General features: G+C 30.0%; 5 protein-coding genes and 1 long non-coding RNA gene across 17 annotated transcripts; 2 read left to right on the plus strand and 4 right to left on the minus strand.

The window, feature by feature from the left end:
* Positions 1 to 54,066: 54,066 nt before the first annotated feature.
* Positions 54,067 to 156,951, minus strand: LOC127291249 (uncharacterized). 4 transcript variants are annotated; one of them, XM_051320257.1, is made up of 4 exons: positions 156,607 to 156,951; positions 122,661 to 123,024; positions 121,970 to 122,334; positions 120,811 to 121,153 (listed from the first exon to the last, which is right to left on the minus strand). In XM_051320257.1, exons 2-4 carry the CDS (start codon positions 122,822 to 122,824, stop codon positions 121,017 to 121,019), a joined length of 666 nt encoding a protein of 221 aa, XP_051176214.1. In that variant the 5' UTR covers positions 122,825 to 123,024; positions 156,607 to 156,951; the 3' UTR covers positions 120,811 to 121,016. The 4 variants fall into 4 exon arrangements, with proteins under 4 accessions (XP_051176211.1, XP_051176212.1, XP_051176214.1 ...); XM_051320254.1 differs by lacking the exons at positions 120,811 to 121,153; positions 121,970 to 122,334; positions 122,661 to 123,024 and adding exons at positions 54,067 to 55,051; positions 74,676 to 74,842; XM_051320256.1 differs by lacking the exon at positions 156,607 to 156,951 and having other exon boundaries at positions 122,661 to 123,305.
* Positions 69,048 to 69,696, minus strand: LOC127291254 (uncharacterized). Its single transcript, XR_007844572.1, has 3 exons — positions 69,444 to 69,696; positions 69,211 to 69,368; positions 69,048 to 69,121 (listed from the first exon to the last, which is right to left on the minus strand). It is a non-coding gene; the product is annotated as an uncharacterized LOC127291254 (long non-coding RNA).
* Positions 88,867 to 220,305, plus strand: LOC127291245 (protein prickle-like). Of its 7 annotated transcripts, none has more exons than XM_051320243.1 (8): positions 88,867 to 89,603; positions 125,226 to 125,755; positions 143,582 to 143,909; positions 160,589 to 161,125; positions 197,590 to 197,906; positions 199,039 to 199,356; positions 199,443 to 199,822; positions 218,396 to 220,305. In XM_051320243.1, the coding sequence occupies exons 2-8, from the start codon at positions 125,307 to 125,309 to the stop codon at positions 218,629 to 218,631; spliced, it is 2,565 nt and encodes an 854-aa protein (XP_051176200.1). In that variant the 5' UTR covers positions 88,867 to 89,603; positions 125,226 to 125,306; the 3' UTR covers positions 218,632 to 220,305. The 7 variants fall into 7 exon arrangements, with proteins under 7 accessions (XP_051176200.1, XP_051176199.1, XP_051176201.1 ...); XM_051320242.1 differs by having other exon boundaries at positions 88,867 to 89,145; positions 125,097 to 125,755; XM_051320244.1 differs by having other exon boundaries at positions 88,867 to 89,145; positions 125,159 to 125,755.
* A 3,272-nt stretch (positions 220,306 to 223,577) lies between these two features.
* On the minus strand, positions 223,578 to 228,113 carry LOC127291248 (uncharacterized). Of its 2 annotated transcripts, XM_051320252.1 has the most exons (7): positions 227,807 to 228,113; positions 227,136 to 227,245; positions 226,932 to 227,039; positions 225,723 to 225,750; positions 225,367 to 225,644; positions 224,519 to 224,720; positions 223,578 to 223,750 (listed from the first exon to the last, which is right to left on the minus strand). In XM_051320252.1, exons 1-7 carry the CDS (start codon positions 227,982 to 227,984, stop codon positions 223,620 to 223,622), a joined length of 1,035 nt encoding a protein of 344 aa, XP_051176209.1. In that variant the 5' UTR covers positions 227,985 to 228,113; the 3' UTR covers positions 223,578 to 223,619. The 2 variants fall into 2 exon arrangements, with proteins under 2 accessions (XP_051176209.1, XP_051176208.1); XM_051320251.1 differs by having other exon boundaries at positions 225,367 to 225,750.
* Positions 228,114 to 228,156: 43 nt separating this feature from the next.
* On the minus strand, positions 228,157 to 229,681 carry LOC127291251 (uncharacterized). Its single transcript, XM_051320259.1, has 2 exons — positions 229,361 to 229,681; positions 228,157 to 228,685 (listed from the first exon to the last, which is right to left on the minus strand). The coding sequence occupies exons 1-2, from the start codon at positions 229,548 to 229,550 to the stop codon at positions 228,378 to 228,380; spliced, it is 498 nt and encodes a 165-aa protein (XP_051176216.1). The 5' UTR covers positions 229,551 to 229,681; the 3' UTR covers positions 228,157 to 228,377.
* A 346-nt stretch (positions 229,682 to 230,027) lies between these two features.
* LOC127291246 (uncharacterized) lies at positions 230,028 to 234,069 on the plus strand. Of its 2 annotated transcripts, XM_051320249.1 has the most exons (4): positions 230,028 to 230,234; positions 230,666 to 230,811; positions 231,778 to 231,861; positions 231,940 to 234,069. In XM_051320249.1, the coding sequence occupies exons 3-4, from the start codon at positions 231,859 to 231,861 to the stop codon at positions 233,827 to 233,829; spliced, it is 1,893 nt and encodes a 630-aa protein (XP_051176206.1). In that variant the 5' UTR covers positions 230,028 to 230,234; positions 230,666 to 230,811; positions 231,778 to 231,858; the 3' UTR covers positions 233,830 to 234,069. The 2 variants fall into 2 exon arrangements, with proteins under 2 accessions (XP_051176206.1, XP_051176207.1); XM_051320250.1 differs by lacking the exons at positions 230,028 to 230,234; positions 230,666 to 230,811 and adding an exon at positions 231,595 to 231,699.
* Positions 234,070 to 243,793: the final 9,724 nt, after the last annotated feature.

Here is a 243,793-nt window from a genome sequence, read left to right on the forward strand (position 1 = left end):
TATATTATATAAACTCAAAAAAATTCATGGTAAATTTGACTACATTTAATTGATGCATTTAATTGACATTAACTACATTTCTCCTAGTTCCAGGGGGCGCCTATAACAAACAATAGTTGAAACAACTATGTAAAAATTGTAAGATTAACTGTAAAATTTAGTAAGAAAAACTATTCAAAGTAGTAAAATTATTATTATAAGTATTAGTATTGAGATCCATTTTTTCATCCTCTCCCCTACTAGTTTCGTTTGTACATGCCTAAAATATTTAAATTTATATACCTAACAGAGAAAAATTCCGAAACGCTGGGGATTGAACGCACGACCCTAACATTCGCAAGCCAACAACTTAACCAACTAACCACGCACGCACGCTAGAATGCCTTGCATGATATTTGAGGACATTCTTGTCACTATCCAGTTAATTTTACTATCAAATGTAAATTAAAAAAATTATAAATTCTTATTTTATCCAACATAATTTGCTACTTTTAATAGTTATTATCTTCTTTTAATTAATACTTCTCAAACTTTACATAAAAAATTTTTTTTTGCGCCATCGTTCTGAAAAATGTGTTAATACCGTGGTAACTATGGAGAGTTTCATACTTAGGGAATTTAACAGGAACCCATAAGAATTAGTAATAAGAAATAAATTATTATTTGAAATCGAAATCATTTAACTAATTTACAATAACATTTTTGCGAAATGTTAACTTTAAATACTTAATTAGTTCGAATTTTTTTTAACCAGGAAAACTGAAAAGGCCCTTGACAGGGCCATATATGGAATACCCTATTTGAGATTTTGGTCGGGAATTCTTGTCAAAACACTAAAATAAAAAGATATCTAAAATTATTGTAAAACGATTTTATTTTATTGTTAATAACACTTTATGAAGGAAAAACTTTAAAAATTTAATTTTTTCAAATTTTACTCAAACAGGGAAAACTGATAAGGCCCTTACCAATGCCTTACTTTAAATAGGGCAAAGTCAGGCAATTTCTGCATGGGCATATATATATCTTTCTATATTATAAAAAGATTTCGCCGCAGCCGCCGCCGCTGTTTCAGAAATATTGACCTAGGAGGGGGGGAGTCCCCCCTCCTAAATTTTGAGTTTATGTTCGTTTCAAGGCTCTGAATATAGCCGCAAGTCCCCCCTCCCTCCTCTCATTTCCCCTCCTCCGCCAGAAATGACATAAATTTTAAGGTTATGTTTGTTTTAAGACTCTCAATAAAGCAGTAAGTCCTTCCCCCTTCCCTCATCTCTCTCCGTATTTCCCGCCAAAAATGACTTGAATTTAAAGGTTATGTTCGTTTCAAGACTTTTTAATAATTTATTGGTTTTTAGTCCAATTCATTGAAATTATTTTTAAAAATAATTTCTTAATGTCGATTTTAATTTATTTAATTATTTATTTATTATTAATTTAATTAATTTATTAATTAAAATTTAATAATTTTAATTTAAATAATATTTATTCAGATTTCAATGAATTTGTAATAATAATTCTTTGAAATAGGCGGTTCATTTGGAAAAATAAGATAAATGGAAAAAAATGATTAAAACAGGGGGCGGAGCCCCTCTTGTATGTATATATATAGCCGCCGTTTCAGAAATTTTGACAAGGATGGGTCATGTCAAGTGTACCCAACCCATTTTTTTGACAAGGTTAGATAAGGGTGAGCCAACCCATATATATACACGGAAAAAAATAGTTCGTGAAACTTTCGTAAACTAGTAGTTCACTTTTGGACGGGCCCAAAGTTTGGAAATCTTTCACTTACTTTTTCCAAGATTTCACGAACTTTTTTTTGTGCGCGTGCGCAGACATTGATTGTTATGAAGAGAGTGATGAACGTTCGTGAAATCTTGGAAAAAGTTAATGAAAGATTTCCAAACTTTGGGACCGTCCAAAAGTGAAAAACTAGTTTACGAAAGTTTCGCGAACTATTTTTTTCCGTGTATATATATATTATAAAAAGATTTCGCCGCAGCCGCTGTTTCAGAAATTTTGACAAGGATGGGTCATTCCATGTCAAGTGTACCCAACCCATGTTTTTGACATGGATAGTAGAATTAGTTGGTTACACTTGATATGGAATGACCCATATGAATATAGCTACAATTCCCCCCATTTTTCCCCCTCCCTCGCAAAAAATGACCTAAATTTTAAGGTTATGTTCGTTTCAAGAGTCTGAACAGGGCCGCAAGTCCTTCCCCCTCCCTTAACCTCTCACCGTATTTACCACTAAAAATCACCTAAATTTTGAAGTTATGTTCGTTTCAAGCCTCTAAATATAGCCGCAAATCCCCCGTCTCCCGTCAAAAATGACATAATTTTTGAGGTTATGTTCTTTCCAAAACTGAATTGGGCCGAATGTCCTCCTCTCTCTCCGTATTTCCTGCAAAAAGTGACCTAATTGCTGAGGTTATGTTTGTTTTAAGACTCTCAATAAAGCAGTAAGTCCTTCCCCCTTCCCTCATTTCTCTCCGTATTTCCCGCCAAAAATGACATAAATTTTGAGGTTATGAAAATTTCAAGACTTTCAATATAGCTGCAAGTGGAGGTGGAGTTCCCGCCAAAAATGACTTGAATTTAAAGGTTATGTTCGTTTCAAGACTGTGAATTTAGTCGCAAGCCCCCCCCCTCCTTCCTTACGCTGAAGGATAGGTGGATTTTCCGCCGAAATTGAACTAAATTTTAAGGTTAAGTTATTTTGTCGGGAAACAATCAAAAAACAAACATTACCTTAAAATTTAGGCCAAAATTTGGCGCAAAAAGACAAAGAAACAAACATAACCTCAAAATTTAGGTCAAAATTTGAAGGAAAATGACCAAAAAACGAACATAAATACTTAAATAAATTAAATTAAACATAACCTTAAGTGTAGATCAAATTTTAGATGGAAAATTTAAAAAATTAGATAAATTTTGTTTAAAATTGAAAATAATAAAAATTATTGTTAATAAAAATCGTAAATAACATTTAAAGAAATAAATAATAAAATATTAATAATAGTTTTAAATTCTAGAAATTGTCTAAACATTAACTCAAACATCTACAAAACCAATAAAAAATAGGGGGTTGGCGCGCAGGGGGCGAAGCCCCCCTAATATATATATATATATATATATATATATATATATATGTGTGTGTGTGTGTATGTGTGTGTATGTGTGTGTATTTTGTTCAAAATATTTATAGTACTATCGATCTTAAGACAGTATTTAACGAATTTAGTGACTCTTAGGTCGTGTAACATGGACTCTTTCTTAGTCATACTCGCATTAACCCCCCAATGGTTTGAATGGACGATGAGAGAGAAAGGAAGACAGGGGTAAAAAAAGGGAGAATGCATTGCCTATGGTATCGAATGAGTTGGTTGATGGGGCAAGGACAGAGGTTTTAGAGGGGTGCTCCCTGGTCTTTACTAGAACTTAGTGCACTATAGTACTATCTGCAGTTAAGTTCCCCAGATGCGCCGCGATTCTTAAAAGTGTCCATTCTCTCTTAGCAATTTAGAAATCACGTGCGAAATGCAAACAATATGAATAACACGTGGGGAATGTTATTTACCTAATTTATAAGTTATGCTTTAGAATTTTAACATGGTTATCTATTTAGAAAGGAACTTTATTTCATATATATGAAATTATAACAATATTATAATGTCTGTTCATTTAAATCCGTTTAATGCTTCCACCTGGTGATTTAAGTTTTCAAACCGTTCGATTGGAAATTCAGTTTTGTAAAGTGAAATGAAAGGAAATATTAATTATAATTAAAAGAAAGATGAAATATATCTTATATATATATATTTTTTAACTTAATAACTCTTGTGATACATAATAATGGGATGTAGTGTTACTACATTTTAGATAATGTAGATTTGGAAAAACGTTAAAAACTTTAAGATTCTGCACCCAAATGGTAAAATGGATCGAACAACAACACAGTACTTTTTTGATAGTGTAAAATGGCAAATGACAAATGTGTTTTGGGCTCCTGTCAGACATGCAACTGTTCGGTAAGAATTTTGTCAAAGTTTATCTTACCTTGTTATTAAACTCAAAATTCTTTTAAAATACCATTGCAATAAGATAACAGGATTATATGAAAGCTACTAGAGAAGTTAATAATGCACAATTAAACATTTATCTTGTTATCTCGATTATGAACAAAAATTTGATTGAAACTGAGAATCTCATGTTTGAGTTATTTCAATCGACTTACCTCATATTTTGAGCATATAAAGTTTTTGTGTATAAACTAAGAAATTGTCAAAAAGGTAAATTAGGATTTGCTCAAACGTTGCAATAGCCTCTGCGTCTATCAATTTATTAAAATGGGAAAAGTGTGTAAATTTGACGAAAAAGTACAAGAGCATTTAAAAGATTTAAGACTTGACAAAAAAAGTACAACTCAAGTTTATCCGAAGTTAAGGAAGCTAAAGACTTACAAAAAAAATTTTAAAAAACATTTAATTATTTTTAGTTATTTATTTATTTAAATATTTAAATTTCCAAGGGCTAAAAAGCCCTCGGAGGAACATTACATAATAGAATATTTCACTTTTAATAATATTAGAAGTAACAAACTCATTAATGAAAAAAAGTTAATACTGAGCAAAATCAACGAAATTATATATATATATATATATATATATATATATATATACTAGTGAAGCTTCGCCCCCTGCGCACTTCACGCGAAAACCCCCTATTTCTGTTTACTAAAAATATTACATAATTATTTTGATTAAATTTATATTTAAAAAAAGTTTTTACATTTGAACAGCAGAAATTTATTTATATTTTAATATCAACTAAATTTTAACTATATTCAAAGATTAATTTTACCCAAATTCTTTAAATAAAATTTATTATTTCATTTTAAATAATTTGTTTCTAAGATGCACCACGAATGACGTCCTACTAACCTATGACCCTAATTTTGGGGTTATGTCAGATTTTTTTCTACGACTGTGACCAAATTTTGAGGTTATGTTCGCCTCCACGCCTATGACCTTTAACGTAAATTTAAGGTTCTGTTCTCCTTTGACCTATGACCTTTAAATTTTAACCCGTTTGCCTGTCGCTAACGCATATATGCACAAAACTAAAACTGGACAAGAGTGCACTTGATGCATATATGCGCAACTTATAAAAAGTGATTAAAAAAATCTTAAATATTCCTCAAACTCCTCCTCGACGGTTTTCGGGGTCGCTGATTCGAAATCTGACAATAGTTTTTCAAAAATTCAAAATGGAGGATCCAATATGGCAGATTGAACTTATTAAAAATGTGTGGATTGGATTGAAAGTGGTTACTCGGGGGTTTTTGAGGTTGCTGATTCCAAATCTATCATCAGTTCTTTAAATTCAAAATGGCGGATTTAATATGTCAATAATCGAATCAGCACATTTTTAAGAATTTCAATCCACCATATTTGATCAACATTATGAATTTTGAAAAACTGATGTCAGATTTGAAATCAGCCACCATAAAAACCTTAGTATACCAAGTTTCATGAAAATCTGTTAAAATTTTTTTCAATACACTTTTGGCCCAAACAGTGGAAATCTTGTCGACAGCCAAGGGGTTAAAGGGAGGATCATATCTTGGCCTCTGATAATAATTTTGAGGTTATGTCTGTCTCTACTCCATCAAAGAATTTCGACGCTACGCGTGAGCTCACAGTACTCATCTACCATTCAAGTCACGAAGCATTCTGACTCGCGTACCGTTCAAAATTTGTCTCAAATGAACAGTAGGCGAGAATTTCGACACTACGCGGGAACTCGCTGTACTCGCCTACCATTCAACTCGCGAAACATTCAAATTTGCGTACCGTTCAGAATTTAAGATAACTCAAGGTCGAACGACAGAATCATAGATTAAAATGAACATAACTTCAAAAATCAAAGTTTTTGTAGGAGTTGAGACAAAAATAACCTCAAAATTAAAATCGAAAGTCAAGATATGACCCTCCCCTTAAAATATCAAAGGTCATAGGTCTTAGATATAAATTCTTTAAAATGAAAGAATAAATTTTTTTTAAGAATTTAGCAAAAATTAATCTTTGAAAACAAATGAAAACTTCTTCCGTTCCAAATTAACTTTTTAATTGCAAAATAGATGAAAATTTAGTTTACGGATGCAGGTTAAAATATAGTTTCTGTTCATATTAAAATATAAATAAATTTCTGTTTTTCAAATGTAAAAACTTTTTATTAAATATAAATTTAATCAAAATAATATTTAATATTTTTAGTGAATTTAATTAGGGGGTTGGCGCGCGAAGCCCCCTAGTATATATCTACCTATATTACAAAAAGATATCGCCGCCAACGCCGCCGCTGTTCCAAGACTCTGAATATAGCCGCAAGTCAAGAGAAGGGGGGGTAGAAGAAAAGGGAGAAGGGGAACTTGAGGCTATATTCAGAGTCTTGAAACGATCTTAACCTTTAAATTTAGAGTTGGGGGAGGGAAAAAGGAGGGGAAGAGAGGAAAGGGGATGGGAGTTGGCGCGCGAAGCCGCTGTCCCAAGACTCTGAATATAGCCGCAAGTCAAGAGAAGGGGGGTAGAAGAGAAGGGGGGGACTTGCGGCTATATTCAGAGTCTTAAAACGATCTTAACCTTTAAATTTAGGGTGGGGGAGGGGAAGAGAGGAGGGGGGATGGGGGTTGGCGCGCGAAGCGCGCAGGGGGCATAGCCCCCTAGTATAATATATATATATATATATATATAAAGGACACTCGTTGCGTAGGACATCTGCCACGATATATGTCGATTCATAGAGCAAATACAATGGATTTGCAAAGACTTGGCGGTTGTCAATCTTCTACTGTTGTCCAGAAATATGTCGACGAATCAGCAGCAAATAAAAAAAAGCCGCAAATATGCTCTCATCTGCCATCAAATTTTCTGGGGAAGGCAACAACAACATCGACACTTCATCAAGTTCAAAAGCCGCAACTTCTAAGCCCCATTCCCCCGAAAAAGTTACGGTGCTTAATAATTGCAACGTTACAATCAATTATAACAAATAGAAAGATGTTCCAAAAATGTCATTACTTAAAAAACAAAAGATTTGTGCAATTTATGCTCTAGTGTCTATAAAATTTAATTACGTTCTACAATTTGTAAGTTCAACAGTATTTTCGTCATTTAATATTTGTATTTTATTAATAAAAAGTTAATTTGTAATTTTCTATAATTACGATTATTTGAATTTATTATTCAATTATTATTTATAGAACACGTGGAATAATTGAATTTTTAACTGGTTGCAATTTTCAACAATTTAATTTTCAGGTGATTGGAAGGTGTAATAATTAAATTTCTCTTTGACTAAAATTTAGAATAATTGAATTCTGTTTAAAAATCTAAAAAATGTTTCTTTTAAATAATTTTTTTTTGATTTCTAAAATTTCATTTTAAATTAACAAATTTTTTTTTACTTTTTGTTTCGGGGAGCTGAGACCTCATGCTTTCTCTTGTGAGGGGATAAATTTCTATCAAGTGTCAGAATTCGAAATTAGAATACGAGGTGTTAAAGGAAGATCATTTATTTATTCTTTTGAGTTGGTGTATGATTTTTTTCTTTTTTCGGGGGGCTTCCCCCCATACCCCCCACCGGCGCTCCGCCCCTGGACCCCGTCGGGGTAAGCCCCCCGAACCCCCCCACGTACCTTAGAAGGAGTAAGCACACAGTATTTTTTATACTGCTTGTTTTTTTTTTTTTATACTGCACTCATCACGAAAAAGCCGTCGTCTTCCATTTGATGCGCAATATACTATTAAATTAATAAAAATAATTTTTTAAAATTCTTCCGACAGTCTGTATCCGATATTTTCGATTGAAGTGAATTCGTTATATTTTAAAAAAATTGGTCAGCGATTTTGGATCCGCCATTTTGGATTTTCAAAAATTGACATTGAATTCGTAATCAGCAACCCCGAAAACCCCCGAGTAACGAGTTTTAAGAAACTTTATTTAGTTTTTTTGGTTTTACTCATTTTTGAATTTTTTTCGCTTTTAACACTTTTTTTTAAACTTAAATCTTAACTATTAAAAAATCTGTCCATTTTTTTTGAACTTTGCCATTTATATTTTTTGTTCAGGAGGTCAAAAACTACAAAATTACAAAGTTGCAAGAAATTTCACCGGAGCCCAAATTCCCATGTATATGGTGAGGGGTTCATTAAAGAAATTTTAAATTAGATTTACATAGGTATATAATATATATTTGTAGAAATTCTCTCGCAAGCGGCAATCATTTTTGTTGTTGAGCAATTCCATGGGATGTGATCACAATAATTTTTGATGATTGGAGCAATTTTATTGAAAACTTGTGAATTTGTTCCTTCATTTGTACAGAATGAAAGCCCACAAAAACTTTTTCAAAATTTTTTGAGATATCTCTAATTCAAAATTGATGTCATTTTTTTAAAAAAACCATGTAATTTTTTTCTAGTTATTCAAATGAGATCAATTTTTTTAAATTTCTCACAAAGAAATGCTAGTTGAAGAAAAAAATAGTTCATGAAAAAAACATTTTTTGCCCAGAAAAAAGTCAAAAAAAATTTTTAAATTCTTTTTTTGAAAAAACTACCTCTTCGATTTCAAAAAATTTTTTTTTCTACTTATTGCCTACGTTGTTAAGAATAACTTCTCTATTTTTAATAATGGGACAGCAAGAACTTTGCGAGAAAAAAATTAAAACCGCGCATATTAGTTTTCACGTCCATTATATACCTAGTACTATACAGGGTGTTCCAAAAGTATGTAAACTTCCAAATATCTCGAATAGTACGAATTTTCGTGAAAAATGTTCAAGACAAAAGTCGTTCGAAACAAAAAGATCTACATCTTTGAAACCGAAAAATTGGGCCCGGGCCTAATGTTGGGCCTTACAATGAAAACAGTGTTTTTTTTTTAAACGAGACCATTATTAAAAATAGAGAAGTTATTCTTAACATCATAGGCAATAAGTAGAAAAAAAATTTTTGAAATCGAACAAGTAGTTTTTTCAAAAAATGAATTCAAAAATTTTTTTTGCCTTTTTTTTACAGATTGATTAACGAATTCATTAATTGCCCTACATTACTGTGATTGATAAACCTGTCAGTTCCTAGAGTAGTTACTAGACATTACTCATTATTTTCTGTTTCTTTTCACAAGAAAAATTATGGTAATAAGTCATTAATTACCAGACTCAGTAGGGAGCCGAACAATATCTCCCATAGTGTCAACTTTTTCGATAACAGTATGTCAAGATTCACCCTAGCACTTCATAGGCTCATCCTGAACTTTAACCAATAACACCGGCACACAAAAAAAAAAATTTCGAGTGCGAAGACCGCCACATGGTAGGTTCTCTTCCTTAAGATGTATCTAAAGAGAAAATCCTAGTCCGACCTCGAGTTTGGTTCTTGTTTCATTTTTACAGGCCTGCTGGGGGGGTGTAGTTTGAGAAATTAACATATATGGGAATTTAATTTCTTTTATCAACTGAAAGTGAATGTTTGCTTATTCTAACTGTGGATTTTGATTCAGTGGCTCCAATTACATGAAAATTTAATAAATACACAAATTTAAAAATGGCGGATCCAATATGGCGGACCTAAAATGGTGGATTTTTGAAAAATTTGTTTGGATTTCCTTGAAACTTGTTACTAGGGGGTTTTTGGGGTCGCTGATTACGAATTTGATGTTAGTTTTTCAAAATTCAAAATGGCGGATCTAATATGGCGGACCTAAAATGGTGGATTTTTGAAAAATTTGTTCGGATTTTCTTGAAACTTGTTACTAGGGGGTTTTTGGGGTCGCTGATTACGAATTTGATGTTAGTTTTTCAAAATTGAAAATGGCGGATCTAATATGGCTGAAAATTTTTTAAAAATTGTTTGGTTTTTGTAAAAAATTGCTATTTTGGGCTGTTTAGGTTTCTGAATAAGATTCTGACACTTCTATTTTTTAAATTTTGGAATAGTGAATTTAATGTGATTGACAATTAAAATTTTTTTATTTTCTCGATCGTTTACCCTGAATCTGAATTCACCAAAATTTAGTAATGGCTTGATACTGAGGTATCCGTCCTCTGCATCGTAATCTTCTTATCTACTTTTGCCATGAAGGCATATTTTAAATTTTGAAAAACTAACATCAAATTCCTAATCAGCGACCCCAAAAACCCCCTAGTAACAAGTTTCAAGAAAATCCAAACAAATTTTTCAAAAATCCACCATTTTAGGTCCGCCATATTAGATCCGCCATTTTGAATTTTGAAAAACTAACATCAAATTCGTAATCAGCGACTCCAAAAACCCCCTAGTAACAAGTTTCAATGAAATCCAAACAAATTTTTCAAAAATCCACCATTTTAGGTCCGCCATATTGGATCCGCCATATTGAATTTATAAAATTTGACATCAAATTCGTAATCAGCGACCCGAAAAACCCCCTAGTAACAAGTTTCAAGGAAATCCAAGCAAATTTTTCAAAAAATCTACCATTTTAGGTCCGCCATATTGGATCCGCCATTTTTAAATTTGTGTATTTATTAAATTTTCATGTAATTAGAGCCACTGAATCAAAATCCACAGTTAGAATAAGCAAACATTCACTTTCAGTTGATAAAAGAAATTAAATTCCCATATATGTTAATTTCTCAAACTACACCCCCCCCACCAGGCCTGTAAAAATGAAACAAGAACCAAACTCGAAGTCGGACTAGGATTTTCTCTTTAGATACATCTTAAGGAAGAGAACCTACCATGTGGCGGTCTTCGCACTCGAAATTTTTTTTTTTGTGTGCCGGTGTAATGCGCCTAGAATTATCAATTTGTTTTCTCCCACCTATTTTTAGTTTAAGATTATTCTTTAGTTTTTAAAAGTACTTTGTACGAAAGGGCTTGTCCCGTTTATTTCAATAAATAAATAAAATAATTTATAAAAATATTCTGCTTTTCAAAAGTTACTCAAAAACAATTTTTATAATAATTTTACCTATTTTGCTTCCTCGTGGAGGAAGCTTTGTAGTCCTTTCATTTATAAAATTTTTAAATATGGTGAAAACAAATTTTCCTCTATATGTATAGAAATATGTTTTATGAGATCCTGATCAATTGTCTGGATATGTGTATGTGTGTGTATGTGTGTTGGATGGTTTTTGTGAACACGATATCTTTAACAGGTTTTTATGGATTTGGATAAAATTTGGTAGGCTTACTTATCACATTAATCTCTCAAAAATGACGAGAGGACTTTTAGAAATACCCCAAAAAAAATATTTATCGTCTTTTTTCCAAAATTTTTTTTTTAATTTAAAAAATTTTTAAATAGACAAATTCAAGGTAAAATATAATACAATCGTCTTTCTTACATCAACATGAATTGATTGGTATATATGTATAAAGTATAGATTTGATTTAAATTTGAAGAATTAATGAAATTTAAAAAATCAAAAATTTACATTTTAGCTAAATAATATTGTGTTTATTAAAATTGAAGTTTATATATGAAATAATTTTATTCCCTGCATTAAAACAAATCGATCGGTATATATATAAAGATTTGATTTAAATTTTAAGAATTAATAAAAATTAAAAATCAATCATTCATATTTTAGCTAAAAAAATTTGTGTTTTTTTAAATTAAAGTTAATACATAAAATAATTGAATTCCTTGCATTGAATCAAATCGATTCGTATATATAAAGTATATGTTACACCTAAAATGAATTAAAATTTTCTTAATTTTTCAAAAAATTTAATTAATTTAAATCAGTTTTTAACTCGAAATGTTTTAAATCAATCAGTTCAATTAGAAAAATTTATAGCTTTCCCCGAGATGAAATTTTCAACTTTTTTTCTTCCTTTTAAACCTACTTTAATCATTTTAAATCATTTAATCATTTTAAACCTAAAATGAACCTTATTCGACCTTATGAGACTACTTAAATTATTTACTGTCAGGCTCTGGTTACTTTTAAGTACAAAATTAGAAATATTATTTCCTTAAATAAACAAAATTATAAATTTTTCATTTTATTTTCCATTGTTCAAAAAGGGTCACTTTTTGGTGTCTGGAAAAAATAAATAAAAATCAAAGGAATCATAAAAATGGGACCAAAAAGTAGAAACTGTCTTAAGACTTAAGTATTTACAGATGGTTATGGGTTGATGAAACGGGTATGAATGAATATATAATATACAATATACCTATTTGTGTATATATACACAAATTATAGTTTTGGAATTTCCAAATTTTTCACCCAAAATTTGCTACAGTAAAAACACAGGCATCAATATGCCAAAAACCGTTTTCCCGCCAGTGCAGTGTTTTGTCGACTTCGACAAAGTTGATTTTTGTTACGCGCATATTTACGAGTGTTTTAAGTGCTAATTTGTGAAAATAATGACAAAAAAAATAACTTTGTACTGGTGTGGTGGATGATCAGTAAAATGATATCTATAATGGAAACTTCACGCCTTCCAAAGCCAAGCAACAAAAGAAAAGTAAATGACGAAATAACATTGGAGTGGGTAGACGAAAAAAAAATAAAACAAAAGAAATTGCAAGGATTTTAGTGTTAAGAGGTAAGTAAGATTTGTTTTACAAATATTATAAAATAAATAAATGATTATCTTAAATAAGGAATATCTTCTCTCTCTCCCTCCCCCCATCTCTCTCTCTCTCTCTCAACTTTACAATAAGCAACAAAATTATTGTTAAAAATTACTACAGTTTATAAACTGTTTATGGACGAGAAATTAAAAATTTTTTAAATTAAGAAACTTGAGGAGCTGGATCGAAGAACCGACGCTATGCTCGGACTGGACGCGCTAATACCAGTCGGGTAGAAGTGTGTGGCCCAGAGGCGCACACTGCCTCCCGACTGGTATGAGCGCGTGAGGTCTGAGCGAAGAGTCGGTTCTTCGATCCTACTTCTTAATTGTGATATTACATGAGATGGATATTTTAATAACATTGTAATATTACTGCAGTAGGATTACTAATAGCGCTAGTCGCTATGTAGCGCTTTTTGTTATTTAGAATTAAAAACTTACATATTTTTAGTGAAATTTGTTCCAAATCATGGCCAAAATAAAATACCGTTGACAATTTCTTCAAAGCTTAAACTGCAAGATGGTAATTTAGAAGAAACTATAAACATAACCCCTCTAAATAAGGACATTGACATAGAATTCATGTCAATTTCCTAAAATATTTTATCTACGTAGCAAACAAATACAACATGAAGGTGGAATCAATTCTCTAACTTCATGTTTGCCAACTGTTAGTTTCAAATAAAATAATTAACTAGTGACGAAATAAATCATACTTTAATATTGCAAATAACCTATTAATTTAATAAACAACAACTTTAAAAATAAATTATCTAGTTTAATGTTAAAATAATTTATAAAGGGAAATCAATTTTTTTAATTTAATTTAATAAATAAAAATTAAGAAAATTAATCTTATTGCAAGAATTAAAAATAATAATTGCATGAGATTTAAAATTAGGATATTTTTTACCAGCCTAAATTTAAAAATTGATAAATTTTTTAAATTAAATTAATTATTTTTTAATTAAATTAATTTAAATTTTCATTTTTTGAAAAACTCACAAAAATGCCCTATACATTTGTTTAGTGAACCCTTGCGTGAGAACAAAAATTCTATTTCTGAGGTTATATCTTCAAAATTTTTTTAATTAAAATTTTTTCCCATTTTAGACAATGTCTAATAAAAACTTTTAATCCTATGAAAAAGATAATAAATATAAATGCAATAAATATTTAATTATTAATATAAAAAAGAAAATAAATAGTTTATTATTATTGGATAAAGGTGAATTATTTTCTTGATTTTTTGTAAGGATAGAAATTGGAAATAAAAGTGTTAATATAATAATATTAATAATTATCATTGCCTCGAATTGCATTTTCATAACTTTTGTGATTTGAAGTGTTACACTTGAAAAATTTGTCAGCTTTTTAGATACTTCTTTTAATTGCTTCATTTCTTCGTCGTGGGAAATCCTTATGAATATGATACATTTTTGATTCTAAAAAAAAATTGTTAAATTATAAAATAAAGCAAATATGAGAAAAAAAATACACAGAAAAACAATTGTACTAACCTAACTCTATCAAAATGATACCATTTTTTTAAGTCTCCCGATAGCTAGAAAATTTTTTAAAGTGAATGTAGCTTTGAATCGCTACGTAGCGAAATCTTCGTAGCGCTGTCGCTATTTGTAATCCCACTCCTGCAGAATTACTGTAATATTATAATATTATTATTATTATTATTATTATTATTATTATTATTATTATTTTTTTTTTTTTTTTTTTTGCTTAGGGACTTTTGGGAAATCTGTTTACAGATACCTTGGCTTCCGCATGCCAAGGTTATGTGGGGTTGGTAAAAAAAAGGAGAACAATAAACAAAATAAGCTGGCGAACTACTACCAGCCCCGACCCACTAAAAACCCGTCAACCCTTCTTGGGAGCCCTTTGATCCACCCTCGGTACTGTCGTGAAGACTTTTGCCTTCGAGGGTGGCGCTCCAACTCTGTCGCAAAGCGACTTCGTCCATTCCTGCGGACATCCTGCGTTATCAATTATAAAACAAAACCAAAATCAATGTCAAGCGGAATCAACAGCACACCAGAAAAGAAAACAATAAAAAGTCAAGAAATAAAATAAAAAATAAATTAAACAAGTCAAGGATAAAATTGTAAAAAGACGGATGAACAAACAAAATATAACATAAACTGTAAAAAAAGACTAAAATAAATAAATAAATAAACAGAAAATTGTAAAAAGACAATAAAAGGACAAAATAAATAATAAAATGAATAAATAAATAAATAAAAACTGTATACTGTCAATTTCGCCTATCTGCGGCCATCGAGATCCTTTCTCATCATAACAGAGATGATAAAGGTCTCGATGAGCCGCCAGTTTTCCTGGGGCTGGATCATCAGCACTACCATGTTCTCCAATGTAACTATAGCGTTTACACCGGTGAACATGGCCTGCCTCTCCAAGTCCCATTGACTGCAGGCAAAGAGGGTGTGCTCTGCGTTGTCCACAGGGAACTGGCAGTAAGCACACGCCTCACTCTCTCTCTTTTTAAAGCGCTGCAGGTACGAATTAAAACATCCGTGACCTGTCAGCGCTTGTGTCAAGTAGTAGGAGACCTCTCCATGGTTCCTACTTAACCAAGTGGCGAGTGTCGGTATAAGGCGATAAGTCCATCGACCTTTTACCTCCCCGTCCCATCTTTGTTGCCATTTTTCGACGAGCCTGTGCCTCGCTTCGAAGCGGATGCGGTCCTTGCTGGGTCGATCTTCCTCTTCAGAGGAATTCGCCTCTTTGAGAAGGAGGATAATTTCCTCCCTCTCAAGCGCCAAAAGATCTGCTGGCGGGACACTTGCAAGGACCTGCACAGCGCTCGTAGATACTGTCCGATAAGCAGAGGCAATACGTGAAGTAATGCATCTCTGCGCGGACAGCATCTTTTTACAGATGGTTGAACATCTGTTTGTTCTCAGGGAGGGGGCCCACGCTGGCGCTGCATAAAGCAGCTTAGCGTGGGCGACACTCGCCACCAGTCTCCTTTTCTTCTCACGGGGGCCTCCAACATTTGGCATCACCCGTGCTAAATTAGCCGCACATTCGATCGCCTTGTTTGACGCCGTAGCCATGTGGTGATGGAAGTTTAACCTTCCATCCAATTCCACACCAAGGTACTTTATCTGTCTCCTCCACTTGACCTCGAATTCGTCTATCACGATTCGTGGGGATTTATAACCACGTCTGTCTGTGACCAGCAATGCTTCGGTCTTTTCCAGGGCCATTTGAAGACCTCTGGTTTCCAGCCAGCATTTTGCTAGCCGCAGACATTCGTTCACCAATATCCCCAGAGCTTCCGCCGAGTCGGCAGTGCACACGATCAACGCGTCGTCCGCAAAGCCGACGATCACCGCACCTTCGGGCAGGTCCATTCTCAGGAAGTCATCGTAAGATACATTCCATAAAAATGGTCCTACCCTCGAGCCTTGAGGGGCCCCACGCTGCATCTCTTCCTTGAGAATGCAGGTGTCTCCCTCGTATATAACCCACCTGTCGCTTAGATAATTATCCATTATCCGCAACAGGTAGGGCGGTATACCCTTCTGTATCATCGACTCGATGAGATCTTCCCATCTCGCGGAATTGAACGCGTTCCGTATGTCGATTGCTACCAACGCGCAGAAGCTCTTCTTTTTATCTGGACCCAATTTGTTTTTCCCTTCTCTGGCGAGGTCCACAACTGCCTTTATGGCATCAACTGTGGACCGACCTTTGCGGAATCCAAATTGGTTATCGGATAGACTATTCTCTCCGGTCAAGTAAGATTGCATTCTCTGCAGAACCATGTCCTCTAGAAGTTTGCCCATCGTATCCAACAGGCATATAGGCCTGTAGGAAGAGACCTTATCTAGAGGTTTGTCACCCTTTCTTAGGAGGACCAGCCTTTGCCTCTTCCAGTCTGGAAAGAACTCTCCTCTCTCTAGGCAGCGATTGAAGATGTCCAGCAAAATCTGGGGGGAAGCAACAATCACCTCTTTTAGGATCTTGTTGCTTATCCCATCGATTCCAGGCGCTTTGCCTGTCTTCAATCTTCTACCTGCTGCTTCCAATTCTTCAAGAGTAAAGAGTTCTTCCCCTGTGACTATGCAAGAACTCCAGTCCTTCCTAAGCCACGGCTCTGCAGGAGGAAACAGGGCTTTTATTACCTTTCTGACCCAATCGGGATTGTCCAGGCCGGGGGTCTTTTGCCTCGTTACTAATTTCTTAGTAACGATTTTAAAAGCCAGACCCCATGGGTCCTTCTCGACGTCCTCGATTAGGTCCTTCCAGCTACGGCGTCGCGACGCGCGGATCTCTTTGCTGAGGTTCTTTTTGGCCTCCTTGTATGCTTCCTTGAGCAAAGGATCTCCCTTAGATCGGGTATATGTCCTTCTTGCTCTGAAACATGCCTTTCGCAAGGAGGCCAACCTTTCTGACCACCAGTGCAAGGATTTCCTTCTGAAAGAGGTGCCTTTGCGACGCGGCATTGATACATCACAAGCGTTGATGATAATGTTCCTCACCGCTCGGACCTCTTTCTCCAGATTGTTCGTCCTCTTCACCCAGCCCAAGTCTTTAATGAGACAGGCTTCTTCAAGGGACCGGACGAACTTCTCCTTGTCGAGTCTCTTAGTGTTCCACGAGGGGCTTTTTCGACTAGGGGCTTCCTGTCTTCTGCCTCCTCGTGTGTCTCCCACTGAGACTGAGAACTCGATGTACTGGTGGTCACTTGCGGTATATTCCTCAGAGACCCGCCAGTCGCTTATGCGGCTAATCAAATGAGACGATGCGATCGTCAAATCTATGATTGATCCGATCGTGTCTCTTCTGAAAGTCCACGACTTTCCTTGATTGACAACTATTAAATTGTTCCTGGAGACCATTTCTGCAATCATTATACCTCTTTTATCGAGCCTAGTCTCTCCCCACTCTGGAGACTTTGCATTAAAGTCTCCTGTGACGAGGACATCCAGCCTGGATTCCCTAAGGCTCGATTCTAGGTTCTCAATGTCTGCTTCGAAGTCCGACAGTGGATCGTTCGGAGAGAAGTAGCAGCTATACATTCGTATTTCCGCCACCTCAACCCAAACAAATCCACTGTTCGTCTCCAGGAACCTGTCAATCCTTAATGCAGGATTGCACACCTGCACAGCTGCCCTGCCAGACCTATCCTGGTACCAAGGAGCGAGATCGTTCTTTCTATGCTGCTCACTGCAGAACAGAACATCCACTCCCTGTTCCCTTGCTGTCTGCATTAGAAGGGACTGTGCGTCCCTACAGGTATGCAAATTGACCTGCAGAAACTTTAAGGGTTTGCCCTTTTAAGCTTCTGGAGCTCTTCCTTGTAAACAGGACACGATGTTTTTCCGGCAACATGGTCTGCGTCTACCTTGCCTAAGTCGGAGCATGTTAAGCACTTCGGTTTCTTAACTTCGCACTTTTTAGCGAAGTGACCCTCTCCGCCGCATCTCCGACAGTTTTTAGTTCTGTCGGGGCCTTTGCAGGATTATTATTATTATTATTATTATTATTATTATTATTATTACTATTATTATTATTATTATTATTATTATTATTATTATTATTATTATTATTATTATTATTATTATTATTATTATTATTATTATTATTATTATTATTATTATTATTATTATTATTATTATTATTATTATTATTATTATTATTATTATTATTATTATTATTATTATTATTATTATTATTACTATTACTATTACTATTACTATTACTATTACTATTACTATTACTATTACTATTACTATTACTATTACTATTACTATTACTATTACTATTACTATTACTATTACTATTACTATTACTATTACTATTACTATTACTATTACTATTACTATTACTATTACTATTACTATTACTATTACTATTACTATTACTATTACTATTACTATTACTATTACTATTACTATTACTATTACTATTACTATTACTATTACTATTACTATTACTATTACTATTACTATTACTATTACTATTACTATTACTATTACTATTACTATTACTATTACTATTACTATTACTATTACTATTACTATTACTATTACTATTACTATTACTATTACTATTACTATTACTATTACTATTACTATTACTATTACTATTACTATTACTATTACTATTACTATTACTATTACTATTACTATTACTATTACTATTACTATTACTATTACTATTACTATTACTATTACTATTACTATTACTATTACTATTACTATTACTATTACTATTACTATTACTATTACTATTACTATTACTATTACTATTACTATTACTATTACTATTACTATTACTATTACTATTACTATTACTATTACTATTACTATTACTATTACTATTACTATTACTATTACTATTACTATTACTATTACTATTACTATTACTATTACTATTACTATTACTATTACTATTACTATTACTATTACTATTACTATTACTATTACTATTACTATTACTATTACTATTACTATTACTATTACTATTACTATTACTATTACTATTACTATTACTATTACTATTACTATTACTATTACTATTACTATTACTATTACTATTACTATTACTATTACTATTACTATTATTATTATTATTATTATTATTATTATTATTATTATTATTATTATTATTATTATTATTATTATTATTATTATTTTTTTTTTTTTTTTTTTTTTTTGCGCAAGGGCAAACGTGGAAATCTGCTACACCAAGGAGGGAATTGCAACTCCAAGGATCAGACCGTTCCGGAGGCGCACTCTTTTCTCCGAAGTGTGCGGGGTTGACTTACTCCTATGTAAGCCGACCCGCTAAAACCACACCCCTATTGGAACCGTTTACTCTTACTTGCGGAACTGCCGTCTGGCTTTACACTTCGCAAGTAAAACGGTTCCCTTGCCTTCACCATTTCATAGGCTGGGGGGCGGGAAAGGAGAGGAGATCAAATGTCTCCTCGCACCCCCGCACACCCCCAGCCGAGCCAAGATATCTTCCGGTCTACCTCTTTTTCTGCCGTCTTTGTCTTTGGTAGACATGACCTTCAAAACGAAGGTCTCAACATGCCTCCAGGAGTCCACACTTTGGAGCATGACAGAGACCATGCTATCGGCGTTGAATCGGGTCTCAACCGCCGCAAACATAGCTTCTCTGTCAACGCTCCAGTGCTCGCAGGAAAATAGCGTGTGTTCAGCGTCATCCACGAGGGATTTATCACAATACACGCATTCCGGTGCTCTTCTTATTTTAAACCGGTGGAGGTACTGGTTGAAGCAACCATGACCTGACAACACTTGTGTCAGGTAGTAACCAACTTCGCCGTGCTCTCTGTCAAGCCAGGTGGCGAGGTGAGGAATCAGGCGGTACGTCCACCTTCCTTTCAATTCCTCATCCCATCTCTCTTGCCATTTTTCAACGAGTCTTTTTCTTGCCTCTCTTCGAATAGCCATCTTTAGACTATTCCTAACTTCCTGTTCTTGCGAGTTTGCTAGCTCTTTGTTAAGCATGTAGACTTCCTGTCTTTCCACCGCCAATAAATCTATTGGCGGCATGCTCGCAAGAACTAGGACGGCACTCGTTGAAACTGTCCTGTAGGCAGAGACCACTCTCCGTGCCGAAGTACCTTCTACGGAGATTATTATTATTATTATTATTATTATTATTATTATTATTATTATTATTATTATTATTATTATTATATTACTGTAATAACATTATTGAAAAGTAAAAGAAAAACTGGAACTTCTTTTCTCTTGGAAAAAATTGAAAAAATTCATTTTTTGTCTACATTTACAAAACTGAAATTTTGAAAATTTATAACTCGAAAATTTGCATAAAGAAAGTATCTTTTTTCACTACAGAACACGAAAAAATTATATTTGGCTGGAGTCAAAGGGTCGACTGAAATCTCACGTGAAATCACCCACATGTTTAAGAAAAACATTTTTTAATTAAAAATTTATAATAATTATGATAAGATTTATTGAAAACGAATTTCGTACTTATTCAACTATATATTCGACGAGAGCACACTTAGAATTATAAATTTTATAAAAATTTAAAATTAAATTCAAATAATAAATTAAAAGTAATATTTCATTTAATAATTTAAATTAAATTTTCTAAATTTAACCTTAAAAATATTGTCGGTTAGTGAATTGTTTCAAAAACCGGCTCATATACTTTATCTGAAAGAAAGTCAAAACATTGGATGAGGCCCGCACGGTTCGTTTTCAGTTTGTTTCTCTAATTCACGCAAAGATACACGAACCCGCCCGATCAATTCCGAACGTGCTTAGCCATTACATTATGCGTATGTGCACCTAAGCTTCGATATTTTGGCTTCGATTTGATTAAATAAAAAATTTTAATTTGTTTTAAAAAGTAGTTAATGTTTAAAAAGATTTTATATATATAATAACATTATTTACTACTGTTCATTTTATTTTGAAACTTCCTACACAAATAGCATGTAATATTAGTCACATTACAGTAATATTACAGGCTTATTTGAAATACATAAAAAATATCAAGTTCTTAATCATAAAGAAGAAAAAGATTATAATTAATCGGACACATTATTTTTATGTGGTTATTGAAAATTTTTTATTATATTAATATTATTACAGTACTATTACTCCAATATTCCACGTTAATTTGAAATACATTGAAATTTCTCAGTTTTTAATGATAAAGAAGAAAAAGATAATAAGTAATAGGACAAATATTTTTAAGTTGTTATTGAAAATTTGTTATTAAATTAGTTAATGAGGAGCTAGATCGAAGAACCGACTCTTCGTTCGGACCGTGCGCCCTCATACCAGTCGGGTAACAGTGTGTGGCCCGGAGGCGCTCACTGCCACCCGACTGGTATGAGCGCGTGAGGTCTGAGCGAAGAAACGGTTCTTCGATCCAACTTCTCCATTGTGATATTACATGAGAAGGATATTTTAATAAGACTGTAATATTACTATAAAATTACTGTAATATTACGTGCTACTTTATTATCATATATTACTACTACAGAGTAAATTAAATTGGGCTTATTTATTCACTTTCTTTAGAATTAACAAGAGTACAAATATATAAATGTTTTCTTTGAGGTGTCGAAATAGACACACTGATGCCTACTGTTTGCAGTTTTGTAACTGGAATGTATAAAAAATCATCCTTTCCAAGGCATCTATAAATATGTTGAACTGACGTACATTCATTTGCACTGTTTGATACGGAAAAGGCTTCTCGAACCATTAAAGTTTCGATGATAGCATAGTGTTCACTAATGCAATCGCAATTTCGTTGACATTCACAATTTAAAATTTTAAGAAAACAATAAATAGAACCTAATAATAAATTACCTTTATCGTGTTCATATTGAATATTAGAAGATACCTGCCGTGTTTTCTAAAAACTTAGGTAACTGCAAAAAAATCGAAAAATGAGTTTTTTATATCGTTGGAATCGTGAAAAAAAGATACACCTGTTAATGCAAATTATTTTTAAAAATTGTTAATATTATTAATAATAATTTTTGCATAAATAATTGAAAATACCGGTAACTGCAAAAATTGATGAGTGATAATTTGAGATACTTAGGTAACTGCTATAAAAACTTGGGTGTCTTTGGGTGTTGTGACGTATTTTGTAGGTCGTGATTTGAAGAACTTAGGTAACTGCACCAGTGCCTAAGTTTCTCAAAACACGGACCTCATTTTTCGAGCCCTCGTCGCATGGAAAACTTAGGTAACTACAGAGTGCTATCAGAGCACTGTAGTTACCTAAGTTTTCTATGCGACGAGGCCTCGAAAAAGGAGGTCCGTGTTTTGAAGGACCAAGTAACTGCAAAATCTTATATATTTCTTTAAAATTACAATGTTTTTTGTGCAATTAATAATTTATAATGACAATAAATAATGAAATAAAAAACTCCAATACTATATATATATATATATATATATATAATTATATCTAAATAATAATTTATCAATTATTGAAAAATTAAGTATTAATTTTAATAAATAACATAAAAGCATTAATAAATTAAGAAAATGAAGTTCAGTAATATGTTTATTTCATGATTAATATATAATTAATTTAGTTCAATTATTTAAAAAATTAAAATCGTTTTTAATTATTTAAATAAACGTTAATAAAGCAGCGAACTACATTACCTACAATAAATTGACTTTAATATTGTATAATTAAAATAAATTCAATCATACAGTTTAATATTTGTAAAAAACAATAATTATAATGATAACTTTCGCATCTTATTAAATAATTACACTTTATTATTTATTTTATTTATTTTTATTTTATTTCATATAATTATTTAATATATTTTTACTATTTTTTAATTTAATTTAATTTATTTTTTTAATTTTATTTATGTATTTTATTTTATATTATTATTTAATATATTCTTAGTTAATATAATATTTGACTCTAATATTGTATAATTAAAATAAATTTAACCATAAAATTAAATATTTGTAAAAAACAATAATTATAGTGACAACTTTCGCAGCTTATTAAATAATTATAGTTTATTATTTAATATATTTTTACTATTTTTTGCCCAGAAAGATAACAATTCTTATATATTCCCTGCAGTTACCTAAGTTTTCTGTGCGACGAGAGGCCTAATACGGGCGCTCGTAGCACGAGGGACCAAGTAACTACCAGTTACCTAAGTTTCTCGTGCGACGACCCTCGAATCAGCATACCGGTAACTACATTTTTAATAATTTATTGAATGTTTAAACAAATACAACATTTATTTTTACATAATTAAAAAGAATAAATTTAGACGAATCGAAGGAACAAAACGGCATTTAAAAATTTTAATTAGGCTTTCCAGTACATATCAATGAAGTTTAAACAGTTTTTTGCGTTTTTCTCGAAATCTTTCATTCTGCAGTTACTTAAGTTTTTAGAAAACACGGCAGAATTATTGAATTAATAAAGTGTTGAACATTTACTTCATAATTATCAAACAGATTGTATGTACCTACACTGTAACAGTTATTACATATTTTTTCACATATTTTATGCTTTCCTGTACTATTTAAACAAAAATCACTTATGGGGCCTGGAGGAAGTTCGTTTAAATATTCTTGCATTATTAAAGATCGATAATGAGCATTCACAATTTGAGAATCTATAAATCTGGTTCTATGAATTACATTTAAAAATTTACCATTTAAGTCTTCATATGGGTAGAAAAAATAAGCCCCTAATGGTCCTAAAGCAGACACATGTTCAGGAATGTGTAAAATCAGATGCATATTAATTGAAGAAAATGTTAAATCGAATAATACTTCAAAATCTCTAACAAATCTCAAAACATTCTGGCCTCATTACTTCTTTTAAAACAGGTAACGCGCAATAAAAATACCACATTTTTAATTCAGATGCTTTCTAATGTACAAGTTCTTCTACACTGCGGGGCATACGGTGAACAAATTTCGGAGGTTTAATTGCTATTAATAATTTATCAATTACGTTAATCACTTGGTACAAAAAATATTCATACATTTTATATTTGCAATCAAACCAAAGAGTAAGAAGCTTTTCTATAACTCCACCATCGATTCCATGCATTCTATCGTATGCTGTTTCTACAATAAAATTAAACATCATCTTCGCTAAAGAACATGGCCCTTTTACCCCATTAATGGGCATTTTTCTAGTTAATGCCTCATCAGAATCTTTTAGATATTGTTTAATTGTTCGCAGTTTAGGATTTTCAACATAAGGATACGCATGAGTTTTTCCCCCTGAATCTAAGAATATTGACTCACCGGGGCACAAACATGAAGGACAACCATATTTACCATTTCTACTTTTTTCCGCAAACTTAATTCCCTACATATGTTTTCCACATCAGCCTGCTTTAATCGCTACAGTTATTCGTTCTTTGAACACCACTTAAAGTGACATCATATTGATTCCACAAAGCAATAGGATAGCGAAACCTTTCTTTTTCCTCTAGTACGACGAACGCGAATATAATTTTCCTCAAAGTAGACCCCGATAGGCAGCAATTCTTCTTCTATTTCTTCGAGCAGAAGGTCAAAAACATCCGTCACTTAGTACGGTGGCAGAAATGCAAGGGATAAAAGCATGTGCGTCTATATATTAATTTTTTGATTGTCCGCGCTGTTGTATCACTGTTGCAATCCCTCATTTTGGATTTTACGGTAAATGGATTGTCCAAAATGAAAACAAGTTGTAAATTCAGATGTTCATTACATGAACATTTTTCTTCCTCTTTACGATCAGCAAAAAAATTTGCTTCCTCGTGGAAAAAGCATTAACATTAAAATAAAAATACAAAAATAATATAATAATAATATAGACATTTGAGTACGATTTTATTATACACGGAGAGAAAAATCTGCCTTTTATAGTATAGAAAGGTTTACATTTAATGCACAGAAATTTTCTATGCTATATAGACATGAAATTTGAGTAATTATAGTACAATCGTATGTCTTTTTAGCATGAAACTTGTGTATGCTAATAAAGTTTGTCATATAGCCTCTTATTACATACTTATTATACTTTTAATCCAACGGCGCCATGCGAAGATCGCACATAACATCATCCTACTATGTTTGCATAAGTTCTATGCTTTTTCGGGGATAGACTCTTGCAACTGGCGATTAGGCCACGCCCACCTTTACTTAATTGGAACTGGCCTAATCGCCAGTTGCAAGAGTCTATCCCCGAAAAAGCATAGAACTTATGCAAACATAGTAGGATGATGTTATGTGCGATCTTCGCATGGCGCCGTTGGATTAAAAGTATAATAAGTATGTAATAAGAGGCTATATGACAAACTTTATTAGCATAGACAAGTTTCATGCTAAAAATTCTCAAATCTTTGCTCTATTAGTATGAAAAGTTTAAAGAAAAATAGCAGCAATCTATTTCATACTATAAAAGGCAGATTTTTCTCTCCGTGTATATAACCTTAAATTTTTCTATTTAAAAATTTTTTCCATTAAAAAAAAATTTGGAAAAAAAACGATAAAAATTTTTTTTTTGTATTTTTTAAAATCCTTTGGTCAGATTTGAGATATTAATACGATAAATGAGCCAACCAAATTTTATCTAAATCCATTAAAACCTGTTAAAGTTATCGTCTAAACAAAAAAGGGATCCACACAGATACATACATCCGGACAATTGATCAGGATCTCATATAGCATGTTTCTATATAGAAAAAAATTTGTTTCCGGCACTTTAAAAATTTTTATAAACGAAAGGACTACGAAGCTTCCTCCACGAGGAAGCAAAAGCTAGCAGATAGAGTAACTGTAGGGAAAACTTCTTCACACGCATTTTAAATTCCCTTTTTCAAAGTCCGTCATAATCTTCTCCGGCATGCAATGTTGAATTCCAAAGTCTCTTGCAACATCAATGACAGCGCGAAAAACGGTTTCATATTGAATTTGTTCCTTCGATGTTAGCAATGCGTATATACAAGAGGTGCTGCAATTACACGAGGTTCTTCTCCAGGAAGTTGAGGTCTTTTTTCTAGTCTTCCCAAAACGGTAAATCTGCGTAAATATTCGAGGACATACCTGTCAAATATATACATAAAGAAATTTATGCAATGACATATAACGTAAAGGAAAGTAATACAGCATTAGTATGAGAGACTAAGCATGAAGGTACCGTCCAGAAACTAAGTTCCGCACGTTGATAATATCTCCAGATTTCTTTTCGTTGAGAAAATGAGTATACGGCTGTTCTGAATATCGTCGTGGTTTCGAGAGTCGTAGACGAGAAATTTTTCTCCTGCCATAGTATTTTGAAAAGTCGTGAGAAGTTCGTCGAGATCCTCTATGGATGTAGGGTTGGTGGGAAAATTTTTTCAACGTCGCTCTCTGATACTTTTTTTTAAATTTTCGCAATCTGACAATTAACTGAGAATTCCATCTGCAACGTAAGCAAGTTCACGGCTGAGAATCGTAGCTGGCGATAATTCGGGATGTTCTTCTGCAATCCTTTTTACAGAATGCTTCACAACTTCAGCCCCAACTTCTTCCCGATTAGGAGCATAAGTGTTCTGCCAATATTATGAAAATCAATTTTATGTCCTTGTAGGTAGAAAAATTATTGAAAAATATTGAATTTTACCATATAAAAAAATTAATTTTAACTAAGGTTATATCAAATAATTTTTTTGGCAAGGCACATGAATATGACAATTTAAATGAAATGAGCCATGTGAATGTAACAGCCTTCATGTCTAAAAAAACAAACTAAGCATAACTTTATTTTATAGTTTGAATTTTTCCTGCGAATCTCACTTCAAACGTTTTTTCTTTTTTATTTCTTGAATTACAAAATTGGTATTGATTTATTGCAGAAAACATTTTTTTACAAAGTGTAATAAAGTAGACCGTTGTCACATAATAATCAAAAATATTTAAATTTTTATCAAAGAACTCGATTTTTTAATACAAAAGAGATTTTGATCGAAATCACTTGAGAGGTTACTAAAAATGAAAAAATTGTTTAGTTCACAGGAGAATATTCGTTAATACACGGAAAGAAATCTTGTTAGAATATTTAATATTTTGACACTCATATTTAGTATATTAAGTTACAATTGCGGAAGATTTTGCAGATTTTGGGGTGTTTATAGATTTCATTTTTTAAGAATGACTAAAATAAAAATAATAAAGTTTAATATATTTAGAAACAAAAATTAGAATAGTTTTTGCGAAATTCATAGGGTAAGTCCGGGGGAGTTGGCCATAGTTTTTTTAAAGGCCTGTAAAAATAAGAAGAAAGTGATTTATGTATTAACTTTTATTGCTAATTAAACATTGAACATTTAACTTACAAATAATAATAGAAATGATAAATTTTTTAAATGTAAACAATCTTAAAATTAATATTTTTTAAAAAACACGTTTGGCCATCTCTCCCGGAACGTACGGGGGAGATGGCCAATACTTTAAAAATCCTACAAGGTATTTTTTTGAGATATCAGAGTGGTTTCTAATTTATTTTTGTGTCCTGAACACGATCCCGGGTTACAAAATTGCGTATCACGTCAGGATTTTGAGTAAAGTGTGGGTAAAGTCTCCAAAACCCGTGTTTTTGAGGGTTTTCAGTATTTTTTTTCTCCTTAACCTGACGTGATAGAGACTTCTATATAGGCTTAAAATAAAGCTTATACCTTACACTTTAAGACTCATATGCGCAAGGAAAAAAAATTTGAAATTTTGAAAAAAAAGTAGGTTCAAGTCACCTATAAAGATTTTTGGGGTATTTACCCCCATTTTTTTCAAAATTCAAATTTTTTTTAATCCTGCGTAAATGAGTCTTAAAGTGTACGATCTAAGCTTTAATTTAAGCATATATAGAAGTGTCTAGCACGTCTGGTTAAGGAATAAAAAAATAATGAAAACCCTCAAAAACACTGTTTTTGGAGACTTTACCTACACTTTATTCAAAATCCTGATGCGATACGCAATTTTTGAACCCGGAATCGGGTTCAACACACAAAAATACATTGGAAACCATTCCGCTAAATATATAAAAAAGTGTTATTTTGTAGACTTGTGTTATGATTGTTTATAAACGTTTTTAAGATTCAATTACACAATAGTAATTATTTTATTTGATCATATTTAAATTTGAAAATCTTTGTTGGAGTGTCTTGTTTTAATATATGTCATAAAAAATGTCATTTGCCACAGAATTAATGTTTTTTTAGCGAACACACGAATCTCAAGGGTGCCAATAACTTAAACAGTATGGCCATTTCACCTCGAAAAAACATGGCCATCTCTCCTAATGTCAGGAGACAAATTGACACAACTAAAATTTAAATAAATAAATAAATTTTTAGAATAAATACATATAAAGTTATGGCAAAGCTTGGGTCATGTACTTTACAAAAAAACATGAAATTCAAAATTATTCTATAAAATAACATAACACCAGTGAGAAACGTAAACTCATCACTTTTTTCTGAACTAGTCCAAACAACAAAATAGATTTTTACTTACTTTTTCAATATTTTTTGTGAAGTTTTTTCTTTTAATTGTGTTTTGCCACAAAACAAAGCGAACTAATCTTTAATAAGCGATACATAGCAGCAAATTCTATAAAATATTTGAATTGGCCATCTCTCTCGCATGGCCAAGTCCCCCGGACTTACCCTAATTGTATTATGAAAACTCCAAATGTTAAATTCTAATACGCCCTGTAACAAGTATTAGAATAAAATATTTCATTTTCTGTATTTAGAATTCCGTTAACTGGTATAATCATTTTACATTTTGATATAGTCGATAAGAAAGTAGATTGGCGGTAAATCCTTATATTTACATATAATACTAATAGAAACTTTTTCTTTCAAAAAATGATAGAAAAATATCAAAAATCACCGAAGTTTGACGAAGTTAAGCGAGTGAGTCCGACCGGGTTTGACCGATCACTAACGAGTAGTCACGAAAAAAATAATGTCAGAGAAAAGTCAGGGAATTTTTTTCTTGAAGCCTTTCTAGACATCCTGATTTTAAAATAATTTTTAATACTGCAATATAAATTAAAAATAATTTTAATTAATATTTAATAATGAAATACTTCATTTGTTTGCTCATAATTTTTATATAATTTTTATTTCTGCAATATAGACTAGCAAAAGTTTTGATAAATAATTGTTTATAATTATCCTATATTTCTTTTTCTAAATATAATTATAGAATATTTGTTATAAGTTTGCTTCTATAATTAAATTAAATGATTTCACAGTAAACTTGGTTGTATCTTTTTCTATTGCAACGTTTTGATGCACATACGTTTTATCAAAAAGAGATCGTTTTGTGTTTCATTTCTAAAAATTATACACAAAAGCGGTCTCATTTTTTGATGCAAAAAATTTAATCAATTTATATCAATCATGGCCGAATTGAATCGACTCAAAATTAAACGAATTTTTTTCAGATATTTTGGTAATAGTACAATTGCGGAGTTCATTTCACTATTTAATTTAAAAATGAAAATAACAGAAAATCAAAGACAATGTGCAATTCGATAATAAAAAGTGACAGCTTATAAACATAAAAAAAACATAAAAAATTTGTCGATAAAATCAATATAGCCGAGCTTTTTAAAAGGTAGATGGCAGCACTCATCTATTTTCTTTCTTTAAATTTTTTCTGAAGTTTTTATAAAAAGCAAAACTGCCATCTACCTTCTAAAATGCTCGGCTATATTGATTTTATCGACAAATTTTTTCTCATGCATTTTAGGTTATGTTTATAAGCTGTCACTTTTTAATTATCGAATTGCACATTGTCTTTGATTTTCTGTTATTTTCATTTTCAAATTAAATAGTGAAATGAACTCCGCAATTGTACTATTACCAAAATATCTGAAAAAAATTCGTTTAATTTTGAGTCTATTCAATTCGGCCATGATTGATATAAATTGATTAAATTTTTTGCATCAAAAAATGAGACCGTTTCGTGTATCATTTCTAAAAATGATACACAAAACGATCTCTTTTTGATAAAACGTATGTGCATCAAAACGTTGCAAAGATTTGATGCAATTTTTGGTCTCAATTTGATACTTTTAGGAAACTGTGTTTATGATAAAAATTGTTCTTTGAACGGTAATAAAATATTTTATTATTTCTTAATAAATAATTATTTTTATTTTTGTTTTTAAATATTTAACAATGTAATATTAAGCTTCTCACAAGTGCAGAAAAATCTGTCTATTTAGTATATAAAGAAGTTCAAAATTTCTCATTTCAGCGTGAATTATATATCTATATGCGTTGCGTTATTCTGCGTTTATGTATGCGTATTGTAGTTAGGATGTGTTAGGAATAATTTTAAGCCAATCAAAGCGAACCAGTTATGTGTGTGTATTAAGAAAGACTCCCACTACCCTCGAATAGAAAAGGAGAGAAAATCTTAGAAAAGAGCCATTGGTGGTTCCGACGTTCTTCTTTTTTTCACGGCTCCTGCTTTTTCGTATAGTTTTATCAAATTACGAAATGTTGGTTCTGATTTTTCGTATAAATTTAGTAAATAACAAAGTGCTAGACTTTTTACTTCCTACATGTACTGTTTTTTCGTATAGTTTTTTCAATATTCGAAAATTGTAGATTTGAATTAGGAAATAATAATTTCAGTTTTCGTAAAATGTTTCCAGTTAAAGGAATTCGTAAAACTATACCAACTTTTATTATCAAACCAGAATGTTTCGCAATTGAAAAACAAAAATATCAAAATTTCTATTCAGATTTATAAAATATTATAACAAGATTTCCTTCCGTGTAGCTTAAAAGATGCATCTTAAAATATCTACAAAATTAAAGGAAAATATTTATAGGTGTCCTAACATTTCTTTAAAGTTATGAGCAAAAAAAAATTGAAAAAAAATTTTGGATTTAAAAACAAATTGTTTTGAGTAACTTTCAAATAGAAGAGTAATTTTATAGGTATTTACATTCAAAACTTCAAAATTAATTACTTAAAATTGCAAAATAACCCTTTTTTAGGGTTAAAATTGCAAAACATGTTGAAACGATAAAATATGAACTATTTTCTAAAATCATGAGCCAAAGAATTTTTATTTATTTGAAATTCAATTTTTGAAGATCGGTTTCGGTGTCGCTAATGGAAATTTGTTAACTTAATATAATAGAAGATATACAATACCAAACTATCAATAGTTTTTATATTAATAACTGTATTTTATTTAAAATAACAATTTTATTTTAAATGGTACTGGGTCAGTCCATACCATGAAGTTTTGTACCTTAAAACCACTTTTCAAGCTAAATTACAAAATTTTAAATGAAAACGGCTACAGGCGGTCGATTCCGTAACTTTTCCACTTCTCACTTCCCACTTCTAATTTCTCATTTCCCACTTCTCACTTCCCACATATCACTCCTTACTTCCCAATTCTCACATCCATTTTCTCACTTCCCACTTCTCAATTCTCACTTTTCACTTCTCACATCCCACTTCTCACTTCTAACTTCTCACTCTTCATTATCCACTTCTCATTTCCCACTTCTCCTTTTCCACTTCTTACATCCTACTTGTGAGAAGTGGGATTTAAAAAGCAGGAATCGAGAAGTGGGACGTGAGAAGTGCAATGTGAGAAGCGGAAAGTGGGAAATGAGAAGATAGAAGTGAAAAGTGAGAAGTATGAAGTGAGAAGTGGGAAGTAAAGTGTGAAAAGTGAGATGTGAGAAGTGGGAAGTGAGGAGTGGGAAGTTAGAAGTAGGAATTAAGAAGTGAGAAGTGGGATGTGGAAAGTAAGAAGTGAGAAACTATCGTTCAATATTTTTTTAAAAAAATTTCAAAAAAACTATAATATGCAAAATTTTTTAAAAGTGTGTAAGCGTATAAAAGTACGTAGTATAAAAAAAACCGAAGATATTTTTAAAAAATTCAAAATTTCGACATTTTTTAAAGATTATGAAAATATTGAAAAAATTGTTTTCCCGCTACTGGACTGGGCTTAAAATTTTTGTTCAAGGAAGTAGTTTTTTTGAAATTTAAAAAATCGATGGATTCAAACAGTTTTAAAAATAAGGTTTTAAGCTTTAAACTAAACTAAACTTATGAAAAGTTCAGTTAAGAATACACATTCTGAAAACAAAACTTTTAAAATTGATGCATTTTTAAGAAAGTTAGGGTAAGTCCGGGATAGGTGACCATACTTTTCTTAAATGTCCATAAAAATAAAACGGAAGCAGTTTATGAATTAATTTTTGTTGCTAATTAAACAGTGAATATTACACTTTGAAAATACAAAAAAATATTTAAAATATTGCAATGATAACAATTTTAAAATTAATGTTTCTTAAAAAACTGTAATTGGCCATCTCTCCCGAAATATACAGGTAAGATGGCCACAGATGTCTGGGGCAGATGGCCAATCACTGAAAAAATTATATTCTAGTTTAAGAATTTTTTCTTAAATAGGTGCCAAGAATATATTACTTATTGTAAGAATATTTCCTACTTATTTTAAGTGGGGAATATTCTTGGCGCCTATTTCAGAAGAAATTCTTAAATAATTAAATAATAATAAAATAATTAAACAATAAATAATAATTGTAATAAAAATAAAGTAATCATGCAAAAGGTCAATTTCTATTGATTTAATGTTTTCTTTAGCATGGCCATCTCTCCCAAAGTTATAAGACAGATACAAACACATATTATTTAAATAAATAAAACAATTAGTTTGTAATTTCTAGGTTATTAGGTTATTACAAAGCTTATATCGTGTACTGTTCAAGAAAACAAAAAATTAACGATTATTCCAAAAAATTACACTACTACAATAAAAAACGTGAACATAGCACCTTTTTCCAGAACTAGGCAAAATAATAAAGAAGGTTTATATTTCATACAAAATTTTTTCGACATATTTTTGGCTTTTATTTACATTTTGTCCTTAAATGAAGTTAGAATATCGATAATAAGTGACAATTAGATAAAAAATCTGGAAAATATTTGAGTTAGCCATCTCTCCCATATGGCCATTTCCCACTGACTTACCCTAGGAGCATTCAAAAATAAAAAATCATTAAAAATCTCAAATTTTGAAAATTTATATCTTGTAAATGGCTTGATAAAAAAAAATAGAAAAAAATAATAAAGCTCTTTTTCGAAGGGTACAAAACGGTAAAAAATTTGATCCAAATCGAAGTAGTCAAAATCAACGATATATTGGTTTGGTATGGAACCCATCATATTGTATATACACGGAGAAAAAAAAGAGTAATAATTGTAACATTTTCCATTAAAAATTACTACTTTCAAATAGTAATTTGGGAACTGCTCAAGAAGTAATAACTTTTATTAAAAGCTGAGTAATATTTAAAATTTCCCGAGCAATTAATACTAGTAGTGAAGCAATTTTTATTATGAAGCGGAGCAATTATTACTATTTTGTAAGGATTTTTACTATTAAAAGTAGTAATCCGTACTACTACAACGACGCGCCTCACACCGACGGGTGGTGGGAATGCCGACGCGTGTGCAGCTGCGCGCCTGCGCGTTTGTCACTAAAAACGTTTATAAAAAGAACTATATTCTAATTATTATTACAATTATTACTATTGTAATAATTACTTTAGTAATTTTTACTACCAAAAATAGTAATATTTACTCATGCTTAGTAAATTTTACAATTAATAGTAATTTTTACTAGAAAAGTATAATTATTACTATTCCATAAGAATTTTAGGTTAGTTTTTGATCACATAGCAGTTAAACTTGCAGCAATATTTGAAACATTGCCTTAATATTCTAAAATTGCAACAATATTTTAGAAATAATGGCATTATTGAAAAAATATTGAAAATATTGCTGAAATAAGTAAGGGTTGCTTAAAAAAAGACAGAGTAAATTGTTTATAAATTCGTCAATTAATGGGGGGTTTTTGAATTAAAAAATTACATCTTGGTCACATTTTAATTCAGAAAAGGAATAATTGCCTTCGTTACTTGCATGGCGAAAAATCTCCTTTATTCAAATAATCCCGTTCTCTTTTTGTCCTTAAATTATTTAGAATACATCTACTGTAGTAGTGCAACTGAAGGAAACACAAAAATAAATTTATAACAGAAAGATTTTAAATATTTTACTTCATTGATTATAAGGTTTATTATATCTACGACTTTCTTTTTAGAAACACAATGAAAATTTGCAAATTTTCCAGTTAGAAAATTTTTACCAAGAAAAAAATTGACGGAATTTATGTATTAAAATTGCGGAAAGAATTGTAGAATTGATGCACAATCAATGGAATGATCTAGTCCTGGCAGAAAATTCTTATATGTAGTTAATATGTATGCCTGGCACGTTGTGTTATTGACCAGATCACGTAGGATGGAGCTCCAGCAGTCCCATCATATACAAGCCTGCAATCTGCATAATTTGCTTCCGAGCTTCATCGTTTTGCGTTTACATTTTGTGAAACTCGACTAACGCTACCTTAGGCCTCAGGGCCTTGAACCTATTTCGTACCTCGGTCATCATTACGCGGGCCAGAATTTAAACTTGTAATTCAATTTCTTATAACATGACTCAAAAAACAAAGGAAATAAGAAAAAATAACAGGATACGCTTGCCTCTGAGCTCTTTTTATATGAGAGCCAGGAAAAAAGCGACTAAATGCGAGAATCTGAAATGCTCTTCTTAAAAATCCAGATTCAAAAATTTTTAGTCCAATCGGTTAACAGAAGCAGCGGCGCACAACGTTCATGACGTAGGGGGAGCAAGATGCGCGTGGAACCACCCATCCTTAATTTTAACAAGCAAAAAAAACATGCGAAAAGAAAAAATTTCATGTTTGTTATCTAAAATTTATTTCTCGCTTTGATACAAATATAATAGTACACCAATGGTACTCAATAATAAATTACATTAAATTTACCTTCACAGCAATTTTAATAACGCAACATTTTTGACAAGACTGGTGCTTTTTGAGCAAACATATCCAAGACTACCTCCTTGTTTATCGGTATATCTTGTTCACAACTTATTACCATGAGATCACTGAGACGATCATCAGCCATTGTACTTCGAAGTCTTGTTTTGATAAGTTTCATCTTTGAGAAACGTCTTTCACAAGATGCACTTGATACAGGAATCGTTACAGCAAGTTTTAACCCCACGTATAACATTGGAAAGGTCGCTGACAAATTATTATGACAGAAAATTTCAAAAATCCTCACTATGCTGTTTCCGTGATTCTGTATATTTTCACCATCACATTTTTAATTCTCAGTATCGTTTTCACTTTCGGACAAACGATTTTTATCCCTATCCCAATCACTTAAGCCTTCATCCAAGTATAGTTATCTAATTCTATTCGTGGCGAACGTGTGATGTTGTTAATTGCAGCTTTCTTTAAAAACTCTTTGTAATCAACTTGGATTTTATTAAAATTAATTTCTGATCTTTACTTTTGAAGATTTTCTTTATTGTTCTCGATAACACTTCCAGCAGCACTTCCTAATTTTTCAAAAAATTGTTAAAAAACATTGCAGTCAAGAAAAAAAATTCTGATTGAAAATAATCTATTAATCCCCTCGCCGCAGCTTTGACTTTATATTCAGTTTCTTCTGCAGAATCAACGTATTCGAATACATCCTACACAGCAACAAAAGAATCCAGTATTGTCAATAAAGATTTTTCCTGTGACATCCATCGAGTTATAGAGACACGTTTAAGTCTTCGCATTCTATTCTTAAGATATCTATTTTTTGGTAGTTTTCATACATTTCCACTCGCTTTTTACTGCCGCAGATCATGGTTAACGCTGTTTCTAAATTTGAAAATAGATTAATTGCATTTATGCAACAAGATGCAGCATCCTTTACAATTAGTGCAAGTCTGTGTGTGTAACACCAGTAATAAAGTGCCATTGGATTTTCTGCAACTACGTGGGCTTGAACTTCATTGATCTCGCCTCGCATATTAGCGGCTCAATCTTAGGATTGGTAAACTAAGTTTTTTTTCCAGTCAAGATTAAATTCTTCGCAAATCTTTTCAAATTTTTCAAATAATTGAGCACCTGTCGTGAAAGTACATTTGTTTACAAACAGTAAACGTTCTAAAACTTTACCTGATTTCCCATCGCTGTATCGAACCACGAAACAAAGTTGTTCTTTTCTTGACTTGTCGAATGTGGTATCCATGCATACACTAAAGAAAGGTGCTTCTTTTAATTCTTGAAGAATATTATTTCGTACGAATTTTGCCACACAATGTATAAGTTCATTTTGTCGTCGCCTATTTATCAAAAAGTTATTTTCTTTTTTTGTTCTTAATGAATCCATGTATACATTCATAACTGGTGAATAATCCGACAAAAGTCTTACTATGTCCAGAAAATTTCCCTGCAGATTTTCTTTTAAAGAATCTCTGTGTCCCCTAAAAGCCATGCAGTGGAGAGCAAGGTATAATGTTGTGTCTATTAAATGCCTCACTTCTTTTATTTTAGCTTTAATTGTAGCTTCCGCATGTTTAGAAGGTGTTTCGTGTAAAATTAATGACTGACTTAGTTTAGTACAATTATTAAATCGGTTTTCTGTCCAAGCCTTTTCACCATTTTGTGCAAATAACATACAGTGTAAACAAAAAATTTTATCCTCAGATGGAGAATAGGATAACCAATCTCTTTTTAATGAGGTTAAATCTTCAAGTCTTTTAAAATAATATCCTGGGTAAAAGTGTCTGTTGTTTTTGTTTCGAGGAAACTGTTTTCCAGGAAGTTCTTCCCAACCTGGTTGACATGATCCTAGTTTTAGTATGTAATCTACTATGGGGTAACTTGTAAATTTACTGAATAGACCCGGATAATTTTCCTTTAACAATATATTATCTATTTGAATTGTTAAAATTTGAGGAGTATTGTCAACATTTTGTATGAACCCATCAATGAGAATTTCTGGAAGAAATTTTTAATATAAAAACATCCTTAAATTATAATTACATTTTCATTTAACTAAAAATTTAAATATTTCAAGAATTTAGATGCAACCGTTTTATTAAAATGCCATTTCTCGATTACCAGAATTACTTATTTCTTTAGTCGGACGAGCTATTTCCAAAACAGATTAAAAATCAGTTGAATGACTGTACACATTATTTTCTTCATCCGGTTGAGCTATTTCCAAAGCAAATGTGTCAATTGTTATTCTGTCCTCGATTCTGTACATGTCCGTACTCGTTGATGCTGTATTTTCTTCAACAATATTTTGATCCATTTAGGTAAGAAGGTATTTAACTAAATTTTTATTTAATTTATAATTAATTTTAAAAAAGATTTAATACAATTTTTTAAAATCACATCGTCATTTAACCACCATTAGTTATTTAGTAGATTTTATTTTAAAAGTTTACGTGTTTATTAAAATTAAACGCATTGCATTATTATATTTTACTATATACAGTGCCGCTTAATAATATTTGCCCACCTTACAGCATATCAGGGCTTTACAAAAAGTTTTCACTGAAAATGAAAATTAAAAAAAAATTTGATTTTTTTTTATTTATGTCATTGTTGCCTTGCTTGTTTTTCGACTTCTGGTATTTTTGAGAAAAATTTGAAAATAAATTTGGAGGGTCTGGGGATAGCTAAAGACCCTATACACTAACCTAACCACCGACTGCCGAGAAAAAAAATCACGTGGGAAACTTTGTAGGAATTTTCAAAATAGGGTGCATGTCAAATCTCAAAAATTAAAAGTAATTATAATTTGCTATCAACACTGTTGTAAACTTTATGTCACTTGAATATAAAACTATTTATGGTCTCTAAATAAAAATAAGATAAGATACTAAAAATTTGAACTGACTGATTCAATATGGTGGACGATTTTTTTTAAATCGATATAACTTCCTTGCAATTTTTTATTACCCTTAAATACCTCGTTTTTACAGCACTATGGTTACAGTTTCAGCATAAAATTTGTAATCGTTGTAATCCTTAAACAAAAAAATCTAATGATTTTTTAAATTTTTCCTCCACCATATTTGATCCGCTATTTTTAATTTCGAAAAAAACGACATCGGATTTGTAATCAAAGACCCCTAAAACCCCTATATACCCAGTTTCATAAAAATATGATGATTTTTCAAATTTTTCGTCTGTCATATTGAATCCGCCATCTTGAATTTCAGAAAAACGACATCAAATTTGTAATCAGCGACCCCAAAAACCCCTAGATGCCTAGTTTCATAAAAATCTGATGATTTTTTAAATTTTTTCCACCTCTATATTGGATCCGACATTTTGAATTTCAAAAAAACGACAACGGATTTGTAATCAGCGACCCTAAAAATCCCTAGATACCCAGTTTAATAAAAATTTGATGATTTTTAACATTTTTCGTCCGCCAAAATGGGTCCGTTATTTTGAGTTTGTGAAAAATGACTTCGGATTCGAGTTCAGCGTCCTCAAAAACGCCAAATTAAGAAATCATTTAAAAATTAATCAAAGCAATTTTGATTAAATAGTTTCGTCCACCTAGATTAGCGATTCGGACAACTCGTCGATTGAGGGCAGAAACACGCCAATTCAGGTAAATGTTGAGAAACATGACAATCTAAAAAATATTAGGGAAACCTGCCATTCCAGTGAAGATTTCAAAAACATGCCATCTCAGATGTCAAATTTTTGTTGATTGTTTTAGGTTGGTAACACTATAAACGTAAAATTGATAAGTCCAAATAATTAATATTTTGTTGAATATTGATGGTTAAGTCGGTAGAACCTTTAATAATTTTATTATTAATAATTATACTTATCTTAATTTTTAATATTGATTTCAAGAATAAAATTTTGTTAACTATAATATAACATTCTCAAGAAAGTATTACCAACCTAAAACAATCAACAAAATTTTGACATCTAAAATGGCATGTTTTTAAAATCTTCACTGGAATGGCAGGTTTCCCTAATATTTTTTAGATTGTCATGTTTCTCAACATTCGCCTGAATTGGCGTGTTTCTGCCCTCAATCGACGAACTGTGCGATAGCGTCTAGCTTACTTTTCAAGAAAAAATCAAAAATTATATTTTTACATTGCCTGAATTGGAGATACACTGGAAAGCCGGGTTTTAGGACAGCTCGGGTGTGTGTCCGAATAATCTGGATAGGTCACCTTGACGAAAAAGCATAAACTTACAGGGCTGTAAGAAGTTTTTTTTGCCTTTGATTGAAATACATAACCAAAGTTTGACAGTTGAACAACAATTTTGAGGTTAGGCGCATGAGACGTGAGAAAAAAAAATTAATTAAGTGAGAAATATTAATTTGTTTTTTAGAAATAAAACAAATTTTACTTAGCAAAATTGTCACACAGCTTATTAATTTTTATCATATTCATATAACACCAATAAATAATTACAAAATAATACATTAAATCAAGACGGGGAACGGACTCTTTAATAGATGCGCTACTGCGTGCAGAGATACTTCCCTTTTCTTCTCACCCCGTTTTAGCGCATAAACTTTCCAAATAATCCAGTGTCCTAATAACCGGCGTTTCAGTGTATCGTGTCCGCCAATCACAAGTAGGGGTATTTGCAGGCGGCCATGACAGTAAGAGAATCCATAATAAATAAGAAATAAAATTTTTTTTAATAGTTTAAAATCCCTTTTTTTAGGTATAAAAAGTTTGAAGTAAATAAAATAAATTTTGTAATAAATAAAAAATGTTTAAGAAAAGTCACTGAGATGAGGTACTAACCCCTTAATCATAATTTTTTGATTTTTTTTTTAGCAAACTTTCACGGTTGGCATACGCTAAGGAAGAATGTGGACATAAATGCACCTTTTTTCAAGATTTTTTTACGAAAAAGTATTAAAGTTTATTGAATTGAAATAGAGTATATCTTAAAATGTCCATTTAAAAAAAATCACTTTTTTTATAAACAATGTTCAAAAACAATTGTTAAAAAATGTTTTTTAAAAAAGAGGAGCTCGTCATGCAATAGCCAGTAAGATAAATAAGTTAGGTAAGTTTGATTAAAATCGGTTAAAAATTGTCTGAGTTACATTGCACGGCGCGCGAAAAAACACGTTTCGAAAAAACCCCTATAAAGTTTTCGATACATAAAAGTAGTGTTTTAACTATTGCCTTGAAGACCTTATGTATTCGAAAATAAATATTGCACAAAAACCAAGATTTAGTATCATTTGCTTATGGTGCTTATGCTAATGACAAATAATAAAATTATGTTGACAAGAAACCGAAAGAATAGAGGGATCTCGTGTTCATAGTTAACTGCATTTGGTTGCATCTGAAGTGACAAACTTATGTTTACTATAGACATTCATATGTATATATATATAGGGATTGAAATTCCAACTGCTTTTTGATTTCTTAGGAAGTAAAAATCAATTTTTTTATTGTTTCTCTTAAATTGAAAAAAACTTGCAAATAATGGGCACAAAAAATGCATTTTTTTTAATTTTTCGAGAAATAATTTTTTCTTTTCATATTTGTCAAAAATTTGCAAAACGTTCCTAAAATTGAGGAAAAAAATTCAATTTTTTTTATTCCTTAAACAAAACAATTATTTCATTGAAAATTTTTATTAAATTGCTCAACACTTGCGAAATATGGACACCGAAAGTCAATTTTTTTTTGTTTTACTTGAGCTTAAAAAATTTTTTTTCAACAAGTTTCACAAAACCTCAAATACTTGCGAACTATGCGCACCAAAATAACCTGTTTTCATTTGGCGAGGCGTAGAATTTATTTCATTCATCATATTCATATTTTTTGAAAATTGTCAAAAAAATTTTAAACTATGGTTACCAAGAATCATTTTTTTATTTATCGCCATGGTGTCAAATTTTTGTATTTAAATATTTTTTTAAAACTTGCGAACGATGACTAAAAATTATTGTTTTTACTTTCCGAAGATTAAAAATATCTTTCAAAATTTGTTGAAAATTGTCATTCATTTACAAACCATAGAAAATAAAAATTCCTTTTTTAGTACTTCCTTAAAAAAAACTTTTTTTAATATTTTTAAAAAATTAACGAAAATTTGAGAACAATTGGCACCAAAAATAATGTTTATTTTCGAACCTCGGAACAAAAAATTATTTTTTTAAACCTTTTTCTTAAATGGATAACAATTTGCCAGCAATAGGCGCAGCTAACATGGCATCCCTGGCGGATCTCGAAATCGGAATGTACGCTAAATTCGTTGTACATTCGTTACACATTGGTTAAACATTTAGTTGGAGTGAAAATTGTGTAGAAACTGAGTGGAAACTGTGGAAAAGTGTAATTGAATTGAATAATAAAAGTATTTAGTGATAGATTTGTTCTGCATTTGTGAGAAATTAACGTGTTATTAGTATATAAATAAAGTTTAAAGTGAAAAAAGGTTCACCTAAGTGAGTTTGACAGGCTAGGGATTTTTCTAGTGACATCCAAATTGATAGTCGATAAAGAAGTTGAGCCGCCGACTTTGCATGGTAGGTGGCAGCATTCATACTTTCCCCGTTTAAAAAGTTCTCTTTTTCAATTGTAAATAGAAAAAATAATTAATTAATAAGTTATATAGTTTCTATGTTGTCATTTTTTTTAACAATTGAATTTTTGAAGATTGTTTAATGAGATAAATTAAACTTGTATAATCGATGCAAATTGTTGTTTTTAAGGTATCATATCGGCACTAATCGGAGTCAAAAGTTTGTAGCTCGCATTACTACTTCCCGCACTATACTTTCGCCCTCAACTCCCTATACTCTCAGCCCATACTGTACCTACTTTTACAAATACACTCGTACACGTATACCCCACACTAGCAGCGATTGGAAGGAGTAGGAGGTTTGACAACGACGCTATAAGTCTCGATTTGACTACTGTGGACTACTGTCTCTCTCTAACTAATGTTACGGAAACTATCAAAAGTCCCCAACGGCAGATTTCCCCAAGCGGCGTTTGACCCAATATGCTATAGTTAGTGTTATTCTCGATGGTGAATGAGAAATCTGTAAAAATGATAAAAGTGTAGGTCTGAGAAGCCCGCGAGATGTCTATAGTATCACAGTTTGTGTATTATTACAAATAGACATTGGCGTGGAGATTTAGGGAATGCAGAAAATAAAGTGAAAAAGTTTTCTTCGCGGTAATAGTGAACGTGATGTTTTTATAAATAAGTAAATTGCTTATTTGATTAATTAATGAATTAATATTATGAATTAATTAATGAATTAATATTATGAATAAATTAATGAATTAATATTATGAATGAATTAATTAATATTATAAATTGATGGAATAATTAATTAATTAACATTATTGATGACTGGACTGACTGACTGACTGACTGGAAGAAATAACGAGTAGTGAAATTATGGATACCAATATTGAGGTTAGTTTAAATTTTATTTTCAATGAAAATAATAATAATTTTGCGATTGCATAAAAAATGATTTTTTCAGCGATCTCTTGTAATGAATTTTCATCTAATTACATCAATTTAAACGCATGTAAAATTCACTGCGAAAGTCTACTCAACTGTAAATTGGTTTTCATTAAGAAAATATTTTTACAACAAACATGGAATAAGTTAACAATGATTAGACACATCCTAATCATATTGGCATTTTTCATTTTCAAAAATTAAATTTTTATTCCATTCTTCAAGTATGCTAATTGAAAAAATTCTATTCCTAGCCTAATAGAAGCAAGAGTTATTATTGTCATTGTTAACATATGCCTAATTGTTGTTCGATTTAGTAAACAATAATTTTTCGATTGGATAAAAAATGATTTATTTCAGCGATCTCATGTAATGAATTTTCATCTAATTACATCAGTTTGAACGCATGTGTTACGTAATGTAACATAAATAATATTTTATAAATTTTTATAACAAATAATAATAATTAAAAATTTTGTATTTTAAATTAAAATTATAGCTATAAAAATTTAATTACAATTTTAAGCCTGGATTCCCATCCAATAGCTTGTGAATTAATTTTGGTTATCTATTGAATTTTTCTTATAGAAATTGAAAAATATAACAGGAATACATAAAATAAGGAGTAAAATTTGTTAGTCACAACTATATAAAGTGACATTAACAAATTTAGGAATCAAAGGTTGAAAATAATAAGGAAACACATAGGTCAAAAATAATACAATTTTAAAGAATAACCGCCAGCTTTACTACGGCAGTATTCTTTGGAATTGGGAAATTGTGTAAAGTTTTAGATATTGAAAGAAGTTTTTCAAAAAGAAATAAGATAAAAATAAGAAAAATATAATTTTAAAACTTACTTTTTTTTATTTATTAAAAATAATTTTCCCTGAAGATGCAAAAATATTAGAATGTTGTCCTTCCTTGATATTCAGTAATAAACGTGGAAAACGCACTAAACTTTTTAAGAATAAAATAACTTTTGAAAATTTGATTTGAGTACGAATAACTTTTGAAATAATTTTTGAATGTAAATTTTTGAAAGACTTTTGAATGTAAAATTTTGAAAGAACTCTTATGAGTTAAATTGTAGAAATGTAAATGTTTTTGTGATTTTTTGTATGAATGTAAAATTTTTGAATGTACTGTTTACTTACGAAAACATGCGTTTTTAAGGGTCTATCCCCACTCAAAATTTAGACTTTTTGTTGGTTGTCCCTTAAAGAAACAGATTTCCAAAAAGTAGGGATAAAATCTCAAAGAAGGAGAGATCTTTTATACTTTGCATCTTTTTACAATTAGATTAATTTTTTGTTATAAACAATAATAATTTTTATTATAATTTGTTATTAACAATTATTATTTGACTTAATTTACATAACCCTTTTTAAATTTTGGTTCTACGACGAGTTTTAAGAATTCATTTTTTAGATTTAATTTATTTATAATTTTCTATAATTATTGTTAATTTTAACTAATTTGTATAATGACTTAACCTAACCTACAAATTATAGTTGTAATTATTTAAAATTTTAATTATTTATAATTATTTATTGTTAAATATCAATATAATTTAATTATTGTTAAATTGTATTAAATTTTAATTGTTTATTTATTAATTTTATATTTTTTATAATTTTTATTATTAATTTTACTTATATTAATAATTTTAAACAATAATCAATTATAAATTTTGACAATTATTAGTTTTTATTAAAATGTAATATAAATTGTTGAAAAATAACATTTTAATTATTTATTAATAATAATAATGAAATTAATTATTAAAGTTAATTGTTATTAAAAATTTATATGTTTGTGCATTTTAGTATAATATATATTTTCGGAACCTAGACAAATTTTATTACAAACAGAAGGAATTCTTGGCGACAGAGACTCTCGGACCTGTCGTAAGAAAAACGAAAATGAAAGGAAAAGGACCCCAGCGGTCGACATCTGGAGGATGCACTTGTAGAGTTCGAAAAGATTTTTATGGTTGTATTTTATAATTTTATTGCTTACGGATGTTTCAGTTTCTTAGATTTTTGGAAAAATTGCATTCTGGTAAATGTTGACCACTACGGTTTCACGTTTCATTATCTGCTTAAAAAGGCAACAAGAGAAAAAACAGATACATTATGAGTCGATGAGTACAAGAAAGAACATGATTTTTTAAATAAACAGATGTTGTTTTTCTTTATAAAGATAAGAAACGTGGGAGAGAAAAAAAAATTAAATACAGAGAAAAATAAGATTGAAAAATGACCAGATGTAACACATGTAAAATGGTAAAAAATGTATAACTGCTAAGGTTTACTCAACTGTAAATTGAATTTAATTAAGAAAATATTTTTACAACAAACATAGAATAAGTTAACGATGATTAGACCCCTTTTAAATCATATTGGCATTTTTCATTTTTGAAAATAAAATTTTTATTCTATTCTAAAACCATGCTAAATAACAAAATTCTATTCCTAGCATAATAGACGCCAGAGTTATGATTGTTATTGTGAACATGGGCCTAATTATTGTTCGATTTAGTAAACAATAATTTTTCGATTGGCTAAAAATTGATTTATTTCAGCGATCTCATGTAATAAATTTTCATTTAATTACATCAATTTAAACGCATGTAAAATTCACTGCGAAAGTCTACTCAACTGTAAATTGGTTTTCATTAAGAAAATATTTTCACAACAAACATAGAATAAGTTAACAATGATTAGACACCTTCTAAATCATATTGGCATTTTTCATTTTCAAAAATTAAATTTTTATTCTATTCTCCAACTATGCTAATTAAAAAATTTCTATTCCTAGCATAATAGACACTGAAGTTATTATTGTTGTCGTGAACATGGGTCTAATTGTTGTTCGATTTAGTAAACAATTTCTTTTCAATTAAAGAAAAAATTATTCTCTTTCAGCGATCTCAGGTAATGAATTTTCATCTAATTAGATCAGTTTTAACACATGTAAAATGGTAAAAAAAAATTAAAACTGCGAAGGTTTACTCAACTTTAAATTGGTTTTCAATTAGAAAATATTTCTACAGCAAACATAGAATAAGTTAATAATAATTTCAAATTCCTTATCAATTATGTTGGCATTTTTTACTTTTAGAAATAAAATTTTTATCCTATTCTCCAACTATGCTAATTAAAAAAATTCTATTCCTAGCATAATAGACGCCAGAGTTATTATTGTTATTGTGAACATGGGCCTAATTGTTGTTCGATTTAGTAAACAATTATTTTTCGATTGGATAATTAATTATTTTTTTTAGCGATCTCATGTAATGAATTTTCATCTAATTAGATCAGTTTAAACGCATGTAAAATGATAAATAAAATATCAAACTGCGAAGGTTTACTCAACTGTAAATTGAATTTTATTAAGAAAATATTTTTACAACAAACATAGAATAAGTTAACAATGATTAGACCCCTTTTAAATCATATTGGCATTTTTCATTTTTGAAAATAAAATTTTTATTCTATTCTAAAACCATGCTAATTAACAAAATTCTATTCCTAGCATAATAGACGCCAGAGTTATGATTGTTATTGTGAACATGGGCCTAATTATTGTTCGATTTAGTAAACAATAATTTTGCGATAGCATAAAAAATTATTTTTTTTAACGATCTCATGTAATGAATTTTCATCTAATTACATCAATTTAAACGTATGTAAATTTCACTGCGATAGTTTACTTAACTGTGAATTGGTTTTCACTCAGAAAATATTTTTACAACAAACATAGAATAAGTTGATAATAATTAGTACATCGGCCAAATCATATTGGCATTTTTTATTTCTGGAAATAAAATTTTTATTCTATTCTAAAACTATGCTAATTAACAAAATTCTATTCCTAGCATAATAGACGCCAGAGTTATGATAGCATAAAAAAATTATTTTTTTCACCGATCTCATGTAATGAATTTTCATCTAATTACATCAATTTAAAAGCATGTAAAATTCACTGCGAAAGTTTACTTAACTGTGAACTGCAGGAAATTTTTTTTTTAACCAGGAACTTGACAATTTTTTTACTGGTGAGTAGGATTCATTTATTTTAGTCTTTTTACAGTTTTATGTTATATTTTGTGTGTTCATCTGTCTTTTTACAATTTTATATTTGACTGTGTTTATTTTACTTTTCTTTTATTTATTGTCTTTTTATAGTTTTCTTTTATGATGTGCTGTTGATTTCGCTTGACATAGATTTTATCTTCAATTGAAAAGAAATTGTTTACTAAATCGAACAATAATTAGGCCCATGTTCACAATAACAATAATAACTCTGGCGTCTATTAGGCTAGGAATAGAATTTTTTCAATTAGCATACTTGGAGAAAGGAATAAAAATTTTATTTTCAAAAATGAAAAATGCCAATATGATTTAGAAGGTGTCTAATCATTGTTAACTTATTCCATGTTTGTTGTAAATATATTTTCTTAATGAAAACCAATTTACAGTTGAGTAGAGTTTCGCAGTGAATCTTACATGCGTTTAAATTGATGTAATTAGATGAAAATTCATTACAAGAGATCGCTGAAAAAAATCATTTTTTATGCAATCGCAAAATTATTATTATTTTCATTGAAAATAAAATTTAAACTAACCTCAATATTGGTATCTATAATTTTACTACTCATTATTTCTTCCAGTCAGTCAGTCAGTCCAGTCATCAATAATGTTAATTAATTAATTATTCCATAAATTTATAATATTAATTAATTAATTCATAATATTAATTCATTAATTTATTCATAATATTAATTGATTAATTAATCAAATAAGCAATTTACTTATTTATAAAAACATCACGTTCACTATTACCGCGAAGAAAACTTTTTCACTTTATTTTCTGCATTCCCTAAATCTCCACGCCAATGTCTGTTTGTAATAATACACAAACTGTGATACTATAGACATCTCGCGGGCTTCTCAGACCTTCACTTTTATCATTTTTACAGATTTCTCATTCACCATCGAGAATAACACTAACTATAGCATATTGGGTCATACGCCGCTTGGCGAAATCTGCCGTTGGGGACTTTTGATAGTTTCCTTACTATCCTGCGATGTTGCCACATCAAAGTGGCGGGTGTGCTATATATTGCAAATGACGTAATGAAATAGAATTTTTAATTTATAATTACAAATAAACGGCACGGTAAATTATAAATTTCTTTGTATATTTTAGTTCCAAATTTATTCGTGAATTCAACATTAGTTTTTGAAAAAAATTTATAGAAAACTTATGATGATATTTATGAAAATGTACTTCTCCCCCATACATTAGTCCCGTCTCCCATGCAAAATGAGCAACTTTGATTGCTGATATCTCTGGTTTCGTGCGGCGAAAATTCTTCATATTTTGCAAATTTGTCAAGAATGATAATAAGAACCTTTTTCACTTTAAACTTTATTTATTTACTAATAACACGTTAATTTCTCACAAATGCAGAACAAATCTATCACTAAATACTTTTATTATTCAATTCAATTACACTTTTCCACAGTTTCCACTCAGTTTCTACACAATTTTCACTCCAACTAAATGTTTAACCAATGTGTAACGAATGTACAACGAATTCAGCGTACATTCCGATTTCGAGATCCGCCAGGGATGTTTTTTCCAATTCCTTGAGGTACAGATTATGAACCTTTGAAAAATTGCTAACCACAACAATATGTTGTTATAATTTATTTTATTTATTTTTAAAAAATGCAGTTAATTTTCTGATTATAAAATTAATTTTAAAAAATAAATCATTTTATTCAAAATCAATCAAAGTTTTCGCAATAGATTTAATTTTAGGAAAATGTTTAAATAAAACTTTTATTTTATTTTACAAATATAAAATATATAATTCTTTGATATTGTTTTTATATTTTAACCTAAATGTTGTTTGAAAATGTTACTTACCTGCAATCCCTGTAATGGATTGTATAATCCTTTTTTAAATTACAAATATTTAATTTACAAACATATTTAATTATAGTTTAACTCTCGGAATTATTTCTTAAAAATTAAATTGCACACAAAAACTGATGACCAACAATTTTCACCGATCAAAACAAACTTTTTCAAACGATGACCAATGATGTCACCTCTATTTTGACAGCTGATTCATACTCACTGCAAATATTCATTTTTTAGCAGCAACTTCAGAGGGAAGGCATTTGTACGTTTTACGAGAAATAATGCTATTGAATCAATGAAATATGAGTTTGTTACATCAAACGGCATAGTCGAGGGGGAATTTACTAGTTAAAAACGTGTACACTTGACTACCGGTATTACACCTCATATTACCCTTATTACTAAGTTATTACACGTTATTACAGAGTATTACACATTATTACAGAGATATTACAGATTTTTTTGCGTTAGTACAGCACCGTAATAACGCATTATTACACGGTATTACACGTTATTACATAAGTATTACAGGAAGAGTGTACAGTTGACTACCTGAGTAAAATCCCCCTCAAGCATAGTCAATATCGTTCGAAGACATATACTGATAATTTAATAGCATATGAGGAGGTCAATCAAATAACTCGATTCGCGTTCGAAACATCGCCCTTATGGTATTTCGACGCATCAAAAATAGTGAAAAATTAAAATTCAAAATTTTAATTTTTTGAAAACACTATCTTGTAGGGAATAAAAAAACACAACTTTTTTCCTTAATACTTTTTTTTGTAGAACCAATGTTAATTAAATTAAAAACATCAAAAAATTTTTTTTCAAATTGAATTAAATTTTTAAACATTAATCATTGTTTTGAAGTCGAATTTTAATGAATTATTTTTTATTGTAAACAATGACCTGTCAGTAATATATTTTTCTTACTTTCGATGAGGAAAAGTCTGTGGTGAAGTTTTGAATTGATCAAACTTCCAGTTAGAAAGTTGTTCCTCGGTATTCAAGGAAGTTTTATGGAAAATTTCAACAAAATTTATTAAAAAATAAAAAAGTTATGCAATTTTTAAAGAATAAGCGTCGCGTGACACATTCGCTTCAATAGACAGTACAGTGCTATAAAGGTTATAGCACCTTCATAGTCACCTTTATGTTATTAATTTATTTTTTCTATTATTAATATTTTTATTAAATTGTTATTAACTATTATTCCTTCGCAAAAAATTATTATTATTTATAATAATAATAATAATAATAATAATAATAATAATAATAATAATAATAATAATAATAATAATAATAATAATAATAATATCTTTATTGGGCCCTACGGCCTATATCTCAATACAATAATATAAAATAAGGTACATAAAATTGAAAAGATGTATTCAGTGGGAGTTACTGTTTTCTTTTCTTTCTTTCTTTTTTACAAATTAAGTGTAACCGAGTATTCGTTCCTTTAGCATAACTTCAATCATTCTTACAAATTTTTTTGCTCTTTCTACACAATCCGTGGACAAGATTTCGCCCCATAGCGCTGCCGGACTTGAACTCGACATATATTCCGGAAAAAAGCGCTCCTTTATGTAGTTATATCTAGTGCAATCCACCAAGAAGTGAGCGAAGCTCTCTTTTCTCTCATCACACCACATACAATGTTCTCCCTTCGGCAACTCTACTCTAGCAAAACCCGTCCACAAAAAGTTATGATATTTGTTTACAAGTCGCAGTTGCGCAAACAATCTCTTTGACGATAGATTCATTCTCTTCAGTAGGTAGGGCTGGGGGCCGGGATACAGGCGAACAAATGGCCAGACCTCAAGGCTCGTCGATTTCTCTCGGGAGCTCAAATCTAGCTTTAAGCAGAATTTCTCAAAATTAAAATTAACTCGAACAGCATTAGCCGATATCATCTCTAGCGAGCCTGCCCCGTCAAAAATATCCCCGTGGAAATCCTCGAGGATTTCCTCGTGTCAAATTTGGACGGAATTCCTCGAGGATTTCCACGCGGATTTTGTACTCTAATTTTTTTGTCCGTATTTCAAAAATCCGTAAGGAATCCACGAGGATTTTATACTTTAATTTTTTCGTTTCTTTTTTAATAATTCTTACGGAATTTACGAGGATTTTGTAGTTTAATTTTTTCGTTTCTTTTTTAATAATTCCCACGGAATCAACGAGGATTTTGTACTTTATTTTTTTTTGATCTGTTATTAAAAATCTTCACATATTCCACGAGGATTTTGTACTTTAATTTTTTGTCTGAATTTCAAAAATCCGCAAGGAATTCCTCGAGGTTTTCGAACTTTGAAATTCAATTTTTTCTCTTTGTACAAATCCTCGTGGATTCCTTGCGGATTTTTAAAATACAGACAAAAAAATTAGAGTAAAAAATCCTCGTGGAAATCCTCAAGGAATTCCGTTCAAATTTGACACGAGGAAATCCTCGAGGATTTCCACGGGGATATTTTTGATGGGGTGATCTCCACAAGTCAACCTCCCCTCCCTCCACAAAATAAGGCTTCAACTGACCGAACCAATTGCCCCCGCCAGACGCCGGGTCCGTGCGCGCCATTGCCATAAGTCTCAACAAGCACTGCCTTGGATACCGAGTATTTTCCATTCTTGCAATTTTTCCAATCCAAGACAGCGCCCTGCCGAGCACTTTACACGACAACGGCAGGACACCTGCCTCCAACCGGACCGCATAATTTGCCGTGCATGGAGGGAGATGAAGCAGATTCTTAAAATACGCCAACTGAACTTTCTCAACATCCGTTCCCCGATCCACGCCCCAAATCTCAATCGCGTAAAGAAGAGTGCTACAGGTCAAACTACTGAATAGCCTCGTGTACGTAGACCATGTGTCCGCCTGCAGCCCATTTATTATCTTCAATGTAGACCCCGATGCAGCTTTAGCCGAGCTAACAAATTTTCTACTGGCTAGTTCGAAAGAACCTAAACTTTGGAATATTACTCCTAAATACATATAATCTTTTACAACTTCGATTTTTTCGTTTCCTATCTTAAATGCTTTGAAATTTTTAACTGAGTTGTTTGCGCCTTTTCTAAAGATTACAATTTTCGTCTTTTTTACGTTGATTTTCAGTAATTTCTCTCTACAATATTCAAAGAGGGCAGTCAGTTGTCTAACCAACTCATTAGGGGAATCTGATAATAAAACTAAGTCGTCCGCGTACGCGAGGACCGGTACCTCAGTCGAACTATTAATCGAAAGTCCTCTACATCCTTTGTTTCGCAGAAAAATTTCCAAATCGCTGATAAATAGGGAGAATACATGGGGGCTAAGTACTTCGCCTTGCAAAACACCTTGAGACACCCTAATATAATCGGTTGATCCTTGCCAAGTTCTGATACTGGCGGACGCCTTTTCATAAAAGTCCTTCAAAAGATTTATAAATTTTGAGCTTATGCCAATTGAGTGTAATTTATGCCACAAAATATCATGCGCGACTGAGGGGAAGGCGCTCTTAAAGTCAATGAAGGCTGCGTAGACAACTCTACCTGGAATTTTTAAATGGATTTGTAGTAAAGAATTTAATGTGAAAAGGTTGTCCACGCAGCCCCTTCCCCTTCTAAATCCCGATTGGAATTCGGGTATCACCCGAAATTCCCTTTCCCACCTCAAAAGTCTGTCCGCCATTATCTGAGTGAACCATTTTACCACAGCTTTCACCAACGTAATAGGACGAAAGTTATCCGGATCATCAAAGTCCCCTTTTTTGTGCAACATACACATAGTTAATTGTCCCCAGGCCTCAGGAACCTTTTCTTGGTCAAGAACTTTATTAAACAAATTTTCCAAAAAGAGAAACCAATTTTCTGGTAAATTTTTAAGAAAACTACAATTAATGTTGTCACATCCAGGGGACTTTGAATCCTTGAAACCTAAAATACTTTTAGTTATCTCCTGCTGTGTTATACTACAATCAAGAATCGGGTGTCTAATATATGGTGCGTCGAAGAAATTCACAACCTTGACAGGATATAATTCTCGCAAATACTGCCACCATACTGCTTCATCGATAGAATTATTTACAGAGTATTTGACTCTTCTCTTATTAACAATAAACCAGAAGTCTTTTGAATTCTTTGTCGCGGCGAGTTGATCAACGAGATTTTTATTGTAGGATCTTTTCTTTACAGGCATTAATTTTCTGTATACAGATTGTGCTTCAATAAATGCGGTTCGAAGAGAAACATTAAAACCTGAATCCCTATATGCTCGAAAAGTTACTCTTAGCAAGAATCTCGCATTGCGACATTCGTCGTCAAACCAAGGCTTACTCGTCATAGAATTAATATCGTGTTGCTTGACAATCTTCCTCATACCCAACTCAGTCGCAACCTCTGTAATTGTAGATACCATCAAATCATTCATAACGCCCGTATCCCCACCCGCGTCGACATCCAACTCCCCTCTCCATCTCATAATATCTGCGTATTCCTCAGCTTTAATAAAGTCAAATTTCAATTTTATAATCTGCGTACTCTGATTCGCAGACACCTGAGACGGGGAAGGGACGTCCAGGTAAACCGCTACGGGGAGATGGTCAGACAATGTATCCCACTCTAGTACCTCAAAGTCGCATAGGAAGGGCGAAGCAGACAGTGAACCCCACACCAAATCTATTACGCTAGAACCATTTCCCCCAATATGCGTAAACTGCGCTGGCACGTCACTCAATGATCTTCCATTACACAGAAAGAATTCATTTCCTTCCAAACAATCCACCAGCATTCGCCCTCTACTATTCACAGTTAAATCTTTTGATAATCTCGATGATGAAAAGGAACGGTTAGAAATCACATAATCATCATAAGAGTTTAAGTTCCCTACGCGACAGTTAAAGTTCCCCCCAACAATAATCGGAGTGTCGTTAAATGATGAACGCAACTCAAAAAGTTTACAATTAAAATTATTTAAAAAAGAACTAATATCCGACAATGGAGAGGTATATACAAGGACCAATAAAAAAGAGAAGTCATTGATTAAAACATTAATTACAATAAAATCAGACTCTGCTATGACTAACTGAGAAGAAAATATTTTCTTATCCAAGGCGATAATCAAACCTCCCTTTGCTCTCCCTCTGCTTGCCTCCCTGACTGATGGTATCTTGAAAATGCTCATAGTATCTGGAAGCCTTGGCACCATCGCACGACCATCCTCCAACCACGTTTCACATAAACACAAAATGTCGTGATGATGTATTTGGGGTTTTAAATCCTCAATGTTAGCGTAGCCGTGCGCATTCCAGAAAAGAATCCTGAATTTGGCACCAACTGATGAAGATACTTTACGGGAATCGGAGAAATGGCACCTAACTTGATGTATCTCTCGGGATGTTGATAGTTGACTCGTTGCGTGTTGGCTTCTCTGACTTTGTGAGTGATCGCGGAGTGCATCAAATTGAGATGTGCTCCTTCTTGAAGAATACACCTTTCCCTCTATTTGCTATTCTTTTCCTGGGACAACCGCCAAAGAATCGCGAATTTTGTCCGTTCGAAAAAACTGTGTTAAGGGTTTCATATCTTTGATTGCCTTGGGTTTAGTGGAACCTACAGAGCGCCCTCTCTTGACTTCTTTCTCCTGTTGTTTTAGTCTGCGCTTCTTCCTAGGTGTTGCGGTTATTCCTGTTGCCACTTCCTCTAAGTCTGACTCATCACCCCCCACCTCCATGTCCTCCTTCTCAGCAGCTGTGATAGTTTCAGATTCTCGTTGTAGATCTTTTACGGAGTAAGGTCTGTTTTCAATGATAAGATAACTTCCCCTTAATTTTGTTTCTTGTCCTTGCTCCCTCAATCTAGACTGAAATTGTAAGAGCAGCTTGCGCTCTCTTCTTTCATCTTCCGTGAGGTCATTGGAGATTGCTAGTCCCAGCTCGCGTAAATCCTTCGCGCTGCGAAACAGGAGTGATTTCCATCTCGGTGATGTAAAGCGCACCATTACGGGTCTCGTTCCACTGGACTTTCCGAATCTATAAATAGACTCGATGGCATGTTCCGGAATCTCCACTTTTATCGCCTTGAAGATCTCGGAAATCGAGAGATATAAGTTTTTATTGAACTTTTCCTCGTCTTGCAGTTTAAAAATTAAAAGATTTTTATTTCTTGACTCCCTCTCCATTGACAAAAGCCTTTTTTTCAGTAGGCCTACTGTTGTACATAAGTCGTCGTGTTCTGAAGCAAACTTCCGTTGGTCCTTTTTCATTTCATCGATATCTCTGCTCATAATGGAATACATTGACTTCAATGACTTGACTTCTTCGTTTGTATCAGTAACACCTGCGCTGATTTTCACTAACAGTTCTCTGTCAGAGAGTTTTTCGTCAGCCATTGTTATTGTATACACAGTGACCGTTCAAGGTTATTCAGTAACTATCGTTTCGAAAATTGTCACCAACAGGCACGCACCTCACAATTCACAAATATTCATCGGCCTGAAAACGAAACAAAACCAATGTATAAGATAAAAATACTAAAAAATGTGTGCAAGAAAAATTTGTACAAATTAAAAAATTTATGAAATAAAAACACATGTATAAACAGGGAAAAAAATGACGGACATATTAACCATAAAAATATTAATAATAAATATAATAAATAATTATTTATTTATTTATTCAAAGTATACGGGCAGTGCCCATTCGTACAGTGTACTATGATACGATAATCCTAATTTAAACAAAATTAATAAGCCGCGCTAACATTATTGTTCCCATCATACATAAAATTACGCAGTTCAATTATAAACTTATTTAAAGAAATACCAAAAAAGTTAACACTCATACTACACTGATTTGCCTCCTTACATAATCTGTTGATCACAGAATTGTTCAAATAGTTAGTTTTATTGAAAGGAATGTGAAACAATTGTTGATGTCTTGGAGATTTTAGGGTATATGCAAATAAAATAGACTCAGCAATTCTGCACAATTAATTATGCCGTTAATAATTTTAAACAAGAAAAGCATATCGGCGTATAAAAATCGCTGGGATAATAACGGAATATCAAATTTTGTATCTTAAGTCTATGTAGTCATGATTATGATAATCAATTGGTACACCAGTCTGTTTAGCCATAAAACGAAGAAATCTGTTCTGAACACGTTCGATATCAGTTAACAGGTAGCTCTGATAAGGTTTCCACAGTACAGAGACGAATTCAATTATAGGCCTAACTAGTGCGAAGTACAATTTTTTCAATACAAAAGGATTTCGAAAACATTTATTAATAATTAATTATTAACAAATAATTATTAATAAATAATTATCATTATTAATTGTTAAATAATAGTATTAATGACATAAAGATGCTATAAAGGTGACACCTTTATAGCACTGTACTGTCTATTGGAGCGAATGTGTCACGCTGCATTTATTCTTTAAAAATTGCATAACTTTTTTATTTTTTAATAAATTTTGTTGAAATTTTCCATAAAACTTTCTTGAATACCGAGGAACAACTTTCTCACTGGAAGTTTGATCAATTCAAAACTTCACCACAGACTTTTCCTCATCGAAAGTAAGAAAAATATATTACAGACAGGTCATTGTTTATAACAAAAAATAATTAAACAATAAATAATTTTTGAAGTTTTTATGATTTTTTCAGTTTCAGCAGACCCAAATGAACTTGTATAAAAAATTGCAAGTTAATTCATTAACATTTGACTTCAAAACAATGATTAATGTTTAAAAATGTAATTAAATTTGAAAAAAAAAATTTTGGTGTTTTTAATTTAATTAATATTGATTCTACAAAAAAAAGTATTAAGGAAAAAAGTTGTGTAACTCTAATTCAATAGTATTCTGCTTTTAATTTTAAAGTATTTTAGATAAATTTGATAGCAAAATGAATAAAAATTAAATATACATAATGTTAAAATAAAGAAAGTACGCTTTAGTTTCAAATAAACTAAAATTTGACATTATAGCATAATGCTATCAATTTTAAAATACTTGAAATTCGTTTGATAGTTAAAAGAAGTAAGATGAACACTACACAATGTTGGGAAGAAAGAGTATACTTTAGTTTTAAACAAATTGAAACTTGACTTTTATATCATGATGCTATCGTTTCAATTATATAAAATGTTACTTTTTTAAACAAATTATTAATTAAATAATTTCATTTTCTTAAAATTCTTTTGTACACATATTATGAAATTTCTTTGTTTTATACATTTACATACGCCCAAAACATTTCGGATTCTTAATTCATAAGTGCATTTTATACTCATTTAGTCGCATTTTATCGCATGTTACTTATTTCGGAAACCTAATTTCGAAGAAAATTTGAATGGACAAGGGATCGAAACCGAGTTCGCCGCGCACAAGCTAAAACCTGCAACCACTAACCTAACCAAACACTAAACACAAAAAAAATCTTCTCCATACTCTGAAAAAAAACCTTCTTGTGTGAAAGAGCTCTTATTGGTCAAGGCAAATGGAGGGCTATTTTAAAAAAGTTTTAGCTGGAATATTAGAATCTTCTTTTTCTAAATAAATGCAATACTTAGTTAAATATCGAAATAATATTGTAAAACTATAGACTTAGTAAAGAGGTTATTATCAAAATTAATAAAATTTTTTAAAATTATCAATTAAAAATTAATAAATTATTAAAAATTAAATTAAAAATTTTTTTTTTGATAATTTATAAAATTTTATCGATCACTTTAAGTCAAGGAATAAAATTTAATTTATACTTATAAGACAAAAATTTATTATTAATAAATGATTAAATTATTTTTTAAAGCCAAAAAATGTTATAATAATATTAATATTGTAAAATTACATTTGTAATATTGTAAGTAATTATTATTATAAATTAATTAAATTTTTTACCGAAAAATTTAGTTTTAAATTATCAACTAAAATGTAAATTCATTTTAATTTGTCAAATAATTTGTACACGGAGAAAATTTATTCTGTAACGATTACAGAACTGCACCGTACTGCTCGGACGAAGTGACCACTTTTGTGATGGTTACAAAGCAGTTCTAATATTTTTAAAAATAGACCTGCTTAAATTACAGAACGTATCTGTAAATTGTCATAAGCGCTCCTGTAATCGAGATTTTTTTTTGGTTTTGCAAACAGTGTTGTTTAGACTTGAAACGATTACAGAACTGGCTTGTAGCGCTTTGAGCAGTGACGTGTCGTGACGTCACGAGCTGATCGCGTCTATCGTCACAACGGCTCGCGACTAATCGCATCAAAAACATAAAGAGAAATAAAATCTCCGACATAATTTTATTTTTTAAAAATAAAATTTTTGACAACAAATTTATGGACTGTTATTCATTTTTATATCCCTGTTAAAATATATTAAATTATTAAGTAAATTTTAATATATATTTAATATTTTTATTTAATGAAAAATATAATTTTAATTAATTTATAAACATATATAGTATTCTTATATATAAATAATATATTTAAATATATTATAATATTATTTATTAGAAAATATAAATATCAAAAACAATTGCTTTAATTAAAATTTGTAATAAAATGAATTAGTTTATTTTAAAAATATAAGTAAAATACTACTTTCTTGCTATATGAAAATTGACCTTGTTAATCATAAGAAAGATAATAACAGTGAAAGGTTAATTTTTGTTAAATAAATAAAGTTTTGATTATTTATAAAGTTTCTCAGAAGCGCAAAAGAATTTCTGAAGTTAGTATATAAGAGCAGTTCAAAATATACTTTGTATCGCGGTTGTAATAGTGCGTGCGTATTAATAATGTGTTAGTTTAGGTTAGGATTATATATACAAGCGAGCGTATTGAAAATATATATGTGTGTGCAGTGTGAGTGAAAACAATACTCGAACGAAGGTGACTACGAAACCGGTTATACGTGAGTAAATTCGTAGAGAATATATATATATTTTTTTTGCTTCCGAGCGAATTAATGTTTGGAGCTGCAAAAATTACAGAACTGTCTGTGAATGGCACGTTCGCTCCGCGCAGTCGCAAGCGTCGCCAGAGTCATGCTAGGTCTTCCTTATTTTACAAGACTGATCTGTAATGAATAAGGCTACGCTCATATGTTTTTCCACTTCTAAACCTGTATTTATTAATATATACTTTTATTTAATTTTTAATGTTTATGGCATTTTGTCCGAGCAGTACTGTACCAGTTCTGTAATCGTTACAGAATAAATTTTCTCCGTGTATAATTGAGATTTAATCAATATCCATTAAATTAAAATAAACTTTTTATATTAAACCAATGGAATAAAAGTTAAATAAAAAAATATTAAAATTGACACATCCCGTGTAGAAAATGAAAACTGGTCTTACCTTGGTGCTATCTATTTTGCCCTATTATTAACTAGGTCCAAGTTTGGCATTCTAGCTTGGTCCTACAATGTTTTGTGATGCGATTTTAGCCTGGTCCTAACTTGGGTGCCTAGTTAGAACCAGTTTTAATAATAAATAATAAATAATCTAAAAAATTAATTTTAACCACAATTAATACTAACCTTCTAAAAGGAATATCCTGTAAGTTTTAAATTAAATTCTGAGAGTTGAATTAAAATTTGAACTCTACGGGAATCGAATCCCAGACGCATGACCTAACAGACCTAACGAACGCTTTAACGACCGCGGCTACAGAACCTAATTAGATATTTTTATTTGATTTGTCTATATAAATTTTCACTATATATTTTTAATTCTATTTTACAAAAATACTTAAAATCATCCAGAACTTTCACTGTTAGTGTTATATGTTGTCAAATAATGGATTTAAAACATTATGCTGCATTGTTTAATTGTTTAAACAATTTATTGTTATTTATTTTAACTTTTTTTGTAGTGCACCTTGAAAGATGCAGTTTTTCCCTAATTTTATAATAGGAAAAAATACTGCATTTTTCTAGGAAAATTATAAAAAATGTTAATAAATAGAAATAATTATTTGTTTAAACAATTTAACATAATAGTTGTTGCAAATTTAATTCTATATTTTATTTTATTTATAACCTTTAAATTAATAACTATCTATGTATATTTAAAAAAGCTATAAATTATGAACAATAAATTGTTTAAACAATTGTTTAAACATTTCCGAAATGAAACTACGTTCATAGCCTTATATAATTCTCTAATATTATCGAAGTTTAGATATGCTTCCTCTGTGTGGAATCCTTATTTTGAAAAGTATAAATTGGAACTGGAACGAGTCCAAAAGCGTTTTTTAAAATGTTTGGCGTTTAAGGAGGATGGTTCGTACCCCTTATCTGGCTCAAACTACATTAGTTTATGTAACAGATTTCATTTTAAAACTCTAGCTGCTAACAGAATTTTTGATGATATTATTTTTTTATTAAAGATATTGAACTCGCAAATTCATGCGCCTGAACTACTACTGCAAATACCTTTTAGAATACCGAGATTACACTCTAGAAATGACAAACCGTTCTACCTCTCAGCACCTACCAACACAAATGGTGAAGTTGCCCCAATATATTTTGCATGTAAGCATGTAAATATATTGGTGTCGAAAATTCAACCTGATTTGGACTTGTTTTTTTCATCGAAATCTAAGTTTATTGAGACGCTTAATGCATATGTAACCGATTCTTAATATGTTATTTTTTGTGTTAATTTCTAATTTTTTTTGTGGAAATTATATGTACCACACCTAAATTTAAACAACTTACTTTATCATTTCGTCACCCATTTATGGTCCAATTAGGACTGCGGGTGTATATGTAGATAAATAAATAAAATAACTAAACAAATAAAAATTCATATCTAAGAGGATCCGTGACGTGTGCAAGAGGGCAATGTACGAATGTTTGAATCATACCTTTCTATTTTTATTTTAATTATATGTAAAATTAATATTTGTTTATTTATTTATTTATTACAACTCCAGATACCGAAATCCTGTTAATAAGGACTATAAATGGGTAACGAAAAGATGTTACAAAAAAACTTAAGAACTATAAAAAAAAATCTAAAAGAGTGCGAAACAATGTCACGTCGCCGTGCCATTTGGTGTTATTCATTTATATAATTATCAATGTAGTATTCGAGAGTAGTAGTGAATTCTTTAAGAGATGAAAAAAAATATCCAAATCCGGTCTCATTTTCGAATACAGTTGATTAATATGTTTACATGCAAAAAAAATCGGTTCAGTGTAACCAATCACACATGTCGGAGGTGTGAGATAAAAAGGTTCAAAATTGCGCGAAACAATTCTTGGAATACGCAAATTGATGGTAGACAGAATCGAAGGTGCATATAATTGAGAATTAAGAAATTTAAATAAGAAAATCGTTGCAGACAAAATTCGCTTTTCCTCAATAGGCCGGAAATTAAATCTCTTACACAAACATTTATAATCAGAGCCACGCGCCGGATATACGCCATCAGATTTAAATGCGAGATATTTCAAAAAAATGTTCTGTACTTTCTCGAGCTCGTCATTATATTTTTGAAAACATGGATTAGCAATAACATAAGCATAGGTAAGACGAGAAAGAACAAACGAATCATACAGTGTAGTTAAAGTTGATCGATTTTCAAAAGATTTCGTGGCTCTGAAAAGAAAACCTAGAGCTTTCGAAGCTGACGCAACTACCTTGGAAATCTGTTCATTAAAGGACAACCTATCATCAAAGATGACACCGAGGTCACAAGATGAAAACACTCTTTCAAGATCAGTATTATCAATTTTATAAGTAGTATAAGTAGGGTTACTACTTCTAGTAAAAGATAAGACATGGCACTTAGATATATTTAGAAGAAAGTAATTAGAAGTAGACCATGAAACAATTTTAGACAAATCATTTTGAAGGGAAATTGAGTCGGTGGGGCCATGTATAAAAAAAAAGTTTAACGTCATCTGCAAAAATTAAAATATAATAATCTACTGTTTGATCGTTATCGTTGATATAAATGCTAAAAAGAGGCGATCCCAATGAGGAGCCTTGTGGTACACCTGAATGAGGAAAAACTGTATAAGAAGTGTATTGACCTATTGACACTCGGTGTGATCTATTTAAAAGGTAGTTTAAAATTAAAATTTTAAGGTTATGAGGCAAACCAAGATTAGACAATTTAGAAGAAATAATATCATGTTTAATCGTATCAAAAGCTTTAGAGAAGTCCAAATAAATAACGTCGACCTGTAGACCTTGCTGTAGTGCTGAATTGACGATTTGAGTAAAAATGGTTAAATTGGTTATAGTAGATCGATTACGAATGCATCCATGTTGTTCATCAATTATCACTTCTGATAAAACAGTTTGAATTATATTAAGAATGGCACGTTCAAAAACTTTAGCAAAATTCTGAATAATAGCGATAGGTCTATAATTAATTACAAGTGACTTCTCCCCGGCCTTATAAATTAGAATAATCTTAGCAGCTTTCCATGCATGAGGAAAGATTCCAGTTTTTAAAGCAATATTAAAAATTTTAGTTAGAGGGTTTGCCAAGATAGTTGCACAGTCCTTAATTATAAAACTTGGAATATTATCTGGGCCCGAAATGAAATTAGGTTTTAACATCTTTGCAGCCTTAAGCACTCGTTCATAATCAAGAAAAAACAAATCATTACCAAAGTAATGGGCGTTATCAACAGAAACAGGGCTCTAATTAGGATAACTAGTAGCTCTAGTATGACTAGAAAATAAATCAGCAAAAGCATTAACAATAGAATCAGGAGTGTTCAACGTGACATCGTTAAGAAACATAATTTCAGGCATTTTAGCTTTTTTCTTATTTCTGTTAACAAACTGCCAAAACTCCCTCGGATTAGACTTGAGATTATTCTCAACGGATTTAATATACAAAGTATGGTTTTTTTTAATACGTTTGTGTAGAGATGCTGAAATAATTCTAAGCTGTGTGTCGTAGTAGTCATAAGCGAACTTGCGTTTTTTCAACAAAGCATGTTTAATATTGATATCGTCTATAATCGATTGATCAAACCACGGTGGAAAACGACGCTTATGTGTAAAAGATTGTTTGAAACGCGGAATAAATTTACAAAAAGCCTCATTAATAATGGATAAAAATTCACTACATGTTAGATTTACATCGGAAAATAGATTCAGGTGTGACCAATCGATGTTAGACAAATGAACGTAGGATTGATTGTTTATTGATTGTTAATTGATAAATATACATTTATTAGTTATCAATTAATAAATGGGTATTCAATAAGGAAAAAATAAGAAATGCGAAACATTAAATTTTACTTTTATCGTAATTTATAATAATTAGTTTTATTAAATAAAAATTGCTTTAAATAAATTATAATTAAAATCTTGTAATTAAATTGTTAAAATTAAAATCTTTTCCTTTTCTTGAATATATTCTTTTTATAAATTCAAGTTCCCAAAAATGGGCCTGATAATATTATCTTTATCATAAAAGTGGAGTGGGTATCGTTCCCTTTAAAAACCAAGGGAAGTCCCATTAGAAGTCAGTTAAAAAAATTCTTCAGTTCAGTTCAAACCTTTTAGTTCAATTTTTTATCAAGTACATAAAATTCATTTCTAAAAAAAATACAAGTATAAAAAAAATATTCTTCATAAAAGTATCCAGTATTATCATTGCTACAAAATCCCAATTTTAAAGAATTTCATTTATAAAATTAATATTAATATAAAAAAGGAATATATTCAAACAAAGGAAAAACTAATATTCAACAACACACTGTAAAAAAAACAACAATCAATAAAAAAGTAAGTGAATCAATAATAAAATTTATTTGATTATCATTTCTTTTCTATTTCTATTTTCTGTTCCCTGATAGTATTGGTACAATAACTTAAGTTGGACCCATATTATGAACATCACATTTTGGTTAGGACCTTTTCCAAATTTTGCCGATTCAATTTAAGTTGTATCGACAAAATTTAATCCATATATTTTCCAATTTCCTTTTTTCTAAAAGAAAACTTAAATTATAAAACTATTCCCAAGTTAGAGGACAATGCGTTCCTGTCTTGATATAATCAAATTAAATACTTTGCTTTGTGCATCCTAGGATATAACACAACAAATATAACTATGGAAAAATGTCTTTAAATATTTATTGCAAATTAATAAATAATTAAAATCATATAAATTTTATCAATTAATTAAATAAGTATTATCTGAGAATATTTTACAAATCCTAAATTTAATCACTTTTTTTCATAAAAAATTTTCTAACACTTAACTAGATGTTCTAGGTAAGTCCAAGTTAGAACCAGTCAAGAATATATAAATAGGGGCTGCCAAGGTAGGACCAATGTTGGGCCAACAATTATTTTAGGCATACGTTGGTGATTTCTACACTTGATGAATTAAATTCAATTTAAATCCAATATAAAATTATATAAAATTGATTGAATAATATACAAATATTATGAAAGGCAAATAATAAATATTACAATGGGTGACAACATAAACGTGAAAGTTTTATTTTTCTTTTGAATTTAAATGTTTGTAACTTGTAATTTGACACTGTAATCAAATTTTTTGATAATATTACAAATATGCAATGTTTTACATTTGACTATGTAAGATACATAAAAATTAAGGAGCACGAAAAAAATATTTTTAAAGTACAAATGATTTAGAGTAAAAATATGTAATATACGTAGATTGAATAAAATAATAAAATTTCTCTTCAACCTTCAAACAACAAATAAATACAATTTAAACACATTACTCCTTAAATGCGAATAAAATGTACTATATCAACATATTGAACGCTATTTTATATTATTTCAAAAACGTATAAAATATTTAAACATTTTAAACACAACACATTTAACTTATTAAAATCACAATTAGTTTTCTTAACGATTTTAATGAACTACTATGGAACTTCCATTTTTATGAAATAGTACACTGAGAGACCTTTTGCATCGCATCAGAACTACGTGTGTGACTGCAGCGCCACAATAGGTTTTGGTGCGCTGGATTCTAAATTTTGTATCGTGACTGCCCAAAAATGAAAATGAACCTTTCGGCGGTCAATTTTTTGGACAGATACGCTCCAAAAATTGTACGGCTGCAGACCAAAAACGTAGTTTCATAGCTGACCGCTAGAATGCTCCGCAGCCGTCTGTCGAAAGTCTGTAACGGTGCAAAAGGTCTCTCAGTGTAGCAATATAATACTTATTATTAAACAGTCTATGCATTCCCGTGGTTTTATATGATAAAAGACATTTCTGCGAAATGAATTCCCAATTTTGAGTATTTTGAACCTCAAATGCTTGTTAATAAGTCATAAACTTTAAAATTTTAATTTGTTTATATAAGAAGTAAGCTTCGTGTAGTTCACTAACCACTATATACGCAATTATTCCAAAACAGGGTTGAACTTTTGTTCCACTGATTGTTATAATCATATCTCTTTGGTATCTAGTACCGCAATACTCAATCCAACCGGTTAATGACCATTTCTTTGTATCAACGTGCGGAATGACATGTTTAAAGGATTCGTAATCCTCAATTTCATTCAAGCCTTTGCATAAAACAACAACTAATACTAATCGTTCTTCAAAAGCTGTACATTTAAGAAATTGGTAATTTGGATGCAATTGCTGCTTCAACGATATCGAAAACGCAGGATGAACACGAGATCTTATTTTCTTGATGTTTGGCTTCGAATTTTCTTGTTAAAATGGATTTTAATGGCCCAATTTTTCGTATTATATTAGGATAATGAATTAAAAAGTGACTTTTCGGCGTTAATTTAATTTTAAGTTTTTTACATAAACGGTGATGTTTTGAAATAAGACGTTCTAATTTTTGTACATCTTCTGCAGTAAATTCTGGGGCATAAATAATCAAAACAATTTCTTGAAGTAACAATAATAAATGCCAATATTTGTCGTTGTCTAAAACAAGAAGGCAAATCAGTAGAGGAAGATACTAAACAAATGTCAGCATTTCGGTTGCAGTGTACATAATTTGCCCATTTTCTAACCATTCATTTCTAATCTAAATCTAATCCATTCTAAAAAATCGAATTTTGTCATTTACAATTTCTAAAGTGATAGTTGGATACTCTTTTAGAAGATGGCACACAATATTTCACTTCGAAGAATTCCCAACATTATCTGGATCAAAAGCATAATTTTCGAATGATTTAAAACTAATTAATTGCTTAATAGTACATTTCTCTCGTATGCCTCTTGTCTTTGTTTTCACATCAGAATTATAATTTTCCCCTGTTCGCATAAGTGTAGAATTTTCCACGACAAGACTTTGACGCTGTTCTTTATCAGTTATGCATCCTCTACAATTATAGTTAGAATTAAAACCTTTAGTATTACCTAATGCACTACATTTTCACTCCCAAGTTATCTCCTGCAAAAATAAACATTGCAAATTTGACGGTTATATGTTCACCATTAATAGTAATATTGATGCCAGTCGTTTCTAACTCAGTGAGCTGTTCGAGTAATTTCCAAAAAATTTGTTCGTTATCACATTCATCATAATCTTGCGTGTTATGAAGTTGTGCAAGGAATATATTCTCTAAAAGACTTGCAAATTCGTCTGGAATGCAATCTATTGTAAAGGTAAATCTATTGTAAAGTAAACAGCCCCCATTTTATGAAAACCTCGATGAGTTCCAAGCGGATTATTTATTTCAAAATCGTCAAAATAAACAAGAGAAAATCACTGTTTCTGGTATTTTTTGTTTTAACTTCTTCCACAAAGTTCCTTGTACGACAGAAATAATTTTCTCGATTTTTTCAGCTTTCTCAATGAACGATAAAGTTGCATTACAGACTCCAGGAAGTTCCAAGAATTTTTTTAATACTTTTTTAATAGGTATATAGGAAATAGTTTGAGATTTTCAAAATAACCCAGAGATCGGTGTTCCGTTTCATGATCTATAAATCCGTTCTGAAAAATGTCAGACATTTGATTTAAATTTTCGGATTCTAGTGTTTCATTCGGAGTATGTATAGATTTTAATATTCCAATGTGATCAGTAATAATTTTTACATCGCTAACAATTTCTTAAACTAAAGATCGAGGTACAGATAAATTTGCATACATTTTTGCAACAAATAGACGCACACTTTTCGACAACATTCCAACAAATTGTCGTGGTGTGATACTCTGTGATTTCGCTTTAAAAATTTCACTATTCGTCGAATCAACAGGGCAAGAAGAATCAATCATTGAACTAGAGTTTGATAAAGTTGGAGCCAGATCGTCTGCCATATCCATACGCTCAGATGAAGAAGATTCTAATTGTGGGCGCGAATTAAATATTTCTTAAAAGGATTCACATAAAAAAAACTCGAAAACATTTCTCTTGTTTACAACGAAATGTGGAATTAATAGTGGTATGCTTACATTTCCAATGATTGATAAAAACAACTTCTGTTGTACATGATTCAAAGCATAATGGACAGTGATGGATTATGACTTTAAATTAGAATACAGCTCAAAATTTAAACGCAAGTCGTGCAATTCAAACACGTTGTTTTTCAAAGTAAAATGTTAGATACAATATCAACATTTTAAAGGCTATTTAACATTACTTCAGAAAAACAATTATTTAAACAAAAAAAAATTTTAGTGTTAAAACTACAAAATTTTGTTTAAACACTTAATATAAATTGCTATTATTTGTTTTTCTATTTAATAGAACTACAGGCAATCCCCGCAACCTGCATATTTCGCAACTTGACCATCCCCGCTACTTGACCATTTCGTATCTTCGCAACCTGACTAAGAATAGTGTCAGTTCTCGTACGCGAACAGTGCTGTATGTATACATAGTGTCCAGTGGTCAAATTTTAGTGGTATCAGTTTTATATAAATTTATTAAAACGAAAATATTTTTGAAAATTGAGTATTTTGTAAACGAAAGTAATTATTTTTAATTAATTAAAAACATTTTATAATAATTTAAATTTTAATGTAAATATAAAAGTCCTAATTAATAATTACATAATTTTAATAAAAATAAATTATTTAATAATTATTTATTTAGTTATTGCTGTTTAACAGTCAAAAAATAATTCATTCTATTTTTACTAATAGAAAATTATTTATAATAATATTAAGAATTCAAATATAAATTGAATTCATTTTTCGTCTATTTTGTTTTAATTTTTTATCAAGCTGATATAATGAATATTCATTAACATTGTAATTATTAATTATATATGAATTACAATATTACTTCTATATTACAACGTAACGATATAAATTATCATATTCAAAATAATGTTGTCCTGAAATCATTGGTTTTTAGTAGTTGGGGAAGATGGTCAGGTTACGAGTTTGAGAAGGGGGGAAAATTCTGGAAAATAGTCAGATTGCGGGGATTGCTTGTAATATAATACTTTATATTCAACAGTTGAAAAATTCCCATTGTTTTATATGATTAGAGGAATTTCCACGAAATAATTGCCCAATTTTTATCACCTTTAACTTCTAAACCTTTTAAACGAGTCATAAATGTAAGAGGAATTTATTCTGCACTAAAATTCCTGATGTCGGTTAGACAAAAGGATCAAAAGCCAAATGTGTTGACTTGCGGGCGGGAACTACAATTAAAAACATAAAAGGATTTAAAACAAACATCAATTGCTTTTATCACAGATTCGACTTCGTATTTTACGTCATCGATAATCACGTAAACACTTTGCACTGGATTTAATTCTGGACCAACGACAAGAATAGAAGGTCGAACTTTTAAACCCAGGGATGGGTAAATGTCGCAAACTCAAGGTTTGCTACGTATGATACCTAAAATGTGTAGTATACGTAACAAATTGTCGCAAACATCGCAAACCATATTATAAATATAACCTCACTTTTTGGATGTCAACTCGAACTCGCCTCATCATCATAAAAGCCTAAGCAGAATATCTTCGGGAAAGACGTTTGCGAACGTGAAACATGAGTTAGAAAAGGACAGAGATATATTCGTATCCTTTTCTATCTCATGCATCTCGTTCGCGAACGACTTTCGCGAATCTATTGTGCGTTGGCCTTATCAGATAAATTATAATAATGTCTCAGGCAACTCAGGTAAATAGATCTACTGGTAAATATAAAGAGATGAAATATTCTTTAAATAATAATTTATTGCACTTCAGTTTAATAATTTTTATTAAGTTATAAGTGTTTTTATATGTCTTTACTCTTTACTTTGAATTTCTATAATCCTACAAAAAAATCTCGTCAATGCTTCTGAAAAATTAAATATAGATCTTTTTGATTTTTAGAAACAATCAAATCAATCAAACAAAAATTCAAAGACTAAGCACATAGCGGAACCAACTAGATTGAGGTTATATTTGCTTCTGACCATTACGAGTGCCTACGTCATGAAATGTAACAAACGTTGTGTAGCAAACTGGACAAGTTGTATACACATGTAACATACGTAGCAAACTTAGGTAACATACATGAAGTATGATACTTACCCATCTCTGTTTAAACCTTTCGCGCTCATAGCCGTCTTAAAGTCCTTGCAAATCCGAGTAATATCGTCAATAGTCTAAAAAATTGAATATAATGAATGAATGAATATAATATAAAATTTAGTATCAAAATATTTATTCTCTGGAATACATTTTTGAAAATTACTGTAATTTAATAATATTAAGTCACCGCGGCATATTGGACAGTACTTTCTTCTGACTCTAACATACTGTATTTCCAATCATTTTTATTTGGTTTGCGTTGTCTTCCTTTGAGAGCAACAAGGAATGATAAAAGACGTAGTTGAATTACTGCTTTGTTATCTATGAAAAGTTAATGATTTAATTTAAAAGTGTGTCAATTTTTTAATTAGTTCGCCGAGAAAATAATTGTAATACATTCTATTTCACATGTGTAGAGCAAGTTTAATAAATGACGAATCCGAGCATCTTTTTTTTGTCGAATCAAGAGGACAAACTGTTTGAACTTTTTCAAAAAATTCGGACCATTCATCTGCAGCGTCGTAATTTATTTCATCGTCAGTGAATTTAAACTGTGAAAAATCTTGTAGAATTAATTTGTGCGCTTCAGGATGATTTAAAATTGGACACTTTTGATAAATTTAGACTAGATTTTTTTTCCGTTCAAGAATTCCACTTCTCGAATATCAGAAGTAACTTGCCAGTGACGGACTATAAGATCCCACTGTGATCTATTGTTTCTCAGCCAATTAAGACTTATTTCAACAGTTTCTTAAAAAAATACGCTTTGTATATTATGAACATTAATAATAATTTATAATTTTACAAATTTACACGGAGAAACTTTAAGTATTACTTTTTCTTAAACTCACTATGTATTTTTAGTAAATTGACTACTAAAGTGGGAAAAAACTGCAAAGATATCAATTTTTCTTAGTCTGACTACTAAAATTTGGCATTTGATCGAAAATTAAATTTCACGAAAAAACATATCGTCGAATGTCAATTCAAGCAGTCACCCTTCACGGTGGGTCTGAGTAAAGTTCAACCAAAAGAAGCTTGCGTATCAAAATTTCTTCTTGATTTCTTTTTTAGGATTTACTGTTATAACATCAATTATTTATTTACTTGGGATAATGTTAGTTAAAAAACAGTAACTTTAAATTAAAGAAATTAAAAAAGAACAAATATATTACTGTGCACAAACAAGGTTAAACAACCTTTTACAAAAATTGCATAATTTTTAAAATGAATGAAAACTATTATATTCGCAAACAGCATGTAATAGTCTATTCGTATATTCGCTGTGTTCTTTGGAAACTTTGTATTTTGTCCAAACTGTTTTAAAATCGGAGTGAACAGACTCCATTGCCTGTTCACTATAGAATCCAAGTCCTGCTTTCATTTCATTACAGAAGTCTGTTACGCAATGTAATCGAAATGCCTAAATTTAAGTATCTACTTCTGAAGTTTTCTATTGTTTCCTCAAAGTTGGGATCCAGGTGATTACTGAAACACGTTTTTGTTACAGCTCTGAAATCATCGAAGGTTTTTACGTATTTCAAGCATTCTTTTTGACTGATCTCACGCAACAAATCTACTTTTTCAAAAGTTTTTTACAAGAGTTTCCATTGAATCCAGAATTGCCGTAAGTTATTTCTCGTTGGACGTTGCATAATCTCGCCCATTTTGTAGCATCATCTTCGAATTCAGCTAGCAATTTATCGAATAAGGTATTTACAACACCCAGCAATAAATGTAATTCAGGCGGAGGAATAATCTGAAGAAAGGTTTTATCTTCATTCGAAGTGAAAACTGGTGGATGAATGCAATTGCAAAAGTTTTTAGCTTTTTCTTTTCGAGATCCTGATTCACACCAAAGATTATAAATTTGCATAATATTGCCCAAAGTTCTGTAAATTCCACGTTCATCAAGATTTCCTTTCTTCGCATAACACCAAGTACATGGATATGAACTGCTATGGGACATTATACCTACCAAGATATTTGCGAGTTTTAAATCAGTTGCGATAGTCCCTTGGAAGTTATGAATTTTAATGATAGACTATAGCAACAATACATTCTGATAATTTTCCTGAGCACACTGTACTAGTGCTAAGACAAGCAACTTCTTAACGCCAGAATCCTTAAACTTTTTTGCAGAAATGCCATCATTATATCGTTGACGACATCCACTCAGTTCTTCCTTTTTTTCAGTAGATTGGATCGACAAACATACTTTTAAAAAACTGCCACCTCCATCAATTCCAAATTTTAAATGGTATTCTGACAGCTGACGTGTTTCTTTAATATGCTCGATGAGGCCCTCCAGATTAATGCAATAAGCAATCGTTTGCTCTTCTTCTGAGACCTTATTAGAATTGACTCTGGAAAATTTAAATGTTTCACAAGCGAAATACTGATCGACGATATGGCTTTTAGCGGATAAGATTTTCTTAAGATGAGGTTCAATGATCTTCCTATCTTTTGTAGCAACACGAATAGCCGCAGCAATCCTAATTATTTTGTTCTGACTTAAATGGAAACTATTTTTAATTTTCAAAAAGTCTTCTGCAGTAAGCAGTGCTTGTTTTAATGGATTTTCAACTGCGCTTTGCCCAATAGTGACTCGAAGTTGCTGACCACCTTTAGCTTGAGTTAATGAGAGCTTTGTTGTAATTTCTTGTTTCCCACTAGATTTTTTCTTTAATAGCGACGATGCAACTTGCTCTTCAACTTTTGGACCACACTGTTCTATGCAATTTGTCAAATTTTCCAGGCGACTAGTCAAATTGCATTTGTGAGTCAAACCTCTTCCAATCAAAGAAAAGCAGTAACTGCAACGTTTTTCAATAACAGGTGTTGCTGAAACTTGTTTGTCTAAAAGAGGATTTAGATATGTAATTGATAATAAAATAATTTTAAAAACACATATTTTTTGATAAAAAAATTTATTAACGCAAAATGAGCTGAATAATTGAAATTTTTTATTCTGGGGGTTATTATTATTATTCATATTATTATTATTATTTTTATTATTATTATTTACCTAAGATTTGTATATTTGAAATATCCGATAGCATTTTCTTTCGATCAGGCAAAACAACTTTTGTGAAATTTCCTGACTTTGGAGTGTTTGCTAATTGACAAATATAGCAATCACACACAGTGCAACTTTTTGATCTCGTTTTCTTCATAACTTTAATGTCAGAAAAGTTTGGTAACGTAACTCGATTGTTCTCAATATCTTCTTGTGAAATTCTGTATAAATCTCTTTGGCAGCCGGAACATACAACAGAAGGTAACCTAATGTCCTCAGGCTCATATTCGGTAAATTTCTTTATCCTAGCTTCGAGTTTACCTTGCTTAATCACCGGAAACATTTACTTTGCTTTGCCAAAACATAATAAGCAAATTTGTTGCCTATTTTCCTCATTCGTTTTTGCGTGATTTTTTGACATTTTCTTTCATATTATTACGAAAATACGAACAGACGCATAAAACGCTTGTAACAAACTTTGCATGTGAAAATAATATCGATCTTCATTTTTTTTATAATTTTGACTCTCAATGAACAGTATATATATATATATATATATATATATATATATATATATATATATATATATAAATTATATAATAATATAATAACAACATTAACATCGTAATACATTAAGACATTAACAAAATAATGTTATACAAGTAAAAATAAAAAAGTAATTTTTAGACGGTCACAACTTTTGTTGTAATTAAGCTAGAAACCTCTATTTTTTTTAGATTTACTCAGAATTATGTCTACTTTAATATATTCGTGGGTAGCAGTATGTTTAGGGTTACAAGACATTAGATATTTCACAAAAACTGACTTTTTAAAAATTTTTTTGTATATTTTTTGTATTCTAAAGGCCATATCTCTGACAATTTTAAAGATAAATCGTTCGACTTTTTTTTAACTTACAGATAATTTTATAAGCTTTAATTTTTGTAAGTACTATTAATCGGTTAAAATGCAATGGGAGGGAGTAATTTTAAAAAAATCTACTTTTTAACACATTTTTCACGGTTTTTCAAGTATTTTTATGGGTTAAAATTGTTGCAAAGAATTAAGCACCTATGGAACATTAATTTCGGTTATTTTAAATGAATTAAGCCCATAATAACCTTACAATTATATATTTTTTTCAAAAATATGTTAATTTGAATTTTCAAAATATCGAAAAAATGAGTTTTTTCAAAAACGGCTCAGGCGATTTTTTTCTTTTTGGGCTCAAAATTATCAGGAGGCATCCTAAAAAAGAAATCAAGAAGAAATTCTGATACGCAAGCTTCTTTGGGTTGAACTTTACTCAGACCCACCGTGATTCAGTAATAGCGAAATTTGCCGACACTGACAGCAAACTTCCACTTCCTGAAATGCCGTCAGCAGAATGGTTCGCCATAGATGTTCGTGAAAGCCAGTATTTTTTACAGGTAGAACTAACTTCTTAAAGCTATTATTATATATCTATTTATGAAATTTTTAAAAATTATGCTGTCCTCTTTCTATTAGATCGTCAAATGTGATGAAATTGCTTGCTGTAATTCGACACGCAGTGACATAAAGCAAATATTGCCAGAAGGTTTTTTTCCTTCACCTTTTCCACTTCGACGCACTGAATATGGTTTAAAAATTCCTGATACTTCGGAAGTAGAAAACAAAGATGAATTTTCTCCTTTGTATGTCAGGCAACCGATTAATTTGAAACCTCAAGGGAAGGATTTACCTCAAAATCTCCCTTATGATTTGTACTGCCCTACAGTACTGCCTGTACTGAAAGGTACGTACCCCCTTAAAAACTACTATTCGTTTGAAATATTTTTATTAACTAACAAACTATTTTTTAAATTTTAGAACGCATTTGAAAATATTGCGGAGTTTATTTTGCTGCAAAATCTCATGTAACTGATCACATTAAAGCCCTTCATTCACAGGGGCGTAAAAAACAAATAGAGGATGAAGAAAATGAAGAAACGGAGCTTTTAGAAGTGTCCTGTGTCGAGGTGGAGAGCGAAATAGATTATGTTTCAATTGATAACATTGCAGATTGGTTAACACAACAATGGACCATCAAAGATGCAAATGAAATCACTAATGATGATTATTATTAGATTTTTTAATTTCTGTTAAAAACATTTATAGTTTTTAATAATTTAATTATTTTCATATTTTAATTATTTAAGATATTGCTGCCAAAGATATATTCATACCGTAAACCAAAGATGGTATTCATAGCTAATGAAAAAATGATAAAATGTTTCTGAATACTATTAAACTTCTATTTATTTACCGTTTTTAAAAATTTCTCTAGATATCATTTTTAATAAGAAAAAAAAATTTTCAATAAAAAAGTCCACGTGAACAAAAATAGGGGGGGGGGTGTGGGTTAATTAATTAAAAATCCACGATTGTCCACGAGGGGGGGGTCAAAAAGTGCTTAAAATTTGTCGACGTGGTATATGGACGGCTCCTTACTAAAAATACATATGAGTTTAACAAAAAGTGATACACAAAGTTTCTCCGTGTATATTTGGGATATTTTATTTTAAAACATCTTAAAATAGAATATTCTTTTTATAATTCTAAACAAAAATTAAAAAAAAATATCTTACCGACAGTGATAGCATTGACTGAGTATTACTTTCAGTATTATCACTCTTATCCAGCAGTCGCAATTTCTTTACTCTGTTCCAATATTTTATTGCCAATCGTCCTCTTACCGATATAGATTTTCCAGTGCTAGATTTCGATTTCTTATGATTCCTTATGATTAGCTTTTCTATAAAAAAATATGGAATATAATCAAATATACTATTAAAATAATTTTGAAAATAAATATTTTAAATTTTTTTTCATAAATTATTTTAAAATAATTTAAAGTATTCGACATTATTATTAATGTTCTTATTATTATCTTATTATCAATCCCATTCTTAAATTCATTTGATGTATTTTGTTAAATACGGCAAAATATTTTCATATAAGACGAAATATACATTATTGAACGAAATAATAATTTGTTCAAATCAAATTTACATTAAAATAAACCAAAGAAATATAATTGCTTATTAAAAAATACATTTTATTATATCAATTTCTTATTCGTAATAATTGAATAATATGGCCTTATCATTTTACTACGCATACTGTCAATTTTATAGCATCATGCTTTCGAACGTATGTGAATAAGCCGTTTATTATAACAACAGCCTGTGCTATTGATTTGAAAGCATATAAAATTCTTTAAAATATATTTATATACAAGCCAAAAACACTATTTTTTATTGTAATAACTTTTTGTTTAAATTAATTACCACTCTTATTTGAAATAAATTAATGTGTCTTTAATAAAACAAATTATGTTTACAACGCAACTACTTGAAATGTTTCTCTAGAAAACATTAGGCTTTTAATTTAAAACTTTAAATTGTTCTATTTTAATATACACTTCTTTGATTCAATGCAGAATTTATTGTTTAAAAAAAATTTAATTCAATAGCATCGGCACTATTGAATCAATAGTGCTTTTTTCTCAGTGTACTTATAGACAAATAAAATAAAAAACCAGTTCCAGAACTACTTTTCTTATATGAAATAAAAATTCCACGTGAGATTTATAGTCGAGGTTTAAAATTCGGGTAAATAAATTTTTTTCTTATTCTTTGTAAAAAAACATGAAATACGTATTTTTTTATTTTTGAAAAAACAGCCAAAAAACAGATATCTCTGAAAATATTGAATTTGATAAAATCTTGCCACAGAATAAAAGTTTTGTTTTTTCTTCAACTTTTAAGAAATTTTTTTAAATTTTTAATTAATTTAATTTAATTTTTATTTAATTTAATTTTTAATGAAAAAAATTAATTTTTTATAAACAAATTAATTTTTTTTTAATTTGGGCCCGATTAAATTTTGTTTTTTTATGATTTATTCATGCCTTAAAATATACAGAAGATTTTCCAAAAAGAGCCGGAATGGGCCTGAGGAGTTAAATAAGTTTAAATGAATTTTTAAAAATTGTGTGCAAGCTTTACGCGCTCTACGCTACACAGTGGGCCGTGGACAAATTAACATAGAGCCTACAAATTTCAACCGATTTTGACGTTCTAGGTCTTATTTTAAATAAGATATAATTCTGCATAACGCCTTTGATTTTTCTTTTGAAAAAAAAATTTTTAATTGTTTAAACAATTTTAATGATTTTAGTTCCTCATTACGAAATTAATGAAAAATTTAGAGAAATGTGCAATATTATTAGTCAAGGTAAACGACTAATACTTACTTTAATTAATATTTAGACATAGCATTGTTTAAACAATCCTTAATTAACAAATACATACTGCCGCTGTTTTTACATGTTTTAGATTTGGGTTTGCTTTCCTATTTTTTTAAAGATAATGTATTTTTATAATACTTAACAAAATCAATGATTAATTAAATAATTTTTATATTTTTAATTACAATTTTATATAAACAAAACATTTTTTTGTTCTTTTCACCAAGTCTCTTTAAAGCTCTTTTCTTTATTTTTTTATTATTTCTTTCATATTTTTATTTAATGTAAATACTAGCAAGATTGAAACTAATGTTAGTTAACAAATTTACAAAATTGTTCCTATCAGATATTAAAAATTATTTGAACAATACTTCGTGGTTAAAAGCTAAACTTTTTTTTCACTTAGTACGCTACCGGAATTTTTCCTTGTATAGAAAAATAATTTGCAATGCTTGATAGCAACAATTTTGTAAATTTGTTAACTAACATTAGTTTTAATATTGCTACCGAGCAAACACTGTTACAGGTCAGTTATAGAACTGTTACAAATTTTTTGAGAACATGTTCTGTAACTGGTTATGAACCTGTGAGTCACTGGTTATGCAAAATGTCGTACTCAGCGGATATGTAAGATTCTGTAATAGATCTAGAATATGGTTACAAATGTATTTGTAACAGTTCTAGAACTGTTTTGTAACAACTATAAAATGGTACATAACTATTATCGCACGATTATTACCTAAAAATACATGCAAAATATTTTTATTCTTAATAAAAATATTAAAACTTGATGTACTAGAAAAAAGAAACTCTAAAATAAACATAGTTAGAACAGTGACAAATTTTAACTGTTTTATAGCAATATCGCTCCACAGGCTAATACGCTAACCATTACGCTACCCCAACATCGGAATATAAATACAAAATTGATTTGATAACTTGCGACTGAGGAGGATTTAAAAACTGTATTGCTATTATATAAAAAAACAACAAGACTATGTGATATATAAAAATTTTAGAGTTTTTTAAATTTAACTACATACTTAAATAAAATAAACTATTTATTTATTAACTCCATAGAAAATAGTTAAGGTACTTATGAACACTTCAAAATTCTTAATCTCAGGTACAAATATATTCCAGAACTGAACTTTATCAAAATTTTAGAACAGTTACATATCATTTTTCCGATATAGTTCTAGATATGCGATGGAACATTAGTTACAAAAAATTTGTGACTGTAGTGTCATAGAAATGTTATGTAACACTATTGCAGAATTGTTCCGATTTTGAGGTACAAATATCATCCAGAACTAATCTGCAACAAAATTTTAGAACAGCTACATAACATTTTTTGGAAACAGTTCTAGAACTATGTTAGAACGTCAGTTACAGATTATTTGTGATGATTGTGTTACAGAAATGTAACATTACATTGTTACAGAACTGTGAATTTAGCATAATATAGAATAGATCGGTAACTTCCCTGTAACAATGTTCTAGAATTCTGTTACAATAAGGTTATATAACAGATTCATAACCAGCTTGTAACAAATGTTCTATAAAACTGTGTCCTCACTGTTATATAACATTTATAGAACGTGTTTGCTGGGTAGTATTTACATTAATGTTTTTGGTAGTGAGTGCTATGTACATGTGCCAAAGGAAAAACCCAAAAAGTGGGATTCAAAAGTACTCGCTTGGCTTCAAGTAGATTTAGATTTTGCAAAAATGGGGACAAAATCGGATAGCGGCATTTCATTTCTCTTTCTTTAAAGCTTTAAAAAACGTAAAGACCAAAATCGTAGCTAATCCTTTTTTCGACTTATTGTTAAATTTGTAATTTTTAGTTATTACCTACCTGACAAGAAATTGTAAATATAAGTTATTTCAATTTAAAACAAATATGTTACTTACGTCTGCCTTTGTTGCTAATTTCATATAAACAATTTGACGTTTCACTACCATTCGATATATTATTGTGTAACCTTCACGGAGAGAAGAGCTTCAGTATATTCTACACATCACGTTTAGTACAGATTCTACTAAACAGCGTAGTCAGAGGAAGTACTATTATTTTGTCACACAAAAAAATTCACCTACAGAAAAAAATTCAGAAATCTGATTAGCTGACCACAATTAAGCAGATTTCTGCATTTCGCTTCTGTCTGCATTTTTTTCTTTCGATAATCGTGTAAATGCTCCCTTACATTTTACTAAACAAATAGTTCATTTTAACAGACTGTTTAGTCAGTCCAAAATAAACGATACTGTCCATCGATATTGTGTATTCAAAGATGATTTAGAATTTCGCTAATATTAGGATTTATAAAATCATATTTTCTTGCGAATATTGTACAATCAATTTGACGTTTGACTACCAGCTGGTACATTATTATGAAAGATTTAGGTAAATCTTTTTGTGTGACAAAACTATAGTAATTTCTCTGACTATGCTGTTTAATAGAATCTGTACTAAGCGTGATTTGTAGAATATACTGAAGCTCTTCTCTCCGTGAAGGAGATATACAATAATATATCGAATGGTAGTGAAACGTCAAATTGTTTATATGAAATTTGCAACAAAAGCAGATGTGAGTAACATTTTTGTTTTAAAATGAAATAACTTATATTTACAATTTCTTGTCAGGTAGGTACACGGAAAGAAATTTAGTAGCAATATTTGGTAAATCTGATAGGAAATTTTAGTATTCTCTTTTTCAAACGCGGAACATTTGGGTTTGATAACGAAAATCGGTATATTTTTACCAATAGTCTTTTTAGTAAATATATTCCAGAAATTGAAATTATTATTTCGTAAATTGATAAATTTATACGAAAAACCAGAAGTAAGTTAAACCGACGCGCACTTCGTTATTTACTAAATTTATATGAAAATTTGGAAAGATTATTTCGAAATTTGTTAAAACTATACCATGGGCGGATCCAGAAGCAAATTTGGGGGGGGGGGCGATTCGAAAATTGAAACCTTATAGAAGTGTGGGTATAAAAAAAGAGAAAATTAGTTTAGATAATGTGTTAAACTTTTATAATTTTCAAGAAGCTTTGGGGGGGCGATCGCCCCTTTCGCCCCACCGTGGATCCGCGCCTGAACTATACTAAAAATTCGAAGTGGTTCAGTCGTGACAGATGACGACACAAACGCCAATAGATTCTACGCCTAAGTTTTATCTCTTTCTCATCTCGAGGATAGACGAGGATGTGAACTTTTAAATGCACACACACACATATACACCGCATTGCTTTACATCGATTGGCTTATTTTTATTCCTAACCTATACTAACGATAATACGTATAACATTCGCAGGATAACGCTTCATATACAAATTTACGCTCATGTGAAAAACTGATGTGACCATTCTTCAATTCAAACCAGACATATTTTTCACCGCTTATGAGAAAGGTGAAATTATATCAAAACATGTTTAAAAATATAAATAAAAATCATTATTTATTGGAAAATAATTAAATATTTTATTATTTTTTGGAGAACAATTTTTTTACTGATTTATTGTAAAATCTTCGAAATTAATTATATAAAAGAAATTCAGGTCTGTATCAAGATAATGGTAAAAGGGGGCTTGCCTAAAGAGCTTCGTCAGTCTTTGTTAACACTCGGTGAGGATCGGGCAATTCCGAACGTTCAACTTCGGCAAATTTCGTCGAATCTCGTTAACTTTGATATTTCTTTTTCAATTTTTATATCAAAATCTAAAATAATTATATCATTTTATACAATTCTAATTACGAAATTTGAAATATTTGGTTAGAAAAATTGATAAAGAGCTTATTAAAATTTGACATTTTTGTGTTTCAATAAAAAGATTTCAGATTTCGTAAATATTATATCAAATTTTCTTTCCAACTATATTAAATATTCTTATTTTAATCTCAATCATTCTTAAAAAATAGTATCGAAAATCGTTATCATGCCAAAATGTTCCGCAATTGTAACCAAATATACTAAAAAGTAACACCATAATATCAAATATTGCTACAAACTTTCTTTCCGTGTAATAACTAAAAATTACAAATTTAACAATAACTCCAAAAAAGGATTAGCTACGATTTTGGTCTTCACGATTTTTAAAGCTTTAAAGAATGATGTCGCTGATTATGAATCCAATGTCAGTTTTTCAAAATTCAAAATGGCGGAACCAATATGGCGGACGTAAAAATTCGAAATGTGTTTTAAAATTTCTAAATATCGTTACTCGGGTATCCATTTTTGAATTTTTAAGCATGAACATCAAATTCGTAATCAGCGACCTCAAAAACTCACGATTTGCAATTTTGAAGCAATTCTCGAGAGCAATTCTATACAGATGTCATAAGAAAATTCTAAGAATATTCTTGGATAAAATTTTGTTATATCAATAAGATGTTGTTTGATGTTTCAAAACTTGTGTAAAATTTCAATAATATGGTGTTGACAGGTTTCATAAAAATTTAGGTTATGTTAATTATTTTACATATTTATTTATTTATTTACGCTTCGATTGCCGATCGGCCATCCCTTTCAGAATATCCTTTCTAAAAAAAACATTGCGATAAAAGGTCGAATAGAAAAAAATCGAACTCGAAAAACTATCAAATAAATGAGCATTGAGAATGAAAAATATAAATAGAAGGGAGAAACATATTTCAAAATTAGAAATGTACAGGTGGAGCTGCAGTTGATTTCGTCAAAAATGAGCACTATTATTTAAATTATATATAAATCTTATTTGTCATAAAACACAAACATTGAAAATGTTTAAATTGTATTATACAAAAAACAAGAATTAGAGATTGGTCAAAATAGGGAAAATCTAATACTTTCTCATTATAATGAGAATGTAAAAATTAATAAGTACAACATCTATTTTACACAAAGCGTATAATTATACGTATAATAATACGTATAATTATACGTAAATTTTACAAAATTGTTCCTTTTTGTATCACTTATATTATTTGAAATACGACACATATTTTTTAAACATTTGTTTTTATACCAAATAAGTTCGCTTCGAGTACGGAACCCTCCATTTCAGTGCTAGTGTAACTCGCACTTGTCCGATTTTATTTTACATTTACATTCAAGGGAAAAATTTATTATAAACTTTGGAGATTTGTTTACACTGATCAAACGGATCCCAAATAATCTTATTTCTAAACATTCACAGTGTCCACCAAGTGTGCTAAGTTTATAATAACGACTAAATTTATCAGGTTGAATTTTGTCTCTTAAAAATGATTTTATAAATATGATCGATCCCCAACCAGGATTCGCATTCGTTTCATTTGGACCATCTATTCTTGTTACCTCATAAAAATCTTTAAAGTTAAAATTGTTGGATTTACAACTCCAAGCTTCTACAAAAAAAAGAACATGAGAGCCGTTAACGATTGGATCCACCTCAATATCAATTATGTGTTTCCTAAATGACTGTACATTATGAAAAATAATTTGAACCGTGTGCTTGGGTATATTGCACAAAAAACTAAAGAATGGAACAAGCGGACTAGTTGATTCAAGTCTTTTTATTTCCATTACTAATTTAGTTAATTAACATTAGGTATTACAAATATATTTTAAGTTTAAATTTCAATTAATTCCATTGTTTGTTGTCAAATAAAATTAACATTTTCTTTTAAAAGAAATGTGAAGAGAATATCGAATTAAAAAAAAAGAATAAGAGAAAAAGATAAAAATATAAAAAAATTTAATACAAAAAAGAAAGGAATAAAATAAGTACAAGAATTGAAATAGAAAAATCAGACAAGTGCGAGTTACACTCGCATTAAAACCGAGGGTTCCGTACCCCTAATCCTAAAATTTGAGGGGTTTAAAGTGTGAAGGCCGATGGAAAAATTCCAATTTTGCTTAATTTTTCCTATAATGTGAGCATGGAAATACATATCATAACTTTTTAAAAATTTTTAATTTTTTTATTATTTAACATTTTCAATTTTATGATTTTTTTTAGATTTCACCAAATAATAAAAATATCAACAAATAAAAAATGTCAAAAGATAAAAAAAATAGCAAATGGTAAAAAAAAGAAAATGGCAAATTATAAAGAATGGCAAAACACTACAAAAAAATATAGCAAGCACAATTGGAGTTCTCGCTATATTTTTCCTGTAATCTACACGCCAAAATACATATGTATACCAAATTTCAGCCCTCTAGATAAATTCGTTTGGCCGCTAGGGGGGGACATGCCTTGCTTCACTAGTCTCATTAAAAAATGAGGGTAAGAGAAAATAGAAGGTAAATTTTTTATTGATTACTTTTAATTTTTAAATATTCTATTTAATTATTAAAAATATACTTTTCCGTAAATTATTATATACTAATTTACTTATCATTGAGGTAAATGAGGTTCATTTGAGGTAAATTTAATAAATGAATGATATTTAAAAAATCAATAAATCGCATTTTGGCTATAAAATTTTGCGTTTTAATTGAATTTCAATCATTTAAATCACCTAAATGAGTTAAACAAAATTATTGCTTCCTCCGCGAGGAAGTCGAATTTTTATGTCTGTGCATGCGCTGACTTTAAAAAGATTTGGACTAAATATAAGATTGATCAGACTATGCCGGACGTTTACTCAAAGCAATTACAGAATACAACAGCCGCCATATTTAATTGTTTTGATGCAGAATCGCCATTGAATTAAAGATGTTATACTAATATTATATACTATCTAAAGTCGTATACTATATAATATACTATCTAAGACGTTATTCTTTACATAAAAATGTATTAAAAATACTATGCAAAAATAAAGCTTTGTCTACAATTCTTGTATGTGCGCGCAAAAATTTATCTTTGTTTTAATAAAAATAAAATTTTAATGTCACCAGATTTTAAATCTTATGTCGTCTTACTCGTAGAACTCCCCAGAAACAAAAAGAACAATAAAATTGCGTGTGGTACGAAAAAAAATTTTAATTTGTTCAAACATACCGCGAGTTATTATGTTCTGAAGAGAATGGCCGATCGGCTATGGAAACGTAAATAAATAAATGAATAAATATGTGAGATAATTAACATAACCTAAACTTTTATGAAACCTGTCAACACCATATTATTAAAATGTTATTATATTTGTAAGATGTACTAAGAATATCCGTAGGATGTCGTGCATGGAAAAAAAGTACAACTATATCCGAGAATTTTTTCGCCATATAGTAGCTAAATATTTCGTCAAAAATGAACGAGCGATACTGGCATTATCGCTGTTTTGGTCAAAGTGAAAATCTTTGGTCAATATCTCTATGTTGGTGAAAGTGTACTGCTAATTTATACTTTATGTCACTTTATAATAAAGATTTTGAAATTCCTCGTTTACAGTATTCAAAATGTATAGCTAAAAACATAATTCTGGTGAATAGTTATAAAGATTGGACTGAAAGCAAACAAAAAATGCGTGCAGTTTATAGAAAATGATGTAAAATACATAAAATAATAATTAAATGATTATATAGTAACAAAATTCTTAATTTAAATATTGTTAAATCATATCTTGTGTTTACAAAATTATAATTTACGGATTTTGAAATTTGAGGTTATGTTTTCAGTGAAATATTTGTTTTTTTAATATAAATAAAAATTATTTGATACAACAAATTTAATTTAATGGTTCACGTAAAGTAAATTATTTATTAATACAAATAATTTATTATTTATTGCTAATACATTATTTTATTAAAAATATTTCGATGAAATAAATAATTGATTTAAACGAAAAAAATTAAATTTTTTAAAATAAAACAATGAATTATTTGAAAAAATTATTGGGACCTATGAATAATCCTCACATTTAACTTATAAGAATTTCTGCGGCGTCAAATCTTAAATTATTGAATTTCTATTCAGCAAAGTTTTATAATGTGGATTTCACATTAAAAAAAATTTTTATATCGATGAATTTTGATTGAATTGAAATTAGATTTAAAAGAATTTGTATTACACATTAATTACTTGCGGCCATCTTAATTTTTTCGATGCACTCACACACTGTACTATAGGGATTTTGACTATCGCCAAATTACTGATGTTCGCATGATTAAACCGACTACATGTCTGGCGCTGTTCGATGTATATTTTGCTGCTTTATTTGAAAGACTTGTTTGTTTCTGTTATTTAAAAATAATAGATAATTTCTTAATAAAGGAAATTTGCCATTTCAGCGATAACATAAAACGTGCCAATTCTTTTGAAAAAAATTACTGGCAATAGCTGAATAGATTCTAAAAATGAATTGTATGTATTTCTATTTCAGCTTTATTTCCAATATCGCTCGTTCGCATCTCTAGATTTTTTTTCGTGTGGAGATATCCGAAAAATATCTGTCACTTTTTATATCATAATATTTATGTTTCGAACTTAGTAATTGTTTTTTTTTAAATTTAATTAAATAAATCTTTCATTTTGTGAGTGAAAATTTAAAAAAATGTTGCGAATTATGTTACATAAATATGTAAGTTGTTGTTGAAAAATGCACAAGTTGCAATCATTGTGATTTTCTATTATGGGTGTTAAAAATACAAATTATCAAAAGATAGATTCGTAATTATCAAAATAAAGTTGACATTTCATTTTAATATATTGTATTACTATTTATACATTAGTTAAATAGTGTTTTTAGAAGCAAGCATAAGGCGAATATTTAAGAAGATTGGTCGATCGCGAGGAAGATACATTTCCTTGATTCATCCGTTGCGAATGCCACCTGTTAAGCTTGTTTATATCTCTAGTCACTGTGATGCAGCGTTGCAGTCGGATACATGGCGCTTGATCCTCTCCAACTATTTCGAATCATGCTGTTTCAAGTGTTCGAACTTTAGATTACTTTTTTGTCTTGTGATCTGAATTCGCAAGTGCTTTACATTCATAGAAAAAACCTAGGATTAATTTGAAATGCATCAAAAATGTATAATTCAAAATAACTCTGGAAGTTATGAAACCTATTAAAATTCTGGCTAGAATCATTTTGAGTAACTTGAATTTTGTCGCTTACTCAATTGATTTTCAATTATATTTCTGTTGAATGACACAAATAACACTGTGCGACAAAATTTTAAAAAAGTTTTGTTTAAGTGACTTTCTTGATTTTTTTCGTTAAAACTTCATAAAATATGGAAAAAAATCCCTATTATACCTTTAAAGTACTAAGTGTTTATGTTAAATGTAAAGTTTTGTGATTTTTACACTTTTCGGTGTTTCAGCTATTAGTTTACGAATAATGAAATTAATTAATTTAAACATAATTTTTTATTTAAATTTACACAAATAAAAGAAAAGTTCACTTAGAAAAGACATTTTAGCTTAAAAGTGAATATTTTTTATGATTTTTTTTGTTTTTTCAGATGTATCCTCACGCATTAAGTTCCATATAGTCGCCCATCATGGAAGTGTCCCATGATCCCTAGTGATAAATTCGCTTGAAATTTGCTACTCGGGGGTTTTTAGGGTCGCTGATTATGAAAATAAAGTATAATTTTAAAAATTCAAAACAGCCGATCCAGTATGTCAACCAAAAAATTTTTTTAGTAGCCATATTAGATTCGCCATTTTGAATTTTGAAAAACTGACTTCGGATTCATAATCAGCGAGCCCTAAAACCCTTGAGTAGCAAACCTCAATGGAATTTAATAGTTTTTGCTTCCTCGTGGAGGAAGCTTTGTAGTCCTTTCGTTTATAAAACTTTTCAAAGTGGCGGAAACAAATTTTTTTCTTTATAGAAACATGTTATATGAGATCCTGATCAATTGTCCGGATGTATGTATGTGTGTGTGTGTGTGGATCCCTTTTTTGTTTAGAAGATAACTTTAACAGGTTTTAATGGATTTAGATAAAATTTGGTAGGCTCATTTATCATATTAATATCTCAAATCTGACCAAAGGATTTTGAAAAATATCCCAAAAAAAAAATTTTATCGCCTTTTTTCCAAAAATTTTTTTTTAATCGAAAAAATTTTTAAATAGAAAAATTTAAGGTTATATATAATAAAATCGTATTCCTTACGTCAAGACGAATCGATCGATATATATAAAGTATTCATTTGAGGTAAATTTGAAGAATTAATAAAAGTTAAAAAATCAAAAATTCACATTTTGGCTATAAAATTTTGTGATTTTTTAAATTGAAGTTTATATATGAAATAATTGTATTCCTTACGTCAAGACGAATCGATCGATATATATAAAGTATACATTTGAGGTAAATTTAAAGAATTAATGAAAGTTAAAAAATCAAAAATTCACATTTTGGCAATAAAATTTTGTTTTCTCCACGAGGAAGCAAATTTTTTTGCTGATCGTAAAGAGGAAGCAAAATGTTCATGTAATGAACATCTGAATTTACAACTTGTTTAAAATTTTTGTTTTTAACCCTCTCCCCCTTCTAAAAGGGTGATTTCCGAAATTTTGCCGATTTGAAAAAATTTCTTTTCTTTCATAGCTCTATGAAATTTTTATACTTTCATTCAATTTAGTGAGTATCACTTGAATAGTTTTATTTCTGTGAAACCGCTTTTCTCCATTAAAGGATAAAGGAACAGTTGTATAGCAATGAAAATAAAAGACTAATTCACAAACTTATTTACAGAATCTATTTAACAGATATAAAAGATGAAAGAAATAATATAAAATACGAAAAAATTCTTTTGTAGTATGTAGTTCTAAGACTTTGAAATATGCTAAATAAAAATATGCTAAAATACGTATTTGAGACCTTCAAACGCATAAAAAAAAGTAAAAGGGTAGTAATATCAACAAATCCAGTAAATGGTATTCTTGTTTTAATTAGTTTTAGTGAAAACAACAAAAAAATTAACATTTTATTGTTGCACACTGTAATTGTATAGAGTACAAAATTTTTGTATGCAACGTAAAATATTTAAAAATTAAATTCTCTTTTACATTTATTTTTAATATTTTACAACTCTCTATTTTAAAAGTAAAATAGAACTCCAGAACGCGAAACTCGCATTACATTTTATCATAATTTTGTTGTAACATTTTTCTTATATCATTTATTTTCTATTTTCTTTTTTTTATTACTTCGACAAAAATTAAATTTCTAGAAATTTTAATATTAAATCTTTTAATGTTGCGTAATCCCATTTATACAAGGTCATAAAAATTACTTAAAAAATTTTTTTAACTCTGAACGTACATATTTTTTTACTAATTTAGTACTCTTCATTATATAGTTATATAGGTATATAGTTTTGAGTTAAGTAGGCAAGAGATAATAAAAACATTGAATGTTTTATTTAAGAAGAATTGATTTTGCGAAAAAATCAAAGAAACGACCTCCCTATTAGTGGTATAATTATATTAGTATCACTATTTCAGGTTCAGAGATTATGGCTTTGTTATAAAATCACATAAAAACCAAATAAAATATAGTTGAACCGTTTAAAATTCAATTAGGAGAACATAAGAAACGTACTTGAATCCAAATGTGTATACATGAAAAAATAAATCAGGGTGTCCAGCGACCTTGAATTTTCCTAGATTTTTTTTTACCTTGAAAACCTTGAAATCTCCTTGAAATTTGTAGCAAAACCTTGAATTGTTAAAATTTTTGAAAATTATATTGATTTTTTGTTGTGGACAGTTTAACGAAGTAAATTTTTTGTATTCTGTAAGGAATGCTTATTCATTATACCAAGAAGCACGCTTGAAAGAAAAAAAATCGGACAAATGCAAGTTACACTCGCATTGAAACCGAGGGTTCCGTACCTCGATTTAAGAGAAAAGTACACTTTTTTAAAAAATTTTATTTTTCAAAAAAAAAAAAAATTAAATTAACTTACTATCATGTTTATTAAATTCCATAGGTAAAAACCCCAAATAACATTTTTTCCAAGTTTTTACGCCAAAAGTGGTCAAGCACTTTGTTACGGACAGCAGAAAAAATGGCGCTAATGTATGCAATAACGTGTTACATGGGGAGGGGGGGGGGTCAAAATTAAAAAAAAACGTTACGTAATTTGTGAACGCTCCCAAAGTCCTGGAATTTTTTTTTCAAGAATCGCTGGACACCCTGTAAATTTAGGAAATTACGGATAAACTCCAGAAAAATTACTATAGTAAATATTGCTATATTGCTACAGTATTAATTTCATAGAAAAGTTTTTAAATAATAAACTTTTCTAGAGGCTATTCCCTTATATTTATTATATATATTTTACAGAACTTAGTTTCGTCAACGGCTGTATCCGTAGGTCCAAAAAGTAATGTTTTAAATTCACTGAATTTATTTTTCCCGTGTATAGCAAACAAATTCAAAACTCTTATTTCAAAATAACATAAACAATTAGAAATATACAAATATTAAGATTCTATTAGAAATTTTACGTAAGGTAGCATTTGTTTAAACTTGATCTGTCAATATGCATACATCACTCGTGAGAGGTGCAATGTGTGTTTGATATCAAATTGAATGGCTTTATACAATTCATGAAATAAACCTTTCTTTCATGCCAGATAAATATGGTTGCTATGAGGTAGGAGATGAGTTGGAAAGGCCTCGTCCGCGCTAGCTAAGACACGTTTACGCTCTCGTAGTGGTAGTGTAGTCCCGGCAAAGGGGCCCATTCCCCTACCAACCTTGGCGATGGGGCAGACCAAACTCCTCGTACTGGTACTCAGTTAGTACTGACTTCAGCTTTGTCCAGATCGCCTCGTATACTCCGATCGCATTGCTGAGAAGGTTTTTTTCTTTGATTTCTCTGCACACCGCGTCGTGCATCAATTTCACTCGTTTCCTTCCAGTAAATATCTTTTCAGCTTTATTAGTAACAAAGTAAAATTTGAAATTAGTAACAACTAGTAGAAATTTCGTAAAACAAATTAAAGTTTATTTCAGTGATTATATTTGTTGAAGAATATGTGAAAATAAATCTGAATAATGTTAAAGAAAGATGATAATTTTTTTAGGAAAATATGTGTATGCATGTGTGTGAATATGTGGATATAAATGTGGTGTTTTTGAAGTGGTAGACTTATTCTTATTAAGTCTTAATCTAGTGAACAGAATATTTTTTATAAGTGAATTTAGAATTATTAATAAAATTGCCAGTGAAATTTAATATTAAAAGACTAAAAATTTATCTTAAGCTAGATTTTCACGCATAAGCTGAAGCAAGTGTTTATCAAAGGAATTTGTTGCCGACATTTGGATTCTCTTCGATGGACTCTATGCTGCTCTGATATAGAAGAATTATTAACTGTAAACAAAAATATAACATTTTTGTTAATTGATAGTGTCTAAGCGAGTATTATGTTTGCAGTGAATAGTAAAGTGCACTGGAAGGATACTAATACTTATAAAATTTTCTATAACAAGTATTTACACCGGACCGTTTCTTATTGGCAGTACTGAACTTGAGACTGATCATTAGGGTCTTGATGAAGAAAATGGGTACCTGCACTCGGAATAAAACTGAGATATTTAAACAAACGTGCTCTTAAAAAGCAGCTAGAATATATAAAAGTTTTTAAAACAATTATAATCGGCAATTACATTGCCTTTAAATACATCAGTACAGCGAACCTACTTGGCATCATTAAACATGTTATAGCGAACTCCGTGGTTTAAAAATCTCATTTATCATGAAAATGTCAGGAACTCGTTTTCTTTATTAGGATGTCAGAATGCAATGGAAAATTAACAAGAGTTAACCAAGACAGACCAATATCACTCCAATAATGATTTTCTAATTTACATTACCCAATCATTTTATATTCGTTTTTCAGAAAAACTTTTGTCAACTCATTGACAAATGCTTGGAATGATAACGAAGCTTCTAATTATTGTCAATAATTAATAATTCAAAATTTTCCTGATGAAAAACTATTAATATTTCTAATGATTAGTCTCAATTGAATAGTCACTAACAATAAAAGATACTCTAGTACATGAATTTTTTGATACCTTTATTGACAGCTTTCGTTTTTTAAGTACATACATGGAGAGAATAGATTTGGTAAATCTCTGTTTTAGTGAGAAACTTTTCATGGGAACGGACAGTAGAGCTATATATTATGTTTCAGTAACATGTATTTATTTATTCAGTACGTCTTGTACAACTGTAAAAAACCTTTCTTTTATTCAGTAAAAAAATAACGATTCTGATTAGTAAATTCTTTTGGCATGATAATAGAACTATACTATATGTCCTTCTCTCCGTGTATTGACCAATTGAAGTGAAACTTGGCAGTCTTTTAGATATTAGCCTAACTTAAAATATTTGCCATACCCGATTAAAAACTATTAATTTGTATGGATATATCAACCAGATATTACGGTGATATCACCGGGGAATATCACCGTGACATCAGGAAACTGTCCGCCTTACGGTGATATCACACGGTGACATCGAGGTGATATCATGGTGACATCAAGGTGATATCACAGTCATATCACAGTCATATCATGGTGATATCATGGTGATATATTAAACGAATGGTTTATTTTCCATTGGGAAATCAGAATTTAAGTTTAAGGAAGACATAAGTTTTCATTGATTTTAGTTAAATAACAATAAAATATTTACATAATTTTGAAGCAATGTAAATAAATTCTGAGCAATTTACAGACGATCCTGATGAAAATACTAACAAGGAACACTGGGTAGGTGTTCCCCTCCGATTTCGTTCATCTTGATATATGTTGTAGTACTCGAAAAACTAATCAACACATATATTTTTTTATTGGCAATGGTGAATATTTAAGAGGTGAAAACCACCCCTAAAGTTTTTACGGAAATATAGAAATTTCACAATATAAAGAAAAATTCAATAAAAAAAATTTTTTTTGCTCAATAATAATTTAGCACGAAAAATGGAATTAAACAGTAGCATTTTTACCACCAACTCCCATGAATTTAGGGGTAAACACATCTACCCAGTGTTCCTTGTATGTAAATAATAATACTTTTTGTACGAAAAAACTATCGGTTACGCACTCGAAGGCGGGGTCGACAGCTAGTTTAACATAAAACTCATTTGATACAAAGCTCTTTTGACATGAATCAGGTGTGTAAGACGAGGTGCGATAATACAATTTTTATAACGAATGATATTTAAGTTAAATGAGTTATATGCCGAATGAGATTTATGTAAAATAAAATTTATGTCAACTAAGTTTTATGTGAAATAAGATTTATGTAAAATGAAATTTATGCCAATTGCGGTTTACACTGAAAAAAGGGAATTACATATAAGAACCGTCATCCGATCCGATGTCGGGAATTATATCAGAAACGATGTTGGTACTGACATCGGTAACGATGTCAGTCCTTTTAAATAGGACATAGTCTATATTAACACCCAAGTGTGGCGCTATTTTCAATCGCTCTCACTATCGACATGAGGGGGACAGGATTCAACAATGTGGAAGGGTTGTGTAAAGAAAGAAATCACTTATAAAAATTAAAAAATAAGGAATTTTTGAAATGAAAATTTAAAAAATTGTTTAAAAAATTTAATTTTCATTATTTATTAAATTATTTTAATTTTACCTTTCTTTGATATAAAAAATAATAAAAAAATTTCTAAAATTCAGAATCCGATATCGGACCAAAATGCGTTTTGTCAGATACGATTTGGGGAATGTTGATGCGTGTTAAATGGTCGAATAATATAGTATTCACAAGTTTTTTTATGGCCATTTTTGGACTCCTTATTGTTCATAACGACAAACTATGTCAAAAATTTTGGATTCTGAGCAATGTACGGACAAGAGTCTGATTTGATTAATATAGATAGATTAAAAATTTTTAAATTATTAATTCCCTGGCGATTTTTATTTACCGAAAGTTAACCCAGCTGGGTTAATTTTCGGTTAACTTTCGGTTATGTTTTGGTTTCTTCAAAAAAGACTTGATAAATCGACTAAATATGAAGGAAAAATGCATTTTGAGAGGTAAATGGATGATTATAGAGTTGATTCATATCAAAATTACAATATATAATGTAATAAATAATTATTTATTACAGATAAAGTTTGGCCTATGAATTCTCATTTAGTATTCAATGGACTTTTTTCAAATTTTATTTAATCATTATAATCTGTACAAAAAATAGGTTGATATTCATAGTGCAAATATAAAGAAATACAAAGTATATCAATTTTAATTATTATTAGTACTAGTTAATTAAAAATAATTAATATTAACTTTTAAACTAAGCTGAAATGAAGTTATTCTAATTTTTTCATTTCCGTATGCGGTCGGTAAGGTAGTTTCTTTCAACTTTTCAGGCAATATTAAAATTCAACAAAATATTAATTATTTTTAACTAATTTAGTACTAATAATAATTGAAATTGATATACTATGTATTTCTTTATAAAAATAAACCTATTTTTTGTTCAGATTATATTGATTAAGAATATTCAACGGTCACTGAATTTTTTTGTCATTTAATTATCCCCTTATAAAAACGGCACTGAACGTGAAAATGATAAACATTGCTTTTAAAACACTATTTTCTTGAATTCTGAACACTTTTTATAAAATCGGACAACGTAGCAAGATTTCTTATCTTATAAATTTCCAAAATCCAAAAGATTTTTCAAATCCATGCAAAAACGCGATCGTAAAATTGGAAATAGAAAAGTAATATAATTTTAGTTTTACTACGTCTTGCCGCCATTAGATGTCAGAAGCATGCAGGGAGCACTATGTCGCAGCTGTCATTATTATTACTTTTTTATTTCCTATTTTGCTATCGCGTTTTTGCGTAGATATGAAAAATCTTTCCGATTTTGGAAAATTATAAGATAAGAAATCTTGCTACATTGTCCAATTTTATAAAAAGTGTTCAGAATTCGAGAAAATAGTGTTTTAAAATCAATGTTTATAATTTTCACGTTCAGTGCCGTTTTTATAGGGCGATAATTAAATGCCAAAGAATTTCAGAGACCGTTGAACAATCTTAATTAATGAACAAAAAATAGGTTTATATTTATAAAGAAATACAAAGTACATCGATTTCAATTATAGTTAAAAATAATTAATATTTTGTTGAATTTTAATATTGCCTGAAAAGTTGAAAAAAATACCTTACCGACCGCATACGGTAATGAAAAAAATTAAAAGCTTAATTTTAGCATAGTTCAAAAGTTAATATTAATTATTTTTAACTAATTAGTACTAATAATAATTAAAATTGATGTAATGGAGGCATATTTAAACATAGAAAAAATAAGGTAGCGTCAACTAGATTAACTTCGGACAGGTGGGCTAATTCTGGAACTTAATCTCTCAGTTCCCAGCTAAAAATTCCTGTAGGGGAGACCGAGGAGGAAAGTAACAAAAATCAGTTTTTTTATGCTAGCATTAAAAATATTTGTCGGATAAATTTGTCCAATATATTAAATGAAAGCTTGGACATTCACCTTTTAAATAAAATTTGAATTAAACATTTATAATAAATTCACAGTTCACAGTATAACTTTTACGCAAGCTCTTCATCTGTTACTTTCCTCCTCACCCCCGAGGAGGAAAGTAACAAGCTCCTAGGAGGAAAGTAACAGTATAAAATTACGTAAAATTCTTTAGACTAATGACTATTATTAATTAGAAATATTTTTATTAGGAACACATAAAAGTTTAAGTACACTTTATACTTATTTGGCACATATTTGGGACATATTTAGAACATATTTCGAACATTTTATGAATTTAGCTCATTTTTTTTCTTAAAAATATTTTATGCTTACCTAGATCACAGGTTTTTCTTAAATAAATCTCTGTTATTCGTAACATTAAATACGATTTGCTTCAATCATTAGTTAAAACATGGACAATATCGACAACAGGAGAAAAGTAGCGTGTTACTTTCCTCCTCGGTCGATTTTTTCTTGTATGTCAACAAAAAAGTTAAAACTACACAACTGTTAAATTGTTTGTTTAAGCACAACTTAAAGACAGATAATAAGGCTACAAAATAACGAAAGGCACATTTTGAAAAACAATAAAATTAAAGAAATACGAGAATTTGAAAATTTGAACAAAAACTTACTTTTGACGTTTTTTCTGCACGTCACACCGGAATCAGATCTAACCTTTCCTGTCAGGCTCGGACACACTATGGAGGAGGAAGGGGGAACAGTGCCGACTAAAAATATGTTTAAACCATGTCTAACCGATAATTTGTTTAAAAGTTATAAGCTTTGTTACTTTCCTCCTCTGTTACTTTCCTCCTCGGTCTCCCCTACAGGAGCCTTAAAAGATCCCTAGAGATTTTTTTGATGGATATTGGAACAGGAATTAATTAATTACTAAGGTTCCTTTACAGATTCATGTACATGAAAATTTATTAAAAATAATTTCATGCAAAGGTTCCTACACAGGAACACTCGAATGATCCTATACAGGAAAATATTTAACTTTCTTTTCATGCCAAGGAACATTTGTAGGAACCATAAGAATATCCCACACAGGATCCAGGGTGTATTTTTTTAAATGCAATAAAAAAAATTTTTATTTTGTGATAAATATATATTGATGCACTTAATTTAAAAAAATCCTTTGCGCAGACGTACGAGCCATACAAACTTACTGCGCAACAAGTAAAGTTGTTAATTTTCAGGAACAAAGGTTCCTGCATGGAATCCCGTGGAGGTTCGTGTACAGGAATTTTTATTTAAAAATTTTTTTTAAACTTTCAGACAAAGGAACTTGCAAAGGAAACTTATAGTAACTAATGTTCCTGCAGAGGTTCCTGCGTACAGAATCCCTGTTCCAATATTCTGCGTAGGATTCTTAACAGGATCCCTCAGGGAGCCTTTAAGGATCCTATGTAGGAACCTCAAGGAATCTTTTAAGGAAGACATGAATGTACATGAATTTTTAGCTGGGTTGTTTATTTGATTCGGAAACTTAAAATATTGCACCGAATATTTTTTAAATGTTTTTCAATTCATATAAATGTTCTATAATTACGTGTTCTGATAATAGTTGAAAAGTATTATAAAGTTAACGTACACTGCGACCTGAGTTTAGCGGCGCAGGTTTGGTGGGTCGTTCGCTAAACTCAGTAATGAGATTTCCCGAAATCGACGTCAGCAATCAGGGCCGTACGAACTACTTGAAATACGAAATCCTTAAACTCTTTTCTTGAAAATTCTTCATCTTATAATACATAATATTTTTATTGCAATAATTATTTTTGAAAAATCTGATTTAAATTTTTTAAACACTTCACATTTTTCTTCGAAAGACAAACGTCTCCGCTTGGTACTCATTTTCAACTAGAAGGAACCGCGTTGCCTTACTTCTACGCTCCTGCTCGAGTCGGAGCATCTTACGCTTACCGCTTAATTACCATCCTATTGTTGCCGATTCCGAGATTTCGCTAAACTCGGGTCGCAGTGTATATGTTTATAATTTTTCGAATTTGTTTTTTAGGGTAGAATAAACTAAGGAACGAACCGTATCTTGGTTATTCTAATCCATCATCCCTACTTCTCCAGCATCCACATCCTATCTTTTATTCATCTATTCTCTTTATCCACATCTTTCTAACTCATACCTATAAACTCCATATAATTTCTCCTCCATCTCCACCCAATACCTACATCCCCTCATTCTCTCTCCCGTTCTATATCCCACCAATCTTCACAACTTTTATTCCCTTATCATTTCTTTTTCTCTCTTTCCATTTGTTCTCCAATAAATGCCAAACGATATCGTTCTTTCTTCCCTTTTCCAATATCTCTGGTCCTTACTTTTTTCCCCTTTACTACCTGTCCACTTAAGGCTTCCTGCAGTTGAACCCATTTATTTCCTTTTCCCTGCTCTAATCCCTTCTCCTCTCTTTTCGTCTCCATCTTCCACACCATAACACAATCCTGATCATACTTTCAAACAACCTCTTTTCAATCATTCTTGAAACTTCTCTTTCTAATTAAACACACTTGTTCTACTATTTTTCCTGCTTTCTCTTTATTCTTTTATTCATATGTAAGTTATGCTCCCAATTATATCTGAACTAAAATTCTTAAATAAAAAACTCGTCCACTTCATCAACGTCTCTGCTATTAAATTTTCACAACTCATCTTCCCCTTTCTTTCTATTACTAAATATGACCATCTTTATTTTCTCCACGATTGCCCATAGGATGTTCCAGGGACTTTTGTAGATATTTGAATCACCAAAAGCCTATGAATGTCCAAAAGATGTCCGCAATATCATTTTTGGTATAAGATCTACATATAACTCCTTCATCCTCTATGTAAACCTATCTTTTTTGCTCCTTTCTTTTAAAGTTCTTTTGCCATTAATTAATAATAAATAATTATTATTTATTATTGTTTAAACTGTAAACAATTTAGTAATTTTTCATAAAATTTCTTGAGGAATATTCCAAACAATTTTAGGGAAAACTTATACCTACTAAGTTTTTTCATTATTTAATATTTCGTATTTTTTGTACATTCAGTAATAGTAATTAATTAGATTAATTAAAAACTATAATTTAAATATTATAAATTTTTTTAATAAAAAAGGTCTGTTAATGTAGGCATGTTAATAGTTAATGTGTCAATATAAGTATAATATGATTGTCAATATGAACAAAATATATGCGGGGTCAACTTTTACATACTTAAACTTAACTTTTGAAATCCCACCCTTAAACTTCTTTATATTAAAACTTAAAATCTATAAAAACTTCTTAAACAAAAATTTACATTTTTTGACGGCTGAATAGCCAAAAAAGGATTTTTTAAAAACCAACCATAGACATTTAAGCCACTCGGTTTATGTAATTAGATTTTTTCTTCTTTATCGATTTTAAGTCTACTTTATATTCCTTTAAATGTCTCAAACATAATTTTCAAAATAACCAACTTTCACCCTGAAAACCAGTCCTTAAAGTCTAAATCTGTAAGTTTCGTATTAATGTTGGTCAGTGATAATCTCAAAAAAGTTTTCCTATGCGTCAAAAACTTAGTACATCTACAGTATAAATGTCAGTATTTCAACAATTCATCTGTTTATAGAAAATAAACTTCGTCAATATATATGTGAATTTTTCAGAAAATTTTTTTTCCTTGTAGAAATAGAACCGTTACCACAGATAACTATAGGGATGGAGGGATGGACTTCTTAACGGATCTTGTCTCGAAAAACAATTGAATATAATAATTTCATCTCCTTTTTTTAATGATAAGACAGTCCCGCGACTGTCTTATCTTCGCAGGGTGAAGTCTTACAAATGAGCAACGAGGGTTAAAATTTCGGGTGTACTTCCGAAGTAGGGGTACCTCCGATCTTAATGAAACTTGGTATACTAACGTATTTTGGTGCGCTGATTACGAAAATGATAATGAAAATTGGCGAAAATTTGATTATCATGGTAAAAACCATAAAAAACACCATAAAATCATGGTTTTTGCGATTATCCCGTAAAAATCGCAAAATTTCGAAAAAAGTTTCAGACAAAAGTTGTAGATCTCAAAAAAACACACCTTTTATGTTTTATGCATTTTTTACCAAAAGTCATTATTTTTCGAGAAAAATCCAAAAAACCAAAAACATTATAATAATGATAATGTTTACTATTTTGCGTTTACCGCTGCTGTAGACTCCACCCCACAATTTCCGCAAATTACTTTCGGACACATCCGCCCCCTCTCGCCAAGATTTTTTAAAAAGAGAAGCGATCAGTTCCTTACGCGGCCGAAGGCCGTGTTTACTATTTTGCGTTCACCGCTGCTTTAGACTCCACCCCACAATTCCTGCTAAATACTTTCGGCCATATCCACCCCCTCTCGCCACGGTTTCGCCATGATAATCAAATTTGCGCCAATTTTCACTATTATTTTCGTAATCAGCGCGCCAAAGTACGTTAGTATACATACAACTACCAAATTCCTCTCTAGTTACTATATTTTTCCATCATTTTGTTGCGTTTTTGATCGTTTTTTGGATTTTTCTCGAAAAATAATGACTTTTGGTAAAAAATGCATAAAACATAAAATATGTTTTTTTTGAGATCTACAACTTTTGTCTAAAATTTTTTTCGAAATTTTTTGTTTTTTACGAGATAATCGCAAAAAACCATGATTTTATGGTGTTTTTTATGTTTTTTACCATGATAATCAAATTTGCGCCAATTTTCACTTTCATTTTCGTAAAAAGCGCAACAAAATACGTTAGTATACCAAGTTTTATTAAAATCGGAGGTACCCCTACTGCGGAAGTATGTCCAAAATTTCTAATAAAGAGATATTATGGCGTAAGTGATAATAATTCCAGTCCTACAAACACATAGCGCTTATATACAAATTGAAAACCTGCATCAAAATGCATATCTTGTGCATATATTAAACATTACATTTTCTTTCTTTTCACAATTTATTTATTAGGAGATTACTCTGAAACCCCCGAACTTTATACTTCACAAATTAAGAATGATGTTAACATCTACAAGCTACAAGCAGTAGCGTCAATTTAAAATGTTCCTTTTTGTAACCCTACTTTTTACTTGTTTAAATATGATCCGAAATTATTACTTATAATTATAATTTTAATGAAAGATACTTTAATTGTTAACCATCAACCTGCATTAAGAACAATTTGTAAACTTATATATAACAGTACATATTACAATGGGCAAATCCACGAAACTTTAAACTTTTGTGATACTCGAATTGAACAATTAAAAATCTGAATTATTTAAAATTAAATCTTAGGGCATCATTTTCTGTTGCTACATTATATGCAAAGTAATATTTATGTACAGTATTAGAACAAAACAAGGACTGACACGGAAACGAAACAAAACGCCAAATCAATTTTGTGTAGTGTCGTGGTCAATCACAAACACATTTAATAATTTATAATGTTTTCGTGTTCTGACCGGACACTTTTAAATTAATGAAATGTTTTCGTGTCCCGAGCAGATATTTTTAAAAAAATTAAATGTTTTCATGTCCGGACACGCCACTTTAAAAATTTTTAAATGTTTTTGTGTCTGGACACGACACTTTTAAAATAATTAAATGTTTTCGTGTTCTAACCAGACACTTTTGAAAAAATTAAATGTTTTCGTGCCTGGACACGATACTTTTAAAATAATTAAATGTTTTCGTGTCCGGACACGACACTTTTAAAATTTTTAAATGTTTTCGTGTCTGGACACGACACTTATAAAATAATTAAATGTTTTCGTGTCCACACCCGACACTTTTAAAATAATCAAGAGTTTTAGTGTCCGAACACGATACTAAAACTTTTTAAATGTTTTCGTGTCCGGATAGGACCCACTTTCTCATTGTAAAATATTCTCATGAACAAATTTACTTGTTACGCCATATTAGATCCGCCGTTTTGATCACAGAAAATTAAAAGGCATTAAAATAAGCTGCAACGTTTATTATTTTAATCCAATTTTGCTTATTTTAATCCATTTTGGTATTAAAATAAGCAAAATTGGATTAAAATAATAAGCGTTGCAGCTTATTTTAATGCCATTTAATTTTCTGTGATTTTTTTCATTTTTGGAATTAGATTTGGATTCAGTGATCCCAAAAACTAGCAACTCTTCTTTCTCCATCACAAAGATTAAGAATTTCATTAAATTAATAATAAATTATTCATATTAAATTAAATTAATTAATTAATTAAATGTTTCAGTGACTAGACATGAAGCATTAAAAAAGAATTATGTCTCGTATCCAAACACGAAACGTTATTCAATGAGAAAATGTGTTGTGTCTGGACACAAAACATTTTATTATTTTAAATGTGTCAGGTCCGAACACGAAAACATTTCTTTATTTCAAAAGTGTCAAATACAAACACGAAACGATATTCGATGAGAAAATGTGTCGTGTTCTGACACGAAACGATATTCAATGAAATAATGTGTCGTGTTCTGACACGAAACGTTACTCGACAAAAAATTGTGCCGTGTTCGGACACGAAAACATTTCTTTATTTCAAAAGTGTCGGGTCCGGACACGAAACATTATTCGATGAGAAAATGTGTCGTGTCCTAACACGAAACGATAATCAATGTAGAAATGTGTCGTATCAGAACACAACACATTAGTCAATGAGGAAATGTTTCGTGTCCGGACACAACACATTAGTCAATGTGTAAATGTGTTGTGTACAGAACAGAAACGGAAACGACACAAATGATTCGAGCAAGTCCCTGGAACATTAATATTTAATTTCCAATTAGTTTTTTAAGTTAAGAAGTGAAAAAATGCTTAAATTTCATTTGATACTCTTAAAAAAGTGTATATTCTTAACGGTTTTATTTTTGCTGGGTATAAAATATCACTTCAGCTACTATAGAAATACACACACGGAGAAAAATGGTGCTGAGATTCTAGTAAAAATTCCTATGGAATAGTAATAATTATACTTTTCTAGTAAAAATTATCATTAATTGTAAAATGTACTTCGCATAAGTAAATATTACTATTTCTGGTAGTAAAAATTACTAATAGTAATTATTACAGTAGTCACTTTTAAAAATTGCTACAGATGTAATAGAAATTGCTTTAGAATTTTTAAATTTTATAACGCCATTGTAAATTTTATTAAATTTTGTATTACTTTTTACATTCGACACTTTTTAAATATTACACGTAGAAATTCTAATAAGTAATACTCCGAAATATAAGAAATAATAATATAACAACTTTTACTATATCAGATCAAACTTTTTACTCGAAAAATAGTAATCCGTACCACTACTACTATACACGTGTGTGTGTGACGACGTCACTACGGTCATGCGCAGAGTTCGTAGCCCGGCGTCAAAGTATGCAATTCATGTATACCCAGGTGGGAGTTGGCGGTCGGCCCACCTTGGGCAGCCAGAGGACGGGCCAACTAGCGAATTGATAACGTCAACCGACCAAGGGTCAACATGGTTGACCCAACTATGGGTACCCAAGTCGGGCCAACTGTGGCTGCCCCAGTTGGGCCAACCGTTGGAGACGACGGTCGGCAGCCACAGTTGACCCAACTTGGGCTGCCATAGTCGGGCCAAATGTAGCTGCCCTAGTTTTTTCGACTGTTTGGGACGACGGTCGGCAGCCATAGTTGGGCCCAATATAATTAAGATTGTCGGTCCACCTTTGGAACCAAAGATCGGGCCAACTAGCGAATTGATAACGTCAACCGACCTATGGTCAACTCAGTTGGCCCAACTATGGCTGCCAAAATTGGCCGACCAATAAAAAATAAAATATAAAAATTTGTTATACGAACAACATATATTAGTAGTTATTCTAAATTCATCATACAATTATTTTAGGTAATTAAACACTAAACGCAATCTTATACATACATACATTTTAAAAATATTTATCGCTCGCAAGAATCGAACCAGCAACCTAACGCACCGAAATCTAACACGCTATCCATTACCCTACGCTTACATGAGAGTCTAAGGAAAAATTAGTCTCATAAGTTGCATCTTCAAAGAAATTTAGCCGACCGTCGACTCGACTTGAGCCGACCATTAAGAAGTGGGTTTCTTAATATTTTGGCTGCCACAGTTTTATTAATCACCATTTTGTTTAAAGTATATCCCAACTATGATTGCTAAATCACAAGTCATGTCAACCGACGATCCCATAGTCGGCCCAACTAGGGCGACCAAGGTTGGCCCAACTGTGGCTGCCCAAGTCATGCCGACCATTATCCCCCGCAGTCAGCCCAACTATGGGAACAATGGTTGGCCCAACTAGGGCTGCCGACGTTGGCAGCCATAGTCGGGCCACCTTTGGGTGACAATATTCACCATGGTGAATATTGACCGAAATTCGCACCTGGATAACGAATAAATATTCAATTTCTAATTAATTATTCATTAATTAATATAAAAATAAATATTATAATAACACAGCCTCACTTTGGTAAGTTAGGATGCTTAATGAGCATAAAGTTGCATTACTTAGACTCGCATCAGGATCAATTCCCTGAAAATTTGGGAGATTACAGTGAAGAACAAGGAGAACGATTCCATCAAGATCTTAAAGAATTTGAGCGTCGTTATCAAGGAATATGGGATGTAAATATGATGGCCGACTACTGTTGGATGCTGAAAAGGGATATTGTACCTGGAGGCACCAATTTGAAAAGAAAACCATTACACAGATCCTTTGAGGACAAAAGAGTGCGCTACCATAAAAAGACGTGAATACCTTACTTATGTATATAAGAATTTCCATTTCTAGTTTTGAAAATCTAATTTCAGAATCGTAATCAGCGACCCAAAAAACCCCTAGATACCAAGTTTGAAGTAAATCCATCAATTTTAAAAAAATAGCCTACCTCTCAAAATCCGACAGGTTTTTGGAGGTTAGAAAAAAATCCTGACGTGATGGAGCAAAACGAACTTCGGATTCGTGTTCAGCGCGTCAAAATACATAGGAAATGACTAGTCTTGTCTGCCGCGCACGACACTTTTTTTTGTGGGGCTGTGTAATCAATATAAACATTCAACTGTCTTGCTATAAAACGCTAAAAACAATTCTGTATACTTTCCCAAGTCTAAGAATGTGAACACTCGCGTAAGGGAACCCATAAGAGAACAAATCTCAATTAGCGATCTAATAAGCGAAAAAAAAGGTTTCTCAATGAGGACAAATTATAAAAATGTTTAGCATTACGCATAACAAATGCCATAGTTCTTAGCGATCTACCGACAACCCAAGAAATATGCTTTTTAAATGATAAATCATGAGTTAAAATGATACCAATATGATTAATTTTGACAAAAATCCGCCATATTGGATCTGCCATTTTAATTTTGAAAATCTGACTTCAAGTTTGGAATAAGCTTCATTAAAATCCAACAACTGGGTTTCTCGGGGGCACGAAAGGGTTAAACTCTCTCTGACGTATCGCAGTCACCGTGAGCAGCTATAAAAAAGGTATTTTATTGCAAGGTCTACAGTTTTCATAATTATTATTTATTAATAAAAATGTATCTACAAGTACATCGAAATATGTACTATTCGATAAAATAAACTTAATTTTAAAAAATCGGACAAGTGCAAGTTACACTTGCATTAAAACCGAGGGTTCCGTACCCTTAAACCTAAAATTTAAGGGGGTTAAAGTGTGAAGACAGGTGGAAAAATTCCAATTTTGCTTAATTTTTCCTGTAATGTGAGCATAAAAACACATAACGAAAATTATCAGTTTTTCCTTGAAAACGCTATGATTATCAACTCCAATCATGCTCACTATATTTTTCTTGTAATCTGCAACTAAAAATACGTAAAAATTTATAAATTTTAATCCCTTAAGATAAAATTTTCTTCTTTTTTTATTCGAAAAATCCATGATTTTTTCTAAAAATATGAGTTTTCCTTAAAAACAATATGATCATCAACTCCAATCGTGCTCGCTATATTTTTTCTGTAATCTATACGCAAAAATACGTATGTATAACAAATATGAACTGTCTTGGTCAAATAGTGTGTGCGCTAGTAAGATTAAACGCTTTTTTCAAAATTTTTGATTTTTCCTTGACAATGCTATGTAAATTGATCCGAATCATGTTCGCTATATTTTTTCTGTAATTTTTACGTAAAAATACATAAGTGTAACAAATTTGAGATCTCTATGTGAAAAAATTTGGCACCTAGGGGGGGGGAACATAGTCATTTTTAGGGATTTTTCGTAAAAATTCATGGTTTTTCCTTGACAACGCTATGATAATCAATTCCTATGAGATTCGTTATATTTTTCCTGTAATCTACACGCAAAAATACATATGGGAGGTTCTTTGTCAACCGGACCACCCCATCTCTCCATAATTGGTTTAATTTAAAAAAATTTTATAATATTGGAAAAATTAGCTTGGAATGTCTACTTTTTAATCCCGTTGGGCGCTTTTTGAAATTCAAAATGGCGACTTAAATATGGCGCCTAAACGACATAAAAAACACAAAAAATCCACTAATATGATCTATATTATTGTTTAAAGCTTCACATATGACGATAAAAATAACCACAACATAGTTTACTTACAAACTGATAACGTATCTCCATTCAAAATTCAAAAATTCAAAATGGCGGATTAAATATGACGGATAAAATTAAAAATTGAGCTAGACTCGTGAAAATTACTACTTGGGGGTTTTCGAGGTCGCTGATTACGAATCCGGTGTTAGTTTTCAAAAATTCAAAATGGCGGATTCAATATGGCGGACAAAAATTGAAAAATCGTGTAGATTCGATTGAAACTTGTTACACGGGGGTTTTTGGTCTCGCTGATGACGAATCCGGTATTAGTTTCCAAAAATTCAGGATGGCCGATCCAATATGATGGACAAAAATTAAAAAATCGTTTAGATTCGCCTGAAACTTGTTACTCGGGGGTTTTTGGGGTCGCTGATTACAAATCTGTTATTAGATTTTAAAAATTCAAAACAGCAGATTTAAATTAGTATCCCAAAATTTAAATAATTAAGTTAAACCCGTGAAATTGTTTACTCGGAGGTTTTCGGGGTCACTGATTACGAATCTGCGGTTACTTTTTAAAAATTCTAAATGGCTGACCAAAAATCCAAAAAATTGAGCTAAACCGGTTAAAATGTCTACCTAAGGGTTTTTCAGGACAATCTTTACGAATTCATCGTTACTTTTTAAAAAATCAAAATGGTGAATATAAAATGGCGGACCAAAATATAAAAAATTGATCTAACTTTTTTATATTGAACGTAAAAAGGTGCCATTTGAACTTATCAAATACAACGCCAGATAACTTTTTATGGAAATTACGTGAGGATTATTTAATTAATAATCACAAGACTAGCTTAATTTTTTAAATCTATCCGCCATTTTGAATTTTAAATAGAGATTTGTCATCAACCATTTAAAAATTTTTTAAAACTAACATCGAATTTGTAATCAGCGACCAAAAAAACCCCTATGTAGACATTTTTACAAAATTAGCTCCATTTTTAAAATTTTTGTCCGCAATATTGGATCCGCCATTTTGAATTTTTGAAAACTAACACCGGATTCGTAATCAGCGACCTCGAAAACCCCCAAGTAGTAATTTTCACGAGTCTAGCTCAATTTTTAATTTTATCCGTCATATTTAATCCGCCATTTTGAATTTTTGAATTTTGAATGGAGATACGTTATCAGTTTGTAAGTAAACTATGTTGTGGTTATTTTTATCGTCATATGTGAAGCTTTAAACAATAATATAGATCATATTAGTGGATTTTTTGTGTTTTTTATGTCGTTTAGGCTCCATATTTAAGTCGCCATTTTGAATTTCAAAAAGCGCCTAACGGGATTAAAAAGTAGACATTCCAAGCTAATTTTTCCAATATTATAAAATTTTTTTAAATTAAACCAATTATGGAGAGATGGGGTGGTCCGGTTGACAAAGTACGTCCCATATGTATACCAAATTTCAGCCCTCTAGATAAATTCGTGTGGCCTCTAAGGGGGGGGGGTATGTAACCCCCCTTGCTTTATCAGTCTCATTAATAGGGTTCCCCCTTCGGGTACGGAACACTAAAAAGATTTGGCTAAATTTTTTTTTGAAAATTCCTCTTTTTGGACGCGCATAAAGATATATGACCACTTAAATTTATATATAATACAGTTTTTTAAAATTTTAACAACGGAAATTTATGTACCCAGCAAACACGTTCTATAAATCTTATATAACAGTGAGGACACAGTTTTATTGAACATTTGTTACAGGCTGGTTATGAATCTGTTATATAATCTCATTGTAACAGAATTCTAGAACATTGTTACAAGGGAGTTACCGTTCTGTTCTATATTATGCTAACTTCACAGTTCTGTAACAATGTAATGTAACATTTCCGTAACACAATCATCACAAAGGATCTGTAACTGACGTTCCAACGTAGTTGTAGAACTGTGTCTGAAAAATATTATGTAGCTGTTCCAAAATTTTGTTGCAGATTAGTTCTGGATGATATTTGTACCTACAAATCGGAACAATTCTGCAATAGTGTTACATAACATTTCTATAACACTATAGCCACAAATTTTCTGTAACTAATGTTCCATCGCATATCTAGAACTATATCGGAACAATGATATGTAACTGTTCTAAAATTTTGATGAAGTTCAGTTCTAGAATATATTTGTACCTGAGATTAAGAATTTTGAAGTTTTCATAAGTATGTTCTTAACCAGTTACAGAACATGCTCTCAAAAAATTTTTTTTGTACAAATTTTTTTGTAAAAAACAGAACTCACAGGTTACGCAAAATGTCGTACTCAGCGGATATGTAAGATTCTGTAACAGATCTAGAATATGGTTACAGAACTGTGAAGTTAGCATAATATATAACAGATCGGTAATTCTCTTGTAACAATGTTCTAGAATTCTGTTACCATGAGGTTATATAACAGATTCATAACCAGCTTGTAACAAATGTTTAATAAAACTGTGTCTTCACTGTTATATAACATTTATAGAACGTGTTTGCTGGGATATTACCAATAAAAAGAGCATCAAATTAGCTTTCCAAACTGATATTAATAATTTTTTTTTATTTTTACGTTTAAGAGAAAAAAAAATAATAACAAGAAAGAAGACATTTTTTCCGATTTGATTGCAATTTATAAATAACAATATTTTTTGTAGATTTGATAAATATACAAGATTATATCGCCTGAAGATGAATCTTATTCATATAGAATTTTAAAAACAGTGGTGGAGTTTTATTTTCGGCACATTTAATATAAAAATGTTTAAAATATTTAGTTGAAAAAATCAGTCACGATTTTCGGGTTTGAAAATTTGGAATTGGAAATTTAGTAGACTAAATGAAAAACTACTTCTTCAATATTCATTTTTAAAAATCAAGGAACTCATGCATGATACAACAAAGAAATGTTCATGTTGCCTGAAAGCAACACTGGTTTTCAAAGAATCAAGATTAAGAAAAAGAGATTACTGGTTGACGTGATCTATCATATTTTTGTATTCTTTAGAAGATATAATCAAATTCGACAGTCACATGAATCTATACAAGATAAAAATGCAAATAATTTTTATATCTTCATTCAATCGAAAATAATTTAAAGATCAAAATATACCATCGTCCAGATAATTCATTTAATTTTTTTAAATGTAAATTTCGGATATAAAAATCTTCTGATCAATGCAGAAGCAGCTGAATCACTGACGAGGTGAAAGGAGCCGGTTTTGCAGATTATAATACAAAAATACTACTAACAAATTTAAACGATTCTTGGATTTGTAAAAACTTTTTTTCACGATTTAAATTGTGGGAACATGTATTTTGTCATTCATGAATGTTATAATTAATAGATATGAGATTCGAGAAGAAATTTGTATTCTTTTTTCCTGTATTATTTATTTATTTAATACAATAGTCCGCATTTTTGAAAATTATTGGTAATGAAAAAACAAATAAATCCTATTTTAAAACAAATTATTATTTTTCTGATTTTTTTTACACTTTTAGTTAAAATAATATCAATAAAATTTAGTTCCGTAGATTATTGAGAAAACAAAGGAATATTTTAAAAATCATTTTATATTTTTCTTTAACTTATCATAAGACGCAAAAAATGTTTAGACTTAAAAATTTGTTTTCAACTTATTTTAGAAAAGTAATTATTTTTAATTCATTTTTTAATTATCGCAAATTGAAATTGGATTTTCTCAATTGAATTTTATCTTTTGTTGTACCCTCACAGCATGGGATATCCCATTTTCATCCTGCGATATCCCTGAGATCCCAGGGATATCCCACGGGATGGAAATTTGGATACCCCATGGATATCATACATGGGATATCCCCAGCATATCCAAATTTCTGTTCTGTGCGACATCCCACGGGATATCTCTAAGACTTCCCCTGTGGGATATACATTTTTGCGCATATGCGGGAAACTCCCTGTGATCGTTCCACACAGCTGACAAAATGTATACAGTGTTAACGTTTCAGAAACGTCTTTCCAAAAATACTTAATGTAAATCATTTGTTGCAATGTAAAGCTTTATATATATTTGATGGAAAGAGAATTTAATAATAAAGTATTAGGATTATAATTGTGCATTTCATAATTTTGTTAATTGAATTTAAAAAAATTTAAAAAGCTCAATTTAATTTGGATAGTCTATATGAGGTATCCAATATGAGATATCCCGTCTCAGATAAGGATATTGCATGGATATCCTCAGGATATCCAAATTTCCGTTCTGTGTGATATCCACGGGATATCTCTGAGATATCCTTTTGTTGTATAGGTCTTTTGATGAATTAAATCCTAAAAAATGTAAAATAAAGTTAAAAATGCAAGACAAAGGAAAATAGATATTTTATTGGATAGTATCTAAAGTTGGATTTACACTCATAAAATAGGAATTGTATCAGTAGAATATATGTACAAGAATCTGTCTTATTGTTAGTGAAGGATGATCGAGCCTTTGTCAGACAATTCTATCCTGGAATCTTAAGGATACTTTTACACACTGAGAAAATTGGAGGTTCAAATTCAGAGGTTCAAAAAGTATATGTTTCCCTTTATTATTAAAGAGAGTTTAATAGAATTATTTTTGAATAGATAAAAGAAATCTGCTTGTATATTCTGTTTTATTATATTTAGAGGGTTAAATGCTGCGCAGAAAGTGAATCTGTGAATGGTGTATTTCATTATTTAGATTATTTCCCAATAGCTAACTCTCAAATATAAACTCTTTATCCCTCCAAATGTTCACTTCAAACCTCCAGTTTTCTCAGTGCACGATTTAATAATTACTAATAGCTCCCGCGTGGAAATGGAACCATGGGTAAAATCATAAAAACTATGGGCGAAATCGATTGCCAAGGTGAGAACGATTAGATCCATGGTTTAAACCTTGCAAAAATCTCAAAAACCATTGTTCATGTCCGTTTCCCATGGTATAATTTTCAATAGGAAATTTTTTTTTTATTGTTACGGATTTTTAAGCATTGCTGAAATATTGGAAACCTTGAAAAATTTTTTTTTTTCTATTTTACTGATTTTGGACTTTTTTCTGCATTAGTAATAATTAGTTAGCAGCATTTGACTTTTAGGTTACGTATCTAAAATGTAGATGAAAATTGGCCTGTTGATGTTTTGTTGAATTAATTATTAAAAAATATTTTGAAATTGTTAAAAAATGTGAGGTCACTTTAATATCTTGTTAATAATGTTAATTTAATGACACATAACCCTGAGATATCACAGATATCCCATGCTGTAAGGGTCACATACGCTGTTAACAACATTCTTAGTTTTAATATACATAAAGTACTTAAATTTAACAAAACTGCATATATTAAAGCGAATTAATATACAATGTATATATTAAACATTACCTATAGGAATCAGAATTAAAAAATGCATTTTACTCAATTTATACATGTTTTTGTGTACAAAATAAGGTTTTTACTAGAAAAGCAAAATAATTTCTTTCATATAAATACAAGTTTACATCAATTTACATTGTAAAAATGCATATAATTTGACATTTAGAGTACTTAACCAAAATGTCACATATAAGTATTAAAATTCTCGTATTTAGAATGATTTTTTGAAAAAATTTTCCCTTATGAAACATTATTTGGAATCAAAAAACATTAATTAAAGCGGCCGCCATGTTGGGACATTAAAATTAATATACATGTATCTTAGATTTCAATAGATGTAGTGCATATTTGCTTCATACACATGTAGGGGAGAGTGACAAACAGTGGGACACTTTTTTTTCAAAGACATATTAATATGTCAATTTTATATATTTTTGAACATTTTTTGGTATTACTATAAAGTTTGAACTCTTTTCTACACAATGCACATATTCTATTAAGATTATATTGTGATTAAATAAAAAAATTTGAAGTTTTTGAAACTTGATAAATTTTTCTTGTTTTGAAGGTTTGCGTTTAACAGTGGGACACCTATTATTAAGAACCGATAATTATTTCAATAATAATATTCTGCTTCATACTTTGTAAATATATATGTTTTGCATTAAATAACGTTAACAAATGTTGCAAAACACTCATAATTTAATAATATTTAAAATTTTTATAATATACGATGTCAAGTTTCATATAAAAAATTGCTATTATTTTTTTTCACGTTTACAGTACTGCTGATCATACGTCATAATTTGGTCATAACCTAAAAACAATTTGGAGCAAAATTTGAATAGTCGTTCTCTTATCAAGTGTTATTTTTGAAATGTTGTCGAAAAATAATTGTAATAATTATTAATTATAAATTTTGAATTTTTTATTGTCTTTTAGCATAAAAAATCACATTTTTAGTTGCTGTGTAAGTATAAATGCGCATGCGTATAACTGACACAACTTATAATCAGTGTTGCCAAAATCTACGTTTCATAAACTTAAATTTTTGCCTGTCCCAGTGTTGAATGTCCCACTGTTTAAATTAAGCAATCGCAAGAAATTATTTAAATAAAAATTGTTTGTGAAATTTTAAAATATTTTAAATTATTGGATAATATACTTAAAAACATAAGTAAACGAAGTAACAATTACACTTTTTTTTAAAACTGTCCTATCTATATAAAAATCAGCATTGTATTTCAAGAAGAAATTTACTCTACGTCAAAAACAGATTTTTTCAATTTTCTTTGTAAATAATGAATCAAGGTGGCTAAAATTTTTAGATATAGTGTGTTGTCATAAACATGGTTTTTATTTAAATTTTGGTTGAGTTTCTTTAAGTTGTTTTTCAGAAAAGTAAAGTGTCCTACTGTTTAAACTGTCCCACTGTTTGTCACTCTCCCCTATATTAAATCTAATACAGATTTTTCTAATACTATACTTTTAAATTGAAATCTTTTTAAAAAACCGTCTACTTTTCATATGTATCTTCTGCGGTATTTTATTTTTAATTTATGTATATTAATTTAAAAATTGTCATTTATAAAATAAAAAATGTTAATTATTGTTTATTTACTACAAAGAAGCAATTAGAAGGCAATGTTTACTGATTGTGAAGGATGTCGAAATCAAGTTTAATTGTTTTCGCGAAATCTTCCACTTTAGCCAGCAGGGTCGGCAAAGTAAAAAAGATTGTGATGGTTCGTAATTGTCTCTAATGACAGACTTGTGTTCAGAAAGATACTGGAACCGCCTGAGAACGTTAAAAATGCGGAATAGACCTTCTTCTATATATTGAACAAATGAACCATTGTCCTTTGAACACTGGTTTTACTAAACTGCCCTTGGGTTTTATTCATGGAATAAGAGGAATTTGGTTTTTGAATTGCAACAGATTTAATTTTTTGAGATTAATTATAGTTTTATATAAAATATGGTTTTTAATTCTATTTTAAGAATTAGGGAGTTCAAAGATAAATTTAAAAATTACCTTACAGAAACTATTGGGCTTATTTTAATATTTAAGCCTTAATAACCAGGTACCGGCCGGTACTGGTTTTGATGCCGGTATAAAAACGGAATTGAATTTTGGGTACCGAGCCGGTTGTTCTTTAGTAACCGTCCCGGTACCACAGTGCCAGCACCGGTGGATGTTCGACATTACCATTGGGCCTATGTCATACCGGTTGTAAGGTTCGGCACACCTCTGACTTTTCTGACTGGGATGGTCAAATTCTTATAGCTTTTGACTTTTAAGAATAAGAATTTTTTTTTAATTTTCCAGCACACCGAAATATCTTTTTCTTTATACGTGCATGCAAAAACCTCGTTTGGCAACCACTTTCAGCTATCCAAAATAGTCGAATCCCTCACTGTACGCGCGGACGATGAGCAAAGTATTTTGCTCACCGTTAAGCGGTGGCCAAAACATTTTGCTCATCGTCCGCGCGCACAATGAGGGAGTCGGCCATTTTGAATAGCTGCAAGTAGCTGTCAAACGAGGTTATGCCTGCACTTATAAAGAAAAATATGGTTCGATACAAGGGGCTAAACGAGCGTATGCTCATTACTCGTGTAACGGCGTGGCAAGAACTCAAAGCTCGGCTTTGCCTCGCATTGAGTTCTTGCCACGCCGTTACACTTGTAATGAGCAAAACGCTCGTTTGGCCCCTTGTATCGAAATATACTATTTTTTAGATATCTATTTTTTAATATTTACTCAGTTAAATGCAAAATTACATGATTTTTATAGATTTTTCATAGTTATCATATAATTTAGAAAAATGTAATAATAATAATAAAAATAATAATTATAATAATAATAATATTAATGATAATAATAATAATAATTGAAGTTTTCATTTAAAATAAGACTAACTTTTATATGTTTTTGTAAATAATTATTATTAAAGTTAAAAGTTGTGTGGATTTGCCCAGATATATAGGTACAACATTTTTATGATAAAACAAATCTTACATTTATTATTTGACAAAGAATCAAACTTACTTTTATTGTTAATGTATTATAGTTTTATATCTTATTACTTAAAAATTTTACTCTTATATCTGTAAATGTGTAATTTAGTTCATTACTTTAACGAGAGATAACCGATCCAACTTTATGCTGATAGTTCTTTCTCTATAAAATTAAAATGAATTACTTCTCACAAGTTAGGGTTATGATCGCTTATACGCTTGAGGCTAGATGTTATCGTTCACAGTCTATTACCTTTTTGCCATCGGGTTTTATTATAAAAACGACTAGTCTCAGATATAAGCTAATTGTGTCTCATTTTTTTTTCAATGTGCACCGATATCAGTTTGTTTCCGTGTCCTACAATAATTGTATTTTAATTTCTTATGAAATAGAATAGAAACTCAATTTGCACTTCATATTACCCACTTATAACAACCAAAAAAAACGGACAATTTTCAAGCGAATCCCATAATTGTCAAAAAATAGTCCGGCATATTGGATCTGCCATTTTGAAATTTAAATAACAGCAACTCCAAAAACCCCTAAATAACAAATTTTAGATGAATTCAATCAAATTGTAGTCCCTATAGCAGGTCAGATTTTGAAAAACAAATTGTTTAAAAATCTTGTCCAACAGTCGTTTTTTCAGGGGGGGTTCACTCACGATATTTTTTATTATTGCACATATAACTATAACCCACTGTAAGATTTATGAATGAATTTCAAGTTATTTTGAAGTCCCTAGCACTCTAAGTTAATTTGAAAAACTTTTTGAAAGTATCCAAATCAGTACGTAACTAATGTCGGAATCCTTCCCTAAAAACCAGTACTGTTTTTCTGTTATGTATAACTAATGTCGGATTAGTATTGAATGCAAGACGGAGTTTAATTTTTTTCTTACTTTTAGAGTAGTACAGTATTTTTTCAGATCCTTTTTATATTCATGTGTTACTGGATTTGTCTTTTTCGCATCTTGAAACTGATGTCGGATTGACACTGGATGGGAGATGGAAACCCAGTACTATCGCTGAATCCGAATCCGGGGTCAGAATTCACAAATTGGTTCGTTTTTTCTTTCTAACCTCAAAAAACTTACGTTTTCGATATATTTTGTGAGATGATGAAAAAGCGTGAGCTAGTTTTGAAATTATGACCATGGATTACAATTTAGAAGTTAAATTTTCTTACCACTTAAATATATTTTTCAAATTAAAAATGGCGGATCCAATATGGTGGATATTTTACAAATTGTTCCATTTCGCTCGAAATTTTGTACTTGGGGTTTTATTGGGTCGCTGATTACGACTCTGGCGACAGTTTTAAAAAATTCAAAATGGCAGATCCAATATGGCTGCTGAGAAATGTAAATTTAGTACATGGGAGTTTTTGTGATCGTTGATTGGAAATAAAAATTCAGAATTTTGTAATTTAAAACAGGGAATCTTACATGGTAAATGGAATTTTTTTTAAATTGATATGATCCGCTGCAAAGTTGACACACAAAAGGATTTGAAGTCAGAGATTACTAATCTTACATTGCATTATAGTATAGTCCCACAGACAATCTACCTTATATTATATGACTCGAAAAAATGACTAATCTTATATTTGACATTTTGAATTTTTTAAAACTGACGCTAGAGTCGTAATCAGCGACCCAAAAAAACCCCAAGTACCAAATTTCGAGCGAATCGGAACAATTTGTAAAATGTCCGCCATATTGGATCCGCTATTTTTAATTTGAATTCTTTGATAAAAAAATTCATTTTTGTCACGAATATTTTTGATTAAAATGTAATTAAATTATAATTAAAATATAGTAAAAAATATAATTAAAATATAACAAATATAAAGGGCTTGTCCCGTTAATGTCAATAAATAAATAAATAATTTATTTCACCAATATTTTTAATTAAAAAATTTTTTTTCATGAAAATTTCCTTTAAAAATGTATTTTTTCTTTCTGTAAAGAGGAAGAGGTAAAATCTTAATTTTTATTGGCAAAAAAATCTCCATTTTAATTTGACAATATTTAGTCCTATTCACTAAATATAGAATGGAGATTTTTACCCAAAAAAATTACTTTTTTTCTCAAATATTTTTTTTATGAAAAAATTAATTTATTTCACCAATATTTTTGATGAAAAAATTAATTTAATTTTTGACGCAACCATTAGAAATCTTGAGAGGAGGAGTTTAAATCTTAATTTTTTTGGGTAAAAATCTCCATTCTATATTTAGTGAATAGGACTAAATATTGTCAAATTAAAATGGAGATTTTTTGCCAATAAAAATCAAGATTTAAACTCCTCCTGTCTATTAAGAAAGGTTTCTATTCATGGCGTCAAAAATTAAAAATTGAGAAAAAATTCAATTTTTTTATTTGACAATATTTATTCCCACCCCTTTAATAAAAAATGGAGATTTTTTTGCCAATAAAAATTAGGATTTTACCTGTTCCTCTTTACAGAAAGAAAAAATACATTTTTAAAGGACATTTTCATGAAAAAAAATTTTTTAATTAAAAATATTCGTGAATTAAATTAATTTTTTAATCAAAAATATTCCTGAAATAAATTAATTTTTTGATCAGAAATATTGGTGAAAAAATTATATTTAATTATATTTTAATAATTTTAATAATTTAATTAATAATTTATAATTAATTATTAATCAGTTATTAATTAATTAATTATTAATTATTAATAATTAATAATTTTGTAATAATTTTTAATAATTTAATTTTAATAATTCTTAAATTATATTTTAATCAAAAATATTAGTGACAAAAATTAATTTTTAAAGGAATTATTGGTTAAAAAAATTATTTATTTATTTATTGACATTAACGGGACAAGCCCTTTATATTTATTATATTTTAATTATATTTTTTATTATATTTTAATTATAATTTAAATACATTTTAATCAAAAATATTCGTGACAAAAATTAATTTTTTAATCAAAGAAAAGGTGAAAAATATTAATTTTGAACGGAAACATTCGTGTAAAATATTTATTATTTGATCAAAAATACTTTTTAAAAAATTAACTGTTTCATTAAAAATATTGAAAAAAATAATGAAATATTTTATTAAAAATATTGTTGAAAATAATTAACATCTTATTTAAACCATTTATTTAACTTATTTTTAAATTTATTGATTACAATATTACTTTTTTTGATAACATAATACATATTTTTGACCAATATTTCAAGTAAGAGTTTTGCTTTTTATAAAAAAGGTTCAGAAAATATTTAAAGAAAGGAAAAGATGAGTGCTGCCACCTACCTTCTAAAAAGCTCGGCTATATTGATTTTATCGACAAATTTTTTTTCATGCATTTTAGGTTATGTTTATAAGCTGTCACTATTTAATTATCGAATTGCACATTGTCTTTGATTTTCTGTTATTTTCATTTTAAATTAAATAGTGAAATAGTCTCCGCAATTACACTATTACGAAAATAACTGAAAATAAATCGTTTATTTTTCAGTCGATTCATTTCGGCCATGATTAATATAAGTTGATTAAATTTTTTGCATAAAAAAATGAGACCGCTTCGTGTATCATTTCTAAAAATTATTTACAAAATGCTCTCATTTTGATAACTTATGTGCATTAAAACGTTGCAATAATAAATGATACAACCAACTTTACTGTGAATTCTATTGTAATTTATTTATTTCACTCAAATATTTCATTTTTTTGATACAAATGGGATATAAAGTTTGTCCACTATGAAAATTTCGAATTTTCTTTAATTCTGACATACTTTTAAATATTAAATAGTTTAAGTTTCAAAAATACGTATATTATTTCTGTTAGAGAGTTCAGTAAATGATAGCAGAGGAGAAAGTAAGTGAACAACACCTAAGGCCTTCTTTATACGTTCACTGCGAAGATATGAACGCAGAGTCGGTGATGGAAAATAAAAGATCGTCTTTTTAATAACAGCTTCGTCACATATAGAAGAGACTTCATCGTCTAGAGAGCCCGTTTTTAACTTTGAGATGCAACCTGTATAAAAAAATGATAATCTCTGCTCTGCTACTAGTTCTACATACAAATCGAGACTCTAAACCTTTTCATTCCTTAAAATATTATTCGTATATCCAATCATTTTCTCTGCCATCTTGTAATTTACTGCCAAGAAGAATAAAATTTAAAAGTTATAGTTCATTTAAATTATAGACACAGAGAAAGAGAGAAAGAGTCATATATGAACAAAAGTTACGTATCCAAATGAGTATTTTTGAACCCAGGCTTTTTCTGTGAATTGAGAATTTTAAATTGATTTTCCTTGAATTGTATTTTATTAGAAGTATACAGTTATAATGTACTCATTTACCATTCTTCATTTTCAGACTCAGATATTTTTTATACACGTACCAATTTGTGTATCAGTCATTGAAATTCTCTCACTCTTTCTTGAACGCAATAACCTTGTATCTACGAATTGCTGAATAACTCAACCGCTATACTATGCGCACCACATTTAATATAAAGGCCTTTGGACCCTAATTATAGACTCGGCAGTCGGTTGTGGAGATAATATATCGTTAATTTGTTTAGAAAGCGGATGGACTCACGATTTGAGAAGCGTATCACAAATTACAATTAGAGAACCGAAATTAGGGCCTGAGGGCCCACTATCAACGAGATGGAATTCATTAGAATATTTATATTTCGAATAATTAAGGATATGAATATTGACCAAATGAAACCCGACTTTTAATTTTCTTTAACGCTGGTACGTCAAAATATTGTTTTGTATTTTTCATATTTGAAAAGAAATCATTTTTACAGATCGCAGTAAATAATTATTTAAGGAAATACAAAAGTTTTTCAGTTTAAAATTCTGTAATAGTTAAAGCTAAAAAAATAAAAGTCAACAGCGTATTATTAAAGCGAAGAAATAAATTTCTTTTAGTTCACTTTATTCTGAAAGTGTAAAAATTGAAACTAAAATCTCCTAGATTTTAGTTGAATTTTGACACCCTTCCATTTTTAAGATGAATTTGTTTATTTTTATAATTGTAGTTCATAGTGATTTCAAAAGCAATAACGGGTCGAATCAAACATTTTGTCGTTTCCTGTTAATAAAATGCTTATTAAGTTGTCAATACAATCTAATTTTAACTCGAAGTTCAATGAGAAAATAGATCGTTGTTTATGCAGTAGGATGACTATTCAATTCACAGAATAATTAAAAATTGTCTTTCCATAATTTTTTCTCGAATGTCAGAGTAATATCCTTTTTATTCATGTTTTCGTAAATAATTAGTTTAAACATTTGCAGAATAAAAATAATTTATTTGTCACATATTGTTATGTTTAATGAAAATTTTTAATTTTTTTTAAATTTAATTTTCCTATTTGTATTTTCTTTTATAACGTCTGTCAAGCCAAAGCATTTTATCTGGAAATCTTGTCCATGTTGATGAACAGGACCATTACAAAAGAGTTTTATTTAAATGATCACTTTTTTAAAATAGTGTTGTTATTATTAGAGCAATTGAGCAAGATAGCAAAATAATATAATTTAACGAAACCTTGAAAGCTGTGGATGCACCACGCAACTTAAAAAGTACCCTTCTATTTCCAACAAAAGACGTGATGCACTTACAAGGAGCACTTATATATGATGTATTCCACGCCAAAGTGAAAGTCCATCTGCAATTGCATCTCCGATTTTTTTGAGATTTTTTCTGCATTTAGTACTAATTGAGACTAGTTTCCATGAATTTTTTCAAATTTTTTTAGCAAGCTGTTTTCAAATTATGGAATTTTGAAAATTGAAGAATTTTCTTAACTTTTAATTTTTGAATGCTCATAAAAAGTCATTTTTCTCATTTGACGTACTGATCTATTTTTTTCAAAATTTTTTCAAAACAACTACTTCTTTTTACGAAACTTTTAAGCCTAGCCGATAATGGGCAAACGATTTTTACAATATTTTCGGAATTTTTCAAAAATTTTTAAATTTTGAATTTTTTAAAAATATTTTTGGATTTTTTTATACTACGTACTTTTATTTATTTCGATACGCTGATTACGAAAATCGGGTGTAGTTCCGATTAGCCCAAACCTCCAATCTTTTTGAAACTATGCATATCCACGTATTTTGGTGCGGTGATTACGAAAATCATAGTGAAAATTGGCGCAAATATGATTATCATGGTAAAAACAAAAAAAAAACACCATAAAATAGTGGTTTTTTGCGATTAACTCGTACAAAACGCAAAATTTCGAAAAATGTTTTAGACAAAAGTTGTAGGTCTCAAAAAAACACACATTTTATGTTGTATAAATTTTTAACTAAAAGTTATTATTATTCGAGAAAAATAAAAAAAACATCAAAAATATTGGAAAAACAGTGTACATCATAACTAGAGAGAAATTTGGATCCCACCTGACTTTGTCCGCAGAATACGACCCCTCTCGCCAAGGTTTCTTTAAAAAGCAAGTGAGCAAAGCTATATATGCGAGCAAAAACGCAACGTGGCCGTAGGCCGCGTAACTTCCTCTGTCGCAGAATACTTTCGTCCATATCCGACCCCTCTCGCCAAGGTTTTTTGATTTTTTCTCAAAAACTAATCAGTGTGTTTTTTTGAGACCTACAACTTTTGTCTAAAACATTTTTCGAAATTTTTCGTTTTTTACGAGTTAATCGCAAAAAACCATAATTTAACAAATTCCAAGTGAATCTGACCGATTTTTAAAATCTTAAATTTTCATGACATCCCTGGTCAGTTTCATGTTTTTTTCCCGACGCTCAAAGGGTTAAGCATTGTAATGTTCGTTAGATTACAGTAAAGTTACTCACTCGAATTTTATTTATAGGTGCCCAGGTGCGAATTGTCGGTCGGCCCATGGTCGGGCCGACCATGTGCATGGTCGGCCCACCTCGGGCAGCCAGAGGTCGGGCCAACTAGCGAATTGATAACGTCGGCCGACCTATGGTCGACTAAGTTGGACCGACTATGGGTACCATAGTCGGGCCGACCAAGGCTGCCCTAGTTGGGCCGACCATCCTTGCCGACGGTCGGCAGCCATAGTCGGGCCGACCATGGCAGCCATAGTTGGGCCAACCTTGGCTGCCGACCATCCAACTTGACGGTCGGCAGCCATAGTCGGCCCGACTAAGGCAGCCGAGGTCGGCCCAACTATGGCTGCCATGGTCGGCCCGACTATGGCTGCCGACCGTCGGCTATGATAGTCGGCCCAACTATGGCAGCCTTGGTCGGCCCGACTATGGCTGCCGATGGTCGGGCCAACTAGCGAATTGATAACGTCGGCCGACCTATGGTCGACTAAGTCGGGCCAACTATGGGTACCATAGTTGGGCCGACCTTGGCTGCCGACCATCCAACTTGACGGTCGGCAGCCATAGTCGGCCCGACTATGGCTGCCATGGTTGGGCCAACCTTGGCAGCTAAAATTTTGCCGACCATAAACATTAAAATATAAAAATTTGTTATACAAATAACATATATTAGTAATCATTTTAAATTCATTATACATTTATTTTATATACTTAAACACTAAACGCAATCGTAAACATACATATATACAAATTAAAATTTTTAACGCTCGCAGGGATCGAACTCGCAACCTAACGCACCGCAGTCTAATACGCTAACCACTACACTACGCAATGACATATGAGTCACGGAGAAAAATAAATGTTATAAGCTACAGCTTGAAAAAAATTAAAGTTAGTAATTCAAAATAATAAATTAATCACATATAACCTTTTTTCTTTTTAAATTAATCAATTACAAGTAAATTAACAAAAACATTTTACATTTGTCAATGGTAGGAGAGAAATTTACTTTATGATGGTCGGCCCAACTATGGGCCTTGGACGGGCCGACTGTCTCTTCAGAAAATTGAAATAAAAATAAAATGTTAATTATAATAATGAAAAAAAAATTAATCTAAAAATAAAACAATTTAGATAAGAAAATTATTTATATAAAACTTTTAATTTCAAAATAAATAAAAATTATGTAACAATTAAATAAATTTTTATTTTAGATACTTTGAGCTTTTACTAATTGATAGTTTATTCTATTATTATTGATACATGCGGTAAAAAAAAAGTCAATTGGAAATAAATTTTGCGTGTAAATTGTTATGTATTTATATTTTAATAATTAAAAATGGCTTCAGTACAATATAATAATAATAAAAAAATAATAATAAAGTTGGTTGAAAAGTTCTTGGAAAAAAATAACTTAACACATTTCTCCAAACTTTATTACACTTGAGGATTCGCCACTGATGAATTTCTTCCTTTTCGCCCTCCTTCTCGGTCCTTCACATTAGACAACCAAGTACTTAAATCACTCGAAATTTGGTCTTCAGAAGCTTCCATGTCCGAGTCCAGTAAAACATCTGCAATTATTACATTTATTTTTATTTATTTTTAAAACTAATAAATTTTTGAAGATTTATTAACAATTTATTATTATTAATGTATGAAAATTTATTTTTAAGTTTTATAATTTAAAGCGAGTTGAGTTAAAATAACATTTAAAATTTCTGAAAAAATTGTTTTTAGTTTTTAATTTATAATAAATACTTATAAATTTTAAACAAAAAAAAATCCATACAATCTTTTTGTATTTTCTGTACAAGAAAACATATTTTTTAAAATTGTATTTTTAGGGAAAAAAAATATACGCATTTTTGTACATAATTTTTTTTTTTTTTGGTGGACAAATTTTCGAGTTATGATTTTTTGAAAATTTGATTTTTTGAAAGACTTGAAAAGTGTTGACTGTAGAGTAATTTCGCCAAAAGGAAAAAAGTTTAGTTTTTCTTCGACTTTTGGATAAAATTAACAAAAAAAATTTTTTTTAACTTTTAATAAAAAAATCATAATTTTTTGTGAACAAATTCATTGTTTTTCAATTTGGTCATTTTTTAAATTTCTTTTCTTTATTTCCTAGCTGGGAATGATAAAAATAGTTTGCATATAGTTTGAGAGTGGGTCTAATAAAAATTCTTAATTAAACAATTTGTTTTCTCTTTTTTTCCCATTTTTTAGACATAAACTTTTTTTATCCAATATAACTATTTTTTTCATAAAAAAGCAAAATAATATACATATTGAATAAAAAAATAAAAAAGTAAAATAAAAAAATTATTTAAACAAGAATTTTCATCAGTCCCAATCTCAAACTATATACAACATTTTTTGTACACTACCATTTGTTCGTTGCGTTTGTAGCAATGTCTCGGCACATTTAGGAAGTTCCCAATGACCTTCCGATCGTAATATTTTTAAAAGTTCCTCAAGAGCAACATGTGGAATATGTTTAATGTTTTTCGTTGCCCATGTTGCAATTTTGTCTCGAAAATTTGGTTTCCTGTCTATCAAAACAGGATTTTTATTAATAAATTGATCAAGTTCAGTTTCGTCAATCGCAATCGGTTCCGAATTATTTTCTGTTGCATTTTGAAAATTTTCAGTTAAACATTCAGAAAATGTTTCCGATTTATTTTTCATTAAATCTTCATCAATATTAAATGATTCAGAATAAGACACTTCCATTCGACATTCATCAGGTAATCTAAAATAATTAAACACATACAATTTTGATGATTGAAAACATTATCAAAATAAAAAATTGTTAAAATCGCTATTATTTACATTTTTATCAAGGCTTATTAGAATAAATATTAGTGATATACAAAATTGAAATTTAAAAAATATTGTAAGGTAACATAACATAACATTTAATAGCAATAAAAATTGCATTTTTATGAAGTATATTATATCAATGGCAAAACATTTTTGTGGCATAACCTTAAAATTAAACTTATTCTTTTTGTACAAAAATTACCAAATTTATCTAAACATATATTGCGTTATAAAAAACCTAATAGTTATACATACTTGCAATTAATTGCCGTTTCTTCACAAGACGGTAATAAAGTCTTATCTTCATGTTGATTTGATAAATCAACGGATTCGCAAATTTCATTGTTTCTCCTCTTTTCACATTTAGATAGAAATCTATATTTTTGTATCCTCTCATAATTCGATTTCGCTTTAATCATTTTATAAATCAATCGAACTTAACTTTTGACATTCCACTTGTAAGCAAATAATATCTCGCAAGAAAATTTATTGTTGTTTAGCACAACACGACAACAATCGTGTTTCTTTTGAGAAAAATAATTCTGTAATCCTTGATATACCGACCATCGATATACTCGGCTGCCAGTCATGCTGACTACATTCCCCGTAGTCGGCCCAACTGCGGTTTTCAAAGTCATGCCGACCATTCTCCCCCTAGTCGGCCCAACTGTGGCTGCCATAGTTTGGCCGACTATGGGGAAGAATGGTCGGCCCAACTATGGCAGCCAAGGTTGGACCGACCTTGGCTGCCAAGGTCGTACCGACCATTGTCCCCCATGGTCGGCCCAACTATGGCAGCCAAGGTTGGCCCAACTATGGCTGCCAAGGTTGTGCCAACCATTTTCCCCTTAGTCGGCCCAACTGTGGCTGCCATAGTTGGACCGACTATGGGGAAGAATGGTCGGCCCAACTATGGCAGCCACAGTTGGGCCAACCATGGCTGCCAAGGTTGTGCCGACCATTACCCCCATGGTCGGCCCAACTATGGCAGCCATGGTTGGCCCAACTGTGGCTGCCATAGTTGGACCGACCATTACCCCCCCTGGTCGGCCCAACTATGGCAGCCAAGGTTGGCCCAACTATGGCTGCCAAGGTTGTGCCGACCATAATCCCCCATAGTCGGCCCAACTATGGCTGCAATGGTCGGCCCAACTGTGACTGCCGACGTCGGCAGCCATAGTCGGCCCAACTTTGGGTGCAAATATTTACCATGGTCGGCCCAACTCTGGCTGCCGACCGGTCGGCAGCCAGAGTTGGGCCGACCATGGGCCGACGAACCAACTCTGGCGGCCGACCGAAATTCGCACCTGGGTGATTCTCCGCGTAGCGCACAACTTAATGTCCCTCGTATTTTTTATAAAATCAATTGCACATATTGTAATAAATCCAACGGAAAAAACTAATTTCTATGTTTATAAACAAAAGCCCACAGTCGTTTTTATTTAAAACTTTATAATTTAGCTTAAAAAGCTATTTTAAGGTGCCAAAACGTCATGGTATGACCTGTCCCCAGTACCACTTTTACATAAAAAATGTTATTTTTAGTAAAATATAGTAATAAATATAAAAACTATTGTTAGTTTCGTATTGTTTATGTTAGTAGAATTGTGAAAAACAAAGCGTTTGTGAAAAAAAATTTATTTTATTTCATTCTTTTGGTGTTAATTCTTGTCCCTCATCAAGCCTTTTTATAAAATAGCATTTTTTTACATAAAAATCAAATCAAAACTTCACTCAACATTAGTTAAAAGCAACAATAAACTCTCCTAAATAAATTACTAAGAGGGAAACTGCTTTCAGAATGAATTTTTTTGTTTTTCACACATCAAAAGCATCAAATGCGTGCATAGGGAATCACAGAATCGTCATGGTATAGCCTTCAAATATTTCTCAATAAAATTAATAATTATTTATATTTTATGTCAACTGAAGTGTAGTAGTATTAGTTCAGTGAATATAAATAACATGCATATGAAACAGATTGAAAATCGATAATAAATTGTTTAAAAAAATCAGTTTTTCTTGTGCGTCATGGTATGGCCTCATCGTCATGGTATAGTCTTTTTGTCATGGTAATTGAACGGCGTGTATCACTGAATTGTCTATAAGTGCACATAGAAAGTGAAGCAGAGCAATTTGTTTTAAACATTGAACTTTAGATAAGTAATAAATAATTACATAAATGTCCATAAATTACCACATAAATTTCCATAAATTACCGAAATTAAAATTTTTAATTGTCGTTCGCGCTATATATATTTTTCTGAATTACCCCAAAAATTTTCATAAACATTTTAAATCAAATTTCAACTATTTTATAGAATTTAAAAAGCAAAATTTTTTTTTTAATTTAGTTAAAAAAAATTAAAAAATTATGAACAATTTTTCCAGCCCACCAGGGATATTTATTTTTTGACACTTTATCTTCAAAAATATGTATTGATATTTATCATTTCGATAAGAAAATATTTTTAAACTTTCAGACATCAAATCGTGCGCTACGCGGAGAATCACCCTTATACATTTCAACTAGAAATACACAAGTATTTACGAATTATAAGTACTTGTTTATTTATTATCATTATTATTATTTTTAGACATTAAAAAAAGTTCTTAGAGAATTTTGAGTTATGATATTCTAAAACAATGAAATATTTTTATTAGTGATAATTAAGAATTTGTAATGTTTAGATCAATGCAGCGACTTAATATGTTCTGGATTAATTAAAAAATATTTCTTAAATTTATGGTAGGATCCTACAAGTCAAAATATTAACAAAATTATAAAAAAAATGTATAGATTTAATTTTGTTTTTAAAGAAAGGATTCTCAAAAATTATATATAAAAAATGGTTAAAAGTGCATCGCGAAGAAGCTGGAAAGAAACAGTTTAATTAGATCATGAGCAGCATTGCCAAGAGAAGACACACGGCTGTCTTTGGTTCCCGAAGATGGTGGCAAGGTGGTTGTTGGACAACTAAAAGTCATCAGGAAGCTTATTTAAGAAAACTTTACTCTCGGAAGCATGCAACTGGCATGCAAAGTCATTCAGATGAAGATAATAATGATTCCGTTATTTCACCTTGGAAAGCAGCAATTTATGATTTACCAACTAATGGCGAACATTATTTGGATAGTTTCTTGAGAAGCAGAAGTGAAAACGGTAACGGTTGCCCTGCACTGTCTACACCGAGGGCTAGTCCTACTGAAAAATGTGTAGAATTCCTGATAAGAAATGATGCAGTGAATCCGTGCCATGATAGAAATTACGACTTGGAAGAAAATGAGGAACGAATCACAGAGCGCAATCTAGATAATCTTCTAAGAGCTGAATACGGTTCTAATTTGGAGTAAGTCCTAATTTTTATCAAAACTTTCTCATTTTTTACAGTATTTTTCCCATAAGTTGAATATCTAAATTAACAATCATGTAACAATTTAAAATATAGTACTCTAGTCCGTCGTAAAATAAATAATTTTTTTAGATCAAAATTATTTTAATAATGTTGTGCAGGAATTTCACGTGAAAACATAAAAAAATAACTTAAATATATATTTTAGTAAATAATAAATATATATGAACACAATTTTAAAATGCTCACTGTGACACATCACTTTCGTAATTATAAATGCCCGCACAGCACAATATCTTGGTGTAAGCTTTCCTTGAGTTTAAACCTAAGAATCGTTAGCTTACAGCGTAAACTTCAGGTGAGGTTAAGGTGAATTATAAATTGTAGTCAGCTAACAGTTAAGCTTACTATAACCTTACTGTAAGCTTCGTGTAGTCTTAATGTAAGCTCCTATGTAAGATTACTCCCAGCAAACACGTTCTATAAATGTTATATAACAGTAAGGACACAGTTTTATAGAACATTTGTTACAATCTGGTTATGAATCTGTTATATAACCTCATTGTAACAGAATTCTAGAACATTGTTACAAGGGAGTTACCGATCTGTTCTATATTCTGCTAACTTCACAGTTCTGTAAGAATGTAATGTGACATTTCTGTAACACAATCATCACAAATGATTTGTAACTGACGTTCCAACGTAGTTTTAGAACTGTGTCTGAAAAATATTATGTAGCTGTTCCAAAATTTTGTTGCAGATTAGTTCTAAATCACATTTGTACCTAAAAATGAGAACAATTCTGCAACAGTGTTACATAACATTTCTATAACACTATAGCCACAAATTTTCTGTAACTAATGTTCCATCGTATATCTAGAACTATATCGGAACAATGATATGTAACAGTTCTAAAATTTTAATGAAGTTCAGTTTTGGAATATATTTGTACCTGAGATTAAGAATTTTGAAGTGTTCATACCAATGGGAAATTGACAATGGTTAGGATTGGCTAAATAATGGGCCAAGAATGGTTTTTTCTTGTATTACTATTGGCACCCAATATTGGACCGCTAATGGTAAAATCTTAGGATGATCACGCCGTTGCCAATCATTGGTAGCCAATATTGTTCCATCATTATGGATACTAAGGCAAAAAACGGATTCTCAAAAGCTTGGTTATTAATTGGCTACAAAGATTTTGGCCAGTATTGGAAGCTAATCATTTATTATCAACATTGGTCCAATCTTAAAAAGTATGTTCTTATAGTTGGAGGGTAACACCTTGATTGCGAGTGGAAACGACTACCATACCCTATACGCGAGAATTTTCAAATGTGATTTCAAACATTGTGTGAAAGATTTAATAATTTTTTATTACACTACATATTTAAAAAATTAATAAAATTAAAAAAATGAAATAATATTTTTAAAAATTTAATTTATGTTAAAAAAATATTTATTATAATAATAAAAATTATTTTATTAAATCTAATTGTTTTTAATTTTAAAAATAACTATTTTAAAAAATAATTCCAGATTTTTTAGAAATCTTTTTTTGAATTAATAATTATTTATTTAAAGTGTTAATTATGAATTAAAATTACTAATTTTTATAAATAATTTTATTCAAAGATTGTAAAAAAAGAAAAAATTGTTCTAAAATATTTTTGAATATATTTTGGGCTGAGAAAATCTTTTATTTAACATATGAAATAACACAAACTAAAAACTTACGGTTAAAATGTAGTGTAATAAAAAATTCACACAATGCAATGTATGAAATCACATTTGAAAATTCCCGCGCTGCATTGAAAGATGCGCGCATGACAATAATTCTGTCGTTGAAATCAGAATTCAATTTTTTTTATACTTTGCTGTTTTGGTGGCACGAGATATTTTAATTATCTCCATATGTAAAATGAATTGAATGAAATTTTTGGATGATATTGCCATTATTAGGTATCCAGTATTGTTTTGTCATTGGGTGCCAAGACATATAACGAATATTCAAATTCTTGGTTGCAACCCGAGTTGCGCGCACCAAAGGCAGTAACGTAGACCACTATGCCATCCTGACTCAATTGATGGTTTTCAAAAACTCCTATTTAAGTTTCACATCCATTTGGAAAGAAATATTTTCTTGGATCAAGAAAACGGGATTCTTATTAAGTAAAAAATTAATTCTAAGCAAATGAATAAAACTATTTGATTCAAGAAATGAAAATTCTTCAGACAATATTTTATTATTATTATTTATTATTTCTTATTATTTCTTCCAATAAGAAAATATCGTCTTGTTTTAAGTAAATTACCTCAAGTAAATGCATTAACTTGATTCAATTAACTTTTTTTCAGTGTATAGAACAGTTGAAATTTGACACTGTTCTAACTATGTTTATTTTAGAGTTTCCTTTTTCTATTACATCAAGTTTTAATATTTTTATTAAGAATAAAAATATTTTGCATGTATTTTTAGGTAATAATCGTGCGATAATAGTTATGTACCATTTTATAGTTGTAACAAAACAGTTCTAGAACTGTTACAAAATACATTTGTAATCATATTCTAGATCTGTTACAGAATCTTACATATTCGCTGAGTACGACATTTTGCGTAAAGTGACTCACAGGTTTATAACCAGTTACAGAACATGTTCTCAAAAAATTTGTAACAGTTCTATAACTGACCTGTATAATAAACTACTGTGCATGAATAATTTTTAAATTTATTTATTAACATTTATTAATAATAATGTAAGCTTACACGAAGCTTACAGTAAGTTTACGGGAAGCTTACAGTAAGGTTATAGTAACCTTAGGGGATGTCCATAAATTACGTAAGTCTTTTTGAGGGGGGGGTCAAGCATTTCTTACGATCAGTAGAAAAAATGGCGCTAATATGTGTAATGTGTCTGACATGGGGGGGGTCAAAATACCCTAAAAAAGTCTTACGTAATTTATGGACGTCACCTTAACTGTTAGCTGACTACAATTTGTAACTCACCTTAACCTCACCTGAAGTTTATGCTATAAGCTAACGAATCTTAGGTTTAAACTCATGGGAAACTTACAACAAGATATTTGTGCTGTGTGGGTGAAAAATAAGGTCAGGTGGGGTTAATGTTGTAGGATTCTCTTCTTTAGGAATAAATACACAATCATCTTTAATGTAACAAATCAAATTCTTTGTTTTCTATATTAAAACTCTAAGGACTCTTATAATTTAATAAACATGTATTAAACTCTTTTATAATTTAGTATTTTTTATATCAAAATTTTGCTTTGTCGCATTTTGTCCTACAATTGTAAAATAATTTTATAAAATTTAATACTAACTTTCTTTCTGTGCATCGTAATTGAAATTTAACTGAGAAGCAACAAAATAAGCAATTAAGATTCACTTTTATGAGCAATACAATTTTATGACTTGAACTTTAAAAGTAGTTTACGTCCATCTTCGTTTACATGTATTTTTCAAAACTCTCGTCACATTTAAGGAAAAAAAATTTAAAAATTGCAGCCCCCAGTGCATAAATTATTCTCAAGTAAACATTTCAACATTTCACTCTCAAGTATTTATGTCTGAAAAGATAACGTCAACTTCTTAAAAGAATTGTAAATGTTTGGATTCGAAGTCAAATCTTTACAATTTCTCCCAAAATTTATAATCCACTTAAAACAAAACGTAAAAATTGTGTTTCAATAAAATTTATTCTTATTGCTTTCCATAAAAAAATTATTTAACATAAAGTAATTTAGAAATGAGTGCAAGAATTTTGCCCGTATGTTATAAAAGTTTGATGGTCTACATGAGAAAAAAGTATAAAAAAGATATATCAGTCTCATGATACAGGTTATTAATTCCTAAGTTTATGGATGGACCCTAGATCCCACCTCTGCGTTCAGTCTAATGTGTGAATTCCTCTTCATTATATATATTCCTTTGTACATTGATTGTCTAAAGAAATTGTAGACGAATTCAAATAATAGAACTAATTGTAAAGCAGATAAAAGTAATTTTATTGGCGTATTAATTGGCCCAATGATGGGAGCCAATGAAAAAACCATTGGCACCCAATAATGGACCATTATTAGTAAAGTCATGGGCTGTCCACGCCGATGGCAATGATTGGCAACCATCATTGGCAAATTATTGGCAACCAAAAATTAGCCAATATTAAAAATTTTAATAATAATTAAAAAAATCAATAATTTAAAAAAAAATTTTATTCTTATTATTTTTTAATAGATTTTATTATTATTTTATTTTTAATAATTAAATTAAAATAAAAAAATGGACATCACAGTATTAGTGAAACCATTTCTTCCAAAGAAGAGTTTGTCTCAAATCCAATAAATAGGAGATACATCGGTCAGAAAAAAAATTTCGACGAGAAAAAATTTTCGATCACTGCTTCTATACCAATCTAATGGCACCTCAACTGCGAGAATCAGTTATGATGTTCTCCCTCCCTGTGGCGTTGAGCGAACTAAAGTCCAGAGCTGAACCATCAGCGCAAATTTAGTTTAATAAATAATTATTAATAACATAATGTCATACTTAATAATTAGTTAATAAATTTTTTTCAACGAAAATTTACTAATTAGTTAATTAATTTTTTTTTACAGAGAAATCTGGACAAAGAAAATTATTTTCTCATCGTGATATTTTTTTTTGGCCACAAATAATTTTTTTACTGAGAAAATTTAAAAATAATTTGATTTCTCATCGTGATATTTTTTTTGTGCTACGCATAATTTTTTTGTTAAATTTTCGTAGTACAAAAAATTAATTAACTAATAATTGCGTTATTTGGTTAATAAATTTTTTTACAGAGAATATTTGACAAAAAAATTATTTCTCATCGTGATATTTTTTTGTGCTACATACTTATAAATTTTTAATAAATTTTCGTAGTAAAAAAAACAACTAATTATTACGGTATTTAGTTAATTAATTTTTTTGAAGAGAGAATTTGACAAAAAAGTTATTTTCTCATTATGATATTTTTTTGGAGCTACCAATAATTTTTTTACAAAGAAAATTAAAAAAAAATTATTTTTTCATGGTGACATTTTTTTGTGATACGAGTAATTTTTATATGTTAACTAGCGATGTATCCTCGCTCGCTAACGCTCGCTCGGGACAATTTTTATTATCCATTATTAACCTAATGTTTTGTACTTATATTAAATGTATCTTGTAGTATAATATATAATATATTATATAATATTATTATTATTATATAATTATTACAATAATAATTATTAATTCATAATTCAATTAAATCGGTATAAATAAATATATAAACAAATCAAGACAAATAAGTTATAATAATAAGGAATACAATTCAAACATACATATCCTTTCTTAAAAAAGACAGTTAGAGAAAAGTCGAATATATCGAAATGAGAAATAAGCACTGACAATGTAAAAGTGAATAGAAGGATGAACTCACATTTCCAAATGAAATGTAGTACCTTAAAAACTCACATATACTTAGAAGATGGAGCTGCAGTCGCTCTTTTAAATGTCATTGGAGTTCGTAATTTTCATTTAATTTCAATTAATTTAACAATTTAGAAACTAAATGAAAATTAAAGTAATGTTAAATAAATCATATTAAATATATAATACAAAATTTCCTTTCTTAAAAGGATTGTGTGAAAAGATCGAATATTCATATCGAAAATAAGAAATTAACATTGAGATAATTAATTCAGAATTGTGTAAAAACATTAACATTGAGCATAATTAAGTTATAATATAAACAAAAAATAATATATAGATAATAATTTAATAATATTTCAATTATTAATAAAAACTTAATATATAACGCTTTTTGTTAATATATATATATATATATATATATATATATATATATATATATATATATATATATATATATATATATATATATATATATATACATATATATTAAGTATCTACCATCCAAATATTATAATGGGCTTTTTAGTAGATTTGAAGAAAAAGATGTGTGTGAGTATACATGTGTATGTACTTGGTATGTATGGGTGAGTATATATGTGTATGTACTTTGTATGTATGTGTGAGTATATATGTGCATGTACTTTGTATGTATGTGTCAGTATATATGTGTATGTACTTTGTCTATATGTGTGAGTATACATGTGTATGTTTGTGTATATATTTTGTGTATATGTGTGAGTATATATGTGTATGTGTCTTGTGTATATGTGTGAGTATACATGTGTATCTACTTTGTGTATATGTGTGAGTATACATGTGTATGTACTTTGTATGTATGTGTGAGTATATATGTGTATGTACTTTGTGTATATGTGTGGGTATATATGTGTATGTGTCTTGTGTATATGTGTGAGTATACATGTGTATTTACTTTGTGTATATGTGTGAGTATACATGTGTATGTTTGTGTATCTACTTTGTGTATATGTGTGAGTATACATGTGTATATAATTTGTATGTATGTGTGAGTATATATGTGTATGTACTTTGTGTATATGTGTGAGTATACATGTGCACCTACTTTTTGTATATATGCGAGTATACCTGTGTATCTACTTTGTGTATATGTGCGAGTATACTTGTTTATATGTGTGAGTATACATGTGTATGTACTTTGTATGTATGTGTGAATACATATGTGTATGTACTTTGTGTATATGTGTGAGTATACATGTGTATGTACTTTGTATTTATGTGTGAGTATACATGTGTATGTGTCTTGTGTATATGCGTGAGTATACATGTGTATCTACTTTGTGTATATGTGAGAGTATACTTGTGTATTAACTTTGTGTATATGTGTGAGTATACATGTGTATGTTTGTGTATATATTTTGTGTATATGTGTGAGTATATATGTGTATGTTTCTTGTGTATATGTGTGAATATATATGTGTTTGTGCTTTGTGCATGTGTGATTATACACGTGTATGTGCTTTACTTATATATATGGGACGTTTCGCGCCAACCGGGCCACCCATCTCTCCAAAATTGAGAGCTTTCAAAATTATTGATTATATATAGAAATTATTTGTATATATAAGTACTTTTGAAAAATGAGTGGCCTTTTGAAATATCCAATATGGCGGCTGAAATATAACCAATAAAAGAATGAAAAACAGGAAAGATGGTTGCAAACATATAAATAAAAATGAATATAATGAAGAAAACAGCTCTGTATCGACATAAAATTCATCACTTAAGAATAGACAATATATACCATAAGTGAAAATAATAAATTTACCAAATCCAAAATGGCGGATCCAATATGGCGGACTAAAATTTTTAAAAGTAATTGGAATCACTTGAGACTTGCCACTAAGGGGTTTTTGGGGTCGCTGATAACGAATCTGAAGTCATTTTTTCTAAAATTCAAAATGGCGGATCCAATATGGCGGACTAAAATTTTTAAAAGCAATTGGAATCACTTGAGTCTTGCCACTAAGGGGTTTTTGGGGTCGCTGATAACGAATCTGAAGTCTTTTTTCTAAAATTAATTATGGCGGATCCAATATGGCGGACGAATTTCAAAGAATTAATCGAAATCGTGTAAAAGTCGTTACGTCTTGCCACTAAGGGGTTTTTGGGGTCGCTGATAACGAATCTGAAGTCTTTTTTCTAAAATTAATTATGGCGGATCCAATATGGCGGACGAATTTCAAAGAATTAATCGAAATCGTGTAAAAGTCGTTACTTGGGGGTTTTAGGAGTCGCTGATTACAAATCTTATCTTACTTTTATTGAATTACATTATTTTCTTAAGTAATTGCTCTTTAAATCTGAATTAGTAAAAATGTTTACTAATTAAAATTATTGACTCACTTTTTGCTTTAGAATTAGTTAAATTTTACTAATTGTTAGTAAAAGTTACTAATAATTAGTAAAATTTTTACTAATTCAGAGGCAAAAAGTGAGACACTAATTCAAATTAGTAAACATTTTTACTAACTCAGATTTAGAGAGTGTACCGTCGACATTGACGTTACCCGATGAACACCGCGGGGAGGTTGCACGATCGGTTTTGTACATCATATAGCCCTTAAAAGGGCTGTTTGGTAGAGCTGCCTGAATTTTGAAAAAAGATTAAGATCAAAATCAGCGTAACAGCATTTATTATTAATTTTTTTACATTTAATAATGTTTTATTTATCAATAAAAAAGAATTTTTTAAATTTACTTAAAAAAGATTGAATGTAAAGAAAAAATTTGAGAATAGAAAAAGAGGTAATCTGGGTTACTACTATGCCACATAGGGTTAATCAAAGTCAGATTTTCTGTATCTTTTGTTATAAATATCAAATATGAAAATAAAAAAATGAAGTAAGAAGAACAGTATACGCATCAACTATTAACCACACAGAAAAAGAATGTTCACCAAAGTGCTTCTATTTATCATATGGAAGTTGCGTCTCTATAGTGAGAAAGAAATGGATTCATTCATCCTCGACATCTAGCGTTAAAAAAAGTAACTAAATTTCTTGCTTGAGCATATTGTATGCACACGTCATAGTCTAAATAGAATAATAACTCGATAAATCTTTTCAATATTTAGCTCTAAAGTGTTTTCTAGATCGCTGGATAAGAATCTAATTTATTAATGTTACGATAAACATTTCATTTTTTAAAACAATTTATTATTGATTATTTATAGCATATTAAAAAAAACTGGAAATCAACAAATTTCTATGAAATAATTAACTTTTTAGTACCACATAGTATTAAATTAATAATCCAAATAAGAAATTCAGTTAAACTGCTGAAAACTACTGCATAAAATTGTTTAAATAAACAATTATTGTTATGTTTTAACTTTTTACCCATTTTAGAAAAAAGACTTCAGATTCGTTATCAGCGACCCCAAAAACCCCTTAGTGGCAAGACTCAAGTGATTCCAATTACTTTTAAAAATTTTAGTCCGCCATATTGGATCCGCCATTTTGAATTTTAGAAAAAATGACTTCAGATTCGTTATCAGCGACCCCAAAAACCCCTTAGTGGCAAGTCTCAAGTGATTCCAATTACTTTTAAAAATTTTAGTCCGCCATATTGGATCCGCCATTTTGGATTTGGTAAATTTATTATTTTCACTTATGGTATATATTGTCTATTCTTAAGTGATGAATTTTATGTCGATACAGAGCTGTTTTCTTCATTATATTCATTTTTATTTATATGTTTGCAACCATCTTTCCTGTTTTTCATTCTTTTATTGGTTATATTTCAGCCGCCATATTGGATATTTCAAAAGGCCACTCATTTTTCAAAAGTACTTATATATACAAATAATTTCTATATATAATCAATAATTTTGAAAGCTCTCAATTTTGGAGAGATGGGTGGCCCGGTTGGCGCGAAACGTCCCATATATATATATATATATATATATATATATATATATATATATATATATATGGCGCGGTATCAGTTCTACCAAATTTAGTTCTATACGGGGCAACTCGATACGTTAAACTTAGCACATTTCAACTCTACACAGTGAGATTAAATTTTTTTAATGTTTATTTCGATACAGTTTAAATGGATATGGCTAAATTGTGCACCGTTCAACTCTACACAAGTGAATTTCAAAAATAATAAAACGTTCAACTCTATACAGTTTAATTGTACACAGATGCTTTTGATAGATAAAAATTTTTTATATTTGTTTAATTGAATACGGTTCAGTTCTGCGCAAACATTTTTTAAAATGATGAGTGTTTAGTTGTGCACAGTTTAATTAAATACTGCTAATTTGTGCACAGTTCAATTCTACACGAGTTAATTTTAAAAATATTAAAACGTTCAACTCTATACAGTTTAATTTTAAACAGATAATTTCGATACATAAGCAATTTTTATATTTGTTCAATTGAATACGGTTCAGTTCTACACAAGCATTTTTTTAAATTATGAGTGTTTAGTTGTGCACAGTTTAATTAAATACTGCGTTAAATTTAAAAATAATAAAATGTTCAACTCTATACAGTTTAATTTTACACAGATGATTTCGATACAAACAAATTTTTTATATTTTCTTAATTGAATACGGTTCAGTTCTACACAAGCATTTTTTAAAATAATGAGTGTTCGGTTGTGCACAGTTTATTTAAATACGGTTAATTTTTGCACAGTTCAACTCTAGACAAGTTAATTTTAAAAATAATAATACGTTCAACTCTATAGAGTTTAATTTTAAACAGATAATTTCGATACATAAACAATTTTTATACTTGTTCAATTGAATACGGTTCAGTTCTATACAAGCATTTAAAAAAAATAAAACGTTAAATTCTTCACAGTTCAATTCAACACGAGTTAATTAAAAATAATAATACGTTCAACTCTATACAGTTTATTTTTAAACAGATTATTTCGATACATAAAAAATTTTTATATTTGTTTAATTGAATGCGGTTCAATTCTACACAAGCATTTAAAAAAAATAAAACGTTTAACTCTCCACAGTTTAATTCAACACGAGTTAATTATTATTTTTAATTAACTCGTGTTGAATTGAACTGTGCAGAGTTAAACGGCGCGGTATCAGTTCTACCAAATTTAGTTCTATACGGGGCAACTCGATACGTTAAACTTAGCACATTTCAACTCTACACAGTGAGTTTAAATTTTTTTAATGTTTATTTCGATACAGTTTAAATGGATATGGCTAAATTGTGCACCGTTCAACTCTACACAAGTGAATTTCAAAAATAATAAAACGTTCAACTCTATACAGTTTAATTGTACACAGATGCTTTTGATAGATAAAAATTTTTTATATTTGTTTAATTGAATACGGCATTCAATTAAACAAATATAAAAATTTTTTATGTATCGAAATAATCTGTTTAAAAATAAACTGTATAGAGTTGAACGTATTATTATTTTTAATTAACTCGTGTTGAATTGAACTGTGAAGAATTTAACGTTTTATTTTTTTTAAATGCTTGTATAGAACTGAACCGTATTCAATTGAACAAATATAAAAATTGTTTATGTATCGAAATTATCTGTTTAAAATTAAACTGTATAGAGTTGAACGTATTATTATTTTTAAAATTAACTTGTCTATAGTTGAACTGTGCAAAAATTAACCGTATTTAAATAAACTGTGCACAACTGAACACTCATTATTTTAAAAAATGCTTGTGTAGAACTGAACCGTATTCAATTAAGAAAATATAAAAAATTTGTTTGTATCGAAATCATCTGTGTAAAATTAAACTGTATAGAGTTGAACATTTTATTATTTTTAAATTTAACTTATGTAGAGTTGAACTGTGCACAAATTAGCAGTATTTAATTAAACTGTGCACAACTAAACACTCATAATTTAAAAAAATGCTTGTGTAGAACTGAACCGTATTCAATTGAACAAATATAAAAATTGTTTATGTATCGAAATTATCTGTTTAAAATTAAACTGTATAGAGTTGAACGTTTTAATATTTTTAAAATTAACTCGTGTAGAATTGAACTGTGCACAAATTAGCAGTATTTAATTAAACTGTGCACAACTAAACACTCATCATTTTAAAAAATGTTTGCGCAGAACTGAACCGTATTCAATTAAACAAATATAAAAAATTTTTATCTATCAAAAGCATCTGTGTACAATTAAACTGTATAGAGTTGAACGTTTTATTATTTTTGAAATTCACTTGTGTAGAGTTGAACGGTGCACAATTTAGCCATATCCATTTAAACTGTATCGAAATAAACATTAAAAAAATTTAATCTCACTGTGTAGAGTTGAAATGTGCTAAGTTTAACGTATCGAGTTGCCCCGTATAGAACTAAATTTGGTAGAACTGATACCGCGCCTATATATATATATATACATATATTTATATATATATATATATATATATATATCTTTATATATATCAAAGAGATCGGTAAGGGCAACGACGACGACGACGACCTACGAACAATCTTTTTAATATAATAAGGATTATATTCTCATCGTGATATTTTTTTAGGCCACAAATAATTGTCTTGAAAAAATTTTTTTTTTACTACGGAAATTTGACAAAAAAATTATTTTCTTTATCGTATTATTTGTTTTGTCAAATTTTCGGTAAAAAAATTAACTAACGTATTATTAAGTATGACATTATGTTATTAATAATTATTTATGACATTAATTATTCATTAAGTTAATTATTTGTCATATTTAAAATAAAATAAAATATCTAATAAAATCAAATTTTTCAAATGTTCCCGCGCTGCGCTGATAACTCAGCTCAACGCCACAGGGAGGGCGAACATCATAACTATTTCTCGCAGTTGAGGTGCCATTAGATTAGTATATAAGCAGTGATCGAAAATTTTTTCTCGTCGAAATTTTTTTCTGACCGATGTTTCTCCTATTTATTGGATTTGAGACAAACTCTTTCTTGGATTGATTTTTAAATTATTATTAAAATTTTTAATGTTGTTTAATTATGGGTTACCAATAATTTGCCAATGATGGTTGACAATCATTGGCATCGGCCTGGACATCCCATGACTACCAATAATGGTCCATTATTAAAATTATATTGGCATCCCTGCCTCTCATTATTGGGCCATTAATACGCCAATGGTATTTTTCACATTGGCCCAGGTGCGAGTTGGCGGTCGGCATCAAGTTGGGCCAACCATGTGCCAACTAGCGAATTGATAACGTCAACCGACCTAGGGTCGACTTGGTTGGCCCAACTATGGGTACTTAAGTCGGGGCCAACTGTGGTTGCCCTTGTTTTGCCGACTGTTGGGGACGACGGTCGGCAGCCATAGTTAGGCCCACTAAGGTAAATATTGTCGGCCCACCTATGGCAACCAAAGGTCGGGCCAACTAGCGAATTGATAACGTCAACCGACCTATGGTCGACTGAGTTAGTCCAACTATGGCTGCCAAAGGTTGTCCGACCTTGGCATTAAAATTTTTGCCGACCAATAAAAAATAAAATATAAAAATTTGTTATACGAATAACATATGTGACGCTCCACGAGAAATAGGACCTATTACGACAAAAAATTAATTCCCAGTTTTATATGCGAATCGATAGTATTTGAGTTGCTCTATTATATAGAAATGTCCAAAATAATATTTTTCTAATTACTTTTTTTGTAATAAAGCTTTAAACATGACCATATCAATCGCGTTCCATCACGGACTACGGAAACCATTCCCACCACCACTACTACTAGTATACTTGTTGTATCCGTGAGACGTAGGAACGATGTAGTAGTAAGGTAGTGGGACTGATTTTCGCTAGCACGTCTTAGCCAATCAGAAGGTATTTAAACACTAAACGCAATCTTATACATACATACATTTTAAAAATATTTTTTGCTCGCAAGGATCGAACCCGCAATCTAACGCACCGAAATCTAAAACGCTATCCATTACCCTACGCTTACATAAGAGTTTAAGGAAAAATTAGTCTCATAAGTTGCATCTTCAAAGAAATTTAGCCGACGGTCGGCCCGACTTGAGCCGACCATTAAGAAGTGAGTTTCTTAATATTTTGACTGCCACAGTTTTATTAATCACCATTTTGTTTAAAGTATATCCCAACTGTGATTGCTAAATCACAAGTCATGTCAACCGACGATCCCATAGTCGGCCCAACTAGGGCGACCAAGGTATATATCGTGATGGTGATTTTATATTCTTCATTGATTTATTCTTTAATCTTTTCTATATTCGATATAGCTACATATATAGATTTTTCATTTAATCTTTCAATTACACATTTCAGTTTTATATTATTTCGACATTTTTGACTTCAGTTAAAAACTGACACCCAAAGTAAAAAAAAATACATTAGCGATAGTACAGTAGCTTTTTAGTGAGAAATTGACAAGGTTCACGATTAGCTTAATATTGGACTAAATCAAGATATTGAATTTTTTTCGATTTTTAAAAACTATTTTTTTTCGTGTAATAAATTTATAAAAATTTATAAATGGACGTATTTCAATGGTCCATATGAATAATGTTGTAAAAGTCTGTTAACAAGAAATAAAAACTTAATTTACCCCTTTTCGCTGTGATAAAGTATCTTTTAAAATGTTCACATACATCATGGGCGATATCAAATTAAATTATACAACTTCCAAATTTTAAACTTATCGGGCAATATGTACACTGAAAAAAATAGTATTGAACCCAGAAAATTTTACTTGATTCAAGAAAATCGTAAGACTGAATACGGTCAAATCAATTAGGCTACTGTTTCAAGAAAACCATTTACTTAGTAAAGCGTATATTTGAAAAAAGAACATAGCCAGCAAATACGTTCTATAAATGTTATATAACAGTGAGGATACAGTTTTATAGAACATTTGTTACAAGCTGGTTATGAATCTGTTATATAACCTCATTGTAACAGAATTCTAGAACATTGTTACAAGGGAGCTACCGATCTGTTCTATATTATTCTAACTTCACAATTCTGTAACAATGTAATGTAACATTTCTGTAACACAATCATCACAAATGATCTGTAAGTAACGTTCCAACATAGTTCTAGAACTGTGTCCAAAAAATGTTATGTAGCTGTTCTAAAATTTTGTTGCAGATTAGTTCTGGATGATATTTGTACCTCCAAATTGGAACAATTCTGCAATAGTATTACATAACATTTCTATGACACTACAGCCACAAATTTTTTGTAACTAATGTTCCATCGCATATCTAGAACTATATCGGAAAAATGATATGTAACTGTTCTAAAATTCTGATGAAGTTCAGTTCTGGAATGTATTTGTACCTGAGATTAAGAATTTTGAAGTGTTCATAAGTACCTTAACTATTTTCTATGGAATTAATAAATAAATAGTTCATTTTACTTAAGTATGTAGTTAAATTTATAAAACTCTAAACTTTTTATATATCACATAGTTTTATTGTTTTATCTTCGTATAAGCAATACAGTTTTTAAATCCTCCTCAGTCGCAAGTTATCAAATCAATTTTAGGGTATAGCGTAATGGTTAGCGTACTAGCCTGTAGAGCGATATTGCTATATATAGCAATAAAAAAACCATTACGCTACTGTAACATGGGAATATAAAAACAAAATTGATTTGATAGCTTGCGACTGAGGAAAATTTAAAAACTGTATTGCTTATATAAAGAAAAAACAATAAGACTATGTAATATATAAAAATTTTAGAGGTTTTTAAATTTAACTACATACTTAAATAAAATGAACACTTCAAAATTTTTAATCTTAGGTTCCGATATAGTTCTAAATATGCGATGGAACATTAGTTACAAAAAAATTGTGGTTGTAGTGTTATAGAAATGTTATGTAACACTGTTGCAGAATTGTTCCCATTTTTAGGTACAAATGTCATCCAGAACTAATCTGCAACAAAATTTTAGAACAGCTACATAACATTTTTCAGACACAGTTCTAAAACTACGTTGGAACGTCAGTTACAAATCATTTGTGATGATTGTGTTACAGAAATGTTACATTACATTGTGACAGAACTGTGAAGTTAGCATAATGTAGAACAGATCGGTAACTCCCTTGTAACAATGTTCTAGAATTCTGATACAATGAGGTTATATAACAGATTCATATCCAGCTTGTAACAAATGTTTTATTTAACTGTGTCCTCACTGTTATGTAACATTTATAGAACGTGTTTGCTGGGCAGCAAGGCAACAATGACATAAATAAAAAAAAATTCTTTTTAATTTTCATTTTCTGTGACATCCTTTATAGGATCCTACGTAGGAAACTATATGGAAAACTATATAGTTTCTTGTAACATTGCCTGAACCAAATTCGAACAGTAATGTCGTATGTTGTCTGAAAGCTTTCCTAAACGCATCCGACGTAAGATCTTACAAAGGATCTTATGAGGAGTCCTTATAGATTAGTTTTAAAGAATCACACGTGGGAAACTTTGTAGGAATTTTCAATAGGGAACAAAGAATGCAAAAGTCCACGTTCTCATCAGAAGGAAAAAATTCCCTTACCTTAGTGCATTTAGCCGATGTTTTGGCTGAAGTTGCCTCGGCACATTTAGCCCGTGGTTTGACTATAGTATTTTGATTTCTTCTGAGTCGACATAACGAAAAAATTCATAAAAACACTATTAATAGTAATGCAAAATTAATAATGTTGACATCAACGACGATATTTCACGATTTGTAAAAAAAGAGGGGTGACCACAACCGAATTTGTCAGTCATATTAAAATGTCATGAAAAAAAATTTGTATTGTGAACATTGTGGTGGTGATGACAACTGAATCACAAAAAATAATAAATTTACTGTTTAAATATGCATTGCACTTACCATCTCGAGTTAATTTACATCAACTTATGGCACTTTGGAAAATGATTAAAAATCTTTTGTTACACGGAGATAAATAGATGGTAAGAACTTATGATCTTAAGATGGTAAAAAGTATAGATGTTATCCGGTTCTATCATTATGCTATTCGGTACTATCAAAGATGTTACAAAAAGTATGGTTATGTTACCCACTACAATCAAGACGTTACTCCGTACAATCTGTATTGTTACTGATAGAATCTAGATTGCTGTCCGTATATGTAAGATCAAATATGGTATCTGGTACTATCTAGATAGTACCCCGTACCATCTATTTCTCTCCGTGTAATCTACTCGTATGAAAAAACTAATTTTTTTTACAGTACAAAGTACGGGTGTCCGTTTCTTCTGCTATTTGCATGAAAAACTACGTACGGACATAGCACACACTTAACATTTGTCAGATTTGATTCATTCATTTATTGTGAAAAATTACGCAGGGGTGCCCACAACCGAACCTCTTAGACTACTAAGTATTTTTTGGGCATAACTTTATAAAGATTTTCGCTCCTAAAATTATAAACTTTTTCAACATTTTTTACAAACTACAATCGATTAAATCAAATGCATCTATTTTCCTTAAAAATTATAACTTGGAATAATTATTTGAGTAAATAAAAACTATAGGCCAAAGAATCTAGTTACAAGATCGCTACTCTTAACAAGATGAAAGAATTATAATCGGTAAATAAAATTGAGAAATGTTAATAAAAGATGTATTAGTTCTTTCACCGTAAAAATAACCTAGTAATTCCATTTGGATCGAAAGTTCATTTTCATCAAGTACGTACTCGTACTTTTCAATTCCAGTTAGGCCTGCTGCATTGTTTATAACTCAAAGACATTGATCGTTGGAATGTGCTCAGGAGTGTAGATGTGTGTCCTATACTGAAAACGACATACGTAAACGACTAACTTCAAGTGCAGATACCTTTCCTTATTTGGAAATTTTAAATTCTTTGAATGAGATTGGTTAATAGTGACGATATATATTGATTTTTTACATTGAAGTTAGCTAACTTCATGTGTAAATATTCTACTATGTAAGTGTCGCCAGGTTGCTCACGACGAGAGAAGAAAAAGAATCGACTTTATTGCATCACATATTGTGTTATCCTTATCCTGTTTATACGCACATAAAATTTTATCTTTTATAATTTATTCTCAATTATTGTAGTCAATTATGTGCAAAAAATTTGTTTTTAACCAATATATAAAACACTTTGAAAGTAGCGAAGAACCAATGTAACTATTAAGAATTGGATTTATTTAATCTTATCAGAAGTTTGTATATTATTTTTAATCATTGCATATTAAAACGGTGTGACGTCCTTAAAATTATTAGTAAATAACTTTTTTTTAACTATAATGTGCAATAGATTTTTAATACATATTACAATAACAATTCTTAAAAACGACTAAGAGTTTAAATCAATATTTTTAAGTAATGCAAATTGGTCTTTACAGAAAAGTTTGCAAGAGCTGCAGATGTCCAAGAGAAGATCGTCATCAGTTAGCGTCAGCAGAATTTGGAGTAACCCCGAGTTTAGAATTGGTCCCAGGTTGTATTGCGATGGCAATGACATTTCAGAGCAGTGGGACTGTGGCCATCACAGACTCTCAACAGGAACAATTTGAAAGTTCTGTTCAACATCCCACAGACGCCCCTCCTTTGCAAGATCCTCTTGTTCAGCATCATCATCATCATCATCAACGGCACTCTCAGAGTGATGATGACAGCGGTTGTGCTCTTGAGGAATATACCTGGATACCTCCGGGCCTCCGACCCGATCAGGTGAGCGATCACTTATTTATTTTAAGCCATATTCTTTGTAGAATCTGAAGTTTCATTAGCTATAGTAGCTAGCAGTGTATAAAACGATTTTTAAAACCAATTTTTTGTATTTCTACTTATCCCTCGAAGAACACACCCATTTTTGCTTCCTCTCCTCCCAAGAAAGCTTTCCATTCGTGACTATTTTCCATTTTTAAAAAATGGGTTATATATGCTCATTTTTATCTAGAATGCATATATCGTTCACCCCAAGCCGAACGTACGTATAAGTGAAAAATGTTTTGGAAGTTAACTAACTTTTATATACAGTGTAGAATGTACGTATCTCGTATACTCCGGATCAAATGTAAGTTTGAGGTTACTTTTAGAACTTATTTAAGTCTACTTTTATGAGTTTCGAGAAAAATATAATTTGATTTACGTAACTTCTAAAATATTTTTCACTTATACACTGAGAAAAAGGAATAGTTAGGCTAACTGAATATCTAGTTAGACTTACTATTCGGCGTAGTGAAATATGGGCGCACTAGTCACCGTAGTTACACTTACTAAACGCTCTAGTCATAATGTTATAGTCAGACGCACTACTCTGTTTAGTTACTTATACTAAGTGGCGTAGTAAACCGTACTACTCTTTTTAGTTAGTTTAACTAATTAGCGTAGTAAAACATACTACTCTCTTCAGTTAGTTTAAGTAATAAGCGTAGTGAAATTGACTAAGCTAAATAGTTAAGTTAACTAAGTAGTATAGTAAGACGTACTACGCTCTATAGTTAGTTTAACTAATTAACTTAGTAAAACAAACTAAGCTTATTAGTTAATTTTACTAAATAGCGTAGTAAAACACACTAAGCTCAATAGTTAATTTTACTAAATAGCGTAGTTGAACATACTACTGTTTTTAGTTAGTTTAACTAATTATCGCAATGAAACGAACTAAGCTCTTTAGTTAATTTTACTAAATAGTGTAGTAGAACATACTACGTTTTATAGTTAGTTTAACTAATTAGCTTAGTAAAAAAAACTAATCTCATTAGTTAATTTTACTAAATAACGTAGTAAAACAAACTAAGCTAATTATTTTGTCTCACTAATTAGTGTAGTAATACACACTGCTTTGTTTAGTTTTACTGGTTCTGTAGTTATTATGGTATTAAATAAGAGAAATTGATTTTTTTAAAATAATATTATTTATTGTATACAACATTCATGGGATAAAATTTCATTAGTTATATAACAAACAAATTAATACATTAAAAATTCCTTTTTAAAAAAATAATTTTAAATCATATATTTCGTTGTGATAAATTCTTGTCCAGATTTCATTTTGTGTCGAATGACCGTAAATGGGCTAAGTAATTCATTCAATTTAACGCATTGCATTTTTGAAGTTAATTTAACAGAATATGCTTGTAGGTTTTCGTCGAAGTCTTCTGTTGTAAACATTTTACATATAAAACATATATCAGACTTGTCGTTTAAGAGTATTAATTCAATTACACCAAATACTGGATAATTTAGACTATTAAGATCAGTTGTTATACAAGATTGTAGCTTATATTGTATGCCATTGTATGTTAACCATGCGACAGCAATTCCATCTCTGGAATGTTCTATTGGTAACGAAGTTCTAAACAAATAATAATTATCTACTTGAGAAATCGAACTATATTGATCGCAGGTTGGACCTACATCAGAATTACTATGTAGGCCCTGATTACATCTTATACGATGAGAAAAACGCAATTGTTCCTTTACAGATAGGGTATGAGTAATATGCAAGCGTGAAGTAGTAGCTTTAGCAGCTTGTTTTAATAAAGTGTGTCTACTTTCGAAACATCCTGTACTTAAATGAGAAATAGGTCCTGATTTTTTTAAAATTCTTGCATAGTGTAAAAGGAAATGATCTTTTGGGTCCAATGAGTAACCAAAAAATTGCACTTTAATTCTATGATGGTTTTCAACAATACTAGGAAATCGTTCTAAATCTGTTCTGCTTACAGATTTAGCACAAGCAATTTCAATAATTTCTCTCAAGTTAATATACATTTCCCATGCTGGGTCAGAGTCTTTGTTGATAACACACAAATCACCAACAAACATTCCAAAAAGTAATACAAAGTTTTTCATTTCTGAAGCAGACATTGACAAATGATAACGTTTTATGTCATCGACAACGAAGAGAGGAGGTTTATTTTTAATTCCATTCAATGTGTAATTGAAAGACTTCATTTTATCGCTTAAAGCTTTTAGGGTAAACTTCTTGGTTTGTATTATATAATGATATAAAATAAGAGCCATATCAGACTTGCATATACCTTCAAATAGATCGTGAAACAAATCTACAGCAAAATTCAATAAAACATGGAAAAACTTTATTTCATTCCATACAGAATTCTCTTTTAAGCCTGATAAAGTAACACCTTCATTAATATCTGCTTCATACTCAACAAGATTTCTCAGGAGAGTTTTATCTTCAATGAACGTAGATTTTGCAACATTTTTATGTATTTTGCAAAATCGACAATAGTAGTTTGCTCTAAAACTTCCCGCAAAACCTAAAGCACTATTGAAACCTAAGTTATCAGCAAGAAATAAACCTAAAGCAACATAAATTTTTTCAACTTTACCATTCACAATGACCGAAAATCCTTCATTTTGTAAAACATTTAATTCCTCAGTTAATTTATGGAAAATGTTGTAGTTTCCTGATTTGTTAGTTGTTCTATCAGAAGCATGGAAAAGTAAAGTGAGAAATATGTTCTCTAGTCTAGACCTATACTGTGGAGGCAAAACTGGCAAAGAAAAGTAAACAGCTCCTAACTTCTGAACACTCGCATGAGAACCTAAAGGATTGTTGACTTCAATATCGTCATAGTATAAGAAAATCGGAATAACGAATTTACCTTCAAAATTTTTTTTCTTTTCTTTCCAAAGGCTACCTTGAATAAAATTGGATATAATTCCAGTTTGTTCTTCCATTTCCAATTCATTAATGTAGGATTTTATTTCATCCAAAACACCTGGTAATTGTAAAAAATTCGTTAACGTCTTTGTGATGGGAACAAACTTTGCTGTTACAGAAACACGTTCTTGAACCATTCTACCATCTTTATACAAATCATCAAGTCTATCGCCAACAACATAAGTCTGTGCATCAACGTACTTAGGAGAATTTTTTAAAATTTTCAATCTACGATACTCTGTTGATAAAGTTTCACTAAATGGTTGTACCACATGATTGAATAGTTCATCAACAGTGGAAGTAATATTTTGATATTTAGATTGCAATAAATGAGTTAAGTGGGGTTTGAGAAAAGAAGAAATATTCTCTAATAATTCACGAACATTAGTTACTATAAATTGAACGTGATTACGAGGAAGTGTAGGATCGGCATACAATTTACTAACCAATGTGACGGCTTCTGAAAGTAGTTCTTCTTTTAATTCGGAAAATTCATTATCTCTTGTAATGAAAGGTTCAGATGTCAATATTTGTTCATTTACAGAATCATTTTGAATTTCACCATATGTTTTTTGTGCAGAATCAAAAATTGTTTTTACTTTCAAGCATTTTTTTTTACAAGTGAAGAGGGATTTAAGTGGGCATTGGTGCACTTTTAATAAATGCCTTCTGAATGATCTCCATCCAGGTATGCGTCGGAAGCAATTTTTTTCTTTACATTGGAAGATAATTTCATGGGGATGTTGAAGCTCTACATGTGTTTGAAGACCATTAACTGATGGCACAAAAAGAGAACATTGACTGCAAGTAGGCATAGTTAATTCTTTATTTAAAGAATTGCATCTAGTAGATGGAAGAAACTTATTACAAGTTTTCTTTAAATAAAGTCAATAGTATTCTATATTAAATTATTAAAGTTATAAACTAAACATTTAACTTATCTAGTAAACTATCTACTGCACTTGTTTGAATATACTGATCCCATGGTGTACTTATTTTATATATTGCTTTTTGGATCAGTAACCAAAAACATTCCGATGACCTTGGATATGATGCGTGAAGAGCTTGGAAACTTTTAAAAGTTACATCTATTGCATCTCGAACGGAAGCAACTCTATATTGAATCCCAGCAATTATACAATAAGAATCAACATTCTTTAAGTCTGTTCCAACTATAGCTGCAAATGGTTGAATTGTGGTTTGTTCCGTCTCAGCTTTTTTTGATAGTTCATCAATCCCAGGATGTAGATCATCAATCGTCTAAATAATGTAAAAAATAAAAATTAGTAAAATTCTTCTGAGAATATAAGTGATGTATCTTAGCTCGAAATATAGATATGTATTAACATTTTTAACCTACATTTGCATGAAATAAAAAGCTCTGTAACATCTCAGCTTTTGTTGCTCTATATTTTTTTGTAACTGCGACGGATGAAACACCTTCGATTTCGAACAGCTTCCCAATCAAAAAGAAAATTTGAGAATCTGGTACTTCTGAAAGTTGAAAGTAATTTTTAACTTTTAAGCTTATTATTTAAATATTATTAATTTTTTCATAAGGTATAATCTTTTCACTTTTACTGGAAAGTCTAAAAAGACAATTGAATTTTACACACCCTCATTTTCATCAATCCCAACTAAACGTTTCACTTTTGAACAGAAATTGGTCCATTCGATAAATAAGGAGTGTTTGGAGTTTGGATACAAATTGTCAAAATCTTGCACTATCTAAAAATGATTAAAATATAAGTAAGTTACAAGATTATTTGATACAAAAGTTTCAAAAATTAAAAAAAAAATCTTACCAAATCATAGCCTTGGGGTTGCCTTAAGAAAGGGTACTTATAATTGAAATATTCGAAAAGATAATTCTTATTTGTATCTATCGTGCTTCGTAACTCACTAATTCGAACTTCTCTTGTAAGATTCCATTCTTGTGGAACACGTGGGCAAATTTCTACTCTTCTTTCTAACCATAAAAGAGCTTCAGAAACACTTTGATTTACATCTAAAAATTTAGATAAACAATATAATATTAATAAAAATTTTCAAGGGCTTTAGAATATGTAATAAAAATGTAACTTGCAAAATAGTACAAATGGTTTAAAGAGGTTTTTAATTTCTTACCGGATGTTTGACTGTCACCAATTTCACAACTATAATTTTGAATCAAACCCCCATCCTTTAACTTTTTTCTAAAATTTGTAAATTTATGGTATAATTTTCCTCGGGCTGCCCTTTTTTTAATAATTTTGTTATTTTTTCTAATAGAAAGATGAGGGCTGTAGTACACAGACTATAATTAAAAAACATTTATTTATAAAAATATAAAAATATTATTTAAATTAAAAATATTGAAGGACATACCGCCTTTTCCTTTGGAAATAATTGTTCAATTTCACTAGCAAGTAATTTAAAACGATCACTCGAGATCCTAATAGACAAAAGTTAAAAATTAGTTAAGAACTAATATTTAATAGAAATAAAATTTTTAATACATATATATGTATAATCCCTTACTAACATTTGAGTCACAGACTTTAATTCTTCTTTAATAATCAAGTCACATAAAATCTTTTTATGTTCTGATATCAATCCAACATAGTTTTTTGCAAGACGCTTCCCCTTTTGTTTAATTTTCAGGTAATTGGAAAAAATTAGTTTGGCCTCATTTGGTCTAGAAAGAAGAGCTTGTTCAACCGTCTAAAATAAAAACAGTATTAAAAGATATAAGTTATGAATCATGTTTGAAACTGAATATGTGAGTGCACATTGATTTTTAATGATTTTATTTCACTGTCTAATCAGTGAATCTAAAATGTTTAATATATTACAGTTGATTTTCTCTAATTAATCAATGTAAAATAAGAGAAATATTTATTATTTTTAACAGATTTTTAATAAAATTCCACTAACTTAAATAGTGATAAAAGAGAGTCACTTTAAATCAATGTGATTTTCACTGATATAAATTTAAAGTATTGATTGCAAAATATTTACATTGGGGTTTTCTTTAGCTAGAAGATCTTCAAATCTCGGTATAGGGTCATCATCACCTCCGGTCAGTGGCATTTCCTCATCATCAGTAGATTCCAATTCAGAATCATTTTTTATTATCAATTCCCTTTCATTGTCATTTGAAGAAGTATCTGAAATACTTTCATCAATATTTTCAAGAGAACCTAATGTATTTGTGTTTTTCTGTTTACGATTTTGAGTGTCAATGTCTACTTCTATCGGCTGAAAATAATTTACCATAATATTAAAACTTTAGTTTAATTGTTTGATAATAAATAAGTAAATAAAAATAACCTCTAAATTTTTAAATTTGTCACTTTTGTATTCTGCAATTTTTTTCATCAGTTTGGTCCGAGGTCCAGCTTTAGGTATCAACTGACAAAGAGAAAGCTCACTTAGATCGACAAGAGCTTCGAGATCTATTTCCTCATCTTACGAATATATACAAAAATAAATATAAGAAATAAATTCGAAAAATTATTAAAAATTTTATTATTTTATATTAAAAATCCCTATATACAATTGAGGAGCTGGATCGAAGAACCGACGCTTCGCTCGACCTTGTAATTAAACATTAGATGTAAAACTTTCTTTTTCATTCAGTTTTACTTTTTGTTAATGTTTGATCATAAAGTAAACTTACCTTCAAATTTTGGTATATATGTTTCAAATCCCCACTGTCGAAGAACAGTTTGGCAATCCATTTTTATTATTTATCTCTCACTTTATAATTATAATTTACACTATTTATAATTCAGATTAACACTATATATTACAAATTATCACTATATTTTTAAAATTACCACTTTAATTGAAATAATCACTATTTATTAATAACTTTATTTGATATAAAAGTTTTTTATGGAGCAATTGACAATTTTAATACTTTGCGTAATCGAAAAATAGTTTTAATTTGATGAAGGGATGAAAATATTGAAGGTGGGATATTCTATTCACTAGAAAAAAATTTTCGAAATTTTTTAACAAGTATTTTCATAGTTTTATTTCCGAAAACTATGAAAAATTACGCACGAATTCAGTTTGTATCTGCCAAATGCCCAAGAGCAACTGACGCTTGAGAGGGCCTTTCAATGGAAATTTTTGACAATATTGAAAATATTGGAATATTTGCTATACTTTTTTTCATTTGAAAAGTTTCTCGAACATTCTGAAGTCATAAATCTATAACAAAAAAACGGGTATCGAGAAACTCATGAAATTGTCCCTTTTGTAACCAGAAACCCTTATAGCTGGCTATCTTAAGACAAACCAGATGTGCCAAATCTTTTAAAAACAGAAAATACTTTAAGCATTTTAAATAAGGCAAAAATATTCCTTTTACATTTTTGTAGTTTACAAATGTCGAATTTTTTATTGCGGCAATTGGTACTTTTTATTAGCACCCTCATAAACTTAGGTTCCGTAACGGGCGAGAGTTAAGCTAATCCTCTACGAGTGAAGGATTAATATATGCAGCGAGGAACTTTGTCAACCTTTATTTTGTAAAAAGGGACGCCTGAAGATCGAAAAACGATATAAATTATATATATATATATACACACACACATATATATATATATATATAAATATATATATATATATATATATATATATATGTGTGTGTGTGTGTGTGTGTAATATTTAAAAATAATTAAATTGTTGAATATAAATATATATTATATATAGTTAATTAATTAAATAATTAATAATAATTAATTTTATTTTATCTTTTTAAAATAATAATAAAATTTAATTACTTTATTATTTATATATACATATTATAAATAATAGGTAAAAAAATAAAAAGGGTTACGTACTGTCTTATTAATTAATAAACTAAATAATAAAACATTATGTAACCCTATTACCATCAGTATGTGCTAAAAAAATTGATCATAATGTCATTGACTATTAGGGCATAGTTGTTCCATCTTAATAATTTGTAACGCCTACTAAACGAAATAGTTAGAAATACCACGTTCGCATTATACTATGCCGTCTAGTACGTCAAACTGGCTGCCTAGTAGGACAAACTATTTTGACGTTAACTAAACACCCAAGTTTTTCCAACTAGTTGGCGTAGTAATTCTAACTATTCGTTTAGTAAGGGTAACTAGTTAATCAGTTAGCGCTGCTATTCAGCTTTAACTATTTCTGTCTAGTAAGTCTCACTACGCCTTTTCTCTCCGTGTACATACGTTCGACTTGGGGTGAACGATATGTTTAAAGTTTTAAACAAATATCCACATTATGTGTGTGTGTATTTTGTCACAAAATATTGTGTTCAAATTATCTCCAACACACTTTGATAGATTGTCCTGAAATTTTGTAGGCTTATTGTACACGGAAAGAAAGTTTGTAGCAATATTTGATATTATGGTGTTACTTTTTAGTATATTTGGTTACAATTGCGGAACATTTTGGCATGATAACGATTTTCGATACTATTTTTAAGAATGATTGAGATTAAAATAAGAATATTTAATATAGTTGGAAAGAAATTTTGATATAATATTTACGAAATCTGAAATCTTTTTATTGAAACACAAAAATGTCAAATTTTAATAAGCTCTTTATCAATTTTTCTAACCAAATATTTCAAATTTCGTAATTAGAATTGTATAAAATGATATAATTATTTTAGATTTTGATATGAAAATTGAAAAAGAAATATCAAAGTTAACGAGATTCGACGAAATTTGCCGAAGTTGAACGTTCGGAATTGCCCGATCCTCACCGAGTGGTAACGAAGACTGACGAAGCTCTTTAGACAAGCCCCTTTTTACTATTATCTTGATACAGGACCTGAATTTCTTTTATATAATTAATTTCGAAGATTTTACAATAAATCAGTAAAAAAAATTGTTCTTCAAAAAATAATAAAATATTTAATTATTTCCCAATAAATAATGATTTTTATTTATATTTTTAAACATGTTTTAATATAATTTCACCTTTCTCATAAGCGGTGAAAAATATGTCTGGTTAGTATATAAGAATGGTCACGTCAGTTTTTCACATGAGCGTAAATTTGTATATGAATCGTTATTCTGCGAATGTTATATGTATTATCGTTAGTATAGGTTAGGAATAAAAATAAGCCAATCGATGTAAAACAATGAGGTGTATGTGTGTGTGTGTGTGCATTTAAAAGTTCATATCCTCGAGATGAGAAAGAGATAAAATTTTGGCGTAGAATCTGTTGGTGTTTCTGTCGTCATCTGTCACGACTGAACCACTTCGAATTTTTAGTATAGTTTTAACAAATTTCGAAATAATCTTTCCAAATTTTCATATAAATTTTGTAAATAACAAAGTGCGCGTCGATTTAACTTACTTCTGGTTTTTCGTATAAATTTATCAATTTACGAAATAATAATTTCAATTTCTGGAATATATTTACTAAAAAGACTATTGGTAAAAATATACCGATTTTCGTTATCAAACCCAAATGTTCTGCGTTTGAAAAAGAGAATACTAAATTTTCCTATCAGATTTATTAAATATTGCTACTAAATTTCTTTCCGTGTAGTCATCATTATCTAAAATAAGACACAAGGATTTACAAAAATATCTACATACTTTTTTTTGTCACTTTTTCAAAAATTCGAAAATGCGATTTTAAACAAAAAATTTTTTACACTGTAAATTTAATTTTGTTGTCAAAAAAAAACTGATTTCTTGCATTAAAATGAATTGATTAACCTATATAAAGTCTATATTTTACTTAAAATCTATAAATTAAATCAATTTTTAATTTTTAGAAATAATCGATTTTCGAATTTTTTGAAATAACTTTCCACACAGAACATTATATTTCCTAAATTTTCATAAATATTTCATTGACAGATATAAAATATTTTAATTCAAGGTTCATGAAATGTTTAGGAAAACAGGAAAATGTCCGCCTATAAGAAATATTGCCATGCAATTTTGCTGAAATATTACACTTTAAAGAAGTTAGAAACTTTTTTAAAATATGAAATCAATCGTTATTTTCTAACATGTTCAACACCTTAGGATCCTAAAAAATTAAAAACTACTGCGCAGCTGTACAGGACATAGAAACTGAGATCGACCAGCAAGCATCATTTAAGTTAGAATGTTTCTATAATATTTTAATGAAATATTTTAGCAAAATTACACAGCAATATTTCTTATAGGCGGACATTTCCCTAATTTCATCAATATTTCAAAGACTTGGCATTGAAATATTTCAGAAATATCATGTGCTGTGTGGGTTTTTTCTTCATGAAAATTTTTAATTTTTGTCAGAGATGTATTCCTCGCATCAAAACAAATCGTTTGATGTATATAAAGTTTACAGTTTACAAATCTTTATAAAATTGATCGATATTTTTATTTTTAACAATATTTAAACTTATGAATTTTTCTAAAACTAATTATATATGGATAAATTTTGTTGAGGGCAATTTTAACCAATGCTAATTCACATAGACAGTGGCGCCCTCAACTACGATAAAATTTGTTGCAGTTAATTTTTATACCGATTTTGGGGTAAAAATTCTGCTTTGTTTTACTTGTGTAAGCTAAAAGCACATCGGGGGTTTGTGAGAGCCCAAGCAGTTGCAATTTTAAAAAAAAACCCGATTTGTTTTCTTTCTAACTCGTAGCCGTTAAATGTAATCAGTCTCACTATATTTTTTCTGTAATCTACACGTGAAAATACGTATGTGTTCTAAATTGCAGTTTTTCATATATAAAAAGGTAGCAGTTAAGGGGGGGGGGAACAGTGTCTTTTTTTGCAATTTAAAAAAAACCGTTTTCTTTATTTTCTAGCTCGTAACCATCAAAAATGTAATCAGTCTCACTGTATTTTTTCTGTTATCTAAACCTAAAAATACACATGTGTACTTAATTGCAGTTCTTCATATACCAAATTGGTAAAGTTAAGAGGGGACAGTGTCATTAATTGCAATTTTTTCGAAAAAAACTGATTTTTTTTCCTTTCCAGCTCGCAGCTATCGAATCCAATCGGTCTGGCTATATTTATTCTGTAAACTAAATGTGAAAATACGTATGTGCACTAAATTGCAGTTCTTCATATACAAAATTGGTGAAGTTGAGAGACAATTACCATTGTATGTAAAACCTCAAAAGGGTCAAGTTTGAGAGACTGTATCTCGGAAACTATTAGAGGTATTGCATTGTTCTTTTTTGCAAATTGTCAGAAATTTTGTCAGCTTTAACCTTTCTGTTGGGCATTTTTTCAAAAAATCATTTGTTTCAAAGCTAGATTGAAAAAACTGAAAAATACCGGATTTTTGCTAAAATCACGAAAAAATTGGGTTTTGAGCTGCAGGGTTGATTTTTTTCAAATTACTTAGAATTTTGTACACTATCTTTTCTCTCTGAACTATTTTTACGCTAAAATGAAATGGGAAGCATCAATTTGCAAAAAAACTAATTTTTTGCACCTATTTTGCAAAAAAAAATTAGGTTCCTAAAGGAGTTCATTGTATATAATTTAGGTACTTCATTTTTACCCCAAAATGAAGGGTTTAACCAAAAAAAACTGAGGTCCTGAGTTAAATGATATGATGATATGCTTTGTTTTTCGTCTAATTTGACTGGACTATCTCCCAAATTTATGTTCTAAAAACTTTATGCTTCCCTGGATGTTTCTCTTCCCCTGCTCACATGAAGGTAGTAAGAATGAATTTCCCTGAATTTCTATTGTTTTTCGTTGCGCTCGCACAAAACAGTGGCACACTTAAAGTAAACCCCAAAAACCGTACACTTGAGGAGGTGCACACTTCGGGAGAACCAACTGTATATGAAAGAGGTAAATTGGTAAATTTCTCATGAAAATGTGTCAACGGTCAAAGAAGTTTAAGGCTAAACTCCAAAGAATATGGCAGGTGCTTCTAATTAGTATTCCTCTGCACCTGTATTATATGCTTTCCTTCTTATTTTAACTGAAAGAAATAATTTAAAAAGCAGTACTAGAAGATGTAAAAAATTTAAAATTTTTACTTTATCTTTTTTATTTTAAATAAAGACACAAAATTTCAATGTGACGTTATTTATTAAAAATCAATTAAACTCTCTCACACGTTATCAAACAGTGAATAGAAAAACTTGTCCAATTTCGAGAAACTAATATATTTTTTACCTTCACAATAAAACCATATGGACAATATAATTTGAATTAGCGCTACAATGAAGATTTACAAAATTCTTTATGAGTATCAAATCATAAATAAAATTTCATTCAATTATTTATAAATGATGTGAGGTCAAAATTTAATTATTTATAAATTTAATTTTGGTTTTTACTTATAAATTGTTAAATACTCAATGTGTTTTTAGTCTATTGTTTTCGGAAATGGTATAGAATGCTAGTCAAGATCAATTAACGAATGTTTCGTAGAAAATACAATTATGTTCAATTTATTCCCGCAAGTATCCAGATTGTGGCTAGACTTGGCGACCTCTGCTAACCAGCCAGTTATGATTCCTCGGTCGTGATATATAAAAATATAAAAGAAGAAATTCCTTCTGGAATTGTTGGTAAGTATTTAATTAATTAAAGTCGCTTTCAGCGACGAAAAGTCTAACGACAGCTCTATCACACTAAGTGAAATAACCGTCTTTTACCATCCGATAAAAATATAAATTGTTGATAAATAACAAAAGATATCAATAACATTTGCACTCAATATGTCACTTAAACGAAATCACTTCACTTACCTCTATTGGGAGTCGTACAAAATTTAAAGGTTGACTTTGCAAGGTGTATTTTGACTTCAATTAAAATTTGTAAGGTACCCGTCACACAATGTTACGTACTCGGCACCCTTGGCCTCACTAACTTTCTGTCTAAACCGTGCATCTAAGCGAATTACCCATTCCATTTAAACGATCTCACGCACATAAGAAATTCAAGTATGAGGAAGGATATACACTTTACAAAGATTTAAAAAGTTTAATTCTGTAAATCAACTTTTCAGTTTATATCACTTTGAGTAATATTCCAAAATATATCTCAAAAATAGGTTTACACAGTCGTGTCTCCGTACCGTGCGATTCCATACCGTGCACCTTCTAACCACTGCCGTGATTTCATAGCGTGCAATGACGTCAACAACTTTCAGTGCCGTATTCCAAAGACCGATCGTAAAGCAAAAAATATAAATAATTAAAAATTTTTATTTATTTGTTAATTAAAAAAATAAAGATATGTTGATCTATTTGTTAAAAACGTGAAATTATTTTATAAAACAAAAGTCCCTTTTCAATAAAATTGAAGTTACTTGTGACTGAGCAACAATAAAATATTTAAGTTGATTTTTCTCTCTTACTAATAAAAAACTAGTGTCGCAGTTTATGAATTTGTTGATATTATTATTTATAATTTTTTGCAAATAGATAATTTAAAGTACTTATTTTTCAAATTTGTCTTCTACACTTAGTGTTGTATACAGTTTTCCCCATTCCTTTACGAAAAAAAGAATGTTCATTATAAAACACTTAACCCTTACTATGAAACAAGTAAATATGCAAATTAGTTAAATTGATAAATTCTTATATTACTTTCATATATCGAATGAAAGAGAAGATTGCATTAAATTTATATACGAAGAGTCTTATTTTATTTTGCTCAGTTAGGGTAAGTGTGGGTACTATAGTCGCTTTAAATTCAAGGCGCTTTTAATAAATTAATACAAAAATAGTTGTATGTATTTAAAAAAAAAAAAAATATTGAACATTATTTCAAGAAATTAAAAAGTCAGCAATGTCCTAGAATGTGGATTTTACTATAAAAAGTAAGCACTTTAATAAAAAATACAAATTTGATTTTTAAAATTTGCTGAGAAATTCGTATGGATTACGTACAAAATGACGTAATTCACATGACATTCATACAATTCATATAAAGAAAAATTTTCTTCTGCTAAAAAAATTCTTCAGGATTTTACAGGCGGCAATCGTCGTGAAAAATTTTTAATCCCCTTAACCGTGACAGATATTCAAAAATAGACATCAAATTCAAATTTTGATTATTATTTTATTTATTATTTTCCACGTTTTTGAAAAAGTTATACAGAAAATCCAGGCGGATTTTTTTTATCAGGAAACAATTTTTTTAATTTTTTGAGAAATCCGTATGGAATTTCGTACGAACTTCAGCTATAAATTTTTGTGGCGTTATGAACCGATTTCTCGTACGAAATTCGTTTGAATTATTTACGAATATCTATGGGAATTTTCGTACATAATTTGAAAAATAAATTTTTAATGACAATTCGTACTACGAAATTAACACGAATTTTCGTAAAAAAATGTGTTTCGAAACGCCATACGAATTCCAATCGAATTTTCTTGCTTAATTTGCACGAAATTTATCCGAAAATTGAACGTATCATTTTCACCCGAGCTAGAATTTCATTGGATTACATTTTTCGATCAAGCCAATGAAATTTGTTAAATTAAATTTTAGAAAATTTTCCTCAGATTAAAAATTACGACCTGAAAAACTGCTATACACTAAGGCTTTTTTTAAATACACCAATTTCATAAAAGTTTTTAAAATTTCGTCTCCCATATTGAATTTTGTAAATTTGACATTAGATTCGTAATTATAGACTACAAAACCTTATTGTATCTAACATTTTGGAGTGCACTTTCCATTTCGGGGTTTTGACCATCTTTTTTTCGATTCCAATTATTGCGGGTTCCTCCAGTTTCTCCAAGTGTACTATGATTATCTCCTATTCCTGTGCAAGTAACGAAAAGCAATACTGTCACATTGATATGCATACAAGTGCTTATAAATTTCTTTTTCCTTTTAGGGTTCCGTACCCGAAGGGGGAACCATATTAATGAGACTAGTGAAGCAAGGCATGTACCCCCCCCCCCCCTAACGGCCACACGAATTTATCCAGAGGCCTGAAATTTGGTATACATATGTATTTTGGCGTGTAGATTACAGGAAAAATATAGTGAATCTCATAGGAATTAATTATCATAACGTTGTCAAGGAAAAACCATGAATTATTTTTTTAAAAAGTGGACTTTTTCCTTAAGTTTTACATTTTTTGACCCAGAAAGATAAAATTTTCTTCCTTTTTTGAGGCCAATTCCTAATTTTTTTCAACTCCAATTGTGCTTGCTATATTTTTTTGCAGTCTTTTGCCATTCTTTATAATTTGCCATTTTCTATTTTTTACCATTTGCTATTTTTTTATTTTTTGACATTTTTTATTTGTTGATATTTTAATTATTTTTTAGTTTTATTAATTTATTTTTAAATCTATGTGCTCACATTATTTTCAAATTTATGCCTAGATTATGTTCTATGTTTATGTCTATGATTATGTTCATGTTTTCTATCTAGGCCTTCAAACTTTAAACCCCTCAAATTTTAGGTTTAAGGGTATGAAACCCTCGGTTTTAATGCGAGTGTAACTCGCACTTATCCGATTTTTAGGGTTCCGTACTCGGTTCGGAACCCTATTAATATCGGTTTTTTTGAAATCGTGTACCCTCCCCCCCTAGCGGCCACACAAACTTATCTGGAGGGCTGAAAATTAGTACACATATGTATTTTCGCGTGTAGATTACAGGAAAAATATAGCGAACTTGATTGGAATTGATTAACATAGCGTTGTCAAGGAAAAACCATGAATTTTTACGAAAAATGCCTAAAAATGACTATGTACGCCCCCCTAGCGGCCACATCTTTTGACATAAAGAGCTCAAATTTGGTACACTTACGTATTTTTACGTGAAAATTACAGGAAAAATATAGCGAACTTGATTTCGATCAATTTACATAGCGTTGTCAAGGAAAAATCAAAAATTTCGAAAAAAATGATTTATTCTCCCTAGCGCACACAATATTCAACCCAAATTGTTCACATTTGCTGTAAAACTGTATTTTTGCGTGAAAAATACAGGGAAAAAATGTAAGCGCGATTGGAGTTGATGATCAATTTTTATCAAATTTTTGAAGAAAAATGATAAATTTAATAAAAAAAATGTATTTTTCCGCAAAAAACGAAAAAAATCGGACAAGTGCGAGTTACACTCGCACTGAAATCGAGGGTTCCGTACTCGAAGCGAACTTATTTGGTATAAAAACAAATGTTTAAAAAATATGTGTTGTGTATTAAATAATATATGTGATACAAAAATGAAAAATTTAAAAAAAAAAATTTAAGAAAATTGTTCCTCCTTTGGTATAAAAACAAAAAAAAATTTTAAATTTGTTTTGTATTTCAAATAATATAAGTAATACGAAGAGGAACAAATTTTCTTAAATTTTACAAAATTGTTCCTTTTTGTATCACTTATATTATTTGAAATACAAAACAAATTAAAAATTTTTTTTTGTTTTTATACCAAAGGAGAAACAATTTTCTTAAATTTTTTTAAAAAAATTGTTCATTTTTGTATCACATATATTATTTAATACACAACACATATTTTTTAAACATTTGTTTTTATACCAAATAAGTTCGCTTCGAGTACGGAACCCTCGATTTCAGTGCGAGTGTAACTCGCACTTGTCGGATGAAAAATACGAAAATCCGATTTTCTTAAAGATTTGTCGAACGATTTTCTTCTTTTTGCCCTTAAATTATTCAAAAACCGTTATTGAACTGTTACTTTAATTTAAATTTAAGTTTTCTAGGCACGATTTATGAAGAGTATATATTTCCTCTTCTAGGTTCAGTTATACTTTAGTGGACTACCAGAAGATAAAATTCCATATGTCGGCAGTGCTGGAGAACGAGAAAGAGTGAGGCAATTGTTGCAGCAGTTGCCACCTCATGACAACGAGGCTAGATATTGCAGTGGTTTAACGGAAGAGGAAAAACGAGAACTGAGAGTTTTTGCAGGACAAAGAAAACGTGAGGCCCTTGGTCGAGGTCAAGCCAGCCAAGTAGACCGGGCTCATGGAAGCGGATGTCGAGAGTGCGGTAGGGCCATCGCTTCCGGAGAAATTGCTGTTATTGCGACTAGAACAGGACCTGCTGCTCTCTGGCATCCAGCTTGTTTTGTCTGCTGTGTTTGTAGACAACTTCTTGTCGATCTCATTTATTTCTGGAGAGATGGAAGACTGTATTGTGGTCGGCATCATGCAGAGACCCTTAAACCGAGGTGTTGTGCTTGCGATGAAATCATTCTTGCGGATGAGTGCACTGAAGCTGAAGGCAGAGCATGGCACATGAGACATTTTTCATGCCTAGAGTGCGATCGACAAGTAAGTTTAATTTTCGTACATATAATTTTTAACTTTAATTTCATTGTAAAATATATTGTAAATTCATTGTAAATATATTTATTTAGATTTCTTTTTGTAATTATTGCATATCTTGATTTACACGACAAACTAGTCATTTTGGGCTTACATTTAAAAAAATTAATTACATAAAATTATGTGAAATTTCTAACCCCTTAAAGGACCAAATGTACAAAAATTTTTCCTAAAGTTTGGCAATTATTTATAAAAAAACATGAATATTCAAGGTTTTTTTTAACTAAGAATTTTTTTGGGCAATGTAAAATTCTAAAATATCTTCCCGAGGTACAAATATCGCGTCAAAAATGTTCAACCTTTGACATGGTGGCATAGATTTAAAAAAAAAACTAAATGTCTAAATAATATTGTTAATTAAAGTTGAGATTTTAATAACAAATACGCAGCTATTGTGAAATAATTTTAAAACTTTTCGGGGTCGCTGATTACGAATCTGAAGTCGATTTTAAAAAATTCAAAATGGCGGATCCAATATGGTGGACGTCAAAATTCAAAATTCATCGGATTCACTCGAAAATCGTTACTCAGGGGTTTTCGGGATCGCTGATTACAAATATGAAATCGATTTTCAAAAATTCAAAATGGCGGACGTCAAAATTAAAAATTCATCGGATTCACTCGAAAAGAGTTACTCGGAGGTTTTTGGGGTCGCTGATTACGAATCTAAAGTCGATTTTCAAAAATTCAAAATGGCGGATCCATTATGGCGTACGTCAAAATTAAAAATTCATCAGATTCATTCGAAAATCGTTACTCGGGGGTTCTCTTTTCGAGTGAATATTGGATCCGCCATTTTGAATTTTTCAAAATCGATTTCAGATTCGTAATCAACGACCCCGAAAATCCCCGAGTAACTCTTTTCGAGTGAATCCGATGAATTTTTTATTTGGCGGCCGCCATATTGGATCCGCCATTTTGAATTTTTGAAAATCGACTTCAGATTTGTAATCAGCAACCCCGAAAACCCCAGAGTAACTATTTTCGAGTGAATCCGATGAATTTTTAATTTTTCGTCCGCCATATTGTATCCGCCATTTTGAATTTTTAAAAATCGACTTCAGATTCGTAATCAGCGACCCTGAAAACCCCCAAGTGTTGCGTTTCAAAAATAAGAAATAACTTTAGAAATAATATTTTATTTTTATTTATTTCCGCTTCGGTGATTCAGGGTAATCCTGTTTCATTTGCAGAGCAGAAGGCTCTGAACTAAGGGTACAGGTAAGAAAGAGAATAGAAATTTTTATAATTAAGTTACAATTTTATTTAGACAAATATTTAGGGTAAAAAGAGTTCGTTCTTATGTGAGAGAGAGGGAATCTCGAACCAACCAATCCAGGAAATGAGTTCAGCATTCAACTGAAATAAGGAATGTAAGGGTTACCACAAATATACGACAAGTTTAGAAAGTTAGGAGTGAAAAATATAAGACACTTACCTTAAAATTCAATAGTAGATAAGTTGCAATAAAAGGACCACTGCTGTGTCCTTTGTTGACCCAGGGAAAGAGCTGGTACCAGCGTGAGTTTGTGACGTCAGGTAGGTTGACGGGCCCAGGTATAACCGCAGGTCCGGAGTTCTATTAGGCGTGACAAATGTCCGACTAATGAATCTCTTCCAAATAGAGGAAGAATAGATAATTGCCCAATGTAAATAGTTGAAATGATCCTCGCTTAATGTAGAGGGTTTTGATACTTGATTTTCACTTTCGTAATAGAGAATGATACACTTGAACTAGTAGACGTCAACTGGTACCAAGAATGAGATTGATGTTAAACGTATGAAGATAATTTAAGAACTGATTTCTCCATAAAAATGTAGTCCTTTTATATTGAATATTCATAAGAGAATATATCTATATATTTTTACCCTTTTTTTAGAAGCCGATGTCGAATCCTTCTATATAAGAGAATAGTGCTATATATTTTTCACCCCTTTTTTTAGAAGCCGATGTCGAATCCTTCGATATAAGAGAATAGTGCTATATATTTTCACCCTTTTTTTTAGAAGCCAAAGTTGAGTTCTTCTATACTGAATATTCGTAAAACAGTAGTGCTATATATTTTTCACCCTAATTTGGAAGTCGATGTTGAGTCCTTCTCTCTCAGTTAAACGTTAAAGAAGAGGGTTCTTCTAATGTGATGATACCACAGGTGTTCGTTATATGGGGGGAATTAAAAGATTTCTCGCTTTTATTTCTATGTTTTAGAAATACAGTATATAGACATAGGAAGATACAAAACGCAAGGGTCATTTATACATTAAGTGGCTCGATAATGGGATAATGGGGCGGGAGTTTACATAAGAGAAAAGCATTTAAATGCGTAACAAAGGCACGGGTGTTTGTCGCAAGCAAATAATATATGTATATATATATATATATATATATATATATATATATATATATATATATATATATATATATATATATATATATATATATATATATATATATATATATATATATATATATATATATATGTTACGGAGACGTGACACGAGTAACGATTTTCGAGTGGATCAGATGAGTTTTAAAATTATTTGACAATAGCTGCGTATTTGATATTAAAATCTCAACTTTAATTAACAATATTATTTAGACAATTAGTTTTTAGGGTTTCGTGGCCCATGGCTGAAAGCCTTATAGTTTCACTTTGGCGTCCGTCTGTCCGTAGTATATTTTGGGATACCACAGCTCCCAAAATCAAATTTTAGGGCACAGATCCCAAATTAAAATTTTGGGGCACCACAGATCCTAAATTAAAATTTTGGGGCCCCACAGATCCCAAATTAAACTTTTGGGGCACCACAGATCCCAAATTCGAATTTTGGGGCCCCACAGATCCCAAATTCAAATTTTGGGGCCCCACAGATCCCAAATTAGACTTTTGGGGCACCACAGATCCCAAATTCAAATTTTGGGGCACCATAGCTCCCAAATTCAAATTTTGGGGCCCCACAGATCCCAAATCTCCATTTACTGAATGGACATTTTCCCGAATGGACATTACATGTCCCATTAGTTAACATGCCCCTATAATTAACATGTCCCAGTACACGGAAAGACTTCTTATATTAAAAGACATTAAAAATGGTAATACATTTTAAGAAATTCAATATTAAATGAAGGCTATTCACAGTTCACTAATAATATTTAAAATTGCAATATGAATACTTATTAATGAAAGAAAATTAAATTTCATATATTGACTTAGAAATTTTAGTTTTTGTCTCTATTAAATTTGAGACTAGTAATTTGTAAAAAAAAAGTTTACTTTTCATTACTAAAAATAACACGAATTAAAATAAAGTTTTTGAAATTTTAACATATTAAATATGAAAAGATCTTAAAACCATAGCCACACGTATATCGATGTGAAAAATTAAAATGTTCACTTTGGAAATTTAATATCGACCACTATTGATCCTCGTGCTTGGCTCCCGAGGATTGACGAATCTACCCGAAACTATGAATATGCCGCGCGGGAAAGATAAACGACAATCATGCCTCAGTGCCAATCTCGTGCCTATGTGAAAAGGTGATTTGGTTTATTTTTATGGTTTTGTGCTAAACGATAAATCAAAAAGTGCTTTATATTCTGTAAGTAAACCATAATATACACTTACATTTTTTATCAAACTTATTTCATTAGACTTTTTTTTTAAGGCATTGAATATAGCAAATTTTTTTTTCCAATTCCAATTATTGACAAAAATACAAAAATGAATGAAGCTGATGATGATTGTCGAAATGACAATGAGGTAAAATTGATTATCTAAATTTCAAAAAAATTATTAATATAAATCTATTAAAGTAATTAAAGATTATTTTATTTAAAGTTAAAGATTTAAAATTTTTAAGATTATTTTATTCTGTTTATATTATTTGTATGTTAAAAATTATAATATATTAAAAAATAAAAAATTCTAAGGTTAATATGATTGTTATAAATTATAATATATTGTTGTAGGATGTTATTCGAGACTTAGATTCTGGAGAACTTTTTACAAAAAGAGTAAAATTACCGCCTTTTCAAAAGGTAAATGACTAAATTATTTTCACTTGTAGCATTATATATTTGGTATAAGTGTTATTAAAGCTTCTATTCCATTCCTTACGTATTGTTTATTTTTAGTTATATTTTGCTCTGAAGATATTTGACTTTCAATGACAAACGAAACGTAATCAAGAAACCGTGACGTCGCGATTAAATTTTCAGTATAATTAAATTGGACTCTTATCTCTTTTAAAAATTAATATAAAGGCAAAAATATTTTTCTTGATAAACTTATGAATGCAAAGTAATTCTCAAGGTCTTAAATGAAATCTTTAATAACGTCTACTAATTTATATTTCATTTGTTTCACTTTGGAGATTATTATTAATAATTTTCCAAGTACCTATTTTCCGTAATCTTAAAACATTAAAAAATTCTTTAGGGACCAATATCTGAAGAAGAGACTTTTTTATTTTCAAATAATTTTGAAAATGACAATTTAAACCAGTTGCAACTTATAGGCCAGCAAAATTATGTTACTGGAAGAAATATAAGTTGTGAAACAAATAATTTAAGCAAAACAACGGAGGGTATAGAAAATCTCAATGAACAAAATAAAGAAAATTCACTTCAACATACTAAATCAGTCGCAAACAATTCAGAAAACTGTATTATTTTAGAAACACCACTTGAGAAGGAATCTGACAAATTTGCTAGAGTAAGTGTTAGACATATATTTTTGATTAAAAATATTATTGTATTGACATAATTTATATCCTTTAATATAAGTTAGAATGTAATCAATATTTCAATCAATATGGGGCATTCTTCGTGAAATTTTAATTTAAACAAAAAAATTTTGAATGAAAATTTCACGAATAATGTCCCATACATATATTATAATGTTTTAGAGTCTAATTTTATTTTTGAAAAATGATGCTGATGGGAAATTAGTATTTTTACATTTTAAAGAACATGAATGTCTCGACAAAGAATCTCGAGGAATTTTAGTCAGGACAATTATTAGAAAATTTAAAGATGATGCTTTAAAAACAGTTGAAGTTGGAAAAAAACTAGAAAAATTTTAGTAAGAAAATTTGCTTTTAATATAAATATATTATTACTAAATTCTATTTTAATAAATATTTTTCTGTACGCAGTATTTCAACAAAAATCTTAGCGGAAATTGCAAAACTCATTGAAAATAATTTTTATGGAGAAGTGGCCAGCACATACTTTTCTCCCTACAAAAGTGAAAATGGGATAATCTTCCAAACTTGTGGGGCTCTTTGGTCTCATTACCAATACACAATTGGCTCTTTACGAGCGAAAGGGTTATTAGAACTTCCTAAAGAAAAAAAATCAACAAAAATAAATATTTGCACTTCAAATCGTAGTATGCTTAATATATAGTTTTATTGCACGCTATTTATTATTTTATTTTATTTATTATTTATTTATTTATTAAGAATTTATTTATTAAGATTATAATTTTATTTATTAAGAAATAATCTTATTTTACATACTAATAAATCAAAATTTTTTTAAAATGTCATAAAAATTTAATTACAGTTAAGGCACTTGAAGAAGCATCGATGAACAATTTACAAAACCGTTTACAAGAAGACACTCTCATTCAAGACTGGATAATAACATTTAATCTCAGAAGAATTTTACTCTCTGTAAACAAACTATCTGTTACGGAATATATTCATAAATTTCCGTGCTTAAGGACTCAAGAAACAAAGACGTTGGTAAGTAGAAAACTCATACCCATATCATGTTCATAAATTAAATAAATCAATTATTAACTTTTAAAAAATTATTTCTTATATAATAGATTGAGGAAGATTTTAAACTGTTGCAAAGTAACATTGAATGTTCGAACTTTTGTACCAGATGGCCGACTATTAAGGAAGTAATTATTAGTCAATTAAATTTGTTTGCTAATAAGGTCATTAACAGGAAAAGGAAGGATGGAAACACACTCGACGATCTTGCGTTAATCAAATTATTACCTGCATTAAATCCAAGTATGAATTTTTTTTTAAACTTTTGATGATTTTTAATAAATTTAATTAGACTCAGGAAATACAACGTCATTTGCTTTCAGATCAACAAGACGCTGTTGTTTTGCAGTTATTACAGCTTTTAATTAATTGCAATTCTTTGACGGGCAGACGAAAATCAGATGGATCCTCAGTGGAATATAGGAAATACAATTTTAAAGAGATTCGAGAGGCATTCATCTATAACGTCAAGGTCAGTTAATAAGTACTGGCCCAAAAAATATTTTGAAATGTTATAAACGCAATTATTAAATAAATTATAATAATTTGTTATTTTTCAGGACACTAAATTAAACGAATTTGTTTTTTATTTTACTCAATAAGTACCCTTAAATTTTTTTTCATTTTTAACATTTAATTGAGTAAAGAATTTTTAATAGCATTTAAATTTAAATTGTATTACAAAATATTGTAATTAAAATAAGTAATTAAAAAATTTTTATAGGTAATTGGAGATTTAGAAACGGAGATTCAGGCTTTAAAAAATAAGTGTTTGGAAAGGAGAGAAACTTTTCAACCTACTGTCTTTGTAATTGGTGAACTAACAGCAATTTCGGAAGTGTACGTAGTTCTAGACAGTGAGAGGTATAAGTGTGAGTCAACGTTAGATGCTGTTGATTTTGCACTCAAATTATTTTTTTCCTTAGATTGTAGTTACCCAAAAGCTGCCCATCGGTTGTGGCAATTTATCCAAATTGCCGGTTTTGAAATTGATGATCAAAAAGCAAATAAGTCAGTAAAAGAACTGGTAGGATTAGTGAAACAGGCTTTTAAGAATCCTAAGCATTAGAAGATTAGAAGAGTGTTATATTTTAGAAACGAACAATAATAATTCAAAATGATTATTTGTAAATCGTGTAACAAAAGTTTTGAGAATAATTTGATTTTTCTTAAACATACGAAACTTACACATTCTAATTTAAAAGTTTTTCAGTGTCCTGAATCGGATTGTCAGAAAACATATACTATTATATCGTCTTTTTGTAAGCATAGACAAGCCAAACATAATATTAATTTTAATAAGGAAAATGAAAACATATGAAGTATAACATTAACTGCAGTTTTAGATGACACCACAGATGAATTAACATCTAGTTTTTTTTAAAAGCAATGATTTTCAATCAGCGGAATCAGATTCATCTTCTTCAGAAGATGAATTTATTTTTGAAGATATAGATTCAAAGTACGATATTACTTTTGATGAATATTCTTCAAAAAACCTTCAAGATGTCAATCGTCAGGGCGTCGAATTTGCTGCAAAATTGTATAAATTTACTGACATGTCCAGAAAAAGAATAAAGTCTGTAATAGAAGATGCTACATCTTTATTTACATCTACTTTAAATTCTGTAAAAAGTGAGATCTCAAATCGATTGCAAACTTTAGGCGCGTCTGATGATTATTTAGCTGAAATTGAAAATGTTTTTAAAAATTTTTCTAAACCTTTTAAGGATATACAAACTGAGAAAAAAAGGTTTTCCACATTTAAACATTACAACTCTCTGATTATGCCGCAGAGTTTTAAAATAGGTGAAAGAATCGAATACAAAACAAAACCCACAGGTACAACTCGAGAAACTGTTCCTCTAGAAATTCAATTTATCCCGATTAGACAATTTTTTAAACAATTTTTTCAAATGCCTGGTATATTTGAAGAAACAGAAAAGTACATTGAATCACTTAATAAAGAGAAAGAAATAATTTCAAATATTATACAGAGTCCTCATTGGCAAGAAAAATTAAAAAATCATGATAAGTCAAAAAAAGTATATCCATTGCTGCTTTACTTCGACGATTACGAAAACAATAACCCGTTAGGGACCCACAGGGGAATATCAAAGTGTGGTGCCGTCTATCTAAGTATACCATGTTTGCCTCCGCCATTTGTATCTAAAATTGAAAACATCTTTTTATTTATTTTATTCAATACCTTAGACAGGTCATCATATACAAATTCAATTGTTTTCCAAAAGGTAATCGACGAATTGGAGTTTTTACAAACAGTTGGCATTACTTTAAATCTGCCTTCAGGGGAACAAACACTTTATTTTGATTTAGCATTAATTGTGGGCGATAACCTCGGTTTGCATTCGATTTTGGGATTTTTGGAGAGTTTTCGTGCAAACAGATTTTGTAGGTTTTGTTTAACACAGAATAAGGAAATAAATAAAATTTTAAAAGAAGTTGATTGCATTATAAGAGATTTTGAAAATTATGAATCTTTGCTCGCTGAAAATGATCCTTCTAAATGGGGGATTAAAAGTACTTGTGTGTTTAATAAAATTCCTTGGTTTCATGTAACTAAGAATCCTGCAGTTGATGTTATGCATGATTGTTTGGAGGGGGTGTTTAGGTATGATGTAGCTCTTTTAATATATTATTTTATTTATGTTCGAAAGTATTTTTCATTAGAAGATTTGAATGAAAAATTGCGTGCATTTAATTATGGACCGAACAAAAGCGTTAATAAACCCCCGGAAATTTTAGAATCGCATTTATTATCAGATAAAAAATCTGTAAATTTATCAGCAGCTGAAATGTTTAATTTAATACGAAATTTAAATCTTATTATTGGGCCATATGTTGACAAAAATGTTGAGCATTGGCAGATTGTAATTTTAATGCAGGAAATTTTGGAAATATTATGCAGCACAAAAATTACAATTGAAACTCCAAAGCTATTGGAAATAAAAGTTGAAGAATATTTAAATTTATTGATAAAAAAATTTAAAATTCAATTAAAGCCCAAACATCATTTTTTGATCCATTATGCGTCAATCATGCGAAAAGTTGGCCCACTATGGAATTTATCATGTATGAGATTCGAAAGCAAAAATCGTGAAGGTAAACAATGTTCTAATTCAGCCGTTTGTCGAATTAATGTATGCAAATCGATTGCAATTCGTCATCAATTGATTCTAAATTATCGATTTATGCACCCTACTTCGTATTCATTATATACATCTTCACATAAAATAGTAAATTCTTTATCAAATTTGTCTAATGTTGAAGAATTTATCGAACTTTTACCAACGAATTTAATAAATAGAAATGTTATTCTGACAAATTCGATTCAAATTTTAGGGAAAACAATTAAATTAAATACTGTGATAACAAAGTTTTCAGAATTAGGAGAAAATTTCTTCTTAGTCATTTTTATTATTTTAATTGATGATAGTAATTTTTTAATAATAACTAAGTCCTTAAATGATTGTTACTACGATGAGTATTTGAAAGCTTATAAAGTTTTCGATTTTAACGATTTCCACTGGGAAATCATTAGCAGAAATGATTTAAATAATGCTGCTTTTTCGTATTTAAATACGACAAGAGATGGAATGTATATTAATAAAACTTGGATCTGAATAATGGTTTTTTCATTTTTTTACTCTCTTTCAAATTATATATTTGTCGTTATGAATAGCACTTTTGTAATTTTATCCCAAATAATAATTTAATATTTTAAAATATTTTAGTTTATTAATAATTTACATTTATATTTATTGATTATTTATTATTATTTCTTAAAATATTTTAAGATAACTTAGCTCAAAAATTTACCATTGATACTATATAACTAATTATGTGTAATACATTAAGAATTATTATTATTTACAATTATTTTAACAATAATGGTCCTTTCTCATAAGTGGTGAAAAATTGTCTTGTTTAGTATATAAGCAAACCTCTGCTTTCACTCCTCAGCGTAGTTGCGTGCGAGCGTTTACATGTATTATGCGTATATTTGAGTGTATAGGTAGCATTAGGCTGTTAGGTAGGTGTGTATGTTTCTATGTATTTGACTTGGTGAAAAGCGACAGGTATGTAAAACCGACCACCTCATCCCTCCATCTCCTTCTAAATCTCCTTAAATTTCTATCTGCCTATCCTTCTTCATGTTCTCTCTATTTTCCCATTCTCATACTTTTATGCCTGTCTCATCAATTTTTAACAGTGCCGATATTAAAATTTGCTTTTCTTGGTTTTAAAATTTGTAAAACATAAATTTCAATTATTTGAATATTTTTATATTAATTTTTATAAAGACAAAATATTAAATATCAGTATCACCGAGGAATGTCCCCGTGAAGACATTATGATATCGCCTGAATGTCACAGGAATATTCCCACTTGATATCAATGTTACATTCAACCAATATTCCGTGCTACTTGGGCGCTTAACTTTACTTTTCCCTTTTGACAGCAACTACTAAATAATCTATGTGACGGTCTCTCACACGGAAAATGTAACGCATAACAAAACTTACATTCTACATTCATCAAACCTAAATAATTCTGTGGAACCTTACTTTCATTGAAAACTGTAAGACATTATTGCATCTCCTACACTTTTTTATTTCGGTTATCGTTTTCACATGCCAAATTCTTTTCTTGACGCACTTTCTTTTCATCTTCCGTTTCCGTAGAAAATTTGTTCTTCTTACATGACAAATTATTTTCTTGACGCACTTTCTTTTCATCTTGAGTTTCCATTGATATTTTTCTTTCCCTACATGCCAAATTTTTATCCTTGTGTATTTTCTTTTCATCTTTAGTTTCTATGGTTATTTTCTTTCTTTGCATATCAAATTTTTCTTGCGCTCTTTCTTTTGTATTTCTGTTTCTGTTTCATTAGGATTACGTTTTCTCAATCTACCATGCTCTTGTCTAATTATTTTCTGTTCACATGTAACTTCGCACGTTGCCTTCCCTTTTCTTTAATTCCTAGAATTATCTTTTTATCAATTTCTTCACTCAGAAAATACTTCATTTCTGAATATTCAAGTGGTGAAATTTTGTTCATATTATTATTAGTTGTACGAATTATTTTCTCTTCACTAGTGTCATTTAGAGAATGTTTAATTTCTAAATATTGTGTTAATAGAACTCTGTTAATATTATTGCTGGGAAAAGTATTAAAACAGAACAAGGGTTCAAAATATTATTTTTAAGTTCCTGAGCTCGATTTATGAAAAGACGGTTCCAATCATTCTCTATTATCGAATTCCTATTGTGAGACGTTCTTATTGACGGAAAATGATTTAAGCGATTATTTTCAAACATTGACTTTAAATGGTTTCTCATTCTGTTATTATCAGTTTCATAATTTACGCTGTTTGACATTACGTTAAAAAATATAGATGTTGCAAATGCTATTGCATATACTCCACACTCAACACTACCAAAAGGTTGTTGATCAACAACTACACAAACTACTGTTGGTTTAAAAGGGAACAATCTAATTAAATATTTCATTTGATGCACATTTAAACACCCCTCATTAAGGCTATAAAAGTATAAGTACTTTGCATATTGAAAAAAGAATTGGAATCTTTTCTTAATAAATCTTCAAATTTGTACATATGCATGTCATTTAACAATTTATTTCTATTTTTAACAATTTTTAAATCTTCATCACTCAAAATAACATACTCTTTTATGTTGGCCATAGTAAACTTCGTTTAATTTTATTTTTGATTCATGAAAATCTAAATATCTTTAATCCTCTCGCTCACTCTCTCCAATATAACAAATTTTGCCATTTATTAAATATAACCAATTTTGCCTTTTATCCAATACAACTACCAATATCCAATAGAATGAGAGAACTATGAATGAGTAACTACTGATCAGCCAATAAGTGCAAAAGGACACTCTTATATGATTAATCAGTAGTTCATTACAGATACCATATATACATATATATACACTTGTATTAAGACCCCGGATTAATTACCACAAAAAACCAACCCTTGGACAATAGAACCTTTGTTAAATAATCAATGAGAATTAACTCTGAGGACCCAGGTAATAATTTCTTTTTTCCCATTTATTACATGGAAAAATACCCTTAGACAATAGAACCTTTGTTGATAAGGATTAACTCTGAGAACTTAGGTAATAATTTTTAAATTTTTTTATTAAAATTTTCAGGAACATACAGGTGTGCATACAGGTATGCACACATATATATATATATAGATATATACTTATTTTTATTTTCAAAACAAAAAGAAAGAAGATTAAGATTTTAGACGAAGATATTCTTGTGCCATTTTGAATTGTCTAGATAGAGAAACGCAATGTTAAACGAAGAAGTACTTATGTTATATTCCTTGGTGTAAGAAAGAAAGGTATGCGTTACCTATTTAGTTTTAGACTTTCTTTATAGTTTTTTTACGTGATAAAGACAGAAAGAAATTATTACCTGGGTCCTCAGAGTTATTAATTAATCCTCTTTAAAAGATTGCAGGTCAAGTGAACCCTCATTTGCAAAATAAAGATATATCTTTCTCTCTCCATAACTTGTTCTTTTCTCTGTCACCGAAAACCCAGCAGGGGCCCGGACGGAATGAATGAATGGACGGAATGAAGGAATGAATTCAAAGATTATTATAGTTAACTAGCAACTTTGTCGTCCGCAAGCGGCCGACTACGTTGCTAGTGTGCATTAACCATATTTTTTATTCATTTTTTTTTCAAAAAAATTTAATATTAGAAATGTAAAGAAAATTTATTTATATTGGATCTACCACCCAAGTAGCAAGGAATATTGCTCGAATGTCAAGCTGATATCAAGCGGCAATATTTTTGTGACATTCAGGCGATATCATAATGTCCTCTTCACGGGGACATTCCTCGGTGATGTACCTATATGATCTATGTGACGGTCTTTCACACAAAAAATGTAACGCATTACAAAACTTACATTCTACATTTATTAAACCTGAATAATTCTGTGGAACTTTACTTTCATTGAAATCTTTAAAAGACATTATTGCAACTCCTGCAGTTTTTTTATTCAAATTATTGTTTTTACATGCCAAATTCTTTTCTTGACGCACTTTCTTTTCATCTTGAGTTTCCATTGATATTTTTCTTTTCCTACATGCCAAATTTTTATCCTTGCGTATTTTCTTTCCATCTTCAGTTTTTATAGATAATTTCTTTTTTTGCATGTCAAATTTTTTTTGCGCTCTTTCTTTTTTATTTCTGTTTTATTACGATTACGTTTTCTCAATCTCTCATTCTCCTGTCTTATTATTTACTGCTCATATGTAACTTCGCGCCTTGCCTTCCTTTTTCTTCCCTTCTCTTTAATTGCTCGATTTATCTTTTTATCATTTTCTTTACTCAGAAAAGTTTTCATTGTTAAATATTCATGTGGTAAAATTTTGTTCACAGTATTATAAGTTGTACGAATTATTTTCTTTTCACTAGTGTCATTTAAAGAATGTTTAATTTTTAACTCTTGTGTTAATAGAACTCTGTTAATATTATTACTGTGCAAAGTATTAAAAACAGAACAAGAGTTTAAAATATAATTTTTATGTTCCTAAGTTCAATTTATGAAAAGACGGTTCTAATTATTCTCTATTATCGAATTCCTATTGTGAGACGTTCTTACTGCCAGAAGATGATTTAAGCGATTATTTTCAAACATTGACTTAAGATGGTTTCTCATTTTGTTATTATGAGTTTCATAATTTACACGGTTTGGCATTACGTTAAATAATACAGATGTTGCAAATGCTATTGCATATACTCCACACTAAACACTACCAAAAAGTTGTTGATTAACAGCTTCAAAAACTACTGTTGGTTTAAAAGGGAACAATCTAATTAAACATTTTATTTGATGCACATTTAAACACCCCCTATTAAGGCTATCAAAAATATAAAGCCTTACTCTATCGTAATAAACATAAATTCAGTAACCATAATTGTTATTACCGCTAAAAAGTATTTGAATATGTTTATCACCTTCTCTAATTGGGACAATAAAATCAAGCATTTGTACATACAAAGTACTTTGCACATTGAAAAATGAATTGGAATCTTTTCTTAATAATTCTTCAAATTTGTGCATATGCATGTAATTTAATAATAATTTATTTCTATTTTCAATAATTTTTAAATCTTTATCACTTAAAATAACATACTCTTTTATGTTGGCCATAGTATACTTCGTTTAATTTTATTTTTGATTGATGAAAATCTAAATATCTTTAACCGTTTTGCTCACTCTTTCTAATATAACCAATTTATCCTTTTATTAAATATAACCAATTTTGTCTTTAATTCAATACAACCGATTTTACCTTTTATTAAAAATAAGCAATTTTTCCTTTAATTAAATACAATTAATTTTACCTTTTACTAAATATAACCAATTTTTCCTTTAATCCAATATAACCAATTTTTACTTTAATCCAATAAAACTACCAAATATCCAAAAGAATGAGAGAACTATGTGTAACTATGAATCAGTAACTACTGATCAGCCAATAAGTGCAAAAAGGACACTCTTATATGAGTAGTCAGTAGTTCATTACAAATAACATATATACACTACCGTCCGAAATTGTGCGAACTCTGCTTTTTCAACAACTATAAAACTGATCAAATCTTCAAAAATATTAAAACTAAAAATTTTTCCTCTTTATTTTATTAAAGTTAATAAAATTCTGAAAGAAATGATACCTTGACAAAGAGAATATGTTAATTTTTCAATTAGATATCTAAGAAAAACCCAATTTTCAATGTTTTTACTATTTTTTTTATTTCTCTGGCAAAAATTAATATTTTTAAACGTTCTTAGGCTCATTGAAATCGTATTTTGTTATGCAATTCAAATTATATAACACAATTCATGTACACATTCTTCCCTAGAGTATGCAAACCGTGAAAGTTGGCTCATAAAATGTCGAAAAATTGTGATTAATATTTATATGACAAAAAATAATCAGTAAAATGTATAAATCTTAAATTTACTTACATAAATCAGAGAAGTTTAGAATGATATATTTACTTGATTTTTAAACATTATATTTTATTGTAGAATTAAATTTAAATTTTTGGACATTTTATGAGCCAACTTTGACGGTTTGCATACGCTAGGGAAGAATGTGTACATGAATTGTTTTATTTAATTTGAATTGCATAACAAAATACGATTTCAATGAGCCTAAGAACGTTTAAAAATATTAATTTTTGCCAGAGAAATAAAAAAAATAGTAAAAACATTGAAAATTGGGTTTTTCTTAGATATCTAATTGAAAAATTGACATATTCTCTTTGTCAAGGTGTCATTTCTTTCAGAATTTTATTAACTAATAAAATAAAGAGGAAAAAATTTCAGTTTTAATATTTTTGAAGATTTGAACAGTTTTATAGTTGTTGAAAAAGCAGAGTTCGCACAATTTCGGACGGTAGTGTACGTATTTATACCTGTATTAAAACCCAGGAACAAATACCACAAAAAAACCAACCATTGGACAATAGAACCTTTGTTAATGGGGATTAACTCTGAGGACCCAGGTAATAATTTCTTTTTTCACATTTATTATATAGAAAAATAAAGATGTACCAACCCTTGGCCAATAGAACCTTTGTTAAGGAAGATTAACTCTGAGTACATAATGAAATGTACAGTAGGTTTACATTGACATCGGCACGTCCGACGTCTCGAAATTTTTTCCGTGTATTATCACAAGGAAATATAAAGATAAAAGTCAAAAACTGAAGAGGTAATGTATATCTTTCTTTCTCACATCAAGGAATATAACATATAATTTTCATTTAAGATTGCATTTCTCTATCTAGAGGATTCAAAATAACATAAGAATATCTTCGCCTAAAAATCTTACTCTACTTTCTTTCTGTTTTAAAAATAAAAAAAATATGTATATACCAGTATTAGACTCTCAGAACAATTACCACAAACAATACCAATCCTTGGACAATAGAGCCTTTGTTAATGAAGATTAATTCTGAGGGGCCAGGTAATAATTTTTAAATTTTTTTATTAAAATTTTCTGGGGCTCTAATACAGGTAGGGGACAGTGATAAACAGTGGGACAGTTTAAACAGTAGGTCACTTTAATTTTCTGAAAAACTACTTAAAGAAACTCGACCAAAATTTAAATGTAAACGACTAAAAATGTGATTTTTTTATGCTAAAAAACATTAAAAAATTCAAAATTTATAATTATTACAATTATTGTTCGGCAACATTTGAGAAATAACACTTGATCAGAGAACGACTATTCAAATTTTCCTCCAAATCGTTTTTATGTTATGACCAAATTATGACGTATGATCAGCAGTACTGTAAACGTAAAAAAATAATAACAATTTTTTATATGAAACTTGATATCGTATTATAAAAATGTAAAATATTATTAAAATATAAGTGTTTTGCAACATTTGTTAACGTTATTTAATGCCAAACATATATATTTATAAAGTATGAAGCAAAATATTATTATTGAAACAAATATTCATTATTTAATAAATAGGTGTCCCACTGTTTAACACAAACCTTGAATACAAGAAAAATGTATCAAGTTCCAAAAACTTGAAATTTTTCTATTTAATCACAATATAATTTAAATAGAATATATAATTATGTGGGAAAGAGTTCAAACTTTATGGTAATACCAAAAAGTGGACAAAAATATATAAAATTGAAAAAAAGTGATCTTATGCCATTTTGAATTGTCTAGATAGAGAAACGCAATGTTAAACGAAGAAGTACTTATGTTATATTCCTTGGTGTATGAAAGAAAGGTATGCGTTACCTATTCAGTTTTAGACTTTCTTTATAGTTTTTCACGTGATAAAGGGAGAAAGAAATTATTACCTGGGTCCTCAGAGTTATTAATTAATCCTCTTTAAAAGATTGCAGGTCAAGCGAACCCTTATTTGCAAAATAAAGATATATCTTTCTCTCTCCATAACTTGTTCTTTTCTCTTTCACCGAAAACCCAGCAGGGGTCCGGACGGAATGAATGAATGAATGAATGAATGAATGAATACCAAGATTATTATAGTTAATGTAAGAAAGAAAGGTATGCGTTACCTATTTAGTTTTAGACTTTCTTTATAGTTTTTTTACGTGATAAAGACAGAAAGAAATTATTACCTGGGTCCTCAGAGTTATTAATTAATCCTCTTTAAAAGATTGCAGGTCAAGTGAACCCTCATTTGCAAAATAAAGATATATCTTTCTCTCTCCATAACTTGTTCTTTTCTCTGTCACCGAAAACCCAGCAGGGGTCCGGACGGAATGAATGAATGGACGGAATGAAGGAATGAATTCAAAGATTATTATAGTTAATAATAATAATTTAAAATTTGAAGTTACTTGTAGGTATGTATTTAAACGTTTAGAATTCTAACTACATATAGAAGAGTTCGAATTTTCAACATTCGAAATAGGCTGACTCACTCGAAGTCGTACTTTCGACATTCGCGCCAGTGCCAGTTCGGTTCAATTCGATTTGAGTCGAATGACAGTTCGATTCGATTCGAAATAAACCGAACCCAACTGGTGCTGAGTCGATTCGAATTAAACCGAACCGAACTGCCGCTGAGTCGATTCGAATTAAACCGAACCGAACTGGGAGTAGAAATTCGAACAGTTCGGTTCCAATTATTTTGCACAGGTCTACATTATTTTTAAAACTGAAAGTAAAAAAATTTTTTAACTTATTGGCATATCATCAGAAAAGTATTTTTGACTCGAAAAAGTTATAACATGAATAACTTGCCAGAAATAACCGAGATATTTGTGTTTCAATCTTTAAGGGGAGGTTTTCATTGCGGCGACGAAACAAAGCCGAACATTTTACATTCTTTTGCAAGGAACTGTTATGACATATCAATCTATTTTTTTTATAAATAAAGATACATCCTTAAGCTTTTAAAAAATATTCTTTATTTTCAAAAATTTTTTAAACGTCGGCCAATATGGCGATTTTAAAAAACAATGTTTTTTTTAAAGTGAAACGGTAGGCACTCGCACTCATCAATTTTGAACGTAGAACAAAAAACCAAAATTTTTTATGAAGCTGACATCCTAAAGAATAGACTATACCTATCAAATGGCCAAAAAGTTGTATAAATGACAAAATGGCTGACACTTTTTTAAAAACGTGCGATTTTTGCACTATTTTTTCATGTCTAACCCCTTGTAAAAAAGGTTTATTGTTAAAAATTATACCATATTATAGGTATAACCCCAGCAGAATTTAGTTATCTTTCATTTACCGAAAACTGGAAGTTAATTGGTTGGATAGTTCAGACGCTAGGATGCCCACCAGTTTGAAAAATCTTTTTTCGAGAAAAACGCGTTTAATGTTTTGGAATCATTTTTAGATGATATATTTATATTCTTGGTTCGATCTGCGCAAATCATGGGTATCTATAGGTTTTTGAGATCGCTGATCACGATTCGTAGTAAGTCATCTGTTGATAAAAATGTCGATAGCAATTTTAATTAAATATGCATTAAAGCGATTAGGGACCACGCAATCATCATGCTACCTCAGCGCTCAGGACACCGGTAAGTTCAAGATCCTGTAGAAACGAAAATATTTTCCGGATTTCAAAATCACTTCATTTACTTATTCTACACATATGTAGCTTTCAAAAAATACAATAAAAAAATCGATTTTTTGAACTCCCGCAATGAGAAGCTCCCCTTAATTTTGTTTGTCCCAAAATGATGTTTTTGGCATTCTAAAGTTCGAAATTTTGTAACTCCGTGGTTTTTTTCACTTAGAGGGTTCTAAGACTTCTTAAAATTTCTCAAATTTTGCCAAGAATACTTTTGTGTATATAAGTCCCTTTTCATGAGGACGTCGACAAATAATTTTAAAGTTACGAAGTAATTTTTAACTCTTTAGATCAAATAATTTAAAAGATAAAAGATAGATTTTTTCTAGAAAATCTCAATTTTTTCAATATGACTAAATTAAATTCAATTCTAATCAGATTCAGTATATTTTTTTTTTAATTAACACAAAAAAGTACATATATGTATACGAACTTTGAGGTTTCTGATTCAAAAAGTTTTAAAATTAAAGAGTTTAAGGAGCATAAATAGTATTTTGTGTTTATATTTGCATGGGTTTAAAAAGCGTCGGAGCTTGCGAAACTGTTACGCGGTCTACGGCCGTGTTGCGTTTATACATGGCGGCAGGGCAAAAAAAGTTGTAGACGGGATAGGGATTTCAATATTTCTTATAGGTTTATTTTTAGATTTTGCTAGTGATTCTTCTACTATTTCTACCTCTCTCATCATTTTAAATGCTTTAGCATAAGGATTAATTTCTCTTAATAATTTATCTATTTCTTCCATTAATGATGATAAACATTTCTCATTACATTTATTTTTTAATCGTTCAAGCACTGCATCATTGGTATCAAGAATGTACAACTGTCCATATTTTCGGTTTTCATTATCATCAGGATGAAGAGCATATGTATTATGATATACTTGTCCGTGAACACGAAAAACATAAGGACCATATCCTTTAGGAATTTCTAATTTAGCTCCCATGCTAGCAAAAGCAAACGAATTATTATAACGACGAATATTTTATTTATAATTTTTTCCTTCAACACTTGAATCTAGTAACAAACTTTTTAAATAAAGGGGATAAGGATTTAAATCTTTTAATTTTACTTTACCCTTATGACAGCAACTTCGAAATAATTTATTTGGCGGCCTTTCACACAAAAAATGTAACGCACTACAAAACTTACATTTTACATTCATCAAACCTAAATAATTCTGTAGAACTTCACTTTCATCAAAATCTTCAAAAGACATAATTGCAACTCCTGCACTTTTTTTATTCCGATTATCCTTTTTACATGCCAAATTCTTTTCTTTGCGTTTCTTCTTTTCATCTTCACTTTCCATAGATAATTGTACCTTCTTACATGCCAAATTCTTTTCATTGCGTTTTTTCTTTTCATCTTCACTTTCAATAGATAATTTTGCCTTCTTACATGCCAAATTATTTTCTTTGCGTATTTTCTTTTCATCTTCACTTTCCATAAATAATTTTGCCCTCTTACGTGCCAAATTATTTTCATTGCGTTTCTTCTTTTCATCTTCACTTTCCATAAATAATTTTGCCCTCTTACATGCCAAATTATTTTCTTTGCGTATTTTCTTTTCATTCTCAGATTCTGTAGATAATTTCTTTTTTTTGCAAGTCAAATTTCTTTTTTGACGCTCTATCTTTTGTATTTCTGTTTCTGTTTCATTACGCATACGTTTTCTCAGTCTATCCTTCTCTTGTCCAATTATTTTCTTTTCATTCGTGACTTCGCGCCTTGCTTTCTGTTTTCTTTCTTTTTCTTTTATTGCTAGAAGTCTCTTTTTATCGTTTTCTTTATTTAGGGATTGGTTCATTTCTGAATATTGTAGTGTTAAAGCTTTTTTAACATTTTTATTAGTTGCACAAAGTCTTTTTATTTCACTTTCATTATTCAGAGAATGCTTTATTTCGAAATCATTAGATGACATAACTTTGTCGACATTATCACTGAAAAGGGTTGTTAAAACATAAAAAGGATTTTGTTTACCATTTTTAAGTTCGTCAGATCGATTAATGAAAAGACTATTCCAATCATTTTCTACTATCGAATTCCTCATTTTAGACACTTTATCTGCCGGGAAATGATTTAGCCTATTATTTTCAAACATTGATTTTAAATGCTTTCTCATTATATCATTATCAGTTTTATAATTCACGCTGCTTGGCATTACATTAAAAAATACAGAGGTTGCAAATGCTATTGCATATACTCCACACTCAACACTTCCAAACGGTTGTTGATCAACAGCTACAAAAACTACTGTTGGTTTAAAAGGAAACAATCTAATTAAATAATCTAATTGATGCACATTTAAACAACCTGCATTAAGACTATCAAAAACATAAAGCCTTACTCCATCGTAATAGACACAAATCCAATGACCTGAATTGATACTACCGCTAAAAAGTATTTGAATATGTTTATCGCCTTCTTTAATTGGAACAATTAAATCAAGTATTTGTAAATACAAAGTACTTTGCATATTAAAAAAAGAATTTGAATCTTTTTTCAATAAATCTTCAAATTTATACATATGCATGTCATTTAACAATTCATTTCTATTTTCAATAATTTTTTAATCCTTATTACTTAAAACAACATACCCTTTTATGTTGGCCATTGTAGAATTCATCGAATTTTATTTTATTTAATTTTATTATTCAAAATTTCAAGTTCCCATATCCAAAATCAAAATATTGTCGAATTTTCAAAATCCAAACATATTTAATACTAAAGTTATCTAACATCAAAATACACAAATCTTTAGTATTATTATATTTCCAAAATTCAATATCCAAAATCCAATATCAAAAATCCAAATTCCAAAATCCAATTCAATATCCAAAATCCAAAATACAAATTCCAAAATCCAATTCAATATCCAATATCCAAAATCCAATTCAATATCCAAAATCCAAATTCCAATTCAATATCCAAAATCCAAAATTCTTCAATGTTAATATTATTTAAAAAAAATCAAAATATCTTCAACATCAAAGAAAAAAATAAAAAAAAATGGACTGAAATATTTTTTTTTTTAGTTTAGAAAATCAAAATCAAAAAGGCAAATATAATGTACGAAAGTTTTTAATTACTCATTGACAACTTTTAGAGAAATGATTTACCTGACAGAAATTTGTTAGTTTCAATTTCATCTCTCTTTCTCTTTCTCTCTTTCTCCCTCTTTAAACAAAACAGATTGCAGGTCAAGCGAACCCTCATTTCCAAAATAAAGATATATCGGCACCGTCTACTTTAATATTCTGTTTCTTACAAAATTATTGTTGTCCCACTTTCATATTTACATAGCTCATGGGAAAAAACCTCATCTTTCCAATGAAAATAAAATAAAAAAAAAATACCCGAAGGGGTGAAAATCGAAAAATAAGGGTTGAATTTGGAAAAAAGGGGTCAAAAAATATTTTTTTTTATTTTCGTATACATTTTTGAAAAGTACGTGAAAAATGCATTAAAATTTATTATAGATAAATTAAAATCCATTAACTTTTGTCATAGTTATACGGATTTGAAAATGACAATGTTACCCTTAACGTCAAAACTTCAACCCCCTCTACTTTTTACAAATATTTTTTTAATGAGTTTATATTTTAGGGATTTATTACTATCATATAGGACAACAATTTACCAAAGTATGAAGCCAATCCCAGAACATTGACTTTTTGGGCTGGGGCGATTGAAAAAAATCTCACATATACACTTGTATTAAAACCCCGGATTAATTACTACAAAAAACCAACCCTTGGACAATAGAACCTTTGTTAAATAATCAATGAGAATTAACTCTGAGGACCCAGGTAATAATTTCTTTTCTCCCATTTATTACATGGAAAAATACCCTTAGACAATAGAACCTTTGTTGATAAGGATTAACTCTGAGAACTTAGGTAATAATTTTTAAATTTTTTATTAAAATTTTCAGGGACTCTAATACAGGTATGCACACATATATATAGATATATATTTATTTTTATTTTCAAAACAAAAATGAAGAAAATTAAGATTTTAGACGAAGATATTCTTATGCCATTTTGAATTGTCTAGATAGAGAAACGCAATGTTAAACGAAGAAGTACTTATGTTATATTCCTTGGTGTCAGAAAGAAAGGTATGCGTTACATATTCAGTTTTAGACTTTCTTTATAGTTTTTTCACGTGATAAAGGGAGAAAGAAATTATTACCTGGGTCCTCAGAGTTATTAATTAATCCTCTTTAAAAGATTGCAGGTCAAGTGAACCCTCATTTGCAAAATCTCTCCATAACTTGTTCTTTTCTCTATCACCGAAAACCCAGCAGGGGTCCGGACGGAATGAATGAATGAATGAATGAATACCAAGATTATTATAGTTAATTTTATTATTTATTTTTAAATTATTTATTTTTGATTTTTCTTTTTTAATTAAAATTTAAAGCGCCACGAAAACCTAGATGTAGGCGCAATTGCGCCTAGTTCTTTTCCTATTTTTTTTTAATCTATGCCACCATGTCAAAGGTTGAACATTTTTGACGCGATATTTGTACCTCGGGAAGATATTTTAAAATGGTACATTGCCCAAAAAAATTCTTAAGTAAAAAAAAACCTCGAATATTTATGTTTTTTTATAAATAATTATCTGTAATTTGTTTAATTTTAAATTTACGGTTTTTTTAGATGCACCACTTGAAAGAGCAGTTCCTGGACCATAAGAAACGTATATTGCGAATTTTTTCTTAAAAAATTGCCAAACTTTAGTCAAAATTTTTGTACATTTGGTCCTTAAAGGGTTAAACAATGGTAAATCACACCAGGCTCCTGAGGTGAATAGGTTTTCCCAAAATGAATGCAAAATCCTGTCTGATCAATTTTGCTAGATAAACAACTGTAACCTAATTTGTAAATATTTTGATCATAAATGATTCAAACTTGTTTGTGAATTATAAAAAAGTTTTTTAATAAATGGTAAATTTATTTATTTAGAAAGAAAGAAATACAGGTTCCTAGGGATATTTAGCCCTCTATGGAACATTTATAATTAATAATAATTACCTATTATAGGGTCAGTTGGGGTAAATGGGGACAAAATCGCTATATTTCACATATTACGTAAGTTTCTTCCTTTAAAAGGTAATATTTGCTGGTATATATTTTTTTAAGTTGTTATTTACATTCCCAGGATTAATTTTTTGCAGCAGTATAAATTTAGATAAGCTTTAAACGCATGAAACTGACTGTCCCCATTTACCCCAAAATTTAGAAAATTTTATAAAATTTGGGGTAAATGGGGAAAGCATAGTTTCTAGGAAAGTTTTAAGAAAAAAGTTTCCTTAAGTATATTTCTGTATTAAGGGATGAAAAAACTTGAAAAAAATTTGCAGTAGATATATAATAGTTAAATCAATTGAAATTATTTTATTTTTTTTATTTCAGTATTTTGTCTTGCATTTGAAAAAAACAGACTTAAAAATCATACCAAATTTTTCTCTTATTCCTTATGGCTCCCATAACAGAAATTCACTTGAATTTTTGATGTTTGTTAATTTAGTTAATAATAGCAAGCAGTCCCCATTTACCCCAAACATTTGAAAACTCAGTGTAAATGGGGACATTATTTGTCATTATTAACCAAATTGATAAAAATAAAAATTCAAGTGAATTTCTGTTATGGAAGTCATAATGAATAAGTAAGAAAAAAATTTGGTATGATTTTTAAGTCTGTTTTCTTTGAAATGAGAGACAAAATACTGAAACAGTTTGACTTTGATTTTCAAGTTTTTATGCAATAACTTTTTTTATCTTGCTGCCAATTTGTCAAGATAAAAGCTTGGCAATACTCAAAACCCCTTGCAGGTGATCTGAGGTTAAAATATTGATGTTGAACTTAATTTTAAAACTGTAAATTATGCTCCAAAACCTCTTGTCCCAATTTACCCCTTGTCCCCATTTACCCCAGCAGACCCTACATGTGTTTATCTAATAATATTCTACGTGGCTAGTTGCAATTAAGTGCTTATAGGTATAATAGTATTTATAATACATATACACATATATACATACATGCGCACATATACATACACATGCATATACCCACATATACAAATTTTCTTTTTTAAACTTTATATATAACTTTAACAAGAAATATTCTTTAGTTTACACTATATCATAAATATTACCAGTATGTTATGTCAAATTTACAATCACTGTTTTTGAATAAGAAGTTGAAAAAACATTTTTTAAATATCCAAAACTTTGATGCATTTCTGATTTCTGTTGGTAATTTGTTCCATAATCTAGTGCCTTTAATTTTAAAAGGTTTTTGCATTCTACAAGTTCGATGTGTGGTACTTTAATACGACCTGTCTTTTTCAAAGTCTGTTATGACTAGATTCATCTAATTTGTTAAAATCAAAAAAATTGTATAAATATTGCTGAATTTTGTTGTTAAGAACAGAGTAAAGTAAGTTTCCCATAAAGTATTGTCTTCTAGATGTAACATTTAATAGGTCAGCTTTGTTTCTATACTGTGTGATATGCTCAGTCCGAGGTAGGTCATAAATAAATCGAATGCAAGCATTTAATGCTTTTTTAAGTTTTTGATTTATATCATCTGAAATATCATCATATGCCACACAGCAATAATCAAAACTAGACAGAATTAATGATTTAACCAATAGAGTACGAGTTGAGGTAGGAAGTGACTTTGTTGTTGTATAGTTGACGTAGTATTACATATGTTTTACTAGTTATTGTGTGTACATGTTCTTTAAATGACAATGTTCGTTCTAATATTAGTCCGAGATCTTTTACTGTTTACCTATAGGTTATCGGAGTTCCCTCGACAAGAATAGGTTTTATATATTTCAAGGCATCATTAGAAGGGTTGTTAGAAGCACAAATTATTATTGCTTGAGTTTTAGCAGCATTTAGTAACAAGCCGTTACTCTTTCCCCATTCCAGAACATAATTAACATCCATTTGAATATTTTCTATTAATTCAGGGAGTAGAGTAGAAGGTCCCGATATGTATAATTTAAAGTCATCGGCATATTTGTGATATTTGCAGTATTTTAACTCTTTCCCTAAATCTGTAATGAACTCAATTTTACCATTTTCTTAACCGAATACAATTATTAGTGATTAAAAATGATCAAAGCGCAGGATTAATGTTTGTTTAAACAAATTATTGTTGTTATAGGATGTTGATAAAATTAAATTTTTTTTATATCTATTAAACGAAATAAATTTTGGATTGTTGATTACAAAGCTGCTATTAAATCCTTATTCAGTAATTCCGATTATCCTCAATTAACGAGTTTCTTACGAATACGGTCAAACAAATATGAATCCTATGCTTTGATTATAATTTTTAATCACTAATAATGGTAGTCGGTTACGAAACTTGAAAAATTGAGTGAAAACTCCAAGTTAATAAGAAGTTTATGTGTAAAAGATTAGTAAATAACAATAATAACTTGTATAAAAAAATTTTATTGTTAATTTTTGACAATTACTTTCTACTGATTGTATAGTATAGTCAACATGTAAGTTGTAATATTCAGAAAAAATTTCAATTTTATAGCTTTATTTTAAAAAAATAAATAACAATAATTTGTTTAAATCATTTTTTTATTAACTTTCTTTTTTTAAATAATTTTTTCTCAGTAGAGAAGAATGAGGCAAGGATAGTTAGTTGCTGTTATGCTTAGACGGCTTGTTCAAAAATCGCGTCATTCGTGGTATATTTGTGTCTTAACACCTATAGATGACAGTAAAAGTTGGAAATCAATCTGCCACCATTTGCGAGGTCAGTAGTTTTTTTTGTAAAAAGTCTGTTTTGCTAAAATGTCAACGCAGTGTTTATCATATTGTTTTTTATATTAGTGCTTCCTAATATTTATTTACGTAAGTGTTTTCTGGAGTGGAATTTTCCGCTGAACATGAATATCGTATTTATTTTCAAATTAATTCACGGTGTGGTCGCTAGATTCGAAAACGTCTTACCAAACTATTCTTGCCCCATCCTCCCCCAAAAATATAACCTACTCAAAAAATGGCGATAAAATCATTTCAATCTCTTTTAAACATGTATTTTACCTTCTTTTGCATTTATGGAATTTTTGCTGCTTTGTGAAAAAAGGTAAATTTAATTTTATTAAATAATTATTTGAACTTTATAGTTTGAATACTTCTGAAGAGAAATATCCTTGGCTGATTAAGAAATATTAAATTTCAAAGAAATTGTTGCAATTTTACAAAAAAGCAGCTCTTCCCCATACAAAACACATGGAAAACTTCAAGGGATTTTTTCCATTTGGAACAATTCTAAGAGGCGCAAGAAAATTCTAAAAAATTAATTTTCTTGGGTATTTTCGACCACCCTGGTGTATATAGTTTTTTATAGACCAGTGATAGTAAGGGCCATGTCTATAGAATCTTAGGAGAAAAAATATTAACGTTAAACATCTCTGTCTTAAAGTTAGTAGATTAAGCAGAATGTCAGTAGTGTAACCAAAGGTATACGTTAAACATCTCTGTCTTGAACTTAGTAGAATAAGCAGAATGTCAGTAGTCTAACCATAATTACACAGGTACATAAAAATACTTTTTGTCCTGGACACTACATTTGTCTATTTCAAAGTATTTTTTGCGCAGAATCTGAAACCAAAATCAGAATTGACAAATTTAAATAGGTAACAATTTATTTGAGGCAAAAGTAAAAGAAAGTAATAAAATTTGGCTGTCTGTTACTTGTCTTGGGTTCTGTAAGCGTAGCTACTTAAGAAGTTGACACAATCAATTGAAGAATGAACATCTTTATTCATACATTTATTATGATTTCTAATTAACATTAAATCACAATATTTTTATTATTTTATTAATACAAAACAAAGGGCTATTTGACTGATTATTTAACAAAATTCTTGCGACTTACTCGTGGTGACTATCACTCTTCTTATTCCTAGATGTTTTTTTTAAAAAAATGAACAATCAACGCACTTGGTTCTCAACACAATTCTTACGATAATTAAACAAAATTAGAACAAAACTTTATTTTCCCACGCAATGTTTAAACGCTTTAAGTTCTCTCAAAATACAACCTTCTATCAGTCACTGACCCTCGGCCTTTTTCCGAATTTTCCTATTCCGTACACAAATTTGATAAAACTAATACTATAATTTTGTTTGAGGAATGCTTCACGTTCTTTCCTCGGGAAAGGATGCAAACACGACCGTCTCTTCCCGGATAGGTTTTTGTTACTTTGCCAATCGGCCAGGTGTTTCAGGGTATTGTTAAATCTGTGATCAGGACTATGTCTCCTACAGTTAGATTTCGTACATCGTGTTTCCAACGTTTTCTCACAACCAATTCCAGTATATATATTCTTTCAAGCATATCTTCCCCAGAACATGTCAGCTAGTTTTTGCGCTATTCGCCATAGTTTTTTGCAGCAAAGATCTTCGGGTTTGAATTGTCCCCAAGTTATCGAAACAGAAGATGATCCCAACAACCAGTGGTTCGGGATAAGTGCTTCTGGATCGCGTGGGTCAAGTAATACGTTCGTGAGCGGTCTACTATTCTTTAAAATCCAATAAACTTGTCTCAGTTCGATCACTACTGTTTCAACATTTCCATGTTGTGATAATATTGAATTAGCAATCGCGTAAGGTAATGTTTTCCATCCTATACCGTAGGACACTTCACTGATTTAAGTGTATTTCCAACGAGAAATTTATTCTCCATTGATTTTTAGTATTCCGTCTTGCTAAAATTTAATATATTTTGGGTCTCAAACATATTTGTCTCCTTTATCATCCCTAAAAACTCTTTTTTGATTTCAGTAATTGGTTCGGCATAATAATCTCATTCTACTGTTGTAGGCCATTTGTCTTTCTCCAATCAGAGAAAACTGGGTCCGTACAACCATTTGTGCATGATCTTATTTACACCCGACTTATCTCTCGTAGCGTTATCGACTGGATTTTCTTTACTAGATACCCATTTCCATTCTTCGGCGTTGGTTAGTTCATCAATCACTCCCAAACGATGTGCAACGAAGAATTGTTACTTTTGGGGGCCTGCGTGGATACAGGCTAAAACAGTTCGAGAATGTATGCTTTATCGTTGGATTCTATAAATACATGGAGTTCAACGTTAATTAGTTATCCATAATTTCTAAGAAATGCCCTAGGAATTCGATGATTCTCCATTTGATTAAAATTCCTCACCCAACCTTTCCAATGAATAGAATCCGAATCTTTCAATTGTTCGTCCCAAGTTATACCGATTCGCCATAAATTTTTAAGTAATATTTCACTACGTACTACGAATTGTAGTATTATTCCTAAAGGATCTCTAATTTTTGATTTCAAAACCAGCCTCGTTTTGTATTGCTGCTACGTCCCTTACGCATTCTGCAATTTCTTCTAAAGTATTAAAGCTATCAAGATAAACATCAACATAGTGGTTCTTTAAAATAGCATCAACTGCAATTGGGCACACTGATTGGTATTGCATTGCGTTTTTACGTATTATATATTGCGCAGTATATGTGGATAATGCGCTCCCAAAAAGCAGCCAGGTCATTGCGTATGTATTTGATTCGTTTTTGCGATCCATTCCACGTTAGAGAAATTTTTGAACATTACGAATAGCGCTTTTCGCTATTTAGGGTCAAAAACTTACATATTTTCAGTGAAATTTGTTCTAAATGATGTCCAAAATAAAATAGTGTTAACAGTTTCTTGAAAACTTAAACTGCAAGATCGTAATTTCGAAGAGAATATAACCATAACCCCACTGGAGAAGACCATTGACATAGAATTTATGTCAATTTCCTATAAGACTTTATCTACGTAGCAAACCAGTACGACACGAAGGTGGAAACAATTCTCTAATTTCATGTTTGCCAACTGTTACTTTACAATTAAATAATTTACAAAAAACTATTTGATTAAACACTTTGATTATTTGAATAAATTTACTTCGAATTCATAATTTTTAACTTCATACTTTCCGCTTCAAAAAGTACTCATAATATAATTTCTGTCTTTAAATTTTACCAGCGAAAAAAATGTGCTAACCTAAATATGTGAAACTGATGTTACATCCCGAGCGAAAGGCGAGGTTGAATTTAATTTTCATTAATAAAATCAATTCTAAAATTTTGGAGGAATGGTAGGCTTATTAAGTCAAGTTGGTAAATCTTGACCATTTATTTTTATGTGAGAACGTTTGTTCCTATCGACCCTACGGGGGTCGTCTTTTAATTTATTTTACTATTAAATAATTGCCTTGACACTTATAGTTGTTAAAATTTAAATATGAATTTAGGTATATGAGAATCTCAATGAAGAATTTTATTGATATAAATGTTGTATAATTTATTAATATAAATGAATGAAATCAAACTGTTACAATAATGTTTGATGTTAAAAGATGTTGTTACAAAGAACTGTGAATTTTAAATTGTTGAACTTATAATTACCTCTGTTCAGAAGGCAGAAACAATTATAGATTGACAAGTTGGTACTTGTCCTTGACGCTGTGAGTTTTTACAACTCCTGAAAAGGAACAATTGGGACTTCCTCACAGTTTTTAGTTCGTAAACTCCGAAATTCACACACATCACGTTTGCAAAATCGTTAAATTGACACTAATACGATGATAATTTCACATTATGAAACGAACTATGAAATGATTCCGGAGCAAATGACAAATGACAATGCATTTGCATGGGTTTTTATACTAGAAAATCATCCTCAGTGGGAGTAAATAAGTTCAAAGACCACCCCATCTCCAAGCTTGATTCTTAGACCTTTCATAGAATTAAGACAATTTTCAGAACTTAGATGGACACCTGCATCCTGTATTGCATAGCGCAAGTATTGCTATTATATCGTCTACAAGCATCGTTCAATAGTATAATGCTAGAAAACTGTGCTTGCGCCTCGCTAAACGCTTACATGAGTCATAAGTCTATTCGTTGCTAGAGAGTTTTGTGCGTAGTAGCGTCAAATGGCATAGGTGTGATTTCTAGGAATTGAACATTGCATAGAATTTTATACTTTATGCAGGTGCAAAAACAATTCCTAAGAATTATCTAAAAAATTGCGTGGAAATCATATTAGGAAAGTTTTTATATTGAGCATTATTCATAGTTTTGAATAATAGCATTTTGTATGCTTAAAATATTGAAAATATGAGGTTTGTTATTTTAATAATAATAGGTAATTGAATTTTGAACAATGTTGCGAAAAGAAATAATTAATTTTGAAGAATTAGGAAGAAAGCAAGTATAGATAGTTTTCGCTCTTGTTCAACAAACACACGCGATACCTCAGCATAGCCCTTTTGTAGCGGGAGGTCACCTTCGATGATGCATCTACGCGCTATATCTATACTCACTTATCCATGCCTGTACGCACTATATCTATATACATCTTTCGCTCGCATCGAGTAATAGCATGCAGGCAGAGATATGCGTATATATAGATATAGACACATGTAATGATATATATGGGACGTTTCACGTCAACCGGCCCAGAGCTCCATCCGAAATTCTAATCAACGAAAATCAACTTATTATGGCTCAAAATAATCGTCAGCTCATACTGCTTCGAATAAAAAGTGGCGAATTAAAAAATTCAAAATGGCGTCCTTACTGTACCATGTTTTGCAATTTTTTTTACTAACTCAGCTAACAAATGTATTAATTACCTTGAGAAAATAATTGCAACTTGTTGGATAATGGGTCACTCTTATGTTTTTGGGGTCGCTGATTACGAATCTAAAGTCATATTTAAAAAATTTTAAAAATTTAAAATGGCGGATCCAATATGTCGACCAAATTTTTTTAAAAATAATCAGATTTGCTTGAAACTTGTTACTCGGGGGTTTTTGGAGTCACTCATTACGAATCTACAGTCAGATTTTAAAAATGTTCAAAATTCAAAATGGTGGATCCAATATGGCGACCAAAATTTTTTTAAAAATTATCAGATTTGCTTGAAACTTGTTACTTGGGGATTTTTGGGGTCGGTGATTACTAATCTTAGGTCTAACTTTTAAAAATCAGGTCACAGAAAAATCAGAAAAATTGGATGGATTCGCTCAAACCTTGTTATTTGGTTTTGAGCTAGTCTACACTCGAGCCCTACTTAAGAGGACCAATTTAAGCGGACTCGTTTATTGTTCGCTTCTTATTTTTTGGGAATTTTCGTAGTCCGCTTGAGCGGACGACGCACCAGAACAGTTCGCTTAATAAGCGCTCGAGTGTATGTGGATCACTTTTTTACAATTTAAGCACAACTGAAACTTTCAAATATTCTCAAATTGAATTTCAAAAACTGTCCTTAACTCTAAAAACCTTAACCTAAAAAATCAGCCTCATTACATTTAAGTTTATAAATGCAAACAAATTTTACAATTTCATCCACCATATTGGCTCCACCATTTTGAATTGTTAACAACTTTTACATCTGAATCGTGATCTGTGACCTGATTTTTAAAAGTTGACGTAAGATTCGTGATCATCGACTCCAAAAATCCCCGAGTAATAAGTTTCAAGCAAATCTGATAATTTTTTAACAATTTTGGTCGCCATATTGGATCCACCATTTTGAATTTTGAACATTTTTAAAATCTGACTTTAGATTCGTAATGAGCGACTCCAAAAACCCCCGAGTAGCAAGTTTCAAGCGAATCTGATCAATTTTTAATAAAAATGTCCGCCATATTGGATCAGCCATCTTGAATTTTGAAAATTTTTAAAATCTGACTTCAGATTCGTAATCAGCGACTCCAAAAACATAAGAGTGACCCATTATCCAACAAGTTGCAATTATTTTCTCAAGGTAATTAATACATTTGTTTGCTGAGTTAGTAAAAAAATTTGCAAAACATGGTACAGTAAGGACGCCATTTTGAATTTTTTAATTCGCCACTTTTTATTCGAAGCAGTATGAGCTGACGATTATTTTGAGCCGTAATAAGTTGATTTTCGTTGATTAGAATTTTGGATAGAGCTCTGGGCCGGTTGACGTGAAACGTCCCATATGAGTCAATGCTTCAATATAATATTAGAAATAATTATAATTTAAGATTATCAATTTTGAAAATATTAAGAATAAAGATTTTTTTACTATTATTTTTACTACTTATTATATGTCTCACATTTGACATTTTATATAATATAGAGCTATCTAAGGCGCTGATCACCATCTCAACTCTTTGACTATCTGAATCTGAATTTTGGATATTATTGATACAAGATAATTTTAATGGACTATATGGATCTCTAACGCCGATGGATCATACAGTTTCTGCATTTACTCATGTCATTGTCGATCCTTCATCCATAAAACTTTAAACTATAACATTTTTTGTTGGACCATATAACCGAACTGGAAGTAACTTGAGTAGAACGTATTCATTTTCGTTTAGTCATGATTCTTGTTATTCGTCTTTGGCTGATCGAGGTTTCCGACTGTTTGTCCTTTGTGGTTTTGGTGAAGAACTCCTAGATTCTCTTGCTTGAGAGCGATGTAATGACGAGTGATGATTTCGTTTACAACCATTGTTTTCACAAAGTTTATGCGTGGATTCACTGCAAAAAGAAGTATCTTATTACAAGATACATTGGAAGCAAGTTACCAAAAGTATCTTCCTATCCATCTTATATCTTAAGAAACTAATGCATTTTAAGTTGTTTTAGATAACTTAGAAGCAAGTTATAAAAAACATCTTAAAAAGGCGACCAAAACATCTTAAAATAAGATAATTCTTTTTGCAGTGTTGATTGCATTAGTGAGCTAAATCTTCAAGGCATTTAAAACACAATTTGTTAGCTCTTACCCATCCCCATCTGTCTGACACGGATAATTCTGAATAACGCTCACAATTTGTGACAACATGAGAATCTTTATCGCAATAAACACAATGTTCACCTTTTTAGGGTTCCGTACCCGAAGGGGGACCCTATTAATGAGACTAGTGAAACAAGGCATGTACCCCCCCCTAGCGGCCACACGAATTTATCTAGAGGGCTGAAATTTGGTAAACATATGTATTTTGGCGTGTAGATTACAGGAAAAATATAGCGAATCTCATAGGAATTGATTATCATAGCGTCGTCAAGGAAAAGCCATGAATTTTTAAAAAAAATCCCTAAAAATGACTATGTACCCCCTCTGGTGGCCACATTTTTTCACATAGAGAGCTCAAATTTAGTACACTTATGTATTTTTACGTGAAAATTAAAGGAAAAATACCTATAGCGAACATGATTCGGATCGATTTACTTAGCGTTGTCAAGGAAAAATAAAAAATTTTGAAAAAAGCGTTTAATCCTCCTAGCGCACACACTATTTGACCAAGACAGTTCATATTTGGTATACATGCGTATTTTTGTGTGTAGATTATCGGAAAAATATAGCGAGCACTATTGGAGTTGTTTATCATAGTGTTTTTAAGGAAAAACTGATAATTTTCGATAAAAATCATGAATTTTCCTCAAAAAACAAAGAAAATTTTATCTAAAGGGATTCAAATTTTTACATTTTTACGTATTTTTACGTGTAGATTACAAAAAAATATGGTGCGCACGATGGAAGTTGATTATCATAGCGTTTTCAAGGAAAACTGATAACTTTCAGTCTATGTGTCAATCTATGTATTTTCATGCTCACATTACAGGAAAAAGTAAGCGAAATTGGAATTTTTCTATCAGCCTTCACACTTTAATCGCCTCAAATTTTAGGTTTAAGGGTAGGGAATCCTCGGTTTTAATGCGAGTGTAACTCGCACTTGTCCGATTTTTTATTTTTGATAATGATTTATTATCCGTATCGTGATTTGATGCGTGAAAGGTTCCTTGCTGTGGAGCTGGTCTTTAAAATCATCAGCCGTCTTTATCTCTTTTTTTTGTGATGATGTGCATGTTGAATTGAACGTACCCGCCTGACATGCGATTTTTGCCTCAAAAAATAAAAAATTTGATAGGGTCACGAGGACTGGTTCGTCCGATTTCCTTTTTTCGTTTAAAAATCGATTATAATTATATATCATAGCATACGGTATTTTTTGAGTAATCTCCTTTACTAAATCATGACTGTGCAAGTACCCTATATGGTTAACGCAGCCTCTAAAGCGGCGACAAAATTTTTAACTCGCGTGGCTAATGTCACTAAATCTCCATTATTATCAAAATTTTTTGAGAGTGACCTTAATTTCTTGATGATACTCGTAGCTATGGCATTTGGGTTACCAAATCTTAATTCAAGAAGTTCTATTATTTGTTTTGAACTCCGGCTGGTTACTGTAAGAGATGGTACCACTACTCTGGCCTCCCCCTTCAAACTTTCATTTAAACGCATAAGATTTTCTTCTTCCGAAAATTCTCCCTTTTTTGTTGTTTGCTCGAAAGTACGTTTGCTATTCTAAGACATTCCCTTAAGAGGTTGTCAGAGTCTTATTTACAGCGACTCTTCACAATAACACAGGACCACAAAATTTTTTTTCGACTCAGTAAATAGGACTATACATTCCTAAATCATTCTTGGTCGCTGAAAAAGTAGCGTAATTTTTATCTTAAATGTAGATTAAGTCAATTTTAGGACTTAAAGTCATACACTCAAGGCTGAAATTCAGTAAAAATGGTTCTAACGTTAACGGTTTTAGTCAAAATTGAACTGAAAGTAAGTATTATTTTTTAGTGTGTAATCCATTGCCCGTTTTTCTATATCACAATTAGATTTTTTTAATAATAATTTTTTAAAAATTTAAACAAATTGTCTGAAATTTACGTAAAAAGACCCATTATTTACGTTTAACAAATCAGGACACAAATTTCTAGTATATTATGAAGAATTGTAAAGACGCATGAATTAAAAAAATTTCTAACTCTAATATCTTAGTCCAAAAATACCCTTAAAACATCCCTTAAGGTATTTCTCCGGCAAATCGATTTTCGCTAGAATTTTTTTAAATTCTGGGAAAATGTTCTTTTTTATGTACTTTATAAGTGGTAAAAAACCCAGTACCCCTTGCCATGCTAAAAACTGAGAAATCTGGGTTCAAAGTTGCACTACTTAACATAGGATTCCTAATCTGAACATGCAAAACTCACACATTTTATTGAATTATTTAAAAAGTTATTCATAGATTTTTTTTAGAAACAAGTATATTGTTTAATGAAATTAATAGAATAATATAAAAAAAGTTTTAGAAGGGGTATCCATGCTAATTTTTGAATTACAACGTTTTGAAGTAGAAAAGTTAGGTTATTTATTGATTTTTCAAGAGAGTCAAGTATATTAATCGCTTGAGAAAGAGAGAGAAAACACGACAGTGAAGTCAGCTGTTGATTAGTATAAACTTGTTGCAGGGAACTGAGCACCACTAGAGCCGGAGATATACCTTAAAGAAAAATATCTATTTATTTCTATGTGGTAAAATATAGCCCTAAAAAATTAGAAGGATATAGCTATGTATGTTGTATTTTAAATTACTAAAATTTTGATACAAAACCACCTCTATAAGTCACCCTGTATTGTAAATATCAACTCTTTGGATTAAATACTAACCTACATAATGTCAAGATTTCTTTCAAGTCTCGTTTTCAAAATGCAACATTGTTCCAGATGAAATTTGTATTTCTCCAAATAGATATAATCCAAAACTACCCCTAGATAACAACCCCTATGTAAGATATCAACACTCTTTTTGATCATCAGAATTATTTTAAGTTTACGCGCTATCACGAAGATCGTACATTATCCACTGTAATGATTTTAAATTGCCTATCAATTCTTTTAGAAGGGAAATTGATCTATAGTGTGAGTATGGAGTTAAACTAATGTATTAATTTTTAAGCAGAAATATAGATATTACGTTCTGATTTTTTTATTATATATAAAATGTTATTACTCATCTTTATTAATTTTTCTAGCTCGGTGGACAGAGATATGTAATGAGGGAAGGGAGACCTTACTGCTTACATTGTTTTGATGCTTCTTTTGCTGAATATTGTGACAGTTGTGGTGAGCCAATCGGAGTAGATCAAGGTCAAATGTCTCACGAGGGACAGCACTGGCACGCTACAGAGAGTTGCTTTTGTTGTGCTACTTGTCGAACGTCACTTTTAGGAAGACCATTTTTACCTCGACGTGGAGCAATTTACTGTAGTATTGCTTGCAGCAAAGGAGAACCACCAACAACACCGAGCGATTCATCTGCTGGTCCACCACCACCACCAACTTACCTGAGGTCAGTTACTTGAAATTTATTCTCGAACCTAGTCTTTTTTTATCTCATCTACCCCATTAATAATCCTCTAACTTGTGGGTTAGCATTTAATTTTAATGCGAGTCGAAATACAAATTACAAAATGAATTTGTTGGGGCACTCGCAGTTGTAGCGCCCAAAACTAGACATTTTTAATGAATTTCTTTTTGTAAACCATTAAGTGTTTTTAAAATATCGATTTATTAACTAAAAGTACATAATTTAAACTTGAATTTAAAAAAAAGTTAAAAATATTGAATAGTTCCAAAGTTTTGTCTCGTCAAAGTGACGTCCTTCTGAAAAACATGGTTTGCGGTGACCAACATTATGGAAATCTGGTTCGTCTGAAATCAAAAATTGAAACGGTTTTACATTTATTGAAAGATTATCTAGTCTTTAATCGAAGGATTTAAAAAAAATATTTTATAAAATGGCGACCTATCAAAGTTGAACGTTCGATTTTCTTTAAAAAAACGGTCGTTTTTCAACTGTAAAAAGAAAAGTTTTGCATAAAAAAATCAATCCTTCTATTAAAGACTAGATTATTATATATTGAAAAAGTATGTTAAATTGCAGGACAATCGGTTTAGTAGTTTTAAAGTAAAAATAGTCACCGACTTCGAAAATGTAGTTTTGAGAAAATCGTGTTTAAAGTTTTAACTTACATTTACGTGAAGATGAAATTTTTTTTTGGAAATCAGATAGAATCATCAATTTCGGGGCCATATAAAAGTTCTTCAGCAGATGAAGCTGCTTCCAAAATCCCAATTAAAATATAAAGGTATAAAGACCCACACGTCCGTTAGCCTGTTCTGGACTGACCTACCGCGCCTCCCTTTCAGCCAGTATATCTCATTCAATTTTCTCCGGATCATTTTAAAATTTTGTAGACACATTTCTGACAACATATACTCTAAGAAAATGCAAAAAAATCGATTTTTTGAAAGTTACATCTGCGAGTGCACCTTTAAATCTAAACTTACCAGAACGCAATAACGTAATCAAATCAAATTTGATGTTGATTTTCATCCTTAAATCAAATTTTTACTTGTACATATTTTTTAAATTTACAATAATTAAACTTAATACTTTCTATAAATATTTAACTTTTTAGGATTCCAAGGAGGAAACCTACGCCCCCTAGTGAAGGATCTTTAAGTCCACCACCACCACCTTCAATCTCAAGGCATACCCTTGGTTCACCGAGGAATTCGCCTCGATTCATACGAAAGCAACCTCGTCAACGCGTTTCTGTTTCTTTAGCTACTACTCCAACTCATGGAACAACTTCTGTTGATTTTTCGAGTGGAGAGCTTTCCGGTGTGGGATCTAGGTCCGAGGGACTTGATAGAGTTCTTCTCGAGAGAAATCTTGAAAAGATTCTTCAAGAACGAGGGTCTCATTCTCAAGAAATGTCCAGTGACAAGGGAAGGTTGTTGACCTTTACTTTTTGCTTTACTTATTGTTAAAGTTTTTCTTCTGGTTTATTATATGTTTTTAAAATGAAATGGGTTTTAGATTGATGCAAGCGGCAGATAGAGAACCTCTTCGATGTGCTCAAAGTTGTTCTCCTTCTCATGCCTCAAGTATGTCGAAACTTCCTCCACAACCAGTGTCTTTAACCTCTTTAGCAGCAGCAAAATCCCCTGGTGATCTGTCAACAGCTTCTGTGTCACCAACTACACAAAACATGAACACTACAACAAATAATAAACTTAATCCAGATGTATCAACACCAACATCACGCAGAGTTCGGTTTCAAGGCGATGACAATGCTCCAAGTTCCTCATCTCCCCTTTCGGCAGAAGAACACAAACAATTTTTACCATTAACGTCAAAATTGAACGTCCCTCGATTAAAAAGTTTACAGCCTGAAGAAGTTACTGCTACGTCTTGGAGTAAGTTTAAAAATAATAATAACCAATACCTCTCATCTACTCTATAACATTTACCATACTAATGCACCAAAATCTTATCTATTTTACGCTGAGAGTTAATTATTTTCCATTTTTTTGACGCATTATCTTCGGTAATGGTATATATTATCGGAATCCGGCTAGGGTGACCGGACTATAAGTGAGCTGTTCGCTAAATGTAATTGACACTTGAACAAGAGCGCATGTGCAGTGTCATATATGTGTCTCTCTCCAACTAATGAAAAAAGTGCGAGTGAGAAAGTTGCCATCATCAGTCTAATATCGGCAACTTTCTTCGTCGCACATCCCTATTAGTTAAAGAGAGACACGTATATTACACTGCACATGCGCTCTCATTCGAAAGTTAATTCCTTTTAGCGAACATGTCACTTATGGTCCAGTGACCTTGACAGATAGCAAATACAGAGTTGAGTCTCCTTATTATTACTTCGTGGTAAAAGCTGTAGTGATTGGTAAAAATAAGTCGGAATGGTTATGTTTAAAGTTTTTTTCCGGAATGTGATATGCCAATTTAAAATGCAAAAAAAGTAACTTAAGAATTTTTAATAAATACAAAATAAAAATGCTATCTGTGAAAACTAAAAATAATAGCCAAATTACGTTAAATCGTGGGAAAGTGAAGATATTTCTAAAGGTTAAAATTTATTTTGTCCCTATCAACTCTAAAGATTGTTTATTAATATACATTTTATTTAAAATAAATGAGACAAAAGACTTTTATTAATAAGACAAAATTATTGTAAAATAATATTCTTTCTTACATAGAGTACTAAAAAATAAAAAAAATTCTTATTTCAAATTGTTTGACCGTAAAGGTCTATCGAGTGGAGAATATTTTTAAGGTAAACAATGTAAAAAGATATACCCATATACAAGAGGAAATAAAATTAACGATTTTGATTCAAAAAATTTTGTAATTTATCAAACGACGCGTCTTATTAAAAAATTTTAATTTTACTATTTTTTTATTTGAAAATTATAAACTTTTATATCTCAAAATACATTTCATCAAATATTTTTAAAATATATGAAAATAAGACTTAGGGGAAAGTGGGGCAAAACCGCGTAGGCGGGTCAAACAGGGTACCTCCAGTTTTCAATGACAGGTATTCCATTTGTGTCACCCATTACATATATCTTTTATATTACAACCAACATCATTTTAATTATATAACCACTATATAAAAATTTATTTATTATATTTTATGTGACTTTAAAATTTTTTTAAAATTTTTATTTAAATTTAATAATATTAATTTTATGATTTATAGATTTTCTTGACAGTACCCGGTTTTGACTCACCATCGGGGCAAAACCGGGTATTTTGCATTTTTTTGAAAAACCTAGTTTAAATTGATCAAAAAATTTTTTTCATGCCATGGACCTTATTTTTTCATTCTTTAATGTTCAAGGAAGAATTTTCAACGAGACTTGAACTAATCTGTTTGATAGATTCCTTTGTAAACATTCCACTTTTCTAGAGATTATTTCATTTAAATGAAATTTAAAATAAATAAAATTCAATTTTGATTATAATAATATTTTAAAAGATATAAATTAATTTACAATGAATTATAATAATTTATAAGGTTACAATTTATTTTCCTCTCACTGTAATAATATTAATATCAATTATATTGCGATATTTCTAATAAAGTAATGCGTCATTAGGGTAAAAGCTTGAAAAATATATTTGAATAAAACTTTATCTAGTTTAATATAATAATTTAGGTTTAACTTGCAATGTTTACTATAATAAATTATAGACAAATGTTATTGAATTCATACACACAATTCACGTCAATTTTATGCATACTAATCGTCACTCAAGATCGTAATTCCAAAGAGAATATAAACATAACCCCACTAGATAAGACCTTTGTCATCGAATTCATGACAATTTCCTAAAAGATTTTATCTACGTAGGAAACTAATACGACACAAAGTTAGAAACAATTCTCTAACTTTATGTTTGCCAACTGTTACTTTGCAATAAAATAATTTACAAAAAATTATTGGATTAAACATTTTGATTATTCCAATAAATGTAACCTAAATCCATAATTTTTAACTTTATAATTTCAGCTTCAAAAAGTCGAATTTACGTTAATGATAGATACGCCCATTCTCGATCGACTCTTGTAGATCGTCATTCAAACCACTTCATCATCCCCCCTTTAACGGCGATACAATGAGTAATATCATTTTGAGTCGTTAAACATATCATTTATAATATAGTTTACAAATTCGTCGCTTCAAACATCAAATATAATTTATTTTACACATATTTATTCCATTATGCAATAATTACTCATCAATTATGCTCCGTTTCTTATTACAATCATCCATATTATCACACTTTTTCTCTTTTCATCTATTTTAGTATTTTATTATTTCTATATACAATTCATAATTTTTTTCTTTTACAACATTAATTTAATCATTTTGCGTCTTATACATTTTAAAATCAATCCGATTATATACAACCTTTTATCTTCAAATGATCGTCCCTTTCGGCGAATTCATACGCATTTTGGTTGATCTTTCTATTTACCTTAAAAGGTCCGCGATAAATAATATGAAAAAATTTCGATATTATATATTATTATCGATATATATTATATATTTCGATATTCTTTATCCGATCTGAGAGGAGTTTTCAATAATACAAGATCGCCTTCATTCATTTTACAGAGCTTTTCAATTTTCTCGCGTGCTATTTCAATTTTAATTTCTTGAGTTTCCGCGATGTCCGGGGGAAAATTCAAAACTTCTCGGATTTTATCTTTTTGTGACAATCCATATTGTAATTCGAATGGAGTATATCCCGTGGTACAATTTACATATTTTACCCACTCCATGATCTTATTGATGTATTTTCCCATCTTGTATGTTGTTCGCTACAATATGTGCGGAAAAATCTCCCTAATTCGCGCATAGCTCTCTTGGAAGGATTTGAATGAGGATGCCTAATCGAGCACAAAACCCTTTTGATTCCGTTCGCCTGTGAAAACGCTTTATATTTGTGGGAGGTAAACTGTGTACCGTGGTCCGATAGTATACGTCGCGGAATACCACACGATTCAAAATATTTTTCCAATTTTATGATCGTCACCCGAGTCGTGGCTTTAACCATTGGATATAAAGTGACTAATTGAGAAAATGCATCCAAAACTACGAGGATGTATTGTACCCCTGCAGTTAGTCCGTAAAAATCTATACACAGAAGTTCGTTTGGTTTTTCTGACTTTACATGCATATATGATCCTTCCATGGTATAATTCGGATGTTTGACCCGCTGGCACATGTCACACGCCACCACACGCTTCTTTACGTCCATCTGAATCCCTCGCCAATAGTAAGTTCAGCTCAATTCCGCATAGGTTTTATATGTCCCAAGATGACCCATTCTTTCGTGAACTTCATCAATTAGATTTTTCCGTAATTCTTGCGGGACAACGAGTTTCCACGCTTTATCTTTTCGTTTCTTATAATATAATACGTTGTTTCGTACACAATACGGTTCCGTCAATTTCTCTCGATCAACTTCCTCGATTATATCATGAATTTGTGGATCCTGGCGTTGCCACCAATTTATATGCTTCAATTCAGGAATATCAATTTTGCTCAGCGATCTTATTATTAACTCCAGTCTATCTTCATTTTTTATCACCTCATTCTGATATTTCGCTAAGACCGACGCAATTACATCAATTACATGCTCATTCAAATAAATATTCGGCATTATCCTGCTAAAATAATCGGCAACAATATTGTCTCGTCCTGAACAATGCCGAATTTTAAATGAATATTTCTGCAGAAACAAAGACCATCTGATCAAACGCGAATTGTGATACGAAGTCTTGATAAGAAATGTCAGTGCGGCATGATCTGCGATAATATGAAAAAAACTACCCAACAAATGCATCCGAAATTTAATCAACACTACAATAATAACAAGCAATTTGATTTCTGTTGCTGTGTAATTAATCTCGAACGCTGTCAAACATCGACTAATTACCGAAATAATTATTTCATCCCCTTGCTCATCTATTTAATAAAAAATCGCACTGATTCCTTTCTTCGACGCATCCGTTTACATTCGAAATGCTTTGCCCGACAAATAATTATCCAACGTTACGACCTTAATAAACCCTTCTTTTAATCTTCTAAATTCACGGCTATGATATTCCGTCCATTTAAACCGATTCTTCGTATTCAATAGATCGCGAAACGAATTTAAATACGTCGAATATGCTACGACAAATCACCGATAATACCCAAAAATTCCGAGAACTATTGCTATTTGTTTGATTTCTAGGTGGCATATTTCCACCACGTTAATTCGAATTTTGGGAGTTGTTTCTCCATGCTGTTCCCCTATTCTGATTGTAGTATTTATCGTCCCATGTCGCTGTCAATTCGTTCTGACTTTAATTTTCCTTTCGCGGTTCTGATGAGGCGCGTTATGAATTCGATGTAGCATTACTATACAGCGAACTTCCACGCCCACTTCTGTCATCTCGATTTGATAATTGATCAAAATTTCTTTTTCTTGTGCTCGCGTTGGCATCGTGAATCCGCGTTAGAGAATGAACAACTTGTTTAACGTTCGACAAATCAGATCCAGCCAATGCAACTTGAATATTAGGTGGTAACTGTGAAACAATAATTTGATTTATTTCGTAATAATACTTTTAAATATACCAATAATATTTCTATTTTAATTGAAGCTCCTCAATTTAATTGTAGGCTAAAATTCTTTTTTATTATAACTAATAATTTTCTTTTTTTTATATGTGATATGTTTGATGTTCAATAATTAACTGACCGTTCTCTCCTCGAGTCCTTTATCATTCTATTCATTCGCAATCGTCAAAGTTCGAGATTTAAATAATATCATTTAAAGTTTAAACAAATAAGTCTTCTACTGTAATTTTACAATAAAATTATTTTAAAAATTAGACGATTTTATTTAAATTAAAAGCATTTTCTATAAAATCGTAAAATTATAAAAAAATATTTGTATTTTTTGATAATTACGCTGAGAATATTTAAAAACCCATTATTCGGTTAAATTTTTTGAAAAGGATTGTTATTGGTGCTTATTAATGTATAAATTTCATATAATCAACTTCATTTAATCATTTTATTAATATTTAACGAAATTTTTAGATGATCGCGCCACCTAACCCCGAATGTACTTTTAAAATATTTATTAATTTTGGATATACTTCCGAAGTAGGGGTACCTCCGATTTTAATAAAACTTGGTATACTAACGTATTTTGGTGCGCTGATTACGAAAATGATAGTGAAAATTGGCGCAAATTTGATTATCATGGTAAAAACCATAAAAAACACCATAAAATCATGGTTTTTTACGATTATCTCGTAAAAAACAAAAAATTTCGAAAAAAGTTTTGGACAAAAGTTGTAGATCTCAAAAAATCACACATTTTATGTTTTATGCATTTTTTACCAAAAGTCATTATTTTTCGAGAAAAATCCAAAAAACGAAAAACACCATGATAATGAAAGCATATACAGCAGTCATTGTTAGACATTTTATTTGACTCGTATATAGTATCATATTCACCATTACTCAGGATCCAACGAATTCCGCAAAATACTTTCGGCCATATCCACCCCCTCTCGCCAAGGTTTTTTTAAAAAGAAAAGCGTGCAGTACCTTACGCGTACGAAGGACGTGTTTACTATTTTGCGTTTACCGCTGCTGTAGACTCCACCCCACAATTTCTGCAAATTACTTTCGGACCATTTTTCTCGAAAAATAATGACTTTTGGTAAAAAAATGCATAAAACATAAAATGTGTGTTTTTTTGAGATCTACAACTTTTGTCTAAATCTTTTTTCGAAATTTTTTGTTTTTTACGAGATAATCACTCACTGTAAAATCTACTTTTATTACGATTTTTATACATTACTTTTTGAAAAACGCAGCTTATAAAAAAATTTTATCGATAGGCAGTATATATACATAAAATATACCATTATCAATTGAATATAGGTGTATCCATATATTTGGATGTGTGAATTTCTTTCTTTCCGTGTAACAAAGAATTTATACTAGGGTGCTATTCTATAATTTGACTTCACTTTCACTTCACTTTCACTTCACTTTTACTTCACTTCATTTTCACTTCACATCACTTTACATTCATTTTACTTCGCTTTACTTTCACTTCACTTTCACTTAAAATCACTTTCTCTTCACTCTTGCTTAACTTCACTTTCACTTCACTTCGATTTCACTTTACTTTCACTTCATTTAACCTTCATTTCACTTCACTTCTTTTACTTCACTTTCACTTCGCTTTTACTTCACTTCGATTTCACTTCACTCTCGCTTGACTTTGATTTCACTTCACTTTCTAATCACATTGATTTCACTTTCCTTTCACCCAACTTGCACTTTACATAACATTCACTTCACTTTCACTCTACTTCAGAATGACATATTCTTTTTATTTTTACTTGTCTCCAATTTTAATTTTTTTGGAATTAACATTTGGGTGAATCCATACCAAGAACACACACTTTGTACAGCGTGGTCTTCGGATTTGGCTGTAATTTTTTTGGTGTCTTCTACCATGAAAAATACTTGACTAACCAGAATTTTAAGTCCCTGTCTCATAAAGAAGTCCCGCAATTGTAAATTTAGGAAAAAATGTAATTTTTTTAAATCAAGGTTACAAAATAAATTTTTGCTCTAGAAACCATGGTTTTTGTTGAAAAAAATATTGTAAAAATGCTATTCCGTAGAAAATTTTCCAAGAAATCGAATGTGTAAAAAACTTTATTGTTGTGACACTTTTATGCTGGCGTAATGCTGACATGGTATCGTTTATTATATTATTCACATATTTATATTAATTAAATCATTATTATTTATTATATTAATATAATATATTAGATTATATATTATATTATATTAATATAATAAATTAATACAAAATTAAGAATGAATCTCTAACTATTTTTTGTGATCATTGTGAGTGATTCAACAAAAAAATTGAACATTAGTTGCACTTGAGTTTTACATAAAACTGAATGTATAGCAAATATTAATTTTAAAAAATGTATACTGAAATTAGAGAAAAGTAAAAATGAAAAGAATATGTGAATCTGAAATAAAGTGAACGTTGGGTGGAAGTAAACTATGGTGAAATGAATGTGAATGCGAAGTGAATTGAAGTGAAATGAAGCGAAAGTGAAGTGAAAGAGAAGTGAAAGTGAAGTGAAAGTGAAGTGAAAGTGAAGTGAAAGTGAAATGAAAGTGAAGTGAAGCGAAGTGAAATGAAAGAGAAGTTAAAGTGATGTTAAGTGAAAGTGAAGTGAAGTGAAAGCGAACTGAAGTGAAAGTGAAAGTGAAGTGAAATTACAGAATAGCACCCCTGTTTTGTTTTAAATCTGTTTCCTTACGAGCATAATTCAATTTAAAATCAAGTTGCTTAACTTTTTTGTTTCTTAATTTCTTCCAAATTTTTGAATTTTTTTTTAAATCAGGCTGTCCTATAGATAAGGGCAAATCCCACGAGCTGGGTTTTTTTTGTTTAAAAAAAAATTATTTTCAATTTAGTCGCACACTTTTTCTACCCTAAATTATTATTTTTCGACCAAATATAAGTAAATTTTTAACCGCGTAATTCATATTTCTTAATAGCTACTCGATTTAAATCATATTTTGAATTTTTGTGGTTATGAGTGCAGGTAAAACGTATTTTTAAGAGAAAATGTTATCAAACAAAGTTCCTAACTTTATTTTCCTTAATCTTAAACGTAAAAACATGTTCACAATTAAAATAGAATTTTATTTCAAGAAGGAAAATAAGTTTTATTTTAAGATACACACTAATTTCTATTTAAATTAAAACTATCTTAATTTTTAAGACTGATTAATCTTACAAGTAATCTTTATACAAGATTTTATTTTTACTGTGATAATATCCTTATTGATATCAATCGTTTTATACACAGAAAAGCTACTCCAAGAAAGAAATAATCTCTGTGGCGAAAGAGTGACGAAAATCGTAATTGGAAAAAATATCGAAATTAACAATTTCATATAAATTTCAAAATTTTTATAAGTACCTTGTTTGGTGCATACTAAAAAAAAATACTAAAATCATAAAAACAAATCTTTTCTTAATCCCTATTTTTCGTCAAAAATCACGTACACTTTATTGCAGTTATTTACAGACAATTTTACACTTTTAAAAATTACTTCAGTCGTCGCCATATTAATACAATAGCCTTTAGAAGACACCGAGTCCTCGATGTTATCCATAAAACAATTTAAGTTTATTACAACACATTTCTTCAAATCCGCTCTATACCTGCATTTCGCATCTTAAACTTGTTCCCTTTCCAAAAACCATTTCGAACCCTATGATCCCCACTCTATTTTTTAATTTCCCCTCAAAATCTCCACCCACAACCATCTCTCACACAAAAATTAGATGACATTTAGTCCCCGAGTTGAACACACACTTTTCTCGAAATGAATTGTCGGTTTCTCAATTGTACACTAATCTTGTATTAATGGATGCAATTAATAAATGAATTGTGTTGATAATGTAAATTCACAAGTTTTATATTGATTCATTTATCCCGACTTTAACAATAACGAACAAATGTTTAATGTCTAAACATTTTTTGGTCCTTCGAGCCGGATTTGCCACGCGGAATGAAATTCAAACTTAAGTTCGCGCGTGCATAAGTGTTTGCTCAGTTAACAGTTGAAGTTCACTATCATTATTATATAGTTGAACTAATTGTACGGCAATCACACGTCCGAAAAAACTGATATTCCATACAATTCTAATTGTGGAACAATTAACCTATTGAACAAGTGAACAGTTTTTGCATACTATTACGTGCCGTCACTCAAGTCAACATTCTGTGCACACCATTAAGTGCCGTCAATCAAGTCAACATTCTGTGCACACTATTAAGTGCCGTCGATCAAGTGAACATTTTTCTGGACACCATTAAGTGCCGTCAAACAAGTGAAGTGTTTATCCACAGCAATTACAATCTGTGAACATTAAACCCTTTTTCTTGGACAATTTCTGAACCGGAGCCCATTGCCACTTCAAGTTTGCAGTTTCCCAATTCAACTGAAAGTGAAGTCAATCAACGCTTGTCAACATAAGGCTCATCGTCGTATCCAATCAACGTCGTATGCAGTCAATCTCATCAGTCAATTTACATCAAGTAAGTCAAGGCACCATTCCATTCATTCCACTTTACTATCCAATGTCTCATTCTTGAACTGCATTTGTTTTTAAAAGTCAAAATGACAGATGCTCAAATAAAGGACCTCGTTTTTAAACGTGGTACTTTAAAACGCACTTTAACTAATAACGAACAAAATGTGAATGCAATTAATGATAATTCAAATCTTAATCTGCTAAACCCTGCTGAAAGATTGCGTAAGTTAGAAGAGACTTGGACGGAATTCCAAGATATTCAGTCGCAATTAGAATTTTTCTTTATTGATGATGACGACAATCTTAAAGTACATGAACTCGAAGGAACTGAATTTGAAAATCGATATTTTAATTTAACCGGGCGTTTACAATTCTATAACGACAAATTAAAATATTCAAATGCTCCAATTTCTTCGGGCTCAAGTTCGACACAACCAATTCAAGATGCTGCTTCTAACAGAAGTCAAATAATTACACCTCAAATCAAATTGCCAACAATTAATCTGCCAACGTTCTCGGGTAGTTACGATACGTGGTTGGGTTTCTCAGACACTTTTAAATCAATCATTCATCAAAATGAAAAAATTCCTACAATTCAAAAGTTACACTATTTAAAATCATGTTTGAAGGATGAAGCCGCCGCGATAATTGATGCAATTGAAACATCCTCAACAAATTATCAGGTTGCTTGGGATTTATTAGAGGAACGATATAACAATCGTCGATTCATAGTCGAAAGTCACACTAAGGCTTTGCTTGAACTTCCAGCGTCAACAAAAGAATTGTCGACTCGCGCAATACTCGATCATGTTCAAAAACATGTGAGAGCACTGCGAGCATTAAATATACCTGTTGATAATTGGGACACAATTTTAATTTCCTACATTAAGGGCAAGTTAAATCAATTTAATCGCGACAAATGGGAAGATTCAACAGCAGAGTCAAACCTTCCGACTATGAAAGACATGTTTACTTTTTTACAACGTAGAGCACAATTAGAGGAAACTCGACTTGAGGAAAGTCAGATCAAATCGAGTAATAAGTCCGAAAATCAAAAGAGCAATTCAAAGTCGTTTAAAAAATCCAATGTTCAACATTCGCATCTTACTACACAGAGTAAACCAATTTGCTATTTTTGTAAAGGGAATCACGCCATTTATTCGTGTCAAGATTTTTTAAAGCTTTCAATAACTGAACGTTTACAAAAGGTTAAAGACTTATCATTGTGCATGAACTGCCTGCGTCAGAATCACCAAGCACACAAATGTCAATTAGGTCCTTGTCGAAAGTGTAAAGAAAAACACAATTCTCTTCTCCATCCAGAAGAAACTGAATCTCAATCTGTGAACTTGGCAACTGACAATAATTCATCAGTTATGTTGCAAGCTCATGGTAATCCACACTCATTAATATCCACGGCAATTGTCGACATTAAAGACTCATAGGGCAATTTTCATTCTTGCAGAATTTTGTTAGACAGTGGATCACAATCTCATTATATAACGGAGAAAATGGCTGCCTCTCTCGATTTAAAGGCAAGCCCAGTCAATATCAATGTCACTGGGTTTTCGTTGTCACAAACCTCGATTACAAAATCAATTTCAAGTACGATGAAATCACGAGTTAATAAATATGAAGCACATTTAGACTTTTTTGTTGTCCCGAGAATCACTAGTAAACTGCCTTCAATTTCAATCAAGCGCTCCCAATTGTCAATTCCTCAGCACATAAAACTGGCCGATCCTGAGTTTTACAAATCAGCTGATATTGACGCACTTATCGGTGTGCAACTATTTTACAAATTGCTTTGTATCGGGCAGTTTTCTATTCCGGGTCACGATGCCATCCTTCAAAAAACTCGCTTGGGATGGATTGTAGGAGGAAACATTTTTCAAGGTTCCTCCAAGTCCAAAGCTGAGTCATGTCATTTAGTTGTTAATTCAACAACTCAACCCGAAGATATTTTTTCTCAATTCTGGGAGTTTGAACAAGTCCCAAACAAAAAGTTTCTTTCCCAAGAAGAGCAAGCTTGTGAAGCTCACTTCATTCACAATACAAAGCGGCTCCCTGATGGTAGATACGTTGTTAATTTACCCTTTAATGAAATCAAGGACAAGCTTGGACAATCCTTTTACATGGCAAAGAAACGGTTCAATCATTTAGAAATGAAATTAGAACGGAATCCAATTTTGAAACAATCCTATGCCGAGTTTATAAATGAGTATGAAAATTTAGGTCACATGTCAGAAGACTTAAATGAAAATTCGTTCAACACCGGGTATTTTCTCCCCCACCATGCTATTATCAAGGAGGAAAAGTTGACTTCCAAAATACGCGTTGTTTTCGATGGTTCAGCAAAGGATTCTAGGGGGTTTTCATTAAATAATGCTTTAATGGTTGGTCCCACAGTTCAAAATGACCTTTTCACCATCTGCACTCGCTTTCGATCATTTCCGTATGTTTTATCTGCCGATTTAGAGAAAATGTATAGGCAAGTTTTAGTCGCCCCTGAAGATTTCGACTATCAAAAAATATTGTGGCGAGATAATCCAGACAAACCAATCAAGATCTTTCAACTGAAAACAGTAACATACGGTACTGCCTCAGCTCCATATCTTGCCACTTGTGTTCTATTGCAATTAGCAAACGATGAGGGTCAATTTTTCCCACTTGCATCTCAAGCCCTAAGGGACAATTTTTATGTTGATGATTGCTTAACAGGTGCAAAAACTAAACAAAGGGCTCTAGAACTTCGAGATGAATTAATCGAAATTGTAAAAAAGGGAGGTTTCTCATTGCGAAAATGGGCTTCTAATTGCCCAGATTTAGTCAACAATCTTGATAGTAAATCAACTGATTCTCTCATATCATTAAAATCAGAAGATACTATCAAAACGCTGGGAATTTCTTGGGTTCCAGACAAAGATAAAATAATTTATTTAATTAACAACCTGAGTACGAGCAATGAAATCACAAAGCGTACAATTCTCTCTGACATTGCAAGGATTTTTGATCCACTAGGATTGTTAAGTCCCATTATTGTTTGCGCTAAACTCATGATTCAACATTTATGGAAAAACAAGATCGATTGGGATCAATGTTTATCCAATGAATTAAGAGTTCAATGGCTTGAATTTAAAAATCATTTACCCCTTCTTAATGGGATTGAATTTAATCGTTGTTTATTGTCACCCGAATATGGGGCTGTTCAATTGCATGGATTTTGCGATGCCAGCGAAAGGGCATACGCAGCTTGCATTTATCTCAGGTCAACAAATAAAACAGGTGAACACGAATCTCATCTTGTTTGCTCAAAATCACGAATAGCGCCAATTCATCCTGTGACATTGCCCAGGTTGGAATTGTGTGCAGCACTTTTATTATCGCAAAACAAGCCTTGAATCACTTTGAAATTGAGAAACAAGTTTTGTGGTCAGATTCCACTATCGCTCTTTGTTGGATAAAGACTCCGCCCCATACTTTAAAAACCTTTGTTGCAAATCGAGTAGGTGAAATTCTTGAATCAACACAATCGTGTGAATGGCGACACGTGCCCACCCTCAATAATCCAGCTGACCTGCCTTCACGGGGGGTCATGCCCAAGGATTTTTCTAACATTGACATTTGGAGGCATGGTCCGCAATGGCTAGTACAAGACGAAGATACCTGGCCTCAACTAGAATTGAAACCCTGTTCGCTACCTGAACTTCGTAAACCAGTTTCGACAAATGTTTTTGCAACAGTCACTGATACTGATGCATATTTTCTTTCACGTTTCTCTTCAATCCGAACTTTGACTCGAGTTATAGCTTATTGCCGCCGTTTCTGTCACAATGCAAAAGGTTTCGACCGGCTAACTGGTGAACTGACAATGGCAGAGAGTAATGAAGCTCACGACTGCATAATCAAACTTATTCAAAAACGCAAATTTTCTCAAGAAATTAATCAATTATCTAATGGCAATTCCGTTAACAATAAAAGCAAACTTTTGAACCTTGATCCATTCCTAGAAAAAGGAATTCTTAGAGTTGGCGGACGCTTATCAAATTCTGATCTGAATTTTAATCAAAAGCACCCTATAGTGCTCCCTCGCAATCATTCTGTCACTTCTATGATAATTCGCGAACAACACGAGAAATTGCAGCATGCAGGAGTTCAAGCGACTTTGTATGCTGTTCGGGAATTGTATTGGCCTATTGATGGCAGAAATATTACACGAAAGGTACTCCGTCAATGTGTAACTTGTGTTCGTGTCAATCCACAAGGATTTGATTATAAAATAAGAAATCTACCCGCTGATCGTGTAAACTGCTCGCGACCGTTTTCAATAATTGGAGTCGATTATTGTGGTCCTTTTTTTTGTTAAAGAAAAAAGATATCGCAATACAAAGAATATAAAATGCTATGTCGCAGTATTCGTTTGTTTTATTACCCCCGCGGTACATCTTGAATTGGTGAGTGATCTCACTACTGATGCCTTTCTTGGTAGTTTGAAAAAATTATTCGCTCGTCGTGGAAAAGCCAGCAAAATCTATTCTGATAATGCTACTAATTTTGTTGGCGCAAGCAGACAATTAAAAGAATTAGATCAATTATTAAATTCAGTCGATCACAAACAAAAGTTAAAACATTTTTGCGAAAACGAAAAAATTACTTGGAATTTCAGTCCTCCTCGCGCACCGCACTTTAGTGGTTTATGGGAGGCTGCCGTAAAGTCGTTTAAATACCACTTTACTCGCACAGTAGGGACTGCTATTTTGACTTTCTAACAATTGCAAGTTTATGTCTATGAAATTGAGGCAATCTTGAACTCACGTCCTCTCACTCCAATCTCTTCCGATCCTAATGATCTTCGTCCATTGACACCTGGTCATTTCCTAATTGGTTGCCCCTTGACAACACTACCTGAGGAAAACCTGCTGGACGTCAAGCCTAGCCGATTATCCCTCTGGCAGCACGCACAACAAATGAGACAACATTTCTGGTAGCGTTGGCAAAAAGAGTATGTCAATGAACTTATCACCCGCAGCAAATGGAAATCAGGTTCCTCAGAAATTAAAATCGGTACCCTTGTTGTCTTAAAAGAAGACAATTTACCTCCCTTGCACTGGAAATTGGGGCGCATCTACGAGACACACCCTGGACCAGATGGAGTGATTCGAGTGGTCACCGTGAAAACTACGAATGGAACCTACAAACGTTCTATTAAACAATTGTATCCTTTACCAGTTGAATCTTCACAGTGAATTAATAGACTGTAACAATTGACGCAGATGTTACAGAAGTGAACTAAGTGCTACGCTATAAATGACTATAAGACTTTATACTGAACTTTATTTTTATTATTGTACAATGTTCGTTCAAGGTCCCCGGCATGTTTGGTGCATACTAGAAAAAAAACTAAAATCATAAAAACAAATCTTTTCTTAATCCCTATTTTTCGTCAAAAATCATGTACACTTTATTGTAGTTATTTACAGACAATTTTACACTTTTAAAAACTACTTCAGTCTACGCCATATTAATACAATTGCCCTTAAGAAGACACCGAGTCCTCGATGTTATCCGTAAAAGAATTTAAGTTTATTACAACACATTTCTTCAAATCCGCTCTATACCTGCATTTCGCATCTTAAACTTGTTCCCTTTCCAAAAACTATTTCGAACCCTATGATCCCCACTCTATTTTTTAATTTCCCCTCAAAATCTCCACCCACAACCATCTCTCACACAAAAATTAGATGACATTTAGTCCCCGAGTTGAACACACACTTTTCTCGAAATGAATTGTCGGTTTCTCAATTGTACACTAATCTTGTATTAATGGATGCAATTAATAAATGAATTGTGTTGATAATGTAAATTCACAAGTTTTATATTGATTCATTTATCCCGACTTTAACAATAACGAACAAATGTTTAATGTCTAAACAACCTGACAAGATGTAAATTATAATTATAATAATAATGAAACTTCATGGATTTGATATAATTTTTCTAAATAGGGGTAGATATCACCCCATCGGTAATTTTGTTAATTAATTCATTTTTAAATAATACTTTCTTAAGACCAAACAAGTTTTCCATTTTTTTTGATATTTTAGGGCAATTTCACTTATCTCTTTCATTTTCGAAAATTTACAAATACTTTACAACCCTTTAAAAAACACCCCCTTACATTTGCCTAAACCTACATTTATCAAAATTACACCCGGGATCGTTCAAATATATTTTTTTTTCAAAGGCACTTCAAACAGACTAATGTACCAATTTTCTCGTCAAAAATTGTCCAATATCAACCCTTAATGTTAATTTTAGGGGTGAGCATTTTTCACAGATATTTATTTATACTAAAACAACAAATTACAAAAGGATATGTACATTTTTTTACGTATAATTTGTTGTGCTTGTCGAAAAACCATTTTTTGGGAACGAGTTACGCACTCGTTGCGCGTTTTCCCAGAACGATTACATTGAAATTTTAAGTGGCACAATGTTATACCACCCAGATTTCTTTTCGAATGTTAAATAATGATCGCTCAAAAAGTATTATAAGAAAATTGATGATTTTCAAAAATCAGCAAAAATGTAGTTACACTTATGAATAGCTCATTTTCTCGCATATAACAAGTGGCACACTTGTCTAATACACATTTTTTAATCCTTCAGAATCCATAAATGAATGTCAAAAAACCCCAAGCATTAAAAACGATTGCTCAAAAAGTTATCGTTAAATGAAAATTAGATTTAATGCGAGTTACATCAGGATTTTCTCTATTTCTTCGATTTCAGTGAAGAAATATGTTGTTTAAATATCTAATTTTGCCTAACAAGACCATTTTTTATTTTTCACACTCGTGAGTAGTATTAACAAATGTAAATTAAATGTGAATTGACAATTTGGAGGTTTTTTGCGGCACCGATATCGCAGTACGCAATTCGTAACCAGCTCGTGAGATTTCCCCATGAGTATTTAACCACGAAATATCGTTAGGTTTTATCAAAAACTGTGGGAGAGGGAGGGGGTTGAATTTTTTTTTAAATATGAACTGTGCACTTTTGAAGAGTTCCCTACTGAAAATCCCTGTATAAGATCTTGTACAATTTCCTGTACAGGATCAGCAACTGAACTTGTACAAGTTCTGACCAGTTCCTGTACAGGAAAATGCATACGAATTTGGAACAAGTTCATGTGTGAGATCTTGTACAAGATCTGGTGCAAGATCTTGTACAAGAAAGATACTTGTACAAGAAAATGTACATGATCTTGTACAATTTTATGTATAAGTAATTGTACATGAACACGTTCATGTTCTTGCACATGAAATAGTTGTAAAAATTTTTTTTTAATAAAATTTAAGATTTTGATAATTTTTAACCATTAAGATTCGTAACTCATGCATGCTAAAAACTATTGCGCAGCTGTAAAGGTTAAAGTAAACTATTGCGCAGCCTTTGAATTTTTTAATTTTTAGTAAAGAAAAACATGAATTAACATGTGCAAGAACATGGACGTGTTCACGTACAAGTACTTATACATGAAATTGTACATGAACATTTTCTTGTGCAAGCATCTTTCTTGCACAAGATCTTGTACAAGATCTCACACATGAACTTGTTCCAAATTCGTATGCATTTTCCTGTACAGGAACTGGTCAGAACTTGTACAAGTTCAGTTGCTGATCCTGTACAGGAAGTTGTACAAGATCTTATACAGGATTTTCAGTAGGGTTATAACTTTCACACAATAAAATGAAAAAATTTTGACGTGTCTTTTTTCCGACCGTTTTTTTTCCTGCTCTTTCAAATGGTAAAAAAAGGTCTTCAAAAAATTCAAAATTTGTCCCTTTTTTGATATTTTCGAGATATTAATTAATTATAATTAACGATATAAAAAAATGAAATATTCTACAAATGAATAAAGTTATCGCAATTTTGAAGCTACTAATCAAAAGCTAACGTAATTCCGCATCGAACGAGGTTAATATGAAGTATTTTTGTTAAGTCGATTTTTTATAAATAATTGTTTTTAAACAATCTATTGAACGAAAATACTTTATATTGGGCTCGTTGTATGCGGAATTACATCAACTTTGTAAAAAAAAATTTTCAAATCAAAATATAAAAATTTTCTATGAATTATCCTAAGTAGCACGTAATATTACAGTAATATTACAGTAATATTACACTGATATTACCCGGTAATACTACTGTAATATTAAAATGTCCGCCTCATTGTAATATTAAATTGTAATATTGCACAGAAAAAAACTGAACTCAGAATGAATGTGTAGGCGGCTCATTTTGATGTGCAACAAAAATAAACCAGGTTGATGGCGCCACTATCTATGTCTTTTAGCATTGGCTCATTTTGATTTGCAACAAAAATGAAACTAGATTTTTTCTGCGTACAGTAATATTACAAAAAAATTTCGAAAACCACTTAAAGATATTTGACTGATTAATTATTATCTTTTTGTGTGTTATCTTAAAAAACTTTAAAAATTTTATGTATTTCAAATAAGCGTGTAATATTACAGTAATATTACTGTAAAGTTACTGTATTATTACCATGAGTCGGACATTTTAATATTATTATAATATTACGTGCTACTTGGGATAAATCCCCCAATTTGAAAAACACGGTTTTGAGAAAAACGAGTTTAGTTTCTTGTTGAAGAAACTTTAAGGTTTTAGATACTTACGGCTATTTAGAGCTAATAAGAGATTTTTGGATCATAAAGTAGACCTTCAACAGTAATGCTTTTAAGTTCGTCCGATTTATGTCAGATACTGTACAGTGTTGGTGCGATATTGCAACAGTAGTTAATTTTCAATTGGGATGTTTTGGTTTCACGTACTAAAAATATTCAAATATAGGTTATAGCGGAAATAGAATTAACGTTGAGAATTTAAGGAAACTTGGTCCACTATTAGATAAATGTTTGAAAATTATATAGCTAATTTTTGTAGACCTCTAGATTCTTGTGAAAAAAGTTATGAGCTTTTTTGTTTTTTAAGAATCAACATTGTGTCTTATGGGAATGTTTTTTCATACATATTTAGTCACCACAAAGTAATTAACGTTTAATGCAAGAATACACTGTCAAAATTCAAGTTAAAGTTAAGTCAAAGTCACAAATAACACATTCTAAATTACGATTCTGTCGACGGAATTAGTAAAATTACAAATTGAAAATTAAAAATATTATGTTTAAAATATTGAATATTTTTTCTTAAATTTTAATTAAAGTTTCTAAATATTTCTAATTAATAAGGGTGTTTAATGTATTTTTTAGCTGATATAACATCCAGAGTAAAAACTGAAGATGAAGAGAGTTGTTGTTCGACTTGCAGTACATCGAGCAGTTCCGATGAAGCAACAGCATATACCTTACCACCTAGACGTGCCTATGGAGGTGTAAGAATTTCTTATGTGCCAAATGATGCTGTTGCTTGTTCTCGACATCGAGCACTATCTACTGAAACTTCTTATCGTAATCAAAAGGACGCCGAAAAATGCATTCTATCTTGATCAAAAGTTTTAATTATCTTAATTTTTTATATTTGTTCATTCTAGATTAACGATTATTATACGCTTAGGTACAAATAGCATCCGTCCTAAGGAAGTTTTAAATAAAAATTTTTACTCAACTGATAACCGCAATGTGTCAAAATTTTTATTCAATCGAATTATTATTTAGCGAAACTGATATTTCACAAAATTATCATATAATCAAACTGCCATGTAACCAGAATTGAAACGTAACAGAATTAGTACTTAATCAAGCTGTCATGTAACAAAATTGTTATTAAAAAAATTTGTCATTTAATCTAAGAGCCATAAAATAGAATTGTCATTTTATCGAACTGACATTTAACGAATAGTCATTGTTCAGAGAATATATTTAGTCAAATTAATTGTTGTATTTGATTTATTCAAATCTTGTTAAGGGGTTACATGGGTCAAAAAGGTCAAAAGTTACATATTGTTAGTTATCTTAAAGTACACTATAAAATAAGTAAGTTATAAAATTTTTCTTAATAAACATTAGAAATTAAGCCAATGGCAACAGGTTCTTTGAGACCTCTTTCAAAATAAGTGATTTTTCAGTAGTCACGATATTTAATGACTACTTTATCAAAAATAAGAAAACCAAATATTTTCTGGTAGTAGATGAGTATAGCTCGTGATTGAACGAAGGGTTTTTAAAAAAATTAAAATTTGAATTTTTGGTAGAATGTTTTGTCACACATTACGATTTTTGGGACCAATTAGACCATGTAAAATTGGTTGTAATGAATAGAAAAAAAACTACTTTGTTCAATCACTAGTCAATACTATGTAGATGAAATATGCCAAATTTTACAAAAATCGGTGCATTAGTTTTTGAGAAGTCGTGACTACCGACTTTAAAAATAAAGTTTTGAGAAAACATATTTCATTTTCTAGGCTCAAGACTATGAGTATTAAATTAAATATATAAAAAAATTTTAAACGAAAAAAAGGATCTGATTCAAGAAACAAACAGACTCCACATAATTTAACATGATAATTCTCACAGTACCAGATATCCTAGAGAGAAGCGGTTCGAATATCCATTAGATGTCCTAAGGACATCCAAAATATGTCTTGAGGATATATCTGGACGTCTATGGGATATCCTTATGATATCCCAAGAATATTGTCTACATTTTACACTGTCGTCTTGATTTTCTAAAATCTCTTTTAAAATATCTACTAGGACTTTTAAAGACTAAAATGCCAAGAAAATTTACTTCATTCAATGAACATTTAGTAAAATGTTAGTTCCGTCCAAATGATAATTTAGTTGAATCACAATTCTGTAACAAGGCAGTCGGGTAGATTAATACATTCTGTTAGATGAAAATTTGGTTAAATGACAGTTCGATTATTATGAGTCAATTTTGTTAAGTAACAATTGTGTAAAATATAGTTTGTAATATATATGAATCATTGTACATATCTTTTTCATGATAATAATAATTATCACTATCATGTAAATAGAGTGCCAAACTCTCGATGTGATCAAGTATCTTAGCAATAAGTATACTTTTGTATTTTTTAAAGTATTTGGTTTTTATTAATTACTTATATATGTATTTCCAAAAGTTTAAACTGCTTCTGTGTCTATTGAAAATAAAACTTTATTGCAATTTAAATAAAGCAAGCAAATAATTTTCCATAGAGAGTATTTACAGTATTTGTTACATATCCAGTAATAAATTTTCTTAAAAATCAAAACACTTAAAGTTTATTTATTATTTGGTTTATTTATTTCATATATATGAATCCAACAGCAATTAAAATTAAAATTTTTTAAATATGTCCCAGGGGTGCGTTCACGTAACTCTCACCCTCACCCTCACTCTCACTCAAAAATTTTTCTCTCTTACTCTCATTCAAAACTTTTTCTCTCTCATTCTCACTCTCACTTAAAAATTATACTCTCACCCACACTCTCACTCTCCCTCAAAAATTTTTAACTCTCAATCTCACCCTCACTCTCACTCAAAAATTTTTCTCTCTCACTCTTAGCCTCATTCTCAATCTCACTCAAAAATTTTTCTCTCATTCTCACTCTCACTCAATATTTTTTCTTTCTCACTCTCACTCAAAAATTTTTCTCTCTCACTCTCACTCAAAAATTTTTTACTCTCACTCTGACTCCGAAATTTTTCTCTCTCCATTTCACTCTCACTTAAAAATTATACTCTCACCCATACTCTCATTCTTCCTTTAAAAATTTTTAACTCTCAATCTCATCCTCACTCTCACTCAAAAATTTTTCTCTCTCACTCTCAGCCTCATTCTCAATCTCACTTAAAAATTTTTCTCTCTCACTATCACTCAAAATTTTTCTTTCTCACTCAAAAAAATCTGGCAGACCCCTGCAGGGGCGGCCACATTCTAATCTCAACGTTTTGAGACTTTCTCATGCCGAAAAAATGGGTCTTAAAAAAATGTTTGTCTGTATGTATGTCTTTTTGTATGTATGAATGTATGTATGTATGTATGTATGTATGTATGTCTGTCTGTCTGTAGACAAATTTTGTCCGACGATAACTCGAACAAATTTCAATGAATCGACTTCAAATTTGGTATACACTTTAAGTGTACCAAAATCTCGCCTGAGTTCATTGGCCAGATGATTTCGTCAAAAATCAAGAAAATTATTCAAATTTTGAGTTTTTAAAAATTTCAAAAATTCGCATTTTTCAAAAAAAAAAATTTCAATTTTTTTTCAAAAATTACGTCTAAAAATAAACACTTTTTTCCTTTGACAATTTTTAATAGCGATTAAAACAAAAAAGTTATACCACTTTTTTAAAAAAAGACAAAAAATGACAAACACGGATAAAAAATGTGTAAAATGCAGAGCAAAATCACTTTAGTTTGAAAAAATGTGTTTAAATATGTATTATTTCTCTTTAAACCACCTTAAATTAACATAAATTAAAGTAACTTACTCATAAAATACCGATTTTTTTTTAATTTTTAATTAAAAATTAATTTTTTACATTCTCATCATAATGAGAAGGTATAACATTTGGGCAATTTTGAGCCTTCTCTAATTCCATAGTCCAGTCTATGGGGCGTGAAAAAGACCAAATAAAAACAATAATTCGGAAGTCAAAAATTTTTTTTGCAATCGATGGGGGGCATTTTACTGAATATAAAACCAAGTTTTCGAATGTTGGGGGTGGTAAATTTTTCCGCCATCTTGAAAAAAGAGAAATTTTTTAAATTGCAAATATTACAAAAACTATCACTTTTACGTGAAAAATTGTGAACATCAATTTTGTAGAGCTGAAAATTGCCTACAAAATTTGTTTAAACAATTTTGTCATATGATGAGTAGTTTTTATGTTATATTAAAAAAATCGAAATTTAATCGCATAAACTCCATTTTTACTATTTTTTGCAAAACTGATACAATTTATTGCAAAATTAGTCCTATTCAAAAATAAAGGCATTATAAAACTTTGCAACTTTGAAATTAACTTTTTTTCCATACACAAATTAGGAAAGAGTGGGGAAGGCTTCGAAGTGCGCAACTACCAGAAGTGCGTTTAACATATTATGTGACGCTCCACGGTGAAAGGTATCTATCTCCCCAAATGCATTAGGCTTAGTTCTCCATGTACGTGTAAGGAGAAATGAGCCTAATGCATTTGAGGACCAAAACTTTTAATTGCAAAAATTTCTAAAATTATCACTTTTACGTGAAAAATTGTAAATATAAATTTTGTAGAACAAAAAAACCTACAAAATTTTTATAAACAATTTTTTCATGTTGAATATTTTTATAAATAATTAAAAAATTTTTTATTGTAAAATATGAATTGTTACCATTTTTGCACATGTGGTATAATTAACAACGATATAAATCATTTTGAAAAATATTCTATCTGTTTTAATTTTATGTTTTTTTAATTTGCAATAATCATTTAATTTTTCATTTGTGGACTAGGCCTATGGGGAAAACCACATCTAAAAAAACTCACCAAAACTATACCTCAAAGGTGGTGCAAAAATGAGTTTTGATATTTTACAATAAAAAAATTTTTAATTTTTAATAAAAATATTCAACATGAAAAAGTTGTTCATAAAAATTTTGTAGGTTTTTTTGTTCTACAAAATTTATATTTACAATTTTTCACGTAAAAGTGATAATTTTAGAAATTTTTGCAATTAAAAGTTTTAGTCCTCAAATGCATTAGGCTCATTTCTCCTTACACGTACATGGAGAACTAAGCCTAATGCATTTGGGGAGATAGAAACCTTTCACCGTGGAGCGTCACATAATATGTTAAACGCACTTCTGGTAGTTGCGCACTTCGAAGCGTTCCCCACTCTTTCCTAATTTGTGTATGGAAAAAAAGTTAATTTCAAAGTTGCATAGTTTTATAATGCCTTTATTTTTGAATAGGACTAATTTTGCGATAAATTGTATCACGTGGAAAGGTTCCGCGGAATCATTCCGCGGAGTTTCCGCAAAGTAATTCCGCGGAGTGGCTCCGCTGAATTTCCGCAAATTTTTTTCTTCATTATTTTTATATGAAAAACATAAAATTATTTTCCAAACGATGTTGAAGAATTTAAACATGACAAAAATAAAACATCAGGTCGACAATTATCTACCTGCTGTCCAGGTAAATCTAGGTCAACTTTTTCCGGGATGTACACTTCAAATATGAAAAATGATAAACCAGGTCACAATTTGTCTATCAGATATCCAGGTGAATGTTTTGAGCAAAGTTCCCCTCAAATAGTAAAAATAATAAACTAGGAGGTTACAATTGGTCTATCCAGATAAATTTCTGCAGGTAATTTCAACTCAAATAGTAAAAATAAAACTTAAACAAGTATTTAGGTTAATTTGAATCAACAACTCTATATAGCCTACAATAAGTTTTATTAATTTTTTAATTTTTGAAAAAATTGTACCATCAAATGAACATTAATATTAATTAAATAATTAAACTGAATAACTTTTTTTACTTTTTCGGTTGCGTTTTATGGGCATGTTTTACTTTTATTTCTTTTAATTTAGAGCGAAGACTATCAATTACTGCCCGATCATTGTTCGGCCTCCATCCATTCTTCCTTGCTACATTGATACAATATTCTGTTAAAAAAAATTTTCCAATATTAATTCTATTGTTTTACACAACTTATTTAATAATAGTAAGTTTTAAGATTAAGAGTAGTCAAGATGGCGAGCAAATATTGTCGAGAAAATTCCCTAACATTACCTCGACCATTTTTTTATTTTAGGTTTAAAATTATCAGAAACCATCCGAGAAAAGGAAATAAAAAATAAGCAAAAGTTGATAGCACTTTTGGAATAAAAGTAATTAAGATCCACGCAGTAAATAAACATTCTCTAACTTTAAACATAATTTTACATCTCTATGTCTCCGAACGACACTATTTCAACTCTAGCTAGCTCCTGAATTTTATAGTAACTCTGGCGCGCTTCTATATTTTGTATTATTTCTGTAGAAAATCATATCTAGTCCTACCGAAAAAAGAGAATGAAGGAATGGGGAAAAAATTATAATTTTTTTTAATAATTAAAATTAATTAAATTATTTTTTTAAAAGAATCGACAAAATAATAAGTGTCATAAAGTGTCATAAAATTTTAAAGAAAAAATTTAATTTGAGAGAAGGCAACGAATCGCAAAGAGTCGAATCGTCGACTGCGCTGTTGCCACAAAATACAAAAGCGCTTCAGAGTTACTACAAAATACAGGACCTTGCTAGAGTAGAGATAGTGTCGTTCGGAGCCATCGTTTTTTTCCCTGATTTTTTTCTGACTATAAAAATTGTCTGACTGTTCTCAATTTTCCTGGTCTCTCGCCTCCCTGCAATAAGATTGAAATTTTAATTACTTAAAATCACGTCAATGACAGAACTTGGAAGTCCTTCCTTGTTCTTTTTTGTTTCCAAATTATATTGAAGAAGTGCTTCTGCAGTAAAAATGTTGGACATTAGCATTCGCGCTAATGCATTATGCGATGTTGCTTTGCGTTTGCAGTCTTTCAAAACGGTTTTATCGATATATACATCGCTCTCTGAGATCAATTCAACAGCCTAAAAATAAAAATTAGTTTACATTAAATTTTATTCGTTATATTTTTAATCTACTTATTATATTTATTTTTATTCATTGCCCAAGTAGCACGTAATATTACACAAATATTACCAAGTAATATTACTGCAATATTAAAATGTTCCCACGGTTGTAATATTAAAATCGATGTTATCATAAGACTACAGGAACATTACAGAAATATTACGCGGTAATGTTACTATAATATTACAGTAATATTTTGGGAACATTGCTGTAATATAATACGATTGTCAAAGAAATTTAATAAAGTGTCAATGTAATCAGGAAAAAAGGAAAACTTTTCTTCTTTAATCATTAGATATGGATTTTGCTGCAATTTTTATTCACTATAGATTACCGCGTAATATTCCAGTAAGAGTGCAGTAACATTACCGTGTAATCTCACTGAATTTTACCGTTATATTACCATCGGGGGGATATTTAAACTTGGAGAAATATTACTTTAATATTACGTGCTACTTGGATGGTTATTATTTTATTATATATTATTTATTTATATTTATATCTATTATTATATTTATTGATTCATACAAATTTATGTGAATTTGTATAGAATCTTTAAAGACATGATAATGGATGTAAATTAAATAGATATAAAGCATTTACCTTATCGCCGGCAGTACTTTTCGTAAATATGAACATATTGTTCTCTTCAACAACACCCTCTGTTTCCATGAGTTTAGGACCAGTGATGTTTTCTTTTTCAAGATGTTGTTCACCTTCACTTTCCTCATAGTCTTCGCTATAATTTTTCAAAATCGAATTGAAAGCAGTAGATGCGAGAGGCTTAGTAACTGCTTTTTCTTTTATGGATTTTGAAATTATTGAGGAATGTGGATTTTCCAAAAGCCAATTGAAAGATGTAGATGCCTGGTGCTCAGTTACTGCATTATTTAAATTTGACAATAATGGTGTGTTATCTTTAATTGCACTCGAAATTGATGAGAAGCGTAAATTTTTACCTTGGCTTCGGTCAACAGAAAAAGCGAGCTAAAAAATATGAAATTTCTACATTTTCTTTTTAGAAAAGTTTAGTTTTATTTATAGTCAGGAAGAGCAACAAAAGGAAAATGTTGATAATACTGTCGCAGAAAGAAAAAAGATTTACAAGTGAAATTTTATGTAAATTGAGTAATTGGTATCGTTGAATTAAATCCTAAAATATTAATTTTATAAAAAATTAATTGTTTAATTTATGAGGAATTTAGTTATTCCGTTTTAAGCGAGATTATACTAATTTCAAATCTGTATAATTTCGACAAAACTTGCCAGATTTTAATTTTTATCTAGTGAATTTTATACGATTTTTGCGTACTTTCCAATACAAAAACTCCTTTTTTATGAAAAAATTTTTAACTACTCTTTCTTCAAAAATAAACTTTATTTTTCAATTTTTACAAAAACTCCCTCTTTTTTTAATTTTTTATCACTTTGATTGAAAAGATGAGATTTTTTCCAACAAATTATGTTAATTTTAAAAATGGGATTACAATCAAGAAAATAAAAAAACCAACTTTTCAAAAACTTTTTGTTTATTTAATTGAAAACCCATTGTTGTCCCATTTTTTAACTTTACATAATTGATTGGAAAAAATGTCAGCTTTCCAATAAAAAAGATAAAAAAAGAAAAAAACAGGTAGTTCTTTGTAAAAATTGAAAAATAAAGTTTATTTTAGAAAAAACAGGGGTTAAATAATATTTAAAAAAAAGAGTTTTGTAATTGAAAAGAACACAATAAATGCTTTAAAATGTACTATATGAAAGTTACAATCGCCTAATTTTTGTAGAAATTATGTTAATTCTTAATTTGATCAAAGGAAAGTTCCTTAATATCTAATTGTTTTGATTGGATCAGTTCACGTATGGAATTGCTCGTGTTTCAATTTTTTTTATTGCAAATCTATTATATTTAAAATATCTTTTAAAATGATATTTTGAATGAATAATAAAATAATATACAAATTATTTTAATAATTAATTTCGTTTGCAAATTATGAAATAACACATTGCTACTACTTAAAAAGTGATTTTAAATTAATAAAATTTTTATAATTTATTAAAGTTCATACTCCTTTTCATAATTTTTGTTTTTTTAATTTTTGGATTATCTTTATTTTAATATTTCTAACTTTTAAACATTGTATTAATATTTTCATAAATTTTAAACCTACTTTTTTTAAATCCTCTAAAATCTTAGTTAACTGTTTGTTAAGTTGCAATGCCTCTTGAATTTTGTCAAAAATTACATTTGAACTTGATTCATCGAAATTTGATTGATCCTGTAAAATTAATTAGGAAAGGCAATAAATTTTAAAATATTCGTTAAAATGCAAATAAATAAATAAACTATTTTATTATATTTAAAATAATAATACCTCACTTTCAGAAAAAGAGTCGCATTGAAGTTTTCGTTTCTTTGCCTGACTTCTTTTTCCAGCTTCCTTTAATTTTTGATTTTGCAGTGTTAGCAATTCTTTCTCGCTGTCTGTAAATAAATTTTTAAGCATATTACAATTTTTAAAATTAATTTTGAATTCTTAAAAATTAATAAAAAAATTTTAATATAAAAATTAATATTAAAAAAATTGTTAACCCTTTCAGGATTTTTAAAATAACTGTTGCTGTATAATGTGTTTTAAAAATGTTTAATTATTTATGTTTGCGTCATTAATCGTTTTATTTATAGTAAAACTAAGGAATAAAAATTACATTTTTCATGTACAATATTCAAATAAAATCGTAAAAAAAAATATGTAGTTACTTTTAAATTAAAATATCCATTTGAATTATAATTTAATGATTTTATTATTATATGGTAAAGACGAAAAGGATTCAGTAAATTTCCAATCCATTGAAATTTCCTAAAATCTTTTATCTAAAGATAGAAATTTTTCGCTATCTCATTTTTGAATTTGAAATTAGAAAATTTTAATTTCAATAAAATAATAATAATTATGATATAATGAAAATAATAATTAAAAGTTAGGTTGCTAAGAGAATAAATAATAAAAAAAATTATGGCATTCATATAAAAGCATAAACATACTTGACATGCCAATTATGGTTCCCGTGTAACGTTTTTGCACTGCAGAAAATTCTGGCCAAAGATACTTGATGGTTATCCCACGTTTCAGTTCCGGAATACTTGAATCGAAAATGACTGACATTTTATTTATAATTGTGAAACAACCATCGCCCTCAATAAGAAGTAATTCTTGATCCATTTTTCAATAAAAAAAGTTTAATTTTTAAATTGAATAAATTTCACGATTTGACTAGCAGCAAATTAGATGAAAATGACATCGCTTTTATATTTTCGTTCCTATTTTGTTTTAAAATGCAAACGTAACAAATAAAAGTTAGCAGCTAATTTCATATGATAATAACGAAAAAAGTGTGAAATTCAATTTCTCAGGTCATTTTATTTTTTGTTTCATTTAATTATTTATTATGAAATGGATACATATGTACAGGAGATACAAATGTATCTCCTGTTTCAACAAATAAACTAAGTATACAGATTTTGTTTAATTTTCATATTTGAACTTACATTATGTGACATTCAAAAATAAGAAAATAAGAAACGCCGAAATTTTTTTTTTTAAACCACATTTTGTTTAAATTTTGTTTAAATCGTAAAATAAACTTTCAATGTTCAAAACTGAAGCATTCGTTTCTTCTGTTAAATTTAACGCTTCAACAATACTATTCTGTAAATTAGCTTCACGTTTAGTTCTTTCGTCTAACTCTTGTAGTAGCAATTTTGCCATATCAATATTATCTTGTCTTGCTCTTGAGCGATATTCTTGTCGTTTTTCTTCATACTGTTCCTTTTCTTCTTTCATTATATCTTCTATCGTGATTCCGTTCTCTTCCATTTCTATTTTCATCTTTTTCATTTCATTCTGTACTATTTTCTGCGATTCTAAAAATTTATTATTTATAAAAATCAGTGCATTATATATAATATATTGCATTATATTATATTTAAACATAGTGAGAAAAATTTTGAGAGAATAAAATATATTATTAGTATTTATTTATTATTATCTCTTTCATTACCTAACATGATTAAATATAATAAACAAACAATAATTTGAAGAAAAATAATATATATTAACCTTAAAAGAAAGTAAAATTTTTAAAGTAAAATGATTTTATCACTCGGTCGATATTAATTAAACGTTAATAATCAAATTTTATATTTTCAATTTTTAAAGTGAAGTTTAGGAAACAGCTAGGACACTTTTAAATTAATATTGAATTGTTAACAATTGAATAAGTTAAAAGTTGTTTTAATAACTGCATTTTTTTACAAATAAGTTATTAAAAAAATGTGTAATTTGTATATTTGAGAGACGACCTTTAAAAAGATATTTTGTCAATTACTTTATTATTGAATTCAATTATAAAATACTAATATAATTAAAGAACTATATTTTAGATTTTTTTCAAAAACCAAAAATTTTTGCAAATATAATGCAGTGCTAGAGACATAATTTTTAAAGCAAATGAATAGTTAAAGAAATTCAAAATTTGAAAGTATACATATATTTTTTATATATATATATGTAGGTTTCAAAATATCTAAACTACTTACCCGATTCCATAATGATTTTTCCAATTTTAATTTTTGAATTTGTTTTGTCTTCAGGATACGGAAACTGAATTTTTGCCCCGATTTTTATTTCTGCTTCATCGGTCACTAGTAAACTGTTTTTTCTCACTATATAAAATTCAGCATCTTTAGTGAAACATTGTAATAAACACCAACGATTGTGTTTAGTCATTATACTTGAATAGTTAATTCAAATTTAATAAACAGATTTAGTTTATACTGGTTTATATCAATGTTTATTTTTGTTTGCTTTTGACAGGTGGTTTTTAGTTTAGGTTAGGTAGAGGTTTTTAACTTAAGGTGTTATCACATGTGTGTAGAACCTCTATAGCATTAAGAATTTAAAAGGAATTGCCTTTTTCATAGTCCATCTTTTCAAAAGAAAATATATCGTTTTCATAATAAATCTAAATTGAAAAAGGCCAAATAGTACTTTTGCAAGTGAAATTATTAAAGGGACTAGATAAAAATGAGGGTACGGTCACAGCTCAGCTATCTAAGATAAGAGTGAGAGAAATAGGAATATTTTTTATTTCTCTCACTCTTATACGTTGCTATGACGACCCTACTTAGATAGCTGAGCTGTGACCGTACCCTGAACAAATTGCTTCTCGGACAAGAAAATCCAGAATTGTGTCATTTCAGTTGGCAGCACTGAACATAACAAACAGACCTAGACACCTGTTTTGTTTCGTGGTATGGTTAGGTCAACCGGTGGGTTAGCTTCGTGATTTACACGTGTTGGAAACGGAAATGTGCAAAACACAAAGTGAATTTTAGTTGTTTAATAAAGTTTTTCGTGTGTCGTTTAAAGTTGTAAAGGACATAACATTTTTATTACGGAGATGATTTGAAGGTAAGAAAAAAACCATTTAATATATTAAATATTACAGGATAAGTCTAAAATAGATAGAGCAACGCATGGGAAAAATTTGACAACAACGCTTTTCTTCGAGCGTTGCCATTTTAGACTTATTCTCTTGCTTGCAATTGTTTATGTAAATTGCCTTTATTAAAAAACAAAAAAATTATTAAATGTATTTAAAATACATAAAATCTGCTTTCAACTTAGGCAAATTCCACCGATGTACTAATGTAACAGACGCAAGAAATTTTTTTTGAAAAATGACAATTTTTGTAGTTTACAAATTTAAGAAAATATGTCGCATTCATAAATATTCGTTTGTTACCTTAGTAACCTAACAAAAACTTCGGAGGTAAAGAGCAGATTAATTTCAATGATTGTCTAAATATAAAAATTACATTTTTTATATTTTATATATTTAGTTAAACTCTTTGCTGGTAATGAGATTGACTTGTCACATGACACAAGGGACTGCAAACAAATAAATGAGAAGAATTCACGCTGTCTCTTTTTGATGTTCTCGTTCGTGTTTGAATTTATGAAATATAACTTCTCTACTGCTGCATTCGTAAGTTCATTCTCTTTTGGAATATTTTTTATGTTTTAAAAATTAGACTTTTTAATTATTAATAATTAATATAGTATACCTCTTCATGCATAAAAATTGTAATTTTTAACATAATTTAAAATCATAAATGTGACAAATTAAATAATTGCTTCCTCATAAAGAAAATATTATATTGGAGAAATTTTGCGAGTGCGATTTTTGGCCATATCTTTTAAAATTCCTTTTTAATAAATATATTTAAAAATAATTAACATGTATTTAAAATTTGAATACATTATTGACATTTAAAAAAATCATACTTTTTTATTTAAAAATTTTCTTATTAACTTTATACTATTATGGGTAAATTGTAAATTTTTTAGAAACCCATCAGTTTATCTATTTGTGAATAATCTAGTGTTTTTTTATATACAATTACAAGCCTTTTATAAATTGAAATTTTTTTATTCATAATTAAACTCTTTATAATACCCTTAAAATATTATAGCTCTCTTATAAAAAATTTTAGAACGCATCTAATGATCTATTTCGTGAATATTTTTATATAAAATATAATCAAGTGATTGCCGTTTGAAAAATTATAAATTTCATAAAACGTCAATTTTTTGTTTTTAAATAAATATTTTAATATCTATGAGAAAGCACAGTAATCATGAAACGATAACAAATAAACATATGTGAAAATACACGTGAAGGTAGTAAAACTTGGCAGCAATTTTTTATTGTTAATTTAAATGCATTAGACTATATACATATGTGTCATAACAAGATGAAAATTCTTTGAAAAAATTAGAAGTGTTGTGTAATTTTTAAATTTCGAAAGCGTAGAAATAATCCTACCTAAAATTTGTATTCTATATCTTACTTTGAAAGTCAAATTTTTAAGAGGTTTGGTGTCATTCTGCTTAAAGAATGACTTATTGTTTAAGTTAAAAAATTTGTTTAACCATTAAAAAATATTTGCAGATAAATATGGTCGTTCTAACCAATATCAAATTAAGCAAATTCTAATTGTTTAATTGGAAACAAAAAAGAAAAAGCAGAAATATGGTAACACTCTATTAATAGTAATTACTATTTTTTCTCAATATTCCCAAGTGCATTTGAATATATTCCTATTACTTTTAGATCTCAAATAACGAAAATGAAAGCACATCGTCCCTATCATCGCAATTTCAAGGTGAAAATGATGTCATGACTGAATCTTCTATAGTTGTACCATCAACTTCTACAAGTAATTCCTCACTGTTAAATTTTAATCAAAATGTAATTGATTATGATGTTCCTGAGCAACAAATTAGCCCCTTTCGTCGTTTTTCTACTTGTCAACCATATTCATCGACACCTGAATCATCTGTATTAACGTTTAATAACGAAGATAATGATATTGATAATATTAGTGACAATAACCATACTGACGATAACGGTAGTATCAATAACGATAATAGCGATATTAATGACGATAATGATAACAGCAATAACGGTAGCGACCATAATGATAATGATATTGATAATAGTAGCGAAAATAACCATACTGGCGATAACAGTAGTAGCGATAACGATAGAAGAAATAACGATAATAGCGATATTAGTGACGATTGGGATAACAACAATAACGATATCGACGATAATGTTAGTAGCGATAATGACAGATTTGCTAATAATGAAAACGATTGGCTCAATAACCCTATTTATGATAACGCAAATATTTGTGGAGGTGATGCTTTAAATCAGATTTTAAAAATATATGTTTCAAACCGATTAACGAAAACAGCTTTAGGGGATATGTTAAGTTTAATAAATAATTTATTACCTGAAGACCACTCACTTCCAAAAACAAAATATAAATTAACAAAATTAATTGATAAAGTTTTACCTCCTGTGCAGGCGAATTTTACAACTAAACACAGGATTTGTGCAGACTGCCTTAACTATGTAGGAGAATGGTCAGATTCTGTAAATGTGCAAGTTTGTTTGCGATGTAATAGTAGAAAGTTGGACAGTTTTTTTCTAGAATTTGATATTGAAACAGAATTACGTATTGCTTTTGAAGTGAGGGATCTTCATTGTTTAATTGATTCCTTTCAAACCGATTGTTTAGGAAGAAATCCAGAATTGGTGACCGATTTGATATCTGCTTCTGAATATCGTCGTTTAAAAACAATTGCCATTCCTGGAGAATATGATCTTTTCATGATTTGGTTTACTGATGGTGTACAAATGTCCAAAAGTGGAATAAGTCAGATGTGGCCTGTATACGCTCAAATTGTAAACATACCGCCACGTTTTCGAAGGAGTTTCCAATTTGTGTGTGGTATTTTTTACCGTAACGAAGGCATAAAAAAACCAGACATGAACTCATATCTCCAACCTTTTTCTTTGTCTCTAAATAATTTATTTGTAAATGGATTTGAATGGTTAAATCAAAAGTTGCAGCGTAAAATCAGAAGTAAAGTACTTGCGCCTATTGCGATTTTGGATGCTCCTGCTCGAGCATCTGTGCAAAACATAAATTATTACAATGGAGAGTATAGTTGTGCAAGTTGCGAGGCAAAAGGAGAAAGTTGTCCAACTGGAGCTGGTTGGAATTGGATTTATCCAATAGTTCCAGAAGAACCTCCTTTAAGATCCTCTGAAAGAATGGAGATTCAAACCGCAATAGTTGAAAAATACGAGAACTTGAAACACTTTAGAGGCGTTAAAGGTAGATCGGTTGTCACAAACATTCCTTACTTCAATAGGTCAAAGGGATTTCCCCATGATTATATGCACTCAGTGCTTCTTGGTGAAATGTTAGCACTTTTGACTTGCTGGTGTAATTCCAATAACCATGCAGAAGATTTCTATTTGACCAAAGAGAATAGAGATGAAATTAGTGAAATTTTAGTTAAAATATCACCGCCGGACGACGTGACACGAAATCCCAGATCGCTGTTAAAGCTGAAAGATTGGAAGGCTTCCGAATTCAGAGCATTCCTTGTGTACTTTCGGACCGATAGTTTTAAAAAATCGTTTTAAGAAATCGGAATATTTTGATCACTTTTTACTGCTTGTTAAAGCAATCCAACTTTTATCAAAAGAGAAAATTCTTCCGGCAGAAATCGATCTCGCGGACAGTTTATTACACAATTTACAATTAAGACTATTAATTATGATTATATTAAAAAGTTGGATTTAAAGTATATGTATGTTATTTATGTTATTATTCATGTAGTATTTATAAGAATATTCCTTTGTATAATTTGTGTAATATTTATATTAAAAATTTTACGCTTCTTAATTAGAGAGTTTTAATTTAGAAATGTTCATGTAATATCTGAGAAATCTGTGAAGTTCTTGAAAGAATTTTGTTTTCTTGAACTTTCTATGTTTATTTTAAAAAATTAAGTTGTTTTTGATTTCCAAAGTTATTCTGAAAAAAAATTGACATAAAAGAATTGGTTTATCATTTTTATTATTTGAGATGAACTACCTTGAAGAAATTGACCTGGATACCCGTCGGTAATTGGTGACCTCTTAATATTTTATTTTTGACTTGTTTAAACTTTTTAATATGGTTTAGAAATTGATTTTTCAAGTTTTTTATTCAAAAATAGTAAAAAGAACAATCTACGGAAATTCCGCAGAATGACTCCGCGGAGTTTCCGTGGAATCATTCTGCGAAGTTTCCGCGGAATCTTTCCACATCAGTTTTGCAAAAAACGGTAAAAATGAATTTTTTGCGATTAAAAATTTCGATTTTTTTAATATAACATAAAAACTACTCATCATATGACAAAATTGTTTAAACAAATTTTGTAGGCAATTTTCAGCTCTACAAAATTGATGTTTACAATTTTTCACGTAAAAGTGATAGTTTTTGTAATATTTGCAATTTAAAAAATTTCTCTTTTTTTCAAGATGGCGGAAAAATTTACCACCCCCCAAATTCGAAAACTTGGTTTTATACTCAGTAAAATACCCCCCATCGATTGCAAAAAGAATTTTTGACTTCCGAATTTTTGTAAGTTGAAATGTTTAATTTGACTGGACTATAGGGGCTCGCTTCGCTCGCTAGTTTGAGCGCGCCCCGAGGCGCGCGAAGGATGATCGTCCCGCTTCGCGGTCCGATATTATTGCGCGATTTGTGCGCATTGTTTGTTTATTACAATTCAAAACCTAGTAGCATTAATTACTTTTTAACTACACTCTGTAATACAAAAATTTTTCTATTAAATTTAAAAATTGTATTAATTATACTACCAGAAAGTAGTTGAATGACCCAAGAATCTATTTGGTAAAAAGATTTTGTAGTTGTTTCAGACTTTGTAGTTGATTTAATTAATTTTGAAGTAAAATGTCAAGAAGAAAGAAATTATTTTTATTAATTTTATTAAAAAGAGTAAAATTAATTACACACAGAGTTAAAATAAGTAAAAAATAGTTATTTTAAAAGGGTATCTTCATATAATCGACTTGTTTTGAAAAATTTATTAGAAAGGTTTAAAGGTATTAGAATAAATTTTTTATCGGGCAAAAAAAGAGAATGACGGTACTGTAGCTGTTCAAACTTAGTTCCTTAATATTGCGCCGTGGATTGGCCAGGTCTTTGTAATTAACGAAAATCGACAAACCAAATTATTTACTAAAATAAGATATTCCGCTTTGAGCTAATTTCAATTGAGTAAAAGAAAAAATTAATTGAAAATTTAAAAACACTTAAAAGAAGAACTTTAAAGTAAATGCATTTTTTAAAGCAACAAATTTATTATATGAGGTTTCGCTCTCATGTTTTTATTCATATTCATAAAATTTTTTTTGTACAATTTATATAAGTGAAATTTTTGGTTTTTATAAATTAAATTTCATTTTCTTAAAGTACTTTGACTTTAAAGATAACATTCTCATCACGGTAAAAACTGGTCAGCAAAAAATTAATGAGTAAAATAACACATCGAAAATATTTTAAAATTTTTGTTTAATCGTTATACAACATAACTTTTTTAACTTTTTTGTTTTAATCTGTATCGAAAAGTGTTACATAAAAAAAAGTTTACAAATCTACAAATAAATGAATTTTAACTAATTGAAAAGTAAATAATAGAAAAAAACGAAATTATGGTATAAACAGCGCAATAAAAAGTATTTTAAAATAGAGAATTTTTTGAAAACAATAGCAATGTTTGGAAATGGAAAACAATAGTTAGACTTATAAAAAAAAAAATTGGAACTTTATGAGTAAGTCACTGTTATTTCTGTTAATTTAAGGTAGTTTAAACAGAAATAATACATAGATGAACATAGTTTTTCAAAATGAAGTAATTTTGCTCTGCATTTTACTCATTTTTCATCCGTTTTTGTCTTTTTTTCCTCTTTTTACGAAAAGTGGTATAACATTCTTAATTTAAGGTGGTTTAAAGAGAAATAATACATGTTTGAACACATTTTTTCAAACTAAAGTGATTTTGCTCTGCATTTTACACATTTATCATCCGTTTTTGTCATTTTTTGTCTTTTTTTAAAAAAGTGGTATAACTTTTTTGTTTTAATCGCTATTAAAAATTGTCAAAGGAAAAAAGTGTATACCAAATTTGAAGTCGATTCATTAAAATTTGTTAGAGTTATCGTCGGACAAAATTTGTCTACATACATACATACATACATACAGACATACATACAGACAAACATTTTTTTAAGACCCATTTTTTCGGCATCAGAAAGTCTCAAAACGTCAAGATTCACTGGAATTAGAGAAGGCTCAAATCGCCCAAATGTAATACTTTCTCATTATGATTAGAATGTAAAAAACATTTTGTGTTATTAAAATAAGGAAATCAACGTACGGCGTTACCAACACACAGAAGAAAATCAATAAACACTTTTCATGTCTGTTAGGTACCGATCTTGAATCTAACCCAAAGAGGCGAGCTGGTACGGCCACGAAGAATACATTGGAAAATATACTTATATAAAGGGAGACTTTTCACTTCAAAGGGAGTCCCAAATTATACTCACGGAGTTCGTCATAGCAAGTGTTAGATACAGTTTCCAAAATTATCACATTTCTCAGTGGTTACGTGCGGTAATAAAAATCTTAACGACCAAGAAGATCCAATCTTAGGAGGTCAATACAACAGGTGCTAATTGAAGACTCCTCAATATAACATCCTAAAGGTAACCATACCAAATATTAAAACAATGAGTTATTTGATTGTATAACACAAATTGTTAAGAACATTTTACATTTTTTAAAAATAAATAATTTTTATATTATATTAAATCATTCATTTAATAAACCTCCTCCCATCTTAGTTAATTTAACTAAGTTTAATTGAGGAAATTACAATAGGGAACAATTATAAGTTCAGATTAGTTAAAAATAATATTTATTTAAAATATGACATAACACTCTCACTCAAAAATTTTTCACTATCATTCTCACTCGCAATTCAAAAATTTTTCACTCTAACTTTCACATTCACTCAATAAATTTTCTCTCTCACTTTCACGTTCTTTAAAAAAAATTTCACTCTCACTGTCACGTTCTTTAAAAAAAATTTCACTCTTACTGTCACTCAAAAAATTTTTACTCTCACTTTAAAAGATTTTAACTCTTACCCTTACTTTTACACAAAAAATTTTCACTCACATTCTCACTTTGACTCAATAAATTTTCACTCTCACTTTCGCTCAAAAATTTTTCATTATCTCTTTCACTCTCACTCAAATTTTTTAATCTCACTTTCACTCTCACTCAAATAGTTTTCTCTCTCACTCTCACTCTCACTCATTCTAAAATTTTTCACTACAACTTTCACTTTTACTAAAAAATTATTATTATTATTCCCTCTTCCTTAATTCGCTTAAAATTTATTACTCGTGGGTTTTTGGGGTTGCTGATTACAAATTTGAGGACTGTTTTTCGAAACACAAAATGGCAGGTCTAATATAGCTTATGCAAAAATTAAAAATTGTCAGATTTATCAAGAAACTTTTTACTATGAGATTTATGGAGTCGCTGATTACGAAAATGAATTTAAGAATTTCAAATGGCGGATTCTAAAATTATGCAAACCAATTTTATAACAATTTAACAGATTTGATTGACACTTATGACTCGGGTATTTTTGAGGTTACTGATTACAAATTTGATGTCAGTTTCGTAATCGGACACACAAAAACAACGAGATAAAAAGATTAATAAAAATCTATTAATTTTAAAAAATTTTTTGCGTCTTCTTAGACCCGATATTTTGAATTTTTAAACTTCAGTTAAAATTCATAATCAGAGTCCCCGAAAACACCTGAGTCACAACTTTCAAGAGAGCCTGGTCAATTTTTGATAATTTTGGTAACCATGTTAGGTCCAATATTTTATACACGGAAAGACTTTGTGTATCATCTTTTATTAAAAACACTTGTATTAATTAATAGTTTTTACATTGTTCTAAATTTAGTTACAAGTTTATTAAAATTTAGTAGCGAGTTTAACAAAAAATGATTCACAAAGTTTTTCCGTGTATTCAAAAAAACTGATTTTGGTTTTGTAATCAGCGACCCTAAAAATTACCAAGTAAAAAGTTAAGAGTGAATTCCATGAGTTTTAAAAAATTGTCCGCCATATTGGATACACTATATTGAATATTGAAAAACTAACTTTGGATTCGTAATAATCAGCGACCCCAAAAACCCCCTAGTTAAAAGTTTCAAGTGAATTCCATGAATTTAAAAATAATCGTTGGTCATATTGGATTCGCTATTTTGAATTTTTTGATTTTAACTTCATAATCATAATCAGCAACCCCTCAAAGCTTTAAAAATTTAGTGTTTGAACAATGGAACTAATTTTTGAAAATACGGCAAAAATTACATTGTTTAATGCACATTATTATTCGAAGCGCCATATTGACCGCGTATAGTTGTAATTCCAAAAATACCATGTGGCAAAAAAAAATACACATGCATTTTCCATGCGTTTTGGATAGTAGAGGGTGTCCCGTTAGACAAAGAACTTTCGAAATTAATGTATATCAACGAATATTAATATTAATTTCCGCTTTCTGTAAAAATAGTAGTGTAGTGATTAATTTTCTCTCGTTTATAATTTAAACATCCTCAATGCTTCCCCTTCTATTGAGATGTCACAATTTTTAATGCTCATTTATTTTTTCGATATTTTGCTTCCTCCGTAGAGGATGATATTTTTCACATATTTCGATACAATTTGACCCCAGGAGTTCAAAAATGATGTTTTTAGAAAACGTTAGCGCGAGCGCGCGTGTGTGTGTGTTAACATTACATTTTCATAAATATCTCAAAGCCCTTAAGAGCTATCCGGATGAATTTTTTTTAAATTGAAGATCTCACTGGCGGACAAATAATGAAATTTGACCTATTTTTAAACTTCTTTCCATAAAATATAACAAAGTTATTGATGTTTCAAAAATAAGAAATTTGAAAAACATGACTTTTTTATTCAAAAATCTTCATATAACTTCTAAGTTACTATTACTGGCTTGTAGAGCATTTAAAAGTTCATCGATTGATTATATATTTGAAAATTCGATAAAATATAAAATTCAGAATTTATTGCCTTATTCCAAATTAAATATTCTGAAAAAAGTGAAAATAAAAATTACGTAATCTCTAGGAGGAAGCAATGTGTTCATAATGAACACAAAGAGTAACTCACTTCAAATTTATACAACAGTACAACTTAGCAGCGGTTTTTTGTTATATATTCGATGTATTATTACAATTCTTGCAACAGTCTATAGAAACTTTAAAAAATCATATTTAATATAAACTGAATGAGCACCACTTAGTTATCCAGATCGGGATCCGTGGTTTCACCGAAAGCGCAAATTATATTTAAATATGCGCGCACTATTTTGATTATGGCCGATCACGTGGCTTCAACTAAGTAGGTTATGTTTGTCTCATGATGCGTATTACATGCCGTATATGTATTTTATAATTTAATGAATCATTTTCAACTTTATACATAAAAAAAAACTTAATAAAGATTTTGGCAAATATTAATAATTTATTAGTATCATTTCGTATTTTGTAAAACGTGACTCAAATAGTTAATTGGTGATTAATTGTATTTCTGTTTCAAATTTTCGAGGTTTCAAGTTCCTTCGAGAAATTCTCGAACTGTCTTTTTTTAGAGAGGAATCTTATTAACAATAAAAAATACAGTTTAGTTATAATTGATAGTAAAAGTAGAATTGAATCCTTAATATTTAGTGTTAGTGTTGTTACTAGTGAAAGTTTAAAAAAAATTATGTAAATGTCACTGACATTGAACATAACGATAAATTGTGAAAAAATTAAGTATTACAGTAAAAGTGAGAAGTGTAGTGCACTAAACAATTTATTGATAATGAAACTGATAGTGTAATTGACCATTAAAATAAAGAAGGATTTGAGGGAATATAAAAAAGATGTAAGTGTAAGGTGAAGTGAAAGTAAAAGTGTTTAAAATCATGTTACTGGTAGTGCAAGTATAACTGTAAGAGTAAGAGAAAATGAGATAAAAATTTTTTCAGTGAGAGTGAAAGTGAAATATAAAATTTTTTAGTAAAAGAGAATATGAAAGAAAACTTGAAAATATTTTGAGTGAAAATGAGTGACAGAAAGAGTGAAACTTTTTTGAGTGAGAGTGAGAGTGAAAGAGATAATGAAAAATTTTTGAGCGAAAGTGAGAGTGAAAATTTATTGAGTCAAAGTGAGAATGTGAGTGAAAATTTTTTGTGTAAAAGTAAGGGTAAGAGTTAAAATCTTTTAAAGTGAGAGTAAAAATTTTTTGAGTGACAGTAAGAGTGAAATTTTTTTTAAAGAACGTGACAGTGAGAGTGAATTTTTTTTTAAAGAACGTGAAAGTGAGAGAGAAAAATTTTTGAATTGCGAGTGAGAATGATAGTGAAAAATTTTTGAGTGAGAGTGTTATGTCATATTTTAATAAATATTATTTTTAACTAATCTGAACTTTTAATTGTTCCCTATTGAAATTTCCTCAATTAAACTTAGTTAAATTAACTAAGCTGGGAAGAGGTTTATTAAATGAATGATTTAATATAATATAAAAATTATTTATTTTTTAAAAATGTAAAATGTTCTTAACAATTTGTGTTATACAATCAAATAAATCATTGTTTTAATATTTGGTATGGTTACCTTTAGGATGTTATATTGAGGAGTCTTCAATTAGCACCTGTTGTATTGACCTCCTAAGATTGGATCTTCTTGGTCGTTAAGATTTTTATTACCGCACGTAACCACTGAGAAATATGATAATTTTGGAAACTGTATCTAACACTTGCTATGACGAACTCCGTGAGTATAATTTGGGACTGCCTTTGAAGTGAAAAGTCTTCCTTTATATAGGTATATTTTCCAATGTATTCTTCGCGGCGGTACCAGCTCGCCTCTTTGAGTTAGTTTCAAGATCGGTACCTAACAGACATGAAAAGTGTGTATTGCTTTTCTTCTGTGTGTTGGTAACGCCGTACGTTGATTTCCTTATTTTAATAACACAAAATGTTTTTTTGAGTGAGAGAAAAATTTTCAAGTGAGAGTGAGAATGAGAGAGGAAAATTTTTAGAGGTAGAGAAAGATAGAAAAATTTAGAGTGAGAGTGAGAGAGAAGAATTTTTAAGTGAGAGTGAAATTGAGAGAGAAAAATTTCGGAGTCAGAGTGAGAGTAAAAAAATTTTGAGTGAAAGTGTGAGTGAGAGAGAAAAATTTTTGAGTGAGAGTGAGGGTGAGAGTGAGAAAGAAAAAATATTGAGTGAGAGTGAGAATGAGAGAAAAATTTTTGATTGAGAGTGAGGGTGAGAGTGAGAGAGGAAATTTTTTGAGTGAGATTGAGAATGACGCTAAGAGTGAGAGAGACAAATTTTTGAGTGAGAGTGATGGTGAGAGTGAGAGAGAAAATTTTTTGAGTGAGATTGAGAATGAGGCTGAGTGTGAGAGAGAAAAATTTTTGAGTGAGAGTGAGATTAAGAGAGAAAAAATTTTGAGGGAGAGTGAGAGTGAGAGAAAAATTTTTAAGAGATAGTGACAATGAGGGAGGAAAATTTTTAGAGGGAGAGTGAGAAAGAAAAATTTTGAGTGATAGTGAAAGTGAGAGAGAAAAATTTTTAAGTGAGAGTGAAATATGAGAGAGAAAAATTTCTGAATCAGAGTGAGGGTAAAAAATTTCTGAGTGAATGTGAGAGTGAGAGAGAAAAATTTTTCAATGAGTGTGAGAGTGAGAGAGAAAAAATATTGAGTAAGGGTGAGAGTGAGAATGAGAGAAAAATTTTTGCATGAGTGTGAGAGTGAGAATGAGAGAGAAAAATTTTTGCGTGAGAGTGAGGGTGAGAGTAAAAATTTTTTGAGTGAGATTGAGAATGAGGCTGAGAGTGAGAAAGAAAAATTTTTGAGTGAGGGTGAGAGTGAGAGAGAAAAATTTTTGAGTGAAAGTGAGAGAGACAAAATATTGAGTGAGAGTGAGAATGAGAGAAAAATTTTTGAGTGAGAGTGAGGGTGAGAGTGAAAAATTTTTGAGTGAGTGTGACGGTGAGAGTGAGAGAGAAAAATTTTTGAGTGAGAGTGAGGGTGAGAGTTTTGTGAACGCACCCCAGGTGAGAAGCGACAATGTGTTGAAGCTTGCTAAGCCAGCCTAACTGCTGGCCATCAAAGAGGCATACATACCTAAAGTCATGCCTCGGCATGTAGGCTGCCGAACTATGTACGGTGTAAACAAATGATTTCTAAAAATACAAGTTGATTTACAAATTCTATTATTGCATACATTATTTGTACTTACATATAAAGCTTTAATAAAAGAATTTTGTTTATTATTTTGAGAAAATCTTGTATTAATAAATTTATTATTTAACCCATATTGCAAAATTATTATTATAGAATTGAAATTTTTCGTAAACTGGCATATTTTTAAGCTTTCTTATGTTTCATAGAATGAGAGTAGTAGGGTAGACCGGGGTTACCTGGCGCACTTGTTTTTAATAACTCACTCATTTTTTTTGCTTTTTTAAAAAAAAAAGTATAGAAAACTTGTAACATCTCACAAGTAAACCTACCCAAGTGGTACACTCTGGATTACTCTGGATTTAAATGACACTTGGCCCTTTTTAAGAACTCGCAAAAATAAGAAATAGTTATTTTTTTATATGTGCTTAGACGAAGGAATAGGTGGTGAAACCACCCTCTAAATTTTCTAAAAACCAAAAAACGCATAAAAATATTCAAGCTCATAAAAAGTATAATTAATTTCCATGAAACATTAAACATTGAATCTAGGGTTTTTTTTGGGTCGCTGATGAGATTGATTGATTGATTTTTTTGATAATAATGTTACAAGATTCACTACATTGCTACGAAGACATGTACTTATTTTACTATGTAATATTTTATTTTTATTGTTTTACTTACTCAGCGAAAAAAATTTATGCAGAAAAATATTTTTGTAAAAAAACTATAAAAATTTTTGATCTCCAATGTTTACAACCCTGTAAAAAAAGAATTATTAGCAGTGGTGCAATTCTTTATTAGAAGAAGTGAGGTTGAAATACGGAAAACGAGAGTTCACGTATTTGAAGGAATGGGGAATGAGGAAGTCGAGCAGTTTCAATACGTCAGATTTTTAATTAGCGAATAAAAATTAAATAACGCGTGAGTGATCATTAATAGTTATATTTAGTGAGAGAGGTAAGTTAGCAAGATATAAAAATACCTGTGTTTAGTGACAATAGTGATGTTTAAATGTGACGGGATTTTTATTATTGTTAATTTAATTAATAAATATGCAATAATGATAAATTATCTGTAGATAATTTATTTTTTGTTTATTTATTAATTAATGAAGAATTCATAATTTTATTGTTTTATTAATTAATTAATAACAACTTATTCGTAAATAATTATTATTTATTTTATTTATGAGGTTTTAATGACATCACGTTCTAACATACGTGTTTCTTTTACAAGTCAA

The sequence above is a fragment of the Leptopilina boulardi genome, unplaced genomic scaffold, assembly GCF_019393585.1.
Source record: "Leptopilina boulardi isolate dan_hultmark-lab unplaced genomic scaffold, ZJU_Lbou_2.1 LbouV2_13, whole genome shotgun sequence".
Taxonomy (NCBI): domain Eukaryota; kingdom Metazoa; phylum Arthropoda; class Insecta; order Hymenoptera; family Figitidae; genus Leptopilina; species Leptopilina boulardi.

Bases quoted from the DNA above. Each gene is read 5' to 3' on its own strand.
- LOC127291245 (XM_051320243.1), top strand. From the start codon at position 125,307: ATGAGCAGCATTGCCAAGAGAAGACACACGGCTGTCTTTGGTTCCCGA. The intron at 125,756-143,581 runs GTAAGTCCTAAT...TGGTCTTTACAG, and splicing joins GAATACGGTTCTAATTTGGA to AAAAGTTTGCAAGAGCTGCA. The intron at 197,907-199,038 runs GTCAGTTACTTG...TTAACTTTTTAG, and splicing joins CCACCACCAACTTACCTGAG to GATTCCAAGGAGGAAACCTA.
- LOC127291251 (XM_051320259.1), bottom strand. From the start codon at position 229,550: ATGACTAAACACAATCGTTGGTGTTTATTACAATGTTTCACTAAAGAT. The intron at 228,686-229,360 runs GTAAGTAGTTTA...ATAAATTTTTAG, and splicing joins AAAAATCATTATGGAATCGG to AATCGCAGAAAATAGTACAG.
- LOC127291248 (XM_051320251.1), bottom strand. From the start codon at position 227,984: ATGGATCAAGAATTACTTCTTATTGAGGGCGATGGTTGTTTCACAATT. The intron at 227,246-227,806 runs GTATGTTTATGC...ATTTATTTACAG, and splicing joins AACCATAATTGGCATGTCAA to ACAGCGAGAAAGAATTGCTA. The intron at 227,040-227,135 runs GTATTATTATTT...TTAATTTTACAG, and splicing joins ACTCTTTTTCTGAAAGTGAG to GATCAATCAAATTTCGATGA.
- LOC127291249 (XM_051320255.1), bottom strand. From the start codon at position 54,948: ATGGCTGACGAAAAACTCTCTGACAGAGAACTGTTAGTGAAAATCAGC.